The sequence below is a fragment of the Cryptomeria japonica genome, chromosome 4 (genome assembly GCF_030272615.1).
Source record: "Cryptomeria japonica chromosome 4, Sugi_1.0, whole genome shotgun sequence".
Classification (NCBI taxonomy): Eukaryota; Viridiplantae; Streptophyta; class Pinopsida; order Cupressales; family Cupressaceae; genus Cryptomeria; species Cryptomeria japonica.
The window spans coordinates 409,785,969-410,074,326 of record NC_081408.1 but is presented as its reverse complement, the minus strand read 5'-3'; the positions used below and the strand labels follow the sequence as shown (position 1 = coordinate 410,074,326).

General features: G+C 36.9%; 2 protein-coding genes and 1 pseudogene across 3 annotated transcripts; all 3 read left to right on the top strand.

Moving 5' to 3' along the window:
* Positions 1 to 1,895: 1,895 nt before the first annotated feature.
* LOC131031392 (uncharacterized) lies at positions 1,896 to 3,629 on the top strand (annotated as a pseudogene).
* Positions 3,630 to 70,506: 66,877 nt separating this feature from the next.
* Positions 70,507 to 84,810, top strand: LOC131031400 (uncharacterized). 2 transcript variants are annotated; one of them, XM_057962528.2, is made up of 7 exons: positions 70,507 to 70,834; positions 82,942 to 83,057; positions 83,261 to 83,332; positions 83,564 to 83,989; positions 84,080 to 84,169; positions 84,266 to 84,337; positions 84,438 to 84,810. In XM_057962528.2, the coding sequence occupies exons 2-6, from the start codon at positions 82,943 to 82,945 to the stop codon at positions 84,313 to 84,315; spliced, it is 753 nt and encodes a 250-aa protein (XP_057818511.2). In that variant the 5' UTR covers positions 70,507 to 70,834; position 82,942; the 3' UTR covers positions 84,316 to 84,337; positions 84,438 to 84,810. The 2 variants fall into 2 exon arrangements, with proteins under 2 accessions (XP_057818511.2, XP_057818503.2); XM_057962520.2 differs by having other exon boundaries at positions 82,942 to 83,120.
* Positions 84,811 to 147,879: 63,069 nt separating this feature from the next.
* LOC131031116 (uncharacterized) lies at positions 147,880 to 284,861 on the top strand. The gene is made up of 6 exons (XM_057962153.2): positions 147,880 to 148,038; positions 148,125 to 148,196; positions 205,150 to 205,266; positions 263,180 to 263,214; positions 284,145 to 284,245; positions 284,358 to 284,861. The coding sequence occupies exons 1-6, from the start codon at positions 147,950 to 147,952 to the stop codon at positions 284,442 to 284,444; spliced, it is 501 nt and encodes a 166-aa protein (XP_057818136.2). The 5' UTR covers positions 147,880 to 147,949; the 3' UTR covers positions 284,445 to 284,861.
* Positions 284,862 to 288,358: the final 3,497 nt, after the last annotated feature.

Here is a 288,358-nt window from a genome sequence, read left to right as displayed (position 1 = left end):
AGTCCAGGAAACCACATTTCTTTGAGGCAATCCATCAAACAGTTCTTGTGCCTTGTCTATGCTTCCACATTTTGCATACGTGCTAACAGAGCAGTTGCAACTACATCTGACAAAATTCCTCTATCTTTTATGCTTTGATGGATGTCCATACCCTGTTCCAAAGCTCCCATTTTGGCACAGGCTAGGAGTATGCTGGAAAATGTAACTAAAGAAATGCAATGATCAGCTCCAAAGACATCAAACCACTACTAACAAAACCAAGAGTCTAAAATATGATAGGGAATAGTGTGAGCTGTCCTGAAATAAAATATTTTATTTTCAATTTCAACTAAAACATAATTACTCAGCCATTTAATGTTATTAATAAGTGTTTAATTTATGAAAGAGATAAATGGTTGGCCACAAGTACATGAGTTACTAAATGCACACAAATAAGTGAATTTGATATTCAAAACTATCTACAATGAATTCAATTCTTGTCCATTAGTCATTTATGTTTGCAATAAGCATCTTTCTTAGTTTTTCTTAATCTTTATTCATAGTTATGTGCATATTTCACATTCTATAATTAGGATATCAATTGCTATGGCTAAACACTAGTATGATGTTTGTGTTGTGGTATAGATGCGTGGAAACATAATTATGGGATTGTTATATTATAGAGATCAAAAATCTAGATATCGCATATTAGTTCTAGCTCTTCTTGGATTGAGTCTAAAGTTGGCATACAGTCATAAAGCCATTATTAGCAGATCTATCCATTTCTAGTAAAGACAATTGAGAAAGTCATTTTGATATTGAGAGTTTCCTATCTGTTTACCTATTGATCATTATTAAGCCATAATATTTAGGTCTATTTATCTCTCTTGCAAAACCTTTGTAAGTGTCCTAGATTGTCCCTACTACTCACTCTTCAATGAAATAGTGGAGTTCTAAAGATTTTTTGCACAAGATGGTGTTGAACGTATCAACATGGCTAGCATGGAAGGCATGTTCAAGCTTCCACTTGTACAACTTACAACAAATGATTTGTTGATAGAAGAAATTCTTGAAATAGGGATACAATCGAAAGACAAGTAAGTACATACAAACCTCCTCAGTTGAAAGTAAAATTTGTGTATAAAAAGAGTACATTGAATCCCAATCCATAAACACAATAGAGATACCGATGGAGACTTAATTGGATGTAGCATGTCACACCAAAGTTGTTAGAGTATGCTAAGCTAGTACATAATGTTTCCTAAATCCACATTAGTATTTTACCCAGATCATTATCTACCAAAACTAACTATAGTAATCCTTTTGAGGATTCATTTCATGGTGCTAGATCTTCATTTAGTTCCACTTCTTGTTGGAGAAAAGAACGATTATTTCTTGAGGTAGATGAATATCCCATCAACAAAGAACAAGACCCTTTCTAGAATATAACAAATTCTACTCCAACAAAAGATCATGGGGGTTTCACTAGAGATATTGAATAAGAGATAGACTTCTAATGATGCATTAAAAGCATTGGCATGTTCTTCATTTATTGATGTAAACTCTCTGTGACACCACCACAACCAACAAAGGTGTAAAAAGTTGTTTGCAATGCATGGATTTTTAGGATTTTCCTTTGAGAAAATAGAATTAAAGTATGGAAGCAGGATCTGCCAGCTCCTGAGGGAATCTTGATGAAAAATAACTGTAAAATAATTGGGCGAGCTTATATGCAAAAACTCATGCTTTCTGATGAGTTTATGTACAGAAATAAGCACGAATTAAGTGGTAAAGGGGCTTCTAGAAACAAGAGGGACAGACAGGCAGTGGAAGTGAAAACTTTTGGTGTTGTGTCTGCTCCATCTCAGAATGGGAATGGTGAAGGTGCTTTAAGAGGAGCTGAGAAGGGTGTTGGAAGAAGTGGGGGTGTTTACATTCCCCCATTTAAGCTGGCTCAAATGATGAAAGATGTGGAAGACAAGAGCAGTGTGGAATACCAGCGCATGACATGGGATGCCCTTCGGAAGAGTATCAATGGGTTAGTAAACAAGGTAAATGCATCTAACATCAAGAACATCATTCCAGAGTTGTTTGCAGAGAATCTCATCCTTGGGAGGGGTCTATTTTGTAGGTCTTGTATGAAATCCCAAATGGCATTGCCTAGATTTATAGATGTTTTTGCTGCATTGGTTGCTGTGGTAAATACAAAATTTCCTGAAGTTGGCAATCTGCTTTTGCGAAGAATTATTTTGCAGCTTAAGAGGGCATACAAACGCAATGACAAGCACATGTTGATAGAAACAACCAAATTCATAGCTCATTTAGTGAACCAACAAGTTGCACATGAGATCATTGCCTTCGAACTTCTCACCCTTTTACTAGAGAACCCCACAGATGACAGTGTAGAGGTTGTTGTTGGGTTCATGAAAGAATGTGGTTCTTTGTTGCAAGACCTTTCACCCAAAGGTCTCTATGGGATTTTTGAAAGATTTAGAGGTATTCTCCATGAGGGGGAAATTGACAAACGAGTACAGTTTTTAATTGAAGGTCTTTTTGCAATTCACAAAGCTAAGTTTGAGGATCATCCAGTTGTGCATCCAGATCAGTTAACACGTGAAGTTTTCCTAGAAGATGAACTTGATCAAGAAGTTGGTTTGGATGTTTTCAAGCCAGATCCTGATTTCTTAGAGCATGAGGCAACCTATGAAAAACTGAAGAAAGATATCCTTGGAGATGTTTCTTCAGATGAAGCAGAAGGGGAGAATGATTCAGGTGATGATTCAGATGATGATGATGATGATGATGATGATGAAGAGGAAGGTGAGGAAGCACTAAGAATACAAGATGAGACAGAGACAAACTTGGTCAATTTAAGATGTACAATTTATTTGACAATCATGTCAAGTGTTGATTTTGAGGAAGCTAGTCATAAGCTACTAAAGATCAAGCTTGAACCTGGTCAAGAGAGAACATACCTTCCTTATTATGGTCTTCTTGGGCAAAGATTTTGTATGATCAATAAAAATTATGAGGAATTTTTTGATAAGTGTTTTGTACAACAGTATTCTATGATACACAGACTGGAAACAAATAAACTGTGTAATATTGCAAAGTTTTTTGCCCACTTACTTGGCACAGATGCTCTTCCATGGCATTGTCTTGCTTATATACGTCTGATAGAGGAAGATACTACTTCCTCTTCCCGTATTTTTATAAAGATTATCTTGTAGGAGTTGGCAGAGCAGCTTGGTATATTGTTGCTTAATGAAAGGTTGAACGATCCAACAATGCAGGAGTCTTTTGATTAAATTTCTCCAAAGGACAATCCCAAAAATTCACGGTTTTCTATCAATTTCTTTAGTTCTATTGGTCTTGGTGGTATCACTGAGAGTTTACGTGAGTATCTGAAGAATATGCCAAGGCTTGTAATGCAGTAGCAAAAGTCTATTCCTGAGTTAGATGAATCTACCTCTCATGGTGATTCTTCTAGTTCATCAGGTTCGTCAGATTCTGATACATCAAACTCAAATTCTGAGAGTGAAACTGATAGTGAGAGCAGTAAGGAGTCACCAAGAAAGAAAAATAATTCAAAGCATGACAATGAGTATGAAAAAACAAGAAGAAAGAAAAGGGTGAGGGCATCTGACTCGGAGGATGGAAGTGACAGTGAAAAAATCAGAAGGAAAAAGAAAAGGAATTAAAAATCTTTCTAGTCAGTTATTCAAGGCTCCAGTAGACACCATTTTCCTGGACTGTGACAAACAAAAGAATCACTCCCAAGTGCTTTGGTTTTATAATAGATGATTGTAAGATGCTATAATGTTGTCCTATGTGTTTTAATAGTCATGGGTTTTAGAGTTTTGTACTTGACAGGTAATGGATAAACAATGTTAGGAAGAGAAAATATTGAAGGTCGAGTGCAGATTGTGATAATACTAGATCAATGAATCTTGTTATTTATTGAGTATTTCTTGTTTTCCATGTTGTGTTATGTACCATAAGCAAACTAGAAATCTAAATTCAATAAGATGCTTTGTTCAATGATGATAATTTCTATTTTCTTGCCTGTGAAGAAAGACAATGGCAGGCAATATCAACGAACAACAAAATAAGGACACAATTGCTAGATTGTGGTCTAACTTGAAAAGAAAAGGTGATGGAAAATGTTATTGTCCATGCAAAATTTGTAAGGGGTTAAAGACTAGAAGACTTCTAATCAAAAAAATGAAGAAACATTGTAGGCTGCATGGTCACATTGAAGGTGGACATGATAATCATCCATTGGTAAGTTTTTCATGATATCGTTTTGACAGTTTATATACATAATAAATCACGTGATGATGAGATCATGATCACGGTTTATTTATGTTTATCAATTTTATATAGGTCAAGCACCCCAGAGCACATGGTATGGATCAACACAACCCTGAGAATATGGTTTTCGAAGTGGACGAACATGGAGGTGTGAATATCGAAGCTGAAGATAATGATCCCATGGAAGATGACGATCATGAGCCAGAAAACACAATTGAAGATGATGGTACAAATACATTGATCCATGACTCATTTAGTACTCGCACAGCTGATCATGATGATGAAGATGACCTTGATGTTTTTCATGATGTCCCTTTACTTGAGAAGGCATCTGAGGCCCTTTACGAAGGCTCGCAGGCAACTCTTCTCTCCATTGTATTGTTGTTGGTGAACTTGAAGGTTATGAATGGTTTATCCAACATAACAATTTCACGTATGTTAAGGTATGTCATATATGTCATAATAAACTATGAATCATGTTGTACCATTAATATTCTTTATTATAACAAATTATATTTTTTTGTTGTAGATTGATAGGTGAGTTTTTGTTACCACCATCAAATATTCTACCTCGCTCATACCGAGAATTATCTGTCGTTATGAAAGATATTGGAATGGAGTATCAAGCAATAGATGCTTGTTCCAATGATCATATTATATATCACAAAAAAACATGAATTTTGAACTGAATGCCCTGAATGTCATATCAGTAGATATCGAACAGATCAAATAACAAAAAGGTTTCCTCGCAAGGTTCTTCGCTATATTCCCATTATTCCACGTATGCAACGATTATTCAAGTGCACTAGCTTGGCACAATTTATGGATTACCATGAACGCAATAGAAGTTGAGATGACATTATTCGAATGCCTATGGATGGTTCAGCATTTATGGACATAGAGGAAAAGTGGCCACACTTTAAAGAAGAACCTCGTAATCTCAGGCTTTCATTGGCAGCAGACGGTGTCAATCCATTTGGAGAGATGAGATTTGTTTACTCAGTGTGGCCTATTTTTGTTATCAACAATAACATTCCTCCATGGATTTCAATAAAGAGGGAGCACATAATGTTGGCAATGATTGTTCCAGGTATTTTATCATTTAAATATAGTCGTCTAAATTTAATTATAAATATTGCAGTAAAATGGTCATAATAATTATGTAATGTTTTTGTTCATTAGATTAGGTAAGTACCAAGTTAAAGATATGATTGTATATATCAAGCCTCTTATCGACGAGTTGTTGGAGTTATGGAATGGTGTCACTATGTATGACGTCTCTAGACCAATAGGACAAAGACAATTTCAATTCCATGCGATGCTTCTATGGACAATACACGATGCCCCGGGACTAACACATTTTTGTGGTATGTTATAATGTTTAATTTGTGCATGAACATTAAAATTCAAAAAATTATCATATTTAATCCAGTTATACATTATCTTGTAGGTCATCAAACAAAGGGAAAATTTGCATGTCCATTTTGTGGTCCAAAGATGAAATCTCGTCATTCAAAAAGTTTACGAAAGCGGGTGTTTGATGAGTATAGGCACTTTCTCCACAAAAATCATAAGTATCGAAATACTGAAAAACATCTTTTCAATGGGAAAGAAGAGAATACATCAAAGCCACGAAGAATGACACCTCACCTGTGGAAGTTGGACTATAATAGAATTAATCGTCAAGGTAATGCCATTCCATCTATTGGTTTGTCATAAAACATCTTTTCTATTTTGTTTTGTTTACTGATGATGTGATTGATGATCATGAAGGTCGTGAAGGCATAAATGACCACCTTCCTAAGGGACTAAAAAGTTATCCCTGACAATTTAGTAGGTTGCCCTACTACGAGCAGTTACAAATTGTTCATTTGTTTGATAGTAGGCATATTGGAAAGAATATAACAAAGACAGTATGGAAAATATTGGATGGAAGGCATGACAAAGAAAAAATTGTCAAAATATGAAGTGACATTCAGGATTCCAATCATGCAATGATAAATGTCATTCAATCAAATAGCCATGGAGACTAGATTAATATAAGTGAACTTCCTTGGTTATTAACGGACCAGCAAAGCAATGCTATAAAAGAAGTCATACGAAAAATTTGATTTCCCACAGGATTTGCTGCAAACATAAACAATCTCATATCAAAGAAAAGTGAATTTGGGTCAGGGATGAAAATGCATGATTGGCATACCTTCATTAAGGTAATTCATGTTCTTGTGTTTTTAGTATGTATTTAAGTATTGCGCATACATGTACTTTTCATTATGTTACAAAAAAATGAAAAGATAATTTTATAATTGTTGCAGTACGTTCTACCTCTATCTCTCCCAGACGACTTCGACAATAATGTCAAGCAAGTCATATATGATCTTGGAAAATACATGAGGTAAGTAGTGATATTTGTTTAGTTCATTGTATAGATATTATATTTGTGATTTTTTTTACTTGTTATGTAATATTTTTTTTTGCGTCTTGAATACCTTGTAGGTGGTTGTCATGTAAAGAAATCCATAAAGATGATATAAAATATTGGAAGAGAAAAATTCCTCATTTAATGTGTGAAATACAAAAGTGTCTACCTCCAGCTTTTTTCAATGCACAAGAACACTACCTCATACACCAAATTGAGGAGATTGAATTGTGTGGACCTGTACACACTAGGTCAATGTGGATGGTTGAGAGGCACTTGAAATTTTTGAAGGCTTTTGTTCGACAAAGAGCACATCCTGAGGGTTCTATGGTGGAGGGATATATGGTATACCAGACTATGGTGTACATTTCTGAATATCTTCCTAAGTTTGCAGCAAAGATCCACGTGGATCGCATTTGGGATCCCAACACCATTAACAAATTCGAAGGGGAGTACTTGATGGGGAAGGTAGATTGAGGAAAGTGAGAGGTAATTATAAGATGTTAATGTAGTTAATTAATTCTTAATCTTCAAAATAAATCGATTGTAAGACGTCTATTTATTTTTTGTACAGTTGGTCGAGAGTGGGATGCACTACATTTGTATATTGCAAACAATCTTGATTGGATGACGGTATGGATTGAACGTTGTCAACATTCTGGACACACGTTAACATGGGAAGGTGTGGCTTCATTGATTAAAGAAGCACATCGTAATGGAGATTCAAATGTTACGCAAAGGGAAATTGATTTAGCATATGGTTTAAGAGATAAACAAGTATGTATAAATTTATTAATCACCCATATGTTTATCAATTCACAATGCAATAAATTTACATGTTTGAAATATCGCAGGTCAAACACCACAACGCCATGTGCTGCAATGGTCATAAATTTCACATAAAAAAGTTGGATGACATGAAGAAAACTTGTGATTTTGGCATCACTGCAGTCTTTGAGGTGACAAATATTTCATCGAGAAATAACATACATCCTCAACAGTCTCAAAATCAATACTATGGCGTTTTGGATGATATACTTGAGTGTGACTTTAATTCCTTCAAATTAGTTTTGTTCGTCGTCAAATGGTACAGGCTACGATTGAATAAAAAACATCCTGATAGAACTTGAACATGATAATAGTTTTATAATGCTAAATACAAGGTCATTTGAACCAGTTGCGGATGAGCCCTGTGTTCTTCCAAGCCAATGTGAGCAAGTATTTTACTCATAGGTTCCACATAAACCGGGTTGGTCATTTGTTGTTAGACATGATCCAAGAGGAAGGCCGATAAAGAATAATGTGATGGAAGAAGAAGATACCGAAGAAGTAGAAGATGAAGTGGATGATGATCACGATCGACAGTTTCTCAATGATGATGAAGAAGAACAAGAAGAAGAAAATGGTGGTGATGGTGATGGTGATGGTGATGGTGGTGGTGATGGTGGTGCGAGTGCTGCTACTGGTGGTGCTGGTGGTGCTGGTGGTACTGGTGGTGCTGGTGCTAGTGATGGTGATGATGATGATGATGATGATGATGATGATGATGTTGATGTTGATGTTGGCAATGATGACCTTGATGTTCATGATGATGAAGAATGAAATGTATGAGGTATGCGATTAGTATATTATCTATTTAATATTGACTTCTTGATATAATTTTTTTTACATAATTAATTCATTATGTTTTGAATTCTAATGCCATTACATAATTAATTCATGATGCACCTTTTAATATGGAGATGGAGATAGGGAGAGTGACTATTTATGTGACAATTTTTAAATCGTGTTTATTTATGGAAATTGGATTATTTATTAGCTATGTGATGGATGTTGATTCAAATACATATGTGATGGATCACATATTTATGATGATGCATGTGACATTTTTTGAACTTTGTGTTTATTTATAGAACGTGGATTGTTTATTACCTATGTGATGGATGGTGATTTATGATACATATGTGATGGATTACATGTTTATGATGACACATGATATGTGATGCTAATTGTGATGCTCAATTACATATATGATGACACATCATGTGATGCTTCTGATGCTTATGATACGTATTTATTTATTGTTTATCAACTTACAAATGTAGTAATGCTTATGATGCTCAATTGATGGTGTTGATTTCAGGTATAGTCCCTGTGTGATGTTGTCACCCTTGGTGGGAATAGGTCGCTGACTACAGACATCGTCAACCATTTAGTTGAGGATCCTGCATAGTCTACAAAAAGTAAAGGTAAGGAATTAAAAAATTTACAATGATTTTGATGACAACATCTTTTTATTATTCAATACTCTTTTTGTCTACAAAGTTCATGTTGTTCATGTTGTGTACTATGTAATTTTTAGCTAACATAAGATAATTGAATTACATTGTACAGGACCCTGAACCCCTTTGACGAGGATCCTGCATAGTCTCATGGATGGACAGGTATAACTAGTCAATACACCCTATAGAAACAGTTTATTTTTTTTAAATTACTTGGAAAACAAACTTCCTCAGTTTTTCAAACCTCGACATTAGCAGCAAATCTAATACAGTTATCAACACTTGAGGCCCCGGTTGGACTTATTCCAATTTTCATCCCAAAATCAACTTTAGGGCTGACTTCTCCATCAACATTACCCTCATTTGCAAAATTTCTCTCCCATTACCAATTAACTCTCTCATTTCATGGAGTGCAGGTACCCCCAAATAGGTATTTGTCAGATCTATCTTCATCTAGTGAGGAAAATGCAGTAATAGAAAATGAAAGTGACACATGTAGTAGGTCTACAATAGGGAGATCAACAAGAGGTCAAAAGATTAGAAGAAAATTCAATAAACACATTAAATTTTTCCTTGCTCAAGGGGGGTCATGTTCTTATGATGATGAGACCAAAGGCGACATTGAGGTGCCACTGAGGTACAGACATCTACAGAAATAATGGGTGCCCAAGGAACTTCCTCCAATAAACACTGATTTTTGTGTTAATGATAGGATATATCGCATAGCGCCTTCATCGTTACATGGTTTAGGCTTATTTTCTATGGACAGCATAAAGGTTTGTTACAATAGAGTTGCAGAATTGATGGAGTTTTTTGGAACTTGTTACAATTACAATCATTGGATGCAGATTGTTAAATATAAAAAAAGTATGCGTAGGTATGCACTGTCAACAAATTATATAGAACAAAAAGATAATGATCAAAGTAAACGAGTGGTTGTATACATTGATGGTCGGCCAAAAGCAACAGGGAATATTGCAGGTTTTATAAATAGTACGTGACCTGGGTCAACTAATAAACAACCCAATTGCACATTTGAGGCGCGCGAGGGAAATCATGTATTTGTATGTGCGATAAAATCAATAAGTGCGGGCCAAGAGCTTCTAATCGATTACAGTTTGAATCGTATAGATACAAACAAAGTTAATATCATGGGGGTGGTACATACTATATACCATTTAAATTAACCAACCTCCAATTAATGAATCCAATATACCATTTTATTATGAAGTTTTTTTGCCAAGTCTATTGGTTTAATTTTGCTAACATTTTTTATGTTTTTTCTTTGTCACAGGCCGACATGGATCCATCACATATCGCAGACAGAGATGTAGCTTACGACACTTCTACCGAGCAGGTAAACCTCATTGTAATTGTACAAATTAGATAGAAGCAAACTGTTACATTATTATGTTCTTTTTTTTAGTGATTTATACTAATTTTGTAATTGTTAATGATATTCTTGACACAAACGGATGTTCGGCGAAAGGGAAAGGGAGTTGTAGTACCTGAGCACCTTTCTAGGGATGTGGAATCATTAGGGTTAAGTGATGATGACCCTGAAGATCCCACAAACCTTATGAAATTCTTTAAAATGCCTCTTATAAAAATTAGAAAAGAGATTGTTGCTTTGGTAGTCGTGCATCCTATCATTGATGAGATACGAGAGGGTGGTGTAGACGTATAAAAATGACCATATTCCTAAATGAATATTTTATGTTCATTTCTCTATTTTAATTAAATCCAATTTAATTAAATCACCCACATTCCTCTATTTAAATTAAGTAAATTACTCAATTTATTTAAATTAAATTCACTAGGCCTCTTTTGACATTTAATGAATAAATCATTTTATTCAATTAAATCCCTTCTATCCACTTTTAATTAAATTCAAATTTAATTAAATAGTTTACCCTAAATTGAATAAATCTAATTTATTTGATTTCCCCAAATTGCAACCAAATTGAATTAAATTCATTTTATTCAATTAAATCCTATTATCCCTTCATCCACTTGCAAAATCCTACATCTACCACTTGCTTCCTAAACCCTATTCCTAGCCCCTTCTAGACTCTTCTAATCACTTCTAAATTAACCTAACCCATTTCCTAAACTTTGTCACATCCCTAAACAAAGGGAAGTCACTTCTCAGACCCTCAAAGTCTTTGAAAACCCTTAAAAGCTTCAACCACTTAACTTTGAAAGTCTCCCAAACCATTAATGGTTAACTCACCTCTCTAGCATGGTTAAAGAATTTCCCTAAACTCAACCTCCATGTAACCCAAGGATCTCATCAAGCATTTATTGATTTGACCATGATTATCCTTAATCTTTTGCACAAGAGTTTATCCTTTGGGTAAAACCTTTATCCAATGGGTAATCCTAACCTAACCATAACCCTTACCCCCTAAGATAACCATGAGGTCTTCTCAAGCATTTAATTCTTCCTACCTCTCTTCTCAACCTAGTCTTATGTTGACATTTGTCACCATTTCATTGGTGCAAATTGCAAACATGGATTCCCAACTTTCAAACTCAACCCTTGATTAACTCTTTCAATCCTGACCATCCATTGCCCTATTTTTGCTATAAATAGAGCTCTCATTCCTCCATTTTCATAGATCCAATTCTTTAGCATCACACTTATACTAAAATCCATCCAAGCTTTAATATATCATTTGTGCTCATCATTTAGCCTCTCTTTTCAATAGGAATTAATCTAAATAGGCATGTTTAGAGTATTTTCCTTATCATTTAGCTTAATCATAGACTAATATAACATGCTGGGATAGTCTTGCTACTAATCTTGTCATCTTATAACTAGTTTATTGCATTTATAGGATCATGTATAACTTAGGATGCATTTCATCTTAAAATCAACCAAAGCATCCCTCGTTCTTGCATTTGTCATCCCTAAACCACTTTGCTCAGTGATCTGAGAGCAAAGACATTGGTTTGAGGGACCTTGTGAGATAGAGAACCATGGAACCAACCTTGGGAAGCTGAGCCATAGTTTATGACTCCATAGCTTGCACCAAGAAGTCCTGTGGGTGTGTGAGCAAGGCTCCTTAGACTCCATTTTCCACATATTGAGTTCTATCGACCCGCTTTTCCGGCATACATTTCTGGTGCCCACCGTGGGGCCCAAGCCCATATATCAAATCAGTTTTTGAATTTAACCACTTTTGCAGGTCCGCGGGAAACAAGAATCAGTGCATGGAAAACATTTCCTAGCGCATCCGGTTAACAGTATAGCTCATCCAGTTTTTTGTTCATCGCGTGGGGTTCATCATCTAGCGCGTGACATCCTTAGTTTAGTGCATAGTCCTCACTAACATTTTCCTATAGGTCTCAGCGTGGGAGAAAAATAGAACAACGCATTAGAAAAATAGAACAACGCATCAGAAAAACAGAACAGCGCATCAGAAATACAAAACAGCGCATTAGGGAAACAGAGTAGTGCATCACAGCCATCTTGTAGTGCGTATAGTCTGTTCTGTAGCACATCAAAGACAGAAAATAGAGAGCTAATTTGTAACAAAAATCAAAATTTAGACTTGTAGAAGTCCACGGAATTCATCTTTTTGCTAACTCACTGACTGGTTTTTTTTTTTGCAAGTTACTAACATTTTGATTGGAGGTTTTAAATCTATTTAGGCTAGAATTAAAAGTAGTTTAAATTTTTACTAACTTTTTGAGTTAGGAAAAATTCAAATTTCTTTTTTTCCTTGTTTAAGTAAAACTGAAATCACTTTCATTTTGGGCAAGTAAAACGAACAACAATCAAAATTTTCTTTCTTTTTCTAGGAGAAAATTTATCAATTTGGACTGTAAAAAGAACAATACAAATTTTCAAATTTTTGCAAAAGGCCTAAAAAGATTTTCACCATCCTTTGGTGCATAAAAGGATCCACCTTTAAATTTGGGCAAAATAAAGAAATCACAACAAGTCACAAAAGTCAGTTGCAATCAAAGAGGGAAGTTGTTCCCCTTTTGTCGATTTTCTTTTGTTAACCAAATCGAAGTTTTGCTTTGTTGACCAGGTTCTTTTCCTAGATTAGATAATCACTTATTTGAGGAAATAAAATAAACACCATGTTTTTGTGGAGCAACATCTCCCTATAGATAATTAGAAAATCATTGAATTGACAGGATAAAAAGAACAACTTGATTGCTTTGTCTCAAAAGTAGAAGGTATATGCTCTCCCCTTAATTGGGTGATCAAAAAGCTAGACTACTCTTACGCTTTCAGTATTTCAAGCAATAAATCCTTTAGCAGGTCTGCCTTCCCGAGGGGTTGAAATCAACTCTTAAAGTCATTTATGGCCAGTGTGAAGGGAACGACCTAAGTGGGAAACGACTTTGACGCCAAGTGTTCCAACCCACTATAATCAAAAGTGGAAAGTGACGAAAGTCTTTTTCAACGGTTGCGCGCAGCGATTAGCCTTCCCCCAGTATCCCTGAGATACGTAAAGCCTTTGTTTTAAAGGTTGGGAAGCCTCCTGAGGGAGTTTATCACTGACAGTCAAACAGGAAGCCTAATTACGAACCTTAGAAATAGCAACCTTAAGCCGAGTTAGTAACCAGACATTTGTAATATCATAGTGCAAGGGTGGGGAAGAATCCGCCCCCAAGATCGCTCACCATATATCTCCCAAGATAACTACTCAATTGTGAAGCAATTCACTTTGAGTTAATTTCTGGCAAAAGGCAAAAAAACGGGCGCCCTCTAGGGGGTGACACGGCTGTTTGAGCTGACGGAGTATCAAAACTAGTGGGCTATGGTATTACTTATGACCCTTGAATAAAGAGTCTTTTTCAAGTGTATTCATTGTAACCAAACCTGTTAAAACATTGAGGATTTGAACACATCCTCGCAGAATATACACTTACTGTTTAAATTAAGCAAAATGGTTATGTATTTTGTGTTGTGTTTGCATTTGTTACTTCAGAAAATCATCCATCAAAATTGAAAACCTAAGGCAAAACACCAAAATCACATAAAACAATCAAAACAGGGCAGTTTAATGCGTAAGAGCAACTTCTTAACGCTTCAGAACCATCTTTTAGTGCATCAAAACCTATCTTTAGCGCGTAAAGTATTCATAGTAGCACTTCATCAAAATTTAGAAATAGTCAGAGACAGTTAGCGCGTCCTGAAAATAGCCTAGCGCGTTGAAGCAACAGCTTAGCACATAGGAGTCAAAAATCAGCGCATCAAGTTTATCAGTTAGCACGTGGAAGGCCCATTTTAGCGCATGATCTTTTAAACAAAATAGAAAACAAATTTTAGCAGTCTAAAATAGTTAGCGCGTAGCCGGGAGCAGCTTAGCACGTGTGATCTTTTCCTTAGCGCGTGAAGAAGTTTCTGTAGCGCATTCGGTCTCTGTTTTAGCACGTGATCAAACCCAAAAAAATAGTGGGCAAAACAGTGGAAAATTTAGAAAATTTAGAAAACATTTTTGAGAGCGGCCTTTCATCAGCTTCATCTTCATCAAACCAGGGTATCAAAAACAAAGCATTAAAAACTATTTCTTAAGCAAATTTCATGTCAAAACAAAAGTTGTCCAAAATCCAAAACTGATCACATGATAAAACATATCTATCCTATCAAAATTGGGAAACATCATCGCAAGTGACGAATAGGTCCTTTATTATCTCACGGATTATATCTTAAAAAACTTGTTCAAAATCTCAAGTTGTCAAATCAAGTTTCCATATCGAGAGACTTTATCCATATCATTTGACACACTTTGTCATGAGGGGGCATCTAAACCTTCACTTTGATAAAGTAAACTTGAGTTTCCAAAACAAGATCAAATAAATCCAAAACAAATCAAAGGAAACCATTGAATCACTTATGCATGACTAATCCCCATATTCTGAGAAGAAAGAATATTCATCGTAACACCATGTTGAAAAAACAACAACCAAGTTTTTCCAAGTCTATCAAAAGAAATAAATTTTTACATATCAATCGTCAACTCTTCAAATCTCATTGAACATTCCTTCATCACGTCAAACTGTATATCCATAACAAATCCAATGAATTTGACAAAGAGCCTTTGAAGACTAGGGCATATTGTCAAGAATCTACATTCAGTCAAATCATAAACCATGGAGGAAAGATCAATCCCACATTCTTTCCCGACGAGTGCATCACTTACAACACACCCCAATTTGAACCACCAACCCCAGAGCAACATATCGAAGAGGATTTTGTCCCCTTTGTCACAGAAAGCTTCTACTAAAATGCCTGTTACTCGCTCTCAAAAAAACAAACAAAGCAAGGCACAAGCAGAATCCAGTATGAATCGGAGGTTATCCAATCCTTTTGAAGGTCCACATCTAGATGATACTGAAATTTCTGAAGAACTTCTTCAGGAATGCCAAGAAAGTGCTTCATTCCAAAAACTTATGGAAAGACTCATGGAAAATGACAAGGAAAAATACTTGCTCATGCTCACAAGCAAAGGGGTTAAACTCCCTAAAGACTTTGACACAGACATGTTTAGAATGAGACCTCAATATTACGAATATCAAGAATGACAATGAGAAGGGGAAGCACGCGACCCTAAACAAGATATTCCTGAACAAAACATACCAGAACAACATACACCAGGACAAAACATCCCTGAGCAACACATCCCCGAGCAAAACATGTTGTTCCATACACCATTTTGACCTAGGATTAATGCAAGGGAAGAACTCTTCCCTCGGCAAAACAATGCACCTTTGGTTGCCCTTACTCAGCAAATGCAAATGTTACAAAGACAAATGCAAGACATGCAAAAAGGGACGACAGTATGGTATTCACTAAATGAAATTTGTCCTTATCCATTTGACAGAAGGTTGCACATGATCCCTTTTCCTCACTAGTACATTTGGGCCTAATTTCCGACGGCTAATTGTCGGATTTGCGATGACCAAACATCGGTCTTCCAACAAACTTTACCGTCGAAAACATATCGTCGGAATTTCCAACGATGCCATTTCCGACGGAATTTTCGATGATCGTCTGATATGGTAGTGACGTCGGATATACAGCATCCTTGTCAAACATTCCATTTGTTGTCGTCGGAATTTCGACGGCAAGAGATGATGTGGGTCAATCGGCTTTGCCGTCGGTGAATGAAAGTATTGAACGAGTTCTATTTTTAAAAATTGCATTAAACATTTTAATTTATTTGATTCAGTGTTATTTGCAAAAAATGATTAACAATGATGTTTCCTTTCTCCAAGAATTGTCTAGGATCTTTCCGTCAGATAATATGTAACATCGAATGACTAAATTTTTTCTTTACAAATGCTTATTTAATTTAATTATTATCTAAGTGTGAATTAAAATTTATATCTATATGGAAGCAGAACATACAAGCTTTAGAGTCATGTGCAAGAAAATTTCCTAAAAGAAAGCAAGCAGGCATTATCTTGAATGACATAGAAACAAGCTCATCAGCTGCCTAGAAGAGAGCAATTGGAGAAAAGAAGAGGAAAGTGTTAAAGGGTGATAAATAGAGAGAGAGTATGCAATACAAACAAACAATGTCTAGAGTGTCTGATGTGACGTCTCTAATTTATATCCGGAGGAACTAACTAGTTTTGGAGTTCCTACGAAACCTATTGGGCCACGCTTTGGAGGAAATCAATGTGTTCATGCAAGGAGCACCTTTTTTCTATTATGAGAATGATGGTTTTGCACCGAAGGATATTTGGAAGTCAATATCCAAAAATTTCTATAGTGTGGAACAAGAGTTGGCGGACTCGAAGTATAATTGTCAGCTTTCAGAAGACCAAGAGGTTATGTACACAATCTCCCAATAGAAGAGCGATTTCAAGAATTATCTCTCCCCCCCATGACTATTCAGGAAGCACTTCCTCAAACAAAGGACTATTGGCCTCCATGGGATCAAAGAAAAAAATTAAAGCATAGACTCTACATGATGTGGTGGTGTCCTTCGTGAAGAACTCTACACTATAATTGAAAATTCATGAGGGAAACTGCAAGATAGTGAAGAGAAATACAATCTTGAAAAGTGGGAAGAATGGATCTTGGTCTGGGTCGGGCCAAGTCAGGTGGCTCCTTTAGAGGTTGACTAGATAGAAATCATATTAGGATTTGAAAAAGATCCCACTCGTGGAACTTCATGTGCGAGTGATTAATTGCAGTGTTTGGGTAATGCATTCCAAATAGATACAGTTGCATGCCATCAGGATAAAAGTTTTTAATCAAGACATTACCCATTTGGAATGCAACTGTATCTATTTGGAATGCATTACCCAAACACCACAATCAATCACTCGCACACAAAGTTCCACGAGTGTGATCTTTTTCAAATCCTAATATGATTTCTATCTCGTCAACCTCTAGAGGAGCCACCTGACTTGGCCCCACCCAAACCAAGATCCATTCTTCCCACTTTTCAAGATTGTATTTCTCTTCACTATCTTGCAGTTTCCCTTGTGAATTTTCAATTATAGTGCAAAGTTCTTCATGAAGGACACCACCACATCATCTAGAGTCTATGCTTCAATTTTTTTCTTTAATCCCATGGAGGCCAATAGTCCTTTGTCTGAGGAAGTGCTTCCTGAATAGTCATGGGGGGGAGAGGTAATGCTTGAAATTTCCCTTCTATTGGGAGATTGTGTACATAACCTCTTGGTCTTCTGAAAGCTGAAAATTACTTCGAGTCTGCCAACTCTGGTTCTACACTATAGAAATTTTTAGATATTGACTTCCAAATATCCCTCAGTGCAAAAGTATCATTCTCATAATAGAAAAAAGGTGCTCCTTGCATGAACACATTGATTTCCTCCAAGTGTGGCCCAATAGGTTTCGCAGGAACTCCAAAACCAGTTAGTCCCTCCGGACATAAATTAGAGACGTCACATCAGACACTACAGACATTGTTTGTTTGTATTGCATACTATCTATCTATTTATCACCCTTAAACACTTTCCTTTGCCATTCTCCAATTGCTCTCTTCTAGGCAGCTGATGAGCTTGTGTCCATGTCATTCAAGATAATGCCTGCTTTCTTTCTTTTAGGAATTTGCTTGCACATGACTCTTCAACTTGTATGTTCTGATTCCGTACAGATATAAATTTTAATTCACGCTCAGATAATAATTAAATAAAATAAGCATTTGTAATGAAAAGATTTAGTCATTCGATGTTACATATTATCTGATGGAAAGATCCTAGACAATTCTTGGATAAAGGAAACATCATTGATAATCATTTTTTGCAAATAATACTGAATCAAATAAATTAAAAATATTTCATGTAATTTTTAAAAGTAGAACTCGTTCAATGCTTTCATGCACCGACGGCAAAGTTGTCTGACCCACACCATTATGCATAATAGAACAAATCAATATAATAGGATATTATAAAGAATATATACAAAAATATGAAAGAACATTAAATTACCATTACAAACCCATAAACCATTAAATAGTGAAAATAGATATAAATTTGTAAATGTCTCCCTATAAACACCACAACCATAACCAAAACAAAAAAAATTCTTACCTGCAAAAACTTAGCGAGTGAATTGCAAGTCTACAACATCTCTCAGATGATCAAACCATTTCTTAATTTTGTTCTTCTGGTTAGTCAATGGATTTAGTTGCATGTTCAAGTTTTCTATTTGAAGCCTTTTGTTTCCCTATATTTGAGACATAATAAAATTCTTGTGAGTAGGAAATTGATTCAGGAGTTACGTGTGAAGAATTTGGCAAAGTAAATGATGACAATCAAACTCAAATTTTATCTGTCTTGATTAAAGAATTTTATCCTGATGGCATTAAATTAAAGTTCTTTCTCTATTTTTTGGTGATCTCTGGAGCAGAGGTTGCTTTGCATCGACCTGGGATACATTTAACTTATGTTGTATCTACAGAAATATGTATCCTAGGACGATGAAATGCAACCTCTGCTCCACCAATACCAGATAGAAGAGAAAGTACTTTAATTTAAAGCCATCACGATAAAATGCTTTCAAGACATATATTAGGTATAAAAGGAAGCCTACCCTGTCATTTGAAGGGGTTTACCTACAATTCAAGTGATCTCTTAATTATAAAATCAATTCAATTCCAAGTGAACATGCAATCAAGCATTCATCAAGAATTGAAGGAGAAATCAAGTTAATAAAGATATTTAATAAAGATATCATCTTTTAAATTAAGAAATGGGCAGGAGATTAAGAATACAAACCTTCCATATTGCACACTTCAAGGTATATAAAAATCACTTTAAAGTGTATTCATTTAGGGACCTTTCATAAAATATTCTCAACTTACATATCATAAAAGGATCTTAAAATATTCATTGTTTATAATGATCAGAATTTGGTTGTTCCATACACCTTCCTTTACTATTTGAAAAAAATCATCGACCAAAATATTGTGCAGCAGTAGTATGGAGTGCATTTCATCTATTTATGTCTCAATATTTCATCATACCACTTTCTTTTCAAAGCTAACTGATGATTGCGGTGTTTGGGTAATGCATTCCAAATAGATCCAGTTGCATACCATTTATCTATCTTGATTAAAGACTTTTATCCTGATGGCATTAAATTAAAGTTCTTTCTCTATTTTTTGGTGATCTCTGGAGCAGAGGTTGCTTTACATCGACCTGGGATACATTTAACTTATGTTGTATCTATGGAAATATGTATCCTAGGATGATGCAATGCAACCTCTACTCCACCAATACCAGATAGAAGAGAAAGTACTTTAATTTAAAGCCATCGGGATAAAATGCTTTCAAGACATATATAAGGTATAAAAGGAAGCCTACCCTGTCATTTGAAGGGGTCTACCTACAATTCAAGTGATCTCTTAGTTATAAAATCAATTCAATTCCAAGTGAACAGGCAATCAAGCATTGAAGGAGAATTCAAGTTGGTGCAGGTGCATTTGGAAGACAAAAGGACTCAATGAAGCCATTAAAGACTTTTGAAAGTCTTAGGAGTGAAGAGCCAATCAATTATGATGTCTTAAGGGGGCAACCTTAAACAACACACACTAAGCTTTGACTGCTTAGGTGTGTTGTGGGCCCATTCCTTCCCTTGACGTCCCTTCCCGTTTGTTTCCGTTAAAAAGACAATCACCATTAGCATTTGAATTCAAATAGTGTTCTCGTGTTTGACTGCATAGAACAAAGCAAATGGCATAAGAAACTCTCATCTACCTCGCAGTTGTCATAGGATACCTCCCTGAGGAGATATTCTCATGTCCTTTCCTGCTTTATGCATCAAAGAAACGCGATCTAATGGAATGCTATGATTGCAGGATATGCACAAGATGTGTTTGAAATGGATTTAGAAACTTCCAACCAAATGTGATTAGAGAGTATAGATGTTGTAGTGCAACTGCCCAGGTACACATGCATGCAAAATATGTAAGCTTCGATAAGGCACATGAACTATTTGACATAATGCCTCAAAGATCACCCAATATCCAATGACGGTTGGGAGAAAGAAAACATCAATTTTTTGATAATCTTAAATATTTCTTTATTCATCACTATAAATATATTATGAATTTAGTCTCAATATTGCAGAAATTTATTCTATTATGAATGCAATATTTAGGGATGTAATCTTTATATTTTTTTTTAATTAGGAAAAGGTCCTAATAGAATCCCCAACTAATTAATCTAGAGAAAGATACCACTAAAGAAAGAAATTCAATCCTCACCACTATGGTCTTGAAGGCTTTTAAGACACTTGGATTCCTATTTTGGCCCGCTTTTCCTTGACCCTATGTTAAGATAGTAAACTAGTTTGAGAGAATCTATTAGGTGGGAAATTGTGTATGGTTACAATTATTTTCATGCATGGAAAGTGATTTAAAGTTTGGACCAATAGAGGATAAGTATTTCTTGAACCTTCAAGGACATGTGTAGAGCACCACATGGATGTTTCTCCATTATTGAACTCTTTGAATATGTAAGTAAATTATTTTTGGTTGATGACACAGTAAGTGTGCTATTTGTCTTTTCGATATGTTGTGGATAATATTAATCAAATATGGAATTTTTTTGATGCTATATACACTATGTTTTGGATTGAATTTAGGTAAGCGAAGAGGTAATGGAAGAATAAAAGAGGTACACAAAGGAAGAAGAGTGAAATAGGTGGTTTGGGATGGAGGTTACAAGTATATATGATAATTCGTATGGATAATTTGTTGTCTATAAAGAGGCAAATAAGCTATCACAACTTCAACATGAATAAATGCCTCATCTACAGAAGCAAAAGGTACCTCTAATGGTTTCAAAATTTGTCAAAATAGTTATGATATACCAAATAATCAAGTGGAATATCCTTTAGGTAACTAATATTATCTTCAAACTATTTATTTTGATTTTCATCATATCCTTTCCATGTGCATTTCCCTTGGTTTTAGTCCCATTTTTTCTTTATTTTATTCAAAACAAAATTTATAGATGCCTCTACTTGTCTCACCACTCATTAATTGTTTGGGATTTTCATTCCATTCACCAAGGTTGGCATCTATTCTAAGACTTTGTGTCATGGCCAAGCTAAATTATTTGCCTCTAGTTTCTCTCCAATCTAGTCACCTAGTAGCATGTGAAACCTATCTCTTCCTAATTATTATTCTCTCCACCTTGTTAATGACCATTTCATTAATGAATCCTTCCTCATAATTTTGGATAAGTGAGACAATGTTAGCTCAAGGAATCTTTTCAATCCTCTTTCAAGATTCTTTCCCAAGTAATAATCTTGCATATTGGAAAATAAATTATGCTTCTATTTTTCCAAGCTACTCTTATAATGTTTAGATTTATTCTAAAGTGCTCATTGTGACTCATGTTTACTACTCTTCCTATTAGTCTCATTCCAATATCTCCTACAAAAATATGGAATGATTACATTTATATTTTATTTGGGTCTCCTAAATATCCACAAAATTTGGAACAATAATACAATTTTTTAATAATATTTAATTGTAAAAGAAAGGATTAAAATGGAACTAAACACTCTAAATAAATTAATCAAGGTTAAAGGGATAAACTAGGATCAATTCATGAAGGCAAAATCTATTATCTCAAAATTAATAGATTCATGCAAGAAAAGAAATATTAAATCTAGAGATAAAATTCTTGAAAAATTTAGCTAGCTAAAAGTGAAAGAATGCTGTCAAGCTCTCATTTTCGCACAGACTGGCAAAGGTTGTAGAGGAGAAATCACTATTCAACTTACCCCTGTCTCATATAACCCTATGTTGGCTAGGCCCCACAATAATTAGAAGATCCTAATTACTACTGTCCTAAACCTTGCATTGACCGTCACAATTTCACATTGAGTTGAGTTAATTAGTCCATTAGCGAGATTGGGAAAGAGTTTGGTATTGAGTTAGGTGTTGGTGGAAGGTTTAAGGAGGTACACTATCATCATAATTAATGTTAGAGAGTTTTGTGTGAAGAAGAATGGCCATGAAAGGAGTGACTATCCTAAGTGCTTGAGACTGTCAAAAAAAGTGAGTGTTGCAGCAGTGAATCTTCCTTTGACCTTTGTGTGTTTCGGAGGGTAAAGACCCATGGTGGTATATGCTGAGTAGTTGGGAGGGTAAATACCCACATATCAACTATCTACTTTGACATCCTAGCATGGTGTCCACCTACTCTAAAACCTTGTGGGCACTCTCTGTCTAATACTAACATATGCATAACATGTGCCTCTCATATAACCCTATGTTGGCTAGGCCCCACCATAATTAGAAGATCCTAATTACTAAAAACACTAGATTCTCCCCTAAAAGGTTGTTGAGTCATAGAAGGCCTAGCTTGATAGCCCTATAGTCTCTCATACCTAAAATATCCTTGTGTCTATGATGGTCAAATGTGACTACCCTATGGCCCCTACTATGCTCTAGTAGACCTATGTCCCTAATATTGATACTATTGGGTTTTTCTTTGTAAATCATATAGTAAGTCTAAATTATCCTTTGAAGGATGGGGGGGCCTATGGACACTTTAGTCCCTTAATCAAGGTTACAAACTTCTCTCATGCCTCTTGTGTCCTCCCATGTACCTCCTTTTCCATAAGAGACTTTTCCATAGCAACCCTAAAGTCATTTGGATTGGCCATGTGTAGGAAAACTAAAATTTTGGGCTTTCCACCCCTAATGAAATAATTGACAAGTAACTTGTCTTGAATGTAATCTACAAACTACAAGAACTCCAAAAACTAACTCTCATGTTGAGCCACTATGAAACCTTATTATGTAAATTGTGAAACTCATCTATGCATCTCTGTCAAAAATATTTTGAAATAGAACACACTTTGAAGCACTCCAAAATGGTATCTGGAGAGGGTTTCCAATGTGAGTTGGTGCATTTTATCCTCCCAGTACCACAAGGTGGAAGCAAGTCCTCTCAAAAATTGCATTGAAAATTATGCCTTTAGGTTGCTCACATATAGATGCAACCCAAAGCATAAGTCCAAGCTAATTAGTAAACAAGACTTATCCTCAACCCCATTTGTGGATCTTAAAAATGTAGAGGATTGGAGATGAAGCAACTCTTGAATATGATCCTTTGGCTCATGATATGTGCTTGCTATAGTCTATACCTCTTGTATTTGTATGCGGGAAAAGCGAGTCGATAGAACTCAATATGTGAAAATATTCTAAAATACTTGTCCACACACACACACAGGACTTCTTGGTGCAAGCTATAGAGTAATGAAGTATTACTCAGCTTCCCAAGGTTGGTCCCATGGTTCTCTATCTCACAATGTCCCTCAAACCAATGTTTTTGCTCTCAGATCACTGAGCAAAATGGTTTAGGGATGGCAAATGTAAGAACGAGGGATGCTTTTGATAGATTTTAGTAGGAAATGTATCCTAAGCTATGCATGATTCTAGAAATGCAATAAACTAGATGATAAGATGACAAGGTTAGTATAAATACTATCCTAACATGATATATTAGTCTATGATTGAGCTAAATGATAAAGAAAGTATTCTAAACATGTATATTTAGGCTAATTTCTATTCTAAAGAGAGGCTAAATGATGAGCATAAAAATGATATATGAAAGCTTGAATGTATTTGAGCATAAGTGTGATACTACAAATTTGAAGGATATTGAAATGGAGGAATGAGAGCTCTATTTATAGCAAAAACAGGGCAATGGATGGTCAGGATTGAAAGAGTTGATCAAAGAGATAATCATGGTCAAAGCATTAAATGCTTGATGAGACCCTTGGGTTGGATGAAGGTTGAGTTAAAACAAATTCTTTAACCATGTAAGAGGGTTTGAGTTAACCATTAATGGTTATGAATACTTTGGGGATTTAAGTGGTTGAAGGCTTGAAGCCTTTAATGGTTATCAAAGACTTTGAGGATTTGAGAAGTGACCTCCCCTTGCTTAGGGATGTGACAAAGTTTAGAAGATGGGTTAGGCTAATTAGAAGCATTTAGAAGAGTCTAGAAGGGATTAGAAAGGGGTTTAGGAAGGCAAGTGGGAGATGTAGGAGAATGCAAGTGGATGGAGGGATAATAGGATTTAATTCAATTTGGTTGCGATTTGGGGAGATTAAATAAATTAGATTTATTCAATTTTGGATAACTATTTAATTAAATTTGAATTTAATTAAAAGTGGATAGGGGGGATTTAATTGAATAAAATGATTTATTCATTAAATGGATATAGTGAATTTAATTTAAATAAATTGAGTAATTTACTTAATTAAATAGAGGAATGTGGATAATTTAATTAAATTGGATTTAATTAAATAGAGAAATGAACATAAAATATTCATTTAGGAATGTGGTCATTTTTATATGTCTACATTTTGCCCCTCTTTGAAGTGACGTGTGTGCACATGTTATTTCAAAGAAAATGATGCCTTATCATGATTTATGATCAAATGCAATTTTTGTGTCGCTCTTTTGATTTGCAAGTCGTGCCCCAGATTCGATATTTGATGGTGATGCCCCCTCGGGAGATGAATCAATTTTTTTTTTGAAAATTGTTTGATTTGATTTGATGAGTTGCTTGGATGTGTAGGATTTCATCTATGTGAAAGGTGGGTAAATTGATTCATCTCCCGATAATGTACATTGTGTAAGATATAGGGGAGACCGCGACCATATTACAGGTCCGTTTGGCTAACCCTAATTTCATTTTCCTCCTATAAAAAGGGGAAAAGAGCTTTGATTTGATTCATTTGTGCCTTGCTGACTTTGGAGAAAGAGAATTTGGTCTGCAGAGAAAATGTCGATTCCGTATTCTAGACACAGTTTCGAGCGCATTCGGAGGTACCGGAGACTTGTCGTGTATGGACCACCAGTAAGTCAATGTTTTTGACCCTCTTTTGATTTTTGATTTGGTCATTTTTAGTCCTTTTTTTATTTTTAAAACTCGGATGTATCGTTTTAGTGCGTCAAAGTCATAGATTAGCGCATACGAACTCTTAAGTAGCGCATCCAGTCAATTTATAAGGTCGCGTCCGAAACAAATAGGGTAGCGCATAGGAAAAACATGTTAGCGCATAGATGCGGAATAGCGCATGGCGATAGTTGGGTAGTGCGTAGGGTAGACCTAGCGCATAGAGGTCACAGGGGTTCGCATGGGTAAGGGGGCTTAGCGCGTAGGGCTAACCTAGCGCATAGGGTCAAATGGGTAGTACCTGGGAGGTATAGATTAGCGCGTAGAGTCAGTCTAGCACATAGGATAAGTTAGGTGGCGCATGGGAGGAAAGAGTTAGCGCGTAGAGTTAGTCTAGCGCATAGGGTAAATAGATTAGCGCGTAGGAAAAACAGTCTAGCGCGTGGAGGGAGTTTAGCGCAGCGGGAGTCTTTTTTAGCGCATCTGGAAAATTTATGCAAGATGAGCCGATTTGTAAATTTGTTTTGTCTATCTGTCATGATTTTAGGGATTTGTCCAATATGAGTGTCGATATAACTTGTGTTGATTTACGTTTTTTTCAAGTTATGTATAGATATCAATGTGGTGTTTTGATCAAAATATGATTTGTTTACTTACCGTGCTTCAAGTTCAATGTGTGAAGCTTGATTTGTGTTACAAGCTGATATGGGTTGGAAACTTGAGTTGTTTTACAAGCTGATATGGGTGGGAAACTTGAGTTGTTTTACAAGTTTGTGTGATTTTGGAGACTTGAGTTGTTTTACAAGTTTTGATATGGTTTTTGATAACTTGAGTTGTTTTACAAGTTGATATGAAATGATAGGATTTTGAACTTGATGTAGATGAGCAAATTGTTTCATGTTGTTGATGTGAGTTTGATTTTGATATATTTGTTTTGATGTAGAAACTGATATTGGATTTGTTTTGCTTGTTGACAAGAGCGATTGGGTGTGGTCCAGTCGTAGGAGAGATTTCCGAAACCGTGGACATTGATACTGCGGTTGTCGCAAGCCGACCTCGATATCATCGAGAGATGTAGGTTGACTTCCCTCTTGGATATGCCTTGGTTCACTATGAACCGGGGGCTACTGATAGCACTTGCAGAGAGGTGGCATAGCGCCACGAACACCTTCCATTTTGCCACTGGAGAGATGACAGTCACACCAGAGGACTGTTATAGGATCCTGCACATTCCTGTAGTAGGTGCACTACTACCATATGAGCAGTCAGAGGAGGGTGGTACAGAGGCACTGCGCTGCATTTTCCATGATGATACAATCTGCCGCTGTGAGATCCCGTGGCAGGAGTTTTTGGACCTGGATTACGCACCACTGCCATCTGTACTAGCAGGGTTCATTGGTGGATTCCTTTGTCCTAATCGCAGGTCAAAGGGATTCTCGGTGGGATGGGGGCTGATTTTGGAGGAGATGGTCACACAGGGCCGGAGGTTTTCATGGGGGTCAGCTATGTTGGACCATCTTTACAGGGGTCTACATGAGGTGGTATACCTCGGTTACGACAGTTTGTCAACTGGTGTGACATTATTACAGTTATGGTGCTGGGAGCACATTCCAGTGGCGAGGCCACTAGCAGACAGGGACAGGCCCGTGGGATGCGCATATGCGTACGGATACAGGGGTCTAGTTGTCCAGCGTAAGCTGGGCAAACTAGAGCATTGGAGGACAGTGCTGGATGATATAGATGCGGTCACCTGGCGACCGTATATAGGATGTAAGATGTGGGCAGAGGATGGGATGAAGATGCCCTTTGTTTTTATGACCAGATACCTGATCGGGAGGACCCCGTTTGTGATTGAGAGGTTTGTGGTGACCCGAGTTTTGAGGCAGTTTGGGCGCCAGCAGGGTATTCCACAAGGAGCGTGCCTATATGCACGGTGGCAACAGGATGTAGCAGATTGGGGGCCAACCATTGATAGTCCAGTGGCAGTGGAGGAGTTTGTCGGGTTGGCCGAGTAGATATGGGATTATGCCCCTGAGATTCAGGATGCGGGCATGACTAACGAGTTTACCCGATTGTTTGCTACACGGGCGGTGGCCAAGATATCTGATCCTGATGAGATGAGGCTAGCTTTTGATTCTGATGAGGAGGAGGGAGAGGGAGATGATGATGATGATGGAGAGGATGGATGAGATGGACGAGGGAGAGGAGCCAGAGGGAGGTGGGGAGGTAGAGTTAGGAGAGGAGATAGGGGTGTGGAGAGAGCAGTGAGACAGGGGAGGATAGATAGGGGGAGAGGTGGATTGGCTATTGGAGCCAGGGGAGAGGGGAGAGTGGGAGAGGTGCTAGCGGCAATGGGGGGGTTGATGAGGCGAGGCGACCAGCTCAGAGGAGGAGGACAGATGTGCTCCCACCTCCAGCACCGAGGACAGGCTGAGTAGGAGGAGTTGCCCCTGCACAGGTACCACTACAGGTTTGGATCCCTACACATGTTGAGGATGCACAGATCCGGACCCTACAGGTGACTGTACAGCAGCTGCAAGCACAGATTTTGACATATCAGCGGCAGATTGCTCAGTTGACCACTGAGCGGGACACTTAGATAGAGCGGAGGGGGCGAGTGGAGGAGGTGGTGTCTAGTATGCAGAGAGCAGCGGCGGGTGGTCCTATGAGAGACACCCTAAGAGAGCTAGCGTTGAGAGCTCAGGAGGTGGAGTACTACCGGTGGCACTATGAGGCTGTGGTACCCAGGGATCGGCGAGTATAGAGCTTTACACAGTCGAGATCCAGTCGATCTCGAGATACTGGGTCGCGGTCTGAGAGCCGAGGTGTCACGGGGCCACCGAGACCGGACCCTCCTGGGGATCCAAGGGCAGGCGCATCTGGAGCTAGACCATCTTTGTCAGGGGATAGTCATACTTGAGAGACGTGGTCTCTGTTGGATTTTTTATCATTGATATTCTTTGTACTGGACACAGTGTTGATACATTTTGTACATTTTGATCATTTTTGAGATATATATATATATATATATATATATATATATATATATATATATATATATATATATATATATATATATATATACGGCACCATTTTCTTTGATCATGTGGTGTGTTTATATGGATGCATGTGATGTGGGTTATTTCTTCATGATGATGCAATGCTTAAATAGATGATCTAATGTATGATGCAGGGTGTATGTTTTTATATGTTGTGAGATGTATCTTGAAAATGAGATGTATGATTTGATATGCAACTAAATGTAAAATGATATGCAAATATGTTAAATGATATGCAACTAAGGGTAAAATGATATGCAACTAATTGTAAAATGATATGCAACTATGTTTTTGGTAGCATCCTCATTCTGTATTTGCCATCCGATATAGCCATTTGTTTGCTTTCTTTGTAGATATCATCATTGAGCATTTATTGATTTGTGGATATGTTGAAAATTTATACAAGCACAATGGTATAATTGAACCATAATGACCTGAGAAAAATTTATATGATTTTTTATTTTGCAAGATAGCACAAGCCTCAAGGTATAATTGAACCAGGACGACCTGAGTGCGTATTGCATAAACAAACAAGATTAGATCATTTGTATGTGTGAAGTGGAATCAGGCCTTCAGTGATATTTGATGTATCATGTCTTGAGGCAAGTATTCACACAGTACAAGTGATCGCCTCCCAGACAGAAGACTAAGAAAATATTGGAGTTTCCCCATGATCTCTAGCTATGAAGCATTTTAGTGAGAAAAGGGAGAAAATCTAATAAGTCAAAAAAAGTTCAAAATGCAAAACTAGTTAAGATGTTTATGTGATAATGCAACATCCAGTACTTCAGAAAATCATCCATCCTTGGTATTTTTGTGAATTGTTTTGTTTTCTTTTGCGATGAAGCGTAGTTTTTGGTTTGTTGGATGTATGCCTTTGAGTTTTGCAAATAGCCTTGATGTCTTGAATGGTTGCAATATTTGAGATGATTTGAATGCCCCTAGCTGAGTGTGCCTCTTGATGTGAATATGTACAGTGATTTCCAAGCCATGGTGGATTTGTAGTAAGAGGATATGTATAGACAAACCAGGATAGTGACTACGCTAAGTATGTCCTGAATGGATATTTGTTAAGTGTCGGGCGATGGGCGATAGTGTTTGTACGGATAAAATGGTATGGATATAGATGGAGGAGCCATTCTTTCACAAGAGCGCCTGTTTACCAGGTTTTCACCATTTGTTTTTATTGTACTTTGTTTTTGCTTTTTTTTTTTGGATTTTTTTTGGATTTTGATTTTTTTGCTTGTTTTGGCTTTTTCCGTGCACTAGGCTACTTAAGTGTAGTATTTCTTCAGATGGATGTTGTTAGTTGGTTCGTCGAGCACATCTCCTTCTGAATTTGTTAGCTAATAGGCACCTGATCCATAAACAGATATGATAACATAGGGACCCAACCAGTTAGGTTCAAATTTCCCTTTCTTTTCTCGATCTTGCTAATTCCTTGGATTTTCTTTGAGGACTAGGTCACCAACCTTGAAGTTGTGGGGGATGACCTTGTGATTGTAGCTCCTGCACATGCGTTGCTGATATGCTTTGAGATGAGTATAAGCATGTTGATGTCTTTCATCTAATAGTTCAAGTTCTTGCAGTCGGTTAACTCGATACTCTTCATCTGGGATTAAGCCTTTCAAAGAGACTCTGAGAGATGGAATTTCTACCTCCAGGGGCAAAATGGCCTCTGATCCATATACCAATGAGTATGGTGTTTCTCCTGTAGGTGTGCGGATGCTGGTTCTATATGCCCAAAGTGCTGGATTGAGTTGTATGTGCCAATCTTTGCCTGCATCATTTACTGTTTTCTTGAGGATTTTCAGTATTGTCTTGTTAGATGCTTCCGCTTGACCATTTCCCTGTGGGTAGTATGGTGTAGAGAACCTATGTTGGATTTTGAATTTTTCACATAGTTCTTGGACATCTTGATTCTTGAAGGGCCATCCATTATCTGTGATGATTGAACCTGGAATACCATATCTGCAGATCAGATAATTGAGGATAAAAGAGGCAATTTGTTTCCCTGTCACTGTGGTCATGGGAACTGCTTCTATCCATTTGGTAAAGTATTATGTTGCTGTTATAATGAACTTGTGTCCATTTGATGATGAAGGATGAATTTTTCCCACTAAGTCGAGTCCCCACTGACAAAAGGGCCAGGATGTTGTAAATGGTTGCAGTTCCTGTGCTGGTGCATGTATCAGATTACCATGGATCTGGCATTTAGGACATTTCTTAGCGAAGTGATATGAGTCTTTCTCCATTGTAGGCCAGTAGTATCCCATCCTTAGAATCTTTTTAGCAAGAGTAGTGCCACTTGAATGTGTGCCACAAATACCTTCGTGAAGCTCATGTAAAGCAGAATCTGAATCATTACGATCAAGGCAACGAAGAAGAGTACTATCGAGACCTTGACGATACAAAGTATCGGTGGTAAGGGTGTAACAGGCAGCTTGTCGGATAAAGTTACGCTTTTGGTTATGGGATTGGTCAATTGGTAAGATATTGTGCTTGAGGTAGTTGTATATTGGTCCATATAACGGAGAATCTGAACCAGTCAAGGCATAGATAACCTAGGATTCAGAGTGGTCATAGGCGGGGGAGAATAGTTGCTCTACCAGGAACTCGTAACGACTCTGTTGCTCTGGAATTTGTAGTAGTGAAGCGATAGTAGCCATTGCATCGACTGCTTTGTTGTTTAACCTTGGTATTTGTTCAAAGGTGATGTGCACAAAATATTGTTTGAAGTCATCCACCATTCATTTGTAGGGTAGTAGCTTGTCATCCTTTGTCTGATAGTTGTTGTTGATTTGATGGATGACCAGTTGCGAATCCCCATAGACTTTTAACTCTGTGATTTTCTATTCTACGGCCATTTTGATACCTATAACCAATGCCTCATATTTAGCCACATTATTTTTGCAGGGAAACATAAGCCTATATGATCTTGGTATAGTGTGTCCTTCAGGAGTGATGAACAAAATGCCAGCACCTGAACCATGTTGTGTATAGGATCCATCAAAGTATAGGGTCCATTGTCTGGTAGAAAGAGAAAGATCGTCCCTATCTAGAAATTCAATCTCCATGGTGTGTTTGCCTGGTAGCGGTGCTTCAGCCAACTGATCTACAATTGCTTGTCCCTTGATGGCTCGTCTTTCTGTGTATTGGATGTCAAATTCACTGAGAATCATGACCCATTTAGCCAATCGGCCTGTAAGAGCTGCCTTGCTGAGTAGATATTTGAGAGGATCAATTTTTGTGACTAGCTTAATGGTGTGTGCTAGCATATAATGTCGAAACTTCTAAGATGCGAAGACCACTATTAGGCAAGCCTTTTCAATGAATGTATAGTTGAGTTCATAACCATTCAATGTCCTACTGATATAATATATGGCGTGTTCCTTTCCTTGTTGATCTTCTTGTGCCAATAGTGCCCCCAGCGATATATCAGTTGTTGAGATGTATAGGATAAGAGGCTTTCCTGCGACTAGTAATACTAGAACTGGTGGATTCATCAGATACTGTTTGATTTGGTAAAAATATTCTGCACACTTGGTCTCCCATTTGAATGGTACATTTTTGTGTAGTAAATGGTTAAATGGTAGACTTTTATCTGCTAGCTGAGCGATGAATCGCCTGATTGATTGAAGTCGTCCTTGTAGAGATCTGAGTTGACTGATATTCTTTGGTGGTGGCATGTCCATAATGGCTTGTACCTTTGCTGGATCTACTTCAATACCTTTAGCTGAGACAATGTAGCCTAGTAACTTACCTGATGTAACCCCGAAGACACACTTCTTAGGGTTGAGCCTGACATGGAATTTCTCCAATCGATCAAAGATCTTTGTTAGGATGCTGAGATGTTCTGCTCTGGTGAAGGATTTAGCGAGTAAATCATCCACATAGTCTTCCATAAATGTATGCATCATGTCATGAAATATTGTGGTCATTGCTCTTTGATAGGTGGCCCCAGCATTCTTTAAGCCAAAAGGCATAACATTCCAACAGTACGTTCCCCAAGGACAGGTGAACGCGGTTTTATCTTGATCTTCTGGGGCTATTTTGATTTGATTATAGCCTGAGAAATCGTCCATTAGTGAGAGCATTGCATGGCCTGTTGTAAGATCTACAATTATTTCGATACTGGGCAGAGGAAAGTCATCCTTTGGACAAGCTTTATTGATGTCTCTGAAGTCAGTGCATATTCTGATACTACCATCTGGTTTTGATACTGGAACGATGTTGGAAATCCACTCTGCATAGTCAATGGGTCGGATGAATCCGACGTCTAATAATTTCTTTAGCTCAGTTTTGACCATGAGTGCCACCTGTGGATTCATCTTTCATAGCTTTTGCTTGACTGGTTTAATGCCTGAAGAGATGGACAAGTGATGCATGATTAAGTGTGGATCCACTCCAGGCATATCAGCATATGACCAAGCAAAGTTAATTTGTTGTTCTTTAAAGAAAATGATGAATGCTCATCTTTCTTCCTCTATCAGAGATTCTGCAAGGTGTAGGTTCCTAACTGCTTCTGTGGTGCCAATGTTGATTGATTGAGTAGGCTCAATCAATATGGGTGATCGCTCATGAAAGTGCTCAGGAAGAGTGTCAAGTCTCCCATCATTAGGTGCTTTAAAAAGGTTTTCACCCTCAGATGTGTCCTTTATTTTTACTTTTTTGTGATCTAGAGCTGCCATGGACTAGTTTTCAGCATCAGATCCTTTATTTGGTTCATTTTTGCGACTAAGAGACTTGGCACTCCCTGGTTTGTAGACATCGTTATTTTGTTCATTGGTAGAGCCTGTTTCCGGATTTACGGTACATAGGTAATGGATAATAGATTCATCATCTGGGAAAATTGGTATATCATGGATTTCAAGTTCATCCCAGTCGATGAGGTCAGGAAAGACAAGCGGTAAGGAATCATTAGGTGGATCAAGTTCGGCTACTGTGAGTGTTAGGACGGAGTTTTCATCGTGATTGTTCTTGGTTTTAAAGAAGTTCAGGATTTCGTCGAGGTCTTCGATGGTATTATCTTCTACATAGACTTGTTCATAATGTTCCTGTTCGCTTTCCGTGGCGTCATAGATATTCTACGGTCCAAATTCAAGAGGTCTATCTCTTGCGCTATGTTCTTCTTGAGAAAGAGATATAGAATCACTATCATTAGGGATATCTGTAGTAGCATTGGAGCAGGTACCCCATTCATATTCATTGGAATCAGTCTCTGAGGCATCATCCCAGATTCGATCAATGCTGTAAACTGGTATGTTGTATAGTGAAAACAAATCTTTGACAATAGATACCATTTTGGTAGTTTTTGTTGATTCTGTGTCAAATCCGTCTTCTATTTTCTGTATTTGTTCATAGACTGTGCTTCTTCGAGGAGAAACAAAGGTATCCGGAGATGATTTTATTTGTTCTTGAGATATTGGTGTTTGAATATGAGCTACTGCTGCAGATATGGCCCTTTTGTGTTTTAGAAGCTTTTCCTGATGTAACTTTTGATCCTGACGTTCCCGTGCCTTGTGGATTGTTTCTGCTGATTCAAAGAGTGCTTCCTGCCAGGACTCTTCTTTGTACTTCATCTTTACTTTCCATTGAGGTTTTTTAGTTAGGTGGGATGGCCTTTTTAATAAGAAGGTGAGCTCACGACCCAATCCTGCTTTGTTTCTGTTGGGTTGTGAAGGAAGATTTATAGGTTCAGTGACTCCTTCCTTACGTTTCCCAATAGGTCCTTTACCGGCATATCCCATTTGCTGCATGATTAAGTATCCTTTTCCATATAGGTGTGTAGGTAGAACAATGTCCAGAGCGGCTGCTCTATTATCTTCTTTATCATCTTTGTACAACCAGCTAAGAATATCTTTGTCTTCTGATTCATGTGCCAGAGTGCCCAATTGGATGAAGGTACCATCAAATTTGGTGATGGGCTGAGTGACCAGAGGTGTTGATGTAGTAGGCAATCCATGGGATCTAGGTGATGTTGGCAATTTAGCCAAACATAAAGGCTCCAAAAAGTATTCTCCCATACCTTGGTCTTGGATTTGCATTTTCTGCTTGAAGTCTCCCCATAAGGAGTTGGATTTTGCTGTTTGTTGATCTGATGTTGAAGATCGCTGCTTTTCTCTATTATGAGGAACCAAACTGTCTTGGGCTGCCCCCATTGCGTTGCAATATTGAAATGGATTGTGATCAGCAGATATGGATACTTCTTGTCTGTCATAAGGAAATTTTACACACTGGTGATATGTGGAAGGTACTGCTTGCATTTCATGTATCCAGGGTCGCCCTAATAAAATATTGTAGGTAAGGTCTATGTCCAAGATCTGACATATAGTATCCTTTTGCACTGGTCTTACTTGAATGGGTAATATCACAGTTCCTTTAAAGTACATATATTAAGTCCGGCTCCTCCATCTATTAGGACTCTTTTTACTCGGTGTTTGCAAACAATGACTTCGATATGGAGAGTATTATGTGGATGGATTAAAGAAGCATCGTCATGTTCTAAGAAGGTGAGGTTATGAGGTCCAGTCATATGGGCAACCATGGCTTGAAATCTGTTTGTATCCAAATTTTGAGGTACATTGGTTTCCAATAGCGCTTGTTCTAATATGTCTTTGTGCTTTGGTGATAGTTTCAACAATTCCAGTATAGATATCTGTGCTGGAGTTTTACGTAGTTGGCTGACCAAGTCATATTGAATTTTTGGTGTGGTAGTTGTAGGTGCAGTATGTCCTTTCAAGACATATTTTTGAGTTCGGGTTGTTACATTGACAAATTCATGATCATGCTTATCTCGGATGGTGATGACATTTACTTGATGATCTTCAGCTGATATGTGATTTATGGTGTTGTTGTAGATATGGTTGATTCGAGCTCCGCATGTATTATCCAAGGTTAAAGCTCCATCTTTGTAATTTGGAAGAGGATTTTTAAAGGCTCCATGATCACCATTTGTTTTGAGACCATCTATTGTTAAGTCACCTCGATCAATCATATCTTGCACCACGTGTTTTAACCTCATGCAATCGTTCATCTGATGACCCTTGTTACGATGGTAATCACAATAGTGTGAATCATTCCACCAAGGTGGTTTGATTTGGGGTTCATAGTTGCTGATTGGAGGCAAAGAAAGAATTTTGTGTGCCAAAAGTTCTTTGAATGCTGATTCTAGTGATTGCCCCAGTGGTGTGAAGATACGCTTTTGGAAATTGTTTGTGTTGTTGCGCGAATTGTTGTTAGGTCCTGGATTCATGATTTTGCTTTGAGTATCATGGGTGTTGTTTGTGTTGAGTTGTCCTTGATCGGTGTTAGGTGCATATGTGTTAGCATTTGGATTAGCATTTTTAGGATTTTTCATGTTTTGGGGATTTCCAGACAATGCAAGCAATGGTTGCTTAGATTTGGGATCATATGATTCATTGTTGCCTTCGTTTTTGTTTTGAGTCCAAAATCGAGATTTGTCAAGGTTGGTGTTGTTTTGGTTATTGTAGTTTGATGAGTTTGTTCCCTCCTTGTAAAATTTGAGTGTTCCCTTTTTGACACATGCTTCTTCCACTTGAATGCCATTCTCAATTAATTTAGCGAAAGATGGTATGCATTGAAGTTTTAGTCTGTAACTCATTTCACTATTCAAGTTATCGATGAAGATTTCCATTTTCTCTTTCTCGGGAATATCCCAAGGATATCTGGATACCATACGTCGCCAACGTTGAAGGAATATCATGAATGTTTCATTGTTCTTTTGTTTGGTGTTGCAAACATCTAGCATGGTTATGGCATGTTGGATGTTGTAGGAATAGTGGGTTATGAATTTGTTAACCAATTCATCAAATGATTTAACAGGCGATGTAATTTTGGATAACCATTCCATGGTTTGCCCTCCCAAGCTTTTGGGGAATAACCTCATCAAATAGGTGTCATCATGAGCAAATTCAAAGCTTAGTGTACAAAATTATCGAACATGATCTCGGGGATCACTTTTCCCATCATATTTATCAAATTTGGGAACGTCTAAGTTTGGAGGAAAAGGCACCATGTTCAATCTTCTATCAAATGGATAAGGACTTATTTCGTTTAAAGAGTACTGTACTGTTGTCCCTTGTTGCATATCCTGTATTTGCCTTTGCAACATTTGCATTTGTTGAGTAAGGGCTGCCAAAGGTATATTGTCTTGTCGAGGGAAAAGTTCTTCCCTTGTATTTGTTCTCAGCTGAAAAGGTGTGGTAAATGGTATATTTTTCTCTGGTGTTTCTAGCTTAGGTATACGCATTTCTGGTATGCGTTGTTCTGGAATGTGTTGCTCAGGTATGTGCTGTTCAAAGTTTTGGGTTTCTTCTTCTCTTTGTTGTTCTTGATATGCATATTGTTGAGATCCAGTTTTAAAGATGTTTGGGTCTAAATCTTCGGGAAGTTTAACGCCTTTACTTGTAAGCATGAGCAGATATTTTTCTTTGTCATTTTCCATGGGCTTTTCTACAAGCTTTTGGAATGAAGGGTTTTCTTGACATTCCCGAAGAAGTGCTTCAGTAATTTCAGGTTCTTCTAAGGATGGAACTTCAAAAGGATTTGATAATCTTTGATTCATACTAGACTCAGCGTGTGTCTCACTTTGTTTGTTTCTTTGAGAGCAAGTAACAGGCATTTTAGTAGAAACTCTCAGTGATAAAAGGGACAAAAGCCTCGTTGATATGTTGTTCGAGGGTGGGTGGTTCTGGTCGAGATGTGTTATAAGTGATACACTCGTCAGGCAAGAATGCTGGATTGATTCTTCCGCTGCGGTTTATGGTTTGATTAAAAGCAGACTTTTGACAGTATGCTCTTGTCTTCAAGGATTCTTTGTCAAATTCGCTAGATTTGTTTTGGATATAACATTTGACGTGATGAAGCAATACCCGATGAGATTTGAATAGTTGACGATTGATGTATAAGAACTTGTTTCTTTTGATGAATTTGGAAAAACTAGGTTGTTGTTTTTTCAACGTGATGTTACGATAAAGGTTCTTTCTTCTCAAAATATGAGGATTAGTCATGCATGAGTGATCAATGGTTTCCTTTGATTGGTTTGGATTCAGTTGATCTTGTTTGAAAAATTTCAAATCTTACTTTATCAGAGTGAAGGTTTATATGCCCCTTCACGACAAAGCATGTCAAATGATATGGATAAAAGCTTCCTGATATGGAAACTTGATTTGACAATTTGAAAATTTTAAACAAGTGGTTTTTGTGAGATAAAATTCGTAAGATGGTAAAGGATTATGTCGATACTGATCATGAGGTTTCCTGATTATGATAAGATAGACATGTTTTATCACGTGATTCGTTTAGGATCCTGACAACGTTTGTTCTGACGCAAATTTAGCTCAAGAAATAGTTGTAACGGTTGGTTTTTGCTATTCTCGTTTAATGAAAAATGATGTCTGGTGGAGAAGGCTTCTGAAAAATGTTTTTGAAAATTTTAAAATTTCTCACTGTTTTGCCCTCTGTTTTTGTGTTTTGGATCACGCGCTAAAACAGAGACTACATGCGCTACTGAAATGCCTCTATGCGCTAAAATAATAACCACACGCGCTAGGCTGCCCCCAGACACGCGCTAAAGTTTTGACTGTTTGAAATTATTTTCTAGCTGTTTGAAAAAGATATGCGCTATTCTGGGCCTATCACACGCTAACTGTTGAACTTTATGCGCTAATGTTTGGATTCCACGCGCTAAGCTGTTGCTTCCACGCACTAGACTATTTTTCTGATGCGCTAAAGGTTTCAACACTGATTTGACCTAGGATAAAACGCTGTTGTTTGGAACCGACGCGCTAACTGGTTGTTTTGATGCGCTAATAGAAGTACCTTACGCGCTAAAAGGTTGCTCTTATGCGTTAATCTACCCTGATTTTTCTTTTGTTTGAGTTTTTTGTGAATTTTGAATTTTTGTTGTGAATTTTTCAAGTTTGATGGATGATTTTCTGCAGTAATAAATGCAAGCACGGCACAAAAAGTACAACCATTTTGCCTAATCTAACAAAAAGTGTATGTTATGTGAGGATGTGTTCAAATCCCCAATGTTTTAACAGGTTTTGATACAAGTAATACACTTCAGAAAAGACTCTTTAGTCAAGGGTCATAAATAACATCATAGCCCACTAGTCTCGATACTCCGTCAGCTCAAACAGTCGTGTCACCCCCTAGAGGGCGCCCATTTTTTTGCCTTTTGCCAGAAATTAACTCAAAGTGAATCGCTTCACAGTTGAGTAGTTATCCTGGGAGATATATGGTGAGTAATCTTGGGGGCGGATTCTTCCCCACCCTTGCACTATGATGTTATAAATGTCTGGTTACTGACTCGGTTCAAAGCTTCTATTTCTATGGTTCGTAATCAGACTTCTCATTCGGCCGTCAGTGATAAACTCCCTTAGGAAGCTTCCCAACCTTTAGAACAAAGGCTTTACATATCTCAAGGATACTGGGGGAAGGCTAATCACTGCGCGCAACCGTTGAAAAGGACTTTCGTCACTTTCCACGTTTGATTATAGTGGGTTGGAATTCTTGGCATTAAAGTCGTTCCCCACTTAGGTCGTTCCCTTCACACCGGCTATAAACGGCTTTAAGAGTTGATTCCAACTCTTCGGGAAGGCAGGTCTGCTAAAGGATGTAAATGCTTGAAGTACAGAAAGTTGTAAGAGTGGTCTGGATTTTTGATCACCCAGTTAAGGGGAGAGCATATTCCTTCCACTTTCGAGACAAAGCGATCAAGTTAGTTATTTTTAGCCTTTCAATTCAGTGATTTGCTAAAATCTATGTGGAGATGTTGCTCCACAAAAACATGGTGTTTATTTTATCCTTTTAAGGTAATGATTTTTTTTTTATCTATGAAAAAGAATTGGTCAACAAAAGAAATCGATAAAAGAAAATTTACCGCTCCACCTGCAAGAAATTGTCAGAGTCCTACAAAATTTCAATTAAATAGTTAGAAAATCTGGATTTTGGTGGACTTCTACAAGTCTAAATTTTATTTCGGTTACAATTTTTATTTTTATTTTTTTTCTTTTCTATCTGTGATACGCTACAGAAAGGACTGTACGTGCTACAATATCACCTAGATGCGCTACAATTATGTCTAAATGTGCTACACTGTTTGTTGGATGCACTACTCTGTGAGTTGGAAGCGTTGTTCTGTTTTTCGCCCGCGTTGAGACCTGCAGGAAAAGTACTGATTTGATGCGCTAAAAGATAGACTCCACGTGCTAGACAATGAACTGGATGCGCTATCTGACAGACCCTACGCGCCAATATATTTTTTAGATGCGCTACTCTGTTTTTCTTCCGCACTGAGACCTACAAGAAAAATTTTAGTGGAGGTCATGCGCTAAAGTAAGGACTTTACGCGCTAGAGTAGAGACCCCACGCGCTAAACAGTAGGCGGAACGCACTAGACTATTAACCGGATGTGCTAGGGAATGTTTCCCACACGCTGATTCCTGTTTCCCGCAGACCTGCAAAAGTGGTTAATTTTAAAAACCGATTTGATATATGGGGTTGAGTCCCATGGTGGGCGCCAGAAATGTATGCGGGAAAAGCGGGTCGATAGAACTCAATATGTGAAAATATTCTAAAATACCTATCCACACACACATACAGGACTTCTTGGTGTAGGCTATGGAGTAATGAAGTATTACTCAGCTTCCCAAGGTTGGTCCCATGGTTCTCTATCTCACAATGTCCCTCAAACCAATGTTTTTGCTCTCAGATCACTGAGCAAAATGGTTTAGGGATGGCAAATGCAAGAACGAGGGATGCTTTTGATAGATTTTAGTAGGAAATGTATCCTAAGCTATGCATGATTCTAGAAATGCAATAAACTAGATGATAAGATGACAAGGTTAGTATAAATACTATCCTAACACGATATATTTGTCTATGATTGAGCTAAATGATAAAGAAAGTATTCTAAACATGCATATTTAGGCTAATTTCTATTCTAAAGAGAGGCTAAATGATGAGCATAAAAATGGTATGTGAAAGCTTGAATGTATTTGAGCATAAGTGTGATACTACAAATTTGAAGGATATTGAAATGGAGGAATGAGAGCTCTATTTATAGCAAAAACAGGGCAATGGATGGTCAGGATTGAAAGAGTTGATCAAAGAGATAATCATGGTCAAAGCATTAAATGCTTGATGAGACCCTTGGGTTGGATGAAGGTTGAGTTAAAAGAAATTCTTTAACCATGTAGGAGGGTTTGAGTTAACCATTAATGGTTATGAAGACTTTGGGGATTTAAGTGGTTGAAGGCTTGAAGCCTTTAATGGTTATCAAAGACTTTGAGGATTTGAGAAGTGACCTCCCCTTACTTAGGGATGTGACAAAGTTTAGAAGATGGGTTAGGCTAATTAGAAGCATTTAGAAGAGTCTAGAAGGGATTAGAAAGGGGTTTAGGAAGGCAAGTGGGAGATGTAGGAGAATGCAAGTGGATGGAGGGATAATAGGATTTAATTGAATTAAATGATTTAATTCAATTTGGTTGCAATTTGGGGAGATTAAATAAATTAGATTTATTCAATTTTGGATAACTATTTAATTAAATTTGAATTTAATTAAAAGTGGATAGGGGGGGATTTAATTGAATAAAATGATTTATTCATTAAATGGATATAGTGAATTTAATTTAAATAAATTGAGTAATTTACTTAATTAAATAGAGGAATGTGGATAATTCAATTAAATTGGATTTAATTAAATAGAGAAATGATCATAAAATATTCATTTAGGAATGTGGTCATTTTTATACGTCTACAGTATTTATGCATGATGAGGCTAGGTAATGTGTATTGATCAATATTCTATCTCCTCTATATGTATTTCCCAAATTCAAGGTGAACTCCTAATAAGCTCCCAAGATGCAAGTATATGTTCCTCTACTACAAGTGGATCCTCATGGCTTGTAAGATTTGAGGTCCATACTCGGGCTACTCATCTTGGTGAAAACTCTCAAAGTGATATGACCCTTCCTTCCATTTCCTAGACCCTATTTTCTAACCCACACCTCATAACCTTTACCTCACTTCCTATCATTATTACCTTCCATCTACCTTTCATATCCCCTATCTTAACCTCCTCTACTTTCCTACATCATATCCTACCCCTTAACCTCATATACACTTATTTTTACTTCACCTACCTAACCCCATTCCATCCTTCACATCCTTTTATCTCCCCCCATTCACTTTCCTACCTTCCAAACCCCTAACATATCCTAACTTACTCTTTTACCATTGCATCCTTCATCACTTACCTCCCTATCTTATCCTAACCCACACCTCATAACCTTATACCTCTCAGCTTCCATTTTATACCACCTTCCTAATGGTACACTTATGCTCCCCTCCAAAACACCGAGAAAAAATAGCACTCGATCACTACACATTGCTCTCACAGTTCTACAACAAGGATTTTCTGTCACTACCATATATACCAGCATCCATAATTAGGATATATTTTACATAATGGCACTCGATCATGCAGATTTAGGTCATCCATCCACTTAATTAGGATATATTTTAAATATGGAAAGTAGTGTTAATATGTTTCAGGCTAACTATATTGTTCATTATTTAAAATGCAGTGTTTAAATAATACATGATTGTAGGATTGTTCAACGGTTTAGGTCTTGTAAGCAATTCGTCTTTTAAATAGATCATATCATATTACAGAAACCTCTCACCATCTCTGCTATTGCCAATTAATCTGATAAATATATAATAAAATTTGAATTTAAATATTTGAATATGTATAACAATGAATTTGTTGATTATACCCTACCTTTTTCCTGCAGCGATTAAACCATTCCTACATCCTGCAGCGATTAAACCCACAGGGAACTATGTCCATCTCCCTCCTTCGTGTTCATCGGGAGATGGCCCCTACCTGCATGTTCCCTATTGTGATCGCCATTGTGATCCCCTAATATGCCCCGAGACAACGCGAACTAAGATACCTTGGGAGGGCCTTTAGGTAGGCACTCGTTCGCTCGATCGAGAAGGGACACTTATGCGAATAGTTGCGGTTGAAGCTAGCGAAGATGGATAGAGATTCAATGGTGTTGTATATATGTTTGCAAAATGTGGAAGCATCCGCAAAGCAGGTGAGCTGTTTGATAGAATGCATCAAAGAGATGTAATTTCGTGGAACACAATGATGGGAATGGTGAATACTCAATGCTAAAGGAAAAGAACCATAAAATTCATTTATCTACTTGATATTGGAGCACAAGTCTTAGGTTAAAAACCTATCAAGAGCCTAGAATTGAGGGTTAATCATTTTGCCAAATCACTTGGAGTTGTGATCCAAGCTTCCTCTATTTTGAACTGTTTTGATATTAGGGCCTTGCTCTTAGCCTCGTCAAAATACTTGATCCCAAATAGACTCAATCACCTCTAAACCAAAAACCCAATAGCACTTCCAACATCATTGAAAATTTAATAAACTTTTCAAAAGATATTTTTGTTATTTATGGGAATTTTTTAACAATTACATAATTCTCATATAGACTGGAATAGAACAATAAACATATGTAAAAGATTTGTCCACAACAACATCTACTACTGAAAGTTTGCACCATTACATGCACCTGCAAATTCATATTTTAACATAAACACGATACAGGACAATAATAATTTGAAATAAATGTCCACCACACATCCGATCTCCTTCAAGATAAGCATTAAAATATGAAGTACACAACCTATCTTTCCTACAATGAGGAAAATACAAATTATCTAACACCAGAAGACGCAATCAACTTCACTCCAATGGCTTCCTGAAAACCAAAGCAGGATCTATCTAGCCATAGTTGTAAATTTTTCATACCATTTAAAATAATGTCTCCCATTACCAGCGACTGATTGATCAATGTCGCTTAGTGTCTGCTTCCACTTCCACCGAATCATACTCCATCGCCACTTCCAGCCTGACATGGCAGTGACGTCAGATATATAGCATAGAGGAAACTCTTATTGTGGGTGAACTTCTTCCTCCATCTGTAGCTTTTTCTGTGGGTGAACTTCTTCCTCCGTCTGTAGCTCTTATTGTTGTTGACGGAGGCCCGGGCATCACCGTTTACACAACCCATTTTGGGCTCCCTTGTGGTCGTCCTCGCTGGTTATGTGCCCGCCCTTGGCACTTTGTACCCATTGCACTTCGTGCCCCCCTTCCCCATTGTGGCCGTGTTTGTCACACTAATGATCTTCCCTGCCATGATTAAACCCACAGGTTCGCTACAGAGGCGGGACTAATGAGAGGCAGGATTTATGAAATGACTTGGTCTTTTCTTTTTTTTTTAAGTAATGCACGCAGTCATCAGAATTTCGATGAACGCGGGCACTTTTTCTAAAAAAACCCAAATGTCATTGCCAATTCCTTCTCCGTCGAAACCAAATGTTGCATTATCGTCGGAATTCCGACGAAATCGGGCATTTTTTCAAAAAAAAATCAAGTTTGATCACAATATACCTTCTCCGTCGGAAACCTCCGTCGAAATTTTAGGCTAAATGTATTAGTGCCTCCGAATTCAGACATACCTAAATTTGACAAGTACGATGGAAAAAGCGATCCCCATGATCATGTCAGAGAATTATGTACCATGAGTCTTGAATTTTCTCATGATGACACCTATCTGATAAGGTTGTTCCCAAGAAGCTTGGGAGGACAAACAATGGAATGGTTATCCAAAATCACACCTCCTGTCAGATCATTTGATGAATTGGTCAATAAATTCATAACACAATATTCCTATAACATTCAACATGCTATAACCATGCTAGACGTCTGCAACACCAAACAGAAAAACAATGAAACATTCATGGTATTCCTTCAATGTTGGCGACATATGGTTTCACGATATCCTCAAGACATTCCTGAAAAGGAGAAAATGGAAATTTTCATCAACAACTTGAATGGTGAGATGAGTTACAGGCTCAAACTCCAATGCATACCGTCTTTCTCTAAACTGATTGAAAACGGCATCCAAGTAGAAGAAGCATGTGTCAAAAAGGGAATGCTCAAATTCTTCAAAGAAGGAACAAGTTCATCAAACTATAATAACCAAAACAACAACAACTTAGACAAATCTAGATTATGGACTTGAAACAAAAATGAAGGCAGCAATGAATCACATGATCCAAAATCTAAACAACCAGTGCTCGCATTATCAAGAAATCCTCAAGCTACAAAGAATCCTAAAGGTGCTAACCTAGACGCTAACACATACACACCGAATACCAATCAAGGTCAACCCAACACAAACAACACCAACGATACTCAAAACAAAACCACAAATCAAGGACCTAATAATAATTCACAAGATGGCACCAACAATTTCCAAAAACGTGTCTTCATGCCACTGGCACAATCACTGGAGTCAGCATTCAGAGAACTCCTAGCAAACAAGATTATATCTTTGCCCGCAATCAGCAACTATGAACCTCAAATCAAACCACCTTGGTGGAATGACTCACACTTTTGTGATTTTCATCGCAACAAAGGTCATCAAACGTACGATTGCATGAGATTGAAAAACATTGTTCAAAACATGATTGATCGAGGTGATTTAACGATGGATGGTCTCAAAACAAATGGTGACCATAGAGCCTTTAAAAATCCTCTTCCAAACTACAACAAAGATGGAGCTTCAATCTCAAATGATACGCGTGGAGCTCGTATAAATCACATCTACAATAACACCGTCAATCACATATCAGCTGAAGACAATCATGTAAACGTCATCACAATTCAAGACCAGCATAATCATGAATCTGTCAATGTAACAACCAAAGCTCAGAAATATGTCTTGAAGGGCCACACAACAACAATGAACACTACACCAGAAATCCAATATGATTTAGTCAGTCAACTACGCAAAACTCCTACTCAAATATCTATACTAGAATTGCTGAAACTGTTGCCAAAACACAAAGACATATTGGAACAAGCACTGTTGGAAACCAATGTACCTCAAGATCTAGATGCTGACAAATTCCAAGCCATGGTCGCTCATATGGAAGGGCCTCATAATCTCACCTTTTCAGAGCATGATAATACTTCCTTAAGTCATCTACATAACACACCTCTCCATATTGAAGTCATCATCTATAAGCACCGAGTAAAAAGAGTATTGATAGATGGAGGAGCTAGACTTAATATATGTACCTTAAAACTTATCCGTGCATTAGGCTTCTCTTAGGAGTCTATTGATCCACGCAAAAGGATTACCATAAAAGCATATGATGATGAAGAAAGGTCATCTAAAGGAACCGTGATGTTACCCATTCAAGTTGGACCAGTGCAAAAGGATACTATGTGTTAGGTCTTAGACATAGACCTCACGTACAATATTTTATTAGGTCGACCCTGGATACATGAAATGCAAGCAGTGTCTTCTATGTATCACCAGTGTGTCAAATTTTCCTTTAACGGACAAGAGGTCTCTATATCTGCTGATCACAATCCATTTCAATATTGTAATGCAATGGGGATAGCCCAGGACAGTTTGGTTCCCCATAATAGGGAAAAATAGAATTCCTCGACATCAGATCTATAGAAGGCAAAGTCCGAATCATTACCTGGAGATTTCAAGTAGAAAATGCAAATCAGAGAACAAGGCATGGGGGAATACTCTTTGGAACCCATGTGTTTGGTCAACTTACCAACATCACCCAGATCTCATGGATTACCTACAACATCAACATATCAGGTAACTCAGCCCATCACCAAATTTGATGGTACTTTCATCCAACTCGGCACTCTAGCACATGAATCAGAGGAAAATGACATCCTTAGCTGGTTATACACAGATGAGGAAGAAGATAACCAAGCAGCTACTCTGGACATAGTTCTACCAACACACCTATACGGAAAGGGCTACTTAATCATGCAACAAATGGGATATAATGGTAAAGGACCTATTGGAAAATGCAAAGAAGGAGTCATGGAACCAATAGACCTTCCTTCACAGCTCAGTAGAGACAAAACGGGATTGGGCTATAAACTCACCTTCCTACTAGGAAAGATACCACGTATAAATCCAAAACCTCAATGGAAAGCAAAGAAGAAGTATAAAGAAGAATCCGAGCAGGAAGCACTATTTGAGTCAGCAGCAACAATCCGCAAGGACCATGAACGTAAAGAACAGAACCAACATCAGGAGAAACTCCTCAATCACAAGAAGGCCATATCTGCAACAGTAGCTCATATCCAAGCACCGATATCCAAAAAAGTAGAACTACCTCTTGATATCATTATACCTCCCCAAGGAGGAATAGTATATGAGCAAATACAAAAGGTAGAAGCAGGATCCGACACAGAATCAACGAAGACTATCAAACTGGTCTCAATTATCAAAGATCTCTTTTCACCATACAACATACCTGTTTATAGCACTGAAAAGATCTGGGATAATACCTCTAAGACTGCTTCCAATGAATATGAATGGGGTAGCTGCTCAAATGCTACTAGAGATACCCCTGACAATACTAGTTCCATATCCCTTTCTCAAGAAGAGCATAACGCAGGAGTTGGACTACCTGAATTTGGACCACAGAATATCTATGATGCCAAAGAAAGCGAACAGAAACATTATGAACAAGTCTATACAGAGGATGATACCATCGAAGACCTCGATAGAATCCTGAACTTCTTTAGCACCCGAACCAATCACGATGAAACCTATGTCTTGACACTTACAGTAGCAGAAATTGATCCACCAAACGATTCCTTACCACTTATCTTTCCTGACCTCATTGACTGGGATGAACCCGAAATGCATGATATACCAATTTTCCCAGATGATGAATCTATTATCCACTACTTATGCACTGTTAACCCAGAAACAGGCTCTACTAGTGAACAAAGTAATGATGCCTATAAACCAGGGAGTGTCAAGTCTCTCAGTCACAAAAATGAACCAAATAAAAGATCTGATGTTGAAAACCAGTCAATGGCAGCTCTAGATCACAAAAAAATAAAAATAAAGCATGCATCTGAGGGTGAAAACCTTTTTAAGGCACCTAAGGATGGGAGACTTGACACTCTTCCTGAACATTTTCATGAGCGATCACCCATATTGATTGAGCCCACTCAATCAATCAACATTGGTACTACAGAAGAAGCCAAAAACATACACCTGGCAGAATCTCTGACAGAGGAGGAAAGATCAGCATTTATCATCTTTTTTAAAGAAAAGCAAATTAACTTTGCTTGGTCATATGCAGATATGCCCGGAATTGATCCACACTTGATCATGCATCACTTGTCCATCTCTCCAGGAGTTAAGCCAGTCAAGCAAAAACTACGAAAGATGAATCCATAGGTAGCACTCATGATCAAGGTTGAACTGAAGAAACTATTAGATGTCGGATTCATTTGAACCATCGACTATGCAGAATGGATTTCCAACATAGTATCAGTATCAAAACCAGACAGCAGTATCAGAATCTACACTGATTTCAGAGATGTCAACAAAGCCTGTCCAAAGGATGACTTTCCTTTACCTAGTCTCGACATAATTGTAGACCTCACAGCGGGCCATGCAATGCTCTCACTAATGGACGGTTTTTCAGGATATAATCAAATAAAAATAGCCCCAAAGGATCAAGATAAAACAACGTTTACCTATCCTTGGGGAACCTATTGTTGGAATGTTATGCCTTTTGGCTTAAAGAATGCAGGAGCTACTTATCAATGAGCAATGATAACAATCTTTCATGCCATGATGCATACCTTCATGGAAGACTATGTGGATGATTTACTAGCTAAATCCTTCACTAGAGCAGAACACCTCAGCATCTTAACAAAGATTTTTGATCAATTATAAAAATTCCAAGTCAGGCTCAACCCTAAGAAGTGTGTCTTTAGGGTTACATCAGGCAAGTTATTAGGCTACATAGTCTCAGCTAAAGGTATTGAAGTGGATCCAGCAAAGGTACAAGCCATTATGGAGATGCCACCACCAAAGAATATCAGTCAGCTCCACTCTCTACAAGGATGACTTCAATCAATCAGGTGATTCATCGCTCAACTAGTTGATAAAAGTCTACCATTCAATCATTTGCTACATAAGAATGTACCTTTCAGATGGGAAGCCAAGTGTGCAGAATATTTTTATCAAATCAAATAGTATCTGATGAACCCACCAGTTCTAGTACCACCAATAGCAAGAAAGCCACTCATTTTATACATTTCAACAACAGATATATCACTAGGGGCACTATTGGCACAAGAAGATCAACAAGGAAAGGAACAAGCCATATAGTACATCAGCAGGACATTGAATGGCTATGAACTCAACTATACATTCATTGAAAAGGCTTGTCTAATAGTAGTCTTGGCTTCTCAAAGGTTCTGACATTATATGCTAGCACACACAATTAAGCTAGTGGTAAAAATTGATCCTCTTAAATATCTACTTAGCAAGGCAGCTCTTACAGGCCGATTGGCTAAATGGGTCATGATTCTTAGTGAATTTGACATCCACTACACAAAACGAAGAGCTATCAAAGGACAAGCAATTGCAGATCAACTAGATGAAGCACCACTACTAGGAAAACAAACTATGGAGATTGAATTTCCGGATAGAGCCATTCTTCCTATTTCTACCAAGCAATGGACCCTATACTTTGACAGATCCTACACCCAACATGGTTTAGGTGTTGGCATTCTCTTCATCACTCTTGAAGGACACACTATACCAAGATCATATCAGCTTATGTTCCCATGCACAAATAATGTGGCTGAATATGAGGCATTGGTTATAGGCGTCAAAATGGCCATAGAATGGAAAATCACTGAGTTAAAGGTCTACGGAGACTCACAACTAATCGTCAATCAAATCAACAATGACTATCAGACAAAAGATGACAAGCTACTACCCTACAAACGAATGGTGGATGACTTCAAACAATATTTTGTACACATCACCTTCAAGAAAATACCAAGGATAAACAACAAAGCAGCCGATGCAATGGCTACTATCACTTCATTACTACAGATTCCAGAGCAATAGAGTCGTTATGAGTTTCTAGTAGAGAAATTGTTCTCCCCAGCCTATGACCACTCTGAATCCCATGTTGTCTATGCATTGATTGGTTCAAATTCCCCTTTGTATGGACCAATATATGATTATCTAAAGAACAACATCCTACCCATTGACTTATCCCGAAACCAAAAATGTAATTTTATCCGACAAGCCGCCCATTATACCCTTACTACTGATACTTTGTACTGTTGAGGTCTAGATGGTACTCTTCTTCATTGCCTTGATCGTAATGAATCTGATGCTGCTTTACACGAGCTTCACGAAGGTATTTGTGGCACACATTCAAGTGGAACTACTCTTGCTAAAAAGCTTCTAAGGATGGGATACTACTGGCCTACAATGGAAAAAGATTCTTACCACTTTGCCAAGAAGTGTCCAAAATGCCAAATCCATGGCAATCTGATACATGCACCAGCACAGGAACTGCAGCCATTTACAACATCCTGGCCCTTTTGTCAGTGGGGACTCGACTTGGTCGGAAAAATTCATCCTTCATCTTCACATGGACACAAGTTCATTATAATTGCAACAGAATACATTACCAAGTGGCTAGAAGTAGTCCCCATGACCACAGTAACTGGAAAACAAATTGCCTCCTTTATCCTAAACTATCTGATCTGCAGATATGGTATTCCAAGTTCCATCATTACCGATAATGGACGACCGTTCAAAAACCAAGATGTCCGAGAACTATGTGAACAATTCAAAATACAACATCGGTTCTCTACACCATACTACCCACAAGGAAATGATCAGGCAGAAGCATCCAACAAGACAATACTGAAAATCCTAAAGAAAATAGTAAATGGTGTAGGCAAAGATTGGCATGTACAACTCAATCCAGCACTTTGGGCATATAGAACTAACATCCGTACACCTACAGGAGAAACACCTTTCTCATTGGTCTATGGATCAGAAGCTATTTTACCACTGGAGGTAGAAATTCCATCTCTCAGAGTCTCTCTAAAAGGCTTAATCCCAGATGAAGAGTATCAAGTCAACTGACTACAAGAACTGGAACTTCTAGATGAAAGACGTCAACATGCCTACACTCATCTCAAAGCATATCAGCAACGTATGTGCAGGAGCTACAATCACAAGGTCATTCCTTGAAATTTCAAAGTTGGTGACCTAGTCCTCAAAGAAAATCCAAGAAATCAGCAAGATCGAGAAAATAAAGGGAAATTTGAACCTAACTGGTTAGGTCCCTATGTCATCATATCGGTCTATGGATCAGGTGCTTATCAACTTACAACTTCAGAAGGAGATGTGCTCGACAAACCAACTAACAACATTCATCTGAAGAAATACTACACTTGAGTAGTCTAATGCACGGAAAAAGTAAAAAACAATCAAAAAAATCAAGGAAAAGCAAATAAAAAGGTACAATAAAAGCAACTGGTGAAAACCTGGTAACGGGCGCTATTGTGAAAGGACAGCTCCTTTATCTATATCAATATCCTTATCTCTGTAGTAAAGCACTCTCAGCCATCACCCGACACTTAGCAAACATCCATTCAGGACATACTTAGCATAGTCACTATCCTAATTTATCCATCTATCCTTTCACCACATCTCACCATGGCTTGGTAATCACTATACATATCCACATCACGAGGTACACTTAGCTAGGGGCAATATTCGTCAACACTTGTAGCATGTTCAAGCCATCAAAACTAGTTGCAAACTCAGAGCATCATGTCCAACAAACAAAAACTTACACAAACCCAAATCAAAACATCGATCGATAACATATTCACAAGAGAAATATGATGGATGATTTTCTGAAGTATCAAATGTTGCATTTTTCATAAAGTCTTGACTATTTTTGCATTTAGCTTTTTGAATTATTGGATTCTCTAAATTTTCTCAACAATGCTTCCATGCTAGAGAACATCGAGAAACTCCAATATTTTTCTTAGTCTTCTATCTATGAGGCGATCATTTGTACTATGTAAATACTTGTCTCAAGACGTGATACAACGAATATCACTAAAGACATGATTCCACTTTACACATACAAATGGTTTAATCTTGTCTTTTTATCCACAATCCGCACTCCAGTCGTCCTGGTTCAACTATACCTCGACGCTTGTGCTATCTTGCAAAATCAAAAATCATGTAAATTTTTCTCAGGTCATCATGGTTTAAATTTTACCATTATGCTTGTACAAATTTTTAACATATCCAAAAATCAATCCATGCTTGATGATGATACATATATCGAAAGCAAATAACATGTGGTTATATCGGATGACAAATATAGAATGAGGATGCTCCAAAAACAATTAGTTGCATATCATTTTACAATTAGTTGCATATCATATCATTCATCTCATTTTCAAAATACATCTCACAGCATATCATATCATTCATCTCATTTTCAAAATTACATCTCACAACATATCATAATCATTCATCTCATTTTCAAGATACATCTCATAAGAATCATACATTTACATCATGCATTTCACTTCATCATATCATCTATCTAAGCATTATCATAAAGTAAAGTAAAAGCATATAGAACATGCATCCATAACACATCACATGATCAAAGAAAATGGTATCATATATATATCAAAAATGATCAAAATGTACAATATATGTCATGTATTGGCCCAATACAATGATCAAAATACAATAGAGACAGCGTCTCTCAAGTATGACTATCTCCTGAAGGAGACGGTCTCACCGTAGAAGTCTCAGCCCCTGGATCTCTAGGTGGATCATGTCTCGGTGGCCCTATCACACCTCTGCTCTCTAACCATGATCCCGTCTCTTGAGATCGACTCGATCTCGACTGCGTAAAACTCTGCACTCGACGCTCCTTGGGCACCACAGCCTCATAATGATGATGGTAGTACTCTACCTCCTGCACTCTCAAGGCTAGCTATCTCAAGGTGTCCCTCATCGGCCCACCTGCTGCTGCTCTCTGCACACTCCCTGCGAGCTCCTCCACTCGACCCTACCGCTCTATCTCAGTGTCACACTCAGTGGTCAGCTGTGTAATCTGACGCTGATATGCTAATAGTTGTGCCTGCAGCTGCTGCACTGTCACCTATAAGGTCCTAATCTAGGCATCCTCCAAATGAGTCGGAACCCGAAACCGTAGGGGTACTTGTGAAGGGGTACCCCCTGTCCCTCTGCCTGTCCTTGGTGTTGGTGGAGGAAGCACATCAATCCTCCTCCTCTGGGCTGGCTATCTCACCTCATCGGTCCCTCCCACTGCTGCTATCACCTCTCCCACCATCCCCTCACCCCCTGCTCCAATCACCAACCCTCCTCTACCCCTATCCATCACAGCTTGTCAAACTGCTCTCTCCACTCCTCTATCACCCCTATCTCTACCTCTGTCTCCTCTCATACCCCGACCTCCTCCACCTCCTCCCTCATCCCCATCTCCCCCTCCCTCATCCTCATCATCATCAAAAGTGGGGCGCATCTCCGCTGGATCCGATATCCTCGCCACGACATGAGCTGCAAACAGTCTCGCAAACTCATCCGTCATACCAGCATCCAAAATCTCAAGGCATAATCCCATATCTGGCCTGCTAGCTTTGCAAACTCCTCCACGACTGCCGCACTGTCAATAGTCGGACCCCAATCTGGTATATCCTGCCTCCGGTGCGCATACAAACAGGTCCCTTGTGGTATCCCCTGCTGCCGACCAAACTACCACAAAACTCTCGTAACCAAAAACCTCTCAATGACAAAAGGGGTCCTCCCTATCAAAAATCGGGTCATAAAGACATATGGCATCTCTAGCCCATCCTCAGCCCAAACCTCGCAACCTGTATATGGTCACCATATGACCGTATCAATATCATCCATTACCCTCCTCCAATGCTCCAGTTTGCCCAGCTTCCGCTGGACAACTACCCCCTTGTATCCATATGCATAGGCACGTCCCACCAGCCTATCTCTATCCACCAGTGGCCTAGCTACAGGAATGTGCTCCCAACACCATACCTGTAGGAATGTAACACCAGCTGACAAACTGTCGTAACCTAGGTATACTACCTCGTGCAAGTCCCTGTACAAATGGGCTAGCATAGCCGATCCCCATGCGAACCTGCAGCCCTATGTCACCATCTCCTCCAGTACCAATCCCCATCCCATAGATAGCCTCTTCGACCTGCGGTCGGTACATAGAAAACCACCCACAAACCCTGCTAGTACGGATGGAAGAGGCGCATAATCTAAATCTAGAAACTCCTGCCACGGAATCTCATATCCACACATTGTCTCATCATGGAAAATCCGACGAAGTGCCTCTGTCCCGCCCTCCTCTGACTGCTCATAAGGTAGTAGTGCCCCTACTACAGGTATGCGCAGGATCTGGTAGCAATCCTCAGAGGTCACTGTCATCTCCCCCATGGCGAAATGGAAGGTTTCATATCATTGTGCCATCTCTTGGCAAGTGCTGTCAGTAAACCCTGGTTCATAGTGAACCAAGGCATATCCAATAGGGAAGATAGGCCGCATCTCTCAATAATGTCCAGATCAACCTGTACCAACCATGGTATCACTGCCCATGGTCTTGAGAACCGCTCACGCGACTGAACCACTCCTAATCGCTCCAGTCCAATAGCAAAACAAGTTCAATATCAGTTCCTCATAAAAACATAGATATCAAAATCAAAATCACATCATATCTATCCATATCAACTTGTAACACAACTCAAGTTTTCCAAAACCATATCAAACTTGTAACACAATTCAAGTCCCCATATCACATCAACTTGTAACACAACTCAAGTTTCCAACCCATATCAACTTGTAAAACAACTCAAGTTCCACAATCATATCAGCTTGTAACACAAATCAGGCTCCACATATATTAACTTGAAACAATGCAAATCAAATCAAGTTTATCCCAAATCCACATCGATATCTATGAATAACTTGAAAAATCGCAAATCAAACCAAGTTATATCAAACACTTATATTGAACAAACTATCAAAACATGACAGCAAACACAGAAATGAAACATTTTACACGTATCCCAGCCAAACTGACCTTATCCCATCAATTTTCCTCACTCATAACTCATCTTTTCTCACAAAACCGACCGCATGCACTAACTAAATTTGGCTACATGCTAGCTTGACTCGATGCGCTAACCTGTTTTCTCCAAGCGCTATCCTATCTACCCCATGTGCTAGATTCACTCTATGCGCTAAACCTATCTTACGCGCTAACCTATCCTACGTCTGCGCTACCTATCTAACCCTATGCACTAGGTCTAACCTACATGCTACAACCCCCTACCCATGCGTCTCCCTGTCTACCCTATGCGCTAGGTTTACCTGATGTGCTACCTATTTCAGTTGTTGCGCTACCTTGTGTCACTAATGCGCTAATGTGTAGTTATGCGCTAACCTAGCAAACCTAAGCGCTAACCTATAAAACCTATGCACTACCCTATGTTTTTTGGACGTAGCCTAAATCTACAACCTTATGCGCTACGAAATTTTTTGTATGTGCTGACCGACGACCTAGATGCGCTAAAACGTTAAACCTGCATGCAAAATTTCAAAAAAGTACGCAAAATGATAAAATAAAAAATCAAACAGGGGTCAAAAAGGTTGACTTACCAGTGGTCCATACGCGACGGACATCCGATACCTCCGAACACGCTCAAATTGATGCATAGAATATGGAATAGGCATTTTGTCTTCTCTCCAAAATTCTCTTTCTCTGAAGTCAACAAGCACAAATGAGACAAAACAATGCACTTTTCCCCTTTTATAGGGTGAAATAAAATTAGGGTTACGGGATTGCGCATGTAATTCGCTCGTGGTTTTCCTCATACCCTCCCACACATCATTTATCGGGAGATGAATCAATTTAAGCATTCCACATAGCCAAAATTTTGCAAAACAAACACAATTATCAAATCACATCAAATTTTTCTGAATTTTTGATTCATCTCCCGAGGGGGCATTATCAACATCAATTATCAAAAGTGGGGCATGACATATCTCAAAACGACATAAAATTTTTATTTGATCATAAATCACGATAACACATCATTTTCTTTGAATTAACATGTGCACACACGTCACTTCAAAGAGGGGCAAAATGTAGACGTATAAAAATGACCATATTACTAAATGAATATTTTATGTTCATTTCTCTATTTTAATTAAATCCAATTTAATTAAATCACCCACATTCCTCTATTTAAATTAAGTAAATTACTCAATTTATTTAAATTAAATTCACTAGGCCTCTTTTGACATTTAATGAATAAATCATTTTATTCAATTAAATCCCTTCTATCCACTTTTAATTAAATTCAAATTTAATTAAATAGTTTACCCTAAATTGAATAAATCTAATTTATTTGATTTCCCCAAATTGCAACCAAATTAAATTAAATTCATTTTATTCAATTAAATCCTATTATCCCTTCATCCACTTGCAAAATCCTATATCTCCCACTTGCTTCCTAAACCCTATTCCTAACCCCTTCTAGACTCTTCTAATCACTTCTAAATTAACCTAACCCATTTCCTAAACTTTGTCACATCCCTAAACAAAGGGAAGTCACTTCTCAAACCCTCAAAGTCTTTGATAACCCTTAAAAGCTTCAACCACTTAACTTTGAAAGTCTCCCAAACCATTAATGGTTAACTCAACTCTCTAGCATGGTTAAAGAATTTCCCTAAACTCAACCTCCATGTAACCCAAGGGTCTCATCAAGCATTTATTTCTTTGACCATGGTTATCCTTAATCTTTTGCAAAAGAGTTTATCCTTTGGGTAAAACCTTTATCCAATGGGTAATCCTAACTTAACCATAACCTTTACCCCCTAAGATAACCATGAGGTCTTCTCAAGCATTCAATGCTTCCTACCTCTCTTCTCAACCCAGTCTTATGTTGACATTTGCCACCATTTCATTGGTTCAAATTGCAAACATGGATTCCCAAATTTCAAACTCAACCCTTGATTAACACTTTCAATCCTGACCATCCATTGCCCTATTTTTGCTATAAATAGAGCTCTCATTCCTCCATTTTCATAGATCCAAGTCTTTAGCATCACACTTATACTAAAATCCATCCAAGCTTTAATATATCATTTGTGCTCATCATTTAGCCTCTCTTTTCAATAGGAATTAATCTAAATAGGCATGGTTAGAGTATTTTCCTTATCATTTAGCTTAATCATAGACTTATATAACATGCTAGGATAGTCTTGCTACTAATCTTGTCATCTTATAACTAGTTTATTGCATTTATAGGATCATGTATAACTTAGGATGCATTTCATCTTAAAATCAACCAAAGCATCCCTCGTTCTTGCATTTGTCATCCCTAAACCACTTTGCTCAGTGATCTGAGAGCAAAGACATTGGTTTGAGGGACCTTGTGAGATAGAGAACCATGGAACCAACCTTGGGAAGTTGAGCCATACTTCATGACTCCATAGCTTGCACCAAGAAGTCTTGTGGGTGTGTGAGCAAGGCTCCTTAGACTCCGTTTTCCACATATTGAATTCTATCGACCCACTTTTCCCGCATACAGGTGGAATTATTGATTCGGACAGCAGAAAACTTGCAAGTAAGCAGTAATGAAAACTTTAATTATAACAAAAGTTCAATAATGGTTTATATTTTATTCTCTTTTATGTCATTAACTAAAATATGTACGTATTATTTTTACAGCAATTTATCTGCCCTCATCAAAGTCGTTCCCACAATCAGGGTGTTGCAGGATCTTCAGGTGATGATGATTTTCTTGTATTATCACTTGCTTGGCTTATCACACTGAGTACCCAAAACACATCATACTTGGTACTGTCAATTTTCAAAATAAAGGTTCATCCTTGTTTACAATTCTTGCACTTTTCATATATTTAATGTATTATTCTTTAGGTGATGTCAATGTTACTGTGCAAATATCATCGCCGCCTCATCAGAGGTTACCCTCACCTGTATTGCCGACTGCAATGTCAGCAACATGTAGCATGCAGATGTTCTCTAGTGCACGTCATATTGGCCCGCCCACTGTTGGTAGATCCCTCTTTTGCTCTATCTTCTGTCATGTGTTTATTTCCCTTCAAATGTTCTTTCTTGAATTCTAATGCCATTTCATAGTGGATTCATTTTTTGCAGGAGGAGATGCACATGAGGATGTGCGAGAGGCAACTACTGCTGATAACATACCATCATTTCCTGGATCTTCTCGTATTGCTAGTACGAGAACGTTGCAAGCCACATTGGTGGTGAGCGATGAAGAAATGATTCCCTTAAAGATACAAAAGGTTCCAAGTACTTTAAAATTATTATTATATATACTCTAATTGTAATTTACTTTATGATCACTCATTTTGCACTAATGATCCCATGAATTTTTTGCAGGCATTGATATTTTCTATAAACATCTTAGTGACATTGCATTGTAGATATTTGGGCCCACCATACATAAAAGGTGGTACATCATATGTGAACTAACCCTAATCCACTTTTGATTTCATATCATTGCTAGAATAGTTTTCCTTTGATCCATTTCTTGAAGTGTAATAAATGTAGCTTCAGTTCATTTCTGACTCTAACAGGTTTGTTTTTGCTTTAAAAGGTGGAATGACCAAGAAAAAAGGTTAAAAGATGAATTGACAAACCAAATGGTTGAGTGGTTTGGAAATGACACCTTTGACAAAACCAAGCTCCTTGAAAAAGCTGGCACATATCTAAAGTATGTGAGGGACCAATACAGGACCCATTTGGAGAGGAACCTAAAGTACGAGCGTCCCCCCATGATTCTAGAGAGGGAGTGGAAGGACCTGATTTTGGATGCCAAGGAAAAAAGGAAATACACCACTAGACGCCAGAAGAAGGTACGAGATACTATTAAGAATGTAATTATGTACTAATTAATTACTCTTTATATTTATATAATCTAACATATTTCAAACTTTTTATAGACTGAGTGACACGTCAAAGGCAACCAAGGCAAGGCAAGAAAAGCACGGGCAACACAAACTCGGCTCTGGTGGCTACATGAAACTTGCTACACAAATTGTAATTATCTCATGTAAACGAAATATTGCATCAAAATATTAATAAATTGCAAACATTTTTTTTTATCAAACAATGCAATCAAAATTCATGGTACCAAGCAAAAATGCAAGGCTCTGAATTCAATAGAGTGCCCACAGAAGATGACAAGAGAATTTCCTACCAGCAAGGCTATTCAGTCGTGGCTGATCGGCTACGAGAATTGAGTGGGCATACACAACATTCAAGTGCATATGTCACACAGGTAAATATTCTAAATGAAAGTTGTTTCAAATTGAATACTTTACCAATAATCTAATTGATGTTGAGTTCCAACATAAAGTGACTATATTTGTTTTAAATAAGCAAGCAATGATAACAATGTGCATGTCATTGGAATGCAGCCTGCTAATTGTGAAACACCACTTGCACATGAAGGTCTGGATGTGCATCCCAGTAGTGGAGGTATTCATTTGCTATTCAAATTTATTTATTTAGCTATTAATACAATTAAACATCTTAAATTTGTAATTAGAGTAGTAATTAATGTAACCTTTTTTGTTAATATTTTAGAGCATGTAGTCAGTGGTGAGCAAGTGGAGCATGATCTGGGTACACAACATCAAGAACGTGATGTTCCCCACTCAGGTAAAGAGGACCATTGTTATTGCTTTAAACAAATATAATTGCAATTGGTGTTCAGCATTAATGTAACCTTTAGTATTTCAACTCCAGATGATCTAGAGGGTGTTCAGCATGTTGAGGTTGAGGCTACACAAAATGATGTGGTCGCATCAGGTAAAGAGCACAACAATTATGTTCTCTAAATTAATGAAATACTTGTAACAATAATATTATTTTTTTTTGAATTTAACCCATTTCTTTGTTATTGCAGAGGACCCCCCTTCGCTTCAGTGTCCAGTATAGGACTAGGCATACATCGAGATCACGAGCAGTTGGCGAAACATCTGTAGAGGGGGGAAATGATGAAGGAACCGATGTTCCACTTAGTCTTTTCATAGCTTCAAAGAAAAAACAAAGAAAGAAATGATTGTAATCTAACTTATTTGATAATGACTGATTTTTATGTGTTAGTGAATGTAATTATGTGCTAATTAATGGTTATGGATGATATGTGTTAATTAATATTGATGAATGTTGCGTGTTAATTAATGTTAATCAATGTTATGTGTTAATGAACGTTATGTGATATTAATGAATGAATGCTATATTTTATTAATGGTAGAATGAATGAATGAATGAATGTTATAAGATGTTAACGGGGAATTTAGAGTGATGTTAGGGGGTGGGGGGGGGAGGGGCCAAATGAGCTTCCACCTTCACGTGGTTGGCCCTGTTAAGTAGAGAATATTAAACTATTCTTGAAACCAAGCGAAGCTCGACAAGATAACACACTTTTCAATATTTCATTATGTTGCACAGTTAATCTTATTGAATAATGTATATTGAATCTTAATTGCAGGGTCCAACAAAGCCAACATGAACAACAACACCACAAGTTGCTAGGTATAACGAACTCCCATATTGTCTTGTCTGTACATGAACAATATGAGTTGCTTCTAGTGTTGATATCCAAGGTAGGACTGCAAAAGTTATGAATATGCCTCATCCTTGTAAGTTTTTTTTTATTACTTGTAAGTAATGAATATGCCTCATCCTTGTAAGTTTTTTTATTACTTGTAAGTCATGAATATTGCTCTTTAGTTGATTAAAATTAAATGAAAATCTTTAATGAATACACAAAACTATATACATATGCAGGTGCACCATGGTTGAGATGGTCCAACTCCCTAGTCTCACTCTACGACTAAGCTCATGCCATATCTAAATCAAAGACATCTCAAATACATCGTCGGTGGAAAGCTGCAAAATGCCATTTTCATACATAAGCAAGACATACACAATTGGGCACAATCACCAAGAGAACGGTAAAAAGTGTGTTTGAGATTGTATCATGGATGCTTTTAAGGATTGTATCATGGATGCAAAAAATCTCTTCATTAATCCTTGACTCATGATTGCTATAATACTTCTTTAGACTTCTCATGTCATTTGTTGCACTTCTTCACTATTTTGGACTGAGTTTCAACTATGTATTTGCCTTGACTTATGACTGTACCTAGCTTTGTCCTATCTTTGTAAGCTTCCTCTTTGAATTGTGGTTGTAGCTTTGATAATACCTTTTTAATGTTGCACTATTTGTAAGGAGGACAACTCCTAATGCATGTTGCAAATTGTGTTCTAGTGACTGAGACGAACCTTTTTGTACTTGATGTTTTTGACTAGTTGTCATAACCTCTGACTTTGATGCTTGTGCCTTAATAGAACTAGATGTTTCTTGTATGCATACTTGGTCAAGGACTACATTATGATGCTATAGGGCTACAAACTAAGATTATTTATTGTATTGAGTTGCACATTTGACATGAGTTGCCCTATGACTGCTATGCCTCTTGAGGTTATAAGGTGTTGTTCTTGTCAAGTTTTGACAATGTTGTAACAATAACGTGTTATTTGTTGTTAAGGTTTGAAAAGACCTTTTAGAAACTTATACCCTGCTCTTTTTCACTCAATAGACTTGATTACTATCATTTTATTCGGTACTAGGTATGACTGCCTACTGGCTTTACTGTAGACTGCAATCTCTCTAGACTATATTTTCTGAGTGTTGTTGTTTTATACTTGACCATCTATTAGGAAAACATAGCTTGAAATGTCCAAAACAATTAATGAATGACTGCACTATCACCAATCTATCTTGAAGATTTGACTACTCTTTAGATTATGATTATGACTGTCATGATATTTCATGAGACTGCTCTATCCCCATATGAAACCCTTTGTTCCCACAAATCAATGCTTTGAACTTGACTGCAACTTTATATTGATCACTGTCTTTGTACAGTAAGCTTGCTACTTTCTCAACTTTTGATGGAGGCTCCTAGGATGGTTTCTATCTTATAGTCACAATACCTTGCTATAATTTGCATTTCAGATCACTGCGCAATGATCATATGATGTCTTTGTCTTTTGAATTTGACTCTCGAGCTTTCTCTTTTTCTTGACCTTTTGAATAGTTTTGGGCCACTATTCATTACTTTTGTTACCCTATATGTAAAAGACCTTGCTCACTGCTTCCCATACTTGATCTTTATCTGGTTTGTGTCAATCCTACTATTGCACCTTTTCTATTTATGATTGAGATTTGTTTTGGGATTAAAAACTCTTGATGATTTCACTAAATGACTTTTGCATGACTGTACTTTCTAAGCTATCCTAGGGAACAAAAGAGACCTAGGGATTTGCTCACTTCAACGAAAAAGAAAATCTAGCAAGACAATCAACCCTTTTAAATATTATGTGGAACCCTTATGGTGAGCAAGAAAGCATTGACAAACTTATAGATGTTGTCATAACACAGAGCTGAAACTATATTATTTTTTATAGATAATCAGATTTCTCCTTTAACCCGACTTTTTCTTGAATCATTACTGTAGGCGTATCCAATGCATGATTTAAACAATAAGATACTAAAAATTCTAAAATAGGGTTCTGAAAACCCTACCTCCAAATGTGGATATCTATTGTTATGACTGAAAATTTCTCTCCAGAAGCTTTGATGCTAACTTCTATCACGCCTAAACTCTACATGTGGTTTGCATGGTGTTGGCATGAGGTGCTTTGTAAATGTCCTTATGGATTCTCTTCATATTTTTATGAAACTCCTTCATCGAATAGGCAAACCTCTCATTCAAACTTTGAAGTAACCCTTTGACTGCTGCATGCAATCCTTTTCTTATAAACCTTCCTCCTTGCGGTGACGTGCTAGGACATAAGCTGAAGGTGTAGCTTGTGGAACCTGTTGAGCATCAAATCTGAAGTAAGTAAAATATCTTGATTTGAGAGATTAAATCATAGAAGCCATCTATCTTAGGAATAAATCATCATTTTCACTGATACCATAATAACCCATAAGTTATCGAACAAGTCTAATAGCATTCTATCGAAATATCCAAAACTCAAATAGTATCAATGAGACCCAGCGATGTCTCATCGATATAAAAAGGGTATCGAAGGAAAGGTAACACTGATGAACTCTAAAAGGGACTCATCGAAAGCAATGATTCCACCGAAAGAGGATATCGAAGAAAGCAGAGACAGTTTTCATCGACGGGAAAAGGCTCCGAGGAAATAATACCATCGGCGCAACATGAAGGAAACTTACCAAAAGAAGTGTTCTTATCAAAAGAATGATATCAATCAAACAGAAGGAAGCTACATCGATAAAAGATATCGATAAGGATATGAGTTTCGAGGAGGCTAAAAGGCATGTTACCGATATGTGTGGTTTTACCGATGCAACTTTATCGAGGAAGATTACTAATGAGCTCATCGATGAAAGATGATAGTGGAAGCAAATCATCAAGAGAAAGATGGCCTCAATGAAACAATAGACCCATTCATCGAAGGAGTGTAGTGATGTCGATAGAAAAAGTGTTTCGATGGAAGGATAAAGGAAGTTACCGAAGCCCAAGGTTTCTTCGACATGAAACCCGATGGACATCAGATATATATCGATGAGGAAATAGGTTTCGAGGAGGCTAAAAGGCATGTTACTGATATGTGTGGTTTTACCGATGCAACTTTATCGAGGAAGATTACTAATGATCTCATTGATGAAAGATGATAGTGGAAGCAAATCATCAAAAGAAAGATGGCCTCGATGAAACAATAGACCCATTCATCGAAGGAGTGTAGTGATGTCGATAGAAAAAGTGTTTCGATGGAAGGATAAAGGAAGTTATCGAAGCCCAAGGTTTCTTTGATATGAAACCTAATGGACATCAGATATATATTGATGAGGAAATAGGTTTCGAGGAGGCTAAAAGGCATGTCTCCGATATGCGTTGTTTCACTGATATAACTTTATTGGTGGAAGACGACAAGAGAGGATAAAGAAAGGCTTCGGTGAGACAATAGATCCATTCATCGATGGGGCATAGTGATATCGATGGAAGAGGTATTTCGGTGGAAAAATAAAGGAGGTCACCGAAGCCCAAGGTTTCTTCGACATAAAAACCTAATGGATATCAGATAGGTATCGGTGAGGAGACAGCCACAGTGATCGAATACAGCATTTCGATGAAGGGAGAAAATACCTAGTCGAAGTAATGTTCGAAACAAAAGTGTTAGTTGACGGTTATATGTTGAAAAGCCACGATGCTTGGTGATAATGTATACTCTCATATAAAGGAGGGAGCTTTTGTAATATGGAGGAAATTTAGAGAAAGGAGTAGATTATAGCCTCAGGCTTACCACTGTACTATTTTGGCGAATATATATAATATAATCAGTTGTTTTTCCTTTGCATATGTGAACTTTTAGTAGTGGGGAAAGAAGGAGGAAACAAAGACTGTTCCAGATTCTCTTCTATCATAGTCATGCAAATGTTGCATTCGAGGGGTATTTCCTTCCTCATTTCCTCTCACATCAGGTATGTATCTATTTCATATCCGACTGAAATGCAAAGGTTAATCATGTATCACTAATTGACTGTGGAAATATTACTCATTAAAAGAAAAAGTAAAATGAATTGAAAAGAATCTTGCTCTGATAGTTGTGAACATACTATCATGCCTAGCTGTGATTATGTTGTCTTGCATAGCCATGTAAATTCCGCCTTGAGTAGCCGATGTATAGCTACTGCATGTTCATGATATTTCTTGTTAAGATAAATTGTAGAGCCTAAATGATTTACTCATTCATTATCAAGTCTTGAACTTAAGGAAGATAAATTTATTCGCAGATATAAATCATGACGATATTCTGTTACTTTTCATCGAATACACTGTCTTACCTTATTCATAAGAAAATTGAATACTGCATTCATATCTTGTGCATAGTATGGTTGAGTAGCAACCTCGGAGCATTCACTATAGAATATGATTGCTAGCCCACGAGGGCATAATAGCCGAGTATTGCAGCTATTCTATGTTTATTTGTTTTCCACTCTTAACTCATAGTTCAACCGAATATGGTTCATCTTGGAATCAATGCACATCGGTTATAATCAGATTATAACCAGTCTCCATGGTTGCAAGACCTGAAGAAGGATTCTTATCATCAATTAGATGCATACTTTTGGGAATATACAAAGACAAAAAAATATATTAGAACCGTATTTTTTGTTGAGTCATAATATGATGTGTTAATTTAGCTAAATAAGGGAACCAATGTTGTATTAGGTTTAATTCCATGATGATAGTTGAAGCTTGTTAGAGATAGGGGATTTGTAGCAGTTGGCTTGTTACGTTATGTCACAATCCCATGAAGGTCCTTGTAAACCATTAATGTCAGTAGACATGAGACTGTTATGTGATGAATTGTATCAGCTAAACCTAGAAGTTCTGTAACCAATGAATCAACTGACTCAAGTGTATGTTAATTATCTTATGATGGTCATTTATGACCATTATTCTTAGTAGACATTAAGCAGTTCGCTAGATTGTTGGTTAGTAAGCTAGTGAGTTAGTTGGCTCAAGTGTATGTTATTTATCATATGATGGTCATTAATAACCATTATTGTTAGTACACATTAAGCAGATGGCCTGTTTAGATGGTTGGTAACTAGTGAGTTTGTTGAGCTCAAGAATTGGATGTACAAGTCGAGCAAGGGAGGTGAACACTAACAACACATTGGTGCTTGCAATGTTAAAACCTTGGCCAAGATGGTGATTCTTTATCTAAGTGATTGTTAGATCACATGAACTAGATACACCTACTAGTTAGATGGTCATAGTAGTTAGGGGTTACCTATAGTGTGTGACTGACTAGTTGTGTGTAGGTTTTGAACACCAAGATCAGATGGCCAGATGTAAAAGAGACCCAATCCTTAGAATGCACCCTCATGAAGGGTTGGGTCTCTTCCAATTGGAAGGGGCATGGGAGACTGGCAAGTCTACGATTGAATGGAGAAGCTCTTGATGATGCTATCCCTTTTCCAAACTATGTCGAGGCTTGATACAAAAAGTTTCAGTTGGAAAGTTAAATGAATTGTAACCTCTGAACCTTTATCTCTTCCCTCAAAAATGAAACTTGCCATTTGAATTCCTTTCTCATATTGATTAGCTTAATAATATTTGTTCAATGTTTTTTATCGTTAAAAGATTACCTTCCTTTTAGATAAATTACTTAGATTCTTATTATGTTGAAGAACATTTAGTTAGTTTTCTCCTTCAACTGAAGTAGGTATGTTTTATTTTGAAATGCTCAATTTTTTATCTTAATATAGATCACAATTTATTTTCTTTAAGTATAGAATTAATGGAATATTACATATGGTATCAGAGCAACCAAGTTTGACATTGAATCTTAGGCTTTCCACCTATAAACAATAAGGTAGAAAACTGAAATGAAGCATTTTAGTGAATCCTGGAAGTGGATTCGAACCATTGCGGATTACTACATTTTTCTGTAGGCAGTTGCTTGTGATATTATCTAAAGGAGATAAGGTTACTTGTGTTCTTCCAGTAAAACTCTGTGTTTCATATTGTAGATTTGAATAAAAGATTTACTTGCGATTGTTCCTCGTATTTCTTCCTTGGATGGTCTCTTAAGGTTAGAGTTAAATTCATTCAATCAATTTACAATAAAGACATCGAAGTAGAGCTCATAAGAAACAGTAATTGATAGACTCATCGAGAGGGGGTGGGTTTAAAAATTGTCTCATAAGTTTACACAATAAGTCCTAAAGAAATATAAAGACTATGTAGCCCAGACAACAAAGAAAGGCATTGGTCATCTATAAAACACAACCCATCAATTCATACTTTTACATAAAGAATAATAGGTCTAACTACCAGAGATAGCAAGAAACTCTCCAACCAAAGCAGGGGAGACAAAACCAACAATCTCTGCTTAGGGAGGAGCTCTAGACCCCAAATCTGAAGAAAGAAACAGAGCTAAAGTAAGTGAATTGGATAACAACAAGAATGTAAAGTGCACCCTTGATTTGCTAACCAAAATGCTCAAAATTAAATGAAAATCTTTAATAAATACACAAAACTATATACATATGCAGGCGCGCCATGGTTGAGATGGTCCAACTCCCTAGTCTCACTCTATGACTAAGCTCATGCCATATCTAAATCAAAGACATCTCAAATACAACATCGGTGGAAAGCTGCAAAATGCCATTTTCATACATAAGCAAGACATACACAATTGGGCACAATCACCAAGAGAACAAAGTGTGTTTGAGATCATTGTCCTAATTGTGGTGTGGTCACGAAGAGGTTCACAAATTTATGGTGATCTCTTTGTGACCACACCACAATTAGGACAATGATCTCAAACACACTTTTTACCGTTCTCTTGGTGATTGTGCCCAATTGTGTATGTCTTGCTTATTTATGAAAATGGCATTTTGCAGCTTTCCACCGACGATGTATTTGAGATGTCTTTGATTTAGATATGGCATGAGCTTAGTCGTAGAGTGAGACTAGGGAGTTGGACCATCTCAACCATGGTGTGCTTGATCATATTAGTTTGAAACCATGCGCCTCATATTAGCCTCAAACCTATGCCCCTACTGGTAGGTGGTGGGGATAGAATATCATTCGTTGTACATACAAATGACTGGATAATAATTTTATTTTTTTGATAAAAATTATCATTGTCGGAATTATGACGAATACCAAGCTTTTGACCGACGATGTAATCGGTGGACATACAACGTTCTCGTCGGTGAAATGTTCTGGAGTTGTCGCACTTCTGACTCAAACCACACAAACATCTGACAGGGATGTTGTACGTGTGACAACACTTCATAGTCGGACGGTCATCGATGTCTCCGAATGGACCAACGACACAAGCATTGGATAAACAGCATCACCGTCGGTGCGAAGTTCCAAATCGTCATCGGCTTTGCGATGAAATCTACTGATTCCGATGACTTCTTTGACCGTCGGCAAAGTCCATTGCATTGTCGTATTTCTGACGGGCATGGCATCGTCGACCAATCTGATGCCGAGTTTTAGATGGTTGATTTTGTCGGCACTCCAACGAAAATTCATCGCAAATCCAACAAACAGTCATCGAAAATCAGCTCTGAATGTATTAGTGATGCCTGCTTATATAGGCAAGGCTATATGGATATGTGAGCACACAATTATGGCATGTAGCTCAATAAGAAACAAGGTTAGGTAGGAAATAGGTGTGGTAGGTAGGAGAAACAATAAAATACTCCACATGAGGTGATCACCCACTGAAGGTGGAATTATCACTCCACAATACGTGGAAATGATAAAGTAATAACAAGATCACACCATAAAAGGTGGAAATAGCCTACAACACACTATCCCAATGTGGCACAAACACCCAAGTGTCTCATACCCAAACTACTATGAAATGCATTATCCTAAGTAAACTTAAGTAAGGTATAATAATATCCAACATGATTAATTAATTACACCAACAAGGATTATGCTTTTCCAGAGATAGTATATGTAGGAGTATGATTTGGATGAGTTGATGTATGGCTTTTTGTGTTGAAGATATGCAAGATTAAAAGAATCTAGTTGATGTGTTAGAGTTGTGTTGCAGATTGTTATCGGAAGCAGTTCTGACTATGCAGATTGTGTTTTAGTGGTGGATTTTCTTTATCTTTCTTTCTTCTTCGGCAATGAGCCTCTTTTGGGTAGTGAGCCTTTCTAGGCAGTGAGCCCACCTACAGTGAGCATATTGCCAGTGAGCCACCCTTTGTAAAAATCACCTTAACTGGTGTCACCTTAATCGATGTTTATATATTGAGAATTGTCATTCTCTATGGTTTTTCCCTTCTTGGGTTTTCCACGTAAATTATGTTGTTTCTTGTGTCTGGTCTATTACGTGCATATGCTTTCATGTTTATCTATTTTAACAATTCTGCTAGTAGTTCCAGATCTGTGAATAAAGTTTAAAAGGATTTTATTGTCAACTAATTCACCCCCCTCTTAGTTTCCCGGATATTCAACAAAGGGTATGATCTTTGGGTCTAAGAAGAGATGGTCTTTAGGACACTCTCCACAATCTTTCCCCTCTTCTCCACCATGGCTCACAAATACAAGAAGTTAAATCGTTAAGGTATTGGGATGATGACTAGATGAGGGTCAAAGGCACCTTATTGCTAACGTGAATCAATCATAAGAGGTGATAGATTGATATGATGGAGGGGAACGGTGTAAAGCCCTCACTAGGTACACCACCTCATGATGATGGTTGAGGACCATCGGTTAAGGACCACATGAGGCCACAGAGGGTAAGGTCTTGTTGTTAGGCCTAGGGTAGAGGATACTTGGGGCACCTCATCATGTCTTCCAATTCAACCCTCGTTATGGTTGAGTTTTCATGTAATTGTTCATATGGGTTGTATAGATCAATATATACATATCTTAACCCTAGACTTGGATGTATTTCATGAGTTATATCTACATTGTTGAATAATCTCATTGTGAGCTTTGAAAAATAGGATTATCTCATCTTATTCTTAAAGGAAAATTATTTTCCTAATTATGTCTTGCCCTTGTTTCATTATGGATTTGTGAATTTAGGGTAAAGTAGAGGTGATCCCAAAAAGGGGACATTACATCTTGATGGTTGCATAGCTATTGTCTTTCTCTTTAAAAATAAACATTTGGAGTGTTTCCATGTAAATTTTTAATTATGAGAAAAGGATAATTTGGAATCTTTTTTCTATTTTTGTAGTGTAGACACTAATTAAAAATTGAAAATAGGTTTTGGGAAAAAAGAAGTGGATATTAGGACACCTAAAAAGCTTAACCCATGTTCTCATGTTGCTAATTAGGTCTATTTTCTCTTTAAAAATAAAGCATCTAGAGTGTTGCCATGCAAATTTTTAATTATGAGAAAATAATAATTTGGAATATTTTTCTATTTTTGTGAGTTAAAAATTGAAATCAAAAATAGACCGTAGAACAAAGGAGGGGTTGGAAACAAGCAACAACTACATATTAAAAAAATGTCACATGGCTACACAAATTTTGTTGCCTCTTTTTTAACATTTGGTTCCAATTTTTTTCTTCATATCTGCATACATTATTATTAATACTATTTTACTCTTCATGGAAAAATAAGTTGACTACTTAAAAATAATTAGAAAATTTAATATTCATGGAACCAACAGCTCTAAAAATTGCTCCTTAAATGTTGAACATAATCGTGTGAGAACCTACCTATAGGTGTAATTCTACAATGGCAATGAATTTTCTTATCCGCATAAGAACTACAAATAGCAAGTTTGATGCAAATGTCGTCCATTAGAAGATTTGAAAGTGTTTCAAGCAAAAAAGTGCAATGCAAAAGCATTGCTTTTATAATTTGCTATCTATTAGTGTATTTTACATGGACTTTTAAAAATATAGGTACACTGGTTATAAATTTCACCTTGCATGTAATGTAAATTTTCATTCAAGTAGATTTAGCACAAGTTTTAGATGCAAACTTCTAAAATTCCATATAAAGAATAACATTCCATTTCAAAAATAAATTCCAAAAATGCTATGACTAATCTTTATCAAAAAAATAAAAGAAATAGTTCTCTATGGGAGGACCATGGAGTTATTGTGCATTAGTATTGACCATTTTTGAAGTCGTCGTTATGCACAAATATTGGAGCATCTTTAAATAGGTATAGGCTATACTTTGAAATTACCACTTTTTGACCCTAGCATACATAATGGATCCAAAAAATAGTTAGATGTATGACCACTTTTTGACCCTTGATGCATAAGAGATCCAAAAAACTTAGTAAACTATATGACCATTTTTTTACCATTGCATGCATAACAGATAAAAAAAATAGTTAGGATCTCTTCACCTAATTAATGTGATCTAAATGAAAACACAAAACTGTAACGGCGAGGAAAAAAAACATCAAGTACTCCCATCCTAAGTGGAGTTCATTGACCTTCCCTTGCGCCTAAACTCTATTAGTAATTGAAGTTCATTGACCTTCCTTTACGCCAGAACTAATTATTACCCATAACCCAAACCATGCTGTCAAAGATTTGAACTTAGATTTGCATGCCATTAATTGTCAAAAATCTGTAAAACCATTGCTTCAAAATGCATGCAGTTAATTGTTAAATCCATTAGTAAATTAAAACAAAGCTTTCTGTAAATCGTTGCAAACTAAGATAGAAGCAAATCGTCTACACTATATCAGAAGCCTGACAAGCTCGCTGCCTGTTTATTATCATTGTTGTTCCTTTGTGCCAGTCCAAGTGTCTCGTTTACAGGTTGGTCCATGCTAAGTTATGCATTTCTTTCAAAGCCTTAGAATTTTCATCTCAGTTTTAATATTATTTGATTTTGTGTTGATTGTAATATGATTTGCATTCTTTAAAGTTCATGCATATTCTTTTCCTGTGCCTGCGATTAGTTTATATCTTTCTATACCTACAAATTATAATTCTTAAAACCTACACACGCTGATTTGTGTCTAGAAATCTTTTTTTCGCATTTACTCTTTGCTCCAGAAATTCAGACCAGATAATGTCGAACAAGCACGATGTATTTGTTACCCATGAAAGAGTTAGTCTTTCGTCACTTTGCATTCAAACAGAAATCAGACATTAAAATCAACTTGACAGATTTTAAATTTCTGTAATTTATAACTGGCTTATGCTCACTACCTTGTATCTTTTTCCCTTCGTAAGATATAACAGTGCATGTCAGCAATGCCCATCTATGCTTTCTTCAAAGGATCCCAAAGGCTAAGCATATCTTGCTATAGGAAATCACAAGCTCTTCTAATGGGGTACATGAATGGTATGTTGTATCTTTTTCCATAGAAAGGTATAATAGTGGATGTCTGCAATGCAAGCTATATTGGCCATGCCACTCACTTGAATCCAACTGCAATATCTCTAAAAAATCAAAACTAAGCCCTATTTTTCTAATTTTACTTGGTCAACAGCAACCCATCGGCCGTTGCTATGCAAAATTTGAAATCATGGACAAGGTGCGCGAACTGTTTGACAAAATGCTCTAACAAAATGTGGTGCCATGGACTGCAAGCATAGTTGGATATGCACAAAATGAACTTATTGAAAAGGCCTCATCATTGTAAACAAATGCAATTGGTAGGTGTATAGCCAAATTAAGCAATGTTTGCTAGTATCATCCTCACATGAGCCAAAATATCAACAAAACCATTTTGTGTATATCCTTCAATCAATGTACTCCGTGAGACCACATGAAATTGGGGTGTACCATGTGCAGTAGTCCACATTTTCCATACACATCTAGCAATGCATTCACAATTACAATATTTGACAAAAGATTGCTTTCTATTATTAGTCCTTGTGTATAGCAGAGACTGATGTTTCATCAAAATGAATCGTTATTAATTATGCTTTGTGAATCGTGCCATGAGAAAAAAATTTAAAACACAATTATGATGTTTCACATATTTTTTGAGTATGCTCAAATTCTCTCTATTGTATAAAATTTGCAGTCCTGTGTATGCACTTCCTCTGTCTGATTTTGTATTAATTGTTCTTGTTTGTGCCTTTGCCTAACCAGCAGTTTGTATTTTGATTGTTTCTAGTGGGTACCATTTGTCTCACTTCCTGCTATAATATCTAATGCTACATACTCCTGTGACAGTCAACTAATATTTTCCATTTTCTCTAATGGTGTTGTTGGCATATTCCATGCTCAAACATTAAGGCTTAGATGTCACTCTACTAGTTTCTATGTAGCGCTCCATGACTTATGTATGGTCCCACATTTTTTATACACGCCCATCAGGGCAGCTGCATTGATAACATGTAGCTTCCCTATAACATGTGACAAAATCCCCCTTTCCTTGTGTTTTCATGGATTTTCATACCGTGTTCCGAAGCTCCTACTTTGGGATAGGTGGGCAGAAAGCTGGCGAAGGTCGTTGAGTCTGGCTTTACACCAGTCAGTTGCATTTGCTTGAAACTTTCTAAATACTTTTCAACGGATCTATTGCATATTCTGCAAAGATTTTAGTTCATGAGATCGCACATCATAGAGGCATTCTATCAAACAAATCATGAACTGAACTGAACTGAACTGATTGTGCATTGTCCATACCCGTTCTGAAGCTCCCATTTAGGCAGCGGCAGGGAGAATGCTGTTAAAGATTGAGGAAATTGGCTTCACACCTGACAATTGCATACGCCTGAAAACTCTCAGGGCTTATTATAGTCACTCCTTGACCTGTATGTGGGATTTGTATTCTTTTAATTAGAAAAAACATTGTTTTGTATTTGGGAGCTTCTGTGTAGTCTTCAATTTATTGGGCATTAATTTAAGTTGGTAGTACTCAGTTTTATCTTATAAACATGGGGTATGTTGCCAAACTTTGGCAATGTAAAAAATTCATAGTGACTGCGAAATTCAAAACCTCCTGTGCTATCCTTGTGCATTCACCGACATAGAAAGAGGTGCCATCTAAAAGCATAAAAAAGGTCTCTATGACTATACTAGGCTAGCTAAAACTGTAATATAACCTGCATTAACCCTTCATTTGGCACCTTATAAAACCCATTTTTAAAGGGATGACTAATTTAGTAACCTAATGATATCAGGCTAGATTTAAGCTGCAAAGGCCAACCCATTTTGCCAACATAAGCCAGTCCCAATGACATGCCAGTCACACAAGCACATGAAAGTGATGTTAGATAAACTGTGACCTCACACAAAAGAGGTACTTCCATTTAGAACCTTATTAAACCTGTTTGTGTCGCAGGTGGTGACATTGGATATGAAAATCCTAGGAGCTTGCAAAACATAATCTTTCGCTAAATATTTAGAGCAGAAGATACTTAGGAAGCAAGATATCAGCCATGGCTCGCAATAAAGAATTTGCCTCAACAACAGATCTTCAAGGAAGCTTTTACCATATGCTAGCCTATAACTACGAATGGTATACTTATGGTGAGGACCATTTTTAAAAATTTCAATAAAAAACTTAAGAATGAGTTGTACTTTAAAAATTTAGAGTCAGAAAAAAAAAAATTTAATTCAGAGTCAGATGACAAGCTGCGTAGCCTCGGTTTTAACTTGCCCTAGTAATGTTGCGTGATAGTTTTTAGTGCAAGGCACTTAAAAAGCTATAGCAAGATGAAAATTGCATCTTTATAACATCATTCACACCAAAACCCTGCTTAAAGTTTGCAGAGTCGGTAGTAGAAATAGAAAATTGCATCTTCGTAACATCATTCACATCAAAATCCTGCATAAAGTTTGCAGAGCCAGTAGTAGTAGTAGATACTGTTAAATTTAGTCTTTTAGATTAATACAATACTCAGAAAATAGAAATTTATCTTAATTTCCAGATTAATATTGATTGTTGTTAGTGTTAAGATTTTCCAAAATTAAGCAAAAGTAGAGAAATGAAAAGAATGAACTCACAACACACAAGTACCCTGGAAAACCTCCTAGGAGGAAAATCCTCAGATCTGATTATGTATTAAGCATAATGTTCTGATTACAACACTTATCTCTGATTGCTGTCCAAACAGCAAGTTGCCAAGGTGATGTAGAATGATGCCCTAGTTGTAGATGACCAAGACACCAATCAGCAGAAGATGACTTCAACAAGCTGAAGCAGCATATAACCAAATGTTCTTGCAGTTCACCAAGGAGCAGATTCGCCAAGTGTAGGAGGGCAGATCACATTTAAGAGCATAGCAGATCGCATTTGCTGATGTGTGTGAGATATGAATTGATTTACTTCATCTTGAAGTACACACATATATATCTTCCTCTTGATGGTAGACCTCTAGGTCGGCTAGCAATAATTATATTTTGTTTATTAATTATTTCCTTAACATGTTTCATGAGAGGCACATCAAGTGGCGTGAGATATAGGGTCGGCCCTATTGGAGGGTGGCGTGTGAGAAAGGGCCCAGCTCTAAAGGGCGGATTCCAATGTTGCCTTAGGCAATTGGAATCCGCTCTTCGCCCTAATTAAAACTAACACTCCCTCTTAATTAGGGAGAAGAGAATATAATCAGAATATCGCTATCTTCCATCTTGCACACAAGCAAAGAATGGATTACATAATCAGAACATAGTAGACTTCCATCTTGCACACAATCATAGAATGGAATTACATAATCAGAGGTCTTCCATCTTGCACACAAGCAAAGACTGAAACCACCTTACATTGCCCACAGATGGTGGTTGATGCAACACAAGGCATCACTGGGGATGAGACTCCCTCTCAACCAAGGTCTCATTTTCTAAAATCCCAAGCCTGTCTCTGAAGTACACAAACTTCACCTTGGATAGAGGCTTGGTAAGGATATCTGCAATCTGATCATCAGTGCTGACATACTTCAGTTGAAGAGCACCTCTTTGCACCATATCTCGAATGAAGTGATAACGAGTTTCCACATGTTTTGACCTATCATGAAACACTGGATTGACAGACATCTTGATACAACTCTGATTATCACAATGTATAACTGTAGGTACCCAAGGTTGTCCAAACAACCGAGGAAGAAGCTTACGAAGCCACACTGCTTCTCTAGAAGCAACACTTGCTGCAATATACTCAGCTTCAGCAGTACTTAGTGCAACAGAGGATTGTTTTCTACAAGCCCAAGAGATCACTGCGGATCCTAAGTTGAAACAAATGCCAGAAGTGTTTTTCCTATCATTGACACTTCCAGCCCAATCTACATCTGAATAACCTTCCAAGGTTATTGAAGTGTTAAGTGGATACTGCAGCCCATAACCAATTGTGCCTCGCAAGTATCTTAGGATGTGCTTGGCTGCAACAAGATGAACATGTTTGGGCATGCTCATGAACTGGCTGAGAGCATTCACTACATAGCATATGTCTGGTCTAGTGTTAACTAGATACATCAATGATCCAATCAACTCCCTGTACTCCGATGGATTTGCAAAATCAGAGTTAGTTGTAGAAACACTCAACTTCTTTAAGTTAGATTTCATAGGAGTAGACATAGGTTTACAATCCATCATTCTAAATCTTTTCAAAATATCAATAGTATACTTTCCTTGACTTCGATGCTTCTAGACCTAGAAAATAATGCATTAGACCTAAGTCCTTCATTTCAAATTCTGACGCTAATTCTTTCTTACATCTAATGATAAGCTCATCTTTACCAATAAGAAATAAATCATCCACATATAGAACTAGAATTAGCATTTCATCATTAGATACCTTAAAGTAAATGTTAGAGTCAGCATCATTTTTACAAAACCCTAAACTTAACAAGTACTTATCAATTCTTTCATACCAAGCACGAGGGGCTTGTTTGAGGCCATATAGAGCTTTCTTCAATCTGCAAACATGAGTTTCTCTATCCTAAATCTCATAACCCTCAGGTTGTTCAATATAGACTTCTTCGTCAATGAAACCATTAAGGAAGACAGTCTTAACATCCATTTGATGTAACTTCCAACCTCTAGCTGCAGCAATAGCTATTAAAGTTCTAATAGAGGTATATCTAGCAACAGGAACAAATGTTTCTTCATAGTCTATGCCTTCCTTTTGAGAAACACCACGAGCTACAAATCTAGCTTTATATTTTTCAATACTACCATCAACATTATGTTTAATTTTAAATAACCATTTAGAGGAAACAACAGATTTACCTTTGGGTCTAGGCACAATGTCCCAAACATCATTCTTGATGATTGATTGATACTCTTCATCCATAGCTAGCTTCCAGGCATGATGGTTCAAGGCTTCTTCAACATTGCATGGCTCAAACTGAATAAGATTGCTCATCAATGCAACATAGTTGGAGAATACTTGAGGTTTCTTGGTTTCTCTGAAAGTGCCACTGGGAGCTGCAACTCTTTCAGTTTCTTGAATGGTGTTTCTTACCCAAAGTGGCCTCTTTTTGCTAACAACAATGTCACTAGGTATATCAGTGGGATGCATAGGCTCAGGAGGATCATCATGCTCTTCTTGTGGTGGAGACACAACAAACTCCCTCTGAATCTCAGGGTTACTATCAACATTCATATCTTGATTGTCATTAACTTCATCAATAACAAGAGAACCTTTTGATTTCTTAAAGACAATATCTTCTTCAAAAGTAACATCCCTACTTACCTCAACATACCTTTGACTTGGAATGTAGATCCTGAAGGCTTTGGAGGATTCACTGTATCCAACTAGCATTCCTTTCTTTCCGGAGGGCTCCAACTTAGTTCGTTTTTCTTTAGCCACATGAACATATACAGGACTTCCAAAAATCCTCAAGTGGCTGATGTCAGGTTTGAATCCTGAGAAGGCTTCTTCAGGCGTCATATTCTTTAGAACACGGTGGAGACATCTATTCTGAATGTAGACTATTGTTCTAGAAGCCTCAGCCCAAAGAAAAGTTTGTAAGTCTTGATCATGGATCATGGCCTTTGCAGCCTCAACAATAGTCCTATTCTTTCTTTCAGCAACTCCATTTTGTTGAGGATTGTAGGGAACACGGAACCCCCTCTTAATTCCTGACTCAATACAAAAGTCATAAAAACTGCCAGAGGTATACTCACCTCCATTGTCAGACCTTAAGCATTTAATTTTTTTACCAAAGATGTTTTCAACCAATGCCTTAAACTCTTTAAATCTACTTAAGACTTCATCAGATTCTTTAGACTTTAAGAAATAGATCCAAGTTTTCCTTGAGAAATCATCTATGAAAATTACATAATAGAGAAATCCACTGGGAGAAGCTATAGACATAGGGCCACATAAATCAAAATGAACAAGTTCTAGTTTTTCTTTAGTTCTACTTTCACTTTTATATAAAGGACTTTTAACATTTTTACCCATAGCACAACCTTTACATGAATCATCATGAAATTTACTGAGTTTAGGCACACCTTTAACTATCTTTCCAAGAGAGGGAAGAGCTTGAAAGTGTAAGTGTCCAAGTCTTCTATGCCATAGCTCACAGGATTCAGGAGCCTCATTAATGAGGGCTTGAACATGTTTAGTGGAGAGCTTATACAAACTGTCATATCTATTTCCAATAACACGAGCAGATTTGAAACTAGATTTCTTAGGCCAAGCAAGTACTTTACCCTCAGAAAATGCTACTTGATAACCTTTATCTTCTAGAGCAGAAATAGAAATTAAGTTTCTTTTAATTCCAAGAACAAATAAGATATCACTAAGGTGAAGTGAAATACCGGAGTCTAAATTTAAAGAAGTAGTGCCAAAACCTCATACCGAATATCGAGCATCATCACCAATTACCACATGTAGATCGGTATCATTTTCTACTAAGTCTGAAAGGTGATCACGGTAGCCTGTGATGTGTTTGGAAGCACCACTGTCAATCAGCCATGTGTTACTGTCTGTGGGTATGCTACTCAATAGGGCAGAGATGAATAAGAAGTCATCATTTTGTTCTGAGACTTCATTTAGGTCGGCTTCTCTTTGCAAGAGATCATTCTGACATTCTTTAACATAGTGACCAAATTTGTCACATCTGAAACATCGAACACAAGAGATATCTCTTGGCTTCTTCCAAGAATGCTGAGAACTAGGTGGTCTGAAATCTCTATTCCTCTTGGGATTATACTTCTTCCAATTACCGCCTTTCTTGCATTGGGCTGCAAGCATGTGTTGATCATCCACTTGAGGACTTTTGAGTTGCCCCCTTGTGATAAGACACGACTCTTCTTGAATGCAATCATTCTTAAGACGATCAAGGGTGGGTAATTTAGTTCTTCCACTTATGGTTTGAATAAAGGACTCCCATGAGTGTGGTAGACCATTTAGAGCAATCATAACAAGATCCTTGTCTTCCATGTTATGTCCAATTGTACCTAGCTGATTCTTTAGTTCTGAAATCCTCATGAAATAAGACATAACAGAATCTTCTTTTGACATCTTGATATTAAGTAATTGTTGCCTTAAAGTAATTGCCCTACTAAGATTGTTAATTTCATAAGTACCTTGTAGATGACTAAATATTTCTCTTGCAGTAGTGAATGAGGCGATGGAGGTGACTAGGTGATCTTTAACTGAATCGATAAGGAGCTTTCTGGCCTTGACAGCATTCCTTTTGAATTGCTTTAGCTCAGCTGCATCTGTAGGTTCAGTTAGCTCTTTCTCTTCTATGAAGAGAAGAAGATCTTCTTCCTCTAGGGCAACCATGATGTGAACCTTCCATGCAGCAAAGTTGAGATTTCCATCAAGACTATCTTCAACTTTCAGCCCCATTGACCTGACCTGGGAATGAAACAACAATCTGAAAATAAAAGAGTACTAAATTCTAAAATTTGAAAGTTGATCTAGCCTATAGCTCTGATACCATGTTAAATTTAGTCTTTTAAATTAATACAATACTCAGAAAATAGAAATTTATCTTAATTTCCAGATTAGTATTGATTGTTGTTAGTGTTAGGATTTTCCAGAATCAAGAAAAAGTAGAGAAATGAACAGAATGAACTCACAACACACAAGTACCCTAGGAAAACCTCCTAGGAGGAAAAACCCAGCAAGAAAGATCCTCGGATCTAATTATGTATTAAGCATAATGTTCTGATTACAACACTTATCTTTGATTGTTATCCAAACAACAAGTTGCCAAGGTGATGTAGAATGATGCCCTAGTTGTAGATGACCAAGACACCAATCAGCAGAAGATGACTTCAATAGGTTGAAGCAGCATATAACCAAATGTTCTTGCAGTTCACCAAGGAGCAGATTCGCCAAGTGTAGGAGGGCAGATCACATTTAAGAGCATAGCAGATCGCATTTGCTGATGTGTGTGAGATATGAATTGATTTATTTCATCTTGAAGTACACACATATATATCTTCCTCTTGATGGTAGACCTCTAGGTCGGCTAGCAATAATTATATTTTATTTATTAATTATTTTCCTTAACACGTTTCATGAGAGGCACATCAAGTGGCGTGAGATATAGGGTCGGCCCTATTGGAGGGTGGCGTGTGAGAAAGGGCCCAGCCCTAAAGGGCGGATTCCAATGTTGCCTTAGGCAATTGGAATCCGCTCTTCACCCTAATTAAAACTAACAGATACTTCAAGGAATTTTGCCACCAAATTATGCGCTACATGTAGTGTAAATTTTCATTCCAACACATTTAGAGCAAGATTTGGATGCAAACTCTTAAAAATCCATATAAAGAATAAAATTTCATTTCCAAAAATAAACAACAGAAATGCCATGACTGATCTTTGCGAAAAAAGAAAACAGAAACAAATGCTTCGATTCTTTGTGCGCCCTTTCCTTTATAACTTGAAATAATTGCAAGGTAATTGGTTTGATCTTAATGAAACAAAAAAGAAAGAGAATAACTTAACAGTGCTAAAAAAAAATCAAGTACTCTCATCATAACTGGAGTTCATTTCCCTTCTCTTGCACCTTAATTATTAACTGCAGTTTATTGTCCGGCCCTTGCGCCTTAACTAATTATGAGGGAAACCATTCCTGTCAAAGATTTTTCAACCACAAAATTTAATGTTAAAAATAATTTTTAAAAAAACTATAGATAACTTTAAATCACATGCATTTAATTGTTAAAAATATATAAAAGCATAGTTTTTAAATGCATGCAGTTAATAATTAAATCTATCTGTAAACTTAAAAAAGGCATTTTGTGTAATGTTCCCAATTTTTAGATGACAATTAATTAAATTGATTATTATTAAGTTGTCAAAAACAAAAAAGATATATTCAAATGATGACTTAATATTAATTAATTTAATTAAATAATAAGAAAATAATAAAATATTATTAAATGTCACTTCATTAAATAAAGTTCTCCAAAATATGATTAATAATTTAAGTTGGCCAAATTAGCCTAATATTCTAGATGCTTCTTGGAGTTCTTTATATGAAGGTTGGATGGAGGAAGGAAAGTATGCTTTAGATTTGATATGATAATTTATGAACTTCTAAGGATTAAAACCCTTGGAGTTGAAGGCATAGACAAAAAGTTATCACTTTCTGTGGAGTATTTGCAAGGCAGTAGGCACTATTGAGCAAATTTGTGAAGTCTCCTTTGGAGACAAATTTGATGATTATTTACAATAAATATAGAAGCTTTGCTCGGAGACATTATTATGAGTTAGATAGTTATTTTTTTGAAATATGATGTTTTGGTAAATTCTAATATCTTTGGCTCTTCAATATTGGAAATTTATATTGTAAAGTTGTGGTTTCATTAGTAGTGGCAAAAATTATTCTAAAGAGTTGATTATTATTTTATTCCGAGTTTATATCAGTGTAATATTTGGGGGTCTTGATTTGTTTGGTTTCATTGAAGTAGTGGCCCAAGGATGAATGTTGTTGGATTAATTAGAGAAGTTGACTTACATAAATGCATCATTCTTTCTAGCCGATATAACACTAACTCATTAGAGAAGCACTAATTCATGACTTGCCCATAACGATCATCTTGCCATCTGCACTAAACCTGCTACATGAAATTGCCAAATCCATTTTAGGCACATTCCTTACATCAATCACTTGTCAAAAGAAGCACTAATTCATGACTCACCCATAACGATCATCTTGCCATCTGCACTACACCTACTACATGGAAATTGCCAAATCCATTTTCAGCATATTCCTTACCTCAATCACTTGTCAAAAGTGAATTCCACCATAAATACTAGTTGCTAAAATACAACTCCAATCCATAATAGAAATTGCAAACCAAGTCTCTTTATTCAACATAGGAAATTGCCAAATCAATTTTCACTCCAAAATGGAAATATATGACAATATATTCCCAAAATTTAGCATCTTCCTAGTGGGCGCCAACTTCATAAAAATAGGGATTATGTCATCTCATCACCTACCATGCAGGATGTCACTTCACCAAGATGTCCCACAAAGATGAATGACAACTTAGGGCATGTCCCCATGCTGTTGCTTAGCTTATTTTGGCTAGCAACAGTTGCTCAACTTTTTAAAGAGCAATTTGTGGAGCAGGTGGCCCCATGGATAGTCAAATGGCTGCTTATTTTTATGCAATCTTCTTAGATTATTTTGTAAACGAAATTATTGATAATATTTTTTACAAATAAAATCCATAAGCAAAATTTTAGGCAAGTAAATAGGAGAGGAAAAAAAATATGGTGAAGCCATGTGTCTTTTTTTTCAATAAGCAACCACTGCTTATTTCTAGCCCCCCCGCCCCCCCCTCCCCCCCCCTTCCTTTTTTCAAAGCTTATTTTCATTTTTTAAGCAGTTGTTGTTCCACTAAAATAGCGAAAGATTCCAATTTATCCTTTTCTCTTAATTATAATTTTACATGGGAACAGTCTAGCTGCTTAAATTTAAGCAGAAAATGCTCATAAGCAACCGCATGGGGACATGGGGTTAGGAAATTAATAACTTAGGATCAAACAATTAACCAACAACATTTAATTGATTGTAATCAAATAACCAATGTTAGGACTCTAAGGTTGAGACACCTTAATCCCAACAGACACAAGTGTGTAAAAATAGTAGGTATGGGATAAGAATGTAAGCATATGAATTGAAGGGGATACGATGCCCCTATTGTTAGTCCCCAAAATCTATAAAAGGCAAAACTAATGATAATCAAGAAGGATAAGACAGGTAAGTTCAATGAAACATGTTTTGTAGGATGTAAATCATATGAATGACATGTACGATAATCATTTGAGGTTATGAGCATGAAGGCATACAAAACAATCAAGTGATTTGGTCACATAGGATGACAAATATAGCAATGAATAAGGTATATGAAGACAACATGTAATTTATTTTTGTGTTCCTTATGCTTACATTAGTTTTTTGCCTAATTTTTCTATTTTGATCATTTCTAACCTTTTTTTTTCTTCATTTAGACTATTTTGTGTTACATGTGTTATTTTAACCTTTTTACATGTCTTGAAGCCTTTGTAGATTCTTTTCTTTTCCACATTATGTTCCTTCACCCCTTGTAAGATTCTTAATAATTAAGCTACCCATGTTCTCATTTCCAAGATGATTGATCCAAAAAATTAAATTCTTGCTTATCCTCCTATGACAAGCTATATGTATAACACATTTATTAATCACTACTATAAGATATTTCCAAATAAATTAATATTAAAAAAAATAATAATAAATATTATGAATATGGACCCATCCATATCTGTGAATTATATATTGTAAATATTGACTCAAATGCAGCTTAGTTATGTTTTTGAACATTTTTTGATTAAATATATGGAACAAGAGCACCACTAGGATGTATTGGAAACTTATTGCACTGTTTTTTGTTATCCTCATTGTTGGTAGTGTGTATTTATTTCATGGAATGAATAGAGAAATCAATATAGTTGTTTGTAAATTTTTTAACAAGATAGGGGACTATTGACCATCTTAATTTTATTCAGAATGGTCAAGAAGAATAAACGGGAATCACTCATCGAACTACATGTGCAAGACATTCCAAACCAAGCAAATTATTTCTCAAGAAAGGATCTTGAATGGAAAACTGGAGATGATAATGGTGAGATGGACTTATGCCCTGCAATCCCTCCTGAAATACTTCCTCACTTTTTCAAAGGAGAAGGTTTGTTGTATAGTTCACAAACAAAATTAATATGCAAAATGCGTAGAAGGCAACTAAAAAAATCTTACTAACATTTGTATTTCTAATTATTACTATATTTTTTTCTTAAAACTAATAAAAGTAATCTTATTGAATTGCAGATGGTGTTATTCCATTGGTTGATGATGATGTTAATGTTAGAGGGAATTTGAGTCATGAGAATATTACCACTGGTAATGTTGATATGATCTTTATAACAAAATATATTGATTTTTATGGTTCTTAAATTTAATAATTCATATTCCAATTATAGATTGTTGCTTTCCATTGGAAGATAAAGATGTGATTGGGGTTGTCATTAGTGAAGACCAAAGAACTAGTAAATTTTAATATTACCTTTTTTATAAATGAAATGTTAATATTTTTTATTTTTTTGGACTTAATCATTGTTATTTGTATTATAGATGGTTGGAAATCATCCAATGCTTCCAATGATAACTTCCATAATTCCATTGATTATATTAATTCGCTACTCCACAATTTACCAAGTAGTGCAGATGAAAAACTTGTTTTTATTCAATGCGTTGAGAGATTTAGAAAAGATCTCCATGCATCTCTTGCTTCCTCTTCCAAATTTACATCGATCCTTGGCTCAGAGAACATGTCTATGAGACAAATATCACCATGGTTTAGTCCAAGTAAAAAACACAAATGCCATTCTATTCATGAAAGAGGCAATATCAATCATCAAGTCTTGAATGAAAGAGTTAAGGAGCATGAAGGATTCCAATTCCCCCATACAAATGGTGGACAAAAAAAGAAAAAAAAGATTGCCAATCATTCAAGCATAGAAATACAAAAAGAAAGGGCTATTATCATGAAACAACATAGTGAGTACTTTTATTCAAAATTATTTTTTATATTTTTATATAGAAATAATTCTTTCTCTTATTTCACATGTTAAGAATATGTCATTGTAGCTTCGGATGATGAAGAGAATACTCAACACCGATTGCCATTCTCTATTGATCTAAACCAAACAACAATAAATGAATTACAAATTATAGATGGTAATTTTCTAACTATTAAATGTGTTCATTCATTGAATGGAGTATTGCTTTGTTCCTATTTCTAACCACTTTTCTATACATTCAAATAAATGGCAGATACAATTTGTGAAACTCAACCATCAATGCTCAGTGTTATCCCCACTTAGATATTTCAACAAACCATTCCAGGTAAATAAGAATGCTATTGTTATTTAGATTAACTTCATATTGTACTCTTCCACTTGAGTCTTTATCTGTGTTGACTTATTAACTGTACATGTCATTGCAGCTTTGGATGATCAAAAAAACATTGGACAACGTAGGTTACCATTTTGTATTGATCTTAACTAGACACCACCAACAATGGATGCAATGCAAACTAGTGATGACAAAATATATATATATATATATATATGAAATGATTTTCTAACAATTTTGAATGTTTAAATTTTAAATTAATTTATATGTAAACAATGTAATTTATAGGTTCTTATGACATTGTAATGGAGGACCATGATCAACACTATTATGGATAATCAATATGCACTTTAAACTTTTTGATTGTCTATTAAGTACTTAATGCTAGATTGATGTTTGGAGATGAAAATAGTTCTTTCAATGTGTAAGTTCAATTACCTTCCCCTTTGACAATTGGAGCTTGGAGGGAGTAGCTTGTAGATTCAAGATAGAGACATGACTTGTATATTGTACTTTTGACCTACACATTATATGTATAAAATTGGCTAAATGCCCTAATTATACATAAGATAAATATAATTGAGGTTCATATTAGTTGACCCATCAAGTATTGTTAATTATTAAGTAACTAAGTGTTTATACTATTTTATGTACTACTAAGATTACTTTAGTATTAAATTGTTATACTTGTATTTTTTCATAAATATCTCTTCTCATTCCTACATTTCACAACATCATTGGACGTGATCCATAGGGTCTATAGTGACACCATTGAACTAATACAATCCTTATCCAATTCTTCACTCTTTGTAGTATTTTGATTGTTTGTAATACTATGTAACTCCTAAGATATCAAATAAATCATGGTTTTATTTGCATCAAAATTGACATGTTTTTATTTGGAATTCATTGAGGCACATGTGTGATCAATACAAAAAAATTACTTTTAACCTATTAAAATCAAATTTGTAAAAGTTTGTATCACTACATCTATCCTTTCTTATGGGTTTTAAGCTTCCTTGGGCGGTTAAAATTGGATGTAACCCGAGTATTAGAATGCTTGTAGAGTTAGGAAGAGTTATCTAAAATCTTTTGTTTTTGAACTTCCTCTAAATTTCTTCATATGTAGATTGAGAAGGAAGAATTAGGTTTATAGGTTTTTGTATGATGAGATAAATGGTTGAGATTATTTGCATAATGTTATAACGCAACATTATTAAATACTAGAGATGGCCAAATGGTAGAAAGCTCAATTAGTACTTTTCCTAACATGTTTACTATCTACTCATTGCTAACTTACAAATTGATCGATGGATTAATTAAAATGAGAGTCTAAGATATCCAAATCCAAATTGAAATTATGTTTATGCTTTTCTATATGGAATTTCTTGTGGGTAAGTGCATTTGTCTTCGCATGATCAGGGTCATTGCATGCCTCTATTGGAGTAAAATTGAAACAATAAGACATATAATATGAGAATGTAAAGTTGTCAAGCTGTTTTTGGATGATTGTTTAAAATTATTTTGATATTATCTATGTTTGAAATGTATATGACAAACGTGCCCTGTTGTGACTAAATATGCTAACCAATGAGTGGCATAAATTTTTAGAAGAAGAATTATTGATCAATTATAGAATATTTTTAAATAATTGGTTTTTCCTTGTACACTTTATTCTAACATAATTATTTAGATATCAAATTTATTTCTACAATTGGGGGGATCTTGAAAGATTAATAAGGTCCTTGTCATTAAATTAAAACGATCTAAAATTAGATAGCTAAATTGAAGTAAAATCATATAGAAATTTATATTAAATTAGGGACTACTATTTATTTTATTTTTTCAATCTTTACTCATTAAGACTTTGCTCCAAAGTCAAGCAAACTTTTTTTTAAGCAAAATGCTATTAGTGTAAATATTAATATAGTTATTTTAGAAATTTACATGTATTTGTGTATAAGGATGATTTGATGATCATATGTATCTAATTGACTAATAACCAATGACCTTGAAGAAAGCCTACAACAACCTAAGAACATATTTATCATCCCTATCTTGAGAAAACTAGAAAGTAAACTCAACCAGTTACCAAAAGACCACCTTAAAACTATATGGGAGCCATGCTCAACCAACCACAATACAAAAAGAGATCGTATAACATTCTAATGCCAAAAGATTACCCTAAAACTATATGGGAGTCATGCTCTACCAAAACACCATAGAAAAGTGATAATATTAACATGATGGAACAAAGTATTTAATCTTTACCCAAGGATATTGTCCTCTTTTCCCTCACGTGCCTTAGTGCAGAACATGAGTCTCTGACATTTCTTGTATCACATTGTGATGGTGGCAATGCAAAACCCTTGGACGAGTAGCACGATTGGTAGTAATGCATCATTAGTAGACTCTCATGGATCACAAGGAGGGCCACAACTCTCTATTTGTTTTGTACAGATTCCATTTTTGTCAGATCTCTATTATCCCTAGATGCAAAGAGAGCTCTTTTGAGAATGTCTTCATGTTGGACCTCCAAAGCATTTTTGAAAGAATCATATAATCGCTAGATTTTTCTGCAAATCTTCCTTGAGGAAAAGTCCCCCAATTTTTTGACTGGAATTCATGACAATTATAAATTAACTACCTCATCAAGAGCTTGATTTGCCAGGTAATTGTCATGAACAAATTCACAAGCGATACGATCTAATTGGTTATATGCTTGTTGAGATAAATCTAGGCAGTTAGAGAGAAAAATTAACAGTGCCGGGGAGGGATAGATGAAGCAAGGGAACGGGGCTGAGAGAATATATTCACCCACAATTTCTCTAATTGCATCCTCAACCTATTGATTATTCAAGACATAAATGCGACTAAGATGTCTGTGAGAGAGATGACCTAAAAGAGGAAATTTTCACCAAAAGTTTGATCCTGTAGACTGTAGTTGAAAGGTTGATATGCAAGGTTGGCTCTATTTGCGGACGCCACCATGCTTACTCCCAAAAAAATACTCACCGTAGCTTCTAGAAATGTTGATACTGAATGTATTCGATTATGACTGAAGAAGATGATATATTAAGCACCACACAAGTGACCTATCCTATTTGCATTGCAATTTATTGCAAATTTAATATTTGAAGATCTGCAAGGGTGAGTTAATTTTTGACACATGTGATTTGATGTTTATTAATTGTCTAATGTCTCGACAAAACATTTCACATAAATGTGGAGTCAATCATATCTCTAGCCCAAACCTCCATAAACCACATTTTACGATCCAATTGAGATTTAATTAGCTCTCCTAATGTTGGGATTTAATTAGTGGCACAAGTGGGTTTGAAGAGATGTTAAATTTGTTCGATGAGAATGTTAACAAAGATCACTTATTGTTCTCAACGCTTAGATGTAAGATTATGGTAATAAAAAACATTAATATCAAACACCAATGTACAATGATTAGGTACATTGTGGGTGTAAATTCATTTGGATTTCGGCTTCAAAAAGAAAAATTGTTGATGTCATATACATCGCTAATTCAAAAGGTTTGATGGAAGCAAAGATTCTTAACAACCCATAATCCAAAAGAATTAACAAATTCCTACAAAACATACAAAATGTTATTACAAAATCAAGCTTTTTGTTCTAGCTCACCAGCAAACTCAAAATATTTGAGGAAATCTTCGTGAGTAAAGAATTTTTCACCATTGGAAATATTTGATACTATAGTGGCTAAATGATCTACCAATTTGTTTTTTATTAAGAAAGCAGCAAAGCAAGGGTGTTGGCCCTATATACAAACAACCTGTAGGTGGCAAAAAAGAAAGGCAACAAAACAAGGGTGCTGACCCTTAACAATCCTAGGTCGGACAGTCCTTTAACAACAAATCAGAAGACCATGTTAAAATCCTGCCAAACCATCAATAACCCAAAAACCCAACTCAAGAGTGGGGAGAGACACCCAAAACTTGACACAAAGGAGTTTAGAAGGGGGGAGGACTTACCCTTTCGCCTATGACAAACAATAGTCTAGGCAATACTATTATTAGGAACATCATAAGAAGGATCAAGCATAGAGATCCCCACATAGTTTTTGTCTGCAACAGGGCGCAGACTATTATCACAGAACAACATCAAGAGTAGATTCAGCAGGAGTAGACCAATGTTGCAAAAATAGGTGTAGGAGCCTCAGGGCTAGAGGAGGCCACATCAGTAGCAATGAGAGGGTCGTCAGGGGCCTCAACAACAGTAAGAGGCACAACCTCATCTTAGGATGATTCATCATCCTCATATAAGGAGTCATCAGAATCATCAAAATCAGAAGCCTTGATTGTCAAGTGATCAACAATAGCGTCTTTCCACAAAGTAGCAACACCTCTATGGTGTGAGAGAGAACAATCCAAAGCTAAGTGGCCTGTTGAGAAGCATCTCTGAATGCAAAAGGGGGGGCCCTCATAATCCAACAACTGATTTCATGGCCTATTTGCAACCATAAGAACCACATCCCTAGGGAGGGGCATAGAGATGTCGATGTTGATTAAAATGTAAGCAAAGGTAGAATGAGCCATGGTAGACGTGCAATCATCAACCTTCAAGAATTGGCCTATAGAGTTATCAATTGCATCGTAACAAGAATGCTCCTAGAAATGAAGGGAAGATTAGGAAGGCGAACCCATACCAAACGCACATTGAGTGGTTCAGTAAGAGGGTTAAAACATTGTCTAGGGTTTGACACAAAGAGAGAGTTAACTCCCCAAGCCCACAACTTGCCTAGCACCAAGTCTTGATCATGAGAAGAAGTAAAGGACATAATGAAAAAGCCTTTAGCACAAGGGTAAATCTCAATGCTACCAATAACTAAGGGCTTTCAAGAATCACTCACCCAATGATGGAGGTCAGGGAGAGAAGGTCAGAACCCAACAAATTTGCACACCAACGCACAACGTTGATAGAAACCAACATTTTCTACCACATCTTAGCAACAAACCACCATAAGGGAGGTATTGGCACAAGGAAGAGGATGAGTAATAGTTCTAGCCACACAAGAAAATATTTGCCCACCAACAAAAGAAGAAGGTCCAAGAGGGACCTTAGCACATAAGTCCTAACATGACCACCATCAGCAGTAGAGGCAACGACATCACCGAATGGAGCAGCCACAACACTTAGCACCCATAGGCAAAGCAACCACAATTGAGTGAAGCATAGGGAGGAACATTGTCCCCCAGCATAGCAAAGGAGGGCACAATGGGAGTAACAACATTTAAAATTTGTTGTGCAGGAGTCTCAGGCAGCAGAGCGATAGACATCGTTCTATTTGAAAAAAAATCTCTTGTTTTGAGGTGCATTGATCTGCCAATTTGTTGCCTTCTCTATAACAATGAGTAATTGGGTAACTTTGGAAGGAATTTAAAATTTGTCATGATTCTAAAAATATGTACTTCAATCTCCAATTAGAGACCTATTTATGTCTCAAAGCATTGATTGTTATTAATGAGCCACCTTCAATGATCAATTGAGAAATATTGGATCTTTTTGCCTATTTAAGACCAAATAAGAGAGCCTTAACTCTTGCTAAGTTATTTGTGTCACTTGTATTTTTTAAGTTGTTGCTGAAATAATCTTCCTTGTGTGAGACATTAAGACACAATCCATTCCTTAAGGGCTAGGGTTACCTTTTATAGAACCATCAGAGTTAAGTTGCTACATCTTAGGGCCTAGATTCACTTGAGGAGCAACAAAGCATATGCCTCCAACAAGTCCTTGGACAAATAAATCATTGTATTATGAACCAAACCCTCTCATGTAATACATATATGTTAACAGGTGAAGGGATGCCCATAACAACATAGGGATCAATAGGTGCTAATAATTTGGATCATGGATGACACATCAAGTATCAACCTACACAATCCATAAATATCCTAGAAGCCTCACCTATAATATCATTAACATTGTTAAATGATTCCCTTTGCAAAGCAATGACAGCCTAGTTTGTAATAAGGCCTAGGACTAGGGAAATAACAAGCAACCTCTCCCAAACCAAGGCCCTATAAGCTAGAGGCTCTTGTTCTACTCAACAATAAGGCTCCCTATGAGAAACTCGTTGTCACAAAAGTGTGCACCCTTGATGAACTCAGAAGCTCATCAACCTTGTGACACATTGAAACAGCCTCCAAGTGTGAGACCTTGCATTGTTGAGGTTGAATCTCCGGAGAAGGTCGACTTCCTTTCCAATCTTATGCAAGTGTTGGTCTAACCCAACACTGATAAGTCCTAATCTACTAATTTTAAAGGGACAAGGGGAAGAAGGAATGCTTGAAAGGCGAAATGAGGTTTGAACCTAGATTGAAGATTGATCTTCCCTACTTACGACTACACAAAACATCAAGAAAACTACCTAGAGATGCACAAATTTATATTCTAATTATCTGCCTAAGTTGAGTGAAGGCCAGAATTCTTGCAAGATGGCAAGAGGGATTGATTCAGTCCACATATGACATCTACAAAGGAATCAACATAGTCACCTATGCTAAGGAAAACAAATTAGAATGCACCCAAACAATAAGGTAACACATTACACAAATTGTTTAGACTGAAAGAAAGCAAGATAGGCCAATTTTATTAATGTCAAGCAAAGAAAATTTACAAATACAAAGAAACATAATTTTTTTGGAGAAGAAAGAAAGAAGATCCCTGGAAAGGGGTACAAAATTGCCTTTATAGTTCGGGCATAATTGAGATAGATTACAGTTAAGAAACCCTAACTCTGGTCGGGGTTAGGTTACAAAATATCAAAGAGGAGAAGGAATTTGACATGGTGATATGATTTGCATTTATTATAGTCTCTGAGAATGTCCTTTCACCTAGGAAGAAACAAAACTTCCCCTGCAAGTGAAGAAGCCTCTATATATGACATGTCTGAATATACTTGTAGGGCCCAAAAGTCTTCATTCGGCATTAAAGAGCCATAGGTGGCATCCAAAATCATCCTCATGGTCACTTCTAGAGTTAAGTCAAAGAAAACTAACAATTGGAATGAAATCCGATTGGGTTTGGGGCTCCAACCAATACAAAACTTGGATTCGACTGCTTGGTCAGCAACTACCCTATGTAGAAGTTTAAATTTTCTCCTGCCCTGCAAAATTTGAATCTCAACCCTTCAATCATCTATGGCGCGAGAAGATGGACATGGGAGATGACACCACATAACCCTCCAAAGGTCTTAAAAACAGTTAAAAACATGGCCGTTGATCGGCCCCTTAAGTGAAAATCCATGGTTGTGATCAAGCCACATATTGGACGAGGCCACCTCCCTTAATGCTTAGCATTTTTGCCAAACCATTGCGACCCCACAAAAAGGCACTTGTTTCTTTGTTGTGTGGCCCATCGCCATTTCACGGCCTAGCATTTTACATTGCCTTGACCACCAATAAAATGGTGAAATCCTCTATGTTACCATGACCACTTTGTGGTTTTGCGGGGAGGGCCCCGCCAAAGGCTTTAATCTTCGCAAAATCGCGAAGGATCTTAGCCCCTAACACTCCTACCTTGGTCCCTTTATTGCTATTTCGTTGAGGGGGACCCGCCATAGGCTTTCCTTCTGGTGAAATGGTGAAAACCTTTATATAACTACGAAGGGCTTTTTTCGCTAGTTTGCGAGGAAGGGTGGCATATTACCTAATGCTCTTGCGAAATAGTGAAACACCTAGCCTTTTTGCCATTTTGCAGGGGGAACAAAATGATAAGTTCCCCTCTCTGCGAAATAGAGAAAGCATTGAAACTTTGCGCTAACCAGTAGGGAAATAGAGGAAACTGACTCGCGAACAAGTAAAAACCCTCCAGCCAGTATGGTTTAAGTGATTTGACCGCCTGGGCCAGTCAATATAAAATTAGAAGTTTAGAGCTCGAGAAGGATAAAAAGGTATAAAACCTTAGGGTTTAGGGTTTTAGGGCTCTCATGGAGCTTTTAACAATGCTTTCTTAGCTAACTGGGCATTCTCAGATCGTATTTTTTCAGGGCTAAGGTTGACATGAATTTAGTCAACAAAACCCTACCATCTCCCTAACCAAAATAAGGTGGTGGATCACAATAGTTAATGTTGAGTCCAAAATGAATGCCAATGTATAGCTATTATGCAAAATATAATGCAATTTGGTTTCTATTTGGATAATGACCACGAGTTGCAAGAAAACATACGTAGATCAATGGGACCATTTGAGGGTCCACACATCTAGTGACCTAGTATGCCCTCACCTATGATCTACCATCATAGTGTGGAAAACATTGTGATTTGATGATTTCTTTGGGGACATTAATTTGAACTGCAGAAAGATAAACATCATCAGTGACCTCTTGCCACATTTGGGTAAGAATAGTGATTAAAGTATCACTAGAATAGGCAGGTAGAGCCTAGTGTTTGTCTATTGTTCTCTAAGCTAGCTAAGTTTCTCTCACAATTGTCCTTATAAACCATTATGGTATTAAGGTCATCTAAAACAACTCTCAACATGTTAATCTCTATATTGGTATGTGTCCATATACTAGGTGCATATGTCATATCAACCTGAGCCGTGCACAAAAATAAATTACCTGCCTTGGTTTTTTAATTTAAGTTGCACATTAAGTTCGAGACTATCTAAAATATATCATTTTAAAAAAATAAAAATCATAAACTTTGTATCAACATACATAGTTTAAGCATTCAATATATAAGACTGAAATATATTTAACCATTAAATATAATGTAAGAAGGAGCAATAAGGTTCTTGTTATAGAATCTTATCACAAATAACAAAGATAACATGAACAAGCAATAATAGTCATTTAACATTAAATAGAAACATATAAGAATGGATCTAAATCTCATGCAATGTATGTAAGTATAAGATGCAATGTAAAAGATGTAGCCATGGAAATAAATGTAATGTTAACATGTAAGTTATTAGATGATACTTATTCTAGACGAAATCTTAAATTAAAAAAAAAATGTATCAAAATATTTACATGTGTATATATTAAACATTCAAATATCTATTTCATTAGTTTCCACCATTTCAAAATTTGAAGTTCACACATATATATAGTGTCTTACATGCATTCAAAGTTATATCTAGATTTTTAGTTAAACTCGTTAAATCATGTGTGTTATGTTCATAACATGTTTTAGATGAACGAAGCTCTCATGAGCATGAATGATCCACCAAACACTCATTGTGCATCTAGGCAATGCTCACATATAGGAATTATCCTTATGTAGGAATTATAGGTCATAGGAATGAACCTCATGTAGTGTAAGGACCTCCATTTAGTTAAAATATTAAATTACATAATTACACTTAATCTCATACAATTAAAAACACATTTACACAACTTGCTCAAATATATATTAAAATAGAGACAAAAAAAAAATTTAACGTAATGTCTAAGTACATGAGCCAAGAAATAGGCAAACGTAAGGAAATTATTTTATTGATAAGATTGATTACAATAATGCATAATGTATATAGCTAATGATAATCCTAATAGGAGATTTCGACATCTATCTCGCTCGAGCACACTACGGGTGAGAACATTACCAGAGCACTTTTCCACCCAACCACAAAGAAATTATGCTTCCCTGGAGTTCCTCATGACATGAAGAACCATCAACCATGCACCAAGTTGTCTAACAACTCGAAACTGGCAGGGTGATGGAATCTAGTGTGACATAATGTATCTACATTCTAAGATACTAATGTACCAAAACTATGATATAGAAGAGTATAAAACATAGTGATTCAATTATTAAGCATGTGCTAAGAGATAAAATGCAATCACATGATTACACACATGGCATCAATCACATTTGATTTCCATTACACATTTGCATTTGTCTCAATTCCTCACAATAGGAACATCAATTCCTTGATCACCCAAGAAGGCATGGATCAAGCATCCAAATCAATGTAGGTCAAGTATTTAAAACAATATCAAACCAACTCTAACATACCAATTTTACATTCTTATTTGATTTTAATCATCAAACACAATGTCACATTCATATTCCAGACATGCATGAGAGAGAGAGAGAGAGAGAGAGCATAAAATCTTGAGGAAGCGTGTATAAGCATATAAAACCATAGGTAAGCATTAATCTTTACGAAATAACTTGGGACCATGCAAGATTCAAATACTAATTCATTCTCAACTCCTTATGGGTCAATAATAGAAAACTACTTGATAAGATAAATATATCCAAATATATATGATAATGACCAAGATCATGAATCGTGGTATTATAATTTTCCTTTGAAATGATACATTAATCTATGTCCCCTACCTTAAAGTCTAAATGAGATGTTCAACATTAACTATCATGAGGTACTCTTGAATCAGACACTAGATGACCAAATTTGACATAAGTAGTCCTATATTTATCTATCCTTGTTCTTAATATCCACACTACAAGGAGGATGCCAAATGAAGATATTATATAGTTGCCTATATCAACTATTTCGTGTCAATAATTGTGTAGATGACATTGAAGCAAATTTCTTAGATTGACATTAATCCTTTTTCCATTAATTTTTAGATAGATTAAAGCATCTATAATGACTTATTTAATTTCATTCAAATTGAAACTATATACTTAAGGTACATGAATTACACATCGTTTTACTAAACTTGATTAACCCCTTTCACTTGATTACAAGTTTATCTTAGCACATGACCATAAACGAATGAAGATAAACTTAAATCGAGCCAATTAAAATAATTTATAATATAAATCCACATTAAGCTATGACATAATAACACTCAAATTATACTTTTTGAATAAAAACCAACCGAAGAGGCCATCCTCCATTGATGGACCTTAAAAAGCTTAAAAATCCAAAATACTCAAAACCAAAATCTGAAAGAACCCATTTGTCTACATGTAGCCAACAACACAAAAATGCATTCAAAATTCCCTTCCCACAATCTAATGAAAGTTTAACAACATTTCACCATATAAACCCATGCTTGTCCAAATATGAAACATACAAATAATATACTCATTCAAATGAAAAGGAGGGAGAATTCTTAAAACCACACCACAATCAATTTGCAACAAATTTTAATTCAAAAGGAATAAATGAAGAAGATATGAGAAGTGCTACCTCGTTTTTCTTCAAATTGAAAATGCAAAGTACTCCCAACATACCAAACAAATTTGTACAAGTCTTGGACAACATTGAAGACCTCCCAATTCCTACTCCAATGCAACAAACCCCATTAAAATCGACCCACAAATCAATTGATTCTTCAAAATCCAAAAATAAAGCAAGAAGAGGGTTTTTCTCTCCAAAGTTTGGCTAAGTTCTTTTGTTGGTAAAATAATGTTGCAAAAATAATGAAACGTTATCTCCTCCGTGATTTGGAAAACTCTCCCCTCTTAAATAAGAAAGCCTACCTTCATGCATTTCACGATAGTTCCCTTCATGCATTTTATGCATTATATTCTCTTCATGCATCTTATGCATGATTATTCCCTTTATTAACACTTTATAATAAAATATATCATTTTAAAGAAGACCATTTATAAATAAAAAGATATGTATATATATATATAAATCTATTTTTCCATAAAAGCATTTTTATATGTATAAAATATATACATTTTTTTTTTTTGTTCTTTATATTTTTATTTTATATATCTAAGGAAAATATTTGATTTTCAAACAGAACAGTTAAAATAAATATTTTAACATTTAGTTTTAAGTGTAACTTTTTTATAAAGAAAATAATTTACTTTACTATTTGTAAAGAAATTCATTCTCAATCATTCTAATTAAACTTAAAAGAAATGTTTAAAATAGTGAGTGAAATTTAGGGTTATAACATACTCCTTCCCTAAAAACATGCGTCGTCTTGATGCATCATACAAAATTTTATCATCATACCAAAAATAAGGCCAATTGGATTCATTCTAAACATGGCTAGTATTTTCATTAGTCACATGCAATATGTACTTCACTTTTGCAATCATTGAGTTAATGCAAGAATACTTAAACACGCACATTCATTCAAATAATCATTTATCATATCCTAAGTGAGTGTGTGAATTTCATCACTGCCATTTAGTTTCGTGAAGTTAGAATTCCTCTCTCCAACAATGTTCTCTTCCTTATGATGTGTTGACATAACTGTCACACTTATACAAACAACACTTGCACATTAGTCCTCATTAGTGTTCAAAATTCCAAATCAAATTAAATATTTCTCAAAACAATTCTACTTGTCCAATAAGATTTAAATTCTTCATGTCAGACGTATTAATAGTTACCATACCCTTATATTTCAAAAATTTGCCCAAGTTTTCAAGTATTCCTTAACACCCCTCTTGCCATGTCCTTATATCTATATGCACTCAAACTATCTTTATCTCATTCACACATATCAATACCTTAGAGCAAGATCATTTTGATATTCAATATTTTCATGTAAAAAAATTCATATAAAGATTATAATTGTTCAACTAAGAATTGCAATAAGCTAGATCATAACTTGATCATATACAAATAATTATGTTCATGCATACCCTTTCACATGCGATACTTAGGTATGTCCATAGATCAATAATGCATACTCGCAAATCACCTGAAAAAGTTAATGGATCTACCTATCTAATCATGCGGCCTAGGCATCATTCCTATCTTGTCACAATATATTCATGCTTATAGCACAAAATTTTCAATATTAACATCATATTCATACAGAGACTCAAATGCGATCTAGGAACGCCAATGTTCTAGAGTCTAAAGGTAGCTATATTTTGATCAACAACTCAATAGTCATATTAGCGTAGGTATAATCACAAGATTATTAATATATGATCAATAATTATGTATATGTTCCATCATCATATGTTATAGTATCAAATCAAATATTAATTGTACATGATTACACATGTTACAAAAGATGACTTGGATAATTCATTGCCAAAAAAAAGTCACATTACTTAGGGAAGTCCATCACCATCAAGTCACAACAATACAATATGAATACAATAAATGACTTAGGTATTCCATCGCCATCAAGTCACATCAATACAATATGAATAGTAGAAATGACTTAGATAGTCCATTGCCATCAAGTCGCATCAATTTCTCAAAATTAAATATTAACTCAATTTCTCATGATATGAAAATGCAAGGCACATAACCCTTAACTATCTAATAGAATATACATATACTCATATTTGCATAAATATAGATATGGAATGAAATATCTTCAATAAAATTTCACCTCATATATATAAAAGTGCCTAATCTAGGTATTAGTACATGAAATAAGATATAGCATAACTTAGGCCCTCACGCCTTGTAGTCCACACCATAATGTTATGCAATACAAGTACTAATTTAAGAACATAATCAATGAAGTCTCCTGTCGCCATTGACCCACATGGTCATCCGCAAAGCCTGAGAGACGAGAACATGGTTTGGGTGCTTTTCCACCCAACCACAAAGCTTATGCTTCCTTAGGATTCTTCCTACTTGAAGAATACTTGACCCTGCAATGGCTAGCTACCTAGAAACAATAGGCAGGAGGGAATCTAGTGCAACTTGATACATCTACATACATTCGTAATTATGGAGTGCAATATCTTATTAGCAACATATGATAGAGAATCATATTAATAAATTTTGCTAGGATAATTCTATCTATTTCAATGGACACGTGGCTTTGGCCAAAGCACTTTTAATTATCTAGAAAGATCATGAAACGAGGACTATCCTTCTTAGTTCTTCCATATTTGACACCTATCCTGATAATATATTAAATGAATTCATTATATCATGCATATCACTCAACATTAACTCATGCAATGCACTATAGCCTTATCGCTTCATAATGTTCAGTCAGGATACTAATACAATTTAAGTTTGCTACATTCTCTACTATCTACTCCCTTATACATTCTATCAATGTTCACAGTGAGTGTGATAGAGAACAACACTTAACACAACATAGGACCAGTGTTGTGAAACATTTGGAATAGCCACCATGAGAAATTAAACTAAACTCAAGAGGAAAAATTATCTAATTCACACTAAATCATAAAAAATGTTGGCAACTTCAACAATAACTCTAGTGCGACAAGTGTCACAAAATAGATATAGAAAAAAGTTGGTGACTAAGTTGATCATAAGAAAAATCAAAGAGATTCAATGCTTGGCATTACATCATAAAAGATAATTTCATCAATAAACCAAAACAAGTCATCAAGCTTATAAAACTTACATAACTAAGTGACTATCATTAGTCACATAGAGGGAGTAAAAAAATACATGATGCTTGAGATTACATCATCCCAAGTCCGTTAGAGAACATACCCATGTACATTATATTGTCAAGTCATACATGACATCAATAAGACGACTTTAATAATATGTAACTGTAGTCACACAAATCTGTCCAGCTTAATTAAATAAATATTCGCTATTTATTTGATTAAAAATCCACTAGCCATCAGTTAATTAAATTAATATTTAATTAATTCATCTCCAAACATTCTCCTATTAATTAAATAAATTATTCAATTTATTTTAATTCATTCATTAAAACCAAATTCACAATCAATTAAATGAATAAAATCTATTTATTTAATTAAAATCCCCTTTTCCTCTTTTAAATAAATTAAATAAAAACATTTATTTAAATCATTATCCCCCCCCCCACTTGCATTTTCCTACAAATGCAACTTGCACACATTTATTGAAATAAATGAATTTTTATTCTAATAAAATCCTATTTTCCCTCACCCACCAAATCCAATTGCAAATCTAATCCCCTTCTAGATTCTTCTAACCCCTTCCTAATTAGCCTAATCCACCCCCTAATTATTGTCACATTCCTAAGCAAAATGGAGTCACTTCTCAAGGACTTCAAAAGTCTTTGAAAAGCATTTAATGCTTTGTGTGTTCAACAAATTAACCCCCAAAGTCTTTCAAGACCACTAATGGCTCTTACATGACCATTTATGGCTCTTACATAACCATTTATGGTTATTTCAAACTTGTCTCCCCAAACATTTATTGTTTTGACCATATTTATCCCTTTTTATATTTGCACAAGAGTTTATCCATTGGATAAAAGCTTTATTCTTTGAATAAAGAATTTATTCATTCAACTAACCTTGACTTTAACTCCCAAGGTCATATCAAGCATTTAATGCTTATTCCCTCTCCTCTCAACCTATCTCACATTGACAGTTGTCATCCTGGGATTGGGTTGAAAGCCCTCACATGGATTTGAAATCATTCAATCCTGACCCTTGTTGAGATTGCTCAATCTCAAGCATCCATTGCTCCATTTTTCCTATAAATAGAGCCCATTTCTTCATAATCCAGATCCTGAAAACTTGTATGCATTTAACCTATAGGCATTTTAGAGAGCATTTAGCATAGCAAACTAAAATCTTGTTATTTTGGTTAAAATCAATCATTTTTAAATAACATCTAGTATTTTAGCTTTTCATTTTACATTTGGAGCAAAATACCCAAATCTCAATCCTCCATAAGCATCCATAGTGCAAAAAGCTGTTGAGAGCTACACTATTTTGGAACTTGGAGAGGAGAGGAACAAGGGAGAAGGAGCTAAGGGCATGCTAAGAGGCATTTGGATATGCCTTATTATCTTTGTTTCATTTGTTAGATATATTAGCATGATTTTAGTATCTCTTTTGATATGCCTGTTTAGATTAGTTTTTGATTGATTAACACTAACGATTTCTTGTGTCTTGTGTTGTTTGTCATTTGCTAACCTTGTCCATTTCGCAGAGCATCAGTAACAATTCCATTCATCATTATAAGAAATTGTACATATTCACTCATCTTACAACAACTTCAATTTTATTTTTTTAATGCAATGAAATCATCTTATACAAGAAAAATATGCAAATGAAAATTCTTCCACGCTCACATTACATATACATAATACAAGGATTAATCTTATTTGGAGAATCACACACATTAGGATTATTACAATATTCAAGGATTTAATTCATTTGATCACTTCATTCAACCAAGAGGCAAATGTAGGGATTATCAAACATAAGGACATGACATGCATTATCCCCTTATCAAATATCCAAGAAACAAGCCAAAGATAGATACATAATGATTCTAACCTGAGGGCACTTTTCACTTGGTCAACACAAGACATCCAACACTTAGTCATCAAGGAACTTCTTACATGAGTATCATGCTTCACTTATTATGACATGTTATGATATAATTCACAAAATAGTTCAACTAAGGTGTTTTACCACACCAACAAAATGATGTTATGAATAAAAAGTTTTACATTAAAACTTCAAATTGCACACTATACCAGATAAGCTTACAATGTTGAATATTCCTTTGTTCATGGACCCACATAGGAAATTATCAATCCAATTAGCCATGCAAGAAATTCCATGAGGGATGTACATAAACTTACATCACAAACCACTTTCACAAGTTTGATACAATGGTACTCAATAATTATCAACACAATAGAGGCTCTAGGTCGTATTAGCAAAATTTCCAAGATTAAGAACTCAATTTCACCAACTACCCAGGGTAAAGTCAACACAAAATCTCAACCTCAATTTTTAGGACACATGAAGCAGGATTTTCTTTAATAGATAATTATGCTAGATAGGGTCAACACCAAACTATGGCTGCAAATAAAAGGTACACCAAGAAAAATGAACCCATGGAAGCTTCCTTAAAACACTACATAATAGCTACATAGGTTATTTTATGAATACAATAAGTAAAGAAATATGGGTACATAAGTCATTCACCCAGATGATCTATATGATAAGAACACTTTCATGTAACGATGCATCATTACATAATACAAGATATCGTGCACACCTAGCAAGTACAACAATATCAATCTTACAATTAGCCCAAGCATAGAAATCATTCTTAAATCTTTGCAATCATCATGCAATATGAAATGATAAAACAACATCAATCAAGAAATCAAGTCAAACAAGGGGGTCTATCCTTCTCTAATAGGTGTGCTAACACATAAGGGACTCCATCCCTAATTATGCTATTTGACCTCTATTAAATTAACTATTTAATCAATCTACATGTGCTTACGCATCATGCTTTAAGCACTATTTGAATTGGAGGTTTGTGCAATCAAGTGTCACGACTAAACATAGTGAACTCAAGGCCCTAGAGCTGAACCTTTGGCTTTGATACCAAATCTAAGGACCTTCATTTAGTTAAAATATTAAATTATATAATTACACTTAATCTCATATAATTAAAAACACATTCACACAACTTGCTCATATATATTAAAATAGAGAAAAATATATATTTTTACATAATGTCCAAGTACATGAGCCAAGAAATAGGCAAACATAAGGAAATTATTTCATTGATAAGATTGATTATAATATTACATATTGTATATATTTGATGATAATCCTAATAGGAGATTCTGGCATCTATCTCCCTCAAGCACACCACAAGCGAGAACATTGTTGAAGCACTTTTCTGCCCAAACACGAAGCAATTATGCTTTCCCAGAGTTCCTCATGACATGAAGAACCGCTGACCCTGCACAAGGTTGTCTAACAACTCGAAACTAGCAGGGTGATGGAATCTAATACGACATAGTGTATCTACATTCTAAGATACTAATGTACCAAAACTATGATATGGAAGAGAGTGCAAAACATAGTGATTCAATTAGTAAGCATATGCTAAGAGACCAAATGCAATCGCATGATTACACACAAGGAATCAATCACATTTGACTTCCATTGCACACATTTACATTTATCTCAATTGCTCACAACAGGAACATCAATTCCCTTATCACCCAAGAAGGCATGGATCAAGCATCCAAATCCATATAGGTCAAGTATTTAAAACAATATCAAACCAACTCTAACATAAAAATTTACATTCTTCTTTGATTTTAATAATCAAACACAATGTCACATTCATATTCCCAACATGCATGAGAGAGAGAGAGAGCATAAAATCTTGAGGAAGCATGTATAAGCATATAAAACCATAAGTAAGCAAACTTGGGGGGGGGGGGGGGTGAATCAGTTTGCTCACAAACTTTATTTTAACTCAAACACAATTTCATATTTGATAATTAATAATGAAAGCACAAATCAACACCACATCAATAACACACATAACACCAATATTTTTGACGTGGAAAACCCAATTAAAGGAAAAACCACGGTGGGAACCTACCCACAATGAGATGATACCCTGTTAGAAGTATATGAAATATTACAATAGGGAATGCGCATGCATTCAGGAACACTGCCTAGAACTCATTGCTCAAAACACATAACAAGAAGGGCTACAATCCTTGGGAAGACTCACTGTCTTACAAAAACATTCAGATTACATCTAGAAGATCATGAATTGATAGAATAGCATCTCCTCATGCCTAGTTATAGTTTTGATTAAGCACATAATCTAATATGCTCTACCACACTTCTTCACACTTCCAAAGGATCAAAACATTTGTTCGCACATTTATCCAATCACATACATTTGAATACATTTGCAGATACATCTCTCACATGATTATTACACATATTTATACATATCATCAACCTATCTTTCAAGGTCGGCACAACACACATCACAAATTACAAGAATATAATCACGCACGCTACAATATAACATGCAGACCAAAACAATGTTGGCTAAGACAGTATGGACCCAAATCAACACCTTCAACACGCAACACCTTCAACAATCACCCCATGAACATCCGCAACATGTTATAATCATCTAGTCGACCAAGAACATCGCATAACACGAACATACCGAGGAAATCATCAACAACAAGCACAACGATCAATGCAGACCATCAACACAAATAGAACATGATCTAGAAACATCCACGAGCATCATGAATTACCATAGAAACAACCACAACATCACCACTTACTAGAATCTTCATCATCATTACGCCGAACCTTAAGAACACTTACAAGACTGACAGTCAAACTGAAATATTCACTTGCGGACCTCCAAATCATGAACCATCTAAATTGAGGACACATATGAACGTCCCAAACACACTGCCAAAACCGCAAACCAATATATTACAACGATGAGCAATGCGGAGAAAATTCTAGATCAACACTAAACAATTGAAAAACCAACCGCAATACTAGATCTTATAACTTGATCAAATCACCATGCGGACCTTTGAAACTTTAGCTCAATCAACGAGAGATACTTATCTCAAAACCCTTTAATCCATAATAACTCATCTACAACACACTGGCCAAACCAACTCACTTAATCTAATTGCAACACTAGAACACACAAAGGAATATGTTGACAACACATGTCATTCCAACAAACTTCTCAACAATATCCAACAATCTCCCCCTTTGGCATTGATGGCAACATATGTGTGAAAAACAATCAATGCAAAGAAAGAATTCAACTACCACCAATCTCCCCATAACTCTCAACAATCTCCCATATAATACAAATATATTCTCTCTCCCCTTAGATTATTACACATTTTTTTACATGATTCTCTCCCCCTTTGACACCAATGCAAAAGGCACATATTAGCAATCATGATTCTCTCCACCTTTGATCTATCTCTCAAATTGGAACATCTGAACCACAACACTAACTACTCCTCCTAAGTAACATCCTCATCATCAATCCGGATCACAAGATTTTTCTGTGAAGTCCACCAGAGTAATGCAATTCCATTCATCTTAGTTCTCATCAGGAGGGGCGATCACCCCTAGCTTCTCTCTAAGATACTCAAAAATATCCTTAGGCAAAGGCTTAGTGAGGATATCTGCAATTTGTTCCTGTGTAGATACATATTCCAATCCAACTTCCTTCTCATTCACCTTATTTCTCAAGAAATGAAACTTGATTGATATATGCTTAGTCTTTGAATGCAGTATCATATTCTTAGAAATGTTGATAGCACTTGAATTATCACAGTATATAGTAGTAGGCTCATCAAAAACAACTCTGACATCCTTCAGCATCTACTTCATCCATATCACCTGAGTACAGTTGCTAGTAGTAGTAATGTATTAAGCCTTTGTAGTATACAAAGAAATAGCATGTTGCTTCTTACTCATCCATGAAACCAATCTCTTACCCAATAAAAATGCACCACCACTAGTACTTTTCCTATCATCAATATCACCTGCCCAATCAACATCAGTAAAAGATCTCAAAGTGAAATTGTCATCTTTAGGATGCCACAAACCAAAATCAACTGTCCCTTTCAAATATCTAAAAAATCCTCTTCATAGCTACAACATGAGATTCCTTAGGATTAGCTTGAAATCTAGCAACAAGACAAACAACATTCATAATATTTGGTCTAGTCTGAGTCAAATATAATAATCCACTAATCATAGATTTGTATCTAGTCTTATTTGCTTTCGAAGAATCATCATCCTTAGTCAAATTAAATCTAGTCACCATACGAGTACCAACTGACTTTGAATCTTCTAAATCAAACTTCTTCAACAATTCATTCACATACTTGGACTGAGATATAAAAATACCATTATCCAACTCAGTAATTTGTAATCCAAAAAAGAATTTCATCTCACCAATCATAGACATCTCAAACTCATTATGCATATCAATAGCAAACTTCTTGCACAAACTATCATCTTCGCCAAAAATAATGTCTTCAATAAAAACTTCAACAATTAAGATGTTATCATGATCAATCTTGAAATACAAATTACTAATAGCAGTACCTTTATTAAATTCAAGCTTTATCAAATACTTATCCAATCTGGCATACCAGGCTTTGGGGGCTTGCTTCAGTCCATACAGTGCTTTCTTCAATCTGCAAACCATATCTTCCTAATCAGTCAACTGAAATCCATCTGGTTGCTCAATATAAACTTCCTCTTCTAACTCACCATTAAGAAAGGTTGATTTAACATCCATCTGATAGACCTTGAAATATTTATAAGCATCATAAGCAAGATATAATCTAACTTCAACTCTAGCTACCAGAGCAAAAGTCTCCTCAAAATCAATTCCTTCCATCTGAGAATATCCTTTACAAACAAGTATTGCTTCATTCCTAACAACTTCACCTTTTTCATCCAATTTATTTCGGAGCACCCATTTAGTTCCAATTACATTTTTATTCTTAGGTCCGGGAACAAGAATCCATGTATTATTCTTCTCAATTTGGTTCAATTCTTCTTCCATTGCTTTAACTCAATTTTCATTTTTACATACTTCATTAACATCCTTAGGTTCAATCTTAGAAATCAACCAATACTCTTCAGCAATTCTTCTGCTAGTCATCACACCTTTATTCTTATCCCCTATGATCTAATTCTCTGAATGATTCAATCTCACATATCTGTGAGTCTTAGGATTTTCTTGATTTTCAGACTCTTGAGCTCTTTCTTCTCCACTAGAACTAGTCTCTCCTTCATTCTCAGAATTTTATGGAACAATCTGAATTTGATTCTAGGTATGCACTTGCTTTCCTTTATCTAAACTGACATCTTGAGCATCTAAATCATATACGCAAGATTTGGGCTGATACACATTTCCTTCATCCACTTTCACATTAGCACTTTCAACTATCTTTCTCAATCTCTTGTTATAACATTGATAGGCCTTTCTTTTAGTAGAATAACCAAGAAATATTCCTTCATCACATCTAGCATCAAACTTCCTTAGATCTTCATCTCTTTTGATATAGCATTTACTTCCAAAAATTCTAAAATATCTAATTGTAGGAACATGACCAAACCATAACTCATAAGGAGTCTTACTGATATCACCTTTGATATGCACCCAATTAAAAGTGTATACAACAATACTCATGGCTTCTGTCCAATAGATATGCATAACATTTCCTTCAATCATCATCATTTTGGCAACTTCCTGAATTGTCCTATTCTTCCTCCCCACAATACCATTCTACTAAGGGGTCCACAAAGCAGATAAATGTCTCTTCACCCCATGCTCTTCACAAAATGCATTGAACTCACTAAAAGTGAATTCACCATCTCTTTCAGGTCTCAAACACTTCAGCTTTAGTCCAGTCTCAATCTCAACCATGGCTTTGAAAATCCTGAATTTCTCGAATGCTTCAGACTTATCCCTTAAGAAAGTAACCCACATCATCCTTGAATAGTCATCAATCAGCAACATGAAATACATGTCAACCTGGAAGCTTATCACTCCAGAAGAACCACACAAATCAGTATGCACAAGATCTAATCATCCATTAGAACTATACTATTTTCTTTTGAAAGTAACTCTTGTATGCTTCCCTAACTGGCATTCCTTATATACTGCTTGAGTAGAACTTATCTTAACCATGCAATCAAAATTTACACGACATATCCTTCTATGCCATAACCAACTTTCATCAATCTGAGCAATCAAACAACTTTTACCACTAGCATTCAAGTGAAAAATATTACCTTTAGTCTTTGTACCTAGTGCAATCTCAATTTTGGAACCACTCAAGATCTTACACTTGTCATTCTTGAATTGTAAATCATATCCCTTGTTAACCATATGTCCAACACTCAAAATATTATGCTTTAGACCTTCTACATATAAAATATCATCAATGTTATGCTTACCATCAAGAGAAATGCAACCTCTACCATGGATTATACCAGCTTTGTCATCACCAAATCTTACTACACCACCATCATACTTTCCATACTCAAAACTTACTCTTATTACTTGTCATAAGATGAGAGCAGTTGTTGTCAATAACATATTCATCTTTCTCTTCAACTTTAGCAGCCAAAGATTTTTCCTCGTTAATGCAACTAGTAGAATCAACAGGCACTGGATCATCTTCCTTGATGGCAATAAACACCAATTCATCTCTTGAATTTCCCATATTAGATTCATCATCTGTCATACCTTCATCAGCAGCATAATAATATTTCTTCTGATATTTAGGCTTATATGGCTTAAATGGCTTCTTAGGAACTCTTTCTAGACACCTTGAGGCAAAATGTCCTATCTTATTACATGAAAAATATTTAAGAGGTAAATTTCCTTCATACTTATCGACACCTTTAGGAAATCTCCTAGAAATCAGGGCTTCAAGCTCCTCAAGCTCTCTTTCTTCTTCTTCAAGTTCTCTCATCTCCTTCTCATATCTGGACACCCTTGTAGAACTTTCTCTCAGTCATATTTATACTTCCTCAAAATAGTAGCTTTGAATGTAGATTCTGACTTAGGAAGAGTTTCACCAAATTCGCTCAAGTCAAAGGCAACAAGCTTTCCAATCAACATGTCTCTAGTCACATTTGTCACCGTCCAGATCTCCTCAATAGCAACAACTTTGTGTTTATAAGCAGGAGGCAAGGATCTCAACACTTTAGCTACAATCTTTGATTCTTCCAACACTCCACCAACACATTTGATATTCAACACAAGCTCATTCACTTTCTGCATAAAAGAGGTAATATTCTCATCTTCGCCCATCTTCAACAACTCATACTTTCCCTTTAAGCTTTGCAACTTGGCAATCTTCACATGGCTGTAACCTTCATAAAAAGTCTCTAGATTCTTCATAACTCATGAGTAGTCTACAAATTCATAACATTAGTCATCTCGGAATCAGTCAAGGCACTCAACAATTCTTCCTTAGCTCTAATATTGAATTCAACTTCCTTTATCTCATCCAGAGTTGTAGGACCATTCAGAGGAATATTATACACATTATTAGTAATATTCCAGTAATCTTCACTAATGCATCTCAAGTGACACTCCATCTGGTTTTCCCAAAGAGTGTAGTTCATTCCATCAAATCTCGGACTATCCTTCTTTTAAGCCTAGGTTTCCATCCCGAATCACCTCAAGCGATCAAGCTTCTTTCGAAGGATCTAGCTCTGATACCAATTGTTGGCAACAAGGCAACAAACTAAGAGGGGGGTGAATCAATTTGCTCACAAACTTTATTTAACTCACACAATTTTAGATCTGACAATTAACAATGAAATCACAAATCAACACCACATCAATAACACACATAACACCAATATTTTTGAGGTGGAAAACCCGGTTAAGGGAAAAACCATGGTGGGAACCTACCCACAATGAGATGATACCCTGTTAGAAGTATATGAAATATTACAATGGGGAATGCACATGCATTCATGCACACTGCCTAGAGCTCACTGCTCAAAACACATAACAAGAAGGGCTACAACCCTTGGGAAGACTCACTGTCTTACAAAAACATTTGGATTACATTTGAAAAATCATGAACTAATAGAATAACATCTCCTCATGCCTGGTTACAGTTCCAATTAAGCACATAATCTAATCTGCTCTACCACACTTCTTCACACTTCCAAAGGATCAAAACATTTGTTCACACACTTATCAGATCACACACATTCAAATACACTCGCAGATACATCTCTCACACAATTATTACATATATTTATACATATCATCAACTTATCTTTCAAGGTCGGCTCAACACAGATCACAAATTATAAGAATATAATCATGCATGCTAAAATATAACATGCAGACCAAAACGATGTCGGCTAAGAAATAGTATGGACCTAAATCAACACCTTGAACACACAACACCTTCAACAATTATGCCATGAACATCCGCAACACGCTATAATCATCTGGTCAGCCAAGAACATCGCATAACACAAACATATCAAGGAAATCATCAATAACGAGCACAATGATCAATGCAGGCCATCAACACAAATAGGACATGATCTAGAAACATCCACAAGCATCGCAAATTACCACAACGATAATCGTAACATCACCACTTACTAGAATCTTCATCATCATTATACTGAACCTCAAGAACACTTACAAAATTGACTGTCAAACTGAAAGATTCACTTGCGGACCTCCAAATCATGAACCATCTGAATTGAGGACACATATGAACATCCCAAGCACTCTGCCAAAACTGAAAACCAAGATATTGCAACGCAAAGCAATGCGGAGCAAATTCCAGGGCACTGATCAACACTGAACAATTGAAAAATTAAACACAATATTAGATCTCATAACTTGATCAAACCATCATGTGGACCTCTGAAACTTTATCTCAATCAACTAGAGATACTTATCTCAAAACCCTTTAATCTGCAACAACTCATTTGCAACACACTGGCCAAACCAACTCACTTAATCTGACTGCAACACTAGAACACACAGAGGAATATGTTGACATCAATGACAAAGCATCATTCCAACAAACTTCTCAACAATATCTAACATTATCATCAAACACAATATCACATTCATATTCTAGACATGCATGAGAGAGAGAGAGAGAGAGAGCATAAAATCTTGAGGAAGCATGTATAAGCATATAAAACCATAGTTAAGCATTAATCTTTACAAAATAACTTGGGACCATGCAAGATTCAAATATTAATTCATTCTCAACTCCTCATGGGTCAATAATAGAAAACTACTTGATAAGATAAATATATCCAAATATATATGATAATGACCAACATCATGAATCATGATATTATAATTTTCCTTTTAAATGATACATTAATCTATGTCTCCTACCTTAAAGCCTAAATGAGTTGTTCATCATTAACTATCATGAGGTACTCTTAAATCAAACACTAGAAGAACAACTTTGGCATAAGTATTCCTATATTTATCTATCCTTGTTCTTAATATCCACACTACAAGCAGGGTGTCAAATGAAGATATTATATAGTTGCCTATATCAACTATTTCATGTCAATAATTGTGTAGATGACATTGAAGCTAATTTCTTGGATTGGCATTAATCCTTTTTCTATTAATTTTTAGATAGATTAAAGCATCTATAATGACTTATTTAATTCCATTCAAATTGAAACTATATACTTAAGGCACATGAATTACACATCATTTTACTAAACTTGATTAACCCCTTTCACTTGATTATAAGTTTATCTTAGCGTGATCATAAATGAATGAAGACAAACTCAAATTGAGCCAAAATAAATAATTTATAATATAAATCCACATTAAGCTATGACATCATAACACTCAAATTACACTTTTTGAATAAAAACCAACCCAAGAGGCCATCCTCTGTTGATGGACCTTAAAAAACTTAAAAATCTAAATTACTCAAAACCAAAATCTGAGAGCACCCATTGGTCTCCATGTAGCCAACAAGCAAAAATGCATTCAAAATTCCCTTCCCACAATCTAATGAAAGTTTAGAAACATTTCCCCATATAAACCCATGCTTGTCCATTGATGGACCTTAACAAAAATCCAAAATACTCAAAACCAACCCAAGAGGCCATCCTCCATTGATGGACCTTAAAAAACTTAAAAATCCAAAATACTCAAAACCAAAATATGAGAGAACCCATTGGTCTCCATGTAGCTAGCAACACAAAAATGCATTCAAAATTCCCTTCCCACAATTCAATGAAAGTTTAACAACATTTCCCCATTTAAACCCATGCTTGTCCAAATATGAAACATACAAATAATATACTCGTTGAAATGAAAATACATAAGGAGGGAGAATTCTTAAAACCACACCAAAATCAATTTGCAACACATTTTAATTCAAAAGATGAAGAAATGAAGAAGATATGATAAGACCTACCTCATTTTTCTTCAAAATGAAAATGCAGAGAACTCCCAACATACCAAACGAATTTGTACAATTCTTGGACAACATTGAAGACCTCCCAATTCCTACTCCAATGCAACAAACCTCATTCAAATCCACCTAGAAACCAATTCATTCTTCAAAATCCAAAAATCAAGCAAGAAGAGGGCTTTTCTCTCCAAAATTTGACTAAGTTCTTTTGTTGGTAAAATAATGTTGCAAAAATAAAGAAACATTATCTCCTCCATGATTCAAGAAAACTCCCCCCTCTTAAATAAGAAAGCCTACCTTCGTGCATTTCATATTTATTCCCTTCATGCATTTCATGATAATTCCCTTCATGCATTTTATGCATGATTATTTCCTTCATGCATTTTATGTGTGATTATCCCCTTCAAGCATTTTATGCATTATTATTCTCTTCATGCATTTTATGCATTATTATTCTCTTCATGCATTTTATGCATGATTATTCCCTTTGTTATCACTTTATAATAAAATATATCATTTTAAAGAAGACAATTTATAAATAAAAAGATATGTATATATATAAATCTATTTTCTGTAAAAGCATTTTTATATGTATAAAAAAAATACATTTTATTATTATTGTTCTTTCTATTTTTATTTAATATATCTAAGAAAAACATTTGATTTTGAAACATAATAGTTATAATAAATATTTTAACATTTACTTTTAAATGTAACATTTTATAAGGAAAATGATTTACTTTAGTATTTGTAAATAAATTCATTCCCAATCATTCTAATTATACTTAAAAGAAATGTTAAAATAGAGTGAAATTTAGGGTTATGACATGTAGCTCTAGTATTTGGGTTCAATGATCCTAGTTAGTGGTAGAGGCAAGTATTGAAGTCTCAATTCAATGGATCCTAGTTTTATTGGTCTTCATCCATTCTTTAGCACCACTTCAAGTCCTAGTTTTTCCTCTCGGTCTCTTATTAAAACTAAATTCATAGTTTCAAAATTTTCCAATATATATAGTGTAGACGTATAAAACTGGTCAATGCTTGCGAATCATACTTTAACATTTGCGCATTGCCTTATTTTAGGGTTTTTGCGTCGCATTAACATTTCTTCTATGTCACGCACTTGGTTTTTATCATTTGCAAGCATCGAGTCCTTCTTCTGCATTCTTCATTTTTCTCGCTCTCGAATTTGGTCTTGTCGACAACAATCTTCAGTCATGATTTTGGTCAATCTTATCCTATCGCATCAATTTGCGTGCTCATTTGTTATCATTTTGGACATCATCAATCCTAATTAGGTTTTGTCCTCTTATCAATCTTGTCGTTTTGTGATCGATTTGTCATCGATCGTTGTCCACTTATCAATCTTGTCATTTTGCGATTGATTTGTCATCGATCATTATCCTCTTATCAATCTTGTCGTTTTGCGATCGATTTGTCATTGATCGTTGTCATTTTCAATCTTGTCGACTTGCGATTGATTTGTCATCGATCATTGCTATTTTCAATCTTGCCGACTTGCGATCGATTTGTCATCGATCGTTGTTATTTTCAATCTTGTCCTCTCGCGATCAATTTGTCATCGATCGTCGTCCTTCTCAATCATGTCAATTTGGATCAATTAGTCATTGTTCCTCGTCAGTTGGCACATTTATCAATCAAATCACTTATCAGTATGAACCATTTATCAATTCAAAATCATGATCGAATTGACATCAAATCAATCTTACATCAAGACCTAATTGTCGTCCTTGCATTTCTAATTTATCTTCTAGGGTTTCATGATTTATTCATTTAACCTTGTTTGTCATTTTCTCTCCATTTTCCCTCTAGGTTAAATAATTTATTTATTTATCCTAAGTCTTCTTGTCACAATTAAATATTTATTTAATTGGCTAATTAATTCCCCCTCTTTTTGTGAATTAATTAATGAATGAAAAATTATTAATTAATTCACCTATTTTTCTAATTTCCAATTCATCATTTCTAACCTTATTTCTAATTTTCCTAATTCCTAATTTCCACCTCATTTTCTAAATTCAATTTCCACCTAATCAATTCCTCTCTAGTCTCTCCCTATTTTTGTGCTTCGGTAGAAGCATGAATTTCTCATGCGGCATACTGTTGGCATAGCAAGATGTCATAAAGCTTTTAGTCCTCTAACCTTTGCATTAGCAATATGTCATAATTCATGACATAGAAGGTGTCATAACCTTCTTTCTTCAACTCAATTTCGCCATTTTTGAAATCAATTGCCTCTAATATCAATTTCATGCTAATCTTGTCCTCTCTCTCCAATTTGTTTATAAATTGGATGAGTTTCTTCATGCTATCTTGTCAATCTTGCTTTCATCTCATGTGTATGCACTTATAGGTGAGATCCATAAAACAAAGCTATTTGAAGGAGAAAGAAGGACAATGGAGCCACATGAAGGAGACATTTGTATTTGGTTTGCTTAAATCTCATTTTGAATGTCTTGTTTTCATGTTTTCATTAAATGTTTTTAGGATTGTTATCACTGCAATTGAGTTTTCGTGATTGAACTAGTCCAATTTGTTACTTGCTTTGATGATTTCCACATTTCCTATCTACATTAATTGGTGAACCCGGCATGAACTAACCCCCTAACCATGCTTTTGAGTGCTTTTGAGTTGATTTGCAGGTGAAAAACCCAAGAAACAGGGTAATTCAGGGCTTTCTGGGCACTTCTGCGCCTGTGTCAAGCAATCTGTACCTGTGTCAAGGACTTCTGCACCTGTGTCAAAGGGATCTGCGCCTGTGTTACTGCATTTTGCACCTCTGTTACTGCATTTTGTGCCTGTGTGGGACATTTTGCGCCTGTGTAAGGCCAGAAACAGAGGTAAAAAGGAATGTTTTTACTGGCAAATTGCTTTGTTTTGCATTCTATTTCTGCTTTTTGGTTTTTCTTTGGTACTGATTCTCTATGCAACACCTTGGCATTACACATGACAAAGACAAAAAAATGAAACTACTAACACATTTTATGCAGGTTCGCTAGTCAAATACCAAACAAATCAAACTTCTAACTTGGTGATTTTGCAAGTTGCCTTGTATTTCAACCGAACTTTTGTGTTTGTGATTCATAATTAGGCACCTAGTATTATTGCTAAGTAGGATGGAATGAACGTGTGTTTGCTTTGATTGTCGAGTTTGACATTGGAGTAGGAGAGTATGCTCTCATCCTTCTTAGGGTGATCAGAAATCCAGATCTTTGATACCATTCTCATGGCTCGAATTGTTTGTTACCTTTAGAGGGCTTGCCTTCCCGACCATTTGCTTTCTTTTGCAAGCAAGTGACAATCGTGAGAAGGGAATGACCCAAAGTGAGCACAACTAGAGTACCTTGGCATTCTAACTCATTATAAATAAATACTTGATGGGCGAAAGCTTTGAAGGAAGGGTTACGTGGGAATTACAGTTACTTGGGAAGTGATGACCCTTGAACTCTTTCTCATATCAACATCTAAGTAGGACCTCATGGTCTAAATCATGCTTGCGCGACTACATTTGTTTGGTATCTTGGTGGGCTTAATGTCTCAATCACGCTTGCGTGACACCAAGGAGTAACACTTAACAGAAATCCTTACTAAACCCCTTGTATTTAGAGGCCAAAAATCCTTCTAGTTGCTTGAGAAGGACAAGTTTGGATACTTGGAAGAGATACTAAGTTCACCATGGGGAGATTTCCATGGGGACTGATGCTTGGCTGCCCTGAGAAGTGAGTGTTGTGGAGGGGAGCCCGTGGGGTCAAGCATCTATGTATTCTCCTTGAATCCCATAATGAGTCTACCTCTCAAGTACCTACTATCCTAGCCATCCATAAGAAATGTGTGAATGAGCATGATTGTCTTGAGTCTAAGTTAAAATAAATTGTCTTCTTTGCTTGTCAAAAGTTGAGTTGTGTCTCATTTCAAAAACAAGGCAAATTGATTCAAAACAAGGTTAAACCCAAGAGTATTTCATTCAACAAAGTTCAAACACCTTCAAACATGGTTGTCAAACATTTTTCAAAATCTTGTCTCAACATTCATGTCACTTAGATTTAGGTTTGCATTTTGCAAATTCATTGTCAAGTACCAAGGTTAGGTTTTCACCTAAGTCATACTCCTTTCGCATATCAATAAAAGTCATCCATTTGCATGTGTCTTCTTGCATTAGAGTAATACCATTTCATAAATCAACCTTAGGTTGACATTGTCATACATTTGCATGTGCATACCCTAGGTCCCTTCATTAAGCTTAAGTCATTATCATATCATATTAGAGTCATTTGCATAGCAATTGTCCCTTTGCATATAGTGTCAAAACTAGGTTTTGTCATACTTGAGTAATCCAAATCTTTGAATAAACCCTAAGTCATTGTTAAGAAGTCTAGACCTTGTCAAACTTTTGTCTTTTGTCATCAATGTCATTTCGTCAAACCTAGCTTAGTATCCAAGCATATAGGGGAGACATTGTCATTTTGTCCTTTTGTCACTTGGTCCTTTTGTCCTTTGAGGTCTAGACATCATTTCAATTTCCTAAGGGTCTCTTTTAGATTTGCATTCCAAAAAGTTTGTCAAAATCTTGAAAAACAAACAAAAACATAGGTTGCATTCTTGCCATAGATTGCATTTTCATCTATCTAGTTTGCATTTAGTTGCATATCATATATTATCCTTAAAAAATTCCAAGAATATTGCATTTGCATAGTGACATGCCTGTTGAGACAAGGTCAAAATCTAAAAAGATGGGCGAACCAACGTATCAACCCATTGACAACATATCAAATTCACAGTTTCAAACTAGTCAAACAGTACAAATTGAAGGTTCATCAAGCACATCATTACCACCATATGGAATGGTTCAACTTGGACCACCTCCATTATATGAACCAGTGTTTGTACCCATGAAACCAAGACATGGGAGTGTTCCACCAACACCAAGGGGAAATGCACCTTTTGATTGGAATCAACTGAACCTGCAACATGATATTCAAACTCAAACATTATATGAGGAACAAACTCTTTCACAAGGATTTGGTTCAGATCAAGGCATGCAACAAGAAATAAATCCAAATATTTTACCAGATTCTTCATCAGATTCTGATGCCTCTGATGTTGTTGATATGTTCCTTCAAGATCCAAAGTTGACAAAAAAGATGGATAAATTCTTGAACAAGGTCTTCAAGATGTTCCCACAAAAATATCTTGACATGATGAGTAATGTGACCTCCTCAAGTGAGCAAATCAATGTGCAAAAACAACAAGGTGGTGAGTTGTTAAGTTTCTCTCTGCATCCAAATGAAGAACATGTGCAACAAGAAACTCAACCTACCTTGATGAGTAAACGTGCTTCAAAGGCATTGACAGTGACTATTCCTCAAAAGTCGCCATTTGAGAAAATAAATAATCCATTATTTAACACAACACCTGCAACACAAGATCAAACAAGGACCACACAAATATTGACAGTTGTCCCTCAACAAGAAGTGGTTCCTCACATGCATAAAATTGGATCAAAATCTAAGATGCAAGAAAGCTTCATGACTGGAATGCCTGATCTCACCAATGTCCAAAACAATTCTACAATGCAACAAAGTTCCTATGTCCCACTAAGTTCAATATATTTACCAAACACTCAAGTACCTGTTATACAGACTATTGTGATAGATCCTTCGATAATGGCGACACAAAGAGCTATAGATAGCGGTTTGCACCAACAACAAATGTTGCAACAATTGAGTAATACACAAAAGGTATAATCAAATGTGCAAACAAACAATGCTCAACAACAACAATATCACATTCGACAACAAGTTGCAGCGCCCTCTGTACCATTACAAGTTAATGCAAACTTTCAACCACCACAATGGATTGGACAAACAACACAGCAAGTTAATGCAAGTGCCATACCCCATCTTAAGGAGAAACAACAAAAACCACCCAAACAAAGTTTTTTGCAAATGATGGGATTTACACCGCGACAACAACAATTGGCACAAAGTCAGCAAATTCCGATTCGTCAGCATCAACAACAACATGTGCCTCAATATGTGCCAAGACAAACAAGCTATCATACTTCACAACTGCAATTGATGTCTGTGCAATATCAACAACACCCTCAATTGCAATATCAACCTAGGCTACAAACAATGATTCCACCACAAGAAGCATAGCAACAAGGTCAATATCAAGGCATGGCACAACCACAACAACAAGAGGTGTACCAAGAACAATATATGCCGGAGACACCAAAGATGGTAATTTCAGAGCATCAACAACCAATCGGAAACACGATGTATCGACAAAGAGTACCCACCAGGATTAATGATGGACCTCCAAAATCTGACACAATTGCGCAACAGCTTGAGAAGTTGCAACGACAAGTCGACGCATTAGAAACCAAAGGAACAAAGAAGTTGTACACAGATCAAGATTTATGTCCTAATCCATTTGACAAGAGCTTATACATGCCTCCCTTCCCTACGCATTTTGAGGCACCTAATTTTGAGAAATATAAAGGGAATGGCAATCCAAAAGATCACATTCGAGCATTTTTCACGGTGTGTACTGAAGTGAGTTATGAGGAAACATATTTAATGCGCTTATTTGCACGAAGTCTCATGGGACAAGCCATGGATTGGTATTCGCATCTGCCAGGAAATATAAAGACTTGGTCAGAATTGGCTCAAAAGTTTATATCTCACTTCGCATTCAACATTGACAGTGACGTGACCATGTCAGATTTATGCAACACCAAGCAAAAGCAAGGTGAACCATTAGTGACTTTCTTGCAACGATGGTGAAGCTTGTATAGTTGTTCTTCCCTAGATATACCTGAAGAACAACAAGTGAACTTGTTTATCCAAAATTTGGTCCCAGAAATGATGTATGAACTCAAATTGAAAAGTCCCAGTACTATTGAGAAACTCATTAAGAAAGGGATGAACATTGAAACTGCTCTTGTAGCTAAGGGAATCATTAAGCTCAACAAGGACAGTGATAACACAAACAACTCAAGGGACAGGAATAGATTTTGGTACAAAAACAAGAATGTCACTAATGATGGAGTTGTTGATGCAAGGGCGGTGAATGCAAATCAACCCCCGTTCACAATCAAGAAATTGAGTGCTCCTAATATGTCAACTATGGAACAAAATCAAACACCAATGAGCAATGTTACTCAACAGCCGCAATACCAACAGCATACTCAACAATACACTCAACAATATAATCAACAACAAGGTCAGCAATAAAACCAGCAACGAAAACCTTTCCGATCAAGGGATGGGCCTCCTCGACAATTTACACCATTGGGAGAGCCTATTGAGTCAGTAATGAAACAATTAATACAAGCAAAATTTATCAAGTTACCAGATATCAAGGCAGAACCATTGGTGGAATGATAATGCATATTGTGAATACCATCGATCAAAAGGACATAAAACTGCATCATGTTTTCAATTGAAACATATGATTCAAGATTTGTTAGAGCAAGGAGTAATTGAGGTAGATCCGCCCAACGCGACCTCTAACACTGATCATACAATTTTCAAAACTCCTTTGCTTGATCATGACAAGGGTAAAGCATCTTCTTCAAACTCTACCCAAACAACAAATTATGCAAATACTGGTTATAACAATGTCATCAATTGTTTTCAAGCGTCAAATGAGTATGTTTCCACCCTAAGAATAAAGGGACAAGATCCTTCTTGCATAGTCACCACTCGTCGATCCAAAATAGTCCTAAAAGGAGCTCCTACAGTTCCTCCCAAACCAACTCCTGCAAGTCAATATAATCTCTTGGATCATCTGGGAAAGACACCTGCACAAATATCGATCCTTGAGTTGTTGAAAATGTCCCCTATGCATCGCGCAGTCCTAGATAAAGCTTTAATTGAGTCCACTATCCTGACAGACATTGATGTTGACCAGTTTCAAGCTCGAATAGGACATCTAGCTGTTTCCCAACATGTTGCATTTTCTAATAACGATATTTCACCTGATAAGCTCCCTCATAATGATCCTTTACATCTTGAAGTCTTTGTCCATAATTGCAAAATCCGACGAGTCTTGATAGATGGCGGAGCAGGTCTTAACATCTGCACCTTGAGAGTGGTCATTGGTCTTGGTTATACAGAAAATGATATTGATTCTTCCAGAAGAATAACAATCAAAGCATATGATGATGTTGAGCGCCCATCTAAAGGGATAATTACATTGCCTATCAGAGTTGGTCCAGTAACAGAAAACACTTTCCTGCAGGTCCTAGACCTCGATCTCCCTTACAATATGATTCTTGGTCGTCCATGGATCCATGCAATGAAAGCAGTTCCATCCACTTATCATCAATGTTTAAAATATCCTTACAATGGAACTGAGATAACAATTCCAGGAGATCCTAATCCATTTCAATTTTGTGCTACTCTAAAGGATTCCCCGCAATAGCAAGTCCTAGTCAATAGAGAGGCCAAATCACATAGTTATGTGGATCCTAAAGAATTGTTAGAAGTTGTCAAAGGTAAACTGAAGATACAGGACCAAGGATGCGGAGAGTATTCAATGGCTCAAACATTCCTCATTGGGAATTTACTAATATCTCCAAAATCACATGGCAAACCACATTTGTTGCAAAAGGAACCTAAGATAGTCATTCAATATCAACCCCCCACTACATTTACAAGATGGGGTGAACTTGACAAAGAAACCTTGGATGACGATGTCATAGATTGGCTTTATAAGGATCCGAATGAGACCCCACCTGTTAGGTTGTCGGTGGAACACTACGGCAAAGGATTTACTATGTTGCAGAAGAAAGGATATGACGGCTGCAGTGGCTTAGGCCCTGACAAGAAAGGACGGCTAGAACCTATTATACCCAAGATGCGACCTCCAACTTTAGGGTTAGGTTTTGTACCATTGCGAATTGGACCCTCGTCTACCAAAGTGACCACGTGTGGAAAGGGGCGTGACTCTGATGATGAAACAACACCTGAGGATACCCAACCCAAAACTGATTCCAATGAATGGGAGTGGAGTTCTTTTTCTTCTAGCTCCTATGCCCTTGACAATGTTTTCCTTGACCTTGATGATTTGCCCATGGAAGACAAACATGAAATAACTCCCCCTCCAAAGACATGTCCTAATGCTTGGATAGAGTCATTCTGGGACCCAAGATTTGAATCAGACACGAGCAGTTTGAATAGTGATACCACGGATGTTCACATCTTTACCATTTCGGCCCTCTCTCTCCTTAAAACCGAAGATGACATGCCCCTCATTTATCCTCAGCTTATCCAATAGGACCAACAAGAACCACTCACATTGGACTATTTTCAAAATGACGAAGCAATTGCAGAATTCTTGGGACTACGGGAAGGCATACCACAAGGTGATCATAAGGCAGGATTTGCTATTGATCTAGATTCCACAGCATATTTTGGGGAGTCAACTCCATCTTCCAGTCATCAAAATGAAAAAAGAAAAGAAAAAGTAAAAAATCAAAGAATAGGTCTTTGAGTGAAAACCATAAGGCAATCTCTGATCATGAAATAGTAAAAATAAAAGATGTACCTGCGGGTGAAAACCTCTTGGAGGCGCCCAAAGGTGGAAGATTGGACATACCCCTATCAAGTCAGGATAAATCAACATTGCTTGTGGAAATGACCGAAGAGATAAATTTGGGTACACCTGACAACCCTAAGGTCATTCATTTCGTTGCTTCTTTATCAAAACAGGAAAAGATAGATTTTGTCAATTTCTTTCTTGAGAAGAAGATCAGTTTTGCATGGTCCTATGCAGATATGCCTGGCCTTGATCCAGAATTAGTCCTTCATCACTTGCCATTAAAAGCAGATGCCAAGCCTGTCAAACAAAAACTCAGAAAGATGCATCCCCAGGTGGCTCTTTTGGTCAAGGTAGAACTAAAAAAATTACTAGATGTGGGCTTTATTAGACCCATTGATTATGCAAACTGGATTTCAAATTTAGTACCAGTTAGCAAGGTAACTGGGGGCATCAAAATTTGTATGGATTTTAGGGATCTTAATAAAGCATGCCCTAAAGATGATTTTCCACTGCCAAATATCGACATCATAGTTGACATGACTGTTGGATATTAGATGCTCTCATTGATGGATGGTTTCTCCGGCTATAACCAAATTCTCATTGCTCCTGAAGATCAACATAAGACTGCGTTCACCTATGCTTGGGGTACCTATTATTGGAATGTGATGCCCTTTGGTCTTAAAAATGCTGGCGCAACATATCAAAGAGCGATGACGACAATTTTCCATGATTTCATGCATACTTTGATGGAGGACTATGTTGATGACTTATTATGCAAATCTGTCACAAGAGATAGTCATCTAGCCATCCTAGGCCCAACTTTGACCGAATGGAAACTTATAAGCTTAGACTCAATCCAAAGAAGTGTGTCTTTGGTGTCACAGCTGGCAAATTACTAGGGGACATTGTCTCTCACTGAGGCATCGAAGTTGACCCTGCCAAGGTTAAAGCAATAATGGACATGCCTCCTCCTTCTGATCTCCGTCAACTAAGAAGTCTGCAAGGAAAGCTACAGTCAATCCGCCGCTTTATAGCTCAATTGGCAGACAAATGTCATCCATTCCAGCATTTATTACATAAAGGAGTCTCTTTTAAATGGACTGAGCAATGTCAATCACCATTTCAAGCTCTTAAGGACTATTTGCTATTGCCACCTATTCTAATGCCTCCTATAGAAGGAAAGCCATTTATATTGTACATTTCTACAACTGAAACGGCACTAGGAGTTCTCTTGGCCCAACAGGATGAGAATGGCAAAGAGTGAGCTATTTATTATATCAGTCGGACATTAGTGGACTATGAGTTGAATTATTCAACTATTGAACAGGCATGTTTAGCAGTAGTCTTTGCAACGCAGAAGCTTCGACACTATATGTTAAGTCATCAGACATTGCTAGTTGCAAAAATTGATCCCTTGAAATACTTGCTTAGTAGGGAAGCTTTGACAGGTCGCCTAGCAAAGTGGGTGATGATCCTCAGTGAGTTTGATATTGAGTACATGGAGCGAAAGGCAATAAAAGGGCAAGTCATAGCGGATCAACTTGCAGAGGCTCCTATTTATGATGATCATCCCATGTTGACCGATTTTCCGGATTGCTCTCACATCTTCTAATGAATGGAAGTTATACTTTGATGGATCCCATACCAAATTCGAGTCTGGAGCAAGTATATTGTTTGTCACCCCTCAAGGTGATGCTATTCCAAAATCCTACAGAATAACTTTCCATTGTACCAATAACATTGCAGAATATGAAGCTCTCGTCACAGGACTCCGAGTAGCAGTCCACTGGAACATCACACATTTACAAGTCTATGGAGATTCTCAGTTAGTCATCCATCAAGTGAATGATGACTATGAAACAAAAGATGAAAAACTTATTCCCTACAAGCATATGGTAGATTTCTTCAAGACAAAATTCACGGCTATCCATTTTAATCAAGTTCCAAGAATTCAAAACAAGTCGACAGATGCGATGGCTACGATTGCTTCCATGTTGAATATGCCCCACCATATGGACAAATGTGAATTTTTGGTCAAACAGTTGCTTGTCCCTTCTTTTGAAATTCCGACAGCAAATGTGATGTGTGTTCTTGTTGGCCCTAACTCCTCGTGGTACAATGACGTCTATCAATATTTGAAATCCCAGACCTTACCACCTAATCTTTCCGCTAACCAATGCCGAGCCTTCATCCGACAGACAGCCAAATATGTCATCATTGTCGATACCCTTTACCATCGTTCCTTTGACCACACCCTCCTCAGGTGTTTGGATTCTGATGAAGCACAAACGGCTTTACACGAGGTTCACGATGGTATATGTGGGGGCCATTTCAATGGTCTAAGCTTAGCCAAAAAGTTGATTCGTGTTGGGTATTATTGGCCCACTCTGGAAAAGGATGTTCATGATTTTGTTAAGAAGTGCTACAAATGCCAAATCCATGGAAATTATATCCATGCGCCAGCCCAAGAGCTTCATTTTGTCATATCTCTGTGGCCCTTTTCTCAATGGGGATTGGATCTTATTGGCAAGATTCACCCGACATCTACAAATGGACACAAGTTCATCATTACAACCACAGAGTATTTTACAAAGTGGATCAAGGCTATCCCCATGACCTATATCACCAGTGTGCAAATTTCAAAATTCCTGCTGAATTATATCATATGCCGATATGGGGTTCCCCTTGCCATAGTCATAGATAATGGCCATCCCTTCAAGAATAAAGATGTCAAGGAACTTTGTGAAAAGTTTCATATCCAACACCGTTTCTTCAGTCCATACTATCCATAGGGTAATGGTCAAGCTGAAGCATCAAATAAAACCATTATCAAGATCCTGAAAAAGGTTGTCTATAACGCTGGTCAAGATTGGCATGTACAGTTGAATCCAACACTATGGGCTTATCGCACTTCTATCCGTACACCTACTGGAGCAACACCTTATTCTTTGGTGTATGGTGCGGAAGCCATTTTACCCTTGGAAGTGGAGATTCCTTCTTTGTGTGTTTCCTTGTAACATCTGATTGATGATGAGACGCACAGAGTCTCTCGGTTGCATCAGCTTGAAATGTTAGATGAGAAACGTCAGACAGCCCTGATACATTTGCAAGCATATCAAAACCATCTCCGTCGCTCTTATAATAAGAAGGTCAAAGGGCGACACTTCAAAGTGGGAGATTTGGTTTTAAAGGCAAACCCCAAGAATGCACAATCTACTGATGTCATCAAAGGCAAGTTTGAACCTAATTGGGTTGGGCCTTTCATAGTGACTGCAGCCTATGGCTCGGGGGCATATCAGCTTGCCACCCCAGAAGGTGAACCTTTGTCAGATCTTGTAAATAGCATGCACCTTCGCAAGTACTGGGCATAATTTTCTATCAGCACTTCTTCAAGTATGATCCTGAAAAAATACAAAAAAATCAAAAGGCTCAAAAAAGAAAAAAAAAGAGAAAAGAACAAAAAAAGTAAAGAAAAATGATTCGCCCTCTAGTGAAAACCTGGCAAACAGACACTTTGGGCAAGTACCATGGTGAAAACCTGGCAATCAGGCGCCATGTGTAATGAGATCATTGCTCCATCATCTGTCACAACCTCTAGCTATGCTGTCTCTCTGCAGGTTTATCAGGTCTATCTTTGTCCTGACCCAATGTTCTGATCCAGGCCTATGATTGGTCAACATCATTCTCTTGCATACTCCGGTTTCTTGTGCATATGTTTTGGTCCTGGTCTCTATATATGTCTCTGCGATGTGCATTGGGTGCGTTCCCCTTGTCATGATCAATCACTGGAACTTAAAAAATGGAAAAATGTCCTGAAATAATCCAAAAAAATGGGAAAATGTCCTAAAATAATCCAAAAAATTTGAAAAATGTCCTGAAATAATCCAAAAAAATGGAAAAATGTCCTGAAATAATCCAAAAAAATCAAATAATGTCCTGAAAAAAATTTAAAAAAATTGAAAAATGTCTTGAACAAAATCCCTAAAAAGTCAAATAAAGTCTTGCAAAAAAATGAACACAAAAAAATTGTACACACTCGAAAAGCAAAACAAAAAAAAAAATCCTCTTGGTGCATAAGATAGATCACTGAGTATACATCCAACGACATGCAATCACACACTGTGCTTTAATGAAATCATGCATAAACAGATGAACTTTTTCAATCAAACCAGACATTCAAACTGATCACAATTGACTTCTCAAACGAATGTCAGCATCAATATGATTTGTCCTTGTCACTACTATCATGGGTCTTATACAGGGTGTGGTATGCTTGAAACCAGACTGTGTCCTATCTTAGACGGGGTACCGCATGTCCTGAAACCAGACAGCATGATCGTCCTATCAACGCTTTCAACTTTTGACAATGAAGATCAAGATGTTTGTTTGACTTGTTGGAATTAGCGAGTCTTATCATTTATTGATTTATTTTCGATCATGTTCCTATGTTGCTTGATGATGTCACTGAGTGATTTAGAGTGACCGGAATGGTTCATGGTCCCCTTTCTTTTTTGTTGTGATTGTTGTTTGTGGAATGTTTGTCACAAACTGGGGCAACTATATCATTGGGTGTCTGTGATAAGTACGTTCACTTTGTGAACGCCGCACATACCTCAACCCTTGATGTATGCACCCTAGGATGCTTCACTCATTCCTTGTGTGCGATGTGTCTATCTTTTGCAAAAAGGGTTGCATTTCAGCTTTGGCCTTCAATGCCATGATGCTATGCGTCTGTTTTGCTACATTAAATAAAGGTTCTCACCTACAAAGTGCATTACTGAAAGCAAGTTTTTCTTCGTCTCTAACTGTCCTCTGCCTCATTTCTTCTTACTAACATTTCTTTCGTCAGTTCGAATAGTCAGTTTGGTCTAGTGCTCCGATTTCCCCAAACACATATGCTGCATCCTGCATTCATTGGTTAGTACATTTGCATTAAATCAAGCATCACATCAAGAATTTTATCCATTTCATATTATAAATGCATCAAAAACACAAAAAATATATATCCATACATGTTCCACAATGGTATATAAAACCTTGCATAAGCCATCCATACATCAAAAATAACTATAAGTCATAACACATTGCATCCCATCATATCGATGCATATCATATCATATATCAAAATAATATAAATTGGACTGTCTGTCCTAAGTATGGCCCGTAGGCTGACTACATAAATGTCAAGCTACATTTGTCTCTGTCCTAAGGAGCACGTGCCTCTATCACTGGGTTCTCCCTCTGTCCTCTTCATCCCTTCCATGTCTCAAGGATGATGTCCCTCCTACCCCAGGTCTTGGCTGTGGTGGTCTCATAGGTCCACTCACCCCCATGCTGCTCACTGACCTCTGAGAGCGTGCCCTGCTCTCTATCCTTGATCGTGCCTGATATGATCCTACTCTCTGCTCTGGTGGAACTACACTCTCATTTAGTGTCCTCCAATGGTGTATCTCCTCTCCAGTCTCTACCAACATCTGTGCCATCTCACATGCACTGGCATCCCTAATCGACCCAATATGCTCAGTGACTTTCTGTTCTTCTCGTTGTGCCTGGGCTATTGTTGTATCTCGAGCCGCTGTAAGTCTAGCTATCTCTGCTCTGAACTGATCATGCTCTGTCCTCAAGATGGCATTCTGTCTCTCTAATGTTGCAATGTGATCATGCTGACTCACTATGGTAGCCCTGCACATCTCCATCTCTTCTATCCTAGCTATCTTTGGCTCTATGGGTATATCCTGCAATGATTCCTGATCGGCTGAATCTAGCTCATAATCTTCATCCTCATCATCTCCGTCCTCATCACCGCCCTCATCCTCATCACCACCCTCATCCTCCTCATCCTCATCTCTGTCCTCATCCTCTCCTGCGAGTGGGAAGTCTTCCAGTCTCCTCGGTACCGAAATATCAGGATCTGTCAATGGCACTGGCCGTTGTCGTGCAAACCATCGCTCATACTCCTCTGACGTCCCGACGTCCACCACATCTGATCTCCAATCCCACTGTCTCTACTGTAGCTATGTGAAGTCAGCATATGCTATGTGTGGCTGAATCATCCTCCCCCACTGACTCATCTCTCTATGAGATCGGGCAAAGTGTGTAGTCCCTTTAGGTACATCCTGCCTCTCTCCAAACTATCGTCTGACTCTCTCTGGCAGGTACATCTCAATCACTCTCTGGCAATTCACTGGTCGCCCAATCAGGTATCTCTCCTGTCTACAATACGATAGCTCATCACTATCACCTGACCATCCAAGGCAATCAAGATATGGCCTCCATGTGAACTCTCTCAATTTGTCTAGCTCATGTCGCCAATACAGTATGTATCCAAACGGACCCTGTCTCAGTGCTCCCCCATAGCAGTACACATATGGTCGGTGTGGTAATACTTATCTCATTGCAATCAGTCGACATATGGCTATGTGCTCAAATGCCCATACCTGTAGCAGTGTGACTCCACAGCTCAAAGTCTGCAGTCCCTGATATGCTATCTGATGCAGCTAAAAATATAGCATAGCAAGTACACATGGTCCCCATGTGTACACCATCCCCTCTGTCGCCATCTTCTCTAGCACTCTTCCCCATCCAATAGGGAATCTATGTCCTCGTCTGTCCCCTGCTAGTAGGCAAGCTATCACCACTGCTATCACCACATATCGTCAATCATACTCTGATGCCATGGTCTCCCAGCCAATCTCCCTCTCTACGATATCCAGATCATCTGTGTCACACTCAAATAATCTGCACAAAGCGTCTCTCCCTGTCACTGGGTCATACTCTATCATCTCTCCATGAATCAGAATGCGGAGGATACGCCATACATCCTCTAGTGTCACAGTCGCCTCTCCAGTCGCCAGATGGAAGGAGGAAGTCTCTGAATGCCATCGCTCTGCCAATGCGGTCAGTAGTCCTGTGTTTGCCCTAATCTCGGGCATGAATGTGATATAGTATATTCCAAGTCCTGCTAATGTATCTCTGTCCGTGCTCCTGAGTCTATGTCGTAACATGAAGCAGTCAGGTTGGTTCTCCCGTGTGATCAATGGATACTGTCGACTCTGCATCACAATTGGGGCACATTTTGTCAGTTTTAGGGTTTGCTCCTATGGGCTGCATTTCCTTGTTTCATGTCCAAATCAGGGTGTTTCTAATCTATTTTGACCTATCCTACCCTTATCCCCCCTTTTCGGATCATTTGCATGTTGTTTTTTACCAAAATTGAGTTCCCAGTGAACAACTGCGCCTGTGTGTTGTATCTTGCACCTGTGTTGCATCAACTTGCGCCTGTGTACCCTACACAAGCGCAGGATGCGCTCACACAGGCGCAGAAGTCACTTTCTGCATTCTCTGTGGGCCCCGCAATGTCCTGCAAGCAAGTCAAATTCATGAAATTGACAATATGGGTTTTTGAGATACATACCGCTGCTCCCGCGTCGTCTGGTCGTCTGTAGGTGCGCACACGTTCCCTGAGGTGATCTGCCATTGGAATGTTCGCCATCTCTCTGCAAGTGTCCTTTTCCAGAGCAACAAATCCTCCTCTTTTGCTAGTGCAAATGAGCACTTTTCACTCTCTTTGTCTCATTTATAGATCTTTGTTAGTGCATAGATGGACGTGCACCCTCTCCATCTTATGCTGGTCATGGTCTTTTGCGTCTTTAATTGCTTGTCCTTTGTGTATCCGATCCCTGATTTTCAGTCTGTTTGCTCCTATCATGTTCTATCATTCTTATCGATCAATTGGCCTCTTTTCTGGATGTTTCCGGCCAATTCCTCGAGGGGGCATGCATATGTCATTGTCTGTGGCATTTTCATTATTGTTCTTTGAAACAAGGCTTAATATCGCATTGTCTCAAAGAGGGGCAAAATGTAGACGTCTAAAACTGGTCAATGCTTGCGGAATCATACTTTAACATTTGCGCATTGCCTTATTTTAGGGTTTTTGCGTCGCATTAACATTTCTTCTATGTTACGCACTTGGTTTTTATCATTTGCGAGCATCGAGTCCTTCTGCATTCTTCATTTATCTCGCTCTCGAATTTGGTCTTGTCGACAACAATCTTCAGTCATGATTTTGGTCAATCTTATCCTGTTGCATCAATGTGCGTGCTCATTTGTTATCATTTTGGACATCGTCAATCCTAATTAGGGTTTTGTCCTCTTATCAATCTTGTCATTTTGCGATCGATTTGTCATCGATCGTTGTCCTCTTATCAATCTTGTTGTTTTGCGATCGATTTGTCATCAGTCGTTGTCCTCTTATCAATCTTGTCGTTTTGCGATCGATTTGTCATTGATCGTTGTCATTTCCAATCTTGTCGACTTGCGATCGATTTGTCATCGATCATTGTTATTTTCAATCTTGTCGACTTGAGATCGATTTGTCATTGATCGTTGTTATTTTCAATCTTGTCGTCTCACGATCAATTTGTCATCGATCGTCGTCCTTCTCAATCATGTCAATTTGGATCAATTAGTCATTGTTCCTCGTCAATTGGCGCATTTATCAATCAAATCACTTATCAGTATGAATCATTTATCAATTCAAAATCATGATCGAATCGACATCAAATCAATCTTACATCAAGACCTAATTGTCGTCCTTACATTTCTAATTTATCTTCTAGGGTTTCATGATTTATTCATTTAACCTTGTTTGTCATTTTCTCTCCATTTTCCCTCTAGGTTAAATAATTTATTTATTTATCCTAAGTCTTCTTGTCACAATTAAATATTTATTTAATTGGCTAATTAATTCCCCCTCTTTTTGTGAATTAATTAATGAATGAAAAATTATTAATTAATTCACCTATTTTTCTAATTTCGTCAATTTCTAATTTCCTAATTTCCAATTCATCATTTCTAACCTTATTTCTAATTTTCCTAATTCCTAATTTCCACCTCATTTTCTAAATTCAATTTCCACCTAATCAATTCCTCTCTAGTCTCTCCCTATTTTTGTGCTTTGGTGGAAGCATGAATTTCTCATGCGTCATACTGTTGGCATAACAAGATGTCATAAAGCTTTTAGTCCTCTAACCTTTGCATTGGCAATATGTCATAATTCATGACATAGAAGGTGTCATAACCTTCTTTCTTCAACTCAATTTTGCCATTTTTGAAATCAATTGCCTTTAATATCAATTTCATGCTAATCTTGTCCTCTCTCCAATTTGTTTATAAATTGGATGAGTTTCTTCAATCAAAAGATCTGGTCGAATCAATCACGCTTCTAGTACCCTTATGATGTCATGCTATCTTGTCAATCTTGCTTTCATCTCATGTGTATGCACTTATAGGTGAGATCCACAAAACAAAGCTATTTGAAGGAGAAAGAAGGACAATGGAGCCACATGAAGGAGACATCTGCATTTGGTTTGCTTAAATCTCATTTTGAATGTCTTGTTTTCATGTTTTCATTGAATGTTTTTAGGATTGTTATCACTGCAATTGAGTTTTCGTGATTGAACTAGTCCAATTTGTTACTTGCTTTGATGATTTCCACATTTCCTATCTACATATAGCTTCCTAAAATCCCCTACTCTTTATTTGTATATATTCTTCACAATATCACGAGATCTGTAGATTTATCAAATTATATAAATATATATAGATAGAGTTCATCATCTTCGAATGTTTCCAAGGTGACATTGGATAGTAAGAGGGCCTCTAGTGCACAATATAGTAAAAGTGTCTAGAGAAGAACCATTGTTTAAACACATTGATATTTATTTTAGGATATCTGATTTGACATGAGTGCACACCTATTAATATTTTGTCTTGTTCAATACACCTTGTAAGTTGGACTTTAATAAACTTGTTAGACTTCCTCTACCTATGAACACAATAATTGTATTTGAAATAAAGGGGTAATATTTCTAGATATATAAATTTAATATGTGCATGCACGCAATAGTGAATACCTTTAAGTGATAAACACATACATACATTGTGTCTACATATAAGTTTTGGAATTAAAATTGTTAAGGTTCAAGACATAGATGTAAAGAGAATTGGTAGTTCATAGATAGTTTAAAGAAAATTTAAACTCTGGGACTAGTATCTACCTTGGTTGCCAAAATTATATCTTCTAAATTGTTTATTTAACTTTCTTGTTCAAAACGATTATGGTACAAATCATATTTTCAATCATCATGTCCTTGCATACATCTAACAAAAATGATCAAGGCCAATATTCTTCTTTACCTATTAAAATGATCTTGATGGACAAGCGGTGGAACCTTGAGGCAATGAATAAGATCATTCTTGAGTGCACGGTCACTCAATCTCAATGGGAACACTTTATCAAGTAATGTATACTCATGAAAATAAGGGAGGCACATAACTTAACGAATTGCACATGATGTAATAGATTGCCTCTACTATCATACTTCATAAAACAAGGTCCCATACCATTTTGTGAAGGACAAATCAAAGTGTCATATGTCAAAGAATTATGGAATAATTTGGTATTTTCATCTTTTAATTGAACCTTTTTGTGTAAGTCATCCATGTATCATTTTAGATTATCAATCTTGGTGATAAGGTAGTTCACATATAAGGTGAATAATCATGCTTAGCATGTCACCTATTCATATGTGTATGTATCATGTTATATAAAAATGGCAGAGAATGTGAAAATATGTATCATCAACTATTGATGCCTTATTTCACATATTTCAAGAAATAATTGTACAATATATAAGCATAATTTTGTATGTCTAGAGCATTTGCATTATGATTTGCAAAAGGTTTTGTCACAACCCTCCTTTTTCACTTTTTGATTTAAATACAATTCTATTATATTTTTGGTTAAGCTATTTAAATGATTGAATAAATGTTATAAAAGAATAAAATGAATACACACACACACACACTTGGAGAATATAATTCAAAAGGCATTATTTTTATCTATTTATTTTCCACTCCCAATTATGGCACATTTTGTAGGAAGAATAAGAAGCTTCAAGAGGAATCTCCACCACGTTGCATGTAACTCCCCCACTAAGTTTAATCAATTTGCATGAGTCCAATATTGGAAAAGAATCTCCTTTTTAATTAAATTTTCTAGATAGTGGAATGGAGGGATTTTCTTATAAATGATATGCAAGTTTCAAAGAAGGGAGTTGATTATGTTTTGAAGAAAATTTCCAAAGTTTTTTCTTTGGTAGTCTCATTTTTCATTGCAGGATTTTTAAGTTGTTGTTTGAAAGGTTTCTCTCAAGTTGCAAAGGAGGATCAAAAGGATAGCTAGAGGATTCAACATCAAGCTTCGATAAGCCAAGTTCTCTTCTTGTTATTTCACATTCACATATGAGAAATGGTATTATCCAAAGATAGTTTCTAATCCTCCCTTATTTTAAATCTTTTTATTTAGGAATAAATATTGGTAAAATACTTTCTCATAATGCATATAAAGGATAGCATTATTATTTATTTTATTTTTCCTAGAAAATATACACGTAATCTTGCTTTTTGTTTTTCCAAAGATTTTTAGATCTGTGCAAAAATCATATTTCCTTTATTTTTAAATCTCTTTTTCTGAGATTAAAACTCTTCCCTGTGTGATTTGAATCTTATTCTTTATTTCTTCCCTCTAATTCATTTCTCTGGTTCTTCGAATGGAAATTTGAATCTCATTCTTCAAATAAATCTCATTGTGAATACTAGTTAAATAAATCTCTCTATGGATATTAGTTGAAAAAATATCTCTGTGAATATTAGTTGAATAAAATCTCTTTGTGGATATTAGTTGAATAACATCTCTTTGTGAATATTAGTTGAATAAACTATCTCCCTGTGAATACTGGAAATAAACTCTAGCTCTCCCTGTTAATGCAGAAAATAAATTCTTTCCCTGTGAATGCTGGAATAAACTCTCTCTCTCTCTCTCTCTCTCTCTCTCTCTCTCTCTCTCTCTCTCTCTCTCTCTCTCTCTCTCTCTCTCTCTCTCTCTCTCTCTCTCTCTCTCTCTCTCTCTCTCTCTCTCTCTCTCTCTGTAAATATTGATCTCCTGTTTACTGTAAAATCAATTTTAAAGCAATTATCTACCTTTGTGATATCTTGATTTCTATTCTATTCTTGTTCCTATTTTCATAAATACTCTTTTATTATATACCTTTAAATAAATGTAAACCATATATATATATATATATATATGGTTTACATTTATTTAAAGGTATATATATATATATATATATATATATATATATATATATATATATATATATATATATATATATATATATATATATATATATATTCACCACTGCGGGCCTGCTTCCGTAGACCCACAGTGGTGATGGGACCCATGGGTCCCACTCCCACTTGCTCCCCTTTCTTTATTTTCAAAAAAAATGCCACTATAAATTCAGACATTGTTAAATTCTTTTTTTAAGTTAATAAAAAAAATTTAGGTAATTTTCGAAAAACATTTATTTTTAGCAACTTTTCCAATTGTAATTTAAATTGTATAATTGCCCTTAGAAAAATTTATAATAATTAAATTTCTTTTTGCAATTTTCAAATTGTAAGTTAAAATTGTATTAAATTTTATAATTGGAATTTTATTAAAAACTACTTAAAATTCATTGGGTTATTTAGTTGGTATTTGGACTCATTAAAAGCAATTATCGTATGCTAAATGTCTAAACTAATCACTATTTTTGGAACCTATGACCATAATTAATTATTCCCGTGATAGGAATCATGCATTGCTTAAATCTTGCATGCAAGTTACACTTTGAATTATTAATAGGCAAGTTTCATAATTATCATTTTTATGCAAGTTATATTTCAAGTTTTGAATAATAAATAATGCTAGTTATGGTTTTTATTCCGTGTAATTCATCAAGTAGTTATTTCAATTAATTGAGCTTTGCATATGCATTCAATTCATAATTATTTTCCAAGCATGATGTTTATCATAAGTTAGAAATTAAATAAAGGAAGTTGGAAAACCAAAACCTAGCAGCGTTCAGTATATACAGTGCCTCTGGGTCACGCTTACGGGTAATGCCGTCATGTTGAACTACTACACTTAACACCTATTAAAGTTGCATCAATGACGTCTGTGGCATTGTCCCTATAAATCGTCGGGGAGTAATAAGGGACACTTGGAAGTTAAAATCCAAGGGGCGGGTAATCCCCCTTGGATCGATAATTTAATAAGATAATTCTAAAACGATCTTTCATCTGCTGAGTTAAACTATAGTAAACCCCTTATAGGGATGATGAGTGAAATGCTTTTATGAAATCGATTTAATCTCGAAGAATTGTTGTCGATTGATAATTGGACAAGGGTGACGCTTATGATAAGAATTAGGATCTAGTGTTTTAGGCCACAAGCAATAGGCCATCTTGAGCCTTTGCTTAAGCGCTACCACCGTGGGTAGCAACCACAGAGAAACTGTCTGGGACATTGACCCTAGAAAGGGTTGCGTACCCACTAATCAGTTTACATCAAACCATAGAGTAGAAAATAGAACTACATATTCTACGCCTTGATCTCGTGCCGAAATGGGTATGTAGGTAGTCTTGGGACGGAGTTGTCCCTAGTACTCAGGCATTCGTGGGTGGGGTCTAGGCTTGGTAAGAAGAAGGGTTGAATAGAATCCTAATTTGAAGGATAAGTATAAAAAGGGAAAAAGTAAATCAATGCATACTCGGAAGGAATCCCGTATGGATTCGCTTGACTTCCCGAGGCTTTAAGCCAAATTCCGAGGTAGAACTCAAGTTTGTATTATGTAATTTAATTACTCCTAAGGACGGCGACCTCAGTGCACTTCTATTAGAAGAGTGTAGTACTTAGTGAGTGGCTCAGGACCCGAATGGTCCCGATGAGTCTAAGTCTCTGGCCAGAGCACCTATCCTGATTGGATAGATGCCTACCCCGTATGGGTAGATGCCTATCCCGTATTGGATAGATGGAATCTTATGTCCCGTATGGACAAATGCCTAACTCGTATGGTTAGATGCTCATCCCAGATGGATGAATGCCTAATCCAAATGGATGGATGCCCAGAGTATGCGATTGAATCAAACACAATGATTAAATTAAACACACAAAAAAAAAGAATGGTCAAATTTGTTGAGTTAATTATGGTGGGTTATTACAGGTTTGTCACAATTACTAATATATATGCATCATTTACAGGCATGAATAGATGCAAAATAGGGTTGCTATTATAAAATGCTATATCATAATGATGAATAGAAAAATAAATGGGATCCACTAAGAAAAGGAAATCACAAGGGTAGAATGATAGTCACAAGTAGTTTACATATCCTAGGGATAATATATAAATAATAAATGAATTCATATGACAATGCATGAAAGGATATATCTAGAAGGAAACACATGAATGCAACCATTATTTATCTTTATTAATCAAAGTATCACTGAAGGTGTGTATTGTAGGACTGTTATCATATATAGAAGCATAGTGTGAAGATAGGAATTGTCTAGCATTTTATTTTACATCTTAATCGCCACCATATGGTTCTATCACGTAAATATGTAAAAAATATGTGTACTTCAAATAAAATCACCATGAAATAAGGGTTCATCAACTTCATCATAAAAATATAAAGAAGAATCATTGTGGTCATCACTAAACATACTGGTATCAATAAACCATGGGTTGTAAGATAGGGAACAAAGATCATCATGAACTACATGGGGAACATATACATTGTACAACACCTTTTCATAGATTGAATAGAGATATTAATAATAGTGGAAGTGATTCTTATCTATAGAAGTTGATGATACAACCACATGCGCCATCAATCTCCATCATAGGTCTGGTAAAAAAATTCCGACACAGGCCTTTTATTTTAAAAAAGAAATTGTGCAAAACACATCATTTAAAAGGAAGGTCATTTAAAAAAAAATGGACACTTTTTCACAAACTGTGTCAAGTCTGTATAGACCTACGCAACCCAACATCTCCTCGTACCTTCAGCCTGCATCACTGACTTTTAAGGGAAATACTAAAATTAGCAGACCCCTTGATTTTTAGAGACACACTAAATTTGGTAGCACTTAGAATAATCTATATGGCATATTTTAAGGAATCTTCTTTTTTGGTAGGCAAGTTATTTTTAGGTGGATCGAGAATATTCTCATAGTATTCTATTGATGCTTGCATATGAACTGCACATGCAAGCCCCCTCAAGCCCTAATCCATGAAGAAGCAAATATTGTGTTTTGATACCATATAAAAGTTGATGATTCATCCACATGAGCCAAGAATCGTTTGCAAGCAAAATGCATGTCACACAAAAGAGATCAAGTAAAGATAATTTGCTCCATAATAACCTAAGAATTTTGTATTATTGCACACAAGAATATTGGAGATACAATTACAATGAATGAATGAATCCTTATCAAAAGATGAATGAAACCCTAGATACAAAACCCTAATGCTAGATTAAATTAGCTAGCGCCAAGTGTAGCTATAATAATGACTTAGATAACTGAAGCTATTATTGGCTTGAATTATTAAAAGGAAAAAGAACCCAAGTTTAGCTTAAGTGAAAAAGTAATTAAAGGACCTAATTATTTAATAATTACATAAAGTGTCCTAAAAACCCCAACATTATCATGGGTTGAAAAAGCTAGTGAATGTTATGTGGAATTCAACATTTAACTCTATTAAGAGTTGGGGTAAGGATTAGATTTTAGAGAGATTAATAAGAAAATCAGAAATGGCATAAGGTCAATTAAACTATAACTAGTGACAATTTCATTCAAGCCAAGATAGTGCAAATAAAATAGACCCCGAAGAGTTGAGTGATGCAAAGTTATATATCAAAATATTTTTAGGGATTCAGATTGACCTTTTATACTCATAGTATTAGAGTGTTCTATTAATATTGTTGATGCTTATCTAATAAAATTAATGGATTAAGCCCTAAACTAAATGTACATATAGCCTTGCTAAAAAAGAAAATCCAAGGTTACACAATCACAAGACAAATCTAGAAGTTGAAAATGTAATTTTAAAACAAATATTGATCTAAGTGAGAAGGTGTACATGTTGGTGAACAATAGGTTGAATAAGAGGGTGTAAAGGATGAAGAAGTTTTAGAAAGTTCAAAGGGAGAATGGTAGGAACCTCTTATTACACCCTTGAGAAACTTGAAAAAGCATCAAAAATCAATTGACCAAGTATAGCCAACTAGAGTTTTATTGTGTATTTATTTTATTGTGTACTAATGATAAAGATAAATTTGTGAAGGAAGCTCTTTCTTTTAAGGAGCATGAGTCTTGGATCAAAGCCATGCAAGAGGAGATTATGGCCTTGGGTAGATTTACGTATCATGAAATTTAGTCTCCATTTTAAATTTCCACAAAGAATAAATTATTGTTGAATGGCAAGAAGTGCAAATATGCTAAACCTTGTTTAGTGTACCTTAGTCTCATGGGGGGTGATAAAGAGATAAATATTGGTTCATATAAGGTTGAAGTCATTATTAATTTCCCAATTCCTAGTTACTATGAGTGAGATTGAGAGCTTTGCAGGTGCAACATAGCACCTCAAAAAATTCATGGAAAGCTTCTCATATATATTGTTGTCTTGTTATATAAGGTTATGGGCTACAATGGAAAAAAAATCCAGTGGGGCAATAAATATTAGGAAGAATTTGAGGAGTTGAAAATAAAATCAATATATCCTCAATCCTAACTTGCAAGCAACCTTTGAGATGGAGGAATATATCAATGATTATGGAATGGGTGTAGAGTTTTTGTACGTAGGTAGGCTTGCGTGTGATCACAATTCATAAATGTTCACAAAGATCATATTAAGTTGCAACACCAATGATAGAGTTATATGCTATATGTATATAGAATATTATGATCGTAAATTCAACAAGGTATATTAGACAATTTCAGGGTTCTCAAATACGTTTTTATCAATTCACTTCAATTTTTATAGGGTTTTGGATATATGCAGGTCTTTGTTGCATATGCTTGGCATGCTTTGATTAGGGTTTGTTCTTACATAGTGAAATAACTTTGTCATTGTTCCATGGTTGTCTAAAATATACAAAATGAGGAGGTATCTAAAGCAATAATATAACAAGCATGCATTATTTTACATCTCATGTGCCAAAAATAACTAGGTATAAACAAAAACCACCAACCTGGGTGCTAACATAGCATTTGCTTGAAGGCATATGGAGTTGATGTAGTGGCATAGGTGGTGGCTAGGGTCTTAGGTGTGAAAAATACTCTTTCCTTTTGTCATTGTTGATTGTCTCCAAGTCTCACTATAGCTCAAAATGATAAAATAGTTGTCATTTTGAGCTTATAAACTTTTTCAAATAAATAAAATAAAATAAAATAATGCCTTTGCTTGAAGGCCACCTTCAATCAAAGGCATTATTTTATTAATAAAAATATAAAATTTCACCTTCATTTGAAGGCTACATGGATAGTATATTGAAGCAAATGGGGTCCTTCGAAAGAAGGTACTATCTTTGAATGAAGGGTACAAAAGGACCTTTGTTTGAAGGTGTTTGTCAAATTATTTTTGGCCACATATAATTTTTTGTTCGTCACGGGTTTGTAACCCATTATTGTGGATTCATTCTACATCCTTTCATATTGGTGAAATTTATATATCCATGCCATTTTCTATTTAATTTTGTGTTTATTTTAGGGGAATTCTTTGCTACATATGCATATACCAAATGGTGTATTTTGTGTGAAGTTGGGTTTCTTTCTCTATGGGTATCCATATATTTTCACATCCCTATACATTTTCCCTATATATCCATCCATCACACCTATGCATACATGTACTTCCATATACTCATTATGCATTGTAATCTAAATCCTTTCATGTTCTTGGACTAGTTCACAATTGTGGGGACATACTCACAATTGTTGGCTCATCTTGTCTAAATTTAATTTTTTAAATTCAAAATTGACTAATTCCTACCTTCACTATTCTTTCCTAAGTCTAAATAAACATACGTTACTATCTCCTTGCAATTAAAAGCATTAAGTGCATTAATTGAACATAGACAAGAAAGAACCATTAAGGAATCTCCTAATCATCAATCATTATTTATCATTAAAATTGCCTAGAGTATATCAAGTTTCTTACTAGACCTTTCTTATAGGATTTTGTACTTATATTACAAGTTCTCATGAATGAATCTACACCTTACACATTTGGGTGTTACAATCCCAACAAAAGAAATACACAACATCAAAACTTTTGGTCACTCATAACTACAATCCAAGTATCCACCTCAATATGATGTTCAATATATATCATATTTGGAAATGACTCGACATTTATATCAAAATCCACTTTGGGCTACTTATAAATTTTTTTTATCCTTTTTTTTGTATTAAATATAGAGTAAAATATCAAATACACTATCTAGATAGGGATTTGATTCTCAGACTACTGTTAACAATTATAGACTACTTGAACATATTGTACATGATTGACTCAATAGATTACCACCCCAACAACAAAATGGGATCTATACAAAATGATACACTACTGCTTTCTATACAAAATGATATACAAAATGGTATACAAAGTGGTCTATACACTAAGACATGTTATATATCAAACTTGTATACTTTAAGATATTTAAAAAATCTACAAAGGAAAAATACATCAATTGTCGACCTAGGAGGTCCATCCTAGGGGGACATCTATCCAGATAACAATCCTATTCCAAGGGATCACTCTAACTTCTGCTAACTAGGCCTAATACTGGCGCTCCATTTTGTTCTCTTTATTGATCTCATGCATCGAAGGCTTCTAGAGTGTTGACAAAGGGAGATCTCTCTATGTTGAACTTGGACCAGGTATAGCCACGAGACAACTCCGACATGCACATTGTAGTTTTCTCTTCTATGAATCTCTCAATTTTTTTGACTACAAGCCTCATAACAATAGAAAATTGCACATCAACGTTGTGAAATATGAGTCTCCTTAGAGACTTAGTAAGCAACCTATCCTTAGTCTAATATCTAGCTTCATTCCTAAACTTCCATATAATCTAGAGAATCTCACAAGATAAGAAAGACCATAAGTGATTACTGTCCTTTTTAATTCCTTTAATGTACCCATAGAGAACATCATAATGAGTGAAACCATTATAGAAATTAATACCAAACATGTTCCAGATTTCCTTAGCATTTTCATCCTTTTCAATTTTCAAATGTAAAAAATAATTAGAATCACATTTATTAATTCTTGAATGGGATTTTTTTAGGAGGATTCAATGAAATAAAATTGTTTTCTATTGTCTTACTTAAAATAAATGCCCACAATCACAAATCAATAATAATATCTTTTGAATCAAAACAAGATTCACTAAAATAGCTCAAATAGCTAGATGATATAAGGTATATATTTATTACCATGAGCTTCGAATGGATGCATATTATTTTTTCGATCATTTTAGGCAATTTATAATCAATCAACAAGTTATTTATGTATTCAATTTGTTTGAATCTTAAATTATATTTTCTTATTTTAATTTAAGTTAGTTTAGATAAACCTTTTTTTTGTCAGTAAATTGCGGACATGGGGTCCACTCCCACATAAATGTATCAATAATAAAATTTGCATCAACCCTTAAATAAGGGTGACTCAATGTCATAGATATCTTCATAATGTTTCCTTTACTTTGATGATATTAACATCATATGATGCTTGAGTTTTAAAGGGGGGTACTTCTTCTACTTTCATCCATTCATGATTTGACTGAGGATAGAAGCCTAGGTCGTGATTGATTTTTCCTTTTGAATTATCTTCATTACCAACAACCATAGAATTTTCTAGTGACTTTGGAGAGACTCTAAGATCTAAAGTCTTCATAATTGTTGATAATTGTTTACCTTTACCTTTTGGGTAATTCTTTATGCCACTAGGAACAATAGGTTTGGAAGACACCAGAGACATAAGAGAGCCATCTAAATCATAAGAGAGAGCTATCATCTACTTTGTAGCATCCATATTTTGAAGTGAACATGGTTGGAATTTTGTACATCTATCATAAATATTTTCTCCTTTCTTATATCTTCATTTGTGTGTGGACCATTTCCTAGCATAGGGTTCTTATTAATCGAATTCATCACCTACAAGGATGGTGTCTACAAGATCAAAGGAGAATTGGGCAATGGATGAAGCACCTTCATAGAGTTCACAAGAGAAGCATACACAATGTAATGCTAAGTAAGATAATTGATCCACCAAGACCCAAAATAGTTAGTATTTGGCTTTATCTTGGAACAATTAGTAGTAGTGTAACCTGTTTCAATACACCTTCAACAGTGAATGGAAACACCTTCATAGTCCAATGCTCATGTCTAGTAGTGATCAACAATTTTGAAGGTGATTTTAGTTGGGAGATCTCTTGAAATGTTCATTCCAATAAGAATGTAGACAAAAGTTGTGTGGGTGAAATCATAAGTATTAGTATCTATTAACATAAAAACACCCAAAGAATTGTCAATGACTTCAAAAGAAGAATTGAACCAATTTTGTAACAAAAGGTCCATGAGACAGACTCAAATGGGTTTCACTCTAAATGATTCAATCAAAGGATAGAAGGCAATGTATCGAGCTTTGAGAAATAACATATGTTGTCCCCACATTCAATGCTCACATAGAATAAACCTACTATGTGCATAAGGACAAACTTACAAATTTATTTTCAGAAGAGGTTTCCATGCATCAGTAATCCATTTGTGCATATCCAAGAATCTAGGATAGAAATGATTAAATTTCCCAATTAATCCATTAGCGGTGAAAAATCACTCAGTATCAATTATTTCATTTTTCACTCCTTTGTGAACACAAGGACAAAGAGTGGAGACATGTTTGAGTACTTTAATCAATTTTGAGTTGTTCTTGGCTTGACTTCTGCTTGGGCTTTTGTTGGGTGTTTAGGGTGAGAATCCAAAGAAGGGGAATTTGCACCAGATTTAGGGTTCATAGGGGCCACAATATATTGAATAAGGGACCCCAAGTCGTCCCAAACCCCACCACAATGTCCTTAAATTCATGGTACAATTTGCAAGAGAAGTAGAGAGTTTTGTAGGTAAAAAACCATCTAATACTAGTAGCGGAGGGGGCGGAGGGTCCACCATTTGAACACAAAAGGTCTGAGCATAAGAGACCTATAGAGGCAAAGTTGTACAATTTTTAAAAGCCGCTATGTAGTTTAGATAGACAATTCTATTAGTTCTTTTCTTAGCAATTTTTATCAAGTAATTATTATAATACAAATTTCAATTAATAGAAATTAATAATTTTTTATTTAAAATATACATTGAATAGGTTTTAGAACTATTTTTTATAAATAAATATTGAATAAATTTTAGTTGATTGTAAAATGTATTATGAAAATCATGTTAAACATAAATAACCTCTAGAAAAAATTGCACACAACCATAAACCTTCTTAGAGTATGATGTTTTAAACATTAAGTTATAAGGTATTATAAAAATATTTCAAGAATAGGCATTTGAAATTTAGAGTGAATGTCAATGGTTCTTTGGTCTCTTGGTGATTTTGAATCGTTTGGTCTCTTGGTAAAGTTGAATGGTTTCAAAAGAGCCAATCAATTCTTGGCTCTATTGCAAAGGGGTTCTCTCCCTTTAAACCTCAATTGAAATAACAACAAACACACAAGAAATTCGATTTCAAAATATACAAGACATAACATAGAATTTTGATTAAAAAATAAATAAGTTGATTACAATCTCTAAGCCTATTGGTTTTATATATCTAATACTCAAAAAGCTTATTACAAAGCCTTTATAGCCCGCAAGAACAAACTACCACAAAAAATACAATCTCAAATTAGATTTCTCCTTCTTTCCTTTCTTCTACACCTTCAAACCCCTAAAAAATCTAATTTTGAAAATGGAAGGATGAAAGTTGAAGTTGCTAAACTCCACTGGGGTCACCTCAAACTGTGGTTTGGTAACCCCAAGCTAAAAATCATGCTAAAACCAAGTGGCAAGCCTCTTTTCCATTTAGAAATTACATTAAATATCAATAGATGCATTTCCAACTCCACTTCCAGATCTACTAATAATATTAGTCAACTAGGCCATCCACTACACTCAACAGGATCCCCAAATTTAAAACTAACCAATAACTCATTATTGGCATCCACTTTGAATTGGTATCATTTACGAGGGAAATTATGAGTGGTAAAAATGTTAACTCCAAAAAGATAAAGCCCAAAAGGGTATATACCAAGTTTGAACTAGAATGTGCTAAATTCAAATTTGATCCACTTAGTCAAAATTGCCTCCAAAACTATGACCACAAATTTTTAATAAAATATTGGCCTTTTATTAATTTTTTTTCCTCCTACAACATTATTCAACAACACCTATGACAAATTAAATCAACATATTTTTGGTTGATGAGGATAGACCCTTTGACCATGGATGCTCCTGCATTAGACACCCAAGGTAGATTGAAATGTTCCATGTGTGAAACTCATAAACATTTATAGATTCCATATTTGTCCTTGATCCATCTCTCTATCTTATCTACTTAAATATTCTTCCCCACTTTTATTTGCAATTTGATATCTCTTCCATCTTTCATTCTTTCTTTCTCTCTCCATCTTTTCATATAATCCAAGTCCCACCTATATGCACTATGAAATTCTGAAAAATCGTAAGCATCAATTTCCTCCTCTTCATTAAAATAAAAGAATTCACGTATTACCTCTTTCTCTATTATTGTTACAACAATTTGTTCATTCTTTTCTGCAACATTGTGTTCCTCTTTCTCCATGTCTTCTAAAATACAATTTTTAGTTGCATACTCCTCCTTTGTTTTTAGACCAATGTTAGCAAAATAAACAAGAGATTCATCTTTCCCATCCTATGACAAACTATCAGTCATAAGATATTTATTTTCACCAATCTCTTTATCAACATAAGAGGTCATCAAACAACTCAACCTTCACTTGCTCATAAATATTCCTCACTTTTAATTGTACCTTCAACTTCCAATACATTTATTTATGCTATGTCCTCTTCTATGCCAATCTTATCATTCTCAAGTAAATCAACTTCAACATTTTTTTTGCAATAATAAGATTTTACCTCTTCTTATTACACTAGAACTTTCACTCTCATGAATGGAATCAACACTATGACAACTTGTATTAGCAAATCACTATCTTTGTCTTCATCCCCTTTCACTAATTGTTTAACTCCATTAACTAGACAATTTTTCAGTTTGATAACAAATCTTTCCTTCTTCCTTACTCAAGGGCTTTAACTTGTGATGAACTTCATCCTTTGTCAAGGTATATGTGTTTGCATACCCATGATGTACTGCATACCTGCCAAATTGCAATGGTATTCTCAATTACATGTGACAAACATCCATAGACATCATATCACATCAAACTTCATCATGATAATTTCCAATTTTTAATTTAACCAAACATTGTTCTTTAATAAAAACGTTACGATCATCTTGCAACCAATATGGTTGCGGGTGTTTTCTCCTTTCTATTTGCAATTTACTTACCATTTTTCCATATACAAGGTTGTTTATACTTCCACCATCAATAATAACATTACATACCTTACCTTCATACTTACATCTTGTTCTAAATAAACTTTTCCTTTGAGTTGATTTGTTTCCTTCATTCATCAGGGCTCTTCTTGTAACAAGTACTTCTTCATTTTATGCATCTTCGAAATATGATAACTTAGCATCTTCATCAACATGTGCAACTCAAGCATTGGCTTCTGGTCTTCTATTTGTCTTTCCCTATTATGTACACTTGTAAGCTCTATGTCCTTCTTCTCTACATCTGAAACAAGTGATTTTATAATTCCCTCTTCTAGATCCTTTACCGGGTCTTCCTCTTCCTTTTTTTATTTTGATCACGGGGATGATTTGAATCATCAAATTTTTTAGTTTTGTTGATCCTAAATTTCTCATTATTTTGATTTCTTGATTTTAAACTTCATTTTTCTTTGCATACGATCTACCTCTTCCCTTTTGTTTTCTTTCAAATTTATTTTTCAACTTTTCTTCAACCTGTAATGCAAATTGATATGCATCTTCCATAGTCTAAATTCTGATCAAACTCAATTCCTCTTGAATACTCAGTCTCAATCCATTAATATATTGTGCTACCTTCTCCTTACTAACCTAAGAATACCCTATTCAGATCAAAACTTTATGAAATTATTTAATGTACTCCTTCATAGATCTTCTTCCTTGTTTTAGACTTTTCATTTTCTATAACAAATCAAGTTCATAATCTATAGGAATGAATTGTCTTTTCATATTTTCTACCATCCTATCCAACCTGGTGATCTTCTCCTTTCCTCTCTACCTCTTTATAGCTACATTTATTTCCACCAAACAATTGCATGTCCTTTCAACTTTGTCTTTGCAAATCTTACTCTCTGTAGGTCTTCAACTTCCTTAAATTCAAAGAATTCTTCCCTATCATTTATCCAATCTATGAGTTCTTCTAGATTTAGATTCTCACAACATGTTGAGACTTCAATCTTAGTCCCATTTTCAATCCTTTAAAGTTCAACCAATAATGGATTATTTGCAACCGTTTCTACAACATTTTGTCCATGACTTGACCAACTAGAAGTGTCTAAAGATTCATCTTCACTCTTAGGTTCTCTTCTTCTTTGTTCAATACCTCTATGCAACTCTTCTTGTAATGTATTTACTTGCCTTCTAAGGGTTCTTAAATCATCGCCATGAACAATATCAAGAGGGTTTCCACCTCCACCTCTATCTATTAGGGCTCTTCTTGGAGGCATAATTCTCAACACCCACAACTCACAAGTCCTAGTGCAAATTGTCTCTCTTCAATGGTTTGTTCACACAATCATGATTACCTTCTCTAAAAACACTAATGCAAAGGGATTCTCTTCATTCAAACCTCCATTAAAATAATCAACAATCACACAAGAAATTTAATCTCAAATTATGCAAGACAAAACATAGAGTTTTGTTTGAAAAACAAAAAACATAATTTGATTGCAATCTATGAGCCTACTGTCTTCACATCTAATACATGAAAATTTAATCACAAAGTCTTCATAACTTGTAAGAAGAAAATACCACGACAAATATCATCTCAAGTATGATTTCTCCTTCCTACCTTCTACACCTCCAAAGACCTTAAAATTTTAAGTCTGGAAATGAAAGAATGAAAGTTGAAGTTGCTAAACTCGACCTAGGTCACCTCAAATTAGGTTTGGTAACCTTGAGGTCAAAATCACACCAAAACCAAGAGGTAAGCCTCTATGCCAGTTCTAAATTGCATTAAATACCTATATATGCATTTCCAACTCCTCCTCCAAACCTGCCAATAATATCATTCAACTATGAAAGGCACACAATATAGTGAGAGGGGGTGGGGTGAATTAGTATATCCCAATTTCAAATTAGTCTAACATTAATTCTCATTAATAGCTTTTCTAAACATGAATCCTAAACATCACATAAACAATCTTCTTAAATATTTAGCAATCAAACATCACATAAGCACACACATCCACACAATGAACACCGTATATACATAAAAGCCCAAGATGGAAAAAATGACAATGAGGATAGCTACTTGGATCTACTGCCCAAATCTAACCTCACAAATAAATAATGAATCACTTACAATATGAACTAGGCACCAACCTATTGGAGACACCAGTCCCCTATTGTGTTTGTAGGCACCAATCCATCGAAGACATCAATCCCCAACACTAAAGATTTGAGCACCAACTCATTAGGTAAGACACCAATCTTGCCAAAATACAAAGGTATGATTTGTAGATCTTCAGGATTGATAACACAACTTTTTATCGATCTCATCAACCTTCAAACACTCTCCCACACAACATACAATCTTCCGATAATTGCACACAATGATTGGAATGCAACTCAAATCACTTCAAATTTGATACTTATATTGAAACCGTAATTGCATAGCATTCCAACAACTCAATCTACATAAGACAAATCCTAAATCACTATATATGAATTGCATTTACACTTACATTCATGTGTCGACCTAGAACATATAAATAGTATGTACAAGTTGGTCACACAAGAGCTCCTTAACTAAAGATGCAATAGGCTAGGTCCAAAAGCCCACAAGATACACTTGAAAAAAGAACATGCTACACAATTCCCAATGTAGCCCTATCTAGTCCCAAAGGTCATTCACAGGCTACCTCCGTACAAGCACACACTACACACCTTTGCCACAATGAACCAAAACAACAACCTAGTTAATTAATTAACACAATGACAAATCTATCACTTCAAACTTTTTGTTTGATAAACATTAATTCCAAAAATTCCGGAAGAGGATAAAACATGTGTAGACTTACTCGCCTTTCAAACTGCATAACATAACTCACAATCATGAAGAAATGCATATCATAAAAAGTTGCCAGAAGAAGTTCATCATCTGGGTAACTTACCTCAAACATTCCAAACATACTTTCAGATCACTTTAACTAACATAAATAGATACAATATGATACTACAAGCATTCCTCAACAGATTTCATCACCATAGCTAGCCACAATACTTTCTCAACTCAAAATGCTCTAATATGACATGACAATATTATACATTCTTCAATCCTTTCAGATGTCGCATTGACAAAACTGACTAACACAACTAACACTCTTCTAATATCAAAGACAACACTTCTTTGAAATCAGTGACAACATATGTTCAACAAACTAGGCGACCCACTCCACTCAATAGGACCCCCAAATGAGAAACTAACCAATAACTCATTCTTGGCATCCATTTTGAATTACTATCATTTAGGAGGGAAGTTATGAGTGTTCAAACTAGTAACTCCCAAAAGATCACATCCTAAAAGATATATTCCAAGTTTGAACTAGAATATATGCTAAATTCAAATTTGATTTACCTAGTCAAACTTGCCTAAAAAACTATTACCACAAATATTTAATAAAATATTATCCTTATATTACATATTTATTCCTCCTACAACATTATTCAACAACGCCTAAATGAAATTAAATTCAACATATTTTTGGTTGACAAGGATAGCCCCTTTGACCATAGTTGCTCCTGCATTAGGTTCTCCATCAAAGAGGTTTAGATTGTAACTCATGCTCCCATATTAAATAGCCAGACAATTTTAAATTTAATTTAAAACCCTTAAAATATATATTTTTCAAAATAGCCTATATATATATATATACAAACAAATTGCTTGACCAAAGCAATTGATAGCCGAATTTAATTCCCTTTTCAAAATTAATACCAAAAAGTTAAATAGAATACCTTTTCTATAGAAATGTTAAAAGAGATTTTCTTTTCTTTTAATATCTGTACCATGCTTGTATTTGAAGACGAACAGCAAAAATAGGAGAAATGGCAGTAAAATTGTCAGCAAGAGGTCTTCCCTTTGTGCTGCGAGCGATAGGCAACAGCTCAAACGCTAAATCTTGGCCGTCTCTCAGGTTCCATTATTGTCATTACTTCCATCTTTATTCCAAAAGGTGAAAAAAAAAATCAAACCTATTTTCAATCTCTGATAAATTTGCAGGCGCGCATTTTCCATTTACGACCAGATCAATGTATTGCCTGGCGTCCCGAAGGACCTGATTCGCATCGAAGGGTCAGCTTCACTTACTGTTTTATCTATTCATTTACATTTTATCTTTCATTCTAAAAACTATTTCCAACGAAGCTGAAACCTTTGTTCATTGCTCTTTTTCAACTGAACTATTTGCGGGAACTGTTAATAATAATATTTTAATATAAGCTAAAAGAATCGCTTAGCCAATTTGCACCCTTATAGTAAGATTTGATTCCTAGCAAAGACGTAATTAGAATGTTTGCAATTGGGTTCGAATGGTAAGCTGGGCGTTGGTCCTTGCCACGATTTGATATCATGGCTCGAGGAATTTCAATCTACAGTTTCATCCTTAAATTAAGGAACAAGGTGAGCTTGAACAATTTTAAATACATTATTCATCGAACTCTTCATTGTGGCTTGAGATAAATTATAGAATGAGAGCGTGCATTGGTTATTATGATTATTAGGCCAAATGAAATGAAAAACAATGAAAATTGAAACAGAAGGAGAAGTTAATATACTCTCACGACCCTTGGTCTAGAGGGAACAGATGTCAACAGCTTTCCATAATGCTATCGCTAAAGGCAAAGGGAGTTTGCTAGGTTCCCATTACGAAAGACATCAATTTTGTCTATGAGAACCTGTTGGAGATGTCTACAAGAGAATTATTTATCCATTTACCTATATGTTCATATGTGTCTACATATTCTATCCCATCTATATTTGACATTGTTCCCTCTCTGTTAAGTGTACAGTCCAATTTCAAGTAAAAGAAATACAAAGCCAAGGTGATCTATCTAACAACAAGGTTTGGAACTTTGGGTTCTCTAGAAGATTGCCTTCCCAAAGGAAAATGCTTGAATGCAGATTAGTGTATGGAGTAATAGTGTTCTGTAAAAAACGTTGAAAAAAGGGAAAAACTTTTGGTCCCCGTTTTTCTTTAGTTGATTAAGAATATTGGATATTGTCTCCCATACTTGGTCGTTCTTTAGTTTTCGCTTATAGTATTACAAAGCTTTAGTTAACAACATATTGTGATCTAGCTGTCCATTATGCTTCAGATAGACCACATAAAAAATAAGGAATTGTAAAAACTAAGGAATTGTAAGGAGATGGGTTTATTTGGTTTCAAGAATAGTTTGGAAATTTGGATCCAGCATGGACTTAGTGAACCCAAAATTTGATTCAGACTTGATAGTCAATAAAAATAAAAGAAAACATAATTAATTTGAAAAAAGAAACTAATGTATTTAGGGAACACACAAGTCTATTCTGATCATCAATTTCTCATAATTCAAACATTACATAAGTCATATGATCCTCAAAATAATAAATGACATAGTTCCATAGAGTCAATAGGGGTAAAATGGGCTTAGATTTGGGGAGAACATAGGAATAGTCACAGGTGGGAATCTAGGGGTGGAGCCCCTAGCAGGCTTGACGGGTAGTGCCTCTTACAAGGGTTTGGGGGTGGTGCCCCAAGTGGGGTTGAGGAGTAGTGCCTGCTCTTTGGGTCTATGGACAATGCCACTTGCGGGGTCCAAAATTAGATCCGTGGTGCATTCCCTGTCATGGTACAAGGTAGGTTTGAGGGGCATTACCTACCACCAAGACCAAATCAATGCATTTGAGATCAAACAAACCTTCATGGTAAATGCCATCTTTCATAATTTTATCACAATATTTTAAACTTTCTCTAGTACCGAGGCCTCACTATTTCTAACCAAATCTTCATTCTTCCAATCCCTTCTCTTAGCATGTTTTTGTCACATAGGTGCCAAAGATGTCTCTTGCTGGGCAAAATATGACCATGAGATGAAGTGAAATAACGAAAATCACATGAGTTCTATTTTATCCCATCGCTACACAAGTCCACACCAAGAACTCATGAGTCTTAATGGAAAATTTAATTGAGTCCCAACAAGAACTTGCTGAGTAGTCTACCTGAGTTATCCACAACTCAAAGTGCGAGTTGCATTCATTTTGCATGTCAAGCTAAAAAACTTGTGAGTTGTGGCAGGTCAATCAAGTACTTGTCAAGTTTCCTACTATGATTTCAAGTAATCAAATCTATTCATCACATCATCTTGAAAATAAAAGTATTTACGTAAGCAACTTAGTCTCCAAGATTTTTAAATAAGGATTTACTTTCTACCTTTCTTAGAGATGTTCCAGTATTTTCTTTCTTTGTTTTTTGACCTCTAGTTTATTAGTAAACAAGTGACGAACTGGTTAATTGTTTTTCTTCTTCCAATTCTCCTAGTTTGTATATTTAAAATTTCTATTGATTATGATGAACTTAGCTATCTTTTACAATGCTTACCCTGTGTTATATCCTATGTACCTCGAGGATGCCAATTTTTTTTCCAAGGATGATAGGAAACATAGGGGATGACTAGGGGACATTTAGTTGTCTCTTGATTGTCATCTAGATGTACAGCCCAGCAGCCAAAAGTTTTATATAATAAGAAACAACCACAAAATTAACAAAAAAATAAAGGGATATTGGGGCCCACAAGTGGTCTGACATCTCTTTACACTATACCCAAACCTAAATATTAGACGCTAACATCTTAAAGAAAAAAAGAACTCATTTTTGCCTTTTTAAAATTTGTGTTGGTTGAAAATTTTGTACACTTGTGAAAGCAAACAAAATTGTGGCTTCAACCACAGTGTGTGAGTATGAAACTCTCCTAATTAAGGGAAGGCTCCCCCTATCTATCTAAAACTGAAGTAAAAACAGGATGGGACAGCAGTCTTCCTTCTTTCTTCAAGGAAACCTATATCCTTTTCTCTCCTTAGAAAAGCGATAGCAAGAAATTGTATAATAATGGTAACAACTTCAAATAAAAAAGAGAGAAAGGAAATGAAGTTTTCGAAAGCTCAAAGACTCCCGTCACTTCCTTCAGGACGGGACAACAATATCAAGCTCAAAGACTTGACTATTGGAAGTCCTATCTACCCTTTGATATACTAAATTTTACAACGAATAAAAGACAATAGCTCAAAGACTGGAATAATCTATTCTTTCAACACAAAGACAAGAACTAATGCAAGCTCAAAGACTTGCTGCTATTTCTTATCAAACAATAATATTTCCTCAAGAATAGACGCAAGCTCAAAGACTTGCTGCTCCTTTTAGAGATTTTCCTATTTTAATTAATTTTCTCTACTTGCAACTCAAAGACTTCAAATCAGATTGGACTAAGCTCCTTTAGAAACACTTTGCATGGAAGAAATAAAAAGATTCAAACTCAAACATGTAGCTCAAAGACTCAAAACTTGAGTAATCCTTCTTTATTATTCTTCAAAACCTTCAATTCATATACATAAGCTCAAAGACTTCTTGCTGTAAATTGGGCAGAGTTTTTGCTTGCTTTCCAAAAGATAAAAATTACAATGGACCCTCTCTTCTATTTATAGGAGAGGAGCCTTGAGAAAAAGGTGGGAGGATCCTAACTAACTTGAGAGATTCTCTCAACCACCAAGACTTATTCAATAACTAATTAAGACTTCATTAACTAACTAAGACTTATTTCAACTATAGTCCTAATCGGACACAACTTGTAGTTGCCTTGCATGTAATTACAAAAGTGCAAATAATGAGTTAACTTGCAATTACAAAGTTATTTTTTACATGTAACTTGTCAAAACAAAATTACAAATGCATAACTAAAACTATTCCATGTGTCTAAAGACACGACTCTAACTGCATCATCCTTTGTCTGTGATGATCTTCATGTTGCTTCAGGATGCTAGAAGTTGAAGTATTCTGGATTGGTAAAGACATCTTGAACCGGAATGGGAACTTGCATCCTTATCTTCTTGCTTGGGGTAGTACTAGCTTTTCAAGAGGGAAAGGGCTGCCTTCCTCTTTTCACGTCATGACCATCTTTGTCTTGAAAGCATTCTATGCTCTCAACCATGAATTGTTGTTGTATCTCTTCTTTGTATCATCCTTCATTCTTGAAATCTTCTTGCCAAATAAGGCCCATGCCTTAATCCATTGATTTGGTAGATCATGTGTGCAAACCGGACTGACAAGGGAAGGGATAAATTGATGCAAAAATGGGCTCACAAGTGAATTTCGGGTTTTGGAAGTTGCATTACATGTGTGGGGAAAACAAGAGCATTAACTTGCAATTGTGGAGAACAAACATGCAACTTCATATGTGTAATGGGTAACTACAAGTTTGCACTTGTAATTGGACCTTTAAAACTCATTTTCAAGTGTTTTTTGAGTGCATTTTGGACCAATTTCGGGTTCTGGATGGCTGACTGCAGGTAGACTTTAAATGGGGAAAATGAATGAAGGTGTGAAATGAGTGGATGAAATGGTATGTACGGATGAGGGAATTGGAAGCGGATAGGTAAAAATGAATTTCAAGAAGATCACTTGGAACTTTGCCAATGCAAAAATGGGAAGAACTTTTAACTTGCAATCCGGATTTCAAAACCCGAAATTGGGAAGAACTTGATTTTTTAATCATTGAAGCTTGGTTTTTGGACTAAAGAAGGTTAAGTCTTTGTCCAAAAAGGGAAGAACACTAATTTTCCTCTTACTTGCAATCGGGTTTTGAAAACCCGAATACAAGTAAAAGGAGATTTTCCAAAGGGGAAGAACAACTTTATTTTACAAATTTCTTTGTAAAATGGGGAATTTCCTCTCATAAACCCATTTTTTGGGGGAAGAACCAACATATTTGAAAACAAGAAAAATGAAACAAGAAGAAAAGAAATCTTACCTTGCTCCAATCTGAAAATACTTCTTCAACAAGATGATTAATCTTTGGAAGAAGAAAGAAAAACTCTTAAAAAGAAATTAACCGCATTCCAAAACCCTAGCCACGTTTTTGAAAAAATGCCCAAAACTGAAAAACGTGGCAGCAAATGCATGAGAAATGGCATGGAAAATGGCCAAGACTCTTTCTAACCTCAACGCCTTAGCATACCAAGCCAAAACGATTCATAACATTGCTGATTCGTGGCATTCCAAGTGGCAAAAAAACGTGGCTGTTGTTATAAACCAAAAAAAAACAGCAAACTTAGCCTCCATGTGGCGTGAAAGGTGTCTAAAAATGCATGGAAATAGGAAGGAATCCTAAACGCCTTCCTCCTGCAACAAATTCTCCACAAAAAATTGCTAAAAAGCCTCAAAAAAAACGTTTTTCCTTGCAAATCGGGTTTTTTGGAACAAATAGCAAGTTTAAAATGCATGAAACAATGAAAATCGGGTTTTTTGGAGGATATAACAAGTTTAAAATTTCACTTTTTCAACATGTTAGGCAAAATCGGGTTTTAGAAAAGAAATTACAAGTAAAATTACTTGTAATAGGGAAATAGAATTCCCTTTACAAGTGATTTCACTTATAACATGTAAAGGGGTTTTAAAATCCCATTTACAAGTTTTATTTTAACTTTATAAAAACAACTTTAAGTTATAAAGACATGTAAAGGGGTTTTAAAATCCCATTTACAAGTTTTTAAACACTTAAAGTCAAGCTACTGGTAATGGGGGTTTTAAAACCCCCATCACAAGTTTTATAAAAACTTGCAATTGGAGAAAAATTCCCCTACAAGCCTAAAAGCTTCAAGGGGGGTTTGAAAAACAAATTACCCGTTACTGGTAATCATCGAAAAATTCCCCTACATTGAAGCAAAAACACAACAAACGAACTCGAAACGCGACAAAATTCGAAACGTAGCTTGGGGATGGACTGAGGATTAAGCCAGTCCAAGGATTAGGTGAAATTTTGCCTCGTGAAGCGTGCCATAGAGTAAAATCTTCAACCTGCAGTGACTGTTCTGCAACCCGAAATTGCACAGAAAGCTACGAAAAGGAAGACCAAAACTCACCAAAACTTGGACAATGATGGAAAAGACAGCCCCCAATGATTGGACACTATCAAATGTGAGTTTTGTACCTCATAAAACGTGCCTTGGAGACAAAAAATGACACTTTTTACGCAAAAATTTGTAGGGGTTGTCACATTTTTGAGAATCCAAAAATGAGGACAACAATTTGTGAAGAGGAAAATAAAGAAAGAGAAGAGCTGAGGAAAGAAGTGAACAACTAGGAGAAAAGGCCAACAGAGCATCAAATCTACAATACGTTATCCTGAGTTCTCGAGATGGAGGGATGGGGAATGGGTTTTTGGGACGGATTTTTTTTTCCATTTCAGGGGATGGAGGGGACAACAAAGGGGTTGGCTATATAAAAAATAGGGAAAATTTAATATATATAGGGAAATTTCAAATTTCAATTATATTCATATGATAACATTGATAAATGAGACTTGAAATTCATAAATTCATATACATGATGCCATTAATACTATGTAACTATAGTTAATTCAATTGCTTTCAAATTTTCAATTTCATACATTCATAAATATAATTCATTGAATCTGGAATCAATAAACACTTTCAATCTGCATGTAATTTATATGAATATCAAAATGCCTAAAGGCTGCAAGTTTCAACAAAATGAGATATATCAGTGTATCACAGTATCATATATCAAAATACTAAAAAGTCTCAAAAGAGTCATGAGACTCAAGACTCAAAATTAAAACAAAGAAAGTAAACTACCACCCCTAATCTTCATCGAAATCAGTGTCATTGCCACTATTAGCCTCAACCTCAAAGATTGCATCATCCATTGGAATCTCAACCAATCCCTCTCGTGCCTCATCCTCATCAACTTGGGTGGTATCTTTGGGATTAAAATCCCACCACTATCTTATCCACTTGTCTATATGTCGACCAATTCTCCTCTACAATATAGGAACTAGCTGTTGATGATTTATAGCTTCAGTCGGATAAAATTAAATGTTAAATTGGCCTTAAGGCCTTCAACATTTAATTATATATATCATTATGTTATTTAGCATTTGTTAGTATAAACAAAAGGGCACGATCAAGTAATGTCTTGATCGGTCATGACCGATCAAGGCATTGCTTGACCGTGTCCCATTTGTTATATACTTATATTGAGTGGCATTCATGAGATAGGACATAGAAAATAAAAATGCTCCTCTCACTTGCCATACAAAAGAAGATAGTCAGATTTATATTTTAATCAGTAATACATAGAACAAGATAAATTTTAATTCTGATCCATAAATTTAACATGGTATCAGAGCCAAGTTTCCTTCTATAAAGCCTAAACCGCCAGAAGGAAAATCCAATTGATATATAGACACATCCTTTTCAGTAGTGCTATCATACAGAATCCATTCTAGATTTACATGCGGGCTGTTGACAAAGGACTGCTAAAAAACCCAACTCTTGATGCTAATTTGGGAAGCCGTTCCATTGGAAATCTTCAAGCTTGGGTAATTGGGCGGTTCAAACGTGGCCTCCACGGCTTTCCCTCTCGCAATATTTGTGACGGGATTCTGGGATGATTTGGTCAATGAAACAGAGTGGACATGGGATTCAACTTGGGGCCCAATGGTTATACATATCTTTGCGGGAAAGTGACTCTCACCTTCAAGGCTCGTTGGAATTGGCTTGTGTGGTGGATGTAGTCGAATCACATCGCATCCAACAATATCGATTTCCAGCCTAACTTTAATAAAGTCTCTGTAAACGTTAACCGCATGGCGGAACTGAAGGATGCATTGCAGGTGCTGGTAACTCAAGGCGTTGGAGAGTCGCTTATGGCTGGTGATTTGATCAGCAATCTGCCCCTTGCTTGTTCTGGACATTGACAACATTGGACAGTAGCTGTTAATGATCCAAAATCCCGGAAGACTTGAACTGCAATACGATATTCTCAGTTCATTTCCCCCTTTATTATCACTCTTGCCCTGTATGCACTTGTAAGTGAACTCTGTAGACAAGCACCGCAACAGAAAATTAGCTGCACCAGTTCCTATGATTGACAGAATATCCTCTGCTTTATGACAAGGGAATTTCTGCATTTGACTTTCGGAGATTTTAAAACTGGAATGCACTAGAAAAGAATTGCAAGAACTTGTCCTCTCAAACTTAAACTACAAGCATCCCTTGCTGAAGTCAGAAATTCAGACTTATGTTCAGAAAAATATGTTCTCTAGAAGAAACTCAAGATACCTTGTGATTGAGAGGGAGCTTACTATAAAGATTGAGCACTTCTGAGGTAAAAATTGTAAATATTGATTATTATTATTAATACTAATAATTATTTTATGGGCCCTGTGTAAATCATAAGGAAGTGACGACTTCCAAATGATTTCCACTTGTATTTTTGAGATTATTGGAAGGTGACGATCTTACAATAACTCATGATTGTCGATAGAATCGCCGACTGAGGCAATCCACGTAAGAGCTTGTGGATAGAATTGCCGACAGAGGCAATCCACGTGAGAGCTCATGGATAGAATCGCCGACTGAGGTAATCCACACAAGAGCTCATGGATAGAATCGCCGACAGGCAATCCACGTGAGAGCTCATGGATAGAATCGTCGACTGAGGCAATCCACACAAGAGCTTGTGGATAGAATCGCCGACAGAGGCAATCCACACAAGAGTTTGTAGATAGAATCACCGATAGAGGCAATCCACTCAAGAGTTTGTGAATAGAATCGCCGACAGAGGCAATTCACATCTTGAAACTATGGTCCCAAGATAAGCATCATACGATTTATGAATATTGCTCCCAATACCTTTTATCCTCCCTAGCTAAGAAGGAGTGTTGATGATTTATAGCTTCAGTCAGATAAAATAATGTTAAATTGGCCTTAAGGCCTTCAACATTTAATTATATATATCATTATGTTATTTAGCATTTGTTAGTATAAACAAAAGGGCACGATCAAGTAATGTCTTGATCGGTCATGACCGATCAAGGCATTGCTTGACCGTGTTCCATTTGTTATATACTTATATTGAGTGGCATTCATGAGATAGGACATAGAAAATAAAAATGCTCCTCTCACCTGCCATACAAAAGAAGATAGTCAGATTTATATTTTAATCAGTAATACATAGAACAAGATAAATTTTAATTCTGATCCATAAATTTAACACTAGCAACCTATGAAAGTAGGTGAATGACAAGCATCCACAACTTTGGTGCATTTGTCCAATGCCATTGGTGCCATCCAATAGGGTTTCTTTGTGCCATTATTACTGCTCTATTTATCTTTGTCCCTATTGTATTAAAGCTTGGACCATCAAGATTTGAGAAGGCGAAATGCATCTTTTGAAGTGCTTGCATAAACCCACGTCTCACCTCAATATTATCACAAGGAGGGCACATTCCTGGCTTGGGCTCATACCATTTTGGATTTAGTGCAAAGTCTGCCATGTGAAGTGGAGTGTTCAAAGTGTTCCACTTCCGCATGACAATGGGATTAATATAGTCCAATTGCTAATCCTTAGCCAAAATTACTTCCTTCATCTTGTAATGTCCCCCACTTAATCTATTTCAATATACTAAAGTTGATTGATATTCTTCAATTAGTTATTAACAAGTTCTTATTTATTTTCCTCATTAGATGATTAATTTCATTATTCATAGTTTTTAATATAGATATCAGACTCTGCTACTACTTCAGTTTTAAGGGAGAAGGGTCTATTTATGTTACCAAAGCGCTTAGAGACCAAATACAATAGGTTCCCTCAAAGTTTACAGATCCAAGCCCTTACCTATCTTGGGTCTATACCCTCAAAGCTTATGGGTCGCTGATCCCCACCCTATCTTGGGACTTAACCTATTGTTTGGATTTAGACTGCCCCTCTTTGGAACATCTCATTCCCATCTTCTTAAATACTGACAGTAATAACATGATTTAGACTATAAGCATACTAATTTCTTATGTATTATGAATATATACGAAATTAAGTATGACTGTCATACATATTGCAGTCCATATTAATATTACTATTAATTCTGTATAAGAACATTATCAGGTTCCATATATTAAGCATACACACTCAGCTCATCCCTATGCATACCACCAATAACAAAGATGTTACTGCTTGTAACTTAATAACAGTTCTGATCTTATCATTCCATGGTGATGTTATTGGATGCTTTGATTCCTTTCCTTTATATCTCTCAATGTGAGGGAGAGCTCACACCTCTTCATCATGTATGCCCTTTGGCAAGAGACACACCCTTTCACCATTAGCACCTTTTGAAAGAGTGCAACTCTTCATTATTTCTGCCCTTTGAAAGGGACATAACCTTTCATAATCAGTTGTGCACTTCTTATTTAAATCAGATCTGCACTTCTCATTTTTCAAATTCTCCCCCCCTCAAATGAGTTTCTCTTCTCCCTTTTATATCTCGCGTTAGAGGAAGTCACAACTTATCATTTCATGCCTTTTGACCTTTCATTAACTTTATCAAATTTTAATTATATTCTTTTATATTTTAATTTTAATTTTTATATTTATTCTTGCGTATTCTTATAAAAGGATGCGTCGTTCTACATAGACACAAAGATATAAATAACATTTGAAGATCGTAGGGAGAACATATTGGGGAAGGAATATGGGCAACGATGGAATAGATTGGGAATTATCATATCTAGTATGTGCTCATAAAAGGAGGTCAGATTACATCCGTTTTGATCACCATCAATTAGATCAGACTAGTATTGTTATTAAGTTACATGCAGTAACATACTTGTCCTGAGTGGTATGCATAGAGAATGAGTTTTAAAGTAGGCTTAATATATGCAGCCCGATAATGTCTGTATGCAGAATATAATAATAATACTAACATAGATTGCAATATGTATAATACTAATATTTAAACTCATAACAATGGCAGACCAGATCTGTTATGCGTCAGATCTGTCTGCCTTTCTCCAGCCACACTATATATTAATAACCAATATTTTTAACCAGTGATAGTATCAATAATTTATAGAATAGGTAATTAGCAAGTACATAAATTATTGGTAATATTATTTAATTCATTTATTTATTTATGTATATATATATATTCCAATAAGAATAAGGAATAATATAAGGGTTATAAATATAGATATTGTTATGATATTACTATAATGATTATAATTAATATAATATCTTTTAGAAATTGTTCTGCAGTAACAAATAATAATTCATATAATTAAATATGTAAATGACTTATAAATGAATCAGAATAAGATTAATTATCTAGTATGGTAAATTAGCAAGTATTTGATAGACTAAAAATAGACAGGATATCGCAGATTTGTTTCATGTTAAGATAGACTTGACTTTTAATCAAGTTAGTTTAAGTCATAAGTACTTTGAAATAGATTAATTATGATTAAAAATAGACCAAACCCTAGTAGGGGACATTACACATCTTTTGAATCATGTTGTCAAAAGTCTCATATATTTTTCCAAGATGAGGAGAGTCTATATCAACATATCTAATGACATCTACAACAAGTGAGATGATGGAGCAAACATATCTGCAAAGTGTAAAAAAAGATTTCAAATAAGAATAAGAGTAAGTTAATTGACAACTAGGAAACTTAGAAACTTTGAAAGATTCAACAATAAAATTAAAATATTAAAATCAGAATTTTTTAAATAAAATCTGAAAATTAGTAATGTCTTACCTCATAGTGGACCACCAATCATCATCAAGGATCTTTTGTTTGATGGTTTTTCCTTCGGTCGTGCTCGCATTAGGCCATCTATTCCACTCTGTATTCACCACCATCGGCTATAGATTGTCATGCACCTCAATCATCCTCTCTAACAAAATGAAGGAACTGACATATCTTGTCTTCACAGGTTTGAGAAATCCCTTCTTTGAAAAAGTTCCAAAGAGAGCAAGTGAAGTGTGGTGGTTGCAAATGAACATTTGAATATTTCTAGCTTGTGCCACCACTTCCTTTACCCAATCTAATTTTCCTATGTCCTTCAATTCATGAACATAACAAAGAGTCCAAAAGATGTGCTTGTACGTACCCTGCACCATCAAGCTAGGCAATTTGCACACGTGCTCAATTAGTGATCATTTGAACAACTTTTGAGGCTCGACTTCCTCTGTGGCCTCTCTCAAAATGCTAAATTGAAAAAGTCTGCATCCTTGCATTTCCTTGAACAATCAATGTGAAAAGCACACAGAAAATACTGAGAAAGGGGGGGGGGGAGTGAATCAGTATATTAAAACTTTTAAACACATGAAACATATAAAACATAGAGAGAGCAAACATCAAGATGCAACACTGGATTTCATGTGGAAAACCCTTTCAGGTAAAAAACCACGGCACACAATAGCTTTCATTAACAAAATGGGCACCAACCCAAAATACAAAAGTGAGCACCTACTCCCCTTGAAGCACCAACTTCAATTAGCTAAAGCACCTACTCCAATCTTTTTCATAAACAAAAAATACTGAAACTTTTGAAAGCTCTTCTCACTATACATTTGAAAAACTCTATCATATTCACATATACAGCTCCATTAAGTATTTCTCAAATATAAGCTCCTCATTCTGAAAATAACGCTAGACTCCTTAGAAACTATGCTCGATCCTTCTCTATATTGCATTCAACACAATCATATCCTACACACCCTATCACTTGATTGTATGCACCTTGTATTCTCAGCAGGTAATGTGTCAAAGATAAACTTGCAGCAGATCGAACCAGAGATATATTTTTTTACCTCCTCCTTTTCACTTCACACAATGTATGTATAGCAAGTTTCAAAATAATCATAGCTCCTTTATGAAACACAACTCATAACCGCACAACATATCCGATTCATATTCACAACGTATACATAGATTCAAGCCGTAGAAAAGATGTACCATCGGTATCTGTATTCAGCATAATAAAAATCTCAAAAATATGTTTCCACTCAACAGTATTAATGTTAATTTTAGTTCTTTCAGATTGAATAAAACTCAGAAAATCAGAATTAGTTTTAACTAGGTTAATTAGATTTATTGTTTTCCAGATTTAAGCATAGTAAAGGAAATGAATGCATAAAGACAAAGCACAGTTACCTTGGGAAAACCTCCCAGGAGGAAAAACCCAGCCAGAAAAGATCCTCAGATCTGTTTATGGTTTTGAATTCAACTGATAATTACACACTTATCTAGAGTATAGATGTTGCAGTCACAAGGAAGATGACATAGAAGTCTACACAATTAGTTTGCTAATGGAGATCATGATTTGCAGTCCTTCTAATCTGACTTGCTGTGCGTAACAAGGGTAGCAGCACTTTTCAACTAGTTCGCAGTCCTTCTATAGGGTTTGTTTGGGCCTTCAATGGAGTTCTCTATCTCTTGGTGGTGATCTGCTGCCTTTGATGAAGTTCGCTGTCTTCTATTAATGATTTGCTGCCCTTTAATGTAGTTCGCTGTTATCAACTGCCTTGAATATATATTTCGCTTCCTTAGAATATAATTCGCATCTTCTTGCAAAACTGAATGGATAATATTGTGTGAAGTATATGCTTTATTTATAGGAGAGCAATACTTCTTAATCATGTCGGCCTTCTTTGCAAATTAAACGTATTAATTTATTTAATTCCATTTTAAGCGAAATGGATAGGGTCGGCCCTATCATGGAGGCGTGTTGGGTTTGGATGTAGTGTGGAGACCTTTTAGGTGGAGCCGAGAGGTATGGGGCCTGGCCCTATATGTTGGAGAAGGGGCTGGCCCCCTTAGGCGGATTCCAATGTTGCCCAAGGCAATTGGAATCCACCAGCCCTAATTACAAACAACAATTAATATCTTCTTGCTGCAGGCCTTGAAAAGTTGCGATGAAACATTTGAATGGAACTTTTTAAATTTCCGATCTGACATTTGTTAGATATCATGAACAGAGTCGTTACAAACACTAAACTTAACCACCGCCTCCACTTACTTACAATGAAGCATTATCAAACTGTAACGGTAAAGGATGAGCAGATAAAAGAAACTGTTCCAAAGAGAGCCGCCTCCAAAATAGACCGTCCATTTTCATAACAAAACATTACTAAACAACAAATGTCAGAAATAAACCATCGCACAAAATAAAGAAAACGTCTATCATAAATCTTGATGCAGCCCATGAATCATGCCTTTCCATTTAATTCTCTTCTGTTTAGAAGAGTCAACCTTCAAGAATGACGTGGCAAATAATCTGATTTGGCAAGAGAAGCCGACAGCAAGTAGGTGACATGGACAAGCAGCCAGCTCAAGCTAACAACCACGTAGCTCAACCAAACAACCAGGTAGCTCAACTAGACAACCAAGTAGCTCAACCTAACAACCAAGTAGCTCAAACAAACAATTGCTAGACAACCTTGATCATCATCCTTTGACATCAATGACAAAATATCCAACACAATGACTCTAAGAAAATAAGAGCCAGCTATGCATGTGACTATGATGTTGATGAGTGGCTGATGTCTAATATTGGTCCACCCATCCATCACAATATAACAACCTGTCCTCATCCAAGTACGCCTCATGTCCTCCATCACCAAACTCACATTAGAATATGCTTTGTCAAGGATGGTAGTGCATAGTTTATATCTCCAGGGGGTACAAAAGAGGGACCAACATTAGCTATATCTTTGACCATTTTTTTGAAATAAGAATGGGCCACATGAAATGGGAATAAAAAAAATCACTAATGGAAGTCTCTGTCATTTCCCGTGCCTGCATATTGAACATATTTGAAACTGATCCTGGCTGCATACTATCACTAGCCTTCCTCTTTTCTTTTTTGGCATCCACACTATGAATAGCACTGCCACTAGAACATAGGCTGGAATGTAGATGGCTGTGAAGGAAATTGCATTGGCATGCACACATTTTTAGTTTTACACTTGTTTTCTGCCTCCATATGTAATCTATTAATCTTCTCATGCTCCTTTATATCTTTACAAAATTTAACTCCATTGCCTGAATGACCCAAGAAATGAGACCACACCCTTGTGTAGTTCCCCAGTATTGCATATGTGACATAATCACACCCTACTCCTGAGTTTTTCTTTTTGACATCTATGGCATGATCAAGACAAAGAAGAGGTTTGTTGGGGTTAAAAGGACCTTGTGCATAGGGTTTTAAGGTATTTGAAGGGCATTCAAATTGGTTTTGTGGGTGTTTTGCTTCACCTGCAACACCCTCACTCCCACCTCGAGTTGTATTTATTTCATTTCCAACTTCTTCCTGGTCTTGGTCACTACTATCATTGCCACTGCTCCTCATGTTTTATGAGTGTAATGCAAGTTTAAAGTATTGAAATATGAGGGAAAAAATCAGACATTTGTGGACATTTCTTCTTTCAAACTTTGAAACAAATTGAAAACAAAAACCAAAAATGAAATAAGGGAATCACCTAGAGTGTTTTCAATGCTCCAACTGGTGCAAGTGATCTTTCAAACTTTGCTGTTCCTCCTATTTTTCTCCTTCAAAGTTTCAAACCTTGCCGGCTGCTGCTGCTTGTTTCTCTTTTTTGGTCTCCTTCAAAATGACAAAATGAGATAGCAAAGATCAAATTAGGTTTTTTTATGCATACAGGGTGAGCTGGAAGGTGTGGGGGCCACTAAGGAATAATAATGATATTTTTTTCTATAAGGCTGGGCAAGTTTTTGTTTTTCTGAGTTTTGGAAATGGGAAGGAAACGTTTCTTGCCGTTCCTCATCCCTGGACATGTTTCTGTCCCTGAAACACTTGTGATTCACCCGGAAATGTGTCCTCGGGTACCATTGAATCTACACAATCTGAGGTAAGTTTGCTATCTATTGTTCATTTTAACAAATTCTTTTGCATTTTTTTGTTTTTGTCAAAAATTCAAAAACTTAGGAGGGCTTTTTTGTTTATTTTTGTTTTATGTTTGCATTTGCAGCTGTCATTTGAATTTTCAACTGACAAAAAAAATAAATAGCAATGAAGGTAGTGAAGATGAAGTAACTCAAATTTGACAAAGAGCCCTTGTTGGTAGAAGTAATGTTGGAGGTTCATTTGGGAGTGGGAGTTTGTAAGGACAGCTTTTTCAAATAACCCATTTGAATGTCCTTTTGAACTCCTCAAAACTAATGCAAAGAGCCCATTTAATCTTAAAAAATATCTTATACCATTTGCAACAGCCATAGACAAAGAAAAGAAACAAAATTGTGGGGGAAGTAGAGTACGGCTGTGTTATTTGTGTAAAGAGAACTATAGTGGCAGCTACACGGGTTTACTTTTGTTTCTTGGGCATAACTGGAATGGGTTAAAAGGGTGTGAAAAAATAACCTTAGCTAAGAAGGCCAAGGTGACTATGTTGCATATGGATATGGATACAAGAAATAAGGGAATGCCTATTAGAGTCTCCACAATCTATTATGTTGTTGCCTACCCAACTCATGGATATTGAGAGCCAAAGAGGAGAGAAGAGAACCACTATTGTCGCTGGCATGTTTAATGAGGAATCACGAGAAGTGGCCAAGTCTTCTATTGCCAAATTTTTCGATGCCAATGCCATACCATTTTGTGTGGTATGCTCTCCACATTTTAAACAGATGTTTAATAATTTAGTTACTGTTGGTCCTTCAATTGCCCACCTTGGAGAATACAAGCTATACACCTCCCTCCTTGATAAAGAGTATTCTGAGGTAAGTGTATTGATGGAGGAGATTAGACAAGTTTGGATAAGGGATGGCTGCTCTATTATCATGGATGGGTGGATTGGTGTTAGACATCAACCACTCATCAATGTCATTATCCTATATCCAGTTGGCTCTTATTTTCTTAGAGCCATTGATTGCTTGGGAAAGAGGAAGGGTGCAAACTCCCAATTTCAGATAATCTTTACCTCCATTCATGCTGATCTAGGTAGATGCCCTGCACACCTCCTTGTTGCCGTTAGCACTCCAAAGGAGGAAAGGCCTCAACAAAGGAGCAAACTCGCTCACATGAAGCCAGTTTCCGCCAGGGCACAAAAAACCTTCACCATTTCTTGCCATCCCAATAAGTCTCTCCAAACCTCGACACCACTCCACTTTCACCAGTTGTTTATCAACCAATTCACCATATCCTGCAACTCCAGCTCAAAGCACCGTGCCAAGAATATCAAAGCAATGTCAACATTGGTTTGATAGCGAAACTGGGCATTCAAATATTCATCACCCAAAACAATCTTGACTCTATTCAAGAAGTCACGATCTTCAATTTTGAAAACATGCATTAGACGTTCATCTGAGATACGCCCCCAAAAGGCAACCGTTGGTTTGGAAGATTGCAAGGAAAAATTTGCCTCCATAACTCTCTCGCCAATGACTCCCTGCGTTGCCAATATCTCAAGCTTCACAGAGACAAAAGAGAAATTCGCCCACAACACACCCCAACTTTGCTCATTTGAAAGCAAATAGACTCCATGACCACCACATCGCCACATGACTTATTAAATGAAGCAATAAAAAGCTTCTAGACCTTAGCCACGCTAGCTATGCCGTAGTCAAAAGCACCATTTTGAGAAGTTTCTCTTAAATGCACCAGACAAATGAAGAAAGAAGCAATTATTTTGCCTTATCAATCGTCCATTTCAAATTTGAACCTTGTACCAGGCGCACACCACATGCCGCCAACGCGGACAATCTTTCTCACCTACGCTCCTTTCCTATACAATAAATCTCCATACTCAGATTCATACAAGTTAATGTCAAATCATCCATCTCATATTAAATATCCAGCCTGGCCTCTCGACTCTACATTCCATCTTGCCGACTTATATATCAATTAATCTTTGCCACCTCATCTCCCTGCAATGATGTTACCTTATCTTCCTAACAACAGAAATCCCTCCAACGTATTCCTCAATCATCCCCTACATTCTAACCATTGAGATGGTCATCGAACCACTTGATTTCTCCTTTTTGAAGGTCGAAAGCCATGTTGGCTTGCACTTTGGCCTCTCTGTTGCCTTCCCTCAACACATGTGACACCTTGAATCTTTGGAATGAAGATAAAAGCCGTTTGATACTTTGAATAATTTAATCAAGATTCCAACTATCGGCTTTTCCTCTTAGAATAGCATGCACTAGAATTTGTGAATCTTGAGGTGCGATTCACCACCCCAACTTTCTCGCCATTTGGACCGCCAACAGAGCAGCATTTACCTCAGCTTCATTATTAGTACCCACACCTAAACATTGACTACATCTTGCAATAACTTGACCTTGATGATCTCTCACTACACAACCTGCACCTGATGGGCCAGGATTCCCCCTTGCAGCGCTATCGAAATTCCCCTTGACCCAATACCGGTCAGGTGGCGTCCACGATACCTGACTGGTTTCATTTTTCAAAGGATGAACCCTTTTAGGCCCATTAACAGGTTCCTCAAACTCATTGATACTTGATATACTAGCTATTTTATTTTGTTGGAGAGGCTACTTGAGCTGTAGAAATCTCTATAGTTAATGATGGTTAATCTAGAGTGGGATAGACGGCCAGATGAAAGCATGGCTGAAGGAAAAAATATGAAACAAAAATCCTCAATGGTGATTGGTGGTCCACAATGAGGTAAGAAATCATTGTTTTTATTATTAAATATCTGATTTTATTGTTAAATTGTTGTTTCTATTATTAAATTCCAATTTTATTGTTTCTAATTTTTCAACTTATAAATTATATTCATTTATTGCAAATATGTTTGCTCCTTTATCACATTTGTTGTGCAGGTCATAAGTTATGCTAATAAAGACTTTTCTAGCCTTGGAGTGATTTATGAGACATTAAACAACATCCTTGGGTAGATGAAGCAAGCGATTCATAGCAAGGACCTTGATTTGGGGTCTTTTGAGGAGCATATTAGGCCTATTGTGACTTCATAGTGCAACACTATGAACACCTTGATTCATATTGAGTGCATTCTAATGATGAAGATCTCAAATAAGGGCTCCCGAAGGCCCTTGCAAAAAATATATAGTGGTGATGAGTCTACCTTAGAACACAATGGCTAACCCTCAAAAATCTATAGTGATGAGTCTACCTTACTTAGAACATAGTGGCTAGCCTTTGTCAATCTTTATGGTCTAAAATTCAACAAAATAGAGGCGAGAATATGTAGAGCCACATTAGCTCAAACAAACCCTATTGGATAACATGGCATGGCAAAGATGGACCAGAGTTGAGGATACTTCCCATTTGTCTCCTTGCACAAGTTTCCAATTCCTCTTTTGTAGAGAGGAATTGGCTTACATATAGCTTCATCCAGTCAATCACGAGGAATAGATTCACCTCTTGATAATTGGAGAAGCTAGTGGCCATGCTTTGCGGTTTCAAAATTGATAGACTCTAGCTACATGTTGAGATGTTGATTGCAAAGATGCTACATAGCTTGATGAGGAGGTGGCACAAGAGGGATTGGTCGGAGTTCTATTGGATGAAGAATCCTTTCATATTGGTAGCGATTTGGACTCAGACTTTGGTTTTGATGTAGTGTTACTAGTTGCAGATTAGGGATAGTTGCATATTTACATTTTCTATGCTTTTTTAATTATTTTTTAGTTGAAACTTGTAGCCTTTGAGCATTTTGTTGTAATTTTTATAAAAAATATATGCATTTTGATGATGAAAGCAACTAAATTTTGTTATTTTGTTGTTTCTTGTGTGAAATCTTAATTCAATTCAAATGTTATGTATTAAGGTTCTATTATGTATATGATGAATGCCTTATCAATGTTACCATATGATAATTTAAAAATTGTATATTTTTATTATATTTTTCTATTTTTTTGGTAGCCATCCCCTACCATCCCCTAAAAAATGGTCTTAAAAAAACCTGTCCTAGGAATGCTTTCCCCTGTCTACTATTGTCGCAATCCCAATAACATTGGGGAAGGTTATATCCTTCGCTCACCATGCTGCACTGTGTTAGCAATACGACCTATTTACAACAATCAAACTTTAGTGTCATCTATTAGATTTTCTGTACTTCTTGTTGAAGGAAATTGTGATGGCCCCATCCAATCCATAAAACCAAACAAGTGAACAGTATGCAAAAGCTCCTTGTATTATCTTTATGAATGATGTGGATAAGGAGAAGTGAATAAGCTGATTCTCATAATCAGCTATAAAGGAAGATACTCAAAGAGCAATCAATACTACAACAGTTAAAGCATATCAAAATAATGATTATGACTGCAGCAATTTATACATCGTTTCAGTCACAAGGGCATCGGTCATGAAGACAATGCTTATGAAAGAAGAATATGTGAAGGAATACATATTGAAGATATATTGGTAGCATTCATACATCATGCAGAATATTAAAGAAGAATTTGATTATATGCAGTAATTATTAATACATCTAGCAGTGAAGAAGGGAAACAACTATCGAATGACTTGGAGCAGCGATTAAGATAATTATGATTATCTTTTGTTATCGATTCATGAAAAAAGGTGCAAATGCTAAGGAAAGGCAAGTCAGCGATTAAAGGATTAAAAAAACAGTAATAAAGATGTGTTTGAGTTATCAATTATGTTAATTAATAAACAAAGAAATATGACTCCTCATATGAAGGGAGGTGACTCTTATGAAAATTAAAGATATAAAATATAATGAGAGGTATGTGGAGAAGATGTGAAGAGTTTATATTTTATTCTTATTCAAGTCTGAGTGCTCAAGTAGAGTGGCAGAAATACCAAGCGTGGATGCATGAGGAACTAATTCTACCAATCAGGGAAAGCTCCATCCATTGCAAATGCATCAATACATTATCAAAAATCTGAAACGGCATTCAACCGATCCCTTAAGGATCACAGTTAGACCAGAACTTGTCGCATAAGCAAGAAGATTTATTATCAGAAATAGCGATATCAAACTATTGCTAAAAGCAGAAGTTAGATTGATAGGATCAAGAAACAGTGATCATATGAAATTGTGACGTCTTATCAGACTGAACCTTAGTAACATTTTTGCATATTTATAAGGCAATATAAGGAACATCAACCATTATAGATCGTCTATAAGTCATCACCATTTCATAAGAAGTACATCTGATAAGCGATCAGGCTGATCGAAAAAGAGATCATTTGCATATTCATACAGTGATATCTGAAACAGCAATATTGTTCACACTGTCAATAACATTCATTGTTCAATAGTTTGCAAGACAATCATCATAACATCAACAAATCGGATAAGGCTTTGGTACTCATGTTAAGAGGAATTCAGAAACAGAAAAACCTATACATGATCGATATAATCATATCGATAGGGTACATTCCTTTAGTCTTGCATATTGAATTCATCTAGATCAATATACAATTGAATAAGGTTACTTAGCAGATATTCATATTGATCTTATTGTCCACCACATATGGATATAGGGATAATCATTGCAATCCAAAGATCATTTCCATCATTTATTATCATTGCATTAGTAATAAGGAAGTTGATATTTGCAATTAGCATATTATTACTATCTAGATCTTTTAGAATATAAGATTTAATAGAAAGAAGTACCTTGCAATTGAATATTTATAGAAAGAAGTCTCTTGCAATTGAATATTTATAGAAAGAAGTCTCTTGCAATTGATTTTGTAAGTTAATTGTCCCTAATTCCTAAGAAATAACATAAGGGGACATTACAAGTGGTATCAGAGCTAATGAACCTGCTAGACTGTGTGGAAACATTTCAGATGAGCAGAAAATGAGGACAATTCAAAGGTTGGTACAAACTCAATGAGAAAATGAACCCGTCAATGGCACAATATAAAGACACTCAAGAAAGACTGACTCAATTGTTGGACATGCTAACACAAGTAAACAATAATGGGAACAAAGGAGGCAATAAAAATCAATCAATCAAGAATCAAATTCCAAATAAACGTATGCCTACAACAAGCTCGAGGCCAATGATATCAACATTTCCACCTAAAGCAGAATATCAAGAAGACAAAGGACCCACATTGATTGATCTACAAAATCAATTTCAACTGTTAGTTTTGTGTCTCAGACCAGCGATCAGACTTTCAGTATTTAAATTCAGATTAACATCAAGTAAATGATAAGCAAGTAAATGAAAGAGAGAAAACAAGTGCACAAGAGACCAACACAATTACCCTGGGATAACCTCCAAGGAGGAAAAACCCAGCACTAAAGACCCACAGGTCAGATTATGTATTCAATCTTGAATTGTAACAATACAATACTTAGCTCCAGTCATGTGACTCGGATCTGGGATCTTCAACCTCTTATTTGAATGAATCAGATCTGCCCTTTTATTATATCAGGTCTGCACTTCTAAATTCACGAAGTCTGCTCTTTAATGCACCATCTAACAGTAATTAGGAACACCAAAATAGCTTTGTCTTCCTTGAATAAGTTCGCCCAGTTCACCTCATAATTTCGCACACCAAGGAGCAGATGGATTTCGCTGATTGCATGAATTGATTGAGTGAATTGATCTTGGCAAATGGTCTTTATTTATATGAGCATATAACCTTCAAGTCGGCCTTAATTAGATAAATATGTTTGGCGCCAATATAGGTTTTAGTGTGGCATGTCATTATAGGGCTGGCCTTGTTTAGGGGCACGCTACCCTCTTTGGCGTGAAGGGTCCAACCCTACACGTTGAACTTTGGGAAAGGGGGGCCCAATCCTTTAGGGGTTCAGATGTTGCCTTAGGCAATCCGAACCCCCTTTTCTGAGACTAGTTACAAACAATATCAACAAGATTGGATAAATGGAGGATTACAACATGATATGCCTCTAAGAGACTACATAGATCAAGGATGAAGTACTTGCCTGAAGGATGTAGAAATCATCACTTTGACAGTTAACCTAGGGAGAAAAATTGGAAAGCATGAACAAGAGTTAAATGATTTTTGAATTGATGAGTGTGTGTGTGAAACTCTTGATGCAGTTTTTGAATTGAACACTCTCATCAATTCAAAAATCACAACAAATATCATTAGAGACCTTGAAGATTGTTACACCAAAGAAAGTGTAAAGTGTCTGGCAACTGCAAATCATGAAGCCTTAGAAAAGGTTAAACCAATAAAAAGTCATCAAGCACTACAAGAAAATCAGAATATTGTCACAAGACATTTCAAGGAGCCAAAGATACAAGGAAAGGAAATAGTCTTCGACACTTGTAAAGAAACAGGAGCAGCTGATTCTTCATGTGTTTTAATGCTCCCTTCTCAGCAGTAATCAACTTAGTTGACTGTTAGCCTATTCCGGAGACTCGTAGGCTAGCCGGAAGCAAAAATTAGGGTTTACTACCTCTGGGAGGATGTTTCAGCATTTTTGGTGACTTGCATGTCGGAGTTTGTCAATTTTGGTTCTGGATTCCTTCTGGGTTTTTAGAAAGCTTCGCAAAGATGGTACATGCATAGCAAGCAATGGAGTTTGGCGAACTTACTATTTTTAGTAAGTGGAGGTGAGGGCAGTTTATTTCTCTGGTTTTTTTCTGGGTTTTTAGAGAGCTTCGCGATGGTGTAACATGCAAATGAATCTGAAGACCTTTTTTGGACTTACTATTTTTAGTAAGTACGACAACTGCTCAGATTGGGGTTAAAATCGCTTTGGAAATACTTACTATTTTTAGCAGTATGCTATTTTTAGCAAGTACTATTTTTAGCAGGGGCTCAATAGGTAAGTTTAGATGGTTATTTCTGGCAAGTTAGTTGAGCAATTTGCCTTCCAACATTTTTGGAGCTTATTTTGGGCGATTTATGCTTAAGGAAAACATTTTACAAGTGAATTATTTATAGGGTGTGATGGACGCCTTAGAAAGAAGTATGTTAATTTTATGAAAAATAATTCACTTACTTCCTTGGACGCCATATATCACTTTATGAATATTTCATAAAGTATATTGCTACCTAGAAGGGGGTCGAATTGATGCATTAAGAATTATTTTTTTTAGGCCTAAGTTAAGTGGTTGACCCCTTTGGTGAAAATAAATGATTTAAAAATTAAAGAAAACATTATTCTAGCTTGGGCACCCAAATTGGATGAAATTGCATTTCATTTCGTGGCATTTTAGAGGGAGTTGAATTTGAATTTGGAGCTCCAAAAAGTTATAAATAAGAGTGCTTGGGCCTTGTTTTGGGTATTGATGATTATTTGCAATGAAGTGCTGCCGAAATCCTGAGTGATTGCTTTGAGGAATGCATACCTCCTAGCTGGTTCTTGGCTTCTTGCTTGAAAGATAGCAACTAGTTGAGATTGTGTGATTGTTATTTACACTGAAGAACATATGGAGTTCATTGATGTAGTAACTTTTGATGTTTTCTGATGTGTTTTGGGTGTTTTGTGAGTTTCCAGGTTGCTGGTTGGTTATAGAGCTGAAGCGGTTTTGTCATCATAAGTCTAAGGGCGAATTTTTGTGGCTTCTGGGTATTCTCTCTTTATTTTTCTAAGCCTTAGGTGATACTATTTGCCAGTTTCTAGAGTCTGATTTGGATTTGTGATTTTATTATTGCAAATCGCCCTATTGCCTAGGCCGTACCATGTTGGAGTTGTCTAGAAATGTGTGCATTAATGTTTTAGGCAAGTTTGCTGCTGTTTGTTGGTCTTAGTCTGGCCGCCTCCTTCCTAGAATTCATTTGCATTCAGTCTTGAGTCTTTCCGTTGAGTCTTAGTGGAGTTATGTGCATTTTAGTGTGGTTTGAGGTTGCTGGTCTGTGTTATTCAACTTGCTGGAAAAAGTATATCAGATTCTGAAATTTGGAGTGTGAGGTTGTTTTTGAGGGTAGTCGGTCTTTGTAGCTTGTGGAGTGCAATAAACATTATTTACAGCTTTGGATAGTGATATCTTTTTATCTGAAAATTCATGCTATGTAATGTAAAGCTGATTAGTAGTACTAACAGCTATCGTATTTTGAATTGTATCACAAGCCCCACTGAATAAGTGGAAGAGGCTGGCTTTGCCGCCTATCTTATTTCATTGTATTGCTGTCCTCCCGCTGAATAAGTAGTTGAGTGGATTGTTATTAAGTTTAATTGTTCTCTCACTGCATAAGTGGTTGAGTGATCTATTTCTTTGTTGTAATAATCGTCCTCCCGCTGAAAAGTGGTTGAGTGATTCTCTTTTAGTTGTTCTTGCCCACTGGACAAGCGGAAGGGGCTGACTTGCCGCCCAACATTGTAATTTTAGTTGATTATTGGAGCTAGCGATCCTCTATTCACCGTATGCTCTTACCTTCCCACATTGGGCTCTTGGTGATCAGAAAGTGGAAGGGTTCTCTTTCAGCAGTATTGTGTTTGTATCCTAACCTTAACGGGTGTTTGTGATGTTTGAAAACTGAAAATATTGAAAAAAAAAGTAAGGGGGTATTTCATGTGTTTCCTCTATCACAACTGAACTATGTACATGGGTTCATAAGGATTGCAAGATTAATTTTATGCCTTCTTAAGGATCATGTGTTAAAGATGACATGGTAGTAATAGAATCTAAGGATCATAATTCAGACTTTGTGGAAATTCTTAGTGATGAGGATGTCACCCAAGATTCCCCTTCACCTCTTGAAGAGCACATGGCAGTCCCTAACAAACCAATGATCGAGGATGAGAAGGATAACATTTCTAATAGCAGTGAACCAGAAATTACATTGTGTGTCCAATCTGATCACCTTGAGGAAGATAAACAAAGAAATGTGAAGGTATCGAGAGATGAGATACCAAAGATAGTGAACAAGGGTATGTTTCAGTGTGCCAATAATCCCTTGTTTGAAGTTGAAATGGATAAAACTAATGACAACCCACTTTTTGAATTGAATGAAGAGGCTATTTTGGATTCATATAAAATTAAAGATGAAAACAAAACTTGGGACCCCGGTGCAACTCCTATCAGTGAAGTGTGGAAACAAGCTTGGAGTAGTGAAACAAACCCGAGCAAAGCTATCATTAATCACTCTCCAATCAAACTACGAGGGATTGCAGTTCGGATCAGGTTAATAAAGAAGATTCCTTCCTTTTATCAAAGATCAAATGTTGAATGTTTGAGTTGGGTAGAAAGGGGAAGCAACACTTACCATATGTATCCTACACAAAATAGTTATTGCTGCATAGTGATGACACCCATTGATGACCAAATGGTTGTTGGACCATTGCTAGCTTTGAAGTAACAAATAGTGAAAATTCCTACAAATACCATTCAGATTTTCACCTCCACCATAGTGAGCAATAATTCCTACAACATTATGGTGAATCCAATAGATTGGGAAACTCGGAAAGAAATTTTGATTCTAAGGTTGAACAAGTTTCATTTCCATTAACTAAGAATGAGACTAACAATGATAACTATTTCGGTTTGGAGTTAGACAACAAACATCCCTTATATTTGAATGAGAAGAGGGTGCAAGGTGTACCTAAGAATCAAATTGTGGAAATCAGAGTGGTTCAGCATCAACGTGTTGTTTCGTTTCCAAGACTAACAACTTATGATGATTTTCAGAAGCCTAATCCTATGATATTAAGGTTGGAGTTTTTTCAAGGATCATCTTCTAAGGAGTTAATGCAACATCAGATTACTCATCTTATCGATGGTCATCCAAAGATCATTGTTACAGGTTTTCAACCTAACTACATTTTGAGTAGATGGCACTACAAACCTTGGGATCTGGGAATTACCTTGGTAGACAAATATTGTGGAAGTAAATTGTTTCATAGAATGATAGAGATTGATACACCTTGTATCAACGATTGCTTGTGGACAAGCAATTTCAAGGAGGGGAAACTGTGATGTCCCCATCCAATCCATAAAACCAAACAAGCGAACAGTATGAGAAAGCTCCTTGTATTATCTATATGAATGATGTGAATAAGCTGATTCTCCTAATCAGCAATAAAAGAAGATACTCAAAGAGCAATCAATACTACAACAGTTAAAGCATATCAAAATAATGATTATGACTGCAGCAATTTATACTTCGTTTCAGTCACAAGGGCATCAGTTATGAAGACAATGCTTATGAAAGAAGAATACGTGAAGGAATACATATTGAAGATATATTGGCAGCATTCATACGCCATGCAGAATATTAAATAAGAAGCGATTATATGTAGTAATTACTAATACATCTAGTAGTGAAGAAGCGAAACAACCATTGAATGACTTGGAGCAGTGATTAAGATGATTAAGATTTTCTTTGACATCGATTCATGAAAAAAGGTGCAAATGCTAAGGAAAGACAAGTCAGTGATTGAAGGATAAAAAAAACAGTAATAAAGATGTGTTTGAGTTAACAATTACGTTTATTAATTAACAAAGAAATGTGACTCCTCACATGAAAGGAGGCAACTTGTTGTGACCTTTTCACACATTGCCCCATTGCAAACGGGAACCCCTCTTTCCTGCTTCCCGCGTCTTGTTAGTTTAGATTTTGGCAGTAACCGACAGTTTTGAGCTCCCAGTGTTGGAGTCTTAAGTTTAGAAATTTGATCGTGTCTAATTGCTATTAGGGTTTTTGAATTTTGTATAGGATCAAGTGTGTAAAATGTTAAGCGTTTAAGTGGTCCTGATTTTGTCTAAGTGTAGACCTTTTGAGCATGAATGAGTTTTAAATGTCCGAGTTGGTGATATTTTTGTGCCTGTGTGTTAAAAGGTCCTTTAGGAGTTCTTTTCTTGCTCCTAGGGTTATTCAAGTTAGATTTGCACTTTATCTCGATGAAAATCCTTTTGTCTCGCTCAAATTTTGGTGAATTTGCCTAAGCCCCGATGTGTTTAATTGAAAATTTGAAGTGTCCAAATGATTTTGAATGGTTAAAACATTAAATTCTTGATGAAAACCTATGTTTTAAGGGTCTAAACCTCAAAATTCTTGATGGGAGGTGCTTTTCCCCTCACATTTCCGATGACCCATAATTTTCCCCCACTCAAAATCTTGATGGGAGAAGAATTTCCACCAGATTTCCGATGGACCTAATTTTTCCCTCATTCAGATTCCTGATGGAGGGCTATTTTCCACCAAGAGGGCAAAATTTTGACTAAGTGTTGGGAAATTGTTCTGATGACCCACGATTTTCCCCTGGGAATGCAGATGACTTTGATGCAGATGAAATTCATGTTCCTGATGCAGATCGATTTTTCACTAGGACAATTCATGATCAAATTTCGAGGATTTTTATGCGGATAATTGTTCCTGATGAAGGGTGAATTTCCCCGAGTGCAGTTTTGATGAGATTTTGATCTGGATAACTATCTAGATAGGGGTCAATTTTCCCCCAAAGTGAGTTTTTGGACTTAATGATGAAATGAAGTTGGAATTTTGACTCTAGATAGATGGCGATTTTCCCCCAAGGACAATTTTAACATTTTAAATGAGTTTTATTTGGATTTTTTAATCCAAATATGGGGCGATTTTCCCCAGAAGCCCAAATTGAGTTAAATTTTCAAAATTTTAAAATAAGTGGGCCCAAATTTAATTGTATTTGCAATGACTAACGATTATTTAAAATAAAAAACAATTATTTAATGATTTGCAATGGTCATTTAAATAATTAAATATTTTCTAGAAGCAAATCGATTTTCCCAGGTAGGCTCTAAAAGCAAAGTTTTATCCCACATTGCTTGTGTGGTGAAACCTCAAGGTGAAAGCAAGTTTAAAAGAGGCTGGCCAGCATTAAAATAATATTATATTTGCTGAGTGTTGCATCTAAGTGGCTGATTTGGGGATTTTTCCAGCTAAGGTGATTTTGTAGTGTCATTTTGACACCATTGGAGCTGAAGTTTGTGTTTTGAAGGCTTTTTCTGCCCAATCTGACCTGGATGCCATTTTTTGGAGGCCATTGGAGCAAGCTTGAGGGATGATTTTCATACTTGGGCAATTTTCCTAGGGTGGCGCCATTACTTCAGCTGGGTGATTTTGGTTTGGTGGAGATTTCCTCCATTCTTGGGGTGATTCACTTGCATTTGGGAGGCGCCATTGCTAAGTGTTGGCTGTGTATTTTTCAGACCTGCATATTCCTTCGTAGCTGAAGGTTGTTTGACCTCCATTGTTGACTGAAGTGTGCATTTCAGAGTTAATTTTCACCACCTAGCCCATTCATACCTAGGCGATTTTGGATTGAGGGCCATTTGAGAGTATTTTTGTGACATTTTAAGGGCTGTTGCAGGTCTGAGAACTCCATTTCTAGCCTGTCTTCAGACTTGAAGTTCATTTCCAGCCACTTCCTAGTTGAGCGATTTCACTAAGGAGGCATCTTGGGGGCATTCTATGGTCATTTTCTGAGAATTTGAGAGTGTTTTCATCGCTGGTCTGAGTCTGAAATTTCCATTTTCAGATTTGTCCTCAGACTTAGACATTTTTCCAGCCCATTCCTTGTGCCTGGATTTGACATTTTTTTGACTTGGGAGGTAAAATTTTATCATTTGCGCATGTTTTCCCATGGCTGCAACCCTGTTTAGGTGACTGATTGTAAGTGTTGCAGGTTGTCTTCAGACTTTTTGGCAGCCATTAGTGAGTTTGGAAGGGTGTCTTAAGACATTTTAGAGTGAAAATCAGACTTTTCACGCCTTTCCTAAGGCATTTCCAGATTTGGTATACTCCTTTGGACCTTAATTTTGATGAATTTTCTGAGTATACTAAACGTCTTCAGACTTTGTTAAGTCTGAAAATGATGATTTTAAAGGTTTTTATGAGGGTTTTAGACCCTATTCTTGTCATATTTGCATTCTACTTTCAAAATTCGTTAGAAATGTGGATAAAATTCTTGATTTCCATTCCAAAAAGATGCCTAAAACATTAGAAATCAGAACTTATCTAATTCCGAAAGTAGCTATCGGGATGATTTTTCCGAAGTTATTGACTTCCAGCTTCGTATAGGTACAATGCCAAAAATCTGGAATTGGAGTTCGGAAGAAGCAATTGAAGATGGTCCAGGAGGGATTCTATCCGGAATCCAAATTGTCATCTAGATGGAAGGATATCACAGACACAAACATGCACTTCTTGAATATGGAGTAGATGCGGCAAAGGATGTTCGGGACAAGGAATCGGATCCCCTCTCCTACTTATGCAAACATCATGAGGAGTGGTATTTATCATGTTGCTGGATTTCCACAATCCGTACAATGCAACGAGCTGGTCTTGGAATGCGCAAGGTACTACGATCCTCTCTCCCAAATGATCCGGACTCCCAAAGTGGTGACCATTGCCTACCTTGTTGAGGATGTGATTGCCGAAGTGTTTGGAATTCCCCGCAGTGCAGGCATGAAGGATAGAACAAAGGAAGAGTGTGAAGCAAATTACAAGTTGAAGGCGGATGCATGCAGGACCGTAGTGAATAAGAAATGGATGATTGAGCCGAGGCCTCATCATTCCAATGCACTCAAGACACTCATGTGCACTTATTTGAAGGAGGGATATAGCGATTTGGTATTCTTGCTTAACTGAGTGATGGGGATGCCACAGGGCGCATTATTTGAAGGATGGATGTTTTATTTTATCCAGGATTGTATAAGAGGAACGATGATCAATTGGTCCAAAATCATCAGTGACAATCTGGATTTCCAATTGAGAAATGTGGAAAGAACTAAGTCATTCGCCATGACTTCCTACCTTGTGTATATACTTGCACGATTTGCCACATACTAAGGATTGACATGCAGAGGTGAAGTCGGGAATGACCAATGACAGTACAAAAGTTATGAATGTTATCCACAACTAGACATGCATAGAATTGAAGACTACAGGAGGGTGAATGATGCATTCACCATGTATATTCTGAGGATGTTGCAAGGCAGAATCCACAAGAGGGTGTCCAAGGAGGCAACAAAATTAATTGAACAATATGGATCGTGGTACATACAATTTCCCACTTTCACATACCTAAGGATTCAGGGATTCCAATCCGAACCATACAAACTTACTAGGTATCCTACAGATAGAATGATCTTTCTTGAGGTGGTGAGACAACTTCTAGAATATGATTTCATCTGGAAGGAAAAACATAGAACAGGGATGACTTTTCCTATTGCCATAGGGGAAACATTGGAAGAATGCCAATCCGCTGCTGCAGCTAGTACGGTGATTGATGAGCTTGCATTCTATCGCCTTGGAACATATAAGAAAAGAGACAGATTTGATCCACATAAGAATGTTGAGAGTAATGGACAAGCAAGTAGTGACGAGAAGAATGTGGTCCAAGATGTTTGTGGATTTCATGAGGAAGTGTGAACTCTTTCTCATTCTTGATCCATTATTGGATGATAGTGATCCTACTCATCTGCAGTATGAAAATGAAATGAAGAAGTCTATCCTATTGCTTAGTTGGTCAGAGCAAGAGGTGACAAATTTGAATGTGCTTATGAGAGACGTCATGGATTTCTCCAGAGAATGGGTAGACAAGCAAATGAACATATTGATAGACATGGTTGTCTTCACGTATGAGAAGATGAAATAGATGGAATCCTCTCTCGAGGATGATAAGAGAACAATTAGCGATTTGAGGATTCATGCAGATGAGGAAAGCCAAGCTCCTAAACGTAAGAAGAATACACTTGGAGAATCCAAGACGAAGGGGAAGGAGATAGTGAGTTAGGATAAGAAGAAGAAGAAGCAAAAACCCAACACTCCTTTGTCTCCCCTTAGTTTCTCGTCAATCAAGGAGGTTGACATACCAAAGTAGAATAGAGATTTTGAACACTGTTCCAACACCGTGATTTTATCGGATAATACTCAGGAGTTGCATGCCACGGCTACATCCGCACCACCTAATGAAGATGATAAACAATTGGGATCTCCTACTATCCTTTTGGAGGTTAGCTTGGGTAATGATGTTCATGATTTGACTAAGGACAAGGAGGATGATGATGATGTTATCTCGGCACTGAAGGAACTCGGCACTGAAGGAACTTGATCGGGAAATGTGTCTTGATGATGGAATGGAAATGTCCACCATTCCCAATTGGTTGATGAAGAGCATGGGGAAGAGTAAGAGGGTAGTAGAAGCCCAGCCTATTGATGATATTGATGATTACTTAGCTAGGAGCAATCAGGAGAAAGAACCTAAAAGGGCGAAGATACTTTTGAATATAGCTAGAGATGAAACAAGAATGCGGATTGCGCAGGTGACTGTCCCAATTGGTGATGTAACTATGGACGTGGCCACTCCTATGGATTTCCAAATTACTTCGGTTGCCCTTGGATGGACTACAAAAGAGCAAGAGTTCTAGGAACTCAATGATACAGTCCGGGTAATCAATGCGAGGGTGGATAGGGAGATTGAGAAGAAAGAAAAGTACAAAGAAGAGAATATCAAATTAAGAGAATACATTGCAGGGATGAGGCGTGAGAATCACGCCTTTGTTTCCCCTATTGCAGTTGGTCATGGACTACATATTGGTCATGAGGCAGCAAGAGATACACTTGCATAGTTGGGAAAATGGATTTACTTACTCAGTTTGTCCAGGCATTTGACAGGACAATGACACTCATATTCAGGATACAATATTTGGAGGGAGTTTGGGATGAATTACAGCCTATTTAGGAGAAGACTATTCCTTGCCTCAGAGTTTTGAAGCAGATTCCAATGTCCACGTTGATTCATGAGAAAGTTGTGCATGATGGAGACAGATACGATTTCCATGGTTGGTATAGTTCATTGACCATGAGGAAATCCACTTATGAGCATGCATGGAAGGATTGTGCAAAGATGGAAGGATTGATTTAGGATATACAATCGAGGATCCTTACATCTATTGAGGAATTGTTGGGGATAGTTATTAGTGTTGCTAGTGGTCTACACTTAGAAGAATTGAGAGATAAAATGAAGTTCATATACTTCAATCAGTTGGATTCTTTGAAGAAGAATTAGATAGATGATTTGGTTTCCTTGTTGATTCATGTCCATAATTCGTAGAAGCTTATGCCAGATTGGGAGAACACTTTAGATGCTTGTTCTGATGCGTTGGATGTGATCAATGTGCAACGGGATACTTTGCCCAGCATTACCATGGAGGAGTTAGATTTAGTATTGGCTAGATTCCTGGAATATGCTGTGAGGGAGAGGGATGCAGGCTGGAATCTTCTAGAAGATTCATTACTTGATGATTAGGCATTATTTCATTGAGCCATATGTTGGTGGCTCCATTGTTGATGTAAAACCTAATCAGGGCAACTTTAGGGTATTGTTGGCATGATCTTGGCCCTTGATTTTGAATGAATCCCGACCATCCATTTCTTTTGAGGCTCTATATAAATTCCATTGCCTGTCATTTGTAAGAGAGATTTTTGAGAATTGTCGGTTATATGTTGTAGATTTGAATACAAGTCATTGTTCGAATTGATGGTGATTTTTATTTAAGTGTTGCATGCATTTGTGGTTCTCATTGCCTCCAAAATTAGATTAGAATTTGCTTCCAAGTATTTTAGATTGAATGAAGGAATTTGTTGAATGTATTTGTGTAGAATCCATTAGTCCATACCACTAGCCTCTTGCTGATTGTAAGTGTGCCTTGCGTGGTCAGCTGGAATTTTATGCGAACTTAACTTCAATTGTTATGCATTGCCTTGAATGGTATCAATGTTTGATGGTAATGATTTGAACATCTTTGAAATATACCTTAGATGATTGCACTAAGCTTGTGTCAAATTGTTCAACTTGATGGTGAGACCTTGCCTGGTAGGATTCCATTGAATCGTTCACCCTTTTCTTACATTCTAGGCCTTAGAATAGAATTCCTAAACCCTATTCCTTTTGCCCCTTTTTTAGAAATCTTTGTTAGATTAGAATAAACCAAGAGCTGAATTGCAAAATCTTAAGTCATAGGCATACCTATTCCAATTCCAAATCCATGAAAAATTCCCAGATTGAACAATTACGTAAGTCCCTAAGTGAAAATAGCATTATCACATCAAGCCATTGAGTTACCCACATGTCAAGAACTGATCGTAGAAACTTTGGAATCATCATATGAATTTCTAGTGATCTTAGCATACAAGGTGATTGTGTTCAAGAGAGGGTAAAATGCTTTGGTATTTTATTCTGTGATCGTATGTGCATAAAAAACACATCAACATGACTCTTATGAAAATTAAAGATATAAAGTAGAATGAGAGGTATGTGGAGAAGATGTGAAGAGTTTATATTTTATTCTTATTCAAGTCTGAGTGCTCAAGAGAGCAGCAGAAATAACAAGCATGGATGCATGAGGAACTAATGTTACCAATCAGGGAAAGCTCCACCCATTTCAAATGCATCAATACATTATCAGAAATCTGAAACAGCATTCAACCGATCCCTTAATGATCATAGTTAGACCAGAATTCATCGCATAAGAAAGAAGATTCAATATCAGAAATAGCAATATCAAACCATTGTTAAAAGAAGAAGTTAGATTGATAGGATCAAGAAACAGCGATCATATGAAATTACGAGGTCTTATCAAACTGAACAGCAATAACATCTTTGCATATTTATAAGGCAATATCAGGAACAACCACCATTATAGATCGTCTATTATTAAGTCATCACCATTTCATAAGAAGTACATCTGATAATTGATCAGGCTGATTGAAAGAGAGATCATTTGCATATTCATACAGTGATATTTGAAACAGCAATATTGTTCACACTATCAATAACATTGATTGTTTGATAGTTTGCAAGACAAGCATCATAACATCAACAAATCAGATAAGGCTTTGGTACTCATATTAAGAGGAATTGAGAACAGCAAAAGCTATACATACTCGATCGATATAATTATATTGATTTAATACTAAGTTACCGGTTCGGGTTCGAAGAACCCGGTATGCCGGTACGGCAAAATTTTGAAAAGGGGTTTGAGTTCGTTTGGGTTCGTTAGTACAAAAACATGTAAATTATATATATATGCAGCCTATAACCATGAATTAAGATTAGCATGTCACATAGCATCATATAAACAACAAAACCAACATAAACTTGTAATCATAGCATCATGATCATACCATAACAACATCATATACATCAAGTTTAATATCAAAATGATAAAATATTCAAGTATCATTGTTTCAACTTTCAACAATTTAAAGTTTGATCATCAAATGGATTTTCTAATGGGGGTTTGGGGCAACACCCCCAACAGGGTCAAGGGGCAGCGCCCCCAGCGGGGTCGAGGGGCAACGCCCCTTGCAGGGTCCTGTTGACGTGTATTTTATACACAATCATACACAGAATAAAATACCATTAGGCATCTTATCCTCTCTTGAGAAAATAGTCTCTAACTGCTGAAGATCTGCAAAAAGGATCAGTTAGATGGACTCCAAGGTTCTTTTAGTGGGGTCTCCACGTGTGGACAAGCTTTTTTAGTGGTATGATGTGATTTGCTGTTTCCTCCAAGGCGTCTTACGGATTCAAAGGCTCGAAGATTTTACTAAACTAAAAAGAACTTTCAAAAAATGGCAAAAGGACAGGGTTTAAGGAAGTCTAATCTAGCCTAGCCCTATGAACGACTTAGCATGAATGAGATTTGGCAAGACTCAACCAACTTCAATTTTGCCATAAGATAACAACTCAATTGAAATTAGTGCGATCTTCTAAGGTAATAATGATGTTCAATGCATCAAAGACCAAGGACACTACTACGAAGGTACATATCCTAGATGCGAAAATGCTTGAAGGTTAAGGACTCAAAATGTTTTCCAGTCGACCACGCAAGGCGTTCCTACAATCAGCAAGAAGCTAGTGGTTTGGATAGCGAATCCTACCAAATATCAAATCTCACACTTAGCCTTTCAAATTAACAAACTACTTTGATTGAGCGTGATTCAAGTACATCCAACAACCATGAAGATAACTTAATAAATTTGCAACAAAACACCATAACTTCAATATTTTATTGATTTCCAAGTCATCATATACAACAATTGCTTGAATTTCTCTCTTCAAGACTCAATCTTGCTACAAAATAAAAATTGCCTCGAACTCTAATCTCTCTATTACATCAACTATTATCTCTCACACTTATTCACTATTTTTCTATTATTCAATGAAATGAAAAATGGGGGTATAAATAGCATCCCCAGTTACAATGAAAGGTCCAGATTGAAAGTAAATCAATGGACAAGATCATGACACCTAAACCCTAATTAGGGTTTGTTACAAATGACCTCCTTTTTACTGAACAACATTAAATACATAGCCAAATATTAAATTTGGCACAAAAATCTAGGAGGTATCAACCAATGAGAAATAAGATGTCATGTCATCTGTAACAACCTTTCATCTAGAATCTTATTCCCTTTCCAATTCTCTTTCTTAGCATATGCAATGAATTTTGTCACGATTCCTTCGATTTCTGTGTTTGGAATCTCGGGAAGATTCTTGATACTCTCTTCTAAGTGGATAACCTGATCAAATGCATCTAGAAGAGCTGTGTCCCAAGTAGGTTCAAGTTCCTTTGTTCTATCAATCAGGAGCATGGTGGCATACATCTGATCATACTGCTCATCTGTAACATCTGCGTCCTTGCGAAAGATGATCTTGATTCTATCCTCAAATTCCTGGATATCCACATCTGTCTCGACCTCGATCCTTCTGCCAAGAATGGTACGAAGTACCTCAAATACTCTGTCCTGGATCGGATTGATCACCTCCTCAACTTGACTACATCTAACACTGATGTCCTCGAAGAGAACACTCTTTATATGGAGTAAGGTTGACCACTGAAACAAACTGTGAGAATCACCTTCTAAGATCCTCTCTTGTGCTAAAATTCTTCTGGATGTGTGTCTTATAACTTTCAAGACAGGGATGACAACGTCCTTGGCATGGGCAAATGCAGCTACTGTTGCCATCAATCTGTGAATAATCTCAAGAACTTGGATAGCCTGATGGGTGATCTTCGACATCCTTGTAACAAACTCAATGGCCACCGTGTGAGATCTATCCATCCAACTACATGTACGCTGGACCAGGTTCCTGAATCTTTCTGCTTCATTGATTGATTGAAGGGGCAATGCCTGCAATGGTGATCTAACTAGATCCTGACGTCCCAAAGGTTCATTGATGTGACTGAAATATGTCCTCCATGCACCGACCTCTTTCTCAAGCTTTCTATTCTTTTCTACTTCTTCTCTAAACTTGTCCTTCAATGCCTCAAATGTGTCGGTGGCATCATCTAAAGTCTGCTCTGCTGTGGATGGTCCTAACTCAATAGTCTGTATATGATAGTCTTCTGCTAGGATCTCACCCTCATATTTGTCTGCTGCCGGTGTAGCTATCTGCAGTTTTCTAGATCCAGTCTCATCTCGAATCATCTTGGACATCTTTGTAGCCTTCTTCTTCTCTGTTGTCATATGTGAACGTCCCACGAGGCTCTCTAAATCAATTGCACTGTCCTCGTCCTCAATTACGATCACCCTAGTCAATCTTTCCTTCAACCAATCTGGGATATTTGATCTTGTCTCTTGAACTTGAATTTCTTTATGTACTATTTCTTCTTGTCTGGGAGGAGATGTTACTTCATTATCATTATCTAAATCATAGTCTTGGAGAGATCCATCGGATGAAACATGCTGTGCCTGTCCTTCCTCCTGTCTATCATTTTGTACCATTGATTCCATGGACTCTTCCACTCGAACTGTTCTATCCTCTGGTCTGGAAGAAGTACCTGGTGTTTGATCTTTGTTGGCACCTTGCTTTTTCTTGGAAGACTCTTTCTTTTCTGATCTTTCCTTTCTCTTCGAACCTCTCGAATGGAGATTGCCCTCACTGGCACATCGAAGGTTACCTTCACCTGAATTCCTAGGATTAGGATTGCCTTCGCTAACACTGGCTCCACCTTCGGCTGGCTTTTCTTCCAAAGTAAAAGACATAGCTATGCCTTGTTCTCTCAACCTCTGATGCTGAACGTCTACCCATCTGCGAGTACAAGACAAGACTGGTGCCATCAAATCATCTAAATCCACGACCTCGGGCTCATTCCAATTCAAACTAATTGTTTTACTTTCTCTATCATATGAAGATTGGATGTGCCTGCCGTTGTCCTGAGCTTGGTCGGCCACTCTGTAAATCTTACATTTCCTGATGAAATCCAAAGGCAATCTAGAATGTATCTTTCGTTTCACTTCGAGATCATCTAGGAGATTCATCATAAAATCTTCAATCTGGTTCTCATGTCTAAATCTTCTACCGACCGTCTCCTCTAAATGTCCATGGGGATCAAAACTATTCCTCCAAGCAAAAGATGAAAAAGGATACAAGGCTAACTCCTTCTCTGCGTCATCCATGGCTAAGACATTAGGACATACCTCAACTGAATTACCCAAAATAATAGGTACCTGAACTCCATTCTGATGTCTGTGTCTGAATGCTTTCACATATGCTGCCAACTGCCTTGTTACTTCAAGTAACACAATTCTGTCTGTCGGGTACCTCGGCAACATGTATGGAGGTAAAGGACATCCATACACTCTAATGTAAGTGAACTTGGGAAACTGAATGAACCAAGCACCGTACCTCTTGATGAATTCCTGGGCATCCTGAGATAATCTGTTGTGAATCCCTCCTTGCAACGTCCTTGTGATGTTCATCGTGAAAGTATCATTGATTAACTTGTAGTTCTTCCCTGGTGGATGATGCAAGTAGGTATAGGATTCACAAACTCTGACCTCGTCGGGTCCTCTTCCAATCACTCCTCTGTGAGGTAGTCCTGCGTACTCAACGCTCCTGATTAAGGCATAGATGACGTATGAACTCATGTGGAAGGACTTAGTAGCCCTGAGTCTTCTCAACTGTACGTCTAAGCAATGGCTAATTATCCTAGCCCAATGTATTGTACCCTTTCCTTGAACAATCACCTGGATGAAGTAAAACATCCATTTCTCAAAATAGAAGGCATGAGGTGCTCCTGTAACTCTGTTGAGCATGGTAATCAAATCTCTGTACTCCTCCTGGAAATCAATCCTGTGTGGTGTGTTCGGTACTTTGCTCAGACGGGGACGACTCTTGAGTAGCCAGTTCTTGTTGATTATGCTTAGGCAAGCATCTGGATCATCATCGTACACTGATCTGGCTCCTTCAATGCTCTTGTATATCATGTCCCTGTGCTCTGGAAGATGGAAGGCCTCACTTATGGCTTCCTCTGAAAGGTACGCCAAAGTGTTTCCTTCGTTGGACACAATTGTCCTGGACTGTGGATTGTAGTGACGGGCACACTCGATCATCAACTCGTGGCACTGAATAGCTGGAGGAAAACCGGCCGCCTTAATGATGCCACTCTCTATTATTCTCCGGGCGACAGGTGATGGCTTGCCAATGTAAGGGACCTCTCGGAACTTCTTCGTGCTAAAGTTCCCCAAGTTTGTATCTCCAATGTTGCTCCACTTAGACACGATCTTGGTCTTGATTTCTTCGGTCTTCTGATCCTCTTTCATGAGAGCCGAGCGACTAGTGGATGCTCCCGCCTTTGGGGTTGCCATACCTACACAACATTTCATTATAAGAAATAGATTTTGCAATAAATAGCGTAAATAAGAGAGATAAGTTTTAGGAAACCTCATGATAAGTCTCTAGAGTTATCATTTCCTAAAATACAACGATTGAGCTAAGAGATTTCAAAACTCAAAATTTCAAAATTTGAAATATGACGATGAATGAATAAAACAATAATAATTAAATCGCCATACCTCGATAGAGAGCTAACTCTAGAATGCAAAAACAAAATTTGCCTAGGCAAAATTGAGGTATAAAGTAATCTTCAATATGATCTCCTCAAAATTGACTTCGCCACCTCTGGAGAGAACGTGATCTTCAATTATCGCTTTTGACGTGGTCTCAAATGGATCTTCAAGTTCGCACAAATAAATCTCCAAGTTTCGCACCTTCGACGTGGTCTTAGAAGGATCCCCAAGTTCGCCTTTAGTGTGGTCTTCAAACTCGCACCACCTTTGGTCTTCAACGCAATTCGCACTCCACACAAGATGATATTAGCGCCACCTTTGGTTTGAAATCGCACCACCTTTTGATAACTAAGCGCGCCACCCTTGGATGAATGAAACTCGCACTATATTCGCCTCTTCTCAATTCGCATGAAGGAAGGTAAAATAATGATGTAGAAAATGATAATTCCACTCCCCTTTATATAGCGCTCTCATCCTTCACCCCTTTGGCCGACTTGATAAAAATAAAACCATTTTTTAAATGATTTGCAATAACATGACAAGGCCGACTTGCCTAATTGAGCGCTCAAATCGATTTTTTATTAATTAAATAATTAATTATTAATGCCTTGCGTTTTTTAATTTGCAAATTTCGATTCTAATAAAGGCAAAATAATTAATAAATGTTTAACACCATATTAAATGCTAAATAAATAAGATTTTCAAATTTTAAATCGATTTAGCATTTAAGGAAATTTGAATTGTTTAATTTGGCGCCAAAAATATGAAAATAAAGGGACGTACCTCATCGCTCTGGTCCCTTGGAGAGGGACAGGAGCGATCCATGATTTTGGTCTTGATTCTTGCGTTTTCAACGTTCAACTCCTTCATTTCCACGTTCCAAATCGATCATCTGGTGGTCCTTCGAATTTGAATTTCTTTCTTGTGCGAGCAAGTGCATCTCATGACCATTATCGCCCTGGTCCCTTGGAGAGGGACAGGAGCGATCCTAAGGTTTTTGCTTGAAATTCTCCATTTTGGTACGATCCTTTCCTTGTATCATCTTCCAAATGCCATTTAAAACCTTGTGCGTCCTTGTCTTAATGTGATTTTCAAAGAATATCATGTGTTTTGCCTAACATCGCCCTTGTCCCTTGGAGAGGGACAGGAGCGATCTCCATGTCTTCACGTTCATCTTGTATCTTTGACCTTCGAACTTCCATTGTAAGGCGAATAACATCTATGCTCATTCCTTTCGCGCTTATTCCATTTGTCTTCATTATGTGTTTGGACGTATTAAAGGGACCATCGCCCTTGTCCCTTGGAGAGGGACAGGAGCGATCCACGTTTTCTCCTTGACCTTGGCAACTTTACACTTTGATCTCCTTTGCGATGTCCTTCAAATGTCGTCCCTTACCTTGCTTATCCTCGCCTGGCTTTGGTCTTGAAGGAACGTGAGTGTTATTAATAGCATCGCCTTGGTCCTTGTCCAAAGGACAGGAGCGATATGGGGCTTTTACATTATTTGGCGATGTTTGGACGTTCAACACTCTTGCAAATTATCTTCAAACGATGCCTTGGACCATATGTTATCTTAGGACGTCTTGACTTAGCTTGATCTTGAAGCAAAACAAGGAATCCAAAGCAAATCGCCCTGGTCCCTTGGAGAGGGACAGGAGCGATATGGTTCCTAGGTCCATTTTGGTGATTATTTAACGTTTGAAATCTTCATGCATCACCTTTCTACCTTTCCGTGGACCCTCTAAGACCTTGCGAAATCTTGTCCTTACGTAAATCTTGCTCAAAATGATCAATACATCTAACATCGCCCTGGTCCCTTCCTGAGGGACAGGAGCGATCTATGTTATATGGTGTCAATTTCTTCATTTTAACGTCCCTTGAGTGTTTGCGCATGATGAAGATGCCTTGAAATGTCCCTCGCCACCTTGTCTTGACTTGTGTCGACCTTGAACTTTGGAGGAACGACCTTGAACTTGCGTAGGGAGTATTATCATCATTGTATCGCCCTGGTCCCTTGGAGAGGGACAGGAGCGATCCTTCCCTTGTGGCCACTATCTCACTTTGCCAGGTTCCAAGTTTATATTCAACGGACTCGTCCTTCTTCACTCTATTCGTTCATGCCTTGACATTGTCTGTAACCTTGCAAGAAAAGCAATTATATCAAAAATCGCTCTGGTCCCTTCCTGAGGGACAAGAGCGAACTAGGCATTTAACACTATTATGGACGTCCCAAAAATCTTCAATTTATATTCAACGCATTCATCTCATGTTTTCCCTTGTTTTTGAACGTAAACTTGCCTTGACCTTTGTCTGGATTTTGCATAATGAAGGAAATCGCTCTGGTCCCTGGGAGAGGGACGAGAGCTACAAGGTACCTCGCCCTGGTCCCTTGGAGAGGGACAGGAGCGATTTAGTCAATATAGGTCATTTTCCTTCGTTTTTGCATATCAAATTATATTCATTTGGCAAAGCATCCTCCCTTGGACGTCCTCAAATCATTAAGCTCTCGAAATCTTGCAAGGACAAGGCGAAATTTGAATTGTAGCTCCGGTCCTTCACTGAGGGACAGGAGCGATTTTCCTCCTGGGGGCATTTCTGTGCTCATGAAAATCTTCAATTTATATTCAATGCGTTCATCTCGCCGTTCTCCATCACGTCCAACTTGAAATTTGCCTAGACTCTGCAGGGATGATGAGATATTTGAAAATGAGCTCCCGTCCTTCACTGAGGGACAGGAGCGATTTTGCTCCTACAGGCCAAAATAACAAGATTTTTCACATCTTAACACTTCACGAGGCGAAAACAAATCAATTCCAATGCCCAGGATCAAAATTCAAAAAAGTCAAAATTTGGTCAAAATATTCAATCGGACAGAAATTCACATTGACGGTCAACACTTAGACAAATTTAAGCTCTGCATGAACATTCCAATTGAAAATTAGACCATTTTGGCGAATTCATTGCATTCAAAATTTGCATCCTAGAAAAGGAAGCTCAAAAGCTCTCAAAAACGACTGGATTTTGGCCTGAAAAGACAAAATTTAAAACCCTAAGGCTTGACCCTAAATCCAGACGACTAACCGACTAACAAAATCCTAAAAACGAAAGCGAAAACGAGCGAAAAACAAGCAAAAAGAGGGGGTCCCCATTTGCGATGGGGCGATGTGTGAAATGGTCACAACAGGTTCCCAACACTAAATTACAACCTTCAAACCCACACAGAACTCCATGGCGTGCATCAATTTTCTGCTTTTTTAAGACGTCAGGAACAAGGCCAAAGAAGTCAAAATTCTGATCAAGGTGCATTCTCCCGTACGGGAATTGTGTTTTTTGACTTGTTCTTTTGTACTGACTTGTGCTTCTCTGTTGGTTGTACGATGCATAGGTGTGTGGCTTGAGACCAAAAAAACGGGACTCGGACTCGGCTTGGACTCGGCAAGACTAATTCAGACTCGGACTCGGGACTCTACGTCAGACTCGGGAAAGTGAAAAACTCAAGAAATTTAGAGATTTTTAAAGATTTAAAACTTGTTTCAGACACCCTTTATTGAATACACCTTAAAGACACAAAAACATCATCAAACTCGGCTCATTTGATTACATACACAAGTATACATCAATCACATAAGCATAAACGCAAATTGTTGCTGAAGAAAATAACAAACATAGATATATAAATATTGTCAAATGTATACAATATTACAAAACTCATGGAATAAAAAATCCATGTCATCATATGATCATCATCAAATGTTTCATACAAATACCAAAGGTAAATAGTAAATACTAAATACAACTACAAGTGTACAAGCCTATGGCTTAGAGGGCCGTGCACCCTCTCGCCTTGGCCTCCTGCGAAGGTGTTTAAAGTAGGTCCTGGATGATTCAACAACCATAGTCGCTCCCCGTGACACCATGCCATGCTCACCAACATCAAGAACAACTGTGTCATGCTCACCAACATCAGGAACAGTTGTGTCACTCTGAGTCTCAATATTTCTTGTCTCTGCTCGTGCTCTTTGCTCCTCCTCTGCCATGGCTACAACCTCAGCCTCTATATCTACCTGGTCGATCCAATCAATGTCATCATCACTAAAGACAGCTGTAGGAGTCCCAGGAGCTGTCTGATTCTCATTGGCCCACTCTGCTTCAAGATCAACCTCATCTAGAATGATAGGAGAGATGTCAACTAATGCATTCTTTCTCATTCTCAGGCGAAGGTTGTAGTGAACAAAGACGAGATCATTCATCTTCTCCATAGATAATCTATTGCGCCTTTTGGAGTGTATGTGCTCAAACATACTCCAATTGCGCTCACAACCTGATGCGCTGCATGGTTGGCTCAAGATGCGAATGGCCAACTTCTGAATATTTGGTGTCTCTGGGCCAAAAAAGCTCCACCAATGATTTGAGTTTGAAATGAGAAAAATAAATAAAATCAGTCTCACTCATGAACTCAATTAACAAGTTACAATATAGTATTGAATAAAACTAAAATTAAGCCTTACAATTTATTTTTACCTGGCATCATAGTTGTCCTGTCGTCTTTGGCGACAGGACGAGAGAAGGTCTCCCCTTGTGCACCTGAGAACAACTATAGCTCTCGAAAAAGGTCTATCTGAGAAGTTCCAGCAGGTCCCTTCTTCTCCATGATTCCGTATAGCCCATTAAGGACCTCCACATCAGCCTTGAAAGAAGGGATAAAATGGATTGCCGGATTCAGATAATAGGCTGCCGCATGGATGGGCCTATGAAGTTGATGATGCCATCTCCTATCAATGATCTCCCAAATGGGACCATACTTGCTCTCATCTCCTCCATAGACGAATCTGATGGCCTCCTTCACCCTATCCATGCCCTCATATATATAGCCCATTGCAGGCTTATCTCCATCCGCAACTCGCAACAAAACCACCAAGGGCTTAACAAACTGCAAAATTGAAAATATTGTGTAATTTAGAAAAATGAGCAAATAAGAGAATACATATAATAAGTTATAAAACATGAAGTTAAAATTTAAATTGTAGAATTTATGAAAAAACTTACCTTCACTATCTCATCACAAGGGACCCAAAAGCCTTGCTCATAAAAAATGCAGTCTGCCATATCTTTCCCTGTAGGGGTGGTAGCATAGTATGAGGAAGACCACTCCTCACCAACAATCATACGTCTCAAGGCAGACTTAGACCTAAGCATGGACTGCAATGTGAGGAAGTTTGTGGCAAATCTTGTGATTCCTGGACGAGCTAACTCCTTCTGCTCTGTGTATTGTCTCATAAGAGCCAACACCCATGAATGATTATATACAAATTTGCAGACATTTCTTGCCCTTTCTACGCATCTCTTGACCCATGGGATTTTTCCAATATCCTCCAACATGAGGTCAATGCAATGAGCAACACATGGAGTCCAAACTATAGATGGGTGCCTCTCCATCAATAGTCTACCTGCGGCAACATAATTTGTTGCATTGTAAATTGTAATTAATGGAGGTAAAAACTAGAAGATAGTAATTAATTTGCAAACAAAATTAGTTTGTAATCAAAAGTTTACCCGCAACAACATAATTTGCTGCATTGTCGGTCACCACTTGTACCACGTTCTCCTCACCCACATCTTTAATCACCTCCTCTATCTGCTCACATAGGTAGGTGGCATTCTTGCAATGGGCGGAGGCATCAATGGACTTCATGAAAACGGTGCCCCTTGAGCTAAAAAAATAAAGCTAGGTCAATGATCATTCAATAAACCATTAGATAAAAAATAAAAAATTAAAGACTATATGAAACTAAAATTAATCAATCACCTGTGGAAGAAACAAGAAAATTAAGGAGAGTTCTATTTCTCCTATCCGTCCAACCATCAGTCATGATGGTGCAACCTTTAGTGCTCCATATCTGGCGTTGTTCATCTAAATCCTTCTTCACATCATCCACCATTTGAGACAAAATGGGTCCCCTCAAATCACTCTCACTAGGGGCTTTGAACCCCGCCCCGCATATGGTAATGACATCAACCATTTGTTGCCAATAAGGGGACTTGTCGCAAAGAAACTCAATGAGATAAGTTAAGTATAAAAATTCAATGAGATAAGTTAAGTATAAAAATTAAAACAATCAAAGTTATCAAACATAAAAGTTAGTAAAACATTCACCTGGCTACAAAGAATGGAATACAGCTGTAGCTCCAAAACCTGCCAGCTGCCATTTTAGCAGCATTATGGACCTCCTTGTTCCAACCCATGCCCTCAAGCGACGGTTGGGACCCAGGAGTAGTGCGAGGCACAAAGAAGGAATCCAACCTAGATTTACGAATTCTAGGTCCAATGGCAACACTCCCACTACAACTACTAGTGCTAGGAGCATGAGAAGTGGCGGTGGCACTGCCACTTATAGAAGCAGAAGCAGAAACGGAAGCACCAGCAGTAGCAAACCGAGTGGGATGATATGGAGGTAAGGAAGAAGGGCCTCCAACACAACCTAACTGTGTCCCTCTTCCTAAAACTGTCTCTCTCCCAATGGCCGCTCGATCCTCCTTTTGTTTCTTTTTCCTTTCAATCTCCTCAACCATTACATAACATTCACGTACGGCCTCAGGGACTGCTTTTAGGCATGGTTCAACATCATGTCCACGCACACCAGCAATATGATATTTCAGCCTATATATACCTCCATGGAATATTGTTTTGCAAAACATACATTTTGTTTGCCCCTTTCCTTACCTTGGAAAATCCTCATGATAGGGTCCTTTCTAATGGGGGGTCTAGAAGCTGAAGTAGACATTTTAGGATAGTTTTGTGAAACTTGAAGTTGAGGCAAATAATAAAGTGAAGTTTGCTGCAATAAAACATTACAAATACAAAATAAAATTAATACATATTACATACATTCAAAAAAACTGAAGTAGGGTTTGTCAAACCCTACTTTAAAAAAAAAGAAATTTACAAACCTTACATAGTACAACACTACAACTACATACTACATGCTACATACAAACATACAAAAGATTTTGAAAGAAAATGTAAAACTTTCAAAATAAATGAATAGAAAATGGAATTTTTGCATACAAGAAACAAACTAATCTTCAAAAAAACAATCTTACCTCTTACAACAAGCTTGAAATGAGTTGCAAAGTCTTCCTATCCAACTCTTGATGTACCAAATCGAAACACAATGCAGCTCGAATGTGACAAATTGAAGAAAACTTGAGCTTCCTCCTTGCTGGTTTTTCTTCTATGCACCTTTGTTTTTCTTCCCAACTCACTTTACTCCTTTTTTTGCAAGTGAATGAAATGAAAGTCACTTTTAGGGATAGAAGACAATTAACAAAAAAAAAACGGACTTAAAAAAACATTGCAAAATAATTTTTTTTTGTGTTTTTCTTTTGGCTTGACGCCGGCCGAGTCTGGGGCTCGGGACTCGCCGAGTTTGGGCCAAACTCGCCAACTCGGCGAGTCCCGAGAGTTTGCTCGCCAGACTTGGACGAGTCCGAGTCCGAGTCCCTGGGACTCGCCGAGCCTGACTCGTACTCGGACTCGCCAAGTCTGGGCGAGTCCCGTTTCTATGCTTGAGACATAAGGTCATTTTAATTTTTTATGTGGTGGAATTCAAAAAGAAATAAATTTTGCAAAAAAAAAATCCATTTTTGGGCTGTCAGACCCCTGGGTTTGACTTGGGTCCTCTTGGGTTCGACCCTGGGTCCTCTTGGGTTCGCCCTGGTTCGAACCAGGCTTGTGAACCATGAACCCTGTCCGAACCACAGGCGAATCGGACCAAAACCCCGAACCAGGACCGTACCAGACCAGTACCGGGGTTCTAGGGGGCCGAACCTGGTAACTCAGATTTAATACCTTCCTTTAGTCTTGCATATTGAACTCATCTAGATCAATATACAATTGAATAAGGTTACTTAGCAGATATTCCTATTGATCTTATTGTCCACGACATTTGGTAATAGGGATAATTATTGCAATCCAAAGATCATTTCCATCATTTATTATCATTGCATTAGTTATAAGGAAGTTTTTATTTGCAATTAGCATATTGTTACTATCCAAACTCTTTTAGAATATAAGATTTAATAGAAAGAAGTCTCTCACAAAACATTTTGTGAGTTAATTGTCCCTAATTCCTAAGAATTAACATAAGGGGACATTACAGAAATTGAGAAAATTCTACAATGCACAACCCTTTCCTCTACATAAGAAAACACACACTAAGCATTGTGGAAGGCGTTATTTGAGGCAAAAAATTATTAAAATGGCATATGGAGATAACTTGTTGGGCATGGGATTCAAGCTTAGAAGGGTGATCTTCATTCTTATCTCCAGCTGAAAATCATGTATCAATCTGGACGATCATAACATTCCGTGCTTTTGGCGAATATGAAGTATGGTCTGGCCGTGAACATTATGCTTAGGTTGGCATGTGAGCAAAAAGGACAGATCAAAGGTTTTGTTTGTATTTAATTTGGCCCAGAGGTGGCGTTTAACTTTGGTGCAGTTTTAAGGCGTTTGGGGCCCCTGTTGTAGGTCATTCCAATCCAACACGGCCGAGCTCAGACTGAAGGCTTTCTATTGCTGGTACAAACTCAGTCAGTCACAAGAGAGTGTGGGGGATTGATAAGTGTTTTGCAAGGAAGATTACACCCTATTGCTGGTTAGAAATTCATTTCAATTTATCTCTGTTCTTGCTGGCTATGACAACTTAATATATTTGATATTGCTGTTCTAAACATTCGGTTAAATGAGGACAGTTATTTTAACAAAATGACTTGTTACATATATTTATGTTGATTATATGTTAAAATTGATTAATAAGATTTGGAAATGAGCATATTTTAGTTAAACATAACGCAAAAATACCACACCAAATCAGCAGAACTTAAACTGTTTGATGAAAGGTCTGTGCCCAAAACTCTGATCATATTGGCAAAAAAATTTGGTTTAAAATTTAGGGTGGTCATTACAACGTGTGTCCACCCAAGCTAGGTTCCAGATATCACAAGTCAATCCAAGTTGCCTACCCTAATAAGAAGCCATCATAGGAAGACTTGCAGCCTCCTGAAGCTTTCCTTAGTCACCCGGGACGGGCCTCCAACCATAAGAAGCCAACTTCCAGGCACCTAGGAAGATCTCAGGCTGTCACAACCAACTTTATGATAGGTAGAAGTGTTTCTTGACATGACTCAATTATTAGTGTTTTAAATTGAAATCAAACTCATTTTAGTGAAAAAAAAGCAAAATTCAATGGTGTTATCTTTGCCAGATTGATATTTGGGACACCAGGGAGAAGTGTGTTGTCACAGGCTGTTGTTAGCTGTTTAGAGCTAGTTTTGGCATTATTCAGCGTCATGAAATTCCTTGTTTCAAAATCTACAGATGTACTACATACCTAAAATTGGGAAAGACAACAATCTAAACGTAAATTCAGAGATAAATTACAACCAATTGGAGAAAACAAAGGAGGGAAGTGGTTGATATCTCTAGTTTCGTAGGATGTCCGACTTCATTACCAGACAAGAAGGTTTTTCAGATCCAAATTGTGTAATGAGACTTGCTTGGACTCGCCAAAACTCAATGAGTCCGAGGCGAGTCAAGCTTGCTAAGTCTCCTAGACTTGGACTCAGACTCGGCCGAGTCTTTCCCAGACTTGTCAAGTCTAGAGACTCGCTCAAACTCTGTGAGTCTGGGCCTAAGACTCAACCATTTTAGTTTTTTTTTTAGATCTCACAAATTTTCAATGCTTTTTAGTTTATTACATGCCCCCAGACTATCTACATGAAATATAACATTTGACTCCCCATCTTTGTCTTCAAGTCTGTCTCATTCTCTTCATCAAGATATAACATGAAATATAACATTTCACATTTCAATATGTCTTTTCCTTTCTTATGCTTTAAGTTATATTTCATGTATATATTGGTAGTATGTTTGAGAGTTGTTTTAGATCTCTAGGAGTTATAATGCATATTTTAGGTTTTAGAAGATCTTATAAATTTTTAGACTGAGTCAAATTTTAGTAATTAGCAAGCTCTTATCAACATTCTCTCACTCTCTTTATCTACCTGTTGATGTGTTTTTCATGCACATGCGAACACAGAATAAAATACCTAAAGGTACCTTATCCTCTCTTGAGCAAAGTTTCTCGACTGTTGAAGATCTCACCGAAGGATCAGTTGAGGCAACTCCAAGGTTCTTGTATGTAGGTTCTCTACTCGTGGATAAGCTCTTTGTGGTATGATGTGATTTTGTTGGAATCACAAGGGGACTTACACTTGATGACTAAACGTCTGATTTGCTTTGAATATTGCTGGAACACGGGATTTCACTAGCCTAGATTTCGAAAAAAAAAGAAAAAAAGGAAGAGGGCGAGGAAAGAATCTAATTCTGACACTAAGAATGTAGGAGCAATGAATGATCTTTGATGAAATTCTAACTAAGTCTTGTTTTGACATCCCAAGACCATCTCCACAAGATTAGTGCGATCTTCGGAGGAAAGCTTTATGATGTTCAGATCATCGCTATAGGCATAGACACCATCAGGCTGATGCATATCAGTGAAGAAGCGACAATTGAAGTTAAGCTTAAGCTAAATGATTCCAGTTGACTACACAAGGCAAGTTTGCAATCAACAAACTGCTAGCAGTATGGATATACAAATTTCACCATCAATCAAACACATTTCTTCCACTCATCTAATAACATGAAATCAAATCTGAGAAGTATAGAGACCATGCAAATTGTTGAATCGACCATTTCTTCAATGAAGTTTTACAAGCCTTTTACAACAACATCTTGGCAACAATCTTTGCCTTCTCTTTCTATTCTACTCTAATTGCTATACTATTAACTGACTTATTCACTATTTCTAACTATTCACCTTCTAACTCCTGACTAACTATATATTAGCCCTTTACAAAATGAGGAGCCAGGGCTTATATAGCGCCCTTAATACAATTCGATGGCTCAGATCAACTTGAGATCAATGGCCGAGATTTTACAATGAAAACCCTAATTAGGGTTTGTTACAACAAACTCAATTCTAGCCAATTAAATAATTGCATTATTTGGACACATGTCTTCTCTGAAATATTCGACCAATGGATAACCGGGGTAAGTACATCGAAGTTTGTGTCATCTTTGATGAGTCAGGTACATTGAATCTGGACACGCTGAGGTGGACCAATCCGACTGGAGGAGTGATGATTGGGACGCCACCTTGTTTGACACTTGCAACTTGGTTGATGTTCAATTTGATGATGCTGAGAAGCTAACTTTAATTAACTCTTTTGAGACTATCTGCTTCTCAAATGGACCCTTGCTTTAACCTCCTTTGTCTTTGATGTGCAGGATGGATGGTGTACCTTTCCTTCAAATGCTGGTTTGGAAGAGGTCGTCCCTGATGACGTTGGACCGAAGAAGGCCGTCCTTGTTGATGCTGGACTGGAGAAGGTCGTCCTTGTTGATGCTGCACTGGAGAAGGTTGTCCTTGTCTTGGCTTGATCTTCTTTCATCTGCAAAAACAAATCAAAAGATGATTAAGGACATAATAAATTCATTTCAACATAGTATTTCACACCTTAAATCATCAACAAACGATATTAAAATGAAGTTAGTTCAAGACTCTTTCTAGGGACAGGCCCTATAAGAATTTCGCCCTGGACCCTCTGGAAGGGTTAGGAGCGAATTTTGCATTCCTGGCTCATTTAGACCTCCTTTCAACATTACCTCACAATTAGCTCCTCGCCTAGGCCCAACAAGGTGAAAAAATAGCAGTTTCAAAGGATTTCGCCTTGGACCCTCTGGAAGGGTCAGGAGTGAATTTTGCATTTTTGGACAAATTCCATCATGTCTCTACTCCAAAATGCCTTCCAAGGCAAGCATACGCTATCCTTCTCCTCACCAAAGGCTAGGAATCTACAACTTGACCTTCCTCATGGGCAAACTAGGTGATTTTGGGAATTTCGCTCTGGACCCTTTGGAAGGGTCAGGAGCGAAATCCACTCTTTAGCTCAAAACCCTTACCTCTTGGACTCAAAACTTATTGAAACACATGCCTATGGCCACCTTTAGGTCCAATTTGCCTTGATCATCGTCTTGGTTTAGCTCAATCTTGAAGGAAAAAGGACATTTTGTGAATTTCGCCCTAGACCCTTTGGAAGGGTTAGGAGCGAAATTCAAGTTTTAAGCTTGATCCTTCATCTTCTTCACTCCAATCTATCTTGCAAGGCTAAATAACATCCTTCCATCCTCAACCACGCCCTAAGAATCAAAGTCTTGGCCACATACAAAGGAAAAATAGTTGATTTGAAGAATTTCGCTCTGGACCCTTTGGAAGGGTCAAGAGCGAAATTCATTCCTAGCTTGTCTTCCCTCACTCAATTCCTTTCTTTTCACTTTGCCTCCCCTTGACACCCTCAACTGGATCTATCTCTCAACTTGACAACATTTGCTTGATCCCCGGAAGGCCTAAAAGGAAAAATTCGCTCAAAATCATGGCTAGGGACAGGACCTCTCTAGGATTTCGCTCTGGACCCTTTGGAAGGGTCAAGAGCGAAATCTTTGTCTTAGCTCAAAAAATACATTTTTGGTGGCCAAAATCCATTCAAGGGCAATCTTAAACGCTTATCTTACCTAGGTCTAGGCTTAGCTTGGCACAAATTTTGGAAAAAATGATGGGTTTTAGGATTTTCGCTCTGGACCCTTTGGAAGGGTCAGGAGCGAAAATCTTGTTTTAGGCTCACTCCTCCATCATTTCAACTTGAATTCACCTCCAAGACTAAGGACACATTGCGTCACTCCTATCTAGGCCATAAAAATCAAAATTTTAACTTGTCTTGCAAAGAAAGTAGGTGATCCTAGGATTTTCGCTCTGGACCCTTTGGAAGGTTCAGGAGCGAAATCCTTGGTTTGGGCTAATTTCCATCATTTTTCAACATCAATTAACTTCAAAAGGCAAGAACATGTCTCCTCGCACCCATCCAAGCCATGAAAACCTAACGTTTGACTAGACTTGCAAGGAAAATGGGTGATTTTAAGATTTTCGCTCTGGACCCTCTGGAAGGGTCAGGAGCGAATTTCTTCCTCTAGCCCAAAATCATCATTTTCAGAAATCCTTTCAAGGGCAATCTCAAGGGCTTCTATCATCTTTGTCTAGGCCTGGCTTGGCACAAATGTGAGAGGAATAGGTGGATTTTAGAATTTCGCTCTGGACCCTCTGGAAGGGTCAAGAGCGAATTTCTTAATTTAGGCTTATTCTTCCATCATTTCAAGTTGAATTCACCTCAAAAGGCTAGAAAACACTTCCCCTCTCACATCCAACCCAAGTTTGACCTGATTTTGCAAGGGAAAAAGGGTGATCCTAAGAATTTCACTCTGGACCCTTTGGAAGGGTCAGGAGCGAAATTCCTGATTTGGCTCAAAATTTGCATTCTTGGTGACCAGAATCCATTCTAAGGCAATCCAAATGACTTCTCTCACGCTTGTCCAGGTTTGACTTTGCTCAAATTTTGGAAGAAAAGATGGTTTTTAGGATTTTCGCTCTGGACCCTTTGGAAGGGTCAGGAGCGAAATTCACTTTTTGGCTCAATTCCTTCACATTTGATAATCATTGATAAGTCAAAGTCATTTCTAAGGACCTCTCCCATCAAAACTCACCCCAGTCAGCACTAGGCTTGGCACAAAATTGGGAAAAAAGGTGGTTTTGAGAAAATTCGCTCTGGACCCTTTGGAAGGGTCAGGAGCAAATTTCTTGTGTTGAGCTCATTTCTTCATATTTGATGACTCTTGACAATTCAAGGACATGCCTAAGGACACCTCTAATCTTGACCCACGCTAGACTTGGTATATATTTGAGGGAAAAGATAGGTTTTGCACAATTTCACCCTGGACCCTCTGGAAGGGTCAAGAGCAAAATTCACTGTTTAGACCAAAATCATCATTCTTTCAAACCCAATCTTCATTGCAAGGTAAAATCTCATCTCTCTTTGCCCTAGGAACAAGGTTTTAAACTCAAGCAAGGTTAAAAATATAGGCTTGTAAGGAATTTCGCTCTGGACCCTTTGGAAGGGTCAGGAGCGAAATTTCCTTCCTTGGCTAAAACACTCATTCCTCAACTCTTTCAAACGTCCTTAAGGATTTCAATATGCCCATTCTCCCTTTCAACATGCCTTGGACATCAAAATTTGGCCAAATAAGGAAAGAAATGAGGTCTAGGAGGATTTTCACTCTAGACCCTTTGGAAGGGTCAGGAGCGGAAATCACAATTTGGGCTTGATTGTTCATTTTTCAAACTTCAATTTTCTCCTGGAGGCAAATATAGATCGTTTTCCATCTAAGGAGCAAGGTTTCAAGCTAAAACAAGGGAGCAAATGAAGTTTATAGGGAATTTCGCTCTGGGCCCTTTGGAAGGGTCAGGAGCGAAATTCTCTTTTAGGCTAAAACTTTGATCTTCCAAAGCATCCCACTCCCTCTCAAGGCAAAAACATACCCATTCATCCTCCATCAAGCGAACGCCTAGCCAAAATAAGGAAGAAAACAAGAGTTATAAGGATTTTTGCTCTGGACCCTTTGGAAGGGTCAAGAGCGAAAATCATGTTTTGACCTTGATTCTTGATTTTTCAAACTCTAATCTTCCTTGGGAGGCAAACATAGATCCTTATTCATGCATCTCCACCTTGGTCCCGACTCTTGCTAAAAGAAAAATGAGTGTTTTCAAGAATTTCGCTTTGGACCCTTTGGAAGGGTCAAGAGCGAAACTTGACATTTTGGTCTCTCTGTCAAGATCATTTTATGGATTATAACATTTAAGTATAAGAAAGAAGAAAGATATAAGGAAATGTCACTTATACTTTAAGTTATATTCCATATATATTGTCAGGATGTTTGAGAGTGGTTTCGGACCTCCAGGAGTTATATTGCAAAATCTAGTTTTTGGAGGATTCTTCAGTTTTCCAGACAGCCAAATTTCAGGATTAGGACATTCCAGACTTAGCCAAATTTTAGGGCATTTGAAGATCAGGATGACATTCCAGACTTCATCACTCACCAACTTGACCTAGCTTGGAGCTTCAAGAATGATACTCACTCACCAAGCAAGACACAATTAGCAACAAGATCAAAACCAGGCCCTAAGGAAGACTTTCAAAGAAACCCTAATTCTGGGGCCCCAAAGACTCAACCTAGCTCAAGCAGAGCTTGCTATCCAGGTGATCCCCCTGGCGACACTCGAAAAGCAAAGGCTAACAGACAAAACTCTAAAACCTAGAAAGCAAAACCCCACAAAGCGAAAAAAGTAGGGGGTCCCCATTTGCAATGGGCGATGTGTGAATACGTCACAACACTACCCCAAACTCTAGGCCTATCTTTCTCCCTCTCACTCTTCTTCTATCTACTCTCTCTACCTCTCTCTATATCACTCTCTTCTCTCTCTCCCCCAAGATCTAGACCTATCTCTCTACATCTCTTAGACAGTGAAATTTTAGTAATCAGCAAGCTCCTATCAGCTCTCTCACTCTCTCTATCTCCACTCTCTTTATCTCCCCCAAACTCTAGACCTATCTTTCTCCTTACCATGCTTCCTCTATCCCCTTCTCTCTACCTCTCTCTATCTCACTCTCTTCTCTCTACCCCCAAGATTTAGATCTATCTTTCTACATCTCTCTCACATCCCTGCAAGGGGTGCTACCCTCAACCTTGTTTTGGTGTTGCCTCCAAATCCCCATCAAATTATAAGTCTAAGCAAGTAATAGGTCAATGATAAATCATGATCATAAAAATCTACATAATACATATCCCTTGTTGCAAATCTCTACATATTCATAGTCAAAGCCACAGTGAAGGATTATCTTGTTTCATATGCTGGACAACTTGTTTAGTATACAAGGACCGCCATAGGCAAAGTTGGCATGCTACAGTCCTTGTACTATTAAATACAAGTTAGGTCATTGTTGGCAAGAAATGCCATTTTCATAATGCAAAATGTATCAATCATGTCTCGCATAGACAACTGATAGAAGAATCTCATCTATTAGTATCCTTGTTAAATTCAAAATAGAACATAACCATTTATCTTTTTACTTAACTACTCCTCTTTGTTATTGAGCTTGTCAACAAAACATGCAGTATTGAAGGCCACAAAAACAAATTACTAATTTAATTCCTCAGTTGAATATACACACCAATCATTGAGACACAAGCAAATATCATGGCTACATTAACATCTAGGATCCATCTTAGATACCAACGCATGACTTGTTGTAATGTTGGGATGAGTAATGCAACCTCCTTTGAGCCAGTCTTATAATTTTAGTTTTAATATTTGTTTTGATGCCATGGATTTCATATTCCATGAGTTTTGTATGCATGTGACAATATTTATATATCTTAGTGTGCTATTTCCTTCAGCTACAATTTGTGTTTATACTTATGTGATCAATGTATACTTGTGTATGTGATCAAATTAGCTTCTATTTGATGATGTCATTGTGTCTTCAAAGTTTATTTAATAAAGGTTGCATGAAACAAGTTTTAAATCCTTAAAATTCATTGAATTTCTTGTGTTTTTCACTTTGCTGAATTTTTGCTGATTTTTTTCGTCAAGTCCGAGTCCGAGGTGAGTCTAAGTCTTGTAACTATGGATCCAATCTTTCCACCAACAGACTGGACACTTGGATTCCAATTGAAACTTGCAGTTTAAAGACACCCTGTTTTAGTGTTATAAAGTCATTTGTCTCTACTTTTCTAATTCTAATCAGATTTGAGCCTTATGCTACTTTATGACTGTTATTGGTGGAATATCAGATTCTTTTTTGTTTTGGGGGAGAGGGCACTGACAAACAGGATGAGAAGGGAATATATGTAGTCAACAGTTTTAGTGACTTGCACTTATCTATTGTATTAACAAGTTGAGTGTGTAACAAAGGGAAGATTATACAAATGTGTAATGTACACACACACACATATATATAATTTTGCAAGTGTTGTTCTAACTTCTTAATATTTCTTTTTGCAGATGTATGTTTTGAGTTGGTAGGATTATAGTTCTCTATCCATGTGTGTCTAGGACTCTAGAGTATCATATGTGAATCAGAAACAGACGTAATATATTGGAGATAATATACATTGCATTCATAATTAGTGAAGACATTTCTATTTGTATACCATATTATGTTTAATTTTGTACATGATGGCTTTGTATATCTCTTGCAGATGGTTTTGTGTACATGTCGTGAGTGATGTTTTCCACTACAAAATCTTTGTAGAATTAGTACCTAAAAGACAGACATCCAATGTAATTGTTGCAAGAATAATGCAGTTTACTCCTAAATTATGGTGCATTGTTGTAGTTGTTGGGAATGAATAGTTTTAACTATAGCTTTACTAGCTCTCTAGCATAGTTGGATGTAAGGAATTATATTACCTTGATTTATGCTGAAGTGGTGGTACATTTGGTAGGAGCATTCACCAACAAAGTGCTTAATCCTTCATGCTTGATCATTCAGATGTACAGATACAGGATTTGTGGCCAATGGAGTGCAATATGAAGGTTCATTGATCTGCATAAACAATTTGATTCTTTCATGGAGTCCAAGACAACTAGTTGATGTAACTTCTGACAGGTAATTTTTATTGGAGTTGTTTTCTTTGGCTTCTACAGTTGCTTATTGTGTGGGGAAATATTTTTCTTTCATCGATCATAAAGTTACCTTAGAATTCCTTCAAGATAGATTCTGGCTGTCTAAATTAAATCGCTAGAAGGTGGCCAGAGAAGCTATGATGTACTTTCCATCTATTTCGTAGGATGCAAAGAAACTGATGTACAAAAAACTGCCTAATATGCTTAAGAAAAGGGGCTAAAGTACTTAATTTGGCTAGTCAAATTCTGTATTCATTCTAAATTATGATTGTGATGGATGAATTGGTTGCTTTCAAGTAGAATAAACTAATGATCTGAATTTGGTTTGGTCAAATTGCTCTTGTCTGGCTACTTTTTCTGGCTATCATGTCATTATGATTAGCTATGCTGCACAAGACAGCAGCCTTGCTGCACAAGACAGCAGCCTTGCTGCACAAGCTAAGAACCTTGTTGTGCAATACCAGCTTCACTACATAAGGTAGTTGCTGCATTGTGTAATGTAATAATTCTGCTATAGAAGAGAACAGCCACGCTGTGCATGACAGCAGGTTTTTTAAAATATCCTGTGCTCCAAAATACGATGCAAGAGGTTATGCTGGTTGCACAAGATGCAAATGTCGTTAATCTAGACTTTTGCAAGTTACCAAGAAAAGAATGGCCTTTGATAAAACCAAACAAAAGATGAATAAATTTCGTTAGGTTGTTAAGGAATTGTTATTTTCTTATTTATCTTGTAGCACATGTTGCATTCTGGTCAAATTTATTTTTGTAGCAATATCCCACTGCTAGGATCTATATAATCAAGGTTCTCTACTTGCACCTAGTTAGCTTGACTTGTTGTTAGCCTATTCCCGGGTTCCTGTAAAGCTAAACAGAGTTGATTAGGGGACTCAGTGCATGGTGGAGAGCTCAAGCCCGTGTTTTCAGTGAGTTTTGATAGTATTACTATTTTTAGCATATGCTATTTATAGTAAGTGCTATTTTTGGCACTTGGCATCAGCTTTAGAGTGAAGTGTGCTTGTTTTCAGGCCTTGGCAAACTTCCCAAGGTTAGAAGAATAATATTTTATTATTTCACTCAAGTGTTTTAATAAAGTGACTTTATAACTTAAGTGAAATAAAGTGTTCATGAAGTGACCCCATGGGCTACACCTAGGGAAGGGGGTCAACTTAAGTTGTTTAGAAGTTTATTTTGTGGTTTCTAAAGTGGGCGCCTAGAATAATGGATGATATCCATGCCAAGGGTGATGGAAAAGTGATTTTAATTTATTTAAATTGCCTCCAAAAGGGGACAAGATAAATAAAATATTGAATAGGTTTGGAAACACTTTAGGGAAAAAGTTTATATTTTTTTTTTATTTGGAGTTGCCCTAATCTGGTGTTGCCCTAACTTTTCATTTAAACTCTACAAAAAGAGTTTTGGCTCTTATTCTATCTATGCTAAAATGGAGAAGATGAAGAAATGCTGCTGGAATGGACTTGGAGAGTTTGTTTGAAGCAGTGTTCCATGGGGACGTGTCCCCCCCCTTTTTGGGCGCGTCCCCCCCTCATAAACGTCTCGGGGACAGGGGGACGGGGACGCGACGTCCCCCACCGTCCCGCCACCGCTACCCAAGTGCCGTCGGGACGCGGAGACATCTGGGCGTCTCCCCGTCTCTCAAGAGACGCCCAGACGTCTCTCGAAGGACGGGGAGACGCCCAGGCGTCTCCCACGTTCCCACGTCAAAGCAAACCAAAAAAAGCAATTTTTAAAAAACATGTGACTTTTGGGGGGGTTAAGGGGTAACCCTAATTGGACGTGGGCCCCACCCTGCCCCCCAAAACAACACAAAAACATGTTTCTTGTAGATTTCACTCTCATTTTGGAAAACTGATTTTTTTTCCAGCAAGCTGAAGAGGAGGAAAAACTTGAAGAAGACTGATTGAAGGGGTGAGAAAAGTGATTGCAAGCATGATAGGATCTAGAAGAAGGCAAGAAGAAGAGGAAGAAGAAGATTCTTCTACATTTTGGAGAGATTTTTCAAGCACAAGGTAGGGTTTTTCAACTTTTTCTTGTTTTTTTTTGTTTTATTTTCTTATTTTCATTGTTCTATGTCATTTTTGGATTTTATTTCCCTATTCATCTCAAGACTCAAAATGAGATTTGATATTGAATCTTGAGGGCAAAATGATGAATCATTCATCATTTTGCCCTCAAGATTCAACATCAAATCTCATTTTGAGATGAATAGGAAAAAAATTTAAAAATATATTGTTAAACTAGGCTGATTTTATTTTTATTTTTATTTTGTGAAATGCAGTGTCAATTTCACAATGAGCTCCCAAGGCATGAGTGAAGATGACATGGAAATCCATTCTCATAGTGAGAATGATTCAGAATATGAACCTGAAAATGAGGGGGGTGACCATGGGGCTGATCCTGGAGCCCAATCTAGTTCTATGGTGAGTGCACCAGCTAGTACAGGTTTCCCTTCAGAGTTGTTGGCACCATATGCTAGGGGTCATTTTGATCCTAAGTCTCCTCTAAAACAGTTTGGTTCACGAATATCAGTACAAGGCACATCACATTCAAGTGGGGGAACAAGGAAGTGGAAGTGCAATATTTGTGACACAGAATGGTTCGGTAGCATTAGTAGGGTGAATGCACACTTTTTGTTTTGGAGAGGAAAAGGCTTGAAACATTGTAAGTTTTTGGAGGAAGCCAAAAATATACAGTACAAAATTGAGTTTAACAGGCTTTGGGGGGTTTCAGATGACACAAATATTTCAATGCCTACTACTTTGTCTACTAGGGCAGTACTTCAGGGCAACCAGAATGTGCCACATGCTTCGCAGACGGGAGGAATAATGTTTGGATCTCCATCCACTTCCACTTCTATTGTTGCCAGGGCTGGGAAACGTAGGTTGCAGACACCACATAGCAACCCCATTGCTGATATGTTTAATGTGCAGCTGAGAGATGAGATAGATGAATCCATTGGCAAGTTCTTCTTTGCCAATGGCATTCCATTTCATGTTACACGGTCTCCTTATTGTAGGGAGATGATGGCTCTGGTGGCCAAGGGAGGACCATCTTATGTGCCACCCGGGGAGACGAAAATGAGGACCTCGATCTTGGATAAATGCTATTCCAAGATCAATATTTTGATGGAGAAGATGAAGGCATGTTGGGTGGCATTGGGGTGCAGCATAGTTATGGATGGGTGGACAAACATTAACCATCGTCCACTCATCAACGTCATGGTCACGTGCAGAGGGCCCATACTTCCTTAGAGCAGTTGATTGTACAGGGCATCGTAAAGATGCTGATTTCCAGTTTTAGGTCCTCAGGGAGGCTGTTGAGGAGGTTGGGCCACAAAATGTGGTCCAAGTAGTGACAGATGCAGCCTATGTGTGTAGAGCAGCAGGGAGACTCGTTGAGGCAGCCTATAGACACATTTGGTGGACCCCATGTTGTGTGCATGCCATGAACAATGCACTCAAGGACATGGGGAAGATTGACTGGATTAGAGGAGTGGTCACCGATGTGAGAGATGTGCAGATGTTTATCTGCAACCACCACACTTCACATGCACTCTTCAGGACCTTCGCGAAGAAGGAGTTCTTGAAACCAGTTGAGACTAGATATGCATCCTATTTCATTCTCTTGGAGAGAATGATTGAGTTGCAAGAGGCATTGCAACTCATGGCTATGACTAATGAGTGGAATAGGTGGGCTGAGGCCAAGACAGAGCAGGGGAGAAGGGTGAAGGAGATAGTGAAGAGTGATGTGTTTTGGACTGATGCGAAATACATTGTCTCCATCATTTCTCCAGTATTCCAGGTGATCAGATATGGGGATGGGGATGCACCTAACCTTGGAGAGGTGTATGAGTGCATTGACTCTATACTTGACCAAATGAGGGCTGCTGTGCGAGTGAAGGACCCCTCTCTAGCATTCTACAATGAGCAAATCCGGCCTATCATTCAGTGTAGATGGGACAAGTTGAACACTCCTTTGCATATGGCTGCCTTTGCCTTGAATCCTAAGTGGTACAAGGCTAGACCGGGTAGAGTGACACCGATTCAGGATGATGAGGTGAAGGCGGGTTTCTTTAGGTGCATAGAGAAGATGTTTGATTCCAGAGATGCCGACACAATGCGCACTGAGTGGGGAAGATTTGCCACTCTTAGAGGTTATTCAGATGCAGCAAAGATGGATATAGACACTATGGCACAGGAGGACCCACTTTTGTGGTGGAATTGTCATGGCCCGAAATCTTTGACCACCACTCTAGCCATCCGTCTGCTATCCCAGGTTTCCAGTTCTTCAGCTGCTGAGAGGAACTGGTCTACATATAGCTTCATCCACTCTCTTAAGAGGAACAGACTTAACTCTAAGAGAGCAGAGAAGCTTGTGGCTATACACAGTGCTTTGCGTCTTATGGACCGCAAGACACTTGTGTACAAGGAGAGTCCAGCGGCACAATGGGATGTAGAGCCAAAGGAGCCTTCATAGATTGATGAGGATGATCCTACCACTTCAGATGCAGGGCTAGTTGGTGTGAGCTTGAGGGACCTTGATCTTCAGGAGTCCAACAGTTCCAGTGAGGAGGAGTTCGCAGATGATTAGAGGCCTCCGTTAGCTACATTTTGAGTTTTGTGACTTTTTGTCATTTTGTCTTTGACTCTAGTCTCTTTTGTAATGCTCTTGCTACACGTATTTGTATTTGGCTACTCATTGTAATGATGAATCATGTAATCATCTTTATTATTATAGACTTTGCAATGGCATCAGATATTCATATTTTCGTTTTCCTTTTTCGATATAATAGAAATCTCCAATTTGACAATTTCATTTGTCAAATTTTATTTAGCATTTAGCAATTACTAATCTAAGTAATCTTGGTATTTCCTATAGTTTCTTTTGAAATCTAATTCTTATATTGTTATACTGTCATACATATTTTCAAAACTAGTTTTTCAAGTAATATATGTATATGTATAACTATATGAGCACCACCACCCCGCCACCCCCCCCACCACCGTCCCACCGCCATCCCCCCGCTTTCCCCAAACTTAGGCCCTTGGTCCCCCCGTCCTGGAAACGCGTCCCCGCGTCCCCCCATCCCCAACGCTCGTGGAACACTGGTTCGAAGATTGTTGAGGACGAAATCCCTCTTCAGCTAGCCCGGTTTCGGTGGTGGAAGATCCACCCTAGCTGGTTGTGTTCTATAGTTTGCGTTTTTCAGAGATTTTGGCTTTAAATTGATCTAGAGTTGGTGTGTTTTGAAGCTGTTTTTTAGAGTGCTGGTCTTCATTTTCAGAAACATTAGATTTTACATTTCAGTTCATAACTCACTAGGTGAGTTTTCTAAATTTTGGGTATTGGATATTTGTTTTTGTTGTATCTAGGGGATGAGTTTTGTTGTGACCTATTTCACAAATTGCCCCATCACAGATGGCGACCCCCATATTTTTGTTTTTTTTAGGGTTTTGTCCTAGCTCTGCAGTTTCATAAATTCATTTTCTCTGAGAGTTTTGAGTTAGAGTTTTGAAGTCATCCCGAGCCAAATAGAGAAATCATGCTCGGAATCATGTTTGAATGTTGTCAAAGTGCTTAGAAGGTCTGAAGGATGAGGATCACAATTGCTTTGAGTCATTTTTGACAACTTTCTATTTTTAGGAATTTTTGCTTTTTTGCTTTTTTCTAAAATTAGAAAGTTTGATTTTTTGGCACTTTGGGCACAATCCGAGAAGCAGCTTTTTTTGGCTTGCTTTTTACTTTTTTCTGCTTTTTAAAAAGTAGAACTTGGGTTTTGTTCCTCAGATCATTTGGTCAGTGCCCATGTCTTTAGATTCAAATTTTTTGCCTCGAAAATGAAAAATTTGGTCGCTAAGGGTAAAAAGCAAGATGGAAACCCTAATTAGGGTTTTGTTCCAGAAGATCAGCCATATGATCAGTGCCCATGTCCTCAGATTTGAAAAATTATGTCTTTAAGTGCAAAAAGCAAGGTGTTAACCCTAATTAGGGTTTCGTTCCAGATAAATCAACATGGCATGAACTTGGCATGAACTTGGCATGAACTATGATGTCCCCGATATAATTAAATAATAAATCTAATTACTTTATTGTAAGGCCCCAAATTTAATAACAAATCTTTCGAGTCCTTTTATTTAATTAGATTAGGCAAGTTTTGGTTGGTCGTGTTGTCTTGTTTGTAACCCTTCGGGAAGTTTCCCGGAGCCCATATATATGGCCGTGTTAGTCATTGTTGTAGGTATGCGAATTTTGGTATTTTTTTTCTCTCCTGTGCGAATTCCTGTTGGAGTTTTGGTATCCGCCATTTCGGAGGTGAAAGACCCTCCCTATTTGGTATTTGCAGTTTCGGTGAGATTCACCCCACCCTATTCTGTTTATTTGTACTCATTCCGGATCTGGCAAATCTTGAATCTCATCATTGTTTATCACTCCAGTTGCATATCTGTTAATCCGATACATGCACAAGAAATTCCTAATATTCAGAATTTATTGCTTACGGAAGATCAACCCTTCACCGCACATTCACTAGAGCACACCATACGATTATACCACCGTACACCTCACACCTCCATCGTACATCCTCACCATACACCATACCTCCACCGTACCTCTCACTCCACCGTACATCGCGCCAACCCCACCGTGCGCCATACCTCAACCGTACGCCATTCCTCCACCGTACACCCCACTGTACGCCATACCTCCACCGTACCCCCACCGTACCTTACCACCGTACACCTCTCACCACCTACACCTTCCCCACCGTACACCATCTCCTACATCCCCACCATACATCGTCTCCTACATCCCCACTGTACACTCTCATTTGCACCATATGGTTCCACCCCCTCATCGTACATAGCACACTCACAGGTCACCTCCATCGTACAGTCACACCCGCACACTCCATATTGCCGTATATTGGCAGGGGAACATTACATGAACATGGCTGATTGGGTATAAAGGTAACAATGGAAGGTGGCACATGGCTGTCTAAGTGAAAATTTCGCCCAAGTTGGAAAGACATGGCTAATGGCAAGACTTATTCCAAGTCTGCCTATGCCAAGAATGGAAGCAAGACATGGCGAAGGTTAAGCAAAGTCCACCCATGTCCTAGAGGTCATCAAGTTCGCCAAGCACATTCAAGAATGGCAGACAAACTTCCAAGTCTGCCTTGTCTAGGAAGATGGCATATCAATTAAGATGGCTAAGACTTTCCAAAGTCCGCTTAGGCATGATAGAGCAAGGATGATCAAAGTCCACCTAGACACAAAACAAACTTGGCAAGCACATGTCAAACTCAGACTCCTACTCGAGGTTAAGTGAGCAAGACCAAGTTGAAAGGAAAGGAATTAAACTAAGGCAAGGATTGTAAGGAAGGATTAAAACAAAGGAAAGATTGCTTGGCAAGGCATACTCCAAAGTTCGCTCAAGCTAATAAAGCAAAATAAAACAATGTCTAAGCACATGCCAAGTCCGACATGGCAAGCATCATGCCAACTCCGCCCTATCTTGGCCAAACAAACATGGCACATAGTCTTCAAAGTCTGCCAAAAGGTAGATGGCACAAGGGGAGCCAAGTCCACCTTGACTTGTAAGCTACAAAGTCCGCCCATGATGGAATAAAAACATGTTCAAGAGCACACAAAGTCCGCCCAAAAAAAGAAGAAAGCTAAAGCAAGGATGGCACATGAACCTTGAAGTCCGCCAAGAGGATAATGTCAACACATGATCAAAGTCTGCCCTCTTCTTGACACGATATGTCAACTCTGCCATCTAGATAAAGAAAATCAAGCAAGCACAAGGAAAGGCTAACCAAGTTTTGAAGTTGGTATGATGTCTTCCAAGTCTGCCCTCTAGGAGAAGGATAAAAGCAAAATAAAGCATGATCAAAACAAGATGGCTTATGTGCTTCAAACTCCACCCCACCCAAGGATGGCACAAACAAGTTAAAGTCCGCTATGCCTAAAGGCTCTCCAAGTCTGCCTAGGTGAAGTATAATATAAAATGGATGAGAGGAATAACAATTTTGGCAAGGAAGAAAGGTTGAAGAAAACACTTGAAGTTCACTAGGCATGGGAAAGGATTAAAGCTAAGGAAAATTGGCTAGACATGATCCAAGTCCGCCCTCTTTGGCAAGACATTGACAATGAAGTATATTTCGAAGAGAAAATTTAAATTTTAAATTGTCCAAACACTTTGGAAGTTCACTCAAACATAAATTGGCCAAGATGAATAAACACAGACATTCCAAATTTGCCTAGGCATAAATAAAATATGTGAAGATGCCTAAGACAAGATGAAGAATTTGCCCAAGATTTGAAGATCAAACACGAAGACAATCAATTTACCATGGCGAAAGACGAAAATTGGTCAAAAGAAAGCAAATTTGAAAAAAATTTGCACATGAAATCAAGGGTCAATCAACGAACAGGTTGGAAAATTAACTTGACACATTAAATATTTTTAATATTTTCCAACACTTAGAATTATTTTCGAAGGAAAATAATTTCAACACTTGGAAATATTTTCAAAAATTCAAGAAAATTGAATTTGAAAGAAAGTTCTAGAAGATTCCTTAGCTAAGCATGGAATTTTGAGAGAAATAAAACTTTCCATTTTGGAAAGATTTAAAACATTAAAACACAAAAAAACAATAAAAAAATTAGAAAAAAACAAAAAAACACAAAGAAGAAGCTTCTAAGTCTAAAAACCTTAAACTCTATATATTTTCAACCAGTCACTGTCAAATTCATTATTCAGGTTGAGTATTTGGAGAGCAATTGAGAAGGAGTTTTCTCTCAAATTTTATGAAGATTGATTTTTTGAAGAGGAATTTTGAAGAAGTAAAATTCTTCTAAGTGTTGGAAGTGAAGAAATTAAGTGTTTTTTTTAAATTTTAAGACAGATTTTCAGAATTGAAGGTGAATTTCAGTCACAAAGATCAATTTCTAAGACATAAAATCTGAAATTGACTAAATTTTTCTATTACCCTGTCTTATTTCTCTTAAATTTTATCAATTTCTTGACTAAATTCTTCACTTTCAGTTTGCTTTTTCGCAGAAATTTAACCTTTTTAACAGGCTGAAAATGAAAATTCAAGAAAAAGGATCAAAAATCAGAATTAAAACCTTAGAAATAATATTGAATTTTCATGTGTTTTGCAGGTTGATGACCACCAAAGAAACACCTTCTAGAAAAATACCAATGAAGTTCGCCAGTAAGGGAGTACAGCCAAAATCCAAGATCAAATCTAAATGGAAGAACGTCACAGACACTGACCTTGGACATGTAGATATGGAAGAATTCAGAAAGAAAATGTACGGGTATGATGGACACCTCTCGACGTCCATTGCTTGCCGGATCATGAGAAATGGCATCGTCCAGACAGCTGGATTTCCTCCGGCTAAGGAGTGTGCTGATCTGATAGTCGAGTGTGCTATTCACTACAATGCACCATCAAGAGAGATCATTGCGCTTGATGGAAGGGTTTTAGCTAATCTTTCAGAGTTAGCCATTCAAGAGACATTTGGGATTCCAAACTAAAATAAAACCTCCTACAAGACCAAAGAAGATACCAAGAGGATCTATGATAACTAGTCTGAACTTTGTGCGGCAAATATTAACAAGTCATGGTTGGAAAAGAAAAGACCCTAGGGAAAAGTGCCAAAGTATCTGTTTCGTCCATACTTCAAAGAAGAATATGGTGATATCATCCTACTGCTGAATAGAGTAATGGGCAGCCCTTAGGGTGCACCATTCGAGACATGGATGTACTACTTCATATATGAAATTACCTCGGGAGTCAAAATGTTCAATTGGTCCCACATAATCAGCAACAATCTTCATGAACAGATGATAAATATGGAGAAGACAAAGTCATTCTACATGAGCTCCTACATTATCTACTCATTGGCCGAAAATTTTAGATATTCTAGATTGATCTGCAGAGGCGTAGTTGGCAATGGAGAAAATGAATTCAAGTCTTATGATTGTTATCTTCAGCTACAACTTAAGGAGAAAACCCACTTCAAGCGAGTGAATGATGCATTCTTGATGTACATCACAAGGACATTACAAGGAGGAACTCACTAGAGGTTATCTCCTGAAGCCAAAAGTTTGATTAGCAAGTATGGATCCTGGTTTATCCAGTATCCAAAATTTACATACATAAGAGTCCAAGGTTTTGATGGTCGTCGTTACCGACTTCCAATCTATCCAACATGATGGTCCTACTTGAAGTTCTCAGACAACTTGGAACATATCAAAGCTTCATAAGAATAAGGCAAAAGGCAGCAATTACCTTTCCATTCTTTATTGGAAATATGGAGGAGTCTTGTCCGATAACACAGGCAACTGAAAGTGCCAGGCTAGAGATGCAGTGGTATCCCTTTACATTCTACCGGTCCAAAGTTAACTATGATCCTCACAACAATATTGGATTAGTGAATGGAGAAAGATTTAGACATAGAGTGGACATAGAGGATTTGTGGGCAAATGCTGTAGATGAATTTGACATCAAGAAAAGACTACGTTCCAGATTGCCAGTAAGCTTGATCAAAACGACCGAACCTTCCCTTGTACCGGATTAGCTGGAAGATAATGCAGAATATACTTAGCCTGGCTTTGATGAGCATGCACCTCTTTCTCCTATCAAATGGTCGGAACCAGAGCATGCAAACTTGACCACTTTGATGCGGCCAGTTAGGAAATATTCCAGGTGTTGGGTTGATCAGCAGTGTCATAGATTGAGACGGAGAAATATAATCTTGACTTATGACCTGATGGGTGAAGCAAAAGGATATTCTTCAAATGAGGAGGCAACTCAAAGTGCCAGACCAATTGAGAGTGCTAAAAAGAAAGGGAAGGTAGTTGTTGTTGAATTGATGTATATGTATTCTGTATATTTTTATTCTATCATCAATTGCCTTCGAGAGGAAGATTTATTCTTTCTTTATACTTATCGTTGGTGCCCCTTTACCAAGGGTCACCACTCTTCCAAGTCGGCCATTAGGTAATAATAGATTTTTTTTTTAGCAGATTGCTGTATTTAATCATGCTTGCAGATCGCTGTCATTAAATATTGTTCCTTTGTCTTACTTGCCCATCTTGAAGTCGGCTATATCATCTTGAAGTCGGCTGTAATTCTTTACTCCAAAACAGATCACCTATGGTTAGTCGCTTTATGACATATTATTGGCCTTTGTAGTCGGCTGTCATATACTTTGTAATCAGCTGTCTTTAAACATATGAATCACTGTTCTCCTTATTTAAGTGTCAGTGCTGCTCATATCAAATAGCATCGTTGTTTTTATTAATCTCTGCCTTTTAATACTTCCACTCCATGGGATTTATGATTAATCGTTGTATGACCAATGATTATGATTGTGGTGATCTTCAACACATATTCTGTGAACTATTACTTTCGTATTATTTGAAGGATCATTTGCTACATATTCTGTGAACTATGTATTGGCATTTGGTATCGTTGATATTCCATATGTAACACAAATATGATCTGCCATACTATATATCTGCGGTATCTCTGAGATATGATCTTCCATATGCAACACGAATACGATCTAAAATGCAATCTCGATAAAGACTCTCTAATTAGGAGGTCTCATGCCATTAATCACATCTAGAACTAGTTGCAATCCACCCACAACAATGACCAGAAATATTCGCCAATAATATAATCTCTCTTGAGCAATCTTACAGGCCGGTAGGAAAGCCTGCTCTGATACCATGTTGAATTGATGTATATGCATTCTGTATATTTTTATTCTATCATCAATTGCCTTAGAGAGGAAGATTTATTCTTCCTTTATACTTATCAGTGGTGCCCCTTTACAAAGGGTCACCACTCTTCCAAGTTGGCCCCCCAATAATTATATTATTAATAATAATATAATTATTATATTATAATTTAATTTATATTATCACAATAATATAATTATTATATTATCACAATAATATAATTATTATATTATCACAATTATATTATATTATCAAAATAATATAATTATCAATATAATTATATTATTACAACCTCTATGTCGGCCTGAAGGAATCCGACCATAGCTACAATAACATTAACAGTTGTGAGTGAAGGGCTTGCTCAAAAGAAACAAAGGCTAGAACCATCTTGTTTTGCCGCATCAATAAACATAAATGATATATTGGCCATGAATAAGTCATTGGCAGAGATGGAAATTCCTTCCACAGTTCATGAAGAAAATGTAGAGTCAATCCATCAAGAAGATGAACAACCTCCATCTCCTACTGGCACAAAAGTATTGAAATCAGACAATGACATGGATGTTGAGGAAGGTGAATTTCAAGAAGGAATGATTTCCACCCTTTGGGGAATTGCATGTGAATGAGGCAATTAGGAATCGGAAGGCATTGAGCAGCCCACTATTCCAAATTGGTTGAAGGAAAGATTGAAAGTGAAAGCACAATAAATAGAAGTTCAAGAAGAGGATGATGTGACAGATTTCTTGGCTAGATCAGAACAGGTTGCCACAAAGAAGACAACCAGAAGGTTTCCCACCATCCAGAGAGATGAAGCCGGTTGTAGGACAGTGCAAATTGTTGTGCCAAAAGTGGACAAGGCGAAGGGAGATATTGGTCCCCATGAATATGAAGTCACTGCAATCAGTTTACGACCAACTACCAAGAAGCAGGAAGCTGAAGACTTGGATAATTCAGTTGCTTCCATTAAGGCAAGAGTGGACAAGGAACTAGAAAAGAAGAAGGAATATAAGAAATAAGTTGAGCGCCTAAGAGAATACATTCAACACTTGACTAAGCCACTTAACCAAGCCAATCTAGAAGCTCCTCCACTCCTGAACTCACAAGAAACCGTTAGAAGTTATGAGGAAGAAGCAGTAACAACCAGAGAGACCAAGTTATGGATGGAAAGCACAAATGAAGAGGCAGCCACATTTGTGGAAAGATTAGCACTAAAATATGGACAAACCTCCTCTTTACTCTCCAAAATTGCAAGCATGGCCGAAGCATGGGCCAACCTTTAGGACATCCAAGAAAGAATTATTCCATGCCTTAGAGAATTGAAAGGAGTTTCAAAGAAAGAACTAATTGATGGAAATGTAATAGAAGTAGGAGCCACATATGACTTCAGCAGTTGGCATTGGACATTGGTTGCACGTAGTGAAGTCTTGGAGAAAGTGAAGGCAGATGCTGACAAAACTGAGGAGCAGATAAAAGAAATTCAAGACAAGGTTTATGTTGTAGCTGTAGAGATACTTGAAAAATAAACTATTCGAGAGAAGGATATTAAGTTGGAAAATCTAAAGACCAAGACACAAGAAATCTTCACCACTGGACCAGTCCTAAAGCAGAATCTAGCTAAGGCATCAAACCTGCTGTCCATCAAAGATGCTTTCCAAAAATAGGAATTAGATTGGGAAATCAGTTTTGTTGTATGTGTAGATGATTTGGAAGGATTAGAATTTTGAGTCAGTGTGCTGCCACATGTCATGATGGAAGAGATTGATAAGATTGTGTCCAAGTTCATTGAACTTTCTGCCTCTCAACAAGAGAAGGGGGTGCAATCCTAAAAAATAGCACCTTGTGCCATTTGTCTTGTGTGCACTGGATATTGATTTTATTTTGGGAAACTCTAATTAGGGTTAGGTTTTCTTAATCTCGACCATTGATCTTAGATTGATCTTGGCCGTTCATTTTGCTTTCAAAAACTCTATATAAACTCATTCTCTCATTTTATTTCAGTGTGGAGAGATTTATGAAATTGTTGCGTAGAGCTACTTGAATAATAAAAAGTTCATTATCAGTATTGTTTTGAAGTCTTATTTGTTATCAAGTGGTTGCATGGTTACATATTTTCTTCAACACTTAGAATAGATTTGCTTTAAGTAATTTGCTTTGAAGTTGTTAGATGAATGAAGGATTGATAGTTTAGATTGGTGAAATTTTGCTCATACTTTTGTTGGATGGATGATTTTCATTCAATGTGTAAAGTTAGCCCGAGCTTTTGATGTGGATTCTTAACTTCTACTTTGAGTAATATTGTTCAATTGTTGGTATTATTCATAAGTGTGAAAATCTTAAGCACAACCCTAGAAGATTGTACCTGCTTTGCGTAGTTGTCCAAGTGTGGCGAAACAAAGTGTCATTATTAGTTTCACCCAGTCTTTACCATCTCTTGAGTTCATAGGAATACTTTAACAGTAGTTAGAATTCCTAAACCCTTATCCCTTTTTATCCTTTTTTTTTGAAATCCCAAATCAGAAAATCAAAAAACAAAGAGCATTTATTGATAAATTCGCCTTTGTCTAGCTTGTGAATGATAACAGTTGTTAAGTGTAAGTCCCCCTTGTATTTCAGCACACACTACCCAAGAAGCTATCCACATAAAGTCGCCCGTGCGCACATATAGACCTTGGAGTTGCCTTGTGGTCTTTCTCGCAATCTTGGCACAAGTAGTAATTTTGTTCAGGAGAGGATAGAGTATCCTTGGATATTTTATTCTAATGTTCGGTATATGATAAAACGCACACCAACAAGTTTCCAAACATGATTTGTGTTTTTTGGGTTGACTATTGAGTTTTTAGCATCAAATCGATCTAGGGAGGAGCGCCTAGCATCAGGTATTGAAAATGTGTTTGTTTTGAGGTGACTTTAAGGTGATATTGGCTGCAAATCACTTAATTTGAGGCATCTAAGGAGTTTCATCAGGATCTGTTCCAGTTTGGGTGGCTTAAGAAACGCTAATTTTTATTCATATGAATCGCTCAAGTTCCTAGGAGCGCTTAGATTTTCTGTAGCAGGGTATTTAGTGAGGTTTTCAGATTTGGGGAAGCTTGAAAATGTCTTAAAAATTTAAAATCAGTTATTGAAAGTCTGCAACTAATTTGGTGTTGACATCTTAATGGAGAAGACTCAAAAAACACTCTAGGTTACTCTTTGAAGCCTTGAAATCAGACTTCTTCTTTCAAGGGCATAGCTGATTGCAATGTTTAAAGATCTGCTATCTTCAGGTCTAATCAGTCTTCTTGATGTTATGCACTTGAGTTGATGAAATGGTTATCCATTGATAATTCTATGCCCTTTTTCTTTTCAATAAGCTGTAAGTTTGAATGTTGTTGAATGTAATTTGCAATGAAAACATGAATGAAAACTGAGAAAACCAAGCAATCAGGAAACTTTCACTCTGGCATTCAAACTTGCAAACAATCAAAAAAGGGAAAAAAAAACACTAGCAAACAGGGTGTCGCTAAGCTAGAGCTTGATGAAATCTCTTCACTCCATAAGAATTACTCAAAACTTGAGGAGGAATTAGAAAGTTTAGTCTGATAAGAGGAACAAACGAGATAGGATAGTTAAGAGAAGAAATTGCATACTTTAAAACTGATATTCTTATCTAGCTAAATACTACTCTTGATGGAGTGCAAGCTGGAAACTGTAATGTCCCCATTTTTACGCCTTCCAATTCTGATAGGGTTGATCTGTTCCTGGAGGTTTCCAGTTTCTCAGAGAATGTTTTGGAGTTGTTTCACACTTTTTGGGGTAGTTCTGGACAGCTAGTCTGAGACTTACTATTTTTAGTAAGTGTCAATTTTGATACCAATTGGGTCAGTTGGGAGTATGGGCTGACTTACTATTTTTAGCAGTTACTATTTGTAGTAATCACTTTTTTCGGCAGCTGGTCAGAGTTCGGTCTCCCCTCAGCTTCAGCATGTGGTATCTTCAGTTTTCGGAGTTTATTGGTGCATTCAGATGTTCATTGGCCATACTTTCTATTTTTAGAAAGTCACAAGAGGAAAGTCGGTAGGGACAGTGTATGAGTTTCTATTTTTAGATTTGCTCAGTAGGTGCCTGGATATTATTACTTGACAGTTAATTATAGTCTGAAGCTTTATGATTAAAATAACATTATTATTAAAGTTAAATATAATGTTTAACTTTAATGTATTTTAATAAATTTAAAGGGGACTTTATGTGGATGCCTAAATGAGAATTATAAAGTGATTTTATTTTGGTGCCTAGGGAATTATAAGGTTTTAAATAATTTAATGAAGTGTTTTATGGAGATAGGTGCCGATATAGGGAGATATAAGATGAATATAAAATTTAATTCATAAAGTGACTCTATGTTAATAAAAAATATATAAGGGTCACTTTATTATTATTCCCAATTGCAAGTAAATATGAAAATTGAAAGAGGGGGAAAATTAAATGGGTTATCCGGAAGCTTCCTTGGAGAATTATAAAAGGGCTCTGTTAAGTTTATAGTCTCAGACGAAAGTCGCACTGTAACGATCGTACTGATTGCATATTTGTTAGCAGACTTAACTAACAATACTTAGACATAAACAAACATCCTAAGTACTCTTCAGTTGTTGATGCCAATGTTGGGTAGGATCGTGACTCCACACAGGGGTCACGACCCTATGTGGATCGTGACTCCCTGTGGAGGCATGATCCAATATGTGAATGATATATAGATGCCAAACATGTTCCCTGCAGATGTTAAGAAAAGATAATAGAGTATAGGCGACCAGTATACGGATAAATACGAAACTCCATACTGACATTGCCAAAGGTTCATTTTATTACATACAGTAATAAAATCACTGCAGAGATCAGTCACAGATATATGTAATTTGCAAACCAACAGAGGCAATTTGATAGAAGAATAAAATCGAATTAACAATATACAGAGATCAGAGAACTGATTAAATAAAACTATTCTAACAGTCTGTTTAACATTTACATGGTATCAGAGCCTAACTATTCAAAGATCCGAACAAACTAAGGGAGAAGTTTACAATTAAACAAAGACTCATTAAAATGGCGCACACAATCAGATTCGAAGACAGACTTGAAGGAACAGCAAATTTTGCATCTTGGAAAGTCAGAATTATGATTGTGCTAAAAGAGAACAAAGTAGACAAATTCGTGAAAGAAGACAAACCTGAACCCGAGGCTGAACCAGAGAAATCTATATGGACTGAAGGAAATGATAAGGCAGTTAAAATCATTATCGACGCAGTTAGAGATCATGTAATACCAATTATATCAAAACATGATAAAGCATATGAAATGTACAGAACCTTAGAGAAGACATATGAAATAAACAATACGAGCAAAACCCTAGCTCTAAAAAGACAATTAAACCACATAAGCATGAATAAAGGGGAATCAATGAATTCATATTTCATGAGAGTAGGTTCTCTAAGAGATCAACTACAAAAACTTGATTATCATGTTGAGAAAAGGGAACTATCAATGATTACTCTAGATGGATTGCTTGATTCTTGGGAATCATTTAAACAAGGCATAAATGCAAGAGATAATTATACAGAATTTGACCGACTAAGGGAAGACTGTCTTCTAGAAGAATCAAGGCAAATAAAAGGGGGCAATCATAAAACTAAAGATCAGGATCTTCACATTCTCAATACTAACTCTCATAAGAAAGGTAAGAAGAAAAACTTCAAGAAAAGAAAATTCCACCATGGGAAAAGTAAGAGAGACGTCAAAAATTCAATGCCACAGATGTGATCAGTACGGACACATGTCATTCAATTGTCCTAACAAAGTAAAACAACAAGCATCATTCACCGAAGTAGGGAGGAAGTCAGAAATTGAATCTGAGAAGTTTGTATTCTACTCTGCACTTTCAAGTCAAGCTTCAAACAAATCTACCACTTGGGTGATAGACAGTGGATCGTCAAGGCATGTCACTGGATTCAGAGAATTACTAGACTCAATGGAAGAGGAATCTAATGAGGAGGTAACGATAGGAGATGATTCTGCACATCTTGTAAGAGGTGTCGGAACATGTACCATAAAATTAAAGTTTGGAATCTCAGTTCAACTCACTGGAGTACTATTTGTACCAGGAATCAAAAGAAACCTAGTTTCTATTTCTGTGCTCGAAGATAATGGATACAGTGTCTCATTCATAGAAGGAAAGGTAATGGCATGGCCAAAATCATCCACCTTCAAAAGAGCACAAGTGATTGGTTACAGACAAGGTCATCTATATGAATTGTGTAATGAGCCAAATCAGACTTTATTTCATGAAGTCACAAATCAAACGGAAATTTGGCATAGAAGACTAGGGCACTTACACTTTCATGCTCTACCTTCTATGGAGAAATTAGTCACAGGACTACCTAAATTAAATCAAATTCATTCAGGCACTTGTAAGGGATGTGCACTAGGGAAAAATATTAAAAGCTCATTTCCCTGCAGCTCTAGAAGGACTAAGGATGTTTTAGAACTAATTCACTTTGATTTATGTGGACCTATGTCTGAACCATCAATAGGAGATTCATTATACTATGTAATATTTGTAGATGATTTCTCTAGGAAAACTTGGATTTATTTTCTTAGAAGCAAGGAATCTGAAGAGATACTTAGAAAATTTAAAGAATTCAAATCTATTACAGAAAACCATTCTGGTAGAAAAATCAAAACACTAAGGACTGACAATGGTAGGGAATACACTTCAGACTTATTTAAAGAATTCTGTAAAGATGCTGGGATTAAGAGGGAGTTCACAGTACCCTATAATCCTCAACAAAACGGGGTTGCAGAAAGAAAGAATAGAACAATAGTAGAAGGTGCAAGGGCTATGTTATTTGATCAGAACTTAGAAATTGCACTTTGGGGGGAGGCTTCTAACACAGTTGTATATATTCAAAACAGATGTCCTCACTCTCATATCATTGACAAAACTCCTCAAGAAGTCTTTACTGGAACTAAACCTGATATTAGCCATCTCAAAATATTTGGATGTCCTGTCTATATTCATGTACCCAAGGAGAAAAGAACTAAACTAGAACCCACTGGGCAGAAAGGGATTTTTGTAGGATATTGTGAAACTTCAAAAGCCTACCGAATATACATCCCTGGTCAAAGACAAATAGAATTAAGCAAAGATGTCATATTTGAAGAAGACGTAGCTATTAACAAAACAAGAAGTTCCATTACACACGAGACTTCAACCAACTCCATAAATTTGGAGGAAGATTCTATTTCTGAAATGCAGAGGGAGCATCCTGAGGAAAACACATTGGGACAAAAGAACACTACTACTAAGAACCCCAGGAAAAGACCACTATGGGCCACCAAAATAGTACAGGAAGCATAAACCTATGCAGCACCAAGAGGATTAGTTAGGGAAAGCAAAAGACCTTCAAGATTTTCTAGCTATGTGACTCTAAGGTCAGAAATCATAAATGTTGAGCCCTCAAATGCAGAAGAAGCCCTTAAACAACAAGTATGGAAGAATGCCATGATAGAGGAATATCAATCTATCTTAAAAAATGATGTATGAAAAATTGTGCCTAGACCTAAAGAAAAATCAGTTGTATCCTCTAAATGGCTCTTTAAAATCAAGCATGCTGCTGATGGTAGTATAGAAAAACACAAGGCAAGATTTGTTGCTCGAGGCTTCTCACAGAAGGAGGGAATTGATTATGAAGAAACATTTGCACCTATTGCTTGATACACTTCAGTTAGAACAATCCTAGCTATAGCAGCATCTAAAAGATGGAAAGTTCATCAAATGGACGTAAAAACTGCATTTTTGAATGGGAAAATTGAAGAAGAAGTATATCTAGAACAACCTGAAGGATTCGAGGTAAATAATGCAAAAACACATGTATGCAAGTTAGAAAAAGCACTGTATGGATTAAAACAGGCTCCCAGGGCATGGTACGAAAGAATTGACAGTTACTTATTGGGAATAGGTTTCTCTAAGAACATTGTTGATCCAAATCTGTATTTTAAGACAGCCAAAGGTGAAATGCTGATGTTGATACTATATGTAGATGACTTATTAATTACAGGGGAAGATCATCTCATTACAAAATGCAAACAAGAACTAGCTTCAGAATTTGAGATGAAGGATTTAGGATTACTCCATTACTTTCTTGGATTAGAAGTATGGCAAAGACCAGATGGTATTTATCTAAATCAAGGTAAATACACCATTGACATTCTAAAGAGATTTGGAATGTTGAATTGTAAGTCAATGTCATCCCCTATGGAAACAAATCTTCATAAACTAAAAGAAGCAGTAGTAGACTCCAAGTTTGCAGATTATTGGATCACTGATGTACCTTGTCAATACTAGACCTGATATATGCTATGCAGTGAATGCACTCAGTCAACACATGGTTGAGCCCAAAGAAATACATTTAGTAGCAGTAAAACATATATTGAGATACCTTCAAGGTACTTTGGATTATGGACTTCACTATGAACACACTGAATTGAACATACATGGATTCTCTGATTCAGATTGGGCTGGAAGCGTAACAGACAGGAAGAGTACTTCTGGATTATGTTTCAGTTTGGGATCAGCTATGGTATCTTGGATATGCAGAAAACAATCTTCTGTAGCCCAGAGTTCTACATAAGCTGAATATATAGCTGCATCCATGGCAGCAAAAGAAGCAGTATGGTTGAGGAAACTGATAGTAGGATTATTTGGTGAAAGCCTAAAACCTACAATCATTCATTGTGACAACCAAAGCTGCATTAAACTTTCAGTCAATCCAGTTTTCCATGATAGATCCAAACACATTGAGATTCCATATCACTATGTAAGAGGCATGACAGAAAGAAAGGTAATAAAGTTGGAATATGTCAATACAGGAGATTAGACAGCTGATATTCTCACCAAACCTCTAGCAAGAGTGAAAATTGATCACTTCAGGAGGCTTCTTGGTATGGTTAAAATATAATTATTGATATATATATAAAGATGTTTAATTATGTAAACTTCTTGTTCATATAAATGAGTATATGAAATTTATAATCTTTCTTGTGTACATTACTAAAGGATGACGATTCTCTAGTTAATGAACACTTGTATTTAAACATTGTAAGGTGACGATCTTACAAATGTTTGGAAGATCATATAAACTGAATATCATACAATTTGAATATCAGTAATATGATAAGTTATGGTAGGCATTATGTAAATGTATTAATGTCAGTGCACATACCATAACATGTATATCAAAGTGAGTATATCCTTAGTATCACACGTTGATACTTCACACCTAGGTGATGAGATTCTCATGAGATTAGTGTTGAGCTCAGTTAAAGTGATATGTATTAGGCCTATTCTTCTAAGACTAAGAGGGAGTGTTAAGTTTATAGTCTCAGACGAAAGTCGCACAGTAACGATCGTACTGATTGCATATTTGTTAGCAGACTTAACTAACAATACTTAGACATAAACAAATATCCTAAGTATCTCTTCAGTTGTTGACGCCAATGTTGGGTAGGATCGTGACTCCACACAGGGGTCATGACCCTATGTGGAACCACGATGGTTCCACATAGGATCGTGACTCCCTGTGGAGGCATGATCCAATATGTGAATGATATATAGATGCCAAACATGTTCCCTGCAGATGTTAAGAAAAGATAACAGAGTATAGGCAACCAGTATACCGATAAATACGAAACTCCATACTGACATCGCCAAAGGTTCATTTTATTACATACAGTGATAAAATCACTGCAGAGATCAGTCACAGATATATGTAATTTGCAAACCAATAGAGACAATTCGATAGAAGAATAAAATCGAATTAACAACATACAGAGATCAGAGAACTGATTAAATAAAACTATTCTAACAGTCTGTTTAACATTTACAAGCTCATTTAAAAGTGCAATGAAACCTACTTGCTACAAGAAATCAACCGGCTAAACATATAAGTTCCATATCTATAGGCATTTAAAGAGATACTTGAGCTTAACAAATTGGTGAAATAGTTGTGCATAAAGACACTAGGGAGGAAGAAGCAGATTAACACCATTTAAATTGATAGATATCTTGTTGATCTTTTCCCAAGCAAAATTCTGCCACCTAAATATGGTGATCTTGGTAGTCCTGTAATTACAATATTTATTGGTGGAATTGAAATCTTTAATGCACTGGTGGACTTAGGAGCTGCCATAAACATTATGACAATAGAGGTGATGCAGATGCTATAATTAACAAATCTTCAACCTACAAGCACTGTCCTACAAATGGAAGATCAATCTATCGTCATTTCTTAAGGATTATTAGAAAATGTCCTGGTCATGGTAGAAACCTGGGAGTACCTATTGGATTATTTTAGGTAATATGAACTCCAAAAGACAACTATGCATTGATATTGGGAAGGCCTTGGTTGTTGGAAATATTGTCATTGATGTCTAGGGCACTCCGTTGTGATTGTAAGATTTTGTCATTTATGTCAAAGGTGAGAATGTATATGTATGATTGTTTAAAAGGTTGTCATCGTTATCATTGATGACAAATGAGATCCTTTTCAAAAGTGAGAAGATGAATGAAGATTTTTATATTTAATGTCAAAGGAAGAATAACAAGATTGTTAGAATATATCTATATTAGCCACAAGATTATATATTCAGGTAAGATGTTTAAGTTTAATACGTGTATGACAAGATAAAGTCAACTTAATGCTGGTCGGAAGGAGATCATTGCAAGGAGATCCCAGTCATAAAGTAGATATCGCCCTCCAAGGAAGATCATGAGTATTTTAAGGATGAAGGGAGCCACAGAACGAGATTGCTAAATTTGGTGAAGAGATTATTGAAGAAGAATCAGCATTGCAGACCACATACTAAAGCCGCCAACTAATAAGAGGATGATTTGAAAGTCATGGAAAGAATGTAGAGGTGGAGTTGTCGAGAAAAAGATTAAATTGCAGAGTAGATAAATATGCTAGCCAATCCAATATGCAGTTGATAAGCATTTGTATGCAGCAATCCATAATGTCAAAAAGCATTAAACTGCAGAGTTGTTACAACTTACAGTGATACACATTAATAGAGGCAACTTGGTCTAAGTCTGAATGCATCATGACAAATTAAAAGTGTGAATAACAATTGGGGCTGTCACCCAATCCACATCATCCACAGTCATAGAAGAAGAAATACGCAACACAACAGCAAATTTGAACTAAACAAAGTGACAGCGAATATATTAAGTCTTGCAAACATCATAGTTTATAAATGCATCGATTTTTATGAAGAGCAGCAATAAGAAACAGTCAACAATCTAATGTTGATGATAAAATGTGATTAGTATTTGCTAAACATTAAAGGAAAATGAAAGTAATTTATTCAAGAGGTGCGATAACTGAATAGTGAAGTAATCTGTTTTGAAGTGGTTTATTCTCCAAAGGGTTTGATTTAATAAACTCATGAAAAGAAATTAAAGAAACAATTATTATGTTGAAGAGTCAACTCTATTTTAATTAAAAGACAACAATTAGGTAAAAAATAAGTCACGTCTCCTCAAGGGAATAGCTATTCCAAAAGGCATAACTTTTATGAGTGGTATATAAAAAGATAGAACGAAGAAGAAAAAGAGTGAGTGTGAGTGGAACAAAAGAAGATCTGAGGAGAGTGAATTGAGTGTGAAGAATAAAATGAGTTTATGATATATACACAGCAGATTAAGGGATATAAAAAGTAGATACATAAGGCAGTGATCAAAGCTAATATGCAGATCTGATAATAAAAGAAATAACCAGTCAAATAATTGTATCTACATTGAAGTTTTGCATTTTTTCATGAAAGGACATAAGAAAAGGTATAAAGTCTAGATTGTTCGAAAGAGTGAAAGCGTGGGTGTTGTGTGAGAAAAGCAATAGTATCAAATATATACACCAGATTGAGGGAGAGGAATACATGAGAAGATCATTTCAGATTTAATGAAGAGAATCTAAGGAGTCTTATAGTAGATTTATATGAGGAGTTTGAGTTCATTTTGATGGTAGATTTGTGATCAAGTTATAGCAGATTTGAGAGGAAGATTGTGATAGTTTGAAGAAGAGTGTTATAGCTCTTGTGAAGAAAACATGAATGACCTCTAGATGAATGAGGGGTTGGTGCCTCTAGTGGGAAAGGTTCTCATGAATTGAATGAGGGGTTGGTGCCTCTAGTAGGTTGATCCTACAAATTTTGTAAAAGAATGTTTTATATAAAAGCATTAAATTGCTGCGGTTTTCTCCCATCAGGGTTTCCAGTATATCTTGTGTTCTATGATAGTTAGACCTCAGGTGAATATTAATATGCAACGAGTATGCTTTGAGATTAAGTTATATGCTTATGATATTAAGTTAAAAAAGTAAAAGTTTTTTTGTTATACTGATTCACCCCCCCTCTCAGTATAACCGTGTTCTCAACATTGGTTAGTCATAGTAGTTGCCTTGATAGATTGCAGATCAAGAGGAATGATCATTTCCAATGGATTGAAGAGAAAATACTTATCCTTAACCAGCTTTGAATAAGCAAATTTGGGTAGATGAATTGATGGATATAAACAAACAAGGAAATTTGGCACAATTAGCAATGGTTGTGATCAAACAGCACAGCAATGAAATAGAAGATGGTTTAGAACTTATTGATTCATTGCAGATCAAGAGGAGTGATCATTTCCAATGGATTGAAGAGAAAATACTTATCCTTAACCAGCTGTGAATAAGTAAATTTGGGTAGATGAATTGATGGATATAAACAAACAAGGAAATTTGGCACAATTAGCAATGGTTGTGATCAAACAGCACAGCAATGAAATAGAAGATGGTTTAGAACTTATTGATTCTCTAGACTTAGATAATGAAGACGTGGAGACAAATATATGCTACAAAACCACATTCAGACAAGCATTGTTGAATTTGCTCAGATTAAAAAAGAAAACTTCCTTTTAGCATTTAATTGCCCTCATGTAAATATAATCTCAAGAAGTGAAAATTTCTTCAAACACATTACTACCTTCCACATGATGCATCCTCACTATTATTCGCTACACACGTTGATGAGTGAAACTTAAATGATCACTTCCAATCATCTAGGACCGAACAAATTATAATATTACCAGGCAAAACGTTAAATATCAATAGTTGGCTTATTAAACAACAAAAATTGCAGTTATTTAATGTTTAGATAAACCGGTCCAAAGCATTCACTTGGGAAAATAAAGACACGAGAGGAATACATCCAAGGATTTGTACACATCATATTTATAATGAGCCAATTTGACCAGTTTGCCAACCGTAGCATAGAATTAACCTTGCAATTAGGGAAATAGTCAAAACAAAGATTGAAAAGCTTTTGCAAGTAGGATTTAATTGTCTAATCTTTGACAACCAATGTGTCTCACCCTTAGTGGTCGTTCCAATGAGAGGAGGAAAATAGAGTCTGTGTAGACTATAGAGACCCATTACAAAGATTATTTTCCTTTGCCATTTATTGATCAAGTCCTCAGTAACCTAGCTAGGAAGACCTACTTTTCATTCTTGGATAGATTTAATGGGTATAACTACAAATAGGTTGCTTTAGGAGAGAAAGAAGAGATCACTTTCACATATAGAGTTGTCCCATTTGGTCTGTGTAATGTCCCTACAACATTTTAACGTACAATGTTGGCTATCTTTGCTGAAATAGTGAGTGATTGTGTAGAGGTTTTTATGAATGACTTCTCAATGCATGGCAATACCTTTGAAAACGGATTGAAGAACTTGGATAAAGCTCTTGAACAATGAGATCTACCTTATCATGGTTCAACAAGAATTGTGTTGGGACATCACATCTTTGTCGAAGGTACTAAGGTTGACCCTAACAAGATTGAGGCAATTCAAAGGTTGGAAGCTTCACAAACATAAACTAATGCGCACAAGTTTCTTGGTCATGTTGGATACTATTGTAGATTTGTAAAAAACTTTAGGGAAATTCCAGTGCCTATGTTTGTTTTACTCCAAAAAGACATCAAGTTTTCTTGGATTTTGAAGTGCCAAGCCTCATTTGAAGCCATCAAAGAAAAGCTAACAATTGCCCTACTGATTGCGTGGACCCAATTGGGCACTGCCATTTTACATATACGCTAATGCCTCAAATGTTGCTACTGGCATGGTCCTTGAACAAGGAGATGAAAATGGAGGGAAATATGTGATTTATTTCATTAGTAAAAATTTGACTCCCACAGAAAGAAACTACATGATTACAGAAATTGATTTCATAACTATTGTACATACCCTTGATAAATTTTGTCATTACATTATAGGTTATTTGTTTATAGTATATACAGATCATTCAGCTATTAAATACTTAATGAACAAACTTGTTGAAAGTGGACAGATACTCAAATGGCTGTTGCTTCACTAGGAATTCAATGTAACAATTGTAGATAAACCTAGAAAATACAATGTAGTTGTAGATTTTCTGTGCATAAGACAACATGAAGGAGTTGAACCAGTTCAAGATGCGTTTTTAAGTGAACAATTGTTTGCCATATTCAAATATACCCCTTGGTTTGCAGATGTAGCCAATTATTTGGCCTCAACAATATCCCCCCAGACTTTTCTACAAAACAAAGAAAGAGATTAGTAAGAGATAGTAGAAATTTTAAATGGTTAAATGGCTTCTGTTTAAATGTTGTCTTGACATGATTTTAGGAAGGTTTGTAAGAGCTAATGAAACCTACAACATCATGAGTCATGGATTTCTTGACTTGGCTTCTATTGGGGAAAAATTGTAATGAGTTTCAACTTTTGTTTTTGATGTTTGAGGCATAGAATTTCTAAATTGGCATCCATTAAGGGAAATCTCTAATCAACATCAAATTTGCATTAAGTGGACCAAATTCCAGATTTGGCATCCATTGCAAAAAATCCTTGATGAATGCCAAAATCAATGTAACTCAAACATAAGAAAATCCTTGATAAGAATTAGATTATAATGTTTATGATGCTAATATCAAGATGTAATTGAACAAAATCAGAAGGAGATTAGATGGACTCCCCCTCCAACTGAATTCTGCAAGCTAAATTTTGATGCTGCTTCTAAAGGTAATCTGGGTATCTCAGGTATTGGGTGTCATCAGAGACCACAAGGGTTATGTCATCTCAGCAGGGAAAGCAAGAATTCAAGATGACTCTAATAATATTGTAGAAGCTAATGCACTACTGTTGGGTGTCAAAGTCCCTCTGGGAAACAATATCCAAAACTTGGTGATTGAGGGGGACTCCATGAATGTTATTTCTGCTCTTAAAGGATTTGAATCACTAAGCTGGAAAATAAATTACATTATTCAAGAAGCCATCTCAATCACGAAAAAATTAAAAAATTTCACAATCATGCATTGCTATAGAGAAGCTAATCTTGTGGTAGATTATCTTGCGAACCATGCATTGCTATAGAGAAGCTAATCTTGTGGTAGATTATCTTGCGAACCAAGATTGTTGCCTTCAAGATGGTGAACAGATCTTATCTCCCCATGAAGTCCTTATGAGGACAGACCTTAACAAATTAGTTGCAGATGAAATGGTTTCATAATTGGAAGATTAGCAGAAGCTTGACATGGAGGCTGAAGCTAGGTGCATCATTTTGGCTATCAGATATTTTGTAGGAAAATGATAATTGGCAGACTGATTAATGCAATTCAATTTCAATTGTCTTCCTGGTTGGCAAGTTTAAGTTGAAGTCAAAATCTCATTGGTGTCTGCGTTTGGCTTGACTGGGTTTATATCTTGAACATGTTTGCCTTTAATCTTGGCGGCTTCAATTCTTTTCATTGTCTTTTCTTCTTATTTTGGCTCAATGATTATTCATACTTTACTGGTACGATTTCCCTGGCAGTTCGTGGGAGAGGTGACCATCATCGTACTCCTTCATCTCAAACTTATTTATGCTGCACAAAATTTAAGATTTTGCATCTGCGGATTGCTGCATAAATGCACTTGGTATGTATGTCTCTTGGACGGTTGGAGCCTTCTGTGTTTGCTGTTGTGTAAGTGGGCATTTCCACACATTCGATGGCTGTCCTGTGGGCTCATGTAATTTCCTCCTCACATGCTTTTCGGTTTTTCGTTCTCCTTTTTATGGCAGAGATGGCCTTAAAGCTCCTCATTCGAATTGCATTGTTTTTCCATCCTTCTTAACATGGCGAATAGAGTCGTTTTGAAGGGAAATTTCCGTGTGTTTTGGCCTTATGGGAACATTAACCAGTTTGAATCAAATGATGCATTTGCCATTCCTTGTGCAAATATCCAATGGGCTATCCAGACGGTGCTTGGTGAGGACTGGTTAGCGGTCAACCGATTTGCTTCCCTGTCTGCTATAGTTTCTCAGCTGGCAATTGTGATTATGGACTTGTCATGGTATGTGGACTTTACTAAGCTTTTAATTGGGAGCTTTGTGCACCCTGCGCATTTCAACTGGTCTGAAGTAAACTCTCAACTGACAAATTATAATTTGTTTAATGGGGATGGTTGGATCGGGGGTTTTCTAAGTAGGCGTGAAATTTTGGATGACTCAGTGACTCGGGCAGTGTGGATTTCCTTCATCAATGGGCTGCGAGACAACTCCTCTGTTCCCTTTCTCTCTTGGGCTCATGCATATGCGTTCGTGATTGGGGAACCTCTGCTCTCGGTGGTAGTCTACAAATTCCATGCAATATGGGAGTTGTATACTAATGCTCTTATGGACCCTCATGGTCTCCTAGCTTCTTTCCCTCTTCCTATGGACATAGCCTCGTCTCAGGAATCGGGTAGTTGAGTTCCAACTGTTATTAAATCTGATCAAGTTTTGGCTCTTAAGCATCACATTTTGCAGAATTTTGGCTCTTTCAACATGCTTCATACTAGCTCTGCTCTCTGTTACCCTCTCAACATTTGGCATCTTCATTTTGTCTGCAATCTTCCATTACTTGTGGCTTCCGAATCGGGTTGTGGCTGGTCTTCTCTATGGTTGCCGATGGTTTTTGGTCTGAGGAGGCTCTTAGATTAATTGCTACATCACTTGGAGCTCCTTGCCTCCTTGTGTGGAGGTCTTATGCTTTTGGCTAGAACGACACATTGCAACTTTTCTCTTTGTCTGCAGTCTCATTTTGAGAATTTAACTTTCATCAAGCATAATGTATTGTAATTTCCTCAGTCTATCTATCCTTCTTTGGCTATTGATGGAGGAGCTTTCGATATGTGTAACTACACTGGTGTCATATCAGCTTCTAGGTTAGGTTTTATAGCTTTCGGTTGATCATTTTTTGAGGGAGGTTTCCGTACATGGATCAATTATACTTTGTATGTATTGTAATTTTCTTATATTATAGGCTTCGACCTTTTACCCAAAAAAAAAGATGCAATCGAACAAAAAAATTGAACGTTTAAGTTCTTTTGGAGGCCAAAATAAAGATAGAAACAAAGGAAAATTGGTACCTGTTGACGTGTATTTTGTACACCATCATACACAGAATAAAATACCTAAAGGCATCTTATCCTCTCTTGAATAAAGTCTCTAACTGTTGAAGATTCGCATGAAGGATCAGTTAGGATGACTCCAATGTTCTGGTTAGTAGGGTCTCTACGTGTGGATAAACTCCAGTGGTATGATGTGATTTGCTGGAATCACAAGGGGACTTACATCTGATGATTGAACTTCCGATCTGCTTTGCTGGAACACAGGCTCTTACTGGCTTAGATTTGAAAAAAATGGAAAAAGGATGAGGGCGAAGAGAAGATCTAATCCTAATACTAAGAATGTAGGAGCAATGATTTGATTTTTGATGAAACTCTAACTAGGTCTTGTTTTGACATCAATGGACCATCTCCACAAGGCTAGTGCGATCTTCTAAGGGAAGCTTTATGATGTTCAAATCATCACCGCAGGCATAGACACCATCAAGTTGATGCATATCAATGAAGAAGCGACAAATTGAAATTGAGCTTAAGCTGAATGATTCCAGTTGACTACACAAGGCAAGTCTGCAATCAACAAACTGCTAGTAGTATGGATATACGAATTCCACCATTAATCAATCGCATTTCCTCCATTCATCTAATCATCTACCATCTAGGATTGAAGACTCAACAAGAAACCATGCAAATTGCAAGAAACGACACACTTCACCATTACTTCAATGAAAATGGAGTTTGTTTACAATCAATGGCAACAATTTCTTGCCTTGTCCTCCTATTCTACTCTAATTACTATTCTATCAATTTCTAACTACTCTCTATCTACTAACTGCTTTCTATTATTTACAACTCTCTCTAATTAACCTTACAAAATGAAATGTCAGGGCTTATATAGTGCCCACAATTCAATTCGATGGCTTAGATCAATTCAAGATCAATGGCCAAGATTCAACAATGAAAACCCTAATTAGGGTTTGTTACAACCATTACATAACATTTAATGCTTGACCAATGATAAAATTGTATTGCTTGGACACATGTCCCCTCTAGAAAAATCGACCAATGGATAGCCGGGGTAGGTACATCGGAGTTTGTGCCACCTTCCATGAGTTAAGTACATTGAATCTGGACATGCTGAGGTGGACCTCACTGATTGGAGACGTGATGACTAGGATGCCACCTCGTCTGACACTTGGTTGATACTCAATTTGGTAGCGTTGAGAAGTTATCTTTGATTAACTCTTCTAAAATTATTTGCTTCTTCAACGAGCCCTTGTCCTAACTCCATGTGTCCTTGATGTGTAGGATGATGATGTACCTCGCCTTGGAACGCTGGATTGAAAGAGGTCGCCCCTGTCCTGGCTTGATCGTCCCGGCGAAGACCGTCCTTGATCCGGCTTGATTTTCCTTGATGAGATCTCCATTTGATGCCTACACAACATTTCAAAATTAGCAACATGATTTTGCAATGAATAACTAGATTAGAGATTAAATTTAGGAAACTTCATAATAAGTCCTTGAGTTATCATTTCCTAAACGATGATTGAGCTGTTAGAATTCAAAATTTCAAAATTTAAGGCTATGACGATCAAAATTCGAAATTAAAACAAGGGATCTTGTCATACCTTACTTGAGAGTTTAACTCTAAAATGCAAAACAAAGGAATTCGCCTAGGCACAAATCAAAATTTGATGGCTTCAACGTGATCTCTCTCCAAATGAACGTCTACTTTAGCAATCCGCCACCTTGGGGGAGGAATCTTCAATGTCTTGAAGATAACAAATTCGCCTTACTTGAAACAAACACGCACTCCTCTTTGATGATAATTTCGCACCTTGTCTTCTCCAAAATCGCATATGAAAGAGGATAAAATGATGATTTGAAAATGAAATAAACACCTCCCTTTATAGGCGCTCACCTTCACATTGACCCTAGGCCGACTTTGGTGAATAAGGCAAATTTAAAATAAACTTAAAGGCCGACCTTTGTAAAATGAAACAAATTTTAAATCAAGCGCCCCATTTTATTTATAATTAATTAATTTAATGCCTATAATTTTAAATAAACTCGATTTTTAAAAGGCAAAAATTAATTAATAATGACCCATGCGCTAATGTTAAATGCTAACTTTAATTGGATTTCAAATTTATCGATTTTTTCCTAGCATTTAATAAAATCTAAAGAATGTTTTAGCGCCAAATTTGGAAGAGGTAAGGACACAAACCTATCGCTCTGGTCCCTGACTAAGGGACAGGAGCGAATTTGATGTTTAGTCTTGATTCTCTTGCCTTTTATGTTCAAAACCTCCATCCTCACGTTGAGACTGGCATGTTTGCCAAAAAACTCGAGCTTGATCGTCTTGATTTGGTGGATGAATGCCCTCTAAGGTGGATATTGCCCTGGTCCCTTGGTGAGGGACAGGAGCGAACTTCATGCTCTGGCCAACATTTGCTATCTCTCAAGCTTTACTCCTTGTTCATCACCTTGCAAATGATATCCTTGATCTTGCGAACCTTGACTTTGACGTGATCTTGAAGGAAAACGAATGATTTAATGAAAATCGCCCTGGTCCCTTGATGAGGGACAGGAGCGATATAGCTTCCTTGTTCAAATTGATAGTCTTTTGACGTTTGAAACCTTTGCATATCATCATCTTAAGACGCCTTAGACCCTGTGCAACCATGTACAATCTTGACTTGGCATGAATTTTGAATGAATTGGCAAATATGGTGGATATCGCCCTGGTCCCTGACTGAGGGACAGGAGCAAACTTCAATGTCCTGGGCTCATGCTTGCTTTCATCAACTTGCCATTGCTTTCATCGTGTAAAATGAAGTCCCTTGGTCCCCTTTGGACACTTGAAACGTGATCAACATTCAAAATCTAAGCTTTCATGAAGATTTCGCTCTGGTCCCTGCCTGAGGGACAGGAGCGAATTTGTACTTTCAAGCTCAACTACACTTTGCCAACTTCCAAATTTATCTTCAACGGTCTAGTTTCACCCTCCTTTCTTGCCTTCAAACTTAAAACTTGCTTGCTTTTGCCTGAATTTTACCTTATGAAGAATTTCGCTCTGGTCCCTGGGAGAGGGACGGGAGCTACAATGGATTTCGCCCTGGTCCCTGACTAAGGGATAGGAGCGATTTTGCATTTTGGTCTATTTTTCCTCATGTTTGTGCCTTCAAATTATATTCAACTGGTAAAAAGCACTTCCTTGGTTCTCCTCAAGTCATCAAATCGTTCAAATCTTTCAAGGACAAGGAAATTTTGGATTTCAAGCTCCGGTCCTTCAGTGAGGGACAGGAGCGATTTTGCCCTCCAGGCCCAAATGCTTCACTTTTCACCATGAAATGTCTTTGCTAGGGAAGATATCATCCTGCCTCATGCTATGAATAAAAGTTAATGTCCAAAAAAAGGTCTAAAATTGTGCATATAAAGAAAATCGCTCTGGTCCTTCAGTGAGGGACAGGAGCGAATTTGACCTTCTAGGCAAAAACTTCATCATTTCATTGTTTTTGATCAAGTCTGGATGCTCTATCATGCTCATTTCGTCCTTCACCATGCCTTTGATGTCTCAATTCGTCCAAACACGGTCAGGAATGGCTCAAATAAGTATTATCGCCCTGGTCCCTTGGTGAGGGACAGGAGCGCTTCGCCTTGGTCCTCCTGAGAGGGACAGGAGCGAAATTCGCTCTGGATCCTTAGTGAAGGACAAGAGCGAAATTTGACTTTTCGAACTCTCTATCAAGATAATTTTTATGGAATATAACATTTAAGTATAAGTATACTTTAAGTTATATTCCATATATACTTTCAGGATGTTTGAGAGTGGTTTCAGACCTCCAGGAGTTATATTGCAAAATCTAGTTTTTGGAGGTTTTTTTTTCAGTTTCCAGACTTAGTCAAATTCAGGATCAGGACATTCCAGACTTAGCCAAAATTCAGGATCAGGACTTTCAGACTTAGCCAAATTTCAGGATCAGGACATCACTCAAGCCGGACTTGCTTATCCAATTGATCTCCCCGACAACACTCAAAATGCAAAGGCTAACTAACAAAACCCTAAAAGACCAAAAAAACAAACCCTAAAAAGCAAAAAAACATGGGTCCCCATTTGCAATGGGGCGATGTGTGAAAACGTCACAACAGTACCCAACTTAGGATATATATTCAAGTGAAGATTGGAAGGAAAATAGAGTGAAATAAAGGAGAAAATCTGAAAAAGCAATGTGTTTGAGTCCTCCATTCAAAATGATGCCCAAAATGAAACCTATCAATATTTTATTATTTATGGAGGTGATGAGGACCAATTAAAGCAAATTAAACACAATATTAGAAGATGAAAGCCCTTGATTGAAATGGATGCTCAAGATGGGAAATTGCCATGTAAGTAGTTGTGCAAGCTTATCTTTGCACATGTTTTCAACAAATCTTTTGGAGGAATGATTTTAAAATAAGTTGCTCTTAAAATTACCTTGTTTCGCATATCCAATGGCAAAGATGACCTATTTTTAAGCACAAATGTTATTGGTAAACCAATTTATGAAACTTCAAGCACTTGTCTTTCTTGAACTCAATGTTCTTTTTAACCCTTTCCTATTTATTGTGCCTTGTTTTTAAAATTTACATAAGGAAACAATATTGCCATTGATGCTTGAGAATTGGTGTCAACTTTTTTGTTGGGAGGGGGAAACCATTGTCAAACAAAGTTATGGAATCAATGCCAAATAAAGTCACATGATCAAAGTTGGTGGCATTGACAGAGAATATAATTCCCTTTTAAGTCACATGATGTATAGTAGGAGGTGGCAATATTAACTCCATTTGTGCATTCATCCAACATAATTTATGCGGCCCGTTGATGGGCTTCCGAGGGATAATCTTTCGGTGGGTATCACATCCGATGTTGTTTGGAGGAAACTGGAGAAGGGTTGGGTGAAGATCAACTTCGGTGGTGCTTCAAGAGGCTCGGGTATTTCAGGGGCTGGGTGTGTGGCTCGTGATGATGAAGGGAAAATTTTGATCAAAGGTGCACAAAGATTGCAGAATGGGATGAACAATGAGGCGAAGGCTCAGGCGGCATTATTGGCAATCAAATTAGCTCAAATTGTTAATGTTTCTAAATTGCATTTGGAAGGGGATTCCAAAATAATTACAGACGCAATTTTGAAGGACTCCACCTCGTGTTGGCGAATTAATAAGGTTATTTCAATTCTTTGTTCAAAATTGAGTAACTTACAAGATTTTAAAATCTCACATGTTAAACGGGAGGGAAATGGAGAAGCTGACTATTTGTCCAATGTGGCTTGCGATTTGGAACCCCAAACTATCTGATGGTGGGACAACTCAGACGTGGAGGTGGTGTGGTAGATCTAATCGATCAATGTCATCATTGGTTTCAGATTTTGTGGTACTACAATATGTTTTCAGCTCATGTGCCTTGTTCTCGGGGCAGGTTTATTCTCGCATCATTAAAGTCTATGCCGTCTCCTTAGTTTGTCATTAAAACAATGGATTTTGGGATTGCTTGTATGTGAGATGGCATGATTCACGGCGTGGGATGAGGTCAATGGCATTTATTTATTTAGAAATTTCCTGATTTTTTGGCATTATGAAGTTGAGCTCTTTTGAAGGGTGAGTGGTGATTTTTTCTCAGTTCTGGGAGCTGTTTCTGGGTCTTGGCTTTGTGTGGAAATGGAGGCGAATTTTACCCTCCACTCCAAGTTGCAACTAGCTTTCCTCGAGGCCATTTTGGACAAGCGGCTGGGTGGCATATTTTGGTGTGATGAGGAGGCCTTTCTCAACATCATTAAACGTCTTCTGGGCTGAGAATACTTGGTCACTGAATTTAGATACAGGACCAATATGGACATTGTGTCCATATTGGTAGCCTAGGGGTTCATGTTTGGCACAAAATCGGAGGTTGAATGGGTTTGGAAGGCTTGTGTACTGGCCCATTCTCTGTGTGTTCTGGTCTCGTTGATGGGGTGTGCAGTTTCGAGGCAAGGCTTGAGACGGCCACTTGGTGATGGTGTGATGCCGGACTGAATTAATGTTGAATATCAACCTTTTCTATTGTGGAGGGATAGTGCGGACTGAGTGGTGCGGACGAATGGGGCTCGTGAAGCATGGGAGGACCCGATGGTCATTGTTCGGTCTGCAAAGATTGAATAGGAAATGGTGCGTGCTGTGAAGAAGAGAATCGACTGCAATTTGAAGACTAAAATAGAGTTTCCTGATGGGTCGGGCTCTGCGTTTGGCCAGAATGTGGCTTGATAGTCCGTGGTAGTCGAGGGTGGTCGCCGGTCGGTGAGGGCTTGATCAAGCATAGTTTTTGCCCTAGTCTTGATGATGCAAGGTTAATAGATGCTTTGTTTCGTCTCGAGCGTTGGTTGCCTTGATTTTGTAAATTTTGTTTTATTTCCAAATAATTGTAAATGCGTTAATGCTTTGACTTCTGGTTTTAGTATGTAATTTTTGGTGTCTATGTTGGGAGCAACACTTTGGGCTGAATTATGTATGTATGAAGACTATTGTGGGTTGGCATTTTGGTATGGGGCCAACATTTTGTTTGTAGTTTTGGGTTGGTGGGGTTATAGAACAATGTATCTGGGGGTGGTTGCCCGTGCTATTAGGATTTTTGAACATTATGTAAACTTTATTTCCTATATTAATAAAATATCTACATTATCGATTAAAAAAAACAATAATTTATGCATTCATGTGAGAAACATTGTATAATTTCTAGACAAAAGGGGGGGATAATTTCAAGCTAAGAGACATGGTTCACATGATAAATAATTAATGATTTTGATTTTAAATGTGTAAACAAGCTTCTCACATGAGAAGCCTTAAGGAGGAAATAGTGAGAAAAGCCATTATTACAAAAGAGGAACTTTGAGAAGAATAGGATAAAAGAAAATTGGGAGTGACATAATGCAAAAGGAGTCAACCTCTCATGAACGATTACAAAGCAACCCAATAGTTGTGTTGATTTTTTAAAATGTAGGATGGATGTCATTCTTCAGATTATTTAGTGGCTGGGATGACATCACCTTGGAATTTGTCATGACCTTGAGGGAGATGTAGCAACTAAGGTGTCATCTATCCTTAATAGAAGAACTGATTTCTAAAGCTACAAGATTGCCTACACAAGGAGAAAGATGGTATAAATTGAAGATCAATATAGAGCTAGCAAAAAATTCATTCTTCTTGGAGGATGGAAACCATGATTGTTTTACAAGAGGGGTCCTCTACACCAGCTTGTTACAACCATGGCCTAAAGTGACCATCAATATCTCCAAATACATTACCCATGGGGACAAGTATAGCAATTTATAAGGTTATCATTATAAGTTACATTCCCATTTTGCATAATTGGCAAAATATCATCATGCCCTACTTTATTTAAAATCTATTATGGAAGACAAACATGGAAGTGCAAAGGGCTTTCTAAGTTTCTTGGCTCACCATGTATTGATTAAATTGATCATGGAGGAATTGTGCATGTTGAAGCTAGAGGCTTCATGGAAGAGCTTTTTGGTTCCACTTGTGGAGGTTGTGCAACCAAGATTGAAGTAAAGGAGAAATTTAGCTACAAAGAGTGTAAGATTTGGCGCTGAGGGTACCCACCTGTTGTGACGTATTCACACATCGTCCCATTGCAAATGGGGACCCCTACCTTTTTCGCTTTGTGGGGTTGTGTTTTCTAGGTTTTAGAGTTTTCTTTGTTAGCCTTTGCTTTTTCGAGTGTCGCCAGGGGGATCGCTGGATAGCAAGCTCTGCTTGGGCTAGGGTGAGTCAGTGGATGCTCCAAGTTGGGGTTTCTTTCAAGGTCTTCTTTAGGCTTGGTTTTGTTGGTGGTGTCCCGTTTGAGTTCGAGGAAGTCAGTGAGTGGTTGAGCAAATTTGGCTAAGACAGGGAAGGAATGAATCAAGGATCTAGCCTAGGACAAAGTCAAGCCAGTTTGAGGGTAAATTAAGCCAAGAATGTAAATTTTGCTCCCGACCCTTCCAAAGGGTCTAGAGCGAAATTCATATTTCCTCTATTTTGCTTCTTAGCTTGACCAAGTTAGGAGCTTCTATGGCATGGTTTGGTAGGTTCTGATGCATATTTGCCTTGAGGGGGAGTTTTTGGACCTCAAAATGATGAAAGCTAGCCTCAAATGAGGATTTCGCTCCTGACCCTTCCAAAGGGTCCAGAGCGAAATCTTCCCTTTTTGCCTTCCTTTGGCCTTAAAACCTAGTCTGACCTTGCCTGGACCCAGTTGAGTGATGGAATATCTTGATAGTGAAAGAAGGAAGTTGATTTGATCAAGTTTGGTGGAGAATGAAGTGAACCTAAGTGAGAAGCTAGCCAAGAGTGGGATTTTCGCTCCTGACCCTTCCAAAGGGTCCAGAGCGAAAATCCTTGTGCACCTCAATTTATCACTGGTCAAGACCAATTTCATAGTTCCTTAGGCATGTTTGGGGGCGTCTTGGCATGTTCTAACCTTAGGAGGTGAGTAAAGGTGGATGAGGTGTAGATTTTAGCCAAGAATGTGAATTTTGCTCCTGACCCTTCCAAAGGGTCCAGAGCGAAATTCTTGAAAACACTCATTTTTCCTTCAGCAAGAGTCAGGACCAAGGTGGAGATGCATGAGGAACGATCTATGTTTGCCTCCCAAGGAGGATGAGAGTTGGAAAAATCAAGGATCAAACCCAAAACATGATTTTCGCTCCTGACCCTTCCAAAGGGTCCAGAGCGAAAATCTTTGTAGCTCTCATTTCCTTTCTAATTTCGACTGAGTGTTGGTTTCTAAGGCACATTGGAAGATGAATTAGTATGTTTTTGCCTTGAGATGGAGTTGGATGATTTTGAAGATCAAGATTTTAGCCTAAAAGAGAATTTCGCTCCTGACCCTTCCAAAGAGTCCAGAGCGAAATTCATTATATACTTCATTTGCTCCCTTGTTTTGGCTTGAAACCTTGCTCCTTTGATAGAAAACGATCTATATTTGCCTCTAGGAGAAAATTGAAGTTTAAAAAGTGAACAATCAAGCCCAAATGGTGATTTTCGCTCCTGACCCTTCCAAAGGGTCCAGAGTGAAAATCCTCCTAGGGCTCATTTCCTCCCTAGTTTGACCAAATTTTGAGTTGCAAGGCATCTTGAGGGGAAGAGTGGACATGTTTGGACTTTGGAAATGTGTGAGAGCTTTGAAAAAATGAAGGATTCTAGCCAAGAAGGTGAATTTCACTCCTGACCCTTCCAAAGGGTCCAAAGCGAAATTCCTTACAAGCCTACCCGTTTGACCTTGCTTGGGCTTAAGACTTTGTTCCTTGCATGAGAATGATGTTTAGTTACCTTCTAGAGAAGATTGGAGGTGAAAAGATGAAGGATCAAATCAAGAATGAGATTTTCGCTCCTGACCCTTCCAAAGGGTCCAGAGCGAAAATCCTAATCATGAGAATGATGTTTAGTTACCTTCTAGAGAAGATTGGAGGTGAAAAGATGAAGGATCAAATCAAGAATGAGATTTTCGCTCCTGACCCTTCCAAAGGGTCCAGAGCGAAAATTCTAAATCCACCTATTCCTTTCACATTTGTGCCAAGTCAGGCCTAGACAAGGATGATAGAAGCCCTTGAGATTGCCCTTGAATGGATTTTTGTCTCAAAAAATGATGATTTTGGGCTAGAGGAAGAATTTCACCCTTGACCCTTCTAGAGGGTCCAGGGCGAAATTCATTATAGGTCCTGTCCCTGGCCATGATTTCTAGCGAAATTCTCTTTTCTAGTCACTTTGAGGTCAAGCGAAATGTTGCAAGCATGGGAGAGGGATCCAAGGATAAAAGTCCAAGTAAACAAAGTGAAAAGAATGGAATTGAATGAGGATAAATAAGCAAATCATGAAATTCGCTCTTGACCCTTCCAAAGGGTCCAGGGCGAAATTGTGCAAAACCTATCTTTTCCCTCAAATTTATGCCAAGTCTAGTGTGGGTCAAGATTAGAGGTGTCCTTAGGCATGTCCTTGAATTGTCAAGAGTCATCAAATATGAAGAAATGAGCTCAACACAAGAAATTTGCTCCTGACCCTTCCAAAGGGTCCAGAGCGAATTTTCTCAAAACCACCTTTTTTCCCAATTTTGTGCCAAGCCTAGTGCTGACTAAGGTGAGTTTTGATGGGAGAGGTCCTTAGAAATAGCGTTGACTTATCAATGATTATCAAATGTGAAGGAATTGAGCCAAAAAAGTGATTTTCGCTCCTGACCCTTCCAAAGGTTCCAGAGCGAAAATCCTAAAAATCATCTTTTCTTCCAAAATTTGAGCAAAGTCAAACCTGGACAAGGGTGAGAGAAGTCATTTGGATTGCGTTAGAGTGGATTTTGGTCACCAAGAATGCAAATTTTGAAGCCAAAATGAGAATTTCGCTCCTGACCCTTCCAAAGGGTCCAAAGCGAAATTCCTAGGATCACCCTTTTTTCCTTGCAAATCAAGTCAATTTTTTGGTTTTTATGGCCTAGATAGGAGTGAGGCGATGTGTCCTTGGTCTTGGAGGTGGATTGGAGTTGAAAAGATGAGGAAATAAGCCTAAAATAAGATTTTCGCTCCTGACCCTTCCAAAGGGTCCAGAGCGAAAATCCTAAAAACCATCTTAGCCTCCAAATTTTGTGCTAAGTCAGGCCTAGACTAGGGTGAGAAAAGCTATTTGGAATGCCTTGGAAAGATGTTTGACCTTCAAAAGTGTGAATTTTGAGCTAAAATGAGAATTTCGCTCCTGACCCTTCCAAAGGGTCCAGAGCGAAATTCTTTATCTACCTATTTCCTCCTTGGGTCAAGTCAAGACTTGGAGTCCTAAGACGTAGTTGAGGTTGAAATGATGTTACTTTGCCCTGCAGGATGAATTGAAGTGAAGAAAATGAAGAGTTGTGACCTAAAAGGTGAATTTCGCTCTTGACCCTTCTAGAGGGTCCAGAGCGAAATTCCCAATTTCACTCAAATTGCTCATGATAGAGGTCAAGGCGTGAATCCCTGGGCTCTAGAGGAAGGAAAAATAGTGTGTGCTTGCCTTGGAAGGTATTTTGGAGAGGAAACATTATAGATTTTGTCCTAAAAGGTAAATTTCGCTCCCGACCCTTCCAAAGGGTCCAGAGCGAAATTCTTAAAAACCTCTCTTTTGCCCCAAATTTGCATCAGGATTGGTGTTGGTTGAGAATAAGGGCGTCCTTGGGCATGTACCTAAGCAAGTACGGTTGCAAAGTGAGAACAATCTGAGCCAGGAATGCAAATTTCGCTCCTAACCCTTCCAAAGGGTCCAGGGCGAAATTCTTATGAAGCTTGTCCCTTGAAAGAATCTTGAGCAAACTTCATTTTGATGTCTTCTTGGTGATGATTTAAGGTATAAAATGCTATGTTAAAATGAATTTATTATGTGTCCTTAATCGTCTTTTGGTTTGTCTTGCAGTTAAAAGAAGACCAGGCCAGGGCAAGGACGACCTTCTCCAGTCCAGCATCATCAGGGACGACCTCTTCCGGTCTAGCATTTGAAGGAAAGGTACACCATCCATCCTGCACATCAAAGACAAAGGAGGTCAGTGCAAGGGTCCGTTGGAGAAGCAGATGGTTTCAGAAGAGTTAATTAAAGTTAGCTTCTTAGCGTCACCAAATTGAACATCAACCAAGTGTCAGATAAGGTGGCGTCCCAGTCATCACTCCTCTAGTCGGATTGGTCCACCTCAGCGTGTCCAGATTCAATGGACCTGACTCATTGGGGATGGCACAAACTTCAATGTACCTACCCCTGTTATCCATTGGTCGAATATTCCAGAGAAGACATGTGTCCAAATAATGCAATTATTTCATTGGTCAGAATTGAGTTTGTTGTAACAAACTCTAATTAGGGTTTTTATTGTAAAATCTCGGCCATTGATCTCAAATTGATCTAAGCCATTGAATTGTATTGAGGGTGCTATTTAAGCCCTGGCTCCTCATTTGTAAAGGCTAATAGTTAGTCAATAGCTAGAAGGTTAATAGTTAGTTCATAGAGGTTAGTATGGCTAATGATTAATAGCAAATAGAATAGCAGTTAGAGTAGAATAGAAAGAGAAGGCAAAGATTGTTGCCAAGATGTTGTTGTAAAGGACTTGTAAACTTCATTGAAGAAATGGTGAAATCTATGGGTCAATTCAACAATTTGCATGGTCTCTATACTTCTCAGATTTGATTTCATGTTGTTAGATGAGTGGAAGAAATGTGTTTGATTGATGGTGAAATTTGTATATCCATACTACTAGCAGTTTGTTGATTGCAGACTTGCCTTGTGTAGTCAACTGGAATCATTTAGCTTAAGCTTAACTTCAATTGTCGCTTCTTCACTGATATGCATCAGCTTGATGGTGTCTAGGCCTATAGCGATGATCTGAACATCATAAAGCTTTCCTCCGAAGATCGCACTAACCTTGTGGAGATGGTTTTGGGATGTCAAAACAAGACTTAGTTAGAATTTCATCAAAGGTTATTCATTGCTCCTACATTCTTAGTGTCAGAATTAGATCCTTTCCTCGCCTTCATCCTTTTCCTTTTTTTTTCAAAATCTAGACTAGTGAAATCCTGTGTTCCAGTAATATTCAAAGCAAATCAGACGTTCAGTCATCAAGTGTAAGTCCCCTTGTGATTCCAGCAAAATCACATCATACCACAAAGAGCTTATCCACACGTACAGATCCTACATAACAAAACCTTGGACTTACTTTGACTAATCCTTCGGTGAGATCTTCAGCAGTCGGGAACTTTGTTCAAGAGAGGATAAGGTACCTTTAGGTATTCTATTATGTGTTTGGTTGTGTACAAAAGACACATCAACAACACCCAAGATCTAGAGGCCTAATGGAAAGCACAATAACAAGAGAATAAATGTGACTAGAATAAACTGCATTCTCATCAATGATGTAATAGAAGTGGACAAAAGTACATAGGAGACTTGTTGGTTATATAGCCAAGGTGATTACAAAGGAGTGAATGAGATAATGACAAGTGTGGTTATCTCATTACATGATAAGCAAAATGGAAAGCTATCATCCCACCCAAGGTGGATAGGTGATAGTGTGATAATGCCACGAAAGGTGGATCATCCACTAAAGGTGGAAAAGTGCAACCACTATAAGTGGAAATGATAAAGAGATAACATGATAAGTCCACCTAAAGTGGAAATGCTCCAACAACTCCTATGTAGCTCCCTAAGTAAGCTTAAGTGACATGTAATTAGGACCTAGGTGAGAAAAAACCAAGGTAAAATTACACCAACACCCCCCCTTAAGTGCAACTTAGGTAGAATGTGCACAAAAGCTGACGATGCAAGATGGGTCCCGATTACTAGGCCATGCTAGGTACCCATGAACAAATGCTATGCAACCTCTCACAAATGGAGAAAGGGATAAAATCCAGTGGGAAACCCCCGCCAAAAAAAAAGAAAAAAGAAAAAAAAGAGAGATGAAAACATAAAAGAACTCTAAAAGAAGAAGGAGAAGGACAAAACCCCATGTAAGGAAAAAGTCCCCCCCATAAGAGAGAAGATAGACCAAGTAGCCCCCCTTCAATATAGAATGTGCACCAATGGTAGAAGCTCTAAACTGGATGGAGAAGCTGTTCCATGAACGTCAAACAACATTCCTCCTCTTAGGAAGAAACAAAACCAAAGGTGTATGTATGAAGTCTCCCCAATCTTGAAAAGAAGATGTATGAAGAAAAATCAAGATGTATGGAGTCTCTGAAAGCTGCTCAAGTGTCCCCATGTCAATGCTGAAAGTTGCCCCCTCCACATCAAGTATATTGGGCCACACTATTGAAAAAGGCAATCTAGGATCTGGTGAAGATGAATGAAGAACAAGATCCAAAGACTTAAGAGTTTCCTCTAAAGATAAAGAAACCTCCTCGAAATGTTGTGCATAAGTATCTACAATCGCATCAAACTTGAAAGAATGATGATGTAGAGAATGAACAAGAGGGTCAGAGTGCTCCCTTGCAACAATCGAAGAAGGCTCATCTCCATCAAAGAGAAGAATATCATCAATGATGTCTCCCAAATCTGCAATGTAGAACTCCACAAACAAGCCTGCAATATCTGTCAAGTAAGTCGTGTCTAGAAGACAAAGTATATTCTTCTACATTGAATCACAAGAAGCCAAAACACAAGGATCATCAGGAGCAACATTATATGTGATATCAATAGGAGGAGATAAAATGCAAGGATCAAGAACAACTAGATCACATGTGAGAACACCCAAGTCCAAGTAACCAAAGTTCTCAATATTAGAATCCACACTAGAAGTGTGATCATCATCTGAAAAATCAAATTCATCAATAGTAACAAAGTCTGAAAAGGAGTACAACTGAGATGCATGATCCACCACCCCAATAGCAATGATAACTCTACTCTCCAAGTCACTAATGATAACTGAATTAGGAGTTAATTTCATAGCCTTCCTTGCTGCACCATGAGTGATTTAATAGATGGAAAGAAGATTGTTTGTCTAGTGAGGTATACACAACACATCATTGAAGGTGCCATCCCCAATATCAATAGATCGCTTCTCAATTGCATTCATATATGTTTGATTGCACATCAAAATCGGTGGCATGTTGCAAGGCTCAAATGAAGAGAACATAGATTGCGAAGATGCCATATGATGAGAAGCTTCTGAATCCAGAACCCCTCTCCCTAAATCATGAATTGTAGTAGCACAAAGAGCTTGTCCTTTACATGTCCCAAAAGTGTGACTCTTTCCCTTATCAAATTCTTTTTCTTTGGAAGAAGAATCTAAAGTAGACATTCTAGAAGGCAAACTGATTCTACTCTTCTCAAGAAGATGCTTCGATTCATCAATATCCTTCTTGTAACAATGGTGTTCTTCATGTCCTAACTTCTTGCAATATGCACAAGTAAGCTTCTCCTTCTTGGGTGATTTCCCCTTAGGAGAGGATGTAGAATCTCTTTGTTGAGGAGAGGAAGATTGTGCTCTATGCTTTTGTGGTGTTGGTTTTGATTGCTTCTACTTCTTGTTGGAACCTTTCTCATGACTAGCCACCAAAGCATGTGACTTGAATGACATGAGAATATCCATTGTGATCAACTTTGCTTGTTCAAGCATCAACATTTCTGTGAATGAATTAAAAGATGGTGTAGTATAGGCACTCCCCATTGTCAACCGATGAGTGTGGAAACTAGAAACAAAAGCTGCATATTCCGAAGGAAGTTTCCCAACTAATTAAAGACCAACTACGCATCCTTTTCTCAATGCCACAATCTTTGATTGTTCTTTTAGCTCATTTGCCTTAGTGATATAGTCTTGGAATGTATCAAAATCTTTAGGATACAAACTTAGGAGATCTCTTTCAAGTGTGTATCCTCTAATCTCATCAACTTGACAATACAATCGAGCAAGTTTATCCTAAGCCTCCTTTATTGTCTTACAATTTTCAATGTGAAAGATAAGATAAGGAGATATATACTTCCTCGACGTTTTAAGAGCATAGAATTTTTGATGAGCCATTCCATTTTCAGATTAGGATCAGCTTTAGGATCTAAGGTTCTGAAATAGTGCCATCAGCATAATGACTTAATCTTTTTCCATTAGTTTACTCCATGTATTAACTTTCCGAGTTGCATAATTATGTGGAGTTAAAAGTGGAGATTTAAAAGAACCTATAACTGAAAATTAAAGGATCACAAAAGAGAGAGAGAGAGGCACAAGCACACAAGTGTAATGTCCCATTATGTTAGTTTTTAAGAATTTGGGGCAATTAATTGAAAAATCAATTGCAAGAGACTTCTTCTTGTCAAAAACACAAAATCCTTATGAATGCTGATAATAAATATTTAATAGAATGACAGTATATCAATTCTAAACCATATACTCAGTATATGATAATGCAAGTATTATATAATCTGCAAATAGTAACTTGATTGATTGGATGTAATATATCTGCTGTCTCTGATATAGTCTTGGGAATTATGCAATGGTAAGATGACCAATCTGCAATGTAGAGATATCTCTGCTCTTCCTGATGTATCGATGTGAGATATGCTATGAGCCTCCTAATTCAATGATAGTAATGATGCTGTGTTGTTGTGTCTGATTGGTCTTTGGAAATTTGCTAATACAATGGCGCTGTTTCTGATTTCTCTCTTGAAGTATGCAACCTGATTTAATGCCAAAGGCAGATGCTCAGTCGAGCAGATCAAATAATGGATACAAATAGAAATAAAAGACAAAATCCAATGATGTTCTTGGAATGAGAGTGATCCTCATTAAATATCTCATAGTGTTGTATAGCGGCAACCATTGCTTGGAAATAGACACACCTTTCCCATAATTGCATCTTTTCACAAATCGGGCTTATTGTTCTAATTGCAGTTTTTTCCATGTTAAGTATAATTGCTGTTCATTCGATAACTAATCATCCGATTAGTAAATTGCTGATCCTAATCAGTTCTTTAAGCAATACTAATTCTCCTTTACGTGACATCAATAAGTTTACTGTGTTACTTCATGATTATGATAATCATTGACTTGCTTGTTGAACCTATCTAATCCTCCTTCCAAAATGATGGTAACCAATCCTTGATCATGCTCTTTCTGTTGTCTCCTCTGCATTAGAGGGGAATCATTACAAAGCGATAATAAATGATGGATGATGATTTGACCATGTTACCTGCTATTTCCATTATCATCCCTTTGTATGATGGGTATTATGGTGGTGATATTGTAATGTCCCCTACTTTGAGCTGCCATAGTTTCAGTAATTTATCAAGCATTATTGAACAAATTACCAACCTATCATACTTAATAATTAATTCCATTATTCATAATCCATAATTTCTAATGCAATGTTCAACCCTTGTCACTACCGAGTCCTAAGGAAGGAGATTATTATGTTGCCAAAGTGCTTAGATACCAAAACACAATAGGCTCCCTCAAAATTTATGGATGCAGGCCCTTACCCTATCTTGGGACCATGCCCTCAAAGTTTACGGGACTCTGATCCTTACCCTATCTTGGGAATCATCCTAGTGGCTGGATTTAGCTTACTCCTCTTTGGAAACAATTCAGTCCCTTCTTCATAGATACTGACAGTAGTAACAAGAATGGAATCATATATATATTCTTCTTAATGTTTACTACTTATAGAGTTCTTTCTGTTATATAATCTATTATTGATTCTGTTATTTAACTGGTTAATTACTTAAGACATTATATACATTCTTTCATTTATATTTCAGAAATAATTATAAATTTACTGCAAAACAGTATCAGAAAGAATTTTCAATGCTGCAATAAATATTGACTCAGCATACTGTTTATAGCACCAAGATGTATTCACTTACTGACATCGCCACCGATCTCAGCCCATTTCTTTTTTTCCCCGATTCTTGACATTAGGCTAAATGCTCAGATTGAGCGATCCAAATAGGATGTATATAAAAGAGATGAAGATTCGATGCTTCTTCTCTGATCCCATTCGATCCATCCCCTTCTCTCTTGCAAATCGATCTTATATAGCTTCTAAGATAAAGTGAAGTCTCACCCCTCTTTGCAATGGATGTCATGTTTCACAGGGATGTGTCTCTTCTTAACTAATCGTGGCTACATGACCTGAATTATACGTTGTTAACTAAATCGTTGCTTTGCTGTTAGTAATTGATTGTTGTTATTTTATTAATATTAATAATCGCTCCTCTAAGATTGAAATTGCAGATTTACAAGTGATAAGATTGCTGCTTAAATAAGATTGTTGTTCCATAAATATTAACTCACTGTTCCTTAACTGACCAATGGGTAAAGTCTTAGAGTCACAGAAAATTGTGAAGTCTTAAGTAAGACAATTTTCTCAATTCGTTTATTTACTTCTAATGTGGTAGTGAACTTTTTCATTATGTCCGTTATGACATGATAGGGGACAGGACAGATATCGATATGGATTTGTCTTTATATATGGTGGATGCATGCAAGAGTTCTTCATGATCAGGTGCAACGATATGTATGCTTCTGTGTGGCTTTGATATTATGATCCTTGAGTATTGCTATATCCATGCTAAGTCTTCAATATGCATTGTACTTTCTTCATGTTATCTTGATGATGATAGGATACCTGCTTATGGACATGTTGGATTATGGATTTGCCGTCTATTATTTTGATCATTGTCATATATCATAGACTATTCCCTATTCCTTATTTACATCATTCATAAAGATAATACAAGGAGCTTTCTTAAGTTAGCAACATAATGCTTAACAAAGTCTCGTTTTGTATTCGAATTTGGGTGGGGACATCACAACAAGACATCCTCTCGATTCACTCAATCAAAGAACCCTCCCCCCCCCAAAAAAAAATGATGATTTGGCACTTTATACTTAGTGCGTGTACAATGGCCACTTGCAAAACAAGACAAAGTGGACTTTTGATTTCATTGTTTATAATTGCCCCAATTAGGCTATAGTAGACTCAAATCACTAATGCAAAAGGCCTAACGGAGATTTGAGCATTACATATGCCAAAATAGGCAAAAAAATGACCATAGGCTGAAAGTACAATTTATACTCACAATCATGACAAATTGTTAGCACCAAAGTGAAGTAGACAAAAAATCATGCATTTAAAAAAAAAAAACCAACACCTAAAAAAGAGTTCGTATGATCTCGAACGAAGCCTTTGAAGTTGAAATAATGGGAATTACTCAGCTATAGCTATGAAAAGCTCATTTTTTTGAAAAATCTGTGCATCGAAATCAAAAACTAATTTCACCACTGTGTAGAGCATGGAAAGTTGGCCAAAATAAAAAAAATTGCACTGAAAAAGGAGGTTATAAGCCCAAGATATTGCCATTTGAGGTTTGCCTATAACACTGGAAATGCAAATTGTGAGGGGTGGGCAAGAAGAATAATCTCATGTTGCTTGTGGAGTGAACAATTTCACTGTTTATATATAAAAATCCACAAATATCTTGTGTGAGCTTGTTCAAGGGCCATGCAGTAGTTGATGCATGACTATGTTTTGGTAGACGTGTCTGTTGGGTTTGCACGGTGATTGGCCTGACTTGTAGAAGTTGACTAGGAAAGTACGATGTTGATGTGGTAACAACGTGGCTCTACATCAACAAATCATGCGCTGCCATGTGTCAAAATCTAGACAGGTACTGAAGCCCATGCACCATTGACTTTTTGCAATTTGTGAGGATTCTGATTGGACAAGTTGTTGATTGGTTGTACAAAATAAGCAAATGATGGTAAATCTAACTGTACTCTGCCACGTGTCAATTGCTGAGTGGCTTGAGTTGTGATATCTATCAAATTAATTGTTGCTACATGTTAGTTGCTAAGTCCTACTACCACTTGTCAATTGTCGAGTCCCTACTGATGTGGCCAGACGCGGTTGCTAAGCAAATAGAAATTTGCCACGTGGGCGATGATACTGAAGGTGGGAGCAATTTAGGATGCGTGATGTGGCATTGGGGCCACTATGGCCTGTGCAGGGAACATGGCCTTCGATTCCTGCAATTGTAGGTAGTCGTACCTGTATTGCAAGTACAACTTGCAAAATATATTTTTTTAAAACAAGCTTTTTAAAATTGCAAAATAACCTTTACAATTATAAAAAAAAACTGTGAATATATAATAAATTTGAGAATTTTTAATTTCACAAAAAAAATTATTTATTATTTTTAAATCATAGCACAATAATAATGGCATTCGTCGTACTGAATTGGAGAAAAATAATTCTGATTTCCCCGGGTCAACTACTCTGATTAGGACGAATTGACAGGCGATATTGAGGTTTTCAAGCCTTTTGAGTGCAATGGCGAGGTTGGTTTTGGCCCAAAGTGCTTCAAATTTGTAGGTACCTCCCGGATTTGGCAACCACCTCCAAACTTCAAACAGATCTAGATTTGGCCTCCGAAGTCTGATTTGGACAAAACAAAAGGCAATTCTAATTTTCATGAATTGCGTCAATCCAATGGTGGCCTTAGATTTAACCTAACAAGCTCTAATTTTGACTTGCAATAGAAAGCTACGAAATACAAAACCCCAATTTGCACCAAAAAACTCTCAAAATGACTATCCAAAGACACCCTAATGGCTTTGATACCATGTAAGATTTGGCTATGAAGGTAGCCACACAAGATCTAGAAGCCTAATGGAAAGCACAATAACAAGAGAGAATAAATGTGACAAGAATAAACTGTATTCTCATCAATGATGCAATAGAACTAGACAAAAGTACATAGGAGACCCCTTGGTTATATAGCTAAGGTGAGTACAAAGGAGTGAATGAAATAATGACAAGTGTTGTTATCTCATTACATGATAAGAAAAATGAAAAGCTATCATCCCACCCAAGATGGATAGGTGATAGTGTGATAATACCACGAAAGGTGGATCATCTACTAAAGGTGGAAAAGTGCAACCACTATAAGTGGAAATGATAAAGAGATGATAACATGATAAGTCCACCTAAAGTGGAAATTCTCCAACAACTCCATGTAGTTCCCTAAGTAAGCTCAAGTGATGTGTAATTAGGACCTAGGTGAGAAATAACCAAGGTAAAATACCTTAACTTCACCAACAAAGAGGAACTACTTAGGGTTAAACCCCGGATGAGGTTACATCATTCTAGAGTACAAAGTCCTACAATTATTACGCAAGGAACAATCTCTATAGGGCTTGAAGATGTTGTGCAAGCTGGTTAGGCAAAAGGCCCTTGTCATCCTCCATGAAGGAAAAGTGGTCATTGTGCAAGGTGAAAATGTAAAGATTATCCAAAAGGAAAACCTCGTTGCTACACAAGGCGAGGATATGAAAAGTATTGCGTTTATTCATGAGGAAGAATCAAAAGTTGCTCAAGCTAGGGAGGGAGAGCATGAAGAAAACCTTGTTGCAAGGGAAGTTGGTGATGCAAAGGATGTATTGGTCCTTCATGAAGACCTTGTTGATGAGAAAGCTACAGAGGAGGCCATTGTGTTCCTTTTTAATCTAGTTGCTACACAAGTTTGGGGGTTTAGAGCACAACCAATAAATTGCATTGGAGTAAATTAAACGACATAGAAACATTCTTCGTAAAAAGGGCTGCCCAATCCTTTGATATTGGCAAGAAGTTAATGATTGCAAGGGAGAAATTGTTGGCACATGAAAGAGAAATTGAAGCCTTAAAAACCTAGGTCTCCCAACTGAAAGCTATGACATGGACTAGAAAATCAACAACACAATGTCCTCCTTACAAACACATGAATTTGATGTAGTTAATGAAGGATCAGTGGTGGGTGGCACATGTAGGAATACAATAAAGAATGATGGCCTTAAGGAAAGACAAGTTACAGAATAAATCGGCAGAGAGAAACAAGGTAAATAAATGGGTGGAACTTTTGCAGTTTTGAAGCGACAAGCAAAGGAATCTATCAGTTATCTATTCATATCATCAAATGCAGACCTCTAGTTGGGGTTCATATCCTTTACCATCGAGAGCAATGGTAATGTTCCATTTAGAACATTTTATTTTTTGTCTTTTTTTAAAATGTAAGTAGACTTGTAATTTTCTATGACACTTTTCATGCACAAGATAAAAAATGGATCGATTATATGCTTGGTTTGGAGACAAAGTGGAAACCCAATACTTTTGTAGGAGATGCAGAATTATGATCATTTTCTTCTTATCTTCATGATGAAGTAAGAAAAATACAATATATGACAACCTATTTGGCTGAAGAAGAAAGTGCAAAATTCATGGTTAGGATTGAATTCCCTAAAGCAAAGGAAAGGAAGCCTAATTATGTAGTCAAACAATGGAGACCTTATCTAATTGGAAGGATTTTTAAGGTAAAGATAAATCATTATAGTCTCAAATACTCATTGGAAAAATGTTATCATCTAAAGAACAAAAATGATACATTAAGATGCTGGGATATGACTTTGAGATCATTTACAACAAAGAGAAGAAGAATGTTGTGGTCAATGCTCTCTAGGAGGGATGAATGCTTACAGTCACTAATGTATATCATTTCCATAATATAAGTGGATTGGGTGCATAAGGCATGAGAAGAATGGTGGAAGTCTGTGGATACTCACTCTCATTCCAAAAAACCAAGAAGATTCAAAAGTGTGAGGAAAATTTGCATCCAAAGGAGATGCTCTATGGTATAAGGAGAGGTTGTCCCTATATAAGAACTCAATCCTTAAGGTTAAGGTTTTGGCAGATCTCCAACTTCTCAAATAGCTAGGCATTCAAGCCTCTTGAAGACTTATCATAGAATCAAGCGAAATTTCCTTTGGGATGGACTCAAATGAGATGTCCAAAAATTTGTATCAGAATGCATGGTATGGCACCAAAAGAAAGGGGAAACAATTAAGACTCCTAGTCTTCTACAATCCTTATCTATTCCAATATGAGGTGGGAGGAGGCATCCATGGATTTCATCATGCTTTTGCTGAGGTTTGATAGAAAAAATGTCATGGTTTTTGTCGATTGACCTACCAAATATGCATATTTTTTTCTTTGTCACCACATTTGTAGCAAGTAGTATAGCAACAACCTTTATGGTACCATTTGGAAGCTACACAGGACTTTAAAAGTCATAGTAAGTGATCATGATTCTATATTGATAGGTAAGTTTTGGATTAACTTATTTTCATGTTTGGGTACTCAGTTTGATCATAGCTTATCATATCATCGCCAATCAGGTGAATAGATTGAGGTGCTCAACAAGTGCTTGTAGGGCTATCTTCAATGTTTTGCTTTAGATAAACAAGAGAGATGTAATGTCCCTTATCAAACAATTTATGAATTATAGGACAATTACTGTCTGATTCTTACAATAAACTTATGTATTTGGAAATAAGAATGCAATTATTTAATAAATAATAATGATCAGGCCACGGGCTGTCTCTGATTTATGCAATTGAGATTATGCTTGAGTGAATTGATATCAATTTTGCAATGCTTGAGTGAATTGATATCAATTTTGCACTAAGTGCACAATTACTTGCTGTTTCAAATAAGACAATATAAATATGTAATGGACTAGAAGTCAATATTGCCAATGGCAATATGAATGGCTGTTTCTGATTTGGAATATATAGTATGCACAATTGGTTACTGTTGTTTCAGATCTGGAAATGATATTATGCAAGGTATATGGTGCTGTGTCTGACGTGAATAATCCTTGGCTTCATGCACACAATATTGGGTCTTCGGCCTGCTCTCCTTGAGCTCTTCCAAACTGGAATAAGAAACAATATATAAACACAATCGATCATAGAAAATGACCGATTTGATTGGTCTTATATATCCCCAAAACTGAAAGGGTAGCATCCTTTGGTAACAAGAAGACACTTCCCTTCATTATTGCACTTCCTCATGATTACTAATTACATTAATAACAAATGCTAACTGCTGTATGCAGATCACACCTTTTCATTATCATACTTATCGCTTAAGCCTTTTTACTAAATCGATATCTTTAATCGATATTAGTAATGCTCTTCTTATTGTGTTGTAATTGACTTTGAGTGATATCGATTAGGTTGATAGCAATCTCCTTAATTAATATTTTGTCGATTATAAGATATTCACTAACTCCTGACAGATGTGTGGTTGTGTCAGAAACTTATTATATATAATTCCTTACATTGTTAAGAGTTAAGATGGTTCATGTTGGAGTATTCCAAGTTGCTGTTTGTTTAGGGAGCTGACGCAGTCTGTGTAGCCTTCAATATGTGCTTCTCATCCATTAATCGTTTCTATATCCAAATTGCTGTGTCTTCTTATAGCACATGATAGTCGCTGATTATGTTTGAACAAACCCCTGCCTTGGCAAATAGCTATCATGCCATCTCAATATTAGTTGCTGTCCATATTGTAAGGGATGTCGATAACTCCATGCTCCAATGATGATTTCCATGATAGTCCATTTATAATTCAGTCTCAACTTGGTGAATCACTATGCCAATGGTACTCAGGATATGATACTTGCGATAGACTTGTTGAGCTTGTGTAGCCTCCACATGGAGTACCTTTCTTGAGGTAGTCTCCATTAAGTTGCTTTTGTCCTTCAACTGACAATCACTAATTTCATGAAGTGATGGTGAATCTTCCATATATCAATCTCTGATTAACCATGCTGACTTTCGTATGTTTGTTCCTTTTTAATAATAAGTTTAAACCTTTAATTTAAACAAACTTAATCGTTTATCTGCCAGGTTCTGGATTGGGGACATTACAAGAGATGGGTGTAATGGCTACCACTAGCAAAATGGTGGTATAACACTTCTTTCCAAACTTCATCCAAAATGTTTCCATTTTTGGCACTATATGGGCACCATTCACCATCTGTCACCTCTATATTGTGAGCACATCCAAAGGTTAGACTAGTTGAAGAACACATTCAACTCCAATAAGAGGTACTCTCTTGTCTTAGGGTGAACTTAGCAATGGAACAAAACATTCTTGTGTTATTACAACCACATAAGCATATTTCATCGTGTTGACATGGCTAAAATCGTATTGCTACAACTCTATCCGGTCAACGTAGAATAGAATGTTGAGTATCCTATCCTCTCTTGAAATAAGGAAATCCCTAATGCTGTTTTAAATTGATCAATGGGGACGACCTCAAGGTTTCAACTGTCAGGTCATGACTGGAGGATAACTCAGTGATTGATGTGTTTTGTTGGAAACACAAGGGGTCTTATGTTTACAACAAGCTGGTTTGCTGCGATTCTCGAGCTGAGAAATAAAAGCAGAAGAGAAGGGTTTAGGGATCCTAAGGACATCGATAAGAATGACTAGTGTAGCAGGTAGACAGATTTCCATAAACAAATTCTTGTTTCACCAGAGACACCCTCACAACTAGACAAGAATAGTGCAATCTCCAAGGGATGATGGTTTTTCAGGCCGGAGACACTCATTTAGGCACCCAATTCTGGCGCAGCCTAAGACGAACACCTGCAGTTGAACTAAGAATAGTTTGGGTTCAGACTAACCATGCATGGTGACCTACAATCAACAGGCCCCCAATGGTATGAACCTGAAATGCATCAAATAGCCCTCCACACTTCACCATTAAAATCCCTGCACTCTAATTAACCAACTGAAGGGAAACCATGCAAACAGGAGAAAACAAAGACAATAAACACCATGTTTCAATGTTCATATATTTGCTTCAACTGTCATTACAACAATTTCCTCAACAACTCTATGCTACTCCTAATAATCTAACCACTAAAATCTAACCTTCTACAAAAACTCTAACTTGTTCTAACCCTTTACAAAGAGAGGCATCCTGCCTTTTATAGAGTTTACATTTTGAATCAAAGGCCAGGATTGACTGCATCCAACAGTCCTGATCTGCCTTCTAGAACTTGGCAGCTTTGACCCATGCCCATTCAATTCTCAGTTATCCCCTTAACCACTTTCTCAACTACCTACAACTATTTAGCATTAATTCGGTCAATCGGGTAGTTGGAAATAACTGACTTGTGTCCCCTCATTTTGAATTCATTAGGTAGGACCCACAGGCAGTTGTTTACATTAAACAAGTTCAGTTTTCAAAAACTGAATTTATGGAATTAAATCCAGCTGTGTGTCTTTTTGAGAATGCATATTTTGTAGCATTCTGTGTTCTTGGTCTTCAATCTCGTTGGTGGACTTTCACTTGTCATTTAGGTGATGACGTGCTTTCCCATGCTTCATCGCTTCGACCTTGCGCCCTGTAGTGCGTTCTTGCATTCTTGCTTCCTGGCGTCGCTCGCGATCGCGTCTCCAATTTGCACTTCAAGTTGACGCTCTATATCTTCCCGATGTTGATCTGTGAATAATCAATTTCGACTTGGATTAATCATTTTGAAAAATTAAATAAATTAATTTAACACATTAAATTTTAGTCGATGTTGGGCTTTGTTCGGCGAGGACGAAAAACGATTGCCCTTTAGGTTTTGAAGGTTAAAATGCAACCTTCTAAACAAATACGCCAAGATTTATTTTAAATGTCCCCTTTGTTTAAACTCAGCCAATTAATGAAGGATGTGCGATTTTCTCTTCAAGTTAAAATGTCTTTCTCACTTAGTTTTAAACAAACTCGGCCATGCTAATTGAAAAGTGCAATTTTGGTCCCTTTAGTAAAATTCAACATTTTAATTAAAAAAAGAGCGAACTTTGTTTTATAACTCGAACGCCTAACTTGTTTGGCTAATTGATATTTTCTCCTCAGTGACCCTTTTCGGCTAATGAAGCCGATTTGTAATTTTGCCTTTGAATGAGATTATCGGCTAAATGAGTCAAAATGTAACCTTTTGGCCTTTTGGGTGAGATTGCGCGCATATGGACTTGGTCTTTTTAAGATTTTTTCGGCTTAATGAACCCATATTGTGCGATTTTAACTCATTAATCATTCTCGGCTTATAAGCCGATTTTGCTAATTTGAACTTTTTAGTGTTTTTCGGCTTTTTAACCCATTTTGCGAACTTGGCGTCTCTTTAACTTTTCGGCCAATGGGGCTCCTTTTGCGTGATTTGAACCCTTTCTTCTCTTTTTGGCCTTTTAACCGATTTGGCGAGACTTTGAAGATTTTGTAATTTCGGCTAATGAGGTAGCTTTGGCGACTTTGCATCCTTTGAAGTTTTTTGGCTAATAGGCTATACGCGCGTGATTCTGGCCTTTTGAATGAGTTAGTGAACCTGTCTTCCTTTTCACCTTTTTGGCGAATTGAGGTATAATGTGCGATGGAAGCTCTTTATTTCATTTTTGGCCCTTTTACTATTTCGGCTAAATGAGCTTGAAATGTGCAAATTGGATGCTTTCTAAATGTCTCCCCTTGTTTTTTTTTTCGGCTTTAAGAGCTGATTTGGCGTGAATGTCTTCTTTCTATCATTTTCGGCTTATTAGCCGGTTTTGCAAACTTACCCCTCTGCACATTTTGAACTTTTTCGGGCAAATAAGGTGAATTGCACGATTTTTATACCTTATAAGCTTTTCAGCCAAATGAAGGATTTGGCGAACTTAGACGTTTTTTTCGGTCATTTGGATTATTTTGTGCAATTTTGTCTTGAAGGTGCTTTTGACTTGTGCGATTGCAGAGCCTATCGGCACAAAGACCTCATTTTGCCGAGACTTTCTTTTTGCAGGACATCTTGGGCGGTAATGGAGGGGTTCTCTCTCATTCTGGCAGGCTTCGAAGGGCAACGACAGGGATCCCCTGTCCAAGACGGGGTGTGTGTGCAGAACGCACAACACATCGAAACAATGATACCAAACCTGCACCCAAGAATTATGCCCCTTACAAGGTTTTTCAGAAAATCGAGAGTGTAATATACAAATTGGATTTATCTAACTCAACAAAGTTACATCCAGTCTTCCATGTTTCGTGCTTGAAGAAGGTTAGGGAACAAATAATTTCAACCTAGGCAGCATTACCAAAGCTCGATGGGGAGGGAAAATGGTTTTTGAATATAAGGGAATCCTTCAAACATGCACTAAGAGGTTGTAGACAGGGTGAATAAAGAGTATTTGATCAATTTAAAGAATTCTTTCGTTGAATAGTTGACATGGGAAAATGAAGACATCATGCAAAAGTATCTACAATTGATCCACGTTAAGGACAACACTTCTTTGAATGGGGGCATGCTATGTTCTCAACCCATTGATTGTATTAGGATATGTGTGGTTGACTTGTGGCTAACATAACCCTTAAATTATATGATCATTTATCTTGTGCTAAATGGGTAATATTAGGCTGTCTTGGGTGGCATCTATGGGATAAGTATGGTATATATACCAGGTAGTGGTTAGTTTATTGTGTTCATATTCCGAATTCTATTTTTGTTGAAGACTTTTGGAGATTGCCTCTTGGAAGTGGCCTATTACTATCAAGTATTTGCAAGTGATTTCTATCATATTTCCAAGAATTTGTTTCTTCATTCTTCTTTTGTACATGTTATTTCATTACATATGTTCCTATATAGGTTTTAGATGACACAATTTTGTAGAATGTATACTTTGATAACTTGTATAGTTGCCCAATACATACAAGAATTCTCAAATTCTGTTTAACTTAGTTACATCAAGTTTGGGATTATGTGCATTCTATGATTAGAAGACTCCTATATTTTAGCTTGAGAGTTTCTACATTTCAATTTAGAAAAGAAAGGAGATATCTCTTCTTTATAGTTACAAACTTACAAGTTAACCCAGTTAAGCATGTGGATAATAGTCAAACACAGGCGGAATTATTCAAGAAAGGAAATGTTAGTTTGTGATTGAATTCTATGTGTAACTTGATTTAGTTGAAGGTTGGTTTTTTTATAAGTGTACTTGTGTAAGAGAAGGCAGAGGACACAGAGTGTAATGATTAGAGCAAGGAAATCATTGTTATTGTTTGATTGCATTATATTATGTTAAACAAACTATGTCAAGCAACCCTCTTTTTAAACAAGGAAAAATGATAAAATGTCTTTTGAATTCTAACAAATATGTAATGACAGTTCAAGCATTACAAGATAATTGTACAACTAGCAATGTAGTTATTGGAAAACTTCTTCTTCAGTCACAGATCAATGAAGATTTTTCTTTTGGATTTTGTTTACTTCATAATAGTAATTACTGGCTGGAATATTGTTTTTGGCTTTTGCAGTTTGTCCATTTTTCAGCTCTTACAACCTGCTCCAGGTGATTTTTTAACCAACAAGCTTATACTTAATGTACTCTCACCATTGAAGCTTTGAATTGGAAGTGGATGTTAATATTTCATCCCAACTAGCAAACTATTTTCAAAGGTGGAGTATGCTTCTGTAGCTTTTCAAGGTTATAATTAAGTATATAAAATGTCTGGTTGGTTAATCCTCTTTTCATGTTTGCAAAATCATTTTACTATAACTCTTGGTAGTGATTTTACTATGGTGTTCTTCCATTTAGACTCTTTTTTTGAATAGATTAGAATAACTATAGTTGAAAAACTTGGACTTGAAAATAACTTGGGAGGCTCAAATTTTCGAAAAACATGGGACTCGACAAAAAGTCGAGGAAAAACATGGTAAATATTGTAAAATTCCTAACTAGGATTTGCTAACAATCAGGATATAATCAGGACATAGTAGAAGATTGTGCAATAAAACTTATAGAAGAAATAACATCTTAAACAACATTCCTTATGTGGTGTTTACATTGATTTTAGAAATCATTGTTAAATATATAACAACCAGTGCAGACACTGTGGAAATGGAAATCAATTCATCTTTTCAAGAGACAGAGTTAAGTTTGGTGTTATAATGCACCTGGCTGTAACGTCGCATTGAACAGGATATACTTTGCTTAAATTATGCTGGGTCTGGAACTCTGTATTTTATCGTACACCACGATGCCCCTTTCCGTATGACATTCCCTGTCAAATTACTGAGATTCTGTTATGATGCCTGCGCGGGGAAAAATCATATCCGCAGATTCAGTGGTGCGCACAAGGGAGGAGGTGATGCCTTGTCCTCGACTCTCTCTGTAGTCCCTGGAGTTCCATGAACACTGCGCTGGAATACACACCGCCGGGTTTACTTTCCCACAGTCCCGTTGTGTTATACTGCACGGTGAAAGACACACGCCGTCGGTTTACTTCTCCACAGTCCCGATATGTTATACTGCACTGTGAAAGACACACGCCGTCGGGTTTGTTCCTTGCTTCTGCTATAATACACATTCGCCCTGTTGGTTCACGCGGTGCGGAGAAGGATTGTTGTAGCCAAGCTTATACCCGATATCGGGTTTCCAGCAACAAACGATGGCTTACGGCTGAGTTCGTGTCATACGGGAGTCTGGAAATAGTCTGCGTGCAGTTTAAAACTGCCTCTATCTCTACCAGGCTGTGATTAATCTTTCTTTTGTCCAGTGGTAGATATACATGACTTTGCAATCTCCTTCCATTACTCACGCAGTCAGACTACTCATTGCCTCATTAATTCGATTCCAATAGGCCAGTAATAGATGGCGAAAGGAATGATTCAACCAACGTTGATATCACGTGGATATTCAACCTTCACTTCCAGGTCTTCTGTTTTTATAAAAAACTCATATATCCCTCCTTATGTGCCAAACATTATTTAAAGAACAAAGTGGGTAAATTTCCCATAGGAAAACCAACTCCCACAAGATTATAAAGTTAAATAATGGTTAAGCAAGGTATTTAGACAACTATTATTTAACTTTAACCTTTATTGAAAAATCAAAGAACTCTTATTATAATATATTAGTCAACATTAGAACTAATATAAAATAAGGAAAGTTCACTTTATTCATAATTAATACCAAATAATATTAATTTGACGGGGACATCACAAATATATTGAACATTTAAATATATAATTCTTTAAAAATATTCTTCAAAAACACACATATATACTGAATTTGTAGAATATAATATTGATTTTCATCATCTACAAATAAAAAATTGAGTTTAAGACATTATCATAGACCAGAAAACAAGCTCAACCTTTGAATACATATGAGCTTCAAGTCTCAGTATCAATGAAAATTATAAATTATAAATTTTGTCTATGACTAGATCTCAAAAAAGTTTGTTGCTGCTGCTTTTTGCCACAGTGTGAGTGTTGCTGAAGTAGATGGTATAGCTGCAATAGCATCAACAGGAGCCTCATCTAAATTGACAAGATCAAGTTGTGAATGTGAGGAACCTGTCCCTGATGACTGACTGACCTCACCTTCTGCCTCCTCGTATGCTGCCACATTCGCTTCCCATTCATCTGCCTCCCTCTTCAAATCAGCTAATTCATCATCGATTAACAACAGATCCAATTTGCAACCAAGGCAAACTTTGTCAGAAAAGTGGACTCTAAGCAAACTTATAAGTTATAACTATGCTTTGCTAGCTTAGTTTGTTTAAATAGCGGTAGTTCAGATGACCAAATCACTCATGCCACATTCTTGTCGCATCATTAATGTGATTGAGAAGTGCAGCTGAAGCAGAATCAAGAACAAAGTAAGAGAAGGCATATAGTCTGGATTGATGATCTGTCCTCCCAATTGACACTATAGAATCATTGTGCAACTCTCAGATAACCATAGAATTAGGAAAGAACTCAACTTGATTATTGGAACGAGTGTGAGTGATTTGATATTCTAATAGGAGATTGGTTGAAAATGAGAGGACACATAAAATATAATGGAACTTTTCCTCACCCATGTAAACAAACCCATTCCTACATTGAATAAAGAGCTGTCATACATCAATATCTGTGGCATTGAATGAGGGACAAAGATTAGAAATCATCTTGTGATGAAACTGTTGTCTTTTTATGACAGCCTTGGTTCATCAGTGAGAACCGATCAGAGATATGTTTTATGGACCAGCGCTGCCTCAGTTGATCGAAGAGAAAACAATAGAATCATGAAGTATGAAGTGTTGTCTTGCCGGAACTAACCCCGGAACTCCGGAACCCCCAGGTTCCCAAGTTCCTAAGTCTTCAACTTCGAAACTTCGGAACCCCCAAGTTCCCAAGTTCCTAAGTCTTCTCTTCTTCAACCCCGGAATTTCGGAACCCCCAAGTTCCCAAGTTCCTAAGTCTTCTCTTCCTCAACCCCGGAACTCCGAAACTCCCAGGTTCCCAAGTTCCTACGTCCTCAACCCCGGAACTCCGGAACCCCCAGGTTCCCAAGTTCCTAAGTCCTCAACCTTGGAACTTCGGAATCCCGAAATCCCAAGCCTAAGTCTTCCCAACTTCGGTAACCCGTGTTTCCGAAGTCTTCCCAACTTCCTTCCGGCTTGCAACACTTCTAGATGGCATGATCAAACACTCAAGGCTCTTAATACCCCAACAACTCTTGCGATTTGTACACCTTTTGGGGAGCTACAGGGGCGCATTTAATGATTTTTGTAGGATTTCCATCAAGAGAAGTACATGGCCATGCTTATTTGTGGTTACTTATGTCATGCCTGCATGCTTTGACTTTGGAATGTCAGTCAATCCACCTTCTAGAAGTACCTTTCTTCTTGGGATTGCATTTTCAGGGTATGGCCAGGTTGCTTGCATGTACAGAGTTTTAGGGTTTCTTTTTTCCTAAAAAGTCATTGATTTGCAAAGGAATTATTTGCCTTGATTTTTATTTTTTACCCTCTTGTTTTTTCCGTGAAAGTCTTGGGGGCTCATAAAATGCCTTTGTAAAGGATTTGATGAAGTGATTATATCTTATCACTTAATAATATCAATTTAAATATTTATTAAGTGATAATATATAATTACTTAATTAGTATAGAAAAATAGCATGGGGTTTATATAAATTAAATAATAAAAATATTTATTAAGGTGTTATATTATTAAAATACTTTAATAAATATTTTTCTTATTTATATCTATTAATTTTTAAATGTAAAAGAAATGTGAGAAAGATGTTTATTAAAGTGATTTATAACTTATCACTTTATTAAACATATTTCTTATCAATATCTTGACTTTATTGTAAAAATGGAGTAAAATAAATATTTAATAAAGTGATAAGTTATAAATCACTTTATGAGATTTTTATCTTATTTTCATTTATTGAGAAGTCAAAGGGATATTTTTTGCATTAGTGAAGTTTGCAGGCCCGTCTGAAGATATTTAGGGGTCATAAATGCATAATTAATAGCTTTTATGGTAAGGGTTGATGAGGCTTGACTTTTGGCTCAAGCCTATCCCCTCCTAGACATGTTTAGACCCCTAAAAAATAGGCTTTTTGAGTTTGCTCGACCCAAAAAGAGGAGGTGGAGTCCTTTTGACCACCTTTTGTAAAAGCATATATACTGCAAAACTTCATTTTTTTAGGGGTTCTTACTTGTTCACTTTGGTGTAGATTGTAATTTCAGAGTTCTTTTTGGAGAAAGTGGGGTTTGTAACTCAGTTTTTCAGAGTATGACAGCATTGTAACACCTTTGAGCAGTACTAAGCAGTTCATACCTTCCCATATTCTTTTGTTATTGTGAGTCCTTAGTGTAGTTCTTTTTGGAGAAAGTGGGGTTTGTAACTCAGTTTTTCAGAGTATGACAGCATTGTAACACCTTTGAGCAGTACTAAGCAGTTCATACCTTCCCATATTCTTTTGTTATTGTGAGTCCTTAGTGTTAGTACAGGTTTTTGTGACATTCTTTGTCCTTGAAACTGTGTTTTTAGGTGGATATCTTATGCAGGAGTATAATTATTTGCAAGTTATAAGCTGTGTGAGTGAAATAACAGTCTTAGGTTGTGAGGAGTGTTTTCTCCTCTTAGGACTGTGATTTTTAGCCGCCTTATAAACTATTAATGCAAAGGTCATGATTTATTGGGTTGTGTAGGAGAGTATTTCATTACTGGCTTTATTGTGTGTTATTTGTTGTGTATTCTCAAGCTATCATTTGGTGTATCACCTGTTAGATCGTAGTTTCATTTTATGTTTTCCTTCTTACTCTTTTTCTTAGAAAAATCATTAGAATAGTTAAGTTTAAGTGATAACCAACTCAGAACCAGCTTTCTCTGGAGGCTCACTCCAAAATTTAGGCAACCCACAAGCCTAGGAGTGTTCCCATGTGTCACAAGCCTGCTGAGTTGATAGCTTAGCAAATAGGGGTGCAGGTTCAAGTGATAACAATGACAAATATTGCTCACCATAAATATTGGAATTATAATATGCATCAAATATTTCTTGCCATTGAGCCACAACAAACTTACTATAAATAGTAAGTATATGGAAACCCTGACAGAACACCTTTGATTGGCCTGAAACTGAAATCGCTTAGGCCAAATCCCTCACCGATCCCTGTAAAGTCCTGGTTAGCCCTTGGGACCAAGGCAAAACGGGCTAAGGACACATCATCTGATGTCAAGCTAAAATGGGGACATACACCTTGGAACTAAGGAATCAGTTGAAATTGAGGGTCCAAGAACAAATGAATTGTTTGAAAAGATGTAAGCTTCTTCATTTGTTACTTTAGCGATTTCAATGATTTTCATGTCATTGGGAACTTGTGTATTCTCTAAATACTTTCGGATGTTGAAGGGGTTATTAGAAACATCTATTTTCTGAAATAAATGTTGGTGATGCTTCGTTGGTGAAATTTCCTCGATCAAGAACCAATGTGGTTCCTAACACTTGTTTTAGCACTAAGAAAATTCCAATGACCTACTTTGGAGTCAAAAAGGTTCCTAGGAGATTGATATTGGCTAAATTAAAAGCTATGAAGACTTTCGAAGAGGCTCAACCAACAGTTCGCTTAGTTGTAGGAACAAGCCATTTAGTTGAAATGGGGCACAAATGAACTTCATTGAGACTTTCAATTTTGACTAAGTATAAAAAAGGCCTTGGAATTTGGGATTCAACAAATAAAAGGAAAGGGAAGGACAAAGATAAGTCCAAACCAAACACATTTCACTTTGCCCAACACAATTTGTAAAAGGGGAAAGACAAGATCAATAGGTAAAGAAACCTCGTATTATAGTTGATGGAAAATCAAACAAACTTTTTCAAAATAAAATAAATAGGGATATCAAGGATTCAAGTGGGCAAAGTTGTCAAAGGACATAGGTCAGTGAGGTGACCAAAATCAAGTACACTTGTGTATTATCCCCTTCCTAACTATTGAAATTGGTGGACCTTTAGCCTATCAGTTGGTTCCCATAGGCTGTTGGGTCAGAGTTAGGGAACCTTGCAGGTAGTTAATCCAACAGTTTGGCATTATTTGATGGTTAGTTAAGATCTCATCAAAATTATGAGGAGGATGTCTTTTTTCTACAATGATTTTGGGATAGTTTTTCAATTCTCACCATTTTAGTAAGTCAATTTCGAGCACCAACTGAGTCAGCTGACAAGGTTACTATTTTTACTATTGTCGGTGGGTTCAGTTTTGATGACTATCTTAGCATTTTATATAGCCCGGTGGTTTTAAATAAAATAACAATAAGTTATTAATTAATAAATTTAAATCAAAGATTTAACATTATTGTATTTTAATTTATTTAATAAAGGATTATAAGGAGGCCAGTTATAAAGTGAAAAGTGACTTAGTTTAAGTATATGGGCCCTTTATAAAAAGAGAAGTTTTTTATTAAATTAAAAGTGCCTAGAGGATAAGTTCGAACCTTTTGGAGGAGCCTCTAAAAGGCACTTTGTGAGTTCATTTGAGGCATGTTGAGTTTGGATATTGAATATTGCTATTCTTTTGGAAGAGATTGCTTCTCTTTGGTTTGTGAGGACGGAAACCCTTGTAGGTTACATTCACCATGTTATTGAAAGATATAATCTAGAGAATTTATTAATGTTTTCACTTAGGGAACACACTAGAGCTTCATTGTGAATCAATTAAATGCAACAAATCAATCCATAGCTGTAGATTATTTTAAAGAGACATTATCACTTGTAGTTGGAGGCAAATATTTCTTGTTTCATGTTAGCTATACACCCTCAAATTGGTCGTACACTTCTATATGCTGGTTGTACATTCTTTTGATGGGCATCTAGGGCTTTGAGGGTGTGATGAACCCTTGCTGGTTCAATTCTTCAATCTACTGTAATTTAATTATTTTTCTGTGTTTTTGATTATTAGAGATGGTCTTTCAGAATTACATAGAAGTTGCAGAAGGGGTTTCTTTAATTTTCAATACATATTGAAAGAATACATGAAATTAATCAGCTGAAACAAGAAATTGGGGAATTTAGAAGCATACCCGTAGGTCCTTAGCCAATTTGTTGAAATTAAAAGATTCAAACCAGCAACTTACAAAGTTCTGATTTTTATTCTGAAAACAATTCAGATCTGCTTTTATTTAATAATAAGACGCCCAAATAGTAAGAAGATGGTGCCAATAATTGAGCAAGCTATGTGTTTGGGAAAGAGACTTCCAAACCACAAAAAATTATCAGCAATAACAGCAAATAGAAAACCTACAACAAATCTGCCTTGTAAGAAGCCAAATCCGCCCCAATTTGAATCAATTTGACTTCTGAATGAAGCCAACCATAGATGCAACAATTCAACTGATCTTTCATAGTCTCACCATTACCATGCATTGAAGAATAAACGTTCTCCAATGAAGAATCCAGTCTGAAACCCTCAAGCTCCAAAACCCAGAGAGGAATGAGATATCAAGTAATCAACAATAAAAAATGAATTTGATTTCTCAAGGGGGCGGCTTTATGCAAAACCCCACGATTTTTATTTAGGGTTGCTTTTAGGGTTATAGAAAATCTCACAAGTGTTAAAACACTTTTAATTTGGGCGCCCAACTATAGAGAAAAATAAAAAGTCACTTAAATAAATTTAAGTGAAATATTTTATTAAAAAGTCAATGTGACTATATAATAAACGTTATTAATTAAATATAGCCTATAATTCACTGAAAAATTAATATCTCTCTCAATATGACTCCAAAAGATGAATCGTCAGAAGCTGGAGATAAAGCTCCCAAAACCCATGTGACCAGGGGCTTGTCTAAAAATAGCCAACTTCCCATCTATAAATAGCCAAAATGCTATAAATAGCAAATCCCTCAAATGGAGTCAGAAACTGCTCAAACGAAGCCTGAACTGAACCCAACACTGAACTGAAGAACACCATCCTCCATCCACTGTCTCCATGACCCTCTGTCCATACCCTGTTAGCCTACGAGGGTCCAGGAAATAAACTAACTCATCAACTCTCAAGCCCTGACTAGGATGGGGATATCACAGAGGGGCTTGGTCTTTTTGTTTTGAGGCATCTAGGGTTTGCAAACCCTATTCTATTGTCAATGTGGAAATTGAAGGTGTTGGTGAAGCTTGGCGTCTAGATTTCTAGTGCTTTCAAGCCGGTTTTCAAGCCAGTTCAATCTCTTTCTATGCTGCACTTTTTGGGTATGTTGGAATCAGATATGTAATGCATATTTGTGAACTGGGTTGTTAAGTTTGAAGAAAATTGTAACTCCAAATCAGAAATTAAATCTGGAATTTTCAGCTGTTATTTCTGAATATTATTCATTTTCTGAATTGAAAAAGTGTTGCAATATTATCTCTTTTATCTGCACTATTATTGTCATTGATTATATTGCAAAAACAATTAAAAAACACATTGAAAACCAAAAAAAATCGAAGCACAAATAGGGTTGCTTACTACAACTTGGTTGTGTTGGTGTCTCATGAAGGGTAGTGGAACCTCAAATCAAACAATGAGATTCCTATAGAAATTGGAGCATTGTGTGTAGAGAGACATGTGGATCCTAGAAAGTGGAAGGGTTCCCTCATGCATGCAATGGAGAAAAGTGTTGCTTCAAATATTGTGTATATTCCAAGGGATTGAAACTAAAAGGGGTTAACACTCTACCTTATTGGAAGGTATTCAGAGTTCCGGAATTCGCCAGAACTCGTTAGGACTTGGCGAGTCCCAAGCCGGGTGACCCTGGGTGAGTCCTAGGGGCTCGAGACTCGAGCACATCAGAGTCCTGGGCGAGTCACAAGAATCATGGACTCGGCCCGGAGCCGGTGAGTCTTGAGGATTAGACTCAGCCAGAGTGGTTTTTAAAAAAAAAATCTCAAAAAATGACAAAAACAAACAATTTTTGACATTTTTCTCTAAACAAAAAAAATAAAATCGAGGGCATAGCCCCCAAACCCCTAAGATTTCCCCACACCCCTTTTATCATTGGGTTTTTCTCACATCTAATACCTTGTACAACTTATTATTGCTACCCCTCAAACCCATTAGTGCTTCCACTCCCCAAAACCCACCTGTTAGTGGGACCTACCTTAGACACCTTCGTAGGAGGGATGCAGGATCCTCTGAGCCATAGACTTGTAGTTATTGTTTTGATATTTGTTTGGAGCATTTGTTGTCATGAATTCCATATTCCACGAGTTTTGCATACATTTGACAATATTTATATATCTAAGTTTGCTATTTCCTTCAACTACAATTTGCGTTTATACTTATGCGATTGATGTATACTTGTGTATGTGATCAAATTAGCTTCTATTTGATGATGTTATTGTGTCTTTAAGGTTTATTTAATAAAGGGTGCATGATACACGTTTTAAATCCTTAAAAATCTCCAAATTTCTTGGGTTTTCACTTTGTTGAGTTTGCACCGAGTTTTTTTGCTGAGTCCCGAGTCGAGTCACCCTTGCCGAGTCCGCACCAAGTCCAAGTCTTGTTTCTATGTTGGAAACCCACCACATTGCTAACTTGTTTGATGGCATACAAGATACTTAGTTTGGAGGGATGTTGACTTGAGATAGTGTGTTTAAGGTTGAGGTCTACTTTTTTAAAAATTGAGAGCTTAGTGACATTTAGAAATGGGTTTGTGACGTCAAATATGGTTCATAAATGGTTTTATAGTTGTTGGATTTCATGAAATCCATTGTTCCATTTCTCAATGTATAAGGCATTGGAATGAAATTTGGCTTGATTAGAGGGTTTTCATAAATTGTCAAGTGACCTACAGGGTCAATTCACTTCTAGTTGGAAAGTTGAATATGAAACCTAATTTGCATTTAAGGACATAAAAGAGTACCTTTCTATTATTATTAGCCTTCACATATTTATTCATTTTGTTTTATAATTAATAATTTATAAAAGTGTGCAAACTTCAACAATTATTAATCTTTGCACAATTATATTTATTCAATTCTAAGAATTAATAATTATAAAAATCTGCAAAGTTTAGCTACTGTTAGTCTTTGCACATGATTATGTTTATTCAATTACTTATGGAAAATAAATTATAAAAGTGTGCAACCTTCAACTATTGCTAGTCTTTGCACAAATATTTTTGTTTAGTTCTTTTTTAGAATCATTAAATTTTTTAAAATTTTGCAAACTTAAGTATTTTTTTTTGAAAAAGAGGGTAAAAATTTATTCATGAAAACATCAATTATACAAACAACTACCTCTTCTGATCCTCTCCAATTAACTTATCCAAAATGCTAGAATACTTAGGGGGTAGGAGCCCCCAATTTTCAACAACCCACCCCCCCGGGTTCTCCGTGGCCCATTTGGCCAAACAATTAGCTACTTTATTCCATTCCTAAGGGATATGACTAAAAGAAATATACTCCAAGGATGAGCATAAAATCAGAATCTGCCTAACCACCGTGGCTAGTTGCCCATTAACATCCTCTAAATGTTGAGCATTCAACATATCAATCACAATCTGCGAGTCAGACTCACAAACAATCCTTCTCTAGCCAAGGGCATACCCTTTTTTGATCGCATGGAGTATAGCTAGGGCCTCCATGAGGAAGCCCTTTAAAAGTGGAGAAAAAGAACACCACCTTACTATCACTACTTCTACCAACACCACCAATTCTTGCAAGTCTCGGATTCCCCTTGGAGGATATGTCAATATTAACCTTTAGAACTCCCTTTGAGGGAGGGGACCATCTCCCCCCTCTTTGAACTTTCTGCTTGGCCTTCCTCGATCTCCTGCCACCACTAGAATTCAAACCATTCACAACCAAATTCATCTTTTTCACAAACTGTATCCGCCACATCCACCATTACCAAGAGATCACACTTAGCTGCAATAGTTTCCTTCAGTTTACCGACATTCTTATGCCACAAAAGGGCACTCACTAGAGCTGCCTCCTGAAAAATTCTCCGATTCCTTTCTAACCAAAGATTCTAAATGATAAAAGAGGGGCCAATAACCCAGGGAATCTGGAGAAAGGGTGTTTGAACTGGAGGCCTACCCAAACTCTCCCAAAAATCCACTAGAGAGGTGGCATGAACACAAGGATGGTTCGATAATTGCCACTAGAAATGCTAAATCTCCCTCGAGTAGGGGCATTGGAAGAACAAATGAAAAATACTCTCTTCATTGTTTTTGCACAAGACACAAATCGAAGACCTATGAAATCCACGTTTACTCAAATTATCCTAGGTTAAGCACTTATTTTGGGCCACCAACCATAGGAAAAAATTGCACTTGGGCCATGAGAATCTATTCCACACTTGCTTCCACTAAGCTACACCTACTTTACCATACCGTTTTCTATCTAACTCCAGGTACCTTGACACAATTGAAAACTTGCCCTTCGGATCCGGACCCGAGGCCAAAATATCACTCTCCATAAAGGAACTACAAAGTCTTCCCGCTAGAATCTCAGCAAGCTCGTGATGATCCTCCTCCAATCCACCCACCGACCATTCTTGGGGGTCTTTCCAGCAGCAAATCTCCATCTGACCCTAGTTTTTAACTTTCTTGTGATCCTGTACTTTACACCATCCAACCTCAACCAAGATGTTGCAAAGAGGTTGAAGATGTGGAAACTGAACTATGATGGGGGGATGATTGTCCCAAGAATCATTCCAGAATAAGGCATCAACACCCATATTACATATCCAAAAGATGCCATCCTTAATAAGCTTTGCCCCTCTCTTTAGAGTATCCCAAATCATGGACCCCTTCTCCACTAGAGGGTATCTAGACACTTCACTGCCACTAACTCCTTGCAAGTACTTATGGGACAAGATTTTTTCCCATCCCTGGTTTTGACATGTACACCACCTCCAGTATAGCTTAGCAACTATGACTTGATTATTCATCGCAACAGGACAGAGCCCTAAACTTCCTTCCTACTTTGGTCTGCATACTGAGTCCCACCTAACCAAGGTCCACTTGGCTGATAGACGATTACTAGACCAAAAAAATTGACACGACAAAGCATCAAATTCCTTAACGACACCAGGAGGGGCCACTTGCACAAGAAATCTATAAAGAGGTAGGGCTTGCACCACAACCTTCAAAAGAGTCACTCTGGCAGCAGAAGAGAGCCAACAAAGGGTCCAATGGTCAACCTTCTTTCTAAACGTTTCCAAGATATCTTACCACCATTCCTTGTTTTGAGATCCCAAACCAAGAGGAATCCCAGATAAACCAACGGGAGGGTACCATTTTGAAATCTAAGAATGCGAGCAATCTTGCTCTGGACAAGCCGAGGAGTATTGAAAAAGAAAATGGAAGACTTTCCTTCATTATTTCTTTGTCCCAAGGCAACCAAATAAGTATCTAGAGCCCTCCTTCATTAATTCTAGCTAATCCCATCAAAGTTGTGTCATCCACAAATTGGAGGTGCGTGGAAGGAGGCAAATGATCACCCCATCTCCATCCTTGGATCAAACCTTGTTGGACCCAAGACTTAATGAACCTACCAAGCCCTTTAGCCAAGATGATAAACAAGTACGGAGAAAGACGGTCCCTTTGCTAGAAGCATTGAAAAGCTCAGAAGGTTCTCCGTTAATGAGTACAGAAAAGGAGGTAGAGGAAACACAACCCATGAGTCAATTAACCCATTTAGTGGCAAATCCAAAGGCTAACAAGACCTTTTGCAAAAAAGTCCATTTTACCCTGTCATAGGCCTTTGCCATATCCGACTTAATAAGCATAGGTTTTTCCTTGAAGGTTGCCATAGAATGAATGGTCTTTTGTATTTAAATCTGCATATAATTGTTAGTTCATTTTTGCTTCGGATTTGCTTGAAACCCTAACATCAATTAACCCATTCAGTGGCAAGTCCAAAGGCTAACAAGACCTTTTGCAAAAAAGTCCATTTTACCTTGTCATAGGCCTTTGCCATATCCGACTTAATAAACATAGGTTTTTCCTTGAAGGTTGCCATAGAATGAATGGTCTTTGTAGCAATAACAATCCCATCCATGATTTGCCTTCTGCAACAAATCCCTCCTATTCCTCAGAAATCAGATCTCTTAGGCACCTGTTGAGATGCTTCACAATGAGTTTGGAAATGATTTTAAATGCCACATTGTAGAGGGTAGTGGGCTGAAATTGATCTAGCTTATTTGCCCCTTCTTTTTTGGTGATCAGGGCGAGGAATGTAGCATTCATAGCCTTCAACGTCTGCTTATTGTTGTGAGATTCTTGAACTACCTCTAGAAGATCCAACTTGATTATCTTCCAAAATTCTTGGAAGAACTCAATAGGGAAATCATCAGGTCCCAGGGCTTTCCCTTTCTTCATATGAAAAACTACATACTCCAATTCCTAGAGTTCAATAGGGCGAGTGAGGGCATCGTTCATTTCTTGAGAAACTAACAAGGGGATGTAGTCAAGAATTGCTGCTTCCTCCTACCAAGTAGGGGAAGAGTCCTCTGTAAATAGAGCAGAAAAGTATTGTACAACCTCCTGAGCTATATCGGCTTTTGAAGATAAGTAAGCACCATCTGAAGACACAAGGGCTGAAATAAAATTATTATTTTTGCGAGCTTTCACAGAAGTATGAAAGAAAGCCGTATTCCTATCCCCTTCCTCAAGCCAACCAACACAAGCCTTCTACTTCCAGAAAATCTCCTCTCTAAGCTCCCATTCTTCTAAATCCTTGACAGCTAAAGATTCCTCTCTACACAAGTTCAAAGTCATGCCTTGATCCCTAATTAAACGAGTGATGCCATCACGATGTGCCTGAGCTGCCTATTTGTTAGTCTGAAGGTTACCAAATCCCTGCTTATTCCATCTCTTCAGCTTATATTTCACAAATTGCAATCTTTTAACAAAAGAGTACATGGCTCTACCATGGGCCAGTTTTCCTTGGTACCACTAGACAGACATAAGGTCTTGAAGGGAAAGATCTCTTAGCCAATCAGCTGAAACTTAAAAGAGGGGTTCATAGGAGAAATGAATGTGGCCACCAAGAGCTTGATCAGCCAATGATCTAAACCTCTCCAATCCAAGAATAGCCCATCTGTCATTGATCCAGAAGACACCAGGAATCTATCAAGCCTTTCTGAGATTGCATTTTTACCTCACCTTTTGTTGTTCCGAGTAAACATACCATTGCTTGGCCTCACATCAATAACGTTCAAAGACTCAATATTCATACTATGGTGAGCAGAGGGATCCGGCCTAGCCACTCCCCCTCTTTTTCCCCCCAAGCTGCAACCAGACAACATTGAAATCTCTAGCCATAATCCAAGGAAGCCAAGATGCCATGGACCTAACATATCTAATGTGCTCCCAAAGGTGGGAATTGCTCAGGATATCAATAGGAGCATAGACATTAGTGAAAAGACAAACCTCACCAGACTCCAAACTGGAAGTTGCCAAGGATATAGAAGACCTGCTAGCAATCCACCATAGAGGGTTAATCTTCCTCGGGTCCAAAAAACATGCCAAACCACCCGAATTTCTTGAAGCTCCAACACATTGACAAAGCCCCTAAGACCAAATACCAGAGGCTCTGTCAATCATGCTGTCCATTGTCAACTTCGTTTCTTGAATGAAAACTAAGTCTGGGCAATGGGTTTTAATCAAATCTCAAACAACCTTTTGTCTAGGGATGTTGTTCATACCCCTCACGTTCCAAGATAGAACAATCATTTCAGGGGTTGGAAGAAATGAGAGTCAATGGTTTTCACTGACTCGGATTCCACCAAAGTATCCCCCAATCAACTTCACCTTCTCCCGGTCCGTCTTGCGGCCTATCCTCAGGGGTTTCTCCAAAGACCCTTTTTTGAGAGGTTTTTGCTGCAAGCCCAAGGTCTGAGATGCCTTACTGTTCTTCCCAAAATCAACCCTCCCTTTAATTGGAAAGGATCCTTGAGCACCCAAGGTATCCACACCCTGTAATCTTGGCATCTCAATCAATTTCGGGACATTTGGAATTTGGGTCTGCACATCTATATCCATTAATCTCTCTTGTTGAACATTTACTGGCAAACTTGAGTCTCCTTTCCCCCATCCTCTGCGGCTGCCTTGAACAAGGCCCCCACACCTGAGGATAGCTCCATTGGGATTCCTTCCTATTGAGTGAGATCATCAAGGACATCAAACCTATTAAAGTTCATATCACCTTTTGTCTGTCTTTCAAAGTTCTTTTTTGTCCTCTCCCCTTATTCTGAGGCTTCACGTGAACAAAGCCCTCCTTATCTTCATTCCCTTCAAAACTCGGAGCTTTCCCTTTGTCCACCTTAGAGTCAAAGTTGGAAGGAGCACTAGAGGAAGCCAGTGCCAGAATAGATCGAGGGTATTTCCTTTGCAAATGCCCATACTCATGACAAATACAATATTTGAATAGGAAAGTTTCATAATCGAGAGGTTGGATCCAGGAAGAGGATCCAAGGCATAATTCAACAAAATCTTGTAAAGGCTTATTCAAATTAATTTCAACACAGTTGCGAGCAAAGGAAATTACCTTTCTATCCTAAGTTTGGGTAGTAGATCCAATTGGTTTGCCAAGTAGAAGCACAATCGAGTGTAGGATATCGTTCCTCCAAAATTCCAGCGGGAGCCTCGGAAGTCGAATCCAGATTGGGACCCTTGATGGGAGTTCTCCAGCAAAATTGAATCCAACATGCCAGGGTTTGATGAAAAGCCTCACTTGATTAAAGAAATACAGGCCTCCTTCAAAGGCTTTATTTCTGTCTGCCATGCAAGAGAAAACGACCAAAAAATAATTATTTGCCGCCATAAGGATCTTCGTGACCCCTTCCGGGTTACAGATCCACCGAGCGCACACCTCCAGAACCGGCAAAGAAAGACACAACCCCATGAATTTACAAATAAGAGCATGATTGCTCCAATATTTCACATCCTTTGTGATTGTATCAGGTTGGATCACTAGAGCAGGACGATTTGGGCTCCTCCAAACAGCCGTTAACTTTCTTTAAGCTTGGCAAACCCTTCAAGGGTACAGACCCATCACCTGTGAAAATATTCACTTGTGGCTCCTTAACTTTTTCATGCGACAAAGAAGAAGGATCTGAGGTATCCATGACCCCCAAAGCATTCAGATTAAGAGACAGAACACTCGCCATCCTCCCAATCAGAAAACCCCGAAACGGGATACTACCCACACCATGGGCTTTCCAAACCCCACCAAACCGCCAAGCACCAAGCAAATCTCAAAACAAAAAGAAGACACCAGTGCTTCATGCTACAAAAGGAAGGAGAAAACAGAGTGCAAGGGCAGGCCCACGCTGTCCCTACCCCACCCCACACCCACACCATGCAAAACCCCCACACGCAGACTCCACCTACCAATCTCCACAGCCTTCACAGCTCCTCCTCCCAACGTGGGCCTAGGCTCGCGCAACACCTCATGCACACTGCAAATTTCAACTATTATTAGCCTTTGCATATGATTATATTCATTTGTCTTTTTAGAATTAACCAATTGCAAAGGTCTGCAAAGATACATTATTTGTGGATCATGCACATTGTAATCTAACTAGAAAAGGTGGAAAAATTATGCAAATATCTACCATTAATAGAAAAAAGGAGAATCGAGAGTAGGATTCAAATTAGGAAAGTTGATTTATTTTTAAGACTTGGAATGTTGTACAAGTTTCTAAGTTGCTCTTGAAAAACTTTATTAATAATGGCTATGCACATTGTAAGAGGATATTTTTGGGAAGGATCTACTTATTTAAAGAAATTTCCTAAAAAGCTATTTTAAAAGAAGAAATTTATTGTATGTGTTTTTGCTGCAATACAATTCCTATCAATTGTTGAAAGTGCACAGACCTATGTGAGTAAACCTATGTAAGAAGAGATATAGAATAAACTAAGAGAGATAGATAGATAAGAAATGTATATGCAGGTCACAACTATTAAGATATAGAAGTAGATGTTAACTTTGAGTACTCTTGTGCATCTTACATAAAGCAGAGCGATACTAAGTAACGTCAACAATGGTTTAAATATAATGAAACATTTTTTGTGCCAGCCTTTTTTGTGTTAAGTGTGTTTGATAACGAGCATTGTGATGACAGCTGCGATTAACCAAGATAGGCTGTGTGTAGTTAAACTCCTGTGAGTGATGACTTCCAATAGTCAACCCTTTCACGTGCTAACATTACAATTCCATTTCCCAATGAATGTGTTTCAATAAGGGTCCCTGTGTAGTGTTGTTCTTCGGGTAAACTCTCAAGTTCTTATTGGATTTGAGTGATAGGCTAGTGTGGCATTTCCTACCTATTTGGAGTGTCCATCAATCTGCTTAGGACAAAAGGATGGTTGTGTGTACGCTTGCATCACAAAAGACCTCAGCACATAACTTCAACTTCTAGAGTATTCCATGTTAAAGATGATAGTCCTCGTTATGCCCAAAACCTACATTTTTTAGGCTTCTTAACTTTCTGAAGTGTATCTCCAAAATCTGCATCTTGTTCATATGCTTCCATACATTGCCCATGGACAAAATTCTGAAGTTGAGTCAGTGTACCCAAAGTTGAAAACAATGGAAATGCAAACAACATATCAGCCAGCTTGTTAGTAGCAGCTCTTCTACGCTTAACAACCAAATGAATTGAAATGAATGCTTGTAATATCCCAGTTATTTTTTTTTTGTTTTTAGGCCAATAACAATCATCCACAACAAATAACCCGTTAAGGTTAGAGAAATAATCCAAACTACTGAAAGGGAACCCTTCCACCTTTTGTTCACCGAGAGCCCAAGCTGGGAAGGTGAGAGCATATGGTGTTCCGGGGATCGTTAGCAACAACAATCAATTGAAATTACAATGCCTGGGCGGCAAGCTGGCCCCTTCCGCTTATCCAGCAGGATAGAAACCAAACTCTTGGCGGTAAACCGACCAAGGGGAAAATGACAAGAAACTGAGATTCAATCACTCTACCGCATATTTTAGCGGGAGGACATTACATTAAGACATCACTCAACAGCATATTTCAGCGGGAGGACCATTGCATTAACTTATCACTCGACCACTTATTCAGTGGGAGGACTGAAAATTACAAATTTGCTGAATACCAGGGGGCAAGCCAGCCTCTTCCACTTATTCAGTGGGATGAGAGTTACAAAGATAGAACTGGTTAGTAGTACTGCTACCTAACCTTACAATAATAGAGATGAAAGAAGGAGAGTAATGCAGATTTCTACAATAAGGATATAAATTTCTATTACAACCAATTTGCAGGCTGAAAGTACAAACCAACGGCCTATAGAAATACCAAAATACTCATAACTCCCTCATTTTACATCCAAATCAACTCAAACCAGTCCCAAACCCACCGTACATCATAAGCAATGACAACCAATCAAAACCACACCCCAAACAAACCCTTATTATTTTGCACGCATCCCAATGCAAAACAGAAAACCCATGCCTAGCTTAAGAATTTCGATTTGGCATGATAAACTCAAAACTCAAACAAACATGCTATAAACTTACAAAGTTTATCGCTAGTGCTGGGAAGGAAGATAGAGCTGATACTCATAACTGTCAGTCGCTTCAGCAGAGAGGTGTGATCGAAATATGCTTCAGCCACAGGAAAACCAGCGAGTCTCCAGAATCACTTCAACACCAAAAATGTCTATGGTAAACTCTAAGAATGTAGGAGAATACAATGCACAGCTAGGTACTGTATTTCAAGTACGAAACTGGGTAGCACTAGGGAGACACACTCTGAAGCCTCAAGTTCTGTCGCCAAACCGGCAGCATAACATTACAAATTTTCAAGATAATGCAAATGGGAGCCCAAGCCTCATATTTATAACTTCACTCTTCAAATTCAAATGACATTCCTCCAAATTCCATGCCTTGCATTTGAATTTCATTCCACTACATGTGGACCCAAGTGTAGCGCCACATTCTCCCAAGTCAAAACTCACGCCCAAGAAGGGGGAGGACCCACGTTAAACACTTAGGCAAATAATGGCGATGCAAAAGTGAAATAATATTCTTCTAAAATATTTCTCATCCCATAGTACACTTGAATTTCGCCAAACTTAGGATAAAATAGCCATTAATCCCCAAATTTAATAAACCAGTAGCCAATAAATAGATTAATTAAATATTAACCTTAGGATAAGGAAATAATATTTAATTATGTTGCAAATGTCTCCCGTATTGATTATTATCACAACCAGGATGAAACTGAGCCCGAACGACCACAGAACTGCTGCAGAATCAGAACCCTGTCTACTGCCAAAAATAGAATTGTGCCACACAGCCACTTACTAAAAATAATAAGTCAAGAATTAATGCTCAGAAAAACATGATCATCGTGACTAGAGGCAAAACAAAGAGAACTCAGTAGGACAGTAACACTAGAATGGTCATTCCCTGACTTACTAAAAATAGTAAGTCCTCATTTCATCAAGGCTAGACCCTCATTCCTCATTCCACCTAGCCTACGGGTCTCAGGAATAGGCTAATGGACCACTGAAAGAGCATCAATGAGATGGGGACATTAAAATGCTTGTTGCAATTTAGATTGGGCTTGCAAATATTGGAGAGGTGATCATTTGCGGGACAAACGATTTCTTTCTCCATTAGGCGATGCTTTGAATTCTTGACCACTTGAACTAGACTATACAATTCTTATCATAGGTGCAATAATTCAAAATTGAACCATGAGACAACTCAAAATGATGTCAAATGGGCTCATCACCTTGCAATAGGACAACCCCCATAGCTTACATTCTTTTCCAGTTCAAGAGGTAAAGCTGATTGAATGAAATGACAGCAGTCAAAATAGTTTCCAAATTCTATCTCAGTCTTGACGCTCTTCCTCATTACATTGATCATAATCTAGGAGCCCCTATTGACTGTGAAGTATCTCACTTCTAAAGACCAGACTAAATGTATCTCACTTCTAAAGATCAGACTAAATTTAAATATCCAACCAAGAGCAGTGCTTCATCTTCAGTATTGTTTCCTTTTGGTATGATAGTGACAAATTCCTCAAAGGTCTCCTTATCAAATAAAGCTAACTGATTTTATGGCTTTTGTTAGAAAAGAAAACATGGGGATCACTTCACTTCCTTTTTTATTTTTAACAGTTGTCATATTAAGTTCAAGCTTGGTCTTGATCCTCTCATTACATTGATAAGAGCCCCAACCAAGACCACTGCTTCGTCTTCAATATTGGTTCTGTTTGGTATAGGAATGGCGAAGCCCTCAAAGGCTCCCTTATCAAATAGAGCTAACTGACTTTATGGATTTTGTTAGTGAGGCAAACTTGAAGATCTCTTTCACATATCAATGGGTATTAAGTGGGTATCTATTGCTATAGTTTTATTTGTTATGGAAGAAGAAAAAATTACGAATCTGCGCTGTTACTGAAAGTTGACTTATGGCATTTGTGATGACTAATGTTTTCCGGGAGTACCTGTTTTATCTTTCTAAACTTTTCGATCCTCATATTTTGCATTAACCTTGTTTCCTTGAGTATCCTGTTCTTTCTTTGGTTTAGCATTCTTATTTGTTTCCTACTTGATTATTTTGCTAAAATATGTTGTGGTGGAAAAGCTGGACCCCTCATTTACACATAATGGCATCTTCCATTACTTTTTTCACTACAAATCGGGGAGTGTGATGTTAAATGGTAGGTAAGCAGAATTCAGTATTGCTCGTCTTTTCTGATATTGCATCAATTTTTATTCTTCTATTGGAAGCAAAATTGGTGTATAATGACTTTAAGGTCTCTGGATGAAATGATACAGAACATGTTTCTTTGTTTCATATTAATTTTGATAGTACGGAGACAATGTGATAATTTAATTAAGCTATGTAGTTTCTAAGTGTGTCTTATTTAAGAAAACTATAGATATTCCTTTTTTAGATAAATTCTTGATACATTATATTAGATGTCGAAACTGGATGTTTTTTAGAAGATGACCTGTGATCTTGTTCGTGACAGAGATACTAGTGATTGGGTCTGGAAAACGCTCTGAGTTGGTAGATCCAGGCATCAGAAATTTTCTTCGTACCAATGGCATCAAAGTGGAATCTGTTGATTCGGTAATAAGTATTTGTCTTCCTTTCTTTTGACATCTGCACTTGAAATTGGGTACTTCCTTGCATTTAAAATGGCATGTTTCATTGATATTTGATGTTTCTGAGTATCTTGCAGTGGAATGCAGCGGCAACTTTCAATTTTCTTAATGAAGAGGGCAGAGTAGTTGCTGGTGCATTTTTGCCATTAGGAATTTCCAGCTAATAGTACAAGGCAGTTTTATTTGAATATCATACTAGTGTTGTTGAAAATGCTTTGTTACTCTACAGTGGGGATGTGATGCTGAGCCTTTCTGAAGGTCATTTTTTTGTATTTAACTGATTGCTACTGTAACAAGGCTGAAACCTATGTGATGCTTAAAGATGAACCAGACTGGGCATCCATGACTCTTTCATGCTCATTTATTTTCAAAATTGTTGGAAGCTTCCTTTGATGGAAATATTTGTAATAAATGGTCATTCACTGGGGTTGAGTTCCAATTTGACGTGGATAAAATGAGAAAAAACATCAGCCATAAAAAAACATACAAACATAAAATAAAAACCAGTGTAAATTATAATGCAGAAAATGATTCTGTATGGATGACCTTTAAAGAAAAACAAAACTGAAGGTTATAGCTTAGCTGGACATGCGTACAAATTTGGTTTATATATTTCTTTGGTTTGTTACTTTGTCAGCTGCTGCTGAGTTTAGGTCAAAGTTTCATGGACATGGATATGATGTGAATACAGATACGGTGTTGGTCTCGGATACGGCCAGTTTTTCAGACCTCCCAATATGGATACAGCTGGATAGACATTCATAAAGAACACACATATTTAACACAATTTTCTAAGTTATTAAAGAGATTTTCATTACTTTAAAAGCAATATAGACACATAATTGCTACATAAATAACTATAAGTTTACTTAGCAATTTACAATATGCAAAAATTAGTTGCATTGGAAGATAACTCAAAAAAATGGGTTGCTGAAATAGAAAAACATTTAATTTGTCTTTCCCATTTGGTGTAGGTTTTGTTTATACCAATTTAAAAAAAAAAATGCAGGAATGAAGTTTTTAAAATTAAATTTAGGAAGATTTATGTCAAATTTAAAAAAATCAAATCACACAATATTCAGTATGGTTTGAAAATCAAGGTTTTTTGGGCGTGCTTGGATACAACATCTAATGTGTATTTGGGTCGTATTTGATACCGTAATGTCCCCATTTTTATGCCTTCCAATTTTGATAGGGTTGGCTTGTTCTTGGAGGTTTCCAATTTCTTAAACAATGTTTTGGATTTGTTTGACAATTTTTGGGGTGATTTTGGGCAAATAGTACGAGACAGACTATTTTTGGTAAGTGTCTGTTTCGACACCATTTGGTCAATTGAGAATCTGGGCTAACTTACTTTGTTTAGCAGTTACTATTTATAGTAAATTCTATTTCTGGCAACTGATCATATTTCAGTCTCCTCCCAACTTCAGCATACGTCGTCTTTAGTCAGCAAGTTTTGTGTGTACGTTTTAGCCCTCTTTTTGGTCACTTTTGTTCATACTTACTATTTATAGTAAGTCACAAGATGATCAATGGGTATTATGGCTATTTTTGGATAGCTAGATATTGCAGAAGTTGATAGCGTCATGGCAATTGGAGTTTTATAAATATTATATTAAATAATGCTTGAATAATAAAGTTAAATTAAATTTTTACCTTTGCGTTATTTAATATAATAAAGTGACTTCATAAAAAATATTTTATAAAATGACTTTTAACAGTGCTTTGGAAGACATGGATATTATAAAATATTCAAAGTCACTTTTAATTTAAGATATGCAAACCCTAAATAGGGTGTTTGGATGAAAGCATTATAAAAAAGTACTTGTGAGCTCATTTGAGATATACTTGGTTTTGAGAGCTTTAACTTTCATTTACAAGAAATCTAAAGACAACTCTTTGAGTTTCTCAGTTGTGTGGAAAAAACCCATTCAACCTATTAGGTGGATTCATTTCAAAATTCACATTGAGCTTATTGTAGGTATTTGGCATTGAGAAGGAGCTAGAAATGGTATTTTATTTGCAGGTTTGTAGCTGCTAGGGTTTGGAGCAAACTTGGAAGAGATTTGCAAGAAAAATTTCAAGTTGGGTATTTGACATTTTGTGAGGTATTGAAGATTCAATTAAGAGGGTTTCATGAAAGCATTATGACAATCATTTTGCAATATTTCATGAGGGTTTGTTGCTAGTTTAAGTTTGCATAGCTAGGTGCTAGGGTTTTAGACCCTTATTTTGAGATAATTTTATAATTTGGTGATCAAAAAAATTTATAATAATTTTCAGCATAGGGACAACTGGTTTGAGGATTTTTGGAAGCATTTGGTGAAGGTTCCAAGTTTATATCAGTCGGGAAATAATAAATAAGATTATTTTTGCATATGATAATTGGTATTTGTGAAGAATGAAGAGGAAATCATCATTGTAGTCTAAGCACACCAAGGGTTTGAAGGCATAATTGATATTGCAGATTTATGTGAGAGATTTCCAGCTTCTTTCCAAGTGTTCATTGCTGATTTGAAATTATCATCTACAATTGTACCTCTTCCAATTGAAGCGGCACCTTCTACCTTGACAAATTGATCATATGGCATCCAATTGCATTACTCCATCATTCATATGATTTGGGTATGTTTGCATTTCATTTGGAATCAATATAGATCACATTATCGAAGGAAATACTTTGTCATAATTATATCAGACCTATATCATATTTGATATCATTGTACCTTCATGAACATTTGAAGAGAAACAGGTAGTTAACTAAGAAATAAGAAGTTAATTGTGTGTCCCTTAATTGCTTTGGATTCTATATTATTTGTCATCATTCTATGCACTTGTATGCCAAAACACAATTGAAACAATCATACAACATTCAACACGAGAATGAATTAGAAAAAAATAGGGCAGATTTAGTGCAAAATAGGGTAGGACATTTAAGATATGTATCCATTTAGGATATTGGGATACGTGCACCCAGGGAGGGACAAATGAGTATTTGACTACTCTAGTTTAGATTGAGAAAATGATATGCTGCCCTCACCACTCTTGGAAAACAATGCCCCCAACTTGAATTTCAAGATGTCTAGATTAAAATTTTCTTTTTTCACTCACTTGTTACCCAATCATATATGGTGGTTGAAACTCAAGATCCTTGCCTTAAGAAAGCTAATTGAAAGTAAATTAAAAGAGCGTTCAGTTTCATGTTACGCAAGCATCTTTATTCTAAAACATAAGTTCCTTGAGACATCATTTTTGCTAAATTTGGTCCTACCCGATTCATTGTTGTTGTGATCTTTCAAGTGGTAACTATAGTCCATTGTTTTGGACTAATGGTCAATACTTCAATTGATTCCTTAAGATATGCATATTAAGCATTCAAATCTTTGATGCAATTGGTTCTATGTAGGAATTGCTCTAAATGGTACACCGAGGCTTTTGCTTTAATAGACCTTGCAAGGCACTGACATGGATAGACATTTTCATATAATTTTGCGGTTGATGCATTAGATCTTTCTACATAAATAGAGGTTTCAAAAATGAGATCTTTAGAGCTTGTTATAACCCAAATGGTTAGAGCCTCAAAAACATCTTTCAACAATGTTTTAGCACTACTATAATACATATCTTCACTTTGAGGATGGTATCATCCAACCTCTAGGTTCTTAAGTTTAGGTTCCCCTACTTTTGGAGGGTCCATTTGACATAGTTTGGAGTTTGTTTACACCCCTTCTGATAGAAATTGGGCACCGCATTCCTCAAGTGCGTCATATTTGTTAGATTTGTTGGACAAACCTTGAAATTATGGACCAATGTTCTTATTATGAGATTAGAGGCAATTTTTCACCTCTTCGGAGACTCATATAACTCTCTCAAGACCTTCATGACTTATGAGGATCAAAGGTGCTTAGATCTTTTCTTTCAAAAAATGTTTGATCTTTGCCTTGCTATTTAGCAAAAACTTTGCTTCCTTCATGTTATACCCCTAATATTCTTTCCTAAATGAAGCACCTATGACATACTTAACCTTAATATTTTTAGTTATTATTTTTAATTATTCTCTTAGGCCAACATAATTTGG

Coding starts and splice junctions, on each gene's coding strand:
- LOC131031116 (XM_057962153.2), top strand. CDS start 147,950: ATGGCAGTAAAATTGTCAGCAAGAGGTCTTCCCTTTGTGCTGCGAGCG. Junction 148,039..148,124: donor AAATCTTGGCCGTCTCTCAG/GTTCCATTATTG, acceptor ATAAATTTGCAG/GCGCGCATTTTCCATTTACG. Junction 284,246..284,357: donor AAGTGGAATCTGTTGATTCG/GTAATAAGTATT, acceptor AGTATCTTGCAG/TGGAATGCAGCGGCAACTTT.
- LOC131031400 (XM_057962520.2), top strand. CDS start 82,943: ATGGTCAAGAAGAATAAACGGGAATCACTCATCGAACTACATGTGCAA. Junction 83,333..83,563: donor TCATGAGAATATTACCACTG/GTAATGTTGATA, acceptor TTTGTATTATAG/ATGGTTGGAAATCATCCAAT. Junction 83,990..84,079: donor TATTATCATGAAACAACATA/GTGAGTACTTTT, acceptor ATGTCATTGTAG/CTTCGGATGATGAAGAGAAT.